Here is a 231965-nt window from a genome sequence, read left to right as displayed (position 1 = left end):
AGGTTTAAACATTCTTAAATACAAATAGCTATTGAAATGGTATGAAAATATATAGTAATTAATAACACCGTTAATAATACCGGGTGAGACTATGAGTCAACCATTTTGTTGTCATAATTTCTTGGATTCTAAGGTCACCCAAGCCAACTACATCATGTAGGCTGATCTTCAATTTTTATTTCATAAATAACTCCTTCCAGCCTTATTGTGCTACAGCATGGACGTGTGAAATTTTTGGTTATAATCAGTGTCTTGGTGCTGAGCTGCGAGCGTTGGGGCTGTGTTGAGGACAAGGAGGTCTCAGTCCCTTTCTGCTGGCAGCTGTTCTTGCTCTCTTTAGTAAAACAGGGAAGAAAATATCACTGTGCACATGTGCAAGGGCCATGCATGTAAAAGCAGTCGCTGCTGTTACACCTGTGGTGGTATTTGAAAGTAATTTAAAAATATATATTTGTAGGTTTAAAGATGAAGACACTTCAGATATGTAGGAGTGTATTCCATCAGAATAGAATTATCTTGTGGAAGAATGTACTTAGCAAGTGGAGGCTGAAGATGCAGAGCTTGCAGGTAAGCAAATAAATAAAATAAAATAAAATATAAAATAAAATAAAATAAAATTAAATTAAATAAAATAGTGAGTAGCTAACCACCAGCAGTGGCCAATTCCAGCCTTCTGCTATACCTCAATTTACTTTTGTAAAATTAGAAGTTAAAGTACTTTTGAAATGTCTGGCTGGTAATAAACACTTTATGAGGCTTTTCTAACTGCTATTATTTCTAAGTGACATACAAAAGCACAGATGGGCTCTTTGGGCAGAGTAATTTACTTTCAAATGCTAGTTGAGCAACTTAAGCGCAAGTAAGCAAGAATGTGATATTTCTGAGAAGTTCGAGGAACTTCCCAAAAAAACAGTGATGAGACAAACAGCTATGAGACAAACTTCTGTGGAACAGGAGGAGGGTAAAGCTGGGTGATGTTAAGCAAAAGGCTGGTGTCCTACAGGAACTGTGGCCCATGAGATGGTATCCTGCCTGCAGACATCGCATGGGGTACAGGCAACGTACCCCAGCCCTGTGCAGCTCCTCGCAGCCACTCCTCCATGGTTGGATTTGATGATCTTGAGGGTCTTTTCTAACCAAAATGATTCTAGGATTCCTGTACCCCCCTTCACAGCAGCAGCACCACAGCCAGATGTGCCTTCTCATGTGCAGGTACCTCCAAACCTCACAGGTCAACTGATCCAAACTGATCCTTTCTCCAGAGCAACCCATGGAGAAGAAAAGAACTAGAACCATCATCAAATGAAGTTATTTGTGTCTTCTCAGGAAGAAAAGGTACCATGAGCAGGGGGTGCATCACGAAAGGTTCCGTCCCAGCACAGCCCGTTCCCTGCACAACTGTCCACACACGAGTGTCCTTGAGCAGAGCCAGATGTTCTGCAAGCAGAAGAAATGAGGCAAGGCAGATGTTGGCAACCTTGGCGGCGTGGGAGTGCAATTCTCTTTTTCCACTCTCTTGAGACGAAGGAGGAAATGGGCGCTGATTCCATCTCCGCGTTGGAGGGCGGCGAACGGGGTGTATCAGATCCTCAGCTAATGCGAACCAGCGTTCGCGCTTCAGTTTCCAGCACGTGAGTACCAGGATGTCATAACAAGCACCTCCGAGTGTATTGAATCTTTAAGGCGTTTCAGCTTGAATTACTATGCACGTGAAAACTGAGAAGAATATTCTTCTCTTGCGCTGGTACTCGCTAATTCTGCTCAGCACCTCAGAACCTGTTTTTGAGACTCGTAGCTCCTAATATTCTCTTTAGCAGCAGATGGATAAGATATCAGGCAGACAACGATGTGTGGCTGTGACAGCAGCCAAACCCAACAAAATATTTACTTCAAAGCAGGCAGGAGGACAGCTTGGCCAGCTGGAAAAAGCAGGAAACGTTTTTTAAAAGAGTGGAAGAGAGGAACAGAGAAGGGGATGATTGTGTAAGTCAAGATGTTTCAATTAGATCATTCCTGGATGATAACAGAGGTTCATGACCTTGTGTTCTAGGCAAAAATGGAGGTGTCCAGTTTGTCCCTTTGCATCTTAGTCCTGGCACAGATATCAGATGGTGCTTTATGGGTAGGTAAGGGAGGACACGGGCTGTGCAGCAGCTGAGCTGAAACATCCGTGTGTCTGTGGGTGCCACCAGCGTAAGGACCAAATACATCCCTCCTGCTGGGTCTTATGTTATTCAGAATGAATCTTGACTATTTAAAAATATGACCTCAACCATCTTTCTCCCCATCCAGGCATGTGAATGAGGATATTTTTGCCCACCTGCCCCAGAGCCCCAGAGGGATCCAGCCTCCGACAACCACACATCAGGCTCAGCATCTCTCCAAGGACATTCTCTGCCATGAAGGGACGTTCATACAGTCAGGAGTGAGCTATAAATGCTCTCTTTAAGGTTTTTCCAACTATTTAAAGTACTATGGACTTAAAGGTGAGGTCTGGGCTATTGGAAATACTCCCTGTGTTCCCAGACCCAGTGAATGTGTATTATCTGACTTTAAAGCAAAGATTTAGGGCAGCATCAGTCCCACCTCGGGCAGCTGAGGACACCACGCTCCCCTGCCCATGCACCTCAGTTTGCTTTGGCCTCACTGTGAGAAATTCATTTCGTGTTCCAAATGCAAATCCTCTACAGCGTTTTCAGGATGCTAAGTAGGAATTTAGAAGGAACAACAAAAAGAAACAATTTTTTAAAATTTTTTGCTTTAATTTGAAAAGTAACTGGCCTTGTAACCGCTCTGTTTTTTCCCCTCTCAGGACAGGACAGAAGGCTCTTTGCCAGCGTCATCCCACAATACACATGAGGGTTTGTAATTGCCTCTCACGAGGGACTGAAGAGCGAGAAATGGGCTGCGGTGAGTAAATGATTGCACAACAGCTTCTACATCTGATTTCTTGTGTCTGTAGAACATCTTTCCATTGTCCTGGGGCTTTCCTGGAAGATTCGCTGTAGCAGTTTCAGGGACAAACAGATGGGGACTGTGGGAGGGATGGAGAGCAGTGGCCCCATATCCCCGCCATGTGCCCTCCGTGGGGGGTCCTGCAGGGAGATCAGTGGCCATGATGTGAAGTTCGCTGCATCCACAAGGATGCTGTGAGAGCTAAAAATGGAGCCAGCTGGACATTCATTCAAGAAAGAGCCACTGTTAACTATTTCAGTGAACTTCTGATATGTAAGCCCAGGAAGAGAAAAATGGTTACAAACCGGGCATGAGCTGAGTGAAGTGGTATATGATTTACCAACAATAGCAATGCATTTCAAAAGCATCCATTCAAGCAAAATATAGGCAACAATTTTCTCGAAGCGCAATGTTTCTAGCAGAAACATTGTATTATAGGTCAGTGTTTCATGGAAAGCAAATGTTTCTTCTAATCTATAATGGCTGATCTCTCAATTCCACATCCTCTGTTCTGCCTTTGTTAGAAAGAGAAAATTGCCAATGTTTAGCAAAAAATACTGGTTTGCCGCTTCCAGCTGTATCACAGGTGCCTGTAGAGTTCTCCCACAAGGGAGGATGCGCTACATGTGTCCTGTGGGGAAAACGCATTTGATCCCACTTGGGAATGAGCAGATCAGGAGCTGCAGGTGGGAGGATGAGGAGGCAGGACCTGTCCCTCCCCAGCCACCGAGCCCATGGCTGCTGCCTCTGCTTTTGCAGGATAAAAAACCCTCTACAAGCTGCAATTAATATGAGAGAAGCCATAAATGAAGTTTCCTTAAGGAACATACTGGCAGATGCGCTGTTAGAGCAATGAATGGGGCTCTGCTTGTGTGGAAGGTCCTTGGGGACACGGGACAGTGGATGTCCTGACAGCTACATGTTTTCAAAGTGGAGGGGGATATGCGCTCATTTTTTTTCCCCTTTCTGTCCAAAGAAAATGTGGCGTTTGTACCTTCTCTCTTTGTTTTTTTTTTGTTTGTTTGTTTGTTTGGTCTTTTTTATCGTAAAAGGATTTCGCACAACATATTTCCGAGAAAGAAGAGACAAGACTTTTCTCCCGTTTCCTGGAACTGCCCGAGTGAATCACGTCGCTGCCCTTGGCGGGGGGGGGTCGGGTTCGGCCCCGCTCCGGAGCGGCCGCGCTCGGGCTGTGCCACCTCCTGGTGACAGCGCGGCGGTGCACGGCGGCGACACCGCGGGACGGCCCGGCCTTCGCAGCACCAGGTTTTGCCACCCGGTTATCGTGCTCCCATCTCTCCAGGTGCTGGACCAGCCAAGGTGGGGGGTAAATCCAGCTGTGCCACCCGGTCCCTCTGCGTCAGGGTGTGTGATGCTCCGTGGGGTCCCTTGCCCTCTGTGCCCCCGCTTGGTGACCCCGGGGTCACCCCTTGCAGACTGAGGTAGAATCACTTTGGTTGGAAGAGACCATCGAGACCATGAGAAGATTTTTGGCCATTTCTCCTAAAAGAATGGAAAACGAGATCTTTCAATAGCATTTAGCTCCTGAATGATGCTCCTAGATACACCACGGACTATCTTATCACGTCTAAGCTGCTATGTACCCCATAATTATAGAGGTCCTGCTTTTAAATCTTATTTGTCTTGCTTGTCTCTCTGTTGGAAACCACATTTTTCTTTTATCTATACATTGTACTTTCTAAAATCTGTCCCTAAATCTACAAAATCGCACCCATTAGTGCACAAAGGTCCAAAGTGTTTTGTTAGTGACTGTCCTTTACAGGGCCAGTGTGATCAGAGGAAAAGAAAAACCACGCACACATGATCAATATTTTTAAAAATAGGATTTGAAAGCTAAGCATGAGAAGCCTCTATCTGGTTTTAATTTCAAATAATAATAATAATGAAAGAAAAGCTACTAATACGTGGCAAAGCTACTCTACTGTAAGAACAAAGCGTAGATAAAACCCACAAGCTTAATGAGGCTCAGCAAAAACAAAATTTGAAAGCAAATCTTTGAAAATCTCTAGGTAATCTCTGTTCCATTTATCATGCTTTGGCAATCAGAAAGTAAAACCAGGCTTAGCATAAAGAAGAAAATCAAACAGGCATTTTTTTTTTCCCTGCTGCTCTAAAATCACAGCAGAATATAGTTATGGAAAAGATAAAAAGGTGAAACTCCTGCTGGCGCACAGGGAATCTAATTGCAAAGGTTTCTTCCCGCATGTCTGAGCAGACTATGCGAGACTGGAATGTTTTAATCACAATATTTGAGCTCTCCTGGGTGACACAGAAGTGATGCAGTGGTCCTCTCTTGATCTGCCGGAGATGCAAAGGTAACAGCTCTTGATAACTGAGTCACAAGCTGAGGATGTGAAAGAGCCAAAAAGAATTACTTCCCTTGACATGTCCCTATTCCAGCACAATGGCAGAAGCCACAAGAACCAACTGGACCAAACCCAGGCACCCTGCAGTAAACAGAGGGTGAGGCTAAAGCGACGTCCTGTAAACCCTCCTGGAAAACAAGTCCCAAGTGCCGTTTAACTTCCCACCTTTGCACTTCTCGGAGTTCATGGCGTGGTTTGGCTCCTGTCATGTTTGGTATTGGCACAGCATCGGCTTTTGGGATCCAGGAGGGAGAACCACTCGGGCCGAGCTGTGCCGGGCAGACACTGGGATGCAGCAGCATTTGCATCTTCTCCCCTTTTCTGGCAGTGGGACAGGAAACACAAAACAAGTAAACAAACAAAAGACAAACCAACAAAAAAAATATGAAAGCAATAATAAAACAAACTCCACATCAAAGAACAACCAACCTCCTGTCACGCAGGGAGAATTTGATGCTGTCATTTCAGCCAAGGAGGCATCTCACATGGGGGAAGAAGAGATGCTGTAATTTGGAGCTGGTGACACCAAAGAGCCAATGCATTCCTTGCCGGGACCTGCCTGGCAGGTGCTAAACACAGATGTGCTCAGCTTCATATCTTGTGCCTCTTGCAACATGTGCGAGACGCAGCAAAGAGACGGGTTTATCCCCGGGTATTAAAATAGCAGCGGAATGGGTTTAGCAGGGGAGTAAAACTGAGCACAGGGAACAAAGCAAGACAGCGGGATGGGGACAGATTGCTCCGGCAAGGGACATGCCACCAGCCACCTGGCCAGCAGCAAAGGGTGCCTGTCCCTGCAAACCAGCACCAGGGACTCAATTGTGAGGGGAAATTGTATGGGGAAAAATGCAGAGGAGGAGAAAAATGCTCAGGGTGGGTGGGTGTTAAATGTATTCCAGGGCAGCCACATGCGGAGGCGGCTGTTGGCAGTGCTGATGTGGCGATAGCCCAATTTTCGTGGGGATTTTGGTTCCTTGTGAGCGAAGAGGCTCAGCAAAGTGGGAACCCGGCTTGTCCTTTTGCCTTGCAGCAAACCAGGGAAATCACCGGTGCTGCTGCTGGCAACAGACTCAGGATCCAATGATGCTGGCTGAAAGTTATGCTAACAACGTGAGGAATTTTGCTTTATAATATACAGGTTTTGAAGCTGAAAAAAATCCTTTAAAAGTTCAGGATAAGCCTTCAGAAAAAATACCTCCCACTGCAGGGCAGCCCAAGCCTGTGTTTCCCAAGACATCCTTGGCCCTCCAGCCCCTGGGAAGAGCACAGTGTGTGTGATGTGGTTTTGGATGTGGCCCTTCAGGGTCTTCTAATTCTGGGGTACAACACTTTTGACCCAGGTACCCCTTTCCCCTCACAGATTTCCCTACCAGACTGCTGCGATCTACAAAGCTGTATCTGCAGAACAGCCTCATAATAACGTCCTCCATCTGCCATCCCATGGGATGCAAAGGGTCACGCAGCCACCAAGAAGCCCTTGGGTTGGGGACTCCTAACACATCACATGGTTCTTCCTTCCACTTGTTAGGTGGGATATTGAAGCAGAACATGATGTTGCGACTTACCCATGGGCAGGTGTAAGGTCGCTGTATCCCAGTAAAGCTGGACACAAGTCACTGGGCGAGCTCACCAGCTGCTGGGCCATTCTTCTCCTCCACGGTCCCCTGATGCTTTCCTGGGAGACTCCTCAGGATTTATGGCTCCTCCTCATGATTTATGGCTCCTCACACACGTGGTGCTCCTGCTACATTCACTCGACAGCTCAAGCAGGCAAAACCTGCAGCGGCACGATCTCTCTCCTATAAAAAAATAAAACAGGGATATAAAAGTGTCAGTTGCTCACAGAATCAAATAGAATTAGTTCAGCTGAGCCTCCCCCATATTTCCTTATTGCTCAGGTAATAAAACCACCCACTATACAAATATCTAATTTCAGGTGTAGAGGGAAACAAGTCATCGAGCTGACAGGTTACTTGGGGCAGCAGGAGAGCTCTGCCCAGTGCAGGGGTGGTTTGGAGAACCAGTTCTCTCATACTGGTAATTGCTATTTATTTACACCCAGAGCGCTAAGCAAAATTTCCTATACGAACCAGGCTGCTTAATGAGCATCTCCCCCAGGTAATGACTGGTGATGAGAACAAACTCTGTTACAGTCGTGCTTGCAATGGAGCAGCCAGCGAGGAGGGAGATGGGAGGTGAAGGGAGAAAATCCTCTCTCCTCAGCTGGATGGCAGGTTCAGCCAAGCTCATCTGCATTAATCTTAGGCTCATTAAAATCAGTTGTTCTGTTTCTAATGCATCTAGTGCCGCCAAGCTCAGGAAGTAAAAATTCATGAGCCAATGTACCTGAAAAAACAAACAAACTGACCCAAACAACCCGTAAGTCCATCTTAAGCGGCATAGATTCTTAAAGCAATCATAGAAAACGTCTAGCTGCTGCTTTGTGCTGGAAGCTTTCAGCTCGCGTTTTCATGAGGGATAGGAAAATGAACAAAAGGTGAGATTTCGACACAATTCTGCTGCTCCAGAGGCTGATGCTTCCTGGAGGCAGCTCCACAAATTGCATCACTTACAATGAAAAGCGAGAGATGGAGCGACACAGGAGGAGTGAACTCGTTTGGTTTCCTCATCCCAGCTTAAAACAAGTGTCATCGCTGAGGTGACAAAAAGCCCACCCTGCAGACCCAGGACAAGCTGTCCCCTGGCTACAACAGGTCACGCTTTGGTTGGCCACCAGCACCCCCTGCAGCTCTCCTGCCACCTCTGTGTCCCTCGGTCCCCTTGCCCACGTCCCCAGCACCCATCCGGTTATTTCTGCCCGTAAATTCCACCTGGACAACAAGGACTTTCTAGACATTCCCGTGGATGCAGAGCAGCACCCAGGAGGAACGTGCAAGTCAACAGTAAAAGTAAATAATTACTTTTTAATTCTTTACGCGTGAGCAACAAACTCGACATGATTTTTAATACGCTCCTAATTAAGGTCACCAGTGACAATAGCTGGAGAGCTGGAGGCAAAGACAATAAACACCACTTATTGGAAGCAGATGGTAACTCGGAAAGGGCTCTCCAGTATTTTTTTTCCAATAGTCAAAACTAAACAACATTTCAGAGAGACCTTCCCAGCCCACAGAAACACCACAGGTCTCAAATGGCTTTTGCTGGCCCAGGCTGGAGCGATTATACAGGGCTGTCTGCGTCTCTCTCCACAAACGCTGCCCTTTTCCTTTAGAAAAAAACACCGTGTTTACAAAGAAGAGCTCAAGTAGGAAAACACTGAGCCAGGCCTGTGCAAAACCAGCCCTGGGAAAAGGTCAGGATTAACTCCTGGGGAGCTGAGCAGAGTTTGTTTCCTGAAGAAGAAGGAGCATAAATAAAGATGGGTTGTCAGTGAGTGTTGCTGCAGTTATTTATAGAAGGCATTTATTTCCTTCGTGATCTGGGTAAATATCCATTAGCTTTCAAGGTGATGAATCAAGTATTAATTAACCTGCCGGCAGAAAAATAATAGTACAGATATGAATGTTTTAAAAGGAAGATTCCAGCTGAGGGAAAAGAAAAAAAAGGAAGAGAGCTAATCTGAGCTTTTCAAACAAAGCCTTATTGTGTTGGAAAGGAGCAACAAGAAAGGATAGACCTGTTGGATACACTTATGGGAACCTCAGTCTCTGCTTTGGTAACAGGGAGAAAAGAAAAACTAGAAGAAAAATGCACGCTGTGATCTTGGCGTGTCTACAGAGCTTCAGGGCGGAGAAGAGCTGGGAGTGAGAATGTAAAGTGTGTTTCCTTCTAAGCTCCCTCTAGATGTTTGAGCTACAGACCGGACTTTTCTTTTAGTGCAAGCAATAGAAATCCAGAGCAACTATCAGGAAATGAGCAGAAGAGCCAGAACATGCACTGGCTGTGACACACTCACATAAGCAGGAGGAGACTTTGGTCCCCCGGCTCCCACCATCCCTGTCCCACGCAGGGACCAGCTGAGCTCATTCTCTACTTTTTGGACTACCCGCCAAGCAGCAGCATCCCATGGAGATCAGTGAGGCTTGGCTTGGGTAAGCATGAGTAACACTGAGAAAAGAGAAACAATTCCTGAAGAAAAAGACTGTTTTCTAAGCAAAAACACCAAAGTGAGACACAACAGCCAAACTGGACAGCAATAAGAAACAAATTTCCCAGCAGCATCAATACAGGACCTGCAAGACCATCGTGGTCCCACCAGCACGTTGGCCTGGGATGGTCTGGCTGTAGCCCTTTGCAGAGCAACGCAGCTTCCAAGGGACATGAATCAGAGCTCTGGACTGATTATTTCACAAACCGAGACACAGCTCTCCCGCAGCCAAGGAGCCACAGTGTTCAACAAAGCACAAAATATCCTGTATTAAATATGGCCTTCAGGACCAGCTTCCTTTGTTATGCATGTGCTCCACCCCACATACCCAAATCTTTAAGAACTTCAAGCTCTTTTTTTTAAATTAAAAAAAAAAAGCAGCATATGCAGTCAGCCTGTTCCTGCCCATTTTTAGCTTTTCCCCCCTCTCTGCATATTCCCCTGTTCTCTACCCACACTAGAGACAAACTATCCTAAAAAAATAAATGGAAAGAGGTCTAAAAAAACAACAGTAACCCAGGGTGTCATCAGCTTCCAGGAATATAAACTGGCTTAAGAAACCACAACTTCTCTTTGTTGTTGTTATTTTTTGTACGGGTTTGGTTTTTTGTTTTGGGTTGGTTTTTAGTCATTTACAATCTTCTGTTAACAAAAATGGCATGAATTCGCTCCTCCTTTACCCTCCTCAGTCCCCTTTCTCCTGGGCTATATTCAGAAAACATTTCTCGCCAGCCTTGTTTAGCTCACATTTCAGGGGAGAGCAAATGTGATGGAGGGGGAGCAGGGATGATGAGTCAATTAGGCACCTAATAAAAGTCTAATCTTAAAAATTCTCTTCCTGATTGCAAGCATGATGTGAGCCACGGCAGTCACAGAACCAGCGCTCCCAGTTCAGACCAGTCTGCCCATTGCCTCCCTTTCAAACAGACTGGTTTCCTACAGCGAAACCACTCTCATCCTGCATTAAATATTGTGTAGGATGAGGCATCTGCCACTTAATGTTGGGGGATTGGACTAGAGGATCTTTTGAGGTCCCTTCCAATTCCTAACATTCTGTGATTCTGTGTAATGTGAAAGACACCATCACAGCCTAATAAATCACATTGCCGGAAAGATTGTGGTGCTATCATCAACGCTCTTTTAGCTGCACAGCGTTCCCCTTCCGTATGCTCCTGTTCACCACCGCCCCTCGCAGAGCTCACTTATTATAGGTGATTAACTCACCCCTAGAATAGGCAGCTGAGCTCAGCTCCGTGAACCCGCTGCTCTTGCAGCCACCTCTGCTGTTCCCATCACTCCAGCCACAACTTTGAGTCTGCAAAGCAAAGCCCTAGAGAAGCACCATTTGTCACAGGGATGCCATTTATTTTACAGACAGCACCTACCGCCGCCTTTCTCCAGGCATGCAGTAAATTGGAGGGGGTGAACGCAAGGGATGGTGCCTGTTCATTCTCCTTGCAGATGGTCAAGCCACAAAGCACCCAAGCGAAGCCATATGCTTCCTTCCAACCTCCTTGCCTTGGCCAAGACCCAAACCACCCACCGGCGGAGTCATGTTGGACTTGCACGCTCTCTCATAGTGCAAAACCTCCTCTCATAGTGCCACCATCCTGGCAACGCGTCTAAATGTGCTCATTTCCCACGTACGCAGTGCAATTTGGGAAATCTGAGTATTTCGGGTTACATTTGGATTTTGTGAGACTGGTCAGGCTTAGACGAGAAAATGGAACAAAGCGTCCTGAGCTTTGGCATGGTAGAGCAGCAGTAATTTCAAGCAGAACACAACACCGTGAAATTCATACTAGAAAAAAAAGCAATGCTATGTTAAAAAGAGCTGAATTTTAAAAATGCCACTGTAAACCCAGCCATTTCGTAACCAACAACCCTGCAAGATGCAACCAAGAACCCGGAGTAACCAAAACCACAGCGGAGCAGAAGGCCATGAGATCACAGCGTGCTTGTTTCCATCAACAACTTCACATCCCTCCCACAACAGAGGTGGTGGTTTCTTTTGTAGGACGGAATCTGTTGCACCAGGAGGGCCCCTGTTTCATTTTGTTCTGGCTAAATACAATCAGTTTTGTGGCTGGGTGAAGAAACTTAACTCATGATTCAATCAAAATTGCTTGGATTTCTTTTCTTTTTGTGCTTTGTGAGCCCTGGGGACACCACGAGGGGTCTGGGCAGGAGAAGGCTCTGAGTGGGCAGCAAGTGTGACCGATGGGCTGCTCCTCCAGCCAAGGGAGCTCCAAACCCCAAACAGAGCAGGCAGAGCATCAGCCAGATAAGGATTTATCATCCAGCCCATACTAATGCACGTATTTTCCACTGGACAAGTCTATCCTCCTCTCACCAGCACAGTCCAGCCCATTATAAAACCTGCGTTTCCAGCTGCTTGCTGCAGATAGCACATCCCGGAGTAATCAAATGCAAGGGAACGACACTGCCCTTGGATGTGTCCTTTTCAGCCATGAAAACAAGTTTAATGTTAGTGCAATTAGGCAGTGACCGTTATTTTCCACTGAGCATCATAAAAATGTGAGGAAAGATGTATGCATGTTAATTAAGTTGTCAGAGGAAAAAAAAAGCGCACCTGGCTAGACTGCAGAGAGATGGATTCATTACTTCATCCACGTCTTCGTCTGCTGCCTGTTTTCCTCTGCAACAGGATGATCAGCCTGGGCTGCAGACAGTGACTTTAAAAGGCAAATAATCCTTCCAAAAGAGCCAGGCCAGCACTTCATAATTCCTGCGTCTGAACTCGGAGTCTTCATATAGCCACATCTCTAGGGAGACCAATGGATAAGCATTTAAAAATCTTAGAAATCAGAAGGGGAGCCCTCCCCAAATCTGGGTGTCAGGAGGGGACCCCAACGGAGCTCGCTACAGATTTTTCCAGCAGCCAGATGGCTCCTGCAGCTGCCAGACTTATTCCATAGATCGCCCAGGTCTGATATTCTGCTATGGAACAGCCTGGGGCTGAGCTGCCCTTTTCATCCCAGGAATGCACAGCTGCGGAAGCGAGGTCTGGGTCCCTCTTGCAGGACGCAGCTCCAGGAATGTGGATTTGCGCCCAAGCCACCGAGGCCACGCTGAGAACGGGGTCATGTTCGTGCTCGTAGAGCGAGGGATGGGCAGGTGGGGATGCAGACACCCAGCGGCCTTTGGGTGCATGGAAAAAAGAAATGACAAATCTAATTCACAGTTTGAACAGCAAAGTAAAACAACCTAAACCCTTAACTAGATCTAGAAAGTTTCTAGGGTGCAGAGAAAGAAACAACAATCATCATCATCATCATCCTCCTCTCGCCCGAGACACAGCTGAGCACCCTTCCACATCAGAAAACACTCTCTGCTCTTCTCAAACCCCCAGACAGATCCCCCTGGGACAGTCACTGGTCCTGTAACAGAGTCAGATGTTTGAGTGTTTTATAAACACTAAACAATCTGTTTGCTATTATTGCTGTTTGTATGATTAGAACAAAGCAGGTGGATCTCGGTCTTCGAGGAGCCAGTCAATGGTCCCAGGGGTCAGGGAGGAAATCCCGTGTCCCCCTCGATGGCACTGCCAGCCAGAGGCACCAAGGTCCCTCCCAGTCAAACACTCACATGTGTTTAATCCCCATAGAAGCCAGTGAAATATATCTATGTTCTTAGAAGCTAAGCATCAATATAAGTCTTTTGGCAAACAGAATTTGATGGAGCCACGGAGGTGGCCAAGGCAGCGCCTCCAGCTTCCTTCACTGCATGGTGGGCTGGTGGCATGTGGGTGATGCCTGGTCCAGGTGGGACAACGCTCAGCGCAGCAATGGGACTGAACCGTCACATCTTCTTGGTTAAGCAAGTGCATCGCTGAGCTGGGGTGTCACATCCTTCTCTTGCCAAGGTGAGACACTCTGGGGCAAAAACCTTGCGTTTCACAAGGAGGTGACAAAATCAGGCAGCATCTTGTCTCTACCAGAGACACGGTCTTTGCGCACAGGGAACTGAACCCATCCCTAGAAGCTGCAAGACCCAAGGCTGCAGCTCCGAGAGATGCTGGTATGTCAAATCCACAGAGGTTCAGCTTCGCCCAGCATGGACACCAGCTCCCTGCTGGGAAGAGCTTGGCTCCAAACCCAGCGGGCTGACCACAAACCCTGTCTGCACGAACCTATTTGCTAAGACGCTCATTCACACTGTAGCCACGGAACTGGCTGGAAGAACATACATCAGGCTTTTTGTCAAACAAAACCCATTCCAGCTGCCTGGGAGGACGGCAGAACCTGCCATCGCGCTGCTCTGAGGGGTTCACAGCTCACTGCAGCACTTCATATCTGCAGTCGTTTCCATAACCAAGTCCAAGAGAGCCTGTGAACAGGAAGGAATTAGGCGCTCATGCAAAACCCATTAAAGTCAAGGGGAATCTTTCCACTGACTTGAGAGCATTTGGCTCCTGGCTCTGGATATCAGGGTTTGTTTGGGGGGATTTAGAGCAGGAAATAGGAGCTGGACTTTGCAGGTTTTCTCAGCATTTGTTATAGAGTTTAGCACAGCAGCTCTCTGTGCTTTCTCTGCAGGTAAACTGAGAAGTGACTGGTCATCTGAGATGCAAGACCCTAATCGACCATCTTTCTGTCCAGTCCAGGCACCTCCTCTATCCTTCCTGGGGTAGACAGACCCAACACCATCACAAGCTGGACTAGCCCATTCCTGTGGGCAACGAGATTTCTTCATGGACCCAAAAGTATTAGTTCCTGTTACTTTACCAATGTATGGTGTGTCAATCTGAGAAGAAAAATACCACAAACCAGAAGCTTCAGCAGGTCTGAAAAGCTCGTTAATCCAAAGTTCAAGTTCACGTCAGGGATGAACCTCCTTCTGGGATCTAGGCAGCATTCCACTATTTCACTTCTGCCTGTTCAGTTACAGCCAAGAGTTTTGCACAGAAATGTGCTGTCTTTTGATGGAGAGCAGGAGCACGCACCAAAGCGACAAAAGATCTGAGCTGCCTCCATTTCCCCACAGAGAAGCGGAGATCTGATCTGCATTTCTTGGGACTCAACCTCCAGAAATCAATGCTTTCCAAGGGGCGTCTTCCCAGGCACCCGAAACTGCCAGCACACAAACCATGCAGCACTCCTGGAAAGTTCAGGCTCTTTTAAAATAAAACAACCAAGATATTAATTTCCTGCCATGGGCTTCACAGGAGGCAGCATCCCATGGTTAGAGATGTCCTTCCCACTCCTTGTGGGCAGGGAGAGGAGCAAGGTTGTAAAGAATGAGTTATGCCAACCACAGGCTTAGGAAAAACCTCTGCCTCCTCACAGATGCTCATTACTTGGGCTGGGTTTAAAAAAACAGAGGTGACCAAGCCCTACTTCAGGCTTCAGTGGGAAATACAGAGAGACAGGAGTGTGCTGAGCTGCAAGAAACCTGATCGCAGAAAGAGGAGAAAGGAGGGTGGAGAAGGAAATGCATCCTAATGCTGGGGTGACCCAAACCAGCGCTGCTCAGCCAAGCTCTGCCGACGGATTCATGGAGCCACGGAGCCAGACAGGACAGAAACAGCTAAAGAACAGATTGCTTTTGGTGGCTACAGTGCAAGTGCCACATCCAACAGGACAGGCTTCAAGCAGAGAGCAGCACTTTTCTAAGATGTCTCAACAGCGATTTGACTCAAGAGCGATGTGCTGGTCCAAAACTCACCTCCATAGAGCTCTGGTCTGTGGGTTCCCAGGCAGGAGCATCCATCTCCACGTCCAGACATCTCCCTTGGCCTAGAGTGAGCTGCAGTCACCCCACCTTGGGAACTCAGGTGTGGCTTTTTGTCTCCAGAGGGATGTGGGTTTTAGGAAATGAGCTTTGCCACCACCTGCTCCAAGTTCACCGGTTTAGTGGGACAGATTGCCAAATTCGACAGGAACCAGGGTCTCGTTAGCATGACTGAGGCTTTGGCAGAGGGAAAGGCTTCTCAGCTGCCATTTATAGGAGGCGCTGAGACGCCGTGGCAGCAGTTCAAGGCAGGGCGGTAAGCACCGTTGCATTATGAAGTCTAGACAGCGCTGGAGCCCTGCACGCCTGAAAAATGCCTTTCCCTGCCCTCGCATACTGTTCAAAACCCAACAGCATTCCTCAGCCAGGAGCGACGCAGGGAAACATTTCATTCCCCTGTTTAAACAGACCCTTTTGCACCATTGTTTCCCTCGAAAACCTCCCCAGCTCTGCTGGAACACAGGAGGTCACCAGCGTTGCTGCACACACACCAGCATCAACTCTCATTTTTGACCCAACGCTGTCAGGCTCCTCAGAGGAAGGAAGTGGGAACAAAAATTCTTAAAGCTGCCTAAACCCTGTGTTTTTCATTCCTACCTGGAATGAAAACAGCACCTTTGGAGCAATTACTGAAATATCTGCTTTTAGCTGGTTTTATTCCTCCCTTTTCCTCACTCTGAGCTGAGCAGGGAAACCCACCTGCCTGAGATTCCACTGCCCCCAGAGACCTCCACATACTGCTCTCTCCTCCCTTAAAAGCCATCCAGCTGAGTAGCATCCAAGCAGCTGTGCTCATCAATATCTGCAGCCAGCCACAAAGGGAACAGGCAGTTTGAACCTGAAACAACAACAACAAACCCAACAGAAGTAGTTTTAATTTGTTGGAAGATTTCTGTTGGGACATGTTGGTGTTTCGGCAGCTCCTGAAATACCCCCTGGGGGCGAGGCTGGGGGAAACAAGACAGCACCTTCCTACCCATCGCCAGAAAAGGGGATAACATCTGGGCAATGCCTCTGCACCTTTAACTGTCCAAGCTGCAGCAGGGTCCGGTGGTGAGGACTCAGTCATTCAGCAGCAATTTGAAGGGAAAAAAAAGATAGGATCAAATGTTGATCCTTCAGAATTTACCAGGCTGCCTCTGACTGCAGACGGAGCACGTACGCTCTTTCCTTAAGTGGACTGATAAGCGCTCTGAATCAGTATTAACACATGCCAGACGCTGGGGAATCATCTCCCACTTATGGCAATTACCAGGATGTCCCAGAATCCAATAAAGCAACTGAGAAGATGAGCATCTGGTGGTGGTTGTCAGGCCCCGGCACAGCTAGATAAATCTGTGTAATAAAGAGGCATGATTTTTCTTCTTTTTTCCTTGAGTCATATGCCATTTAACACTGGATATGTGTGTCTCGTCCTCCCTTTGGGGGGTCTCCTGTGGAGGAGATGAGCAGAGCATACTTCCTCCAGTGGGATGCTGAGCTGTGGTCCCCCGACCCTGACCTTTGTCTGCTGAAATCCAGGTACCACCTTTTGATCCCCCAACCCCATCAGCATCACCCAGCTGCTGTTCTTCAGAGGGAACTGTGCAAAGCAATCCCGCAGAGCCATCAACCAGCATCTCCAGCCAGAGAAACCACCATCTCCCTCCCTCTGACCTTGTCCACACTTCCAGCCAAGGGCAAAACCCCACAGCTCGAGATAACAGAATCCGCCACGTGTTCAGATTTGTTAAAATACATTAAAAAAGTGGTGAAGCAGTGAAGGTTACTTCCTACATAAATCAGCCAAAAAATAATCATCATGCACAGGGAACACTGTGGATTACGCAACAGCGATCCCATCGAGCACAAACACGGGGCAAACACATCGCTGAACAGCATTTTAAAAATACTTAATGGATGATTCCTAGAAGGAATAGCCAGCAAATTTTATTCATGTTCAAGGCAGCAGAGCTGAGCTATATTTAATAGAGGGAAGACGATAAAAGTAATCTCCAAAGGTCTGATAATGCAGACTTCGTGCTTAGATACACTTGGGTACATCTTTATGTGATAAATGCCAGCGTAGCTACAAGGATGTTTTTCTGGGTTTGGATAGCAATTCAGGGACTCATTGGTTTTAAGATCAGAAATAGCCATGAAAACATCTCGTATGAGCTGCTCTCCAACACAACCCAAAATGTTTCACCCAATAACTGAACAGAGATGCAGGTTTGATAATTTGGAGATATTTGTGATGGGTGACACTCCAGACTTCACCTGAGACAAGGGCCAGCCCAGCTCCATTCACCCTCACTGCCAGGGACCTTCTCTGCGGTGTTTTGGGGATGGAAAAGGGCTCAGCATGGCCAAGGACCCTGGTCCTCCCAGGAGCCCTCAGCTTAACTAAACCAGACCATTTCACCTGGTTCAGAGACCTCTACACTGTTAAATAACATACAGAGTCAGCATCGCCCCAGACCACAGAGCCAGGCTGCCGTGGGCGTTTTGCTCCAGCAAGGTCTGTACATGGGAAGGAAGAGGAAGAGCGTGTGTTTGCCCAGCTGGATGCTTTCAGAAAACACGTCCCTCTTGGTGCCTCTGGGTATGTGTCTGCAAAGTGCTGAACAACAGGAAATCGTTTGACTTGTATCAGACCAAATCCAGAGTGTATCAACCCTGCAATTAGCTATAATTAGAAATCCGCTCCGGCAGCGCCCCCCCAGGCAGAATCCATACCCACCCACACGGTGCTGAACTGATGCTGGTAGAGAAATGCATGATGAGCACCCAGCCAGGGGCGTCCCATGTGCTGACCACAGGTCCCTGTCCCCCACTTACACCAGGGCTCACCCATCACCTCCCAGATGCTGATGGAGGAAATGGTTTGTACCACAGAGTCACAGAATCATTTTGGTTGGAAAAGACTGAGTGCTCACCCATGGGTGGTCACTAAGGGTTAATAAGGAGGAATGAGTTGAATAACAGCTGAATTTTGTGCTGATAAGAGAGTCTTCTTTCTGAGCCTCATTAAAACCACCCTGATTATTTTCTTGCTTCAAAAAAATATTTTATTGCTCGTTCTGCAGCAAGACAGTGAGTTTTCTGTGTCTGCCTTGGGATCAACTAATCCCTACACAGTAACTGACCCCTAAAGCTGGGCTAGAGGGCAGGTTAAGTCAAAGATCGCCATTCTGACTCAAGAACCCATGTTTGCAATGCTGGGGGCGTTTTATACAAAGCCATTTTAACCTACATGAAGTCCCAGTGCCATAATTGCATCTTAATTTGATCTGAACACAACTGTGCTGAAGACAGATAGAGGATCCTCCTGCGCGAACACACGCAGGCTCCGCAGCTCTTCGGCAGGGCGCTAATTCTCTGCTTGTGCAAGAAATTCACTGGTTCTCCTTATTTTACATCCCACTAGCAAAAAAAAACCCTCAACATTACTGTTGACTTCCAACAAAGTGAGAAAACAGGAAGCAAAGCTGACAAGCAGTTAAGGACCAAATCATTCAAGCTGTTCTCATGGCAAGAACACTGGATGAGCCGCAGGCAGTCAACCCGGGTCTTGATTACCCAGATCCAGCAAACATATGTACTCTGGCATCGTTGGGAACGGAGCAGTTGTCCTCTTGAGGTCCTTCCCCGCTCCTCCATTTGTCCTGACTTCTTTTTTTTTCAATTTATGTTGCATTTATTGCAGAATAAACCATTTAATAAATTCTTGTGGCGTAGCTCCCTACACAAGTGCACTGTTCCAAAATCATTACTTTTATTACTGAATACTATGTCCACCAAGAGCGCTCCCTGAGAAGAGTTATTGCCAAACAGCCCGTTCCCATCAGCCACCAGCACCAAGGCAAGGTTAGAATGACCCCAGTGAGCAGCAGAGATTCATACAGTCAGGAAGGGGAAAACAAATACAAACACCACCAAAAATGGGGTGGGTGGGGGGAAGTAAGAGCAGAGCAGGGAGGTGGCAGCACAAAGGGTGCCCAGGACAAGGATCTTCCCCCCCAGCTGATATTGCATTATCCACACACCTGCAGCATCCTTACCTAGTGGGAAGCAACAGATGCTGCTCTGCCATTTGCTGTTGATCACCTAATTTACTAGTGCTTTTTATTAGACATTTTTAATTATGTATTGAAGTTGTAAGGGTTTTCCTCCCCTCAGTATAACCAACAATACTGAATAATGTTTGTGACTGAGTCTTTTCTTGCCCTTGCAGTTTTGAAACACAAGGGCATTAAAAAAGAAAATCAATGTATACAGAGGTGCTGGAATGAAACACTGATTTATTATTATTATTATTATTAGGTATAGGCCTTCCTTTTGAAACTTGTTACTAATTCCCAACCCAAATAAGTGCATTGTTGACTTCAGACTGAAGTTTGGGAGACTAAGTCGACAAAAACATGTCCCCAGTATAAACTAAAATAATCCAATCCTTACCTGCTTTAACAGTTTCGCTTTATCTTCCCACTAAAGAGACAGCCATAATTTTACAGCCTCTCTGCCTGTGGTTTTCACTGGGACAAGCTCTGCAATCATAATAGCAAACTGCAGCCAAGATTGTGTAGTTTCCTCTAAATAATCTAAAGCACTCTTCTTGCAGACAAAGAGAAGTCAGCCAGCCTCCTTCGTGAAGGGGCATAACGTACAAACTCCATTTAAATAATGAGATAACTTATTATCTACTGATAAATTAATGCTTTTTTTTTGGGAGAGAGAGAGAGAGAGAATACATACTCTTACTCTTGAGGATAAGGGTGTCCCAGTTGCTACCACAACCCACCATGCTCCAAAAATGGAGATTGCCTATTTTCTTTTGTGGTCTGGATGAGCTGGTGCTGGGCTGGGAGTCAGAGGTTTGGGATCTGCCTATGATTTTCCCCATCAATGGAAGAAAGTACAAAGTCCTTAATTTCCTCTGTTTTGTCATTGTCCCATCCACTGACATGCTTTTAAATCATTATATAGGGAGTCCCACACCAGCCCTCAGTGGTTTTGCTAAGAAACCAGTGGGCAGATGAGCTACTGCAAGATCTGGGAAACGTCACGGCAGCTTTGGAGGGAGGTTCAAACCCTCTGCCCTGGGTTTGGATGCCCAGCAGCCCAGCCAGTGGCAAAGGGAACATCTGTGTCTCTTCCCAGCCCTTCTGCTTGGGTTCCACTGCACTGTCTGCTAACAATAGAAAAAATAATAAAAGTTCCTCTCTTTGAAAGCCATTAAAATAATAATAAAAAAATCTCTGCAAACAATCTGTGTTTTATCTTCTTAATGGCTCTAAAGACTCCACTTGTATCCAAAAATAATTGCACTCAGCAAGGGTTGAAGAATATTCTTTTCAAATCATGGACCAGCTGTTCCACTGAGACCATCACACAGTTAACTACCAATAAAAGTAATTCAACAAACTAAATACTGATTAAAGAAAGCACGTGTGCAGCCCATTTGCAGACAAGAAATGTGATTTGCTGTGATTTAACCTCCAGCGACACCGACACGCTGTTCCCGTCCCCGGCAGAGGTGACGCCAGCCAGCGAGTCTGACTGCTGGGGACGACGGGTTTGTTTGTACTATGTCAGAAATCAGATCTTGTGAACTCAAGGCAAGCTGAGCCACTGGCTGGACAGTCCAACACCCCCAGTGTTGCTTCAGAGATCAGTGCTGGTTTCCAGTCTATCTCAGCACCTCCAAGACAAACAGTCCCATGTCACCCGCACTGCACGGGACAGAGTGGCAGCAATGAGAACAGTCAGCCCTGCACATGTGCAGGTCACCACCACCTTTCCCCACGAGCTCTGCTTGGTACAGACCTTTTTAAGGTTCCAAGGGTTGGTGTCCACCAGACAGACATCAGAGGAGAGCAGCTGGAAACTTCTCAGACCCCATGAGGTTTCAGGACCTGCTCACCATCCTGGGATGGGATGGTTTGGTGTTGGGATCGATCATGCGAACCTGCCACAGCCACCCAAGGTTTTGCTCTAAATACACATACCAGCTTCAAAGATGCTCAGAAGGAGAGAGGTGAGGGAGGAACAGCAAAGCTGTGCTGGAGGAGACAGCTTAGGAACAGCCCCAGCACACAACAGCTGCCCTCCTGGACCATGGAGGTGGTTTTGTCTTGTTTGTGCTTAGCGTGCAAAAGTTAGTTGCCAAGTAGGGTGGGAACCTCCAGGCCTCCTGAGCCCAGAGCAGCTCAGAGCTTTCCCAGGCCAAGGGGATAAGTCTTGAGGAGCAGCCAGAAGAGTGGAGGAGGAGAATGAACCCACGAGCTGGTGGGAGCTGCTGCTACCTTGGATGGGGGAAGCATCAGGGGGTGTCATACCTGGGGCATCTCTCACCTGCCCTGCAGCAAAGGAGGCTCCAGACCTCATTCCCACTTTGCACATCTCTAAACACTCCCTTTTAATAGGTGCCCAGGCTGGGACACAAGCCTTAGGTAACAAGAACCAACTACCCCCAATCTCTCCAGTTGCCCACATGCAGAGCTTTTATAGGCAGCACCGCTCCCTGATTGGCCCTTCCTGACCACGCCCACTGGGTGGGACTGCCCATTTATGGCTCCTCCCCAGCTGTGGCTCCTCCCCCTGGCCGTGGCTCCTCCCCCTGCCTGCACTGCGGGTGCTTTGCAGCAGCAAAGGGGGATCTAAAGAGCTGTGAAATCCAGATGGCAAGATAAAGTCCCTTCAAGATCTATAATTTTACAAAAGCCTCACTGCTCATCAAACGGTCTCACGGTATTTTTAACGTCTGACACATCAGCACAGACATAATGTTGCTTGCGCTAGACAAACAGCGACTTACTGAGAAAAACAAAAGAAAATTAATTTCACGCTTTTGCTGTTACAATGGTGAGATGAAGATATAATGAGCCCACAGAACAGTGAGAAAAGTAAGAGTCTTCCTATTCAACTTTAGGTGTAGATTTTTTCAAATAAGAAAGCAACTTTGAAATGAATCAGAAAATGAATGGGGTCAGGATAATTTACTCAGTTTCCATTTCTCAATAACACGTGCAGTGCCTTCAGCAGATAAGTGTAGTATTTACCCAAAATACCACTCAGGTTTATCACAAGAACAGATTGTTTTGCTCTGCGGGTGATTGTTTTGCTGCCATGTGAGGGGTTTGGGTCTGGGAGTGGGTGCGATGGGCTCGGATACATCGGGACAGTGAGGCAGCAAATGCAGAACTTGGCTCCTCCAATTCATATTTTTATTTCCTTCGTAATACTGTGTAGCTGCCTTGGCGTTTAATCCTTGTAATTAATGAGAGAGTGAGAAAGGGACAGTTCTCATCTCTTTCTCCCTTTTACAAACATGACAATCTGCAGGGTGGGACTGGGTGAGCTCTGTAGCTGTTCAAGTAGAATAAAACAGACAACACAGCAGACAGAAGCATTTACCTTTTGGCAAGTAAGAGGCATTTCTAAGGAAGATTATTTTTAAATCAATAATGTGTGAAAGAATTCAAATTACATACTTACATCTCCAAATATTTTAAGTTGTGTGCCTGGAAAAAAAGAGGAATCTCTTTTGTTTATTAAAAAATGACATTGAAAATGACCTGGCTGGTTCCTATCTGAAATACAAAAGAAGTCTTTCTTAGCAGGAGATGTCATCATACATTTATTTAAAGCTTTAATGATATGTTTGGGGACATCATCTACGTCTGAATATTTCTCCATTGCAGTTGTCTGGAAGAGGGAGAAGAGGGAGCCTTTTTTTTTAATCTTAAAATAGTAAATGAGGCCAATTATCTCATGGCAATTCCAAACGATAATTTGATTCCGCTTTAGCTGTCAGCATCCTATCAAAACACTTTTTACAGGTTAATTTTAGGAACACGTCCACCCGGCGCAGTCTGCTGGGATGAGCCCTGCGGAGCCTGGGGCTGCGATGCGGGATTTACCTCCCAGCCCTGGACCGCAGGGGCTGCTCGACCCCCAGTACAGCCCAGAACAGAGAGAACAGACCCAGAAAACAGAACATGGGGACATGCTGAGGGATGTTTCCTATGGGGACAGGCTGAGAGGGTTGGGGTGTTCAGCCTGGAGAAGAGAAAGCTCTGGGATGACCTAATTGAGGCCTTTCTGTGCTTAAAAGGGGAATACAAAAAAGCTGGGGACAGACTTTTTAGCAGGACCTGCTGCGGTAGGACAAGGGGTGATGGCTTTGAACTAAAGGGGGGGAGATTCAACCCAGACATGAGGAAGAGATGTTTTACAAGGAGGGGTGGTGGATGCCCCATCCCTGGAGACATCCCAGGCCAGGCTGGACGGGGCTCTGAGCAACCTGAGCTGGTGAAGATGTCCCTGCTCATGGCCGGGTGGTGGATTCAATGAACTTTGAAGGTCCCTCCAACCCAAACTGTTCTATGATCCCACGATTTTACAGTAGGAGCGATTTTGCATTCCAGCATGTTAGGAGCTGGCAGTCACTAACGCTTTGGGAAGGACCATAGTGCTTCCATTTATTACAGATTAATGGGATTGATTTATTATTTTTTGTTTCTTTTTAATTAGTCTCATTAGAAGCGAAACAATCTTCCCGTGGAGCATGCAAATGACACAAAGACACAGGCCCAGCTGATGTTTTGTTCCTGGTGCATTTGCTCAGAATTAATGTTGCAAACCAGGAAAGATTTAATAATGGTTTCTGGGATAGATTAGCAATGGGGAAACAGCTCAAGGAGGATTAAGAGAGAAGCAAGTATTAGCCAGTTTTTTGATGGAGTGTTTGTCAAAAGTTGCTCTTTAAGTTTGAAGTGAGCCAATGAGTGCTCTTCAGAGGGCTGACGGCCGCAGAACAGGGTTTGTTCCTGGTGATTCATTCGGGTTTGTTGAAATCCAGAGTTTGTTGTTAACTTCAGCTGGTTAATCTCATCTTTTTTAAAATTAAAAAAAAAAGAAGAATCCTATTGTCAGTCCCAGGCCGCTGCTTATTATTGGGCTTAGGATGACGCTGGCCTGGGGAAGCTGCCAAGCTGCCCAGCCCATGGAAGAGCTGAGGACCTGGGTGTCCCCGCGCAGAACGCGTTCCTGCAGCCCAACACCCCTCTGCTTTCTCCTAAGCAACGTGGCCAGAGAGCTGATTATTTTTCCTCTCTTTACACCCCATTTTATGTCCTGAAAGCACCTTCTCTCCTTTGGTATCAGCAGGATCAGTGCTAAAGCTGGTGGGACAGATGCTTGGCCAACAAAGCTCCACTGCTGCCTGTTCGCATGGCCCCAAAACCCCCATCCCAGCACAATTCCCGGAGCTCCCCTTTGAGGTTCTGCATGCAAACTGAACTCTGCTCCAGCCAGCTGAAAACACAATTGACTTTTCCCTCTTTCTGCAGTTTATTTTCTGTTCTCTCCGGAGCAGAGTGCTGGAGCCTGGCTAGTCTAGTCACGTTCCCTTTGTTTACAGCCAGTTTCTCCTCCGTTTCCCTCCCTTGGCCTGGTGCTCCTCAACCTGTTCCTCGCTGGGTTCTCCCGGGTCCCAGCCCAAGCATATCCCCACCGCCAAGCCTCCCCCAGCAACTGCAGGGAGGAGTTTCCTCCGCTATATTTTTTTTTTGTAATTAAGAAAATAAAAGCAGAGTCTGAAGCATGTGCTGAAGAGCATCGCAGAAGGGCTGCAATCCCAGATCCAGGGCTGGGGTCCACCCGAAGACCCCCGGGGGTGTTTGAGCCCCTCGTCCCCACACCCCGACTCAAACACCGCCCCAAGTCACCTGCGGCAGCGACACTCGCCAGCTCCCAGCTCCTGCCACAGGTTTTGGCCGGGTGGACTCTCCGCTTTGGGGAGCGGGGGCAAAGCCCCGCTGGGGGATCCGAGGGGTGCGGGCAGCCGGGGGGAGCCCGGGCGGCTCGGGCCGCTGCGAAGGGACGGGCGGCAGAGCCCGGGGCCGCTCGGCTGGGTCTCGGGGACAGCCCGTGTCCGCACCCCGAGCCCTGCCCGGGCCCCCCGGGCTCCCTTCACCCCGTTCCCCATCCCCGATCCCCCCGCCCCGGCCGCTCCCCGATCGCCCGCCCTGCCCGGTCTCCGCCCCGAGGTGCCCGCAACCCCCCGGCTCCGCCACTCGAGCTCCCCCGTGCGCTCTGGCCCGGGGAGGCGGCGGCGGCGCCGGCTGCTCCCCGCACCTGGAGCTGTCCCTGTGCCCGCGGCTGCCGGTTCCCCGCACCGGCCATGCCGGGGCCGCGCCGGGACCGCCCGGTTGTGCTGCTGCTGCTCGGAGCGCTGCTGGCGGCCGATCTCTACTTCCACCTCTGGCCGCGGGCGCGGCGGGAGCTGGCGGGGGAAGTCCCGGGCTGTCCCTGTCGCCGCCGCCGCCCCGCGCCCGCCGCCCCCCCGCCCCGCGCCCGCGCAGCCTCCGCGCTGCGGCGCCTCTTCGCCCACCCGCTGTACCGCGCCGCCGCCCCGCCGGGCCCCGCCGAGCCGCTGCTGGGCCCCCGCGAAGCCCTGCGCTACTACCGGCGGAAGGCGGCTCGTTGGAACAGGTGCGTCCCGCCGACACGGCACCCCCTCCCCGGGAACCCCCTCCCCGAGCGCCCCCTCTCCGGGCATCCCGTGGGCACCCCCTGCATGGGCACCCCCTGGCGCACCCTGCATGAGCATCCCAAGCGCAGATACCCCCCAGGCACCCCCTCGCCAAGCACCTCCCGCACAGGTACCCCCTGCACGGGAATCTCCTGGGCGCCCCCTCCCCGGGCACTCCCTGCATGAGCCCCCTCTCTCTGGGCACTCCTACCACCTTCCCCCTGCACAGGTACCCCACCATCACCCCGCTCTGGGCAGCTCTCCCGGGCACCCCTTCTCAAGCTCCCCCTGCCTGGGCACACCCCCCCGGGTGCCCCCTCGCGTCCCCAGCCCGGCTTGTGCTCCGTTTCCTGGCTCTGTGCCCCAACCATCCTTCCCATCACCCCCCTCCCCACAACCAGAACCCCACGGACTGAGCTGAGGGAGGGCTGTGGGGACGGGACTTCCTGGGGTGCTCCCGCTGCACTGTAAGATCCTCATGGGAGGGGAAAGGTGGCTGCGGGGGCACAGGGTGAGACCCTGTGAGCCAGGTCCTCCCATTGACAAGGGTCTCCTTTGCTCTGTGCCACCTTTTCGGCTCGGGGCAGAAGGGGAGTCAGCCCCCAGGCACTGAACCCCGAAGCTGGTTCCCTGCATCCACCCACCGTTAGACTCACCTGCAAGGGACAGCAGCATCTCCTGGGGACCACTGCAGAGGTCCCTGTCCCAGCACTTTCCCGCTGCCCAGGTTTGGTTCCCAGTGTCAGAATTGGTCCCTGCTCCTCCCACCATCTGTGTGCTCCTTGCTGAGCCGCATGGGCAGGATTTCCAAGTTCCCACTTTCTCCACTTCGATGCATATTCCCCTTATTCCTGTGGGACTCACCCAGCTCCAGTTTCAGGCATGATTTGGCGGAGGAGATGATGGGAAGTGATAATGGAAGGAACCAAAGAATGACCTCCGTGGGCAGAGCAGCACCCAGGGCCTGGAGCCACCCCACGTTCTTGAGTGGGGTCACCCTGCAAGGCTCATCCCTTGCCTGAGTCAGTCTGGAGCAGGTTGAATCCTTCTTCCCATCACTTGAAGTCCGTGAGCGGCGGGTTTGGGTATCCTTGAGGACACACACCATGGCCAAAGTGCCACGGACCCCCCTCAAGTGCATCTTCTTGGCGCTGAGCAATGCCTCCTGAAGACACGGGGATTTTGGCAGCAAGACGGATGTTTCCCAAGCAAAACCTGGTGAGGATGAGGGATTTAAACTGAAGCAGCTCATAGCATGTACTTGATGGCTTCTCAAGCACCACCAGAAGCCCTGAGCACCCAATGCCACGTGCTGGCAGCAGCGCTGGCATCACACCCATACCAGCCTCACTGACGGGACAACCCCGGCTGTTTGGTAACAAGTCTGCATTTCCTGGCTTTATTTCCTGCTTTGTTGAAATGTGCCATTATTTGCAACAAAGCTGTGGCTGCATGTTGCCTTCTATTCTGAGGTTTGGTTACGATGTGGCCGGGAGGAAAGCTGCGGTGCCGTTTGCCCTTGATTAACTTCACTTTGCACCTCCGGGAAGGAGAAGGGAGGCAGAGTATTGATCATTCCTCAGTCACTTTGAAATGAAATATATGGTGCTCAGTAGCTGGTAAAGCCTTCAAATAGCGTGCACGGGCCGAGGGGACACAGAACCGCTCCTGCCATTGGCACTGCAAATCAAACATGTAATAAGACGGCACCTGCCAGCGCTGATGTGTTTTGTGAGATGGTTTGTTTGCTGTGGGCACATAAGGATTTCTGCCTCACCAGAAGCATCGCAGAGCCTGTGTCTTCGACATGGGTGGTGGAAGAGCTGTCTCTGTTTGCCAAGAGGGAAGAGCACCCAGGAACGTGTGGGTTTCTCTCTGCCAGCTCACAGAGTGATCCCAGGACGCAGCCCGTTTCGGGTACCACGTGTCCCACCTCCACGGCGGCTACTGCCTGTCACCGCGCTTTTCCCAGCACTTCAATTAGGACCGAGAGTTTGATTGCAGGATGCAGAACCAGCTGGAGAGAATGATGGGGATGCAGGAAGGAAATGGCAAAAAAAAAACCATCCACACCTCTTCAAATCCCAAAAAGAAAAAACCCTTAAAAACTCCAGAGCTTATTTTTATCCTTGAAGGAACAGTTTCAAAACCCCAAACTCTAACTGGTTCGGTGCCGGGGGAGGCACGTGGTGAGTGGCCACCGGTGGGCTGTCCCCAGTGTCACCCCACACCGAGCCCCTCGCAGCCAGTGAGCTGGGGCAACCCTAGGGCTATTTATAGTGAGTTAGAAATGACCCCGGCTTTTATATCATTATGTCTTTCGCAGAGCTTTGCTTTTACAGGGAAATATTTCAGGAATCCTGAAGGAAAGGGAGAAGCAGAGGCAGCTGTATTTTGGGTCTAAAGGCTGGAAAAGGGGCTCGCTGGCCCCGCAGCAGCTCGCCTGGGTCAGGGACCCAGTGGGCACCAGGCTGGGAAGAAGCTGCTGTTTGGGAACTGCCCCCCCTTGCAAAACCACTGCATTTTTTTCCCCATCAGTAATCTGTTGCTCACCGCCACCCCGGGGGGGGAACAACCCGTGTTTATGGGAGGCAGGACAGCAAATATGGTAAAATATTCAGGCAGCTTCCCTAGGGAAAAATCCTAAGTTGTTGTTCTGAATTACACAGGGGACTTTATTGCCCCTTGCCGTGATGAGGGGGAGTTAAGGTCGTGCCTCAAAAACTCATCCACATTAAACCAGCTCAATGGAGAAATGCTCCGGCACCCTCGTTCCTGGCCACGGGCAGGTGGACTTCACGCTGCGCCTGAGCCGATCCGCCTGAAAGGCAAATACATGAGGAGAGGGACCGGGCTGCTCCGTCCTGCAGGTGTTCCCTGGCTCCTTTTCCTAGATTTCTCCCAGGACGTTCCTGCCAGGAGGTTCATCTCTTGCTCATGGTTAGAATGGACAAACCACACTGTTTAACCTGCTGGGATGGAGAAGGATCATGGCAAAAATCAACACAACCAATGCTTTCCTGCTGGTTTGAAGCAAAAAAAACCCCAGTAACACTCAAGAGGCAGAGCACTTCCCAGCCACCAGCACCGGCTTCGTGGTGGAAAAAAACTGCAGAAGAACTAAAGGAGAGCAGGGAAAAGTCCCCTTTCATCTTTTGTATTTCCCTGAGCGCGTTTTGCTGAGGGTCTGCACTGGGTCTATAGTGAGTTGTGTGGCGTCTCCCTCTCTCCAGCCGCTCCATCCCAGCCCTGGTTCATGCCCGGCTCGTTATCAGCCCCCAGCTCCCAGTTTCTTTCACAGATGGATCTTGGCACTTTTAGTGCAAACTGGACTTCGTTTTCCCTTTATCAGGACCGGCTACTCCACACACAGCTCGGCCGGCGTTAATCAGAAACTATTGCTCTCTCCTCCACCGGGTGGAATAAGTGACCTTTCAGTTGCAGTTTAGCAAAGCGTGGGGCCCGGCTGTGGAGGTCTCAGGGTCAAGGAAAATGCTGATCAATTGGAGAGACATTTGGGGTTTATCATTGAACCTGGGAGACCCCTTTGGCTCCACCTGCCAAGAAAGGGCTGGGTCAGCCTTGATTTAAAGAGGAGATGGGCAGGACGCTGCTGGACAGCATTGAACATCCTTGCTCACTGGACTGAGGGCTATGAATCTGGTCACAGAAACTGTAGCTCTTAGTGATTTTTTTTCATGCCTGGGATCTCCAGCTTCAGCGAAAAACTCAGGTGAAGAAGTAACAACTGTAAAGACAGTGCTCTGTGGAGACTCCCCCAGACGAGACCCTGTTGTTCTCCCGGCTCTCTGGACACCTCCCTGCACAGTCAAGACCCAGGTTACCTGCTGTCACATCACGTCCCCTCCCCAAGTCCAGCCTGGAGCCTGCAGTCCCCCAGGAAGCTCTTCATCCATCCCACGGGCAGCTCTTGCGGTGCTGGATGTGCGGTTTAACTCCAGCTGTGCCCTTACATCTCTGCTGGTCCTGATGTGGCGAGGAAAAGACAACAGAATCCCTTGTGCTCCCGCTTGAGGCTGCTTTCCAAAGGGCAGAAGTCACAATTTGTGAGACCTTTGACCATCTCAGTCATTGCTCCCTGCCACAGTTTCCCCTGGGGTAGCACCCTTACCCACTCTGAGACCCCCAGCTCCGCTCCCTGCACCCTCTGGGCTGGGCACAGCCATGGTTTCCATCCCGTGGCTCATCCCCATCACTGTCACCACTCTCTTCCAGGCGACACAAGCTGTACCGGGAGGAGCTGAACCTCACGTCACCGGCGGCACCTCTGCCCCTGCGGCCAGAGGCCAGTTGGCTCCAGTTCCATTTGGGCATCACCCGGGACGGGCTCTACCCCCGTGCCAGCCCCATCATCAACCGGCTCCTCCAGGACATGCAGGACCTCACCACCATCAGCGCCGGTAAACGGGGATGTGGGGAGCTGCATGGGGCTGGGGGCTCCGGCCCCCCAGGACACTTTTGGGAACAAGCCCAGGGGTGTCACTCACCAGAGGACACCCCGAGCCATGTGCTGGCATCCCAACAGGTTTTGTGCTGCGTGGTCGCCGTGTCCTTACCTTGAGGTGGGGGGAGGACCGGGTTGTGGCCCTTCATGCAGCATTTTTTGGTGCCAGCCATGCTGGGGACCCATTTCATGGCAGTTTAATCCCAACCTGCTGCTCAGCCCCCCACCAGGGGACCGTACCCCTCCTTGTGCACCAATGGCACGGGGGCTGCCAGACTGGGTCGGGGGGCAGGCAGGGACGGGCAGGGACAGGGTGGTCAGCAGCAAGACAGGGAGCCCGGGGCGGGTCTCACAGCTCCTCCTGCCCTTGCAGACTACAGCCAGGATGAGAAGGCGCTGCTGGGGGCCTGCGACTGCAGCCAGGGTGAGTGCGGTGCTGCGGGTCCCTGCTGTCCCCACCCCACCATCGCTTCTGCTGACCCCAGCCCCCAACCCCTCTCTATCCCAACCTCAGCAAGGGAAATGCAATGCCAGGCTCTTCTTCCAATTAAAGCTGGAAGGAGCTGGGGAATGCACTTACTGGGAGGGGGGAACACACCGAATTGTGCCCAAGTGTGTAACCGTTGCCTCACCAAGTCCCCTTTCCTCCCCAAGTGGTGAAGCCCAGCGGTGTGCACCTGAAGCTGGTCCTCAGGTTCCAGGATTTTGGGAAAGCCATGTTCAAGCCCATGAGGTAAGGCACACCGGCAGAGCCCCCCGAGCCCCCCGCAGGACCAAGGAGCCCCGCAGCGTGGGGTGCGAGCATCCTCGGCAGGGACAGCCGCACCACAGCCGCATCTTTCCTCTCCTGCGCTCAGCTACCCTGACAGCTGAAAAGCTTTACTTATCATTGGCTCTTTGTGCCATCCCAGAGCCAAACGTGGGTAAATCCCGCTGTTCCCTCCCTGCTTAGTGATGCTGGAAATGTCTCAGTTCAGAGATGCAAGATGGCAAAGGACCTTGGGACACTTTGCCATTAGGGATTGCCCATTTCTTCCTCTCCCCCAGCTGACTTTGTGTTTTACCTTGCATTCTCCTCGGATTCCCCAGAGGATTTCCCAGAAATAAGCCATCAGTCCCGGTCACCTCAAGCAGGAGTTTTAAATTGCTTCTGCGCTTATTTGTAGCCCCTTGGGACCGTTCGGTGACAGCGCAGCGGCGGGATGGTTTGTTCTGTGGGAAGCAGCCGGCTCGTCTCCCCTGCGGTTCCATTCACTCTGCCTGGTGTCCCGCAGGTCTGGGAGGAGAAGGAAAGTGTCCATGCAGGCAGCTGAGCCAGGAGGGCTCAGCAGCACCTCTGGGCTTTCCTGCAATACACGACTGCTCGGGAGGCTGTACTTGCAAATGCACATGCTGCACATATTGGGGTGCAGACAGAAAATGAAATTAAATGAACTAGTGCTCCCATCTCAGGGATGTGAGGGCATCGCGAGGAGTGCAGCACAGCCTGTAGCATCCCCCGGCATTAGACCCACTCAGAACGCTGTCCTAAGTGGGCCTGAACTCTGGCACAAAAGGTTTTGAAGGCCAGGGTCAGCCTTTCCATCCCCCTCACCCATGGAGCACCAAGACAGGGCACACGTGCTGCCCCTGGCACAGCAGGTGACGGCACATGACGGCTGGTCCCAGGTGCGCTGTCTTTGTGCCACCACTTTGTGCCCAGGCTGCCTGGCAGCCGTGCCTGGTTCCATTAACCCCCTTGGTCCCTCCCAGGCAGAAACGAGAGGAAGAGACACCTGAGGACTTTTTCTACTTCGTTGACTTCCAGCGGCACAACGCTGAGATCGCTGCCTTCCACCTGGACAGGTAAGGACCTGCCTGGCGCCTGGTCCTCTGCCCATGGACAGCCTGGGCGGGGGAACCTCAGGACATGAGGAACATTGTGCTGAGCCCTGCAGAGCTGCTTGGCCTTCCATAAGTGATCACTTTGCAGCACCTTTTGGGAGCTGCTGCATTGTTATACTTGGGGATGGGGCAGCTCTGGCTCTCACCTGAAGCCCAGGAACAGGCTGGCAGATGAAGCTCAGGTTGGGAACGGCTCAGGTGTTTGTCACATGTGGTCCTTCCTGTGCATCCAAGTGCAAAGATGAGCTGGATCCCCTCCCGCTGAGAGAGTGCCATGGTCCTTCTGCAATCGAGGCGCGTTTTGGGTTGAGATAAACTGCGGCGAAGCAGTTTCAATCCTTCAGCTAGTGAGCAATTAACATGGCACCTCTTCCCAGTAGGCTTTGCATGTAATAAAATCCAAAATATTAATAGCCTTATTAGATGAGGAGGGCAGCAGCCACCTTCCCTTCGATGAACATGGAGGGAAAGCGATCCCTGCTGAGGATGGTGGGCGAGGGGCTCCAGTTCCTGAGCCCAGCTTAGGTGAGAATCAGGACTAGACTGTGAGTCCTGTAGCTCAAACTCTGAGCGAGGGAGCGAAGAGCTGAATTCCCAGCTCTGCCCCTACGTCCCCACAGCGACTCTGCTTGACTCACCTCCCCTCAGCTCGCTCCAGCGCCAGGAAAATGAGGCTGGACTGCTTTGCTGAAGCACTTTGTGGTTTTTAGAGCTGAAAGATGCTAGATGAAGCAAGTGATATTTTTTTTTTCTTTAAACATCATTGCTCAATAAGTGACAGGCTAAATCCTGCTTTGTGCCGGGTTCTCAGGAGCAGAGGGCATTACCCAGGGAGCAAAGCGCGACGTGAGCTTGCTCACCCCGTGTTGCTGACTCAGCCATCAACAGCAGCTTTGCACTCACTGACACGAATGCCTTCCTGCTCCAGGCCCTGATTCTTTGAAGAATATTTGAGATGAATCAGCTGGCCGTGGGTGCCTCGCAGTGGGGTGATGCCTCCTCCCCTCCCGCTGTCTCAGCCGCGTTGTGCCCAGCTCAACTCATCCTTTGCTGTGTCCAAACCAGCATCGTAGAAGGGCCTGAAGGGCTGTTCTGGCTCCTGAAGGACCCGCTTGTGTGTGAGGGGATGGGAGAGACCAGTTATGAAAAATACACGAATCCTGGAGAACATCCAGATTGCTCCAGGCGGCAGCTATTAAAATACCAAAATACGAACTCAGCTGTGTTTTGGTCCAAAAGGTAAAATGATCCTGGCTATTTCTGGCTAGAAAGAAGCTGGGAGAAAAAAAAACAACAACTCCCTGTGTGTGCAATCATCAAAAGGCCCCTGGTTCACCAGCGGAAGGCATGAGGGCAGCATCTGCTGTCCCATGTCCCCCTCCTGTGCAGTGACGTCCCTTTGCACCACGGGCTCTGAGCCTCTGTCCTTTTTGTGCAGGATCCTGGATTTCCGGAGGGTTCCCCCCACAGTCGGGAGGTTAATCAACGTCACCAAGGAGATCCTGGAGGTCACCAAGAATGAGATCCTGCAGAGTGTGTTCTTTGTCTCACCAGGTAGGCAAGTGCTTGGCTGCTGTGGGCTGGGAGATGTGTTGGTCCGTGGTGGGAAGGGCAAGATCTACCAGCAACCAGGACTGCTGGGACTCGTGCTGTCAAGCAGAAATTAAATCCTTGGGTGACATGTGCACAAAGCCATGGTGACAGCAGAGGTGACCCTCAGCCTCCAGCTGGAACCATCTGCCCGATCTTCTCACCTGCCCAACTTTTCCCCTACCATGGGACCAGGTCTGTTCGTTGACCAGAATCCAGGTGTTGTCCATGACTTGGCAGTTTCACATCTATGATGTGGTTGATGGGGAAGATCTCAGTCCAGGCCACCTTCCAGCCTCTTGCAGATCGTAACTCCTTTCCCTGTTCTCCCCTCTCTTCTCTCCCCAGCCAGCAACGTCTGCTTCTTCGCCAAGTGCCCATACATGTGCAAGACGGAGTACGCGGTGTGTGGGAACCCTCACCTCCTGGAAGGGTCCCTCTCCGCCTTCCTGCCGTCCCTCAACCTGGCGCCACGACTCTCCATCCCAAACCCATGGATCCGCTCCTACTCATTTGACGGAAAAGAGGAGTAAGTGGGTAAATGATGTTGCTTCCCACATCTGCATCGCAGGGAGAAGGAGCAGGGGACAAACATACAGAAATTGCACGTCCAGGCAGAGCAAGGCCAAGGTTCAGAGACTGCCCATAATTAGTCTAATAGCTCTCAATGCCTGGGCATCAGCTGGGGTTGACTTCCAGTCTCCTGCCTGCACAAGGAAGGAGATTTAAATCCTCCTCCTCTCCATCTCTGCATGGGAGAGCAGCTTTGGGGTGCAGGTGGGACATGGCAACAGCGACCCCCAATTGCATCTCCCCCTTCTCCTCCATCTCCTGCAGGTGGGAGGTGAATCCGCTCTACTGCGACACGGTGAGGGAGATCTACCCCTACAGCAGCGGCAACCGGCTGCTGAACATCATTGACATGGCCATATTTGACTTCTTAATAGGTATGATCAAGGGGGAAATAACTTTCCTTCCATGTGGGTCTTCAGCATCAGTCTGTCTGTCCTCACACAGCATGGTATTTCCCAAAGCCATCCCTTCTGCTCCAGAGGCAGTTTGCGGGGGGCTGCTGTCCTCCCACAGCCAGTGCACCCTCTCCTCATGTGCAGGCAAGGGGGAGCCCCCAGGTCCACCCTACACGCTCCCCAGGGGCGGCCATGGGATGAAGGCAGCAGCTCTGAGCATCTTAGACTCAAGGCAACAAGGATTTTGTGCAGATCTGAAAGAAAACACAGGATCATTTAGAAAACGACTTGGTCATGGGAAACTGTTTCTTTGTCTGCCCTTCACCAGGGAACATGGACCGTCACCATTATGAGATGTTCACCAAGTTTGGGGACGATGGGTTCCTCTTACATCTGGACAACGCCCGAGGGTGAGGCTGGGGGAAGATGCAGGTCGGTGGGGAAGGAGGTGGGGAAGGAGGTGGGCAGCACCAAAACTCTGCGCTCTCTGCTCACCCCCAGGTTCGGGCGCCATTCCCACGACGAACCCTCCATCCTGGCCCCGCTGTCGCAGTGCTGCGTGTGAGTACCAGCCCCATCTTCCTGCCCAGACACACTGCTGCTGGGTGTCACCCACGCCTGGCTCCATCAGCTTAGGAATCACAACTTGGCCCTGAAATATCCCCTTTTTAGGGGATAAGCTTCTATATCAGAATTTGAAGCTCCACGGTGCTGCAGCCCGCAACAGCGTCATACAACTGTCCCTCCTGTTGAAGCTAAACGGCCTTACAAGGGTAAAAGCTTCCACTGATAGACCAGGAGACAGTGTCTGTGGATCAAACCCTGCCAGAGGTGCCTCCTGGCACTTCTTAGCCCATCAACATGAGGTGCCATCAGTGCTATTGGTCTGACACAAAGCTCAGAAATCTCCATCCAAAAACCTGGTAGAACTTTGATACAGTTGATCAGGTTTCTTCTTCCCATGGCATTAAGGAGCAGCTCATGAATTTTACTATTTGAATCTTTTATTCCCCTTTTATTAAGGCACATAAATCATCAGCTGAAAGTTAAATTTAAGAGACAGAAAAGGCAGCTCTTGCCTGGGGTTTCTCTTTGGGATATGTCCAACCTGTTTCCTCCCTGTACCTGCCCCATCTCAGCCTGGGGAGTCACCGCATTCTCTCCGCACACACTTGTGTTCTGCCCGGTTCTCATGCAGCTGTGATAGCCCCAGAGCAGCCGCTGGGCCGATCCCCACGGGGTCAGACCATCCCGCCCTCCACCCCGAGCCCCGGCGCCGTTCGGCCCAGAGCAAACACAGCTGCTGTTTACCCGCAGAAGCAGAGCACACGCGTGCTGGGTGTTCACTGCTCCGTCTGCTCTGCACGAGGGTTCCCCGGCAGCAGCAACACCTCAGCCCTGCTCCTGCAGCCATTTGAAGCCTCACTGCCAGGCTTAGCACTTGGCCAATCTTTCATTTTATTAATTTTTTTAAATTTACAGGAATATTAACGCAAAAGGGACCTATAAGAAAGATAGGGACAGACTTCTTAGCAGGGCCTGTTGTGATGGGACAAGGAGTGATGGTTTTAAACTAAAGGAAGGAGAATCAGGCTGGACATGAGGAAGGAATTGTTGGCCCTGAGGGTGGTGAGAGCCTGGCCCAGGTTGCCCAGAGAGGTGGTGGATGAACCATCCCTGGAGACATCCCAGGCCAGGCTGGACGGGGCTCTGAGCACCCTGAGCTGGTGAAGATGTCCCTGCTCATGGCCGGGGTGGCACTGGATGGGCTTTGAACATCTCTTCCAAACCATTCTCCAATTCTATGATTCTCAACCAGGACAGGCACTGTTTCAGTCCCCTGTCCCCATGCCAGCACAGTGGAGGTGGCAGCCAGTCACAGCATCTTTGTGCAGCACAACGGGACATCCCTGAGCAGAGACGAGCGTCCCACCGGGATGCTCCAGCACCTGGAGTAATTCAGTGACTGCTTGGCCAGTCCCAGCAGCAGCAACAAGCGCTTCCCCTGGCATCCGAACAGCACACATGTCCCGTCGGAGCTGCAGGGCCAGGTCACTGCTCCCGGTCGGTGCCCTGGGTAAACAACAGGCACACAAAGGCAAATTCAGGAGCTGGTTAAAATGTTTCTGCCCGCACCTTTTTCCACCTGAAAATCCTGGCTCAAGCTCAATAGGAATGGCTCCATGGACACAAACTACTTCACTTCCAGAATTTAAAGGGTGATAATTAAAACCACTGATTGATTTCAGCGTTAGAGATGCTGAAGCCAAAACGCTTTCGCTGAGGATTAAACAAATGATTTCAGAATACTGAGTTTTGTTCCCAGAAGTGTTCCAGGATTACAGCTTTTCATCCCACTTTCTGTCAAAGCGAAATTACATTTAAATCTCAGTACCTCTTAAGATGAAAAGTCACAGTTATTCTTTTTGCTCAGAGTTTCGAGGGAAGATATTTTTCCTCATTCATGCCTTTCCATCATCCCTCCCCTTCTGCCCCCAGTCCATAAATGTCACCTTTGGGAACATGGGACCACCCTGCAGTAATCTGGGGAAGCAGGTCACTGCTGACTCAGAGGAAAAACACTCATTACTGAGAACTTCTGTCGTGTTTTCCTCTCTGATGACAGAAATCTACAGGACAAATACTCTGCAGCTTGGAAAAACAAAGGAAGAAGCAGAGCTTTCTGCAAAAATGTTCATTTCCTTCAGAAAGGAAAAGCTTTTGTTCCAAAGTTCTTTGTCCAGTATCTTTACCCATCTCTGCCCTCCCTCCTTCCCCTGCTGCCAAGGGGCTCAGACAGATGGGTCTTGCTCGGATGGCACAAAAGGTTTGCATTGAGATGTCTAATGTTTTCATTTTGTTTTTTCCTAGAATAAAGAGGACAACGTTACTACGACTCCAGCTCTTGGCTGAGGCCGAATATCGGCTCAGCGACGTGATGAGGGAATCGCTCCTCCAGGACCGCCTGGCCCCCGTCCTCACCGAACCCCATCTCCTGGCGCTGGACCGACGGTTACAGCTCGTCCTGGCAGCCGTCGGGAAATGCATAGACACGTATGGAGAAGCCAAGGTGGTGGCCAACGACACCATGCAGCCCGAGCCTCTCGCGTCCGACAGAGCGAAGCCGACCACCTAAACAGCCCTTAGGTCCTGCTCGGGGGTAGGGAAAACCCCTGCAAGGCAAGCGGCAGGTTTGAATAGCTGGTGGTTTCCACCTACAAACACTTGCAGAGACTGAGAGGGGAAACTCTGCAGATCTTCAAGAATCGCACTGGGCGTCTGTGCTGGGTGCCCAAGCGAAGCTGCGGCACTTGGCTGGGGAGTTGTGGTCTGAATGCAGCGGATCTTTACACTCTGAGCACCAGCTCTGGTGGAAAAAGCAGAGATACCTCCTGTTCTACGCTCGGTCGTGCCCTTGGGAGGGTGGGGGAACACATGGCCGCTAGTTTGCTGAACCCGCATGGGATCGCGGTCTTGCTGGCAAAGGACACCAACTACATCCAGGGATGAGGCCTGAATAAAGAGATGCCAAGAGAATTTTCCTCTTGTTAAGTCTATGTTCTGTAATCAAGACTGTGTATTTGAGAAAAGAGCAATCCCACCTCACCAGGGCAGTACCCACCACTGAGACAAGCTGGAACGTGGATTCAGACTGAAGAGCATCTGCACAGGGTTCACCAGACCCGTCCCTTGTCTCTTGGTCTCTTCAGCAGGGATCAGTCCCCTCCGCTTCCATCTGTGCATGTCACAGTAAAACTGCTCCTACATTTACCTGTCTCACAGGTGGAAGAGCCAGTTCGGGTTATAAGAAAAAGGCAGGTACGTGTTGCCTTTGATCCCAAGGAGAAAAAACAAACCAAACCCACAGAACACAACTAAACCAAACTGCTCAGAGGCATCTGACTATATTTACAATTCATAAGAAGCCACTCACACTTCTGGTGAAAACATTTTGCCAGAGTGGAGGGGGATCTGTCTCAGCTCATCTGCTCATAGCTTTAAAATGACTTGATTCGTCAGAATTCCCTGGAAAATAGAAATGGTAACCTGGCCCCATCTCTGTGCATTTTGAGGGGATACAATAAGAACTGGAGACCAAAAAAGCATGAGGAGGGAGCTGTCATAGATCTTTCAATCTGTAGTTTTCCCCTTGCCTCCCAAAGACAAGGCTTAAGAATAAACACGATTACCAAAGCGCTCTCCAACAGCTTTTTCCTTTAACTGTTGGATTGCGCTGAGCTTTTTGACAGCCTAGGGAAAGTAGCCGAGAACTTTGTCGGCAATTTATCCTCCTTAAGCAAAAAATAAAAACAAACACCACAAGCAACGTACTAGAAGCTCATTTCAAATGAACCTTTAACTTCAACACAATCCACCTGCAGCACTGCAGACCTGTCAGAGTCCCAACACCACGGCACAAACGTGGTCGGCTGTTGTTAACAGGTTCTCATTTGGATGTTTGAGAAAGTTGGGAGTGATTCTACTTTGCAAAGATTCCTCCGATATTCTGAAGCCACAAAGGTTGGCAAAAAAAACCCACAAACCCAATTAACCAAGAAAAAAACACCCCCCGCCATTCTCCTCCAGTCTCAGTCCCGAGATCGGCGTGTCCTTCATTTCCAGCTTTCACAAAAGGGTTTGGTCTCAATCAACTAGAATTCTCGGTGCTGTTGGGCTCACAAACCTTTTTAGTCGTGTGGACAGAGAACAGATGGAAAGAAGAGGATGTAAGTCGGGCTCGGCGTGCACCGTGTGCTGGTTGTTTCAGTACGGGATGCTGGATTCCCAACGTTTTATCTCCCTCTACCGGTGACTTTTTGAGCACTCACCACACATGACAAGCCCAGAGTTCATTTGCTGGGTGTCACGGAATGGTTCCTGCTGGCTGCTTGAACAGGAAGAACATGGCAACACAAGATAAGTTTAAAAGGAAAGTTAAGAGGTTGGAAGTTTTACCACTTTAAGTAATAAAAAAAAGGAGTCAGCCTTTTTTTTTGGGGGGCCAAGGGGGAAAGGAAGGGCCAGATAAAGGAAACAAACCCACAGATGTTTAAATGTCTGCTGCACTAACAGGGGTTGCACAATTGCTTTCTTATTTTTATTCTCCTTTACACAGTAGCTTTTCAGTGTGTCTCCGAAGTTGGGTGACAACGCGTCCCGTCTGCTGCTTCAGGTACCACTTCTCAAACTTCCCCTCCTTCATCTTCCTGTGAAAATCCCTCTTTTTCCTATTTCTCCTTATCTGGCCACCAGGATTCATTCACCATTAATCATCACGAGTCCCAAGCTTCCATTAAGGATACGCACAGATGGGACTGGACAACTTAGAGGAGCTTGTGAGCTCCAGTAAGTGGCTGGGACGGGAATTACCAACCTTAACGAAGCTGCTGAAAGACGCTCAGGTGAGGTGCAGGTACCTTCTCACCTCCACAGCTCGTCCATCCAGCTTCTGAGTTTCTACCACCTCATTAACAACGAATCCTCCGAGGCCAAAGGAAAAGACAATATACGAATGAAGAAAAAAATAAAATAAATAGACTGATTGCTTTTAAGAATTTAAATCATTTTATTGCTTTACCTGCCATTAGGACAATCTATAACAAAAGGAATATAATATATTAGCACATACAGTAAATCAGACTTATATAGTCAGGTAACAATACAAAAATGGTCCTCTGGTTGACTATAGCTTTCTAGGGCAATAGACTTCATCAATTCGCTAAGGTGGACTAGCAAAAAATTACTTCTAAAGCCCTGAATGTTAGCTAAGGCAAAACTATGCCAATCGTGGTTTCAAACATATTGAAATTGCACACAAAGGTAAAGCTATAACTGTCATTAATATTTAACTCAGACTTAGCTGATTTATCTTAAAATCCTGTAGGTAAAACTACAAAAGGGAGTAAACAGCAAGCTAAAAAGATGCAGTAGTGAAACTTGATAAGAAAGCCTTATATAAAAAAAATGTGCAGTTTTCTGTGGAGCTCTAACTGGCTAACACAGTTTTTGGTGCTTTAAATGTAACACAAAGAACACACATGAAGAAAAAACCCAGATAGAGTCAAAACTTAAGAAAACAGTTTTACCCAAAAGAAAAGAAACCCAAAAAGGTAGCGTTTGCTTACTCGTTTTAAGGACTCTGGCACAAATCCTCTACTCAGCCTCTGAATAGAGAACTCAAACCACAGGCATTTAAACCCCATAACTGGGATTTCAGGTTTGGAAATATCCTGAAACCTTTCGTAAAGGCTTGATACCCTCAGCATTATTTTTGCATCAATTAACAGACTCTTTCTCATTATCTACACGCCTGGGAAAAAGTCTGTTGAATGCGAATCGCCTCGGAAAGGAAATAAAACGAGGGCTCCGTCGTTAGATGTGGTTGCACAACAAATGCAAAAGCGCTTGCTGTCACTCCCAAATACAAACCTACGCTACTTTATAGAAACTACAGTTTAAAGGAAACCTTAAAAATTGCCTACCAGTATTGAACCGTGGAATTCAGTAAAAACTTCTGGGAAGTATTGGTGCGCACAGAATAATGGAACACAAAGCTGGGAAATACTGAAATACACTTAAGACTCCGCAACACATTGACCTTGGAAAAAAGAGTGAGTATGAAATATGCGGCATGTGAATTCCATAGGCAAGGAAAGAGAATGCACCTTCTGTATTTCAACTAGGTTTATAATTAGCCATTTTAAAAATGAATTGACCAATTAAGAAAACTTAAAAGAACTGAGTGTTGCAGGGAAGTTAAAACATTCACTTTTTCTGCCTCACATTCTCCACCAAGAATATCGGCATCCACATGGACCAGCAATCTCATCACCCGCAACTGATGCTGCCCATAAACACCCAACGTTTCTTTCCCCTGGTAACAAAGGGTCACCCCAAATTACGATCAACTGAGGAATAGAAAACAAGCAAGAGTCGCAGGGAAAAGAAAATGTTTGCTTCCAATCTCGACACCAATCTAAATACTTGAACATCACTAACAGCTGGACAGCTGCGCCATCCTGACACCAACCGATGTACTACAGACCAAAATGAGGCATTTAATGGAACATTTGGTTCTCGCCACTTTGAACAGAAGAGTTTTAAATGGCATATCTATCGCTGGAGAAAGAACAAGAGGGAAAAATCAGTTGCGGCAAGTCAGTGAATTAAGTAACAACTGCGGTAGTTCAGCAGAACTATTCACCTTGAAAGCTTTTACACTTGACAAAAACGTAACTAAGCAATCTCAAACCAGCAAACACAGGAACAATTATACTGTTCAATTCCAACTGTGGCTTCCTTAGCAGCTGATGCCTCGTGATTGAACCCAGGATTACAGTACCCAGAAAATTATAACAAAAATAAACCAAACAAAACCCCGAGAAGCTCAGTGACAAGGGCAGTTCTCGTCTGAAAAGAAATACAGCAGATTCTGACCACAGCCTTAAAAACCTGTCCAACAATTTGAGAAACCCCTTTAATTTCCACCCCCCTCCCCTCTGTCACCTCCCTCCTGTGTGGCAATTGGCACAGTGGCAGGAGATGTCCCCTCGCTGAAGCAAGGCTGCGATGGCCCGAGTTGGACACTTGCACAGAGAGAAGCCGTAAGAGCAAATGTGTCCATAGAACTTTTCCTATTCATTTAATGGGACAGAGAGCACAGAACTAATATGCTCTAAATTAATAATAGTGCCATGACAAGCAATTTTTTTTTATTATATTTTTTCTTTTTGAACAGACAGGAAGCTGCAAATGCCAGTGGCGATGTGGCTCTGCACAAGGGGAATAAAGCAGTCTGCATCGGTGAAGCATGTTTCGGGTAGGGAGGAGGGTTTCAGACAGACAGCGATACAAAACTGTTGTACTGCTGGATGTTTCGCTTGAGAATATCCGAGCACGGACCCAGGACACGTTCAAATCGGGGTCGATCGAGCTTTACACATTTCAACGGGCCACGAGCAACGACTGTGGCAGCACGGGGACGGTTCATCAGCAGAGCTATTTCACCTAGGGCAACAAGAAAGTGCGAACAGCGTTAAAAACCGACGGGCAAGGGACGAAGAAATTACCCCGTTGCATTTCAAACTGCTGTAGGAATGGAACAGAAGGTAATCCAGGTTTTAACACTCATCAGAACAAATATCTATGTGGATACATTATAATAGAACTGTGAATGCAGTTATAAAAAACCCTTTCTTGTTTTTTTAATGAAAAAGCCTGTCCACATTCAAGTCTCCCTGAAGGCCTAAAGAATTTTTAATATTGTTTCTGTTTGAGAAAAGGTCATATTTCAATTAACCATTTAATTTTCCTACTCAACAAGTAGCTCTTTTACTCACTTATAAGGTGCTACTGGTCAGTTCTTGTATTTCTAGGAAAATCAGGCAAGAGAACCACAGTACTGAAGTAAAAGAAAACTAATGTACAACAGGGGCCTCTGAGCCACAGGCAGCCAGGACTGAACGTGACTCTGCCGTGGGGCTGAGGAAGGTGAGTGTCTTCAAGTCTGGGATTCTCATTTCATAAATTACACACAACGATGCCAGAAGCTTTGTCTCAAATAACTTAAAACTGCTAAACAACATATTTGGAAATGAAGTTTTCACCAAGCCTCTCTTCCCATTGGTGACAAGAGCTACCCCACACATTCCTGGCAACATGAGCAAAAGAAAGCCCAGCATCAGCTTCTGAGTTGGTTTGGTTTTAAGCAGCTGGGCTGGTTATCTCCATGTTCAGGACTGAGGAAAGATCTCGGTGCTCCTCAGAGAATCAATTTGCCTGTATTATCAGAGGAATATTGAAGAGAAACGAGAAACTCCTCCTCTGTGCCCAATTAAAACTCTTGAACTCACTAGCCTCCAAAACACGGGCTTGCAAAAGAATAAGTAGGTTCTAAGGGAGAGTTAAACCCTCAGGAGATGGGTCTCCAGCACCTGAACACAATGGCAGAGATAATGGCTAGTTCAAGAGCAGGAGTCTCGGGAAATATTAGAACAGACTGAAACTTGACGTAGATTGAAAGAACATCTGGTACGAGCCACTGAGCTGAGCAGACCCTTGGTCAGATCCAGCACTATGAGTTCACTCTTGAGTACATCCCACTTCAGGCCTTGCAACATATTTGCTGGTTACATCATCTACAAAGATCAAACACTGGGCAGAAAACCAGAGGGCTTTAGGAGGAAGACTGAGGAGAGAGGACCTACCTTAAACACGAGAAAAAAGTTCAGTTTTTTTCTTCTTTTGCAGGGGGAAATATTTAAACATTAAATAGTGGGTTCTGAACAGGTTGCTTTATTTGCTTCAGAACCGCAAGCCACTTTTCTTCTGAACCCAAAATAAGGACCCCAGGAATCTCGTTACACACTGTTAGATTATGCTCCAGGAACACTCTGAGCATACATCTCCAGTTCTTCTCTGTGATCCAAAATACATCAACATGCACTAGGCAAGTGATTAGTTCCATGTGAAGGTTATTTCCAAGTCTTCACAAGTGCTTATAACAGGATCTCAGCCTTTCTTTGCCAGCACACATAAGCTTTTCCAAGCCAAAGCAACTTATATGCCATGTAACTTTTACCTGCAAATCTTCGACAGAAGGAAAAAAGACCCTGATCTGCACTTTGGAGGCTACGCCCACAGTACCACACACTTTTGGCATTCCCAGAAACAAGATGCTGACAAAGTGGAGCAAGTCTAGCAGTGCCACCCAGACGGTTTGGGGACCGCAGCACAGGATGTTCCGAGAGATGCTGAAAGAGCTGGGTTAGTCTGACCCGGGGAGAAAGCGGCTAAGGAGGGAATCTAATTGCTGCCTTCAGCTACGTAATGAGTGATTATAGACACAACTAGACTGCTCTCTGCGCAGTGAAAGGCAGGGAGAAAGCACCAAGTTGCAGAACAGGAAGTTCTTGTCAGGCATGAGGTAAAAAAGTCCTCGCAAGGCTGGTTAAACAGTGAAAGAAAATGCCCAGAGAAGTTGTGGGATCTCCCTCCCTGCAGAGATGAGAGACGTGACTGGACACAGCCTTGAGCAACTTGATGCAGTTTCAAAGTTAACTCTGCTCTGGGTAGCGAACTCAGAGCAAATCACCACCAGCCCCCTTCTAAATTAAAGCATTCTAGAACAATCACGTTTCTGTGACATGCGTGCACACCTGAGAGCCAAGTGACTCCCATACTCACCTCACATTGAGTGAAACCACAAGAGTGATCCAAAACAGCAATTAAACAAATCCATCCCTTCACTATCATCAACACAGCACAGGTGAAATGGTGACAGAGCTGTATGGAACCATAGTCATCACTAAGTAACTCACCAAAATAATCAGAAGGTGCCAGTCTGCCCACTTCGACAAATTCTTCATTTTCTGACCGACGCTGTAACACCGCAGCTGTGCCCTTTAATAAATCACAGTAATTAAACAATTGGAATTTCCAGCATCACTCGAAACACTGAATTCCACAAGGAATCAGCTGCTTTGCAGCAGTAACTGTTACGACATCTCAGTCTAAAAACCACACCACAGTCCCCGCATGGTTCTCCAGACTGCTCTATAAAACCAGCTGGTCCTCCGTCCTCTCTAAGCACACAATGTCTTGGCTCTTTCATTTTTGTCCAAGTGTCTACTTACGGACAGAATAAGCCATGTTAAAATAAAATTTCCAAGCTTTTATTCTAATTTTGACCTTACCTCCAAGATAATGAAGAACTCATCTCCTGGCTCTCCCTGGACAACAATCTTCTGCCCATCCTCAAACTGTACCGGTTCCAATGCATCAGCTACAGTGAGACGCTCCCACTTGTCCAGAGATTCTATGGAGTTAATTGTTCATTAACCGGGTTATCTTTTCAAGGCACAAATTATAATTTTTGCTTTGTCTTTATACACAGGTCAACCTATTGCTGGCTATGTTTATGCATGGGATATCAAGACTTGAATTAGAATTATTTTGAAATGATGCAGAAAAGCAGCACAGGCTTTGCAATCAGTTTTAATGGATTATCACAATAGCCTGTAATCATCATAATGCTGACTAAAGCTTTATTACAAATATGGCAATTTATTCCACTTCAGAACAATAATCTTCTTACTTACCCAATATAGACACTTTACTAAGGAATTCCTCATACATCTTTCTCTTTCTCAAGGTACTCCCCTAAAAAAAAAACCCAAAAAGAAGCGCACAAAGTAAGTTCTCTTTCTACTTCATGTTTTACGTGAGGCTTCGAATAAAACTCAAGACAAGAACAAATTTAAGACATACTGCATCCTGCCTCAGAGAACCCAAACACACAAGATTAAATGTTTCAAATACAATTACTTCATCAATATTTCAGAGTTCAGCAACCTTCATGAAGTACTTTGCAGTTGTTGCAGACTTCACATTTTACATGCATTCTAACTGTATAACCTTATCAAAATTCACAAGACCTGCTCAAGTTAGTTACAACTGCTGTTCACACACACTACTTACAAATAGTAAGCTGAATGCAGAGCAGAATCCAAGTATATGACAAGCTAACCCACAGGTATTACATTTTCAGTCCATTGGTATCGTTTTGTTCACTAACGTAAGATTTCCTCTTGCCCCATGCCTGATAAGACGTACACTGAGTGATTAGTTTTCTGATTGCAAAACAGATAGCAGGATTTTGATTAACTAACTCTGGCAAAGGACAGGCACGGATAAAAGGTCAAATGACACATGTAAGCTGAGCGAATAGGAAAACCAAAGGCATAATTCCAGGTGAGCACACAGTTGCTTGAGTCAGCAGCACCAGCTAGAAGAATACTTGCCATGAGGATCCTTCTGTAGCTGTCTCTGTCAATGCCCCACAACTTCACGTTCGTCTTCGCTTTGACAGTTGCAGCGCGGGGAATTCCATAGATCAGGGCAAGCTCTCCGAAGCTTCCGCCCTCACCAACGCTGGTTGCCCACTCGTTGTTCACATAAACCTGAAAGGCAGAGGCCAGCAGTGAGCCAAGGCACGGGGTGTCCTCTGAGCTGGTCAGAGACAACACAAAGCTCCTGCTGCCCCGTCATTTTCTTTAAAGGAAAATTCTCACATCTGCACAGTCAGCGTTGACTATTTCAGTGTTTCATCAACACTTCACAGCCAAGCCAAGTCCCAGTCACAATTTTTACTTTCAAAGGGACTCTCTTCTACATCACGTGCACATACTACACATGTAGAATACCAAGACCCTTTGATAAGAAATAAAATCTCAAAGTCTCTGTCAGAGAAAGCTGTTGATTAGTTGGACTGGAAAATAAAAAGGTTGGTCATTCTTCAAGCCTGTCCCATACCTCAACTACACTCCACCTTGCACTTGTAAAGCATTAGTATTGTGTTGGTGTCTGAATCACTCGTTTTGAAACTCAAAACAAAGCAGAGTCTGCACATTCAGACTGAGCCATTAAGGAGCAAAGAGGCTCCAAAGCAAAATAAGCTGCTATAAATAAGAATTCGTAAGAAAAGCTGCTAAAGGAAGGACCTGTAGAAGAAGTCTACAAAGATGAGACTATTCTTCTGCTAGGGATGACCATGTATTAATAAACTACCAATAATGCTTACATCCATTTCTCCTTGATCAACAACGTAGAAGTTATCACCCTCATCACCTAAAGAAGAAAAAGATAATTGAATATGTGATTGGCAGAGTCAAATTTTGCACAGCTTACAGGGTGAAATTTCACATTTTGCTGATTTCCCACTCCTCTCAGTCCTGGGAAAGGGGACATCTACTGGTATGTGGGAGATCAGCAGCATTTCCAGCACTACTGGAAAGGTGTTCTGGATCCATAAACTAACATAACGCATTCTACAGAGCCATCAAATGACAATCTTTCCAACGGATAACATATGCAACGAAACCACATCTTCCTGCAATCGCTCCAGTCCTCACTTTAGCATGAACTGCGCTTCAGGTAACACGGCAATAAAGGGTTCACTGCATCCAGATCATGTTTTTATTTAAAAAAAAACAACCCCAAAACTACAAGAGCACTAGGCCAGAGTCTGCTCACCATCTCCAACTTATTTATGAATGCAAACATTGTCACTTACCTTGCTGTATGACAGTCTCTCCTGCAATGTAAGTGACAGGGAACATTGCATCAAAGATGTCACTGAAAAAAGGAAATCAAAATTAGACAACTGCTTGGACAACTGTCCTGCATGTGTACATACAGCTGTACCTTCACATACAGCTGTACCTCCACCCCATCGACACTTTTCCTATAAGCTCTGTGTGGTTAATCTGCCAGTCGTACAGAGGCTGTGCAGCTTTGTACAGTCTGACACATTTAGCTCTTTCTGAAGCCTGCACTTAAACTACAAACATTTATTCCTACCTTCTTTCATTATCATCCAGATGGGCAAACAGCACATTCTTCTCAATGGCTTTTGCCAAAGCAGCCATAGTCTTGTAATCTTTTGGAATAACCTAGGATATAATCAGAAAAAGTAATTGATTAATTTTTGAAGAAACATTTCTGCATTCCCTTATATAACTATATTATCCAAATTGCTACAAAACACTGGCTGAAATTTTTCAGTTTCTTTCAAGCACTATAGATCTAAAACCAAATATAGTCAACATTTTTATTGATCTTCTGTGCAAACTGGCTGTAAATGTGCATTATTTTATGCAACTGTGAAAGTGTCATCCCATGCTAAGTTTGTAAGGTTTTTTCCAAGAGTATCTGTTCAAGCTGCACTTTCCTAGGAACAGCGGCAAGTCTGCTCGGCCATCAGGCTAAACATGACATTGTTGCAGCTGTCAGATAACTGGAAGCATCCTGTTATATATATAAGATATATCCACATACAAACATACATTACTTCAAAGGGAATAGGTCTGTGCTACGCATGAAGGGTTTAATTGCATGACAGTTTATTCTAACCTCCAATTAAACAGCTACACGCACAGGTCTGCTTTCTACAGTTATCACAAGACTTAACAGGCTACAGGAGCTCCGTGATTTAATATACTGGACAGAGGGTGGTCTTAAACCTTCTGATAGCCAATGCAATTCTTAGCAACGTTTAAAAGTTTGAGCACCTTTCTAACGTAAGATGCAGCGTCCTCTTCTGTGTAGACTTCAGCACTGATGGCCCCACGCCTTCTTCGACCCTTAACCACGGGGTTCAGGGGAGGAGGAGGAGAGATTTCATCCTCCCGCGAGTCTGAGCGTGAACCAGATTTCTGTTGATTCAACAACTGTTTTGTTTCCTCCTAAACAGGAAGGAAGACATGTTTGTGTCACACAGTCCAGTTAAAAAAAAGCAAGCCACTAGATATTATATTCCAATTGAGTCTGCAGTGCAAGGGAGCTTCCTGTGTACTGTCACTCTCACATTAAGGCAAACAGGAGATGAGAGCAAGATCAAAAGCCCTTCCGAAACAGATGGTAGATATGCCTTTCATTCATAACATTCCTAGCACAATGGTGTTTACTTTAATAAGTTACACTAATAGTTTAATAAATTAAAAAGTATAAACAAGTTGATTCTACTTTCCACTAGTGTATTCAACAGGCAATGAAGAAATTCTGCAAATGATAAAGACGTTTTCCCCAATGGCAAACTCAGCCATTCTTTCCCTCGGCTGCGAGGCGTTAAGCCTTTTTTGATTTGAGAGACAGAAGAGCAATTGCTCGGAAATCCACGTTACATGAGAAGCTTTTGAAACAAGGTCAAGTCATGGACCAACTCGATACCCAATAACCAACAGTTATTTTAGGAGAAAGAAATATGAACACCACTTAGAAAAGAACTGCAGGAAGGATGTTAGAGGCCAAACAGTATTTTTTTTTCTGCAAACCACAGATTGTCAACTTCGCATAAAGTCACACATTTTCCTCATTTCCCTCAGCACCTGTTGTGCTGTGTTGTAATGATATTGTAAAGACAGGCATACTTCCAATAAAATGAAGCCTAACTAATTGCACACACAGAAATTTGACTCTTCTATGTACCAGAAGATTCACCTTAATCAACTAAAATCAGGTTAAGAACAAACCGAAAAAGCCAACGTTAGAGCCAGAGCATTTGCAACGCAAATTACTTTCTCCCAGCGTTAAGGAAATGGGGTTTTGGGACCCAGCTTAACAGAACCAGGAGCGATCTGTTCTCCGAGAGCTCCCAGCTCTTTGAAAAGCCGGGTTTGTCCCAGTGTCCTTGATCAAACTGTCCCCCTGAGCTGGGCAGCTCGTTGTGTGGCTGCTGCTCCGCTTCAGAGGTGCATAGGGGCTGTGGATAACACCACCGCTTCGAGGAGACACACACCAGATAACCAGAGCAGCGCAATCACATTTTACACCTCTCGGATAGCCACAGAGCAAGCACCGATTCCTCAAATTACGTTTCACTTCCTGCCTTTTGCCAATTGATAAAATAGCTCTATATATCAAAAGGATGAGGGCAAGACATATTTAAAACCTTGTTTCTATCTTCTGATTTTAGAGAAACAAGTCTTGACTGCGATGTTGTTAAAAATAGCTTGAGCAGTACTAAGCGTTTAGTTTAAACTGCCTCTCAACAAAGTGGCCAACACTATCAACCACAGACACATACTGTTCATTCATATACAAAATACTTAACCCATTAATAAAAAATGGAATGCAAATACTTCCATTTGACTTCAGCTGGGCCTGCAGGACAGCACTCACCTGCTACTGGTGCTGTATCCAAATTACTGTAAACCATTTATCCCAATATAAAAAATCCAATGCCGATCACCAGCGCCTAACCAAGGTCAAACACCACAGTTCTCATGTAAGTACAGACACAACCACATTTGCTATCTGCTCACTTACGTGAGTGGGCATTAGATGGGTACACCTTGGCAGTTTATGTTCTCCCCTGTGTACTTTGTTATGACAGAAATGCTTTTACACAATGATCAACTCACATAATCTACTAAAAAACAGGATTTCTTTTTCCAAAAGCATAAGTTCCAATTTCAAATGGCCAATACGAACACTAGTCAAATATGAAACAGCCTCTAAATCCCAAAGAGAAGACATGAATTTAGGCTGTTCCACTCTCCTTCCCTCCTGCCGTGTATCTTTACCTTCTCCAGTCTTTCAAAGTATTCTCTGAGGAATCCCATGGGTCGTTCAGGTCTCACTGTGCATAACTGTACGATGCAATCCTTCAGCAGCTGCTGGATGTTGTGTTTCTGGACATAAAGTTCACATTCCCGAAGACTACGCTCCTCCTCGCTGCTGCTGCTGCTGGAAGCTGCCATTGCTGAAGAGAAGAGAAAGAGAAGGTTAAATAACTAGTGGAAACAAAGACACCACTGCACAATATAGCCAGGCACATTATCCTGCATTATTATCTTACTGATACCACAGCATAAAACTACCTTTATCTGTAAGACTAGTAACTAAGCTAAACCCTGAAACAAAAATCTATTAATTTATTTAGCACCTAGAAATAAATAAAAAATCTGAGTGCTCTATAGCCACAAAAGGAAAAGCATTTAATTGAGCTGAGAAAGGTTCAACAGCTCAAGCCCTGTGAGCTCTCAGAGTCAGGGAAGCTTCCACTTAAACCTTCTGTGGATTAAACCCAGTATCTGACGGGACTGGAGGCTCAGCTCCCAGAGCTGCACGGTCTGTGCGGGGTCACAGGGATGACGACCAGGAGACCGGTGGGCGGCAACTGGGAATCCGAGAGGCCGGTATGAGAAGTATTCGGAAGTGAAACATGTCAAGGCTGAAGCCAAAGCCACTTTGCCAAATGCCAAGGCAGAGTCTACTAATGGAAGTTATGGAATTATGAGCGTTACTCCTAAAAAGCTACTTGCCACTTTACACTGGTCCATATTTCAGAATTATCTCTCTGGATACACTGCAATCCCCAAAATGTTTCTTCAATTGTAAATAATCAAGAGCACATCTGTTACGATGCAGGGTTTTCAACAGACCTCAAAATTACAGTGTCAGCTGCAGCACTTTCAAAAGATTTTTAAGCAGGTTTTCTTCCCTCCTTCCAGGTTACAGAACTATTTTTAAAATACATTTTTATATACATATATATAAACAAGTCATTGTTTCTCATAAAGCAATTAACACTGAGACAACTAAAGAAACAGGAAAGAATTTCTCAGGGCATTTTTGATGAAATATAAATCAAGTTACCTTGTACAGGGGCAGTGGCAACACCTTATGAATATGCAGTAAGATTATGTTGATCCCAGGATCAGCTTTTGAAAGAGAAAAAATGGACTAAGACAAAATCATTTTGAGAAATGAAAAGTCAACGAAAAGCCAAGTGGTGCAGTCACGTTGTGTTTTATGCTACTGAGGCAGCAGATGTAGAAATACAGGCCGCACAAGCAACATAACACCATGGTCCTTTGAATTATGCTTCTTGAGATTACAGGAGGAACAGAGTTAATGCAAAATTGCCAACACTTCAAACAGGTTTCACTCTTGTAACAGTTAATCCCTGCATAAGTACGCACGGACACATGTATTATGTGCTGCATAAACACCAAGTATGGACTTCACATGGACTGAAAGGCCTTAAAGTTCTCCAGTTACTTCTTTTGTTTTGACAACTAACACAGCGAAGGTCAGTCCTAATTAACAGACGCAGAGAAACTCGGTGGCTCCGTGACAGCCTCACGAATTACAATCTATGGATAAAGGCCCGTGTTGGTAAACAGCGGACACGGCTGCTCGGGAGAACAGCGAGACCGCTGTAGAAAATACCAAGGAAATCAGGAAAGCTCCAGCATTTCACCAAGTATTTTTTCGGCAGGTCGCAGACCCGAGGTTTTCCACCGCCCGCCCCGGCACGGCTGCTCCGACCCGCCCGGGCCCTGCCCGCCCCTCACCGCGGGGCCAGGGCCGCTCCCCAGAGGCGCCACCGCCACGGCCCAGGGGTGCGGGCGGGCAGCCCCACGGCCAAAGCACCGTCGGAACGTTCCCGGGGCGGGGGACGAACCCCTTGGGCCGTTTTCAGGCTACGAACGCCGCCGTGCCCAGCGCCTCAGGCGGCGCCCCGGAATCCCGCCGGGGCCCCGCGCAGCGCGGCCTCTCCCCCCGCCCTCAACCGCGAGGCCTCCAGGCAACAAAGCGGCCGTTGCACCCGCCCCGAGCAGCCCCGGGAGCTGCCGGCTCCGGTCCCGGGCCGCTCCCTTCAGCAGGGCAGGCCCCCGCCCCCAAGGCCGCAGGCCTCCCGCTCCGCGCCCTTCCCGCCCGGCCTTGCCTCCCCGCCGCCGCCCCGCTCCTCCTCAGGGGCTGTCCCGCCGGCCGGCCCGGGCGCCGCCGCTCACCTGGCGCGGGCGGCTCCGCCGGGCCCTCAGCGCCCCCCGCCCGTCCCGGCCCGGCCGCGGCCTCGGCGACAGCAGCGGCGGCAGCTCCCAGCGGAAACCAGCCGGCTCCACCAATCACCGCCCGCCGTGACGTCAATGCGCCTCGCTCTCACCCGGACCCGTCGCCGCGGTAACCTTAAAGGGGCAACGCAAGGGCGGCTCATCTCCAAGGGGGCGCTCGAAGCCTGGGGAAGTGGCCCCACCTCGCTGAGCGTCCCCTGCGGCTTTAAGGCGCGCGAGGGTGGCGGGGAGGTACCGGCCGGGCCGCTCCCCCGGTCACCGTGGGTGAGACCGCGGTTCGCGTCCCGGGCGCGGGGAACCCGCCGGTCCGGTAGCGGAGGGTGCCTGGAGAAAAGCTGCGCGGCCTTCCCGCGGTGTACGCCCGGTCAGGGCTCAGGGCGCTGGGCTCTCCCCTGCGAGGCGTTAATTGATCAGTAATAGGGCTGCAGTTGGTGTTGAACCCCGACCTTGACACTGCCAGGGAGAAAAATAAATTGTGTTCAAGTTCAGCAAAGATAATCGATTTAAAAATCCATATTTCATGTGTCATTATGGGCCAGGTGAGTCCTGTGAATCCCATCACTTTGTGTATATAAAGCCCATGAGAACTGGCCAAAGAGCTCTGGCCGGAATCTCCCTATAGCTGGGAAAAATAACACAGTTTTACAACTCAATATTACAACTGCTGGGAGAGCATTTCAACCACAACCCACCGCTGCTGAACTCATTGAGGAGAGTTGTTATACATTATATTGTTACTGGAATCCCTTTGGTTGTATATTTTGAGAACAGAAGCTATTGGTGCTGTTACAACGCTGTCCCAAGGCATCAGGAATGATCCTACATGGTGTTTCTTCAATATTTCTCATATTAAAGAAACAGCTTAGGTCTAGATGTTTAATCTGCATTTACAACAGCAAAACTAGCCCCCTAGTTCACATTCCTTAAATGTCTGATTGCTTCTGTTACAGGTTAATTAGAAACCAGGGTCCAGGATTCTCTGACGGTAACCCAAAAATTAGAGCTTTTGCCACCTCAATATGAATTGTAAGGAATCATAAATATTTGTGAAATACTGTGAGGTGTCAAATCTACCTGCTCAACTGATAACACAACCCGATAGAAGTTTCTGAACAATGCAGGGGGGAACAAAGTTGTGCACATTCCCCCTACACACTTTATTGTTTGCTTTTTATCTTCCCTGTCTGCAAGCTGTCTGCTATTGTCACGTCTCACACCTTGTTTGGACAAGCCCCGGTGTGTTTTGGGATAGATCCCATCCGGAACACAGATCAGACCTGTATGTAAAACCTGCTCTGCAACATTCTCTTCATGAAGAAAACAAGCCTGGTGTTGTGCTCGTGGTGCAATCGTGTCCTGAGCGCTGGAGCCAGAGGGTTCAGAGACCAAGGCAGGAGCGGAATAAAGGGAACAGAACGGGCTTTCAAAAGGAGCCTTGTGATGCCAACCTGAGGTCCCTCTTGTTCACTGTGTCCAGCTCCTCCGCTGTGAGTCAGCCCTGATTTATCTCGGAAAGTTAAATCACGCTGCTCATAAGCAGATGCTCATATGTATTCATGTGTTAATTCTTACACGGTTAAAGACGTAAGAGAAATTAAAAACAAACAAAGCCCTGTTCCATTTGGTCTGAATTACAGTCAGACCCCGCTCTTGTCTAATTCAGCAATAAACATTCCTGAGTAAATAACTTGCCTTACCGTCAGCACTAATTCCCACAACTTTCATTTCAAACAACTCCACACATTGAGAGTTTCTCATGAAGCAACGTCGCCCGAGGCTGCGGCTGGCGCGGAGCAGAGGAGCTGCCAGAGAACACCCAGCAGAGACACTTTTATTTGCTTTTTAGGCAAATCTAGTAGCCAGCCCTGCTTCAAACCCCAATGCAAGCACTACGGGTTCGCATGGCACAGATTTCGGTGACTGTAACCATCACATGTCCCGAGCGGTGGGACACTCGGTTTCCCAGACTGGTAAATACTGGTAGAGTCTGAGCAGGGACAAGAAGAGATGAGTCCCCAGGCAGGGGCTGTGAATCATCATGTGTCACAGCACAGACCTGCAGAAAGCTGCAGATAGGACTTTAAGTCATAGCAGCTTGATTGCTCTCATTTTTAAATGAAGAAACACTGCCTGAAGTGTGATATTTCTAGGCAGATCCTGGAGGAAAATGTGCAGATATTTAGATCCCTGCAAGTTAAGAGGAGCTAACTACCTAACTGCCATGGAGAACCTGGATCAGTGTATCCACTCATTTTTGTGAACTCCTCTGCTGTTGGGTTTATGTGTTTAGCCACTTCTGCTTCAGCCTCATAAGGGACTCAAAAGCACCATTTTCATTATTTAAACCAGCAGCCCACTTCAAGATCATCACAGCTCTTATCAACTGAGCGATAATGCCACCTCAGCACTCTTAGGCATTTGGCTCATCTCCATCCTACATTAAGCCATGTAGGTTACATATTCCTGGTCTCAGAAAAGACCAATAAATTTGTCTGCAAAAAAGCATCTGAAACATCCCAAGTGGGAAGATAATTTGTTTGCTTTTTAACAAAGCTTCCCAGAAGCTCTCACAAAGACTAAAATTTATTACTCTAATTTTTATGGTGCTATTTATCAACGCGGTGATCAACAGTAATAGAAGCTAAGAATGGTCGCTGGGAAGGAAAGAAGTCAGGGATTTCTGTTCTGCTCACCACCACGCAATCATTTAAACCCCACAGAGATACTGGCTGAGTCAGTGTTGTCCTGCAGCCGTAAAGTCAGCAAGGACGGATGTGAGATTGCGGCGGGTCAGCTGAGGGGAAGGAGACTGGGGACAAGGCAGCGGGTGAGGAGGTTGTTGTGCATGGGACAGTGAGGATGACATGGGAAGAGGACACCAGGGGCAGCTTGAAGCTGAAAATGCTGAGGAGCCACTGGATCCACCTGAAGGGAAAACAAGGAAATAAATAATAAATACAAATCATAGATCACTGGGCCAGAAAAAATACCTCCGTGAGCAAACGCACTCTGCCAGGAATAACAGCGGGGCAGCGATTGGGGAGCTCAGGGAATAGGCAGTTACGTGAGCTGGGAAATAAGAGTATAGAAGAATTCCACCCCTGCTGTGTGCACAGAACAAAAGAACACACTTCCTGAGCAGTGTTATCCGCTGCAGTACACAGTTGTTCTAACAGCAGGGTGTTTTCGCTGAGGATACCATCCCAATTTAGTATCATGAGGTACCACCATCTCAGACAAGCCATTGGAAGCAAAAGAAGTGTCAGATCAAAGCATCCAGTGTTTGTCCCACACACACAGTTTTACACATTAAATCATGCAAATCTATCATCCTTAATGCACAAGCAGGTTCCAAAGATGCACAGAAAAGCATCTTCTACCAACAGAAACTGCAATTAGCCCCAACAGCCCTAAAATCCACATCGACCAGCAATCAGAAAGTCCATGGAACTAAAACCTGTGAGCTCACTGCAGGCTGTAACAATGTCGGTGCAGGGTTCACACTGTGTCCTTTGGGCACATCTTCTTGTATTTTGTTTAAGCTTTAACTAGCACAGAAAATAAACACCTATTGCTGCTGCTCACTGAGACTATACACTGCGATTCATAGGAAAAGCCATAGATTCAGAGCCAAAAGGCAGAAAAAATGTATTCCTGTTGAACAATAGACTATTTGAGGGTTGCTGGGTTCCAGGCCAGACTGTGGAGTTGACAGTGTAACTTGGCAGATGTCGGTGTGACACATCAGGGTAACACGTCAGTGTGACACGTCAGAATACCTGCGTGCAAGGAGAAAACAAGGGTACGTGCCACGCAGCACCCAGCAACACGCAATTTCTGCCAAGGAGTCTGAAACTCTACATGAGTTATAGTGTAAATAAATCTGGTATCAACTTCTGTAACTTTGCCACAAGACAGGCGGTAAAGGAGCACCAAGGAATTGGTACGATCAAAAAACACACAGTCTGAAAGACAGCACTTGGGCTTCCTCCTCTAACCCCATCCTGACCTGTGCTGTAAACTAAAAACCACTCTGGACCCTGGGAGCTGGTGTGTGGAAGCCAGTTTTGGTCTTGCTGCGCATCAACTGGGCAGACGGTTGTGTGAAACGGTCCCCAGTGCAGAGCGAGTTTGCTTTGAGCAGCAGATCTCAAATCATTCCCATATGTTACTTTGAAGGAGAAGAAAACAACTGGTAAGTCTCAAAACAGAGTAACCAAGAGCCAAGAAAAAGAAAATAAAACTAATGCCCTGAAGTGCCCAGATCTTACAGATAGGCCAGTCGGGGGATCCATGGACATCTGCGGGACGTGCCTGCTGCAGCACAGCCCTTCAGATGCTCAGCGTGGTTCCAACCAAAGGCTTCCAGCACCCCAGGGGCAACACTGGGAACATTTTAGCTCCCGAATAAATGCTGAACAGCTCAACAGCGCAGCCAGCCCGGGTGCCATCGTTATCTGAGGTATGGCACACAGCTCTCCTGCCTGTGCTTCAGGATGGGCTCAATGACACTTGGAAAAAGCCACGGGACCCTGATTACATTCTAACACAGATAACGATGTTCTGCCGTCCGTGTTTAACTGGAACTTAATGTCCTTTCTTCTGACCTAAGGAGTTGTGTCTAGACCAGCAATTAACCTGCGCCTCAAAAGAGGAGCAAGAAGTTTCTAAGCACACTCCTGAAAATCATTATTGCGAACTCCTTGCTTCGGCATCTGTGCACAAGTGTGAAGGATTTCAAGGACTCTCCTCAACTCCGAGCGAGGATGGGGATCAGCACAGCGGGAAACCCGCAGGTTAGAGAGCTGGAAGATAGAAAACAGCATGCAGAGCACAGCAAAAAAAGACCCTGTGAGGCTCGGTCCCCTAGAGAGGGGGAAGGAGATGGGAGAGCGGCAGCTCTTTGCCTCCTGCCATTTGGACATGAACAGTCTGTGTTTTGCATCGTTAAGTTTATACAACCTCTGGGCAGCTTCAGTGGTTTGTGAACTGCCCAAGCATCTGCAAATGCAATTCTTGACTTCAAGATCTCTCTGACGCAAACCAAATTAAAGACCAATGAGATGGTGTGCAGCTACTGTTGACTTCTTTTCCGGGAACACACGCAAAATACTACCAGTGCTTGTTTTGTAACAAATACACCCATTGAAAAGAATCCTCAGTTCCTGTGCTTTTAACATAGCGGGAGTCTGGGGAGAGCTCCCTCCCCGAGCATCAGCTGTGGCACAGCTCTCTTGCAAGATAAACGGACATATAAAAGCATTCAAAACAGCTATTTGCTTACGCGCTTGTCCCCAAAAGCAGGTGGCAAAGTAAGCACACCACACAGTCGGTCAGATCCACTATTCTTGGTCTGGACTGACATCTAAACAATGCCTGGCCCGACATCTAACAAACTGGCTGCAGAATCAAGCGATTTCTGATGCAAGTTTCCACCTCCCTCCCCCCTCCACGATAATACAACATTTTCCCAGATGGAAGGAACCCACTTTAAAAACAATAAGTCTTTGGAACGTCAACTAAGGCTTGCTCGGCATATGCTGTGCCCACAGGAACACGATATAGCCTTTTTTTTCACTCTCCAACTGTAACCCCTTAAATCTGAAGGAGCAAGATGAAGAGATGTCCCACGGGCAGCATAGATGCCTCCCTGCATTCTCTAAACAAGAACCAAGTTGTTTCTGCTATGAATGTATTTATTATACCCATGTTTTGGGCCATTTCTCCTCTACTATGAAAGGGGAGAAAGTCGCCCAGGTCATGGGGCTGAGTTCCATGCTGGGAGCTCGGGCAAGGAGCCAGCACCCCTCCAGCACCCCAAGCCTTCACTCGCAATGTTACTTGTTCCGATCTCTCATGTCAGGACATTCCTTGATCTTTAGGTAATTACAGAGTAGTTAGTTAGTCCCGTATCTAAGAGTTAAGTGGAAGGCAAAAATTTCCTCTCGCCCCCTCTTCCACTTTTAACCCCTCTACTCCTTGTGGTCCAGGTCTTATGGTTCTCAGCTGAAAAGACTCCAAGGCTGTTTAAAAGTCCAGCGTGCACCCAAAGAGACATGAAGATCCACCACCCTCAGCCCGCCAGCAGTGCGACAAACCATTTTGTGAAAGCCTCCAGCGGGATAATCCATTACCAGGGTAATCGTGATGTCCTAATACTGGTTAGGGAAGTGGGATGTTTGCCAGAGTGAGGATGAGATAAGGAGCATTAATCCAACTGACAAGGAAACACAGCATTAGGCTGCAAGCTCTTCCCTGACCTTGGCAAATGCTGCTGAAGGGGCTGCTCACACCGACAGCTCATTGAACAGCAGAACCTGGCTCAGGGTCAGCAGCAAAAACTGAAAAGAAAAACTACAAGCAACAAAGCTCAAAAAACTCTGGTGACTTTCAGACTGGCAGTGGCCTTGGGCACGGCTGCTCTTGTCCTTGTGTCACCCTGGTTCTGGCGGTGCCACCAGATGGCTCTCGAGGTCTCGATGCGTCCTTCCCCATTTCTGTACCTAGAGTGCACTGAAACTGCTTGTACGTGCATGGCACGGACACTGTGTCCCCGTCCCCTCCCTACACTGGGTTAGAACCTGTCCAGACAAATTAGCAAAACAAACCAATCTGCTGGTAACTGTCACAAATATGTCCTGGCCCTTGTTTTTTCTTTCCCCAGCACCCCAGTTTTTCACATTTGATACAGCAATCGTGATATCAAAAAAGCCTTTGAACTGATGACTTCTCCAGGATCTGGATCTTATGATCACCGTCCTTCAAAACTCAAATTGACTTCTGACACATACAGTCTCCAGTTCTGCACTTCTCGCTTTCCCACTGTATTAAAAACAAGCAAACAAACCCCAAAACAAACCAAAAACAAACCACACAACTTTTCTGTTCTGACGTAAACAAGAAACAACTCATCAAAGCAAGAGAGGAATGGAGGAATGTAAGGTATAAATTCCACATTCCTTTAGATAACACTTAATTAGCAGGACTACTTGACTTTCTCCAAAGTCAGTGTTTTTTCCTACTGAAGGCTGGTGGAGGTGCAGGTAACCCCTTGGATAATTAAAGAATAAGCAAAAGCTGTTCTGTCAATTTAACAAGTAGAAATTTCTCTGTGTCCCGATGCTGGACCAGCATGAAGAGCGTGTGCAGCCGGACTCATGGCACCAGATGGCAGCAGTTATTGCCTGCAGCTCTTAGAGCAGCCAAGACAGGCAGTTCTGGTCCTGACAGTTTTTGCTATTAAAGCCCTGAAACATTGGGCTACAACCTCCTCTTCCTCCTCTAGGATCATGATACCACTTGGGAAGGGTGATAAGGGCAAAACAAATATATATGTGCCACCTGTCCCCATTCCTTTCACATGCAAAAGATGGTTTCCTTGCTATGAGAAATGCTTGCTCTCCCTATTAAACATTCACATTTTGCCTGTTCTTCCCCTGGAAGGCTCTAGACCCTTAACAGACTCCTGGTTATCATGAATACCACTGAAGGATATTTAGCAGGTTTATCCCCTGTCAAGATCTTTTATTTTCTATAGCAGATTTCATTCAGACCTATCAGTAGGAGCAGGGTTTTATTTCAGAGGGAAGAGCTTGGCTGGAATTTAAACACCAAGCCCAGGAAAAGCCTAAAAGCTGTCCACAGGTACCTAAACCTTCTCTTGTCCAATGGCAACACACAGGATGCCCCAGCGGGGAGCAGCTTTTCTAGGCACTGCGGCCGATTTCCCAGCTTCTTCACCTCCGTTTCCTCTTTGAGGCTTGAATACAAACACCCAGGGTGGAGAACACAAACCAACATCTGTCATACAAAGTTTTCCAGGTTGAAAAATACTCACAGTCAGATGGCTGCACTCTGGACTGGTTTTAGAGCTCCTGACAGAGTTGAGGTTGTTACTGTTAATGGTTACTGCAGTCACAGGATTGTCAGGAAAGGGAATGGCCCTTTGTAACCCGATATATTCTTCCCAACAAACGCACACATCAGAGCAAGAACTATCCTTCTGCCGCCTCTGCTTTCCTCAGGTGTGACATATGCCCAGATCCCAAGACCAACCTCAGAATCTTACTACCCTAACTACTGCCTCCTTCCAAAGCTGTGTTCCTGAAAAACCAGTTTAGCTATTTCTTTATATTCCAAACATCAGAAACACCTCATTTCTTTATGAGAAAGACCTCAACTTCTGCTTCATGCCCAAAGCCCAAGTGCCCTCATTTGCCAGGGCACAGATCCCGAGATCTCCAAGGTTTTCACACTGTAGCAGAGGACAAGAACTGCTTGTTTCTCCCACCTCTGCTAATTAAACAGCCATTGTAGGCTGAAAGGAAGATTGACCAACGGGGTTGCATCAGTCAAGTTACAAAAATAATCATGTTGCCCAAGCCTCAGATATTTTTGTGGCTCTGCTTTTTCAAGGCTTCATTTTAAAACCAGCTCATGGTGATTACCCAAGCAGCAAAGATCCAGCTGTAGCAGTTGCTCAGAAACTGGGGCTTTTTTGAAACACAAGGCACTGACTCCCTGTTTTGGCTTGTTGGGTATTCTGTTTTGGTTTTGAACTTTTTCCTGCTCTCCAACCTCATTTTCCATCTGACATCGCTGTTTCAAAATCAAGCTATGCTGATCCACAGGGACAGTCTCAGGACACGCACAGCCAGCTTTTCTGTTTCATTTTGGGGTTTTATTAGAGCTTCCCACTAGGCCCCTATGCATAGAAGATATTTACCCCCTAAACACAATGAACTTAAGATGATTCCCCTGCTGCCTTCACAGTGTCGCTCATGTATTCCATGTCCTAGGGACGATCTGCCATCAGCCTCGCTCCAAGCTAATGCTGTTTTGAAGCTCTTTTCATACTTTCTCCCCAAAATCAATCATCATCACAGTTGCAGGTCTTAAACTCCACAACAGGTGAATATTGCAGACACTCCAAGGCCCTCGTGCTGCAAAGGGGGATTAATCTAGGCAGATATGTGTCCACATGGAATCTGCCTCATTTGGATGGTATTACATGTGGCTCTTTTTCCAAAAGTCCTGTGGTGCACATCAAGTGATCGAGGCCCAATGACTTCAGCACTCACATGAGGATTACTCATCTAATTAGGGGTTTTGCAGGCTCTACTCCTGTGTTTCTGTGCACTGTTAATGTCATTGTACTGGCTTCTAGAACATTTGTCATTTAACGGCTGGCTCTGGGGTTTGTTTTTCTTTGTATTTGCTGCAGTAGATTTGACCCCACAAGGTAGCAGTGGCATTAATCACATGAATGAAGCTGTTCTGTGCACAAACGCTGTAAGTTTAGAGGGTAAATGTTGTGAAAACGGGAAAAACTCGATGCTTCCAAGACTCATTTAGCCAAGGAGGCAGAGAGGAGGGTTGTCTTGCTTTCTGGTCAGCGACTCAGCGGTGCCATCGTCACTTTTCCCGCATCACCGGACCCTCCCACGCCCCAGCGCCTCACAGCGCTTCCCCAAACCAGACCCGGCTCCCCCCGCAGCCACTTGTCGCCATGTCCCCCTCGGCAAGACAACCCTTTTCCAGGTTGTCACGCCGCTCAAGCCACTGCAGGCAGCGATGAGCCCCCCCAGATGTGCCCTGTCCCCCAGATGTGCTCCCCCCTCCCCAACAGCTGCCCGCGCTCGTCTGATGCAACCACAACATCACCACGTGGCCACGCACAGCTGTTCACCGCCGCCAGCCAATCGCAGCCGGCTCCGCTGAACCTGGAGGCGGGGCCGTCTCATCCGCCTCTCGCGGATAGGTTAAACCGCGCGTCCATCCGCAGATGGCGCGGCCCCTCCGACCAATGGGAAGCGGCACCGCCCCTGGCCGCTGCCTGCGCGGCGGAGCGGGCCGGGGCCGGCGCGGGGGCCGGAGCGGGCCGAGCCGCCGCGCCCGCTCCATGGAGGCCGCGGCCGAGGCCCCGGGGGGGCCCGCGGTGCTCAGCTGCTTCTCCTACAACCAGGACTGCACGTAAGCGGGGCGGGAGCCGCGGGGCGAGGGGGGAAGCGACGGCAGCGCGGCGGTGGCCGGGCGGGGCCGGACGGCTCGGAGCGGGGCCGGCCCTACGGGAGTGACCCCCGGAGGAGGCTCTTCGCTCCCTTCCAAGCCCTGGGGGATCCCTCGGCCCCGTCTTGGGGGGCACCTGGCTCCCCATAAACACCCTCCGGTGCCCCATGTTGGGTCTTTGGGAGCCCAAGGGAAGCAGCAAATTTAGAGGAATCGCCGTTTTCCCCCCCTCAGCAGCTAGGGGAGCGTTTTCGGATGGCTGGAGAAGTCACTTTGCCCAGGGGTTTTGTCCCCTGACCTGTGGCCACTCTGTCAGTGGCCCGGTTGCCCAGGACTCAGTTGCTCTGTGTGAGCAGCCGGTGCTAAAGAACCATCCCAGGACAGAGGGTTTTCTGGGAGCCTCTCACCCTTCCCTGTGTTTCACCTGCTTCCAAACTGATCATTTGAGAACCATTTCCAAGTGGGACAACAACCATCCAGCAGAAGCGACTCCACAGTCCAGAGCCGAGATCAGGTCACAGGCTATGAGATAAGAATCACAGACACCACTCACACCTGGCAATAGCGTTACCTCTGCGCTTACTGTGTCTAAAACAAAGAGCATTTTGATGGGCAGCAATGTGGTGCTGACGTGAACCCACTGGTCACTGCCACAAACGCTCTGCGTTGGTATTCTGGGCCAGCTGCTGATTTAAGACTGAGATGCTGCTGGTTGCTATATCTGGAACAGAGCAGAGCCAGTGCTTGGCATGGCTGTGCCTCACATTACATGCCTGCACACACTGCTGCTAGCAAGAGCAAAGCTCCCACAGCCCACAGAAATCAGTGTTCTTCTACAGGCTACCTCAGGATTCTTGGGTTTGTCACCTTCCATACTTTAGGTTGAGAGTAGAAACTGAAGTCTTGCCTTCATGGATCACTGTGCCAGAAATGACACCTTTCCTCTGCATGCAGGGACTCTCTTGCTGTCACCTGGAGGCCACAAGATCTAAGCTAACAAGCATTTTGTCTTGTCTTTGCAGCTCCCTGGCAATTGGAACCACAACTGGATACAGGCTTTTCTCCTTAAGTTCTGTGGAGCAACTGGACCAGGTCCATGAAAGCAGTAAGTCTCCTGTTTCACTGCGGTGGAATATGAGCTGACAGACTTTACCTGTGGTACTGCACTTCAGTTTGCCTGGAGGGGCTGATCCTGCTCAATGCCACCACACATGTGGCATCTGTTTCTGCTGTACCCACACATCAAGAGAGGGACAGTTCTGGTTATTGCCTGGTGCACAGCAGCTTTCAGAGCAAGCTGCAGCCTTGGAGAAGCTTCTGAACAGCCAGCAATACCTTCAAAGTTGAAGGAGCCCCTCAAGTTTAGAGTCCAGCTTATTTCTCACTATTGTCAGTTTGACAGCAGCAGTTTCTCCTATAAACCAGCGCTCAGAGGTAATTCAGCACTAGGAAGTTTCAGATCTGCAGACAGGAGAGTGCAGACTCCCAGCACGGATGCTGGATAACTCACAGGCTTTTAGCCCAATGTGGTATTTACAAGCAAGATGTTTTTAACAGGTTTTCCATGTAAGAAGGTCATTCACAGCAGGCTTTCAGCTATTAGCTGTGCTCAGAGCAGCATGCAATGGCTTCATAGCCCAAAACAAGACAGGCCTCACAGAGCATGTACTCTGGTCTGGGTCACACCACAGCCAGAAGTGTTTCAGCTGAGATGGACCCAAGATGCTACACTCTCCCTGCTGGCCATGAAGGGAGCCTTGGCAACCAGACAGAGCTGCATTATCTGGCACAGAGTCCAGGTTCCTTTCTTCTTTAATCCCCCAGAGCAGCTCAGCTGCTATACAGCAACAAGCCAGAGACATATTTCAAAAGTACTTAGGATTTTTGATTGCCCCCAGAGTCAGACCAAGGGTCAAAGAGAAACAGATCCCTGCTGGTGACACTCCAGAGGTGACAGGAGCAGTGCAGGACAACCCAAGCACTGGCCACCATTCATGACTATCAACACTACAAGTCACAGCCCCTGATGATTTAGGTAGAGCTCCCCCAGGACCATTGCAACGGCACCTCCTCCACACAACAGGAGGTGTCCCAAACATGGTCTCTGCAAGACACACCAGAGCTCATCACAGCCCCAGAGACAGGGAGGGATTAAACAGAGCGGCATTCCCCAAGGAGACTGGGAGAAATAAGGCACCATGGAGAATAAACAGTGAGTTACACACAACTTGTTCCTTACCTCAGAAAGTCCCAGCTTGCTCACACCCCTCCAGGAAAGGCCCCAACTAAGCTGATCCTCTTCTCCCATAGCTGAGCTCCTCCTTTTTATATTCCCTTCCCAAGGATTAACTACAGCTGGAGGACCAAGGATTAGCTTCAGCTGGAGGGCCCTGACAGCACTGTCAAAGGGGACTGACTTAAATTCTGCCTTCAGGGGAAAGTTCATTAACTCCTTCCTGCTCTGACCTAAACACTTTGTGCCAGGTATGAGAAATTTTTTAAGAAAAGCAGATGTTGAACACGTTCACACTGAGTCTTCCGACCCGATTCCCTTCCGAGTGTCACTGGTTGCTGCAAAGAAACCAGCCATAAGCCAAGCTAAAGACTCTGTCTTTCCTTCCTTCTGTTCCCAGATGAAATCCCAGATGTTTACATCGTGGAACGTCTGTTCTCCAGCAGCCTTGTGGTTGTGGTCAGTCATGCCAAGCCACAGCAAATGAATGTGTACCACTTCAAGAAAGGGACAGAGATCTGCAACTACAGCTATTCCAGTAACATACTGTCCATCCGGCTGAACCGTCAGGTAAGAAGCCGGGGAGGTGGGTTGGGCAGGCTTGTCCCACTCTGGCTCTTTGCTGGTGTTGACTTTGCAGCTGGGAACCTGCTGCCTGGGTGGGTTTGCACAGGGACAGAGACATGGGGCTGGAGGGGTCGGTTCTTGTCCTCTCTGACCCGCTCCACTTCAGGCTCGGTGACCTCTGACAAAGGAGCAGGAGGGCTGTGGATCTACTGCAACTGTTTGCTTCGGTCAAACGAAGCTAAGTCCTTGTGTTCCTAGCAGGTACACAAAGGCTTTTTGTTGTCTGCCTTCTTGCTTATTCAGCACGCAGCTCTGCCAAAAAACCACCTTTTCATCTTCCTCCCTCCCCGGGATTCCACATCCTGACTTCAGTCCCACCTCTGCCACATTGGTTGCAAATGAGACCTTCAAAGTCGGTAACAAAACCCAGGAGTAACTTGAACTCCGTGCATGAGGCGAAAGGCTGCTTCTCCAGTACTGCTAGCAGCTTGGTTTTATATTTAAAGGTGTAGAAAACATTCAGGCCACTTAGAAGGAGGCTTTTAGAGTGTTATTCCCTGAACTGACACAGCCTCCTGAACCCCTGAGCCCTTTTGGAGGATTTTAAGTCATCTTTTCTTCTCGTCCGTAATTATTTTCAAAATATATGCCATAAGAAGCAGAGGACGTTTTACAATGAAGAAATAAGCAGTCTGTGTAATTGCATATAATCAGCCTCTCCTCAGTTAGCAACACCGAGTCCTGCAGTAAAGCTCTCCCATAAGGAAACTCTGGGTTGAGTTTCCAGTAAAACTGTGTTTGACCAGAAGTTCCTGTCCTACAATTAAATCTGGCCTAAATTGATTTTTTTCCACTTAAGCCTACGACGGAGCTGGCAAAATAAGGACTTCCTTTGGATTGCAGATAGATGTATATGTATAAAAATAAACTGGGAGGTTCTGCTTAGCAGCTCTAGGAGATTAGTATGAGAATAAAATAAGTTCAGGCTTTTCCCCATGTGCTGTGCTGGATATTGCTTGAAGATGATGCACAGGCCCAGCCGTGCATCTGTGTTCCTTGGCTGCTTTATGAGCTTGGGTTCAAATCCTCGACTCCAGACAAACCTGGAGAGATCAAAAGATGCTACAGGTACTTGGGTATATAGAAGAGAAACCGGTGTTTCAATGTACATTCAAGATCTAAACCGGTGGCACTTGGGTTCTGCTTGTGCTGTGACCTCTGAGTCCCTTGCCTGGGCTTCTGTGTGAAAGCTGCACTCATTAAAAGTCCACAGAAAGCCAAATCCCATACAAGGCATTAACACAGGAAAACAGCGGCAAGGAGACCAGGAACAGGTCTCAAACAACTGGTGCGTGTTTCAGTTTGACCTCTCTGGGGGAAATCCTCATTGTGCAAACGAACGGGTCCCTCGGTTGTCGCTGAGCTGTGGGAATTCTTGGTTTCAGGTTCCATTATAACTCTGGAGTGTGTTAAGGTAGATCAGGATTTGTCTCAAAGTGAGGAACCTGCCCTCCCCAGCTCCTGGGGAGCTTCTTCACCTGCTCACTTCCCACCCCATCGCTTCCCTGGATTTTGTCCCTGTCAGTGCCAACATATCTCGCTCTGGCTGTTTTGCCATCATCTGGAAACCTCCCTACACCTGTCCCATCAACAGCAGCGCGTTTTGGAGTTCTGGGAAAGCACGTGGTGGCTTTGCCGAAATCAGCTGTATAAATACAGCTCTGACGGTCTCCGCTAGAAAGTTGGTGCCTGTTACTGTAGAAAAGGCAAAGTCTTCCTGGAAATGCAGAATGGCTCTGACACAGCCCCAGATGCTGTGGTTAGCAGGAATAGAAGTGGGAAAGAGTTTGATCCGAGAGTAATGGTGGAGCAAGGCGAAGGTTTTCTAATGTGGGTGTTTCAAGTTAGTGACTAAGATCCGCATTTAGATACTAAATAACTGGCCTCATTTCTAAAGAGGTGGAGGCTTCCTGGACATGGATTTGGGTGCTCCAGCTTCAGGATGGATGGAGTCTGGCCTTATGGTTTTATTGGGAGGTTTTCAGCACTTCTGGACACTTGGCACTAAACGTAGGTGGACTTAGAAAGCACAACCCTTCAGACAGATCCAAAGCCCAAATCCCACCCCCCCCAAAATGCCTTTGTGGGAACACACAGAGCTCTGGACCAAGCTGGGAAACAAAGCTGAGCGGTCACGGAGACGACGGCCCAATGCTGAGGTTATAACATTCAGATTCCTTTTTCCTTTCTGCCTTTCCTCCCATCGCTTGGCAGCTCCTCCCATAGCGGCGAGCGGGTGGGTGTTCCTGAGGAATTCGGCACAAGAGCTACAAGCACATGAACTTGGAAATACCCTGCCCATCTGCCGAGGTGGTGTAAATACTCGCTGTGAAACGCTAACCACTGTCACTGCCGCTGAACAAATGTTTCCCAACTCGGTTTTTATGCAATTCCGCTGCACAGCTCAGGGCACATAAAGCAGATTCTTGCCTGCTGATGCCAAACGGAAAAAGAAACATTAATTTGCTGAGCGGATGCAGTAGGTTTAGCAGCAGTGGGAGGCACGTCACCTAAATGTTCACTCCCAAGTCAGGAAGAAGTTGGGGCAAGGGACATATAATCCCATCTGTAGGGATGCTGACTGGCAGGACTGGCAGCCTCTCTGCTGCCTGGTCTTTATGATCAAAAAGTAAATTGATATGAAAAGAACCGCAAAGAAAAGTTCAGGTTGGAATGGATGGCAATCCAGGCCCAGCAGCTGAGGTGTAACGCTGATGTATCTTCTTGTTCCTGGGGCCTGGGCTTGTGGAAAATCAGCTCTTAGAGTCACAGAGAAGCAACAGATGTTTTATCTGCTTTCTACCCAAGGCCAGGCACAGGCAGCTCTCAAAAGCAGAGTCATACAAAATCAAAGGCTGTTCAGTGAGAGGGGATGGGGAAGCAGAAGAGATCGTGTTTCTGTTACGTTTCAGCGCGTGAGAAATTCCCGTTGAGTTTTCTCTGACAGCAAAGATGTGCCTGTGCTAGTGAGGTTCATGCATGCCCCTTGTGTCCTTGCAGAGGCTGGTCGTTTGCCTGGAGGAGTCAATTTACATCCATAACATTAAGGACATGAAGCTTTTGAAGACTATTCTGGATACGCCTCCAAATCCAACAGGTAAGCATGGGAAAGGCAGAGAGCAGCTCTGCAGGAGCTTTGCAGAGCCACAACACTCATGTGAGAATTTAAACCAGACTGTGGTTTGTGGATCCTAATTCAGCATCGAGGAGCCAGAAATACATGGAAGCAGTCAGCTGGGCTTGGGAGAGCAGAAACCCTGCCTTGTGCTGAGCAAAACCCTGCCCTGTGCTGAGCAAAACCCTGCCCTGTGCTGAGCAAAACCCTGCCTTGTCCTGAGCAAAACTCTGCTCTGTACTGAGCAAAACCCTGCCTTGTCCTGAGCAAAACTCAGCTCTGTACTGAGCAAAACCCTGCCTTGTCCTGAGCAAAACCCTGCCCTGTGCTGAGCAAAACCCTGCCTTGTCCTGAGCAAAACTCTGCTCTGTACTGAGCAAAACCCTGCCTTGTCCTGAGCAAAACCCTGCCTTGTGCTGAGCAAAACCCTGCCTTGTCCTGAGCAAAACCCTGCCTTGTGCTGAGCAAAACCCTGCTCTGTGCTGAGCAAAACCCTGCCTTGTGCAGGGCAAAACCCTGCCTTGTGCTGAGCAAATGCACCAACAGAGCAGAAATGGTCAGCGTGGTTTGACTTCACCTCCCAGGTTCAATCCCTTCCTGTCCTTGCACGGGATGTCTGTGCAGCTCACAGCTTCCCACAATTGGCCTTTACTCTGTTTCACAACCAGGAAGCTGTAAGGCAGGCCAGGACTGTAGCTTCCCTCCACATATAACAACCTGACACTCTCCCTGAGGGGCTCCTTCCTTCACCATGTCCTGCAGTCAGAGGTTCCCGTGCTGTCTCTGCTCCCCAGACCAAAGCTCCAGCCGAGCTCTGCATTCCCGCACACCTGAGGTTCTCTCTTGCCCATGGACGTAACGCCAAGGTAGAAAGCTCCTGTGATCACTGACAAGCTTTGGCTCAGCTCCCAAAGTGCTCAGCGCTGTGAGGATCACCTGGAGCAGCAAACGCAGCCGGCACAGCGCTGAGTCCCTGCCAGGGAGTTCCTGGGCTGCCCCGCTATTATTCCGCGCGTGCTGCAGACCCGAGGGGCAGGGCAGGTGGCTGCAGAGCGGATCCTCTCTGCGAATCCGGCTTTCCTGCTCCTGGGAGAGGAGCTATTTTGAGCTGCGGAGAGGGAAGCTTGGCCGAGCGCCCGCGGCAGCGCTGCCGCTGTGACAGCCCGGCCGGTCCCAGCTGCAGCGTCGTCACACGGGTTGATGGAGAAGTCACCGATGTGCTCACACTCCGGGGCTTTCGAGGGCCGCTCTTCCGGCAGCTCCCCTGACCTACTTCAGGTCTCAACAGATGGCTTCTCCATGTGGATTAAACATACTAAATACTGCAAATATAATTAAAGTTAAAAAAAAAAGCCCGGCAGCGGCAGGAAGGGCAGGAATACCCAGGCCTGGAGCTGTTCTGCAGTGGGGCTGGGTGATCAGGTTGTGGTTTAAGAGCGACAGCAATCAGCGCTCGCCGGGCCAGGACAAAGCTGCTGCGGATCACAAGGCTTCATATGGGCTTGATTTTTTTTTTTAAAACCCTTTTACCGCAGCAGCTGTCATTGCAACGAGCTGAGTGACAAGTGCTGTGCTGCGCCTGCTACCTCTGTCCCTGGGCCATCTGCTTTGGTTCCACGCGTGACCCCGAGGCCAGCGTGTCGTGGGCACACCAGCCTCACTGCTCTTTGCACAACCCTCTTCGGAGCGGGGATCAGTGGTGAGGGGGTGTAGGAGCACACAGTAAGTGTGATACCCCCCAAAGCGCGCGCCAAGGACACAATAAGGACCGGGATTTGCTGTGCGCCCACCGGGCAGTTGCAGTGGGATCCCTGTTCTGGCCAGGACCTGTCTCTCGCTCCAGCCTCCTCTGTGCAGGAGAAGAAAAAACCCCACACATGTTTTTCATGTGTGCTCAAGTGTGTTGTTTTCCATGTGGCTCATGTCAGGGGCAGGATTTGCACCGAGGGGGGTGCAGCGCTCACGCATGGGTGCACATCTTGGAGACAACCGTAGCTTTGGAAACCACCTCCTGTGGCTCCCCCCCAAGCCCCAGCTCCGACAGGACCTGCTGGCTCTGGGGCAAGACCAGGCTCCTCCAATGCATTCTTTTCCATGCTGCTGAAAGAATCCACCTGTGATGCGGCACTTCCAGAGGTGCCATCCTGAGCAGAGCCAGCTTGCTGCTGTGTGCACCAACCCTCACCGGGACTGTGAAGCCACTGAGAGCAGAGGAGCATCTTCAAAGGCTGCCCGTGTCCCTTGTGATCCTTGTTCTTTGTTGGGCCCTGAGGTCAGCCCACAACACTCGCATCTGTGTTTTCCCCTGGCCTGGCTTCCCGGCCGCCTCTCCCAGGCAGGCGGGAGCAGAGGCAGCGGGTGACTCACTCCAGCCACTCAGAACTTGCTTTGTTTAGCTCCAGCGCTCTCCAGATCCCCCGCTTAGAGAAAGGGCTGCGCTCGTCCCCTCATGCTGCCCGGGCTGGGGGAAAACCACCCTGAAAAGATACCCTTGCTCATCATGAGCGGAGTCTCTGGGTTCTCTCTGCCTTCCTCCCATCCCTTCCTCTTCGGGTGCCTTTTGCTCGCCTGCACTTTGCTGCTGCCTCGCCTCTTCTCCCCGGTGTGCGCATGATGTCAATGCCTCTGATTGATTGATGGCGAACGGATCCCTGGGGCCTCTGGCCGATCCTGCAGCTCCTGGCTCTGCCGCGGTCTCTTTGTTTAGTTATAAACAATGACCTAAAACGAGAGCTCCAGCCGATCCTTCCCCGGGCCAGAGCCGTGTCCTGACACGGCGGGTTGCACAGCATGTGTGTGCGCGTCCCTGTGTACGGACGTGCACGTTTGGGGTGTCTGGCAGCGTCCTCCGCAGCCTTTAACCCCGCGGCTTCCCCCGCACGAGGGACAAGGTGGGACCCCCGGTGGGGGCCAGGAAACTCGGGTCATGCTGAAGCCTTGAGTCGGGTTTGGGAGGACTGTGGGGACGTGGTGCAGGAAGCGAGACCCGTGTGCGTGTGACACGATTCACCGGGGTGGGTGCTGAGACAGCGGCAGAAATGAGAGGCAGGAAGATGCTCTTTTCCGAGGTCACCTGGGGGCCGAGCGGATGGACACATCCATCCATCCCTGTCTCATCCCGTAATTCCTGCTCACTTTGAAAGGGATGTTTGAGAACCTTTATACTCTTGTTGGCATAAAACCAGATGGCTGTTATGGGGGACAATTCCTCCTGTGGTTAAAACTTAGCTACGTTCAGGTTCCTTGTCAGCCAGAAACTCCTTGTACAACTGTGGTGTTTGCTTTGCCCGTCTCTGCTTCCCTTTTCTGTTGAGAGAAAAAGGAAACGGCGCTGCCCAGCCCCACAACCGCTGCTCATCGGAGCTTCTGACCCGGCACCCACACCCTGCGCACATCTGGAGGTGCCCAGATGTGCCTGGGCATGAGCTCTGTGAACTCTGACTCAGCTGTCCCCTGCTGTGGTTCGTGCACCTTCTCAAAGTGGGTGGTGAAGGGGGAGAAGCCAAGACCTTACCCAAAAGCAGGAGCTGGGCTCCTTCTGAGCAGGGTTTTGGGGAGGACGGTGGCAGCCGTACTGTCCCATGCCAGCAGGTGTCCCCACGGCCGAGGCATTGCCAGCGCGCAGCGGTGCCGAACGCTGCCCCAAAATGAGACAGAGCCTGAACCCCCCACCGTGTCTGTGGCCGCCTTTCTGCTTTCCATCCTCCAGCGACAAACAACCTCAGCTGCGTCCTTCTCGCCTTGCCAGGTCTGTGCGCTCTCTCGATCAACCACGCCAACTCCTACTTGGCTTATCCCGGCAGTGCGCCCAGCGGAGAGATCGCGCTTTACGATGGAAATACTTTGGTAAGTGTGAAGCTCGCCCGTTTGGATACCGGCAGGGACTGAAAACAAACAGAACCACAGCAAAGCCAACAGGGCCTTTGGGAGGGATGAATAAATACACTTCACCGAGCTTGGCTGCGAGGGAATTGCGTGAGGCTGGCACGCTCCCCATCCCCCTTGCTTGGACGCCTCTTTGAAATCAGGACATCCACCTCCCAGGACAGGATATTAAGGGAAACGTGACCTGTTACCCCACAGCCCAAAGGCCACTGGCACAGGGGTTCTATATGGGGTTCCTATAGAGGATGCAGCAGCGTATTGCGTGTGACTGATGTGACCAGGGTGGGTTGGAGCTGCTCTGGGTGCAGCTCAGGACCTGGAGCAGCCCCTTTGCCAGCTCGTGGGTTGGGAGGGATGCTGGACTTTAAGTCACGAAGAGGGCGAGGTGTCCAAAGCGCCCCCTGAGGAAATGTGTCCCTGGCTGGGTCACGATGATCTGCTGTGGATGCTGTGGGTTACATAATGCTGTGGCTCTGTACGTGCTGCAGATCTGCAGCAGGGGAGGAGCAGAGCGTGGGGGAAAACGCTGCGGCTGCTGCCAGAGGTACCAGCGAGGGCCTGGGCTCCCCGCAGGCGTCACGGTGGTGGCTCTGCGGCAGGATTTGCTGTGCAGCCAGGAGAATTGCAGGGAAAGCAGCTCTGGCTCTGCACAGAGAAATGCCAGATTTTGGAGAGGGCACAATCACAATCCCGCAGCCTGGAAAGGTGTGGAGCTGGGGACCTCTGCCCCTGCAATGAGCTTTCTGTAATCACGCTGGCTCTAACAGGTGAGGGCTGAGCTCAAGGCAGGGCAGAAATAACTGCTGAGGATGTTGAAGGGATATGACAAGTGCGACACGATCCCACGAATCCGTATCTGCAGGGAATGCCCTGACACGGGCTGGGGAGCAACGTGTCGCTTTGCACTCACGTTACCTTCTGCCCTACAGAAAACAGCCTGCACCATCCCTGCCCACGACGGGCCTCTGGCTGCTCTCACCTTCAACTCCACCGGCTCCAAGCTGGCAAGCGCTTCCGAAAAAGTGAGTGTGCACCTCCACGAGCACCTCCCCGCTGCCCGCGCCCTCTGCCCACGCTGGCACGGAGAGCACGACTCTGAGCTGCCTGTTCTTGGTCACAGCCAGCAGAGGAGGGGCAATAAAAGGACTCTGACTCGTAAGAGGCCAGCATATCGGGTTTGAATCGATCCTGGCTGGCAAATTGGAGGGGCCTTTGCACGGCCTGAGTTTCCTGGGTGTGTCAGAGGAAGGGCTGGCGCTCTTTGCCCAGCTCCTGCGTGATCTTTCCATCTTGCATTTTTTGCAGGGCACAGTCATTCGTGTATTTTCCATTCCTGGTGGGCAAAAGCTCTATGAATTCCGGCGAGGGATGAAAAGGTCTGTTCATTCTTCTGTTGGTGACAAGTACACAGAGGGCTCCCCAAGCAGAAATGTAAACACAGGGACGAGGCAACGTCAGATCCTGGTGGCTTTGGCATCTTTTGCAGAAAGAAAACAAGAGCAAGTATCTCAGATAGAAATGTCACTGTGCCAGACGGCCACACTGTGCCCAGCTGCCTCCGGCAAGTTCAGTGATTCAGTTCAGTGTGTTACAGAACAGGGCGATTGCAGAGAACAGAGGTAGATTCAGTCCGTTTACTGTCCTTCCTTGTTTCTTACTTGAAATAATGAAGTCCCCAAAGTTATCAGCCCAACTCTTGCCCTCTCAAAGGGGGTGCTTTGAAGCTACTGAGTCATTTGCGCAGAGTCCAGGTCTCAGAGGTGGGGATGGGCTGTTGCTGCCCTTCTGCAGGCTCCACCAGATATGAGCAGTAGAGCCATTCCTTCAGGAATGGACCTACTGAATGGGAGCTCCTGTCCTCTGTGAGCAAAGCCGAGCCATTCCTTGAACAGCATGAACTGACCGGTCCTGTCTTTGCTTGGCCTCAGGTACGTGAACATCAGCTCCCTGGTGTTCAGCATGGATTCCCAGTTCCTCTGCGCTTCCAGCAACACCGAGACCGTGCACATCTTTAAACTGGAGCATCTCACTGACAGGTGAGGGGGTGAGCCTGGGTTAACCCGCCTGCCCCATGGCCGGCTGGGCTCCATCTCCTCACCCCGTGCTCTCCAGGAGCAATACCAGCTGCAAACTGTCTCTTTGGCTTTGTGTCCTGAGGGACTTGCTCCTTGGGAAAGCTGCAAACTGCATCCCATCTCCTGGCTGTGCTGGGTTTATGAGCTGCCACTGTCCCCTGCCCGCGTATCCAGCTACGCTGGTGCACAACGTGTGCTCCAAAGAAAGCCTTCGCGTGTCAGATCAGGATCATTTTGGCTGTTCCCGATCTGTTCTGTCATGGCTGCTGGCGGTAGCCCCACTGACGCTGCTTTGTGACCCCCGCAGCCGGCCAGAAGAGCCTCCAACCTGGAGTGGTTACATGGGGAAGATGTTCCAGGCTGCGACCAACTACCTCCCTGCTCAGGTATCGGGCATGATGAACCAGGATCGAGCCTTTGCCACCGTCCGCCTCAACATCTCCGGACAAAGGAACATCTGTGCCCTTTCCACGTACGTATTAACATCTGCAGCCCCTCGACCACACCAGCCCTTGAGCAGACACAACTATCTCTACCCAACACCACCACCCTGGCCCCTTATCTTGCACCCGAGCCACGTTGCGGGTGTGTACTGTGTCTGCGTGTTGTGTCTGTGTGCGAGCAGACTGGGCTCACGATGCTTTTCTCATTAGGATTCAGAAGCTGCCTCGGCTCTTGGTGACTACATCAGATGGACATCTCTATATCTATAACTTGGACCCGCAAGATGGAGGGGAGTGTGTATTAATTAAGAAACACAGGTAACTGTTCCTCCAGATACATCTGATACAGAGGTTGATCTTTTAAAACATGAAGGGAAATTTCACCTGAACGCACAAAATCGAGCTGTAGGAGCAAGAACATTAGAAGTGACTTTGTGATTTTAGCTACCTGATCCAACAGCCGTGGGTGGGAACCACATCAGCAGGTGGGGACATGGGGCTCTTGCAGGAGAGAGCAGAGACATCTCAGATCCCCAGGCATCTGTGGGGCATCTCAGCCTCGAGAGGTGGGCAGGCGGTTCCTTAGGAGATGCGTCCAGCAGTGCAGCGCTGAGCACCGCGGTGGCAGGAGAGCACAGCACCTTCTCCAGGCACAACTGGGTGCTGGAGACCTGACTTTGGGGGTAGGATGGTGTGGAGCAACGGGGGGCCTTCCCTAAACACAAACCCAGGCAGACATGCCTGCAGGCGTGCGGTGCCAGAGCGGAGGCTTCCCCGCCGCTCTCCGCTTTGTATGCAAATTCGATTAAGCACGTAACCTCACCCCCTAACCCGCCCCCCACATCTGGGCTACTTGGCTCCAGATGTGAAGCCTTTGGGGTGGGGTGGGATGTAACATGTGCTCTAAGCCGGGAGGTGGCCGACAGCCAGGAAAATGCCAGCAGTTTTTTTTGTTGTTGTTGTTTAAAAAGCCACAAAACAAAAGGCACTTGAAAGCTGCGCTGTCCAGCGTGCTCCGGCTGCCCTCGGCCCCGAGCGGCCCGGCTCCGGCTGCGGGTTCCTTTGAGCATCGGAGGAGTGAAAAGGGCCCTTGGGTCATGAGTTACGTTACATCATAACTATATCTCTGCTCAAACTCCATCCTGAACTAGCCAGGGCTGCTTTTTCCATCTAGCCCACTCCTGTTGGAAGCCCTTTGGAGCCCCCTCTGTGATTAGAAACACTGTTTGCCTTTGTAACCTAAAGCTTTTGTGGTCAATCTGTTCCCTTCTATTCCCGTGCCAGCATTGTCCTCTAGTCCAAGTGGTGCTTTCCCTATCTTCTGTTTCCCCCCTGCTTTCCTTGGAGAGCACAACGCTCTCCTCTGCAGCGCTGCGGGGCTGCAGGCGATGCTGGGATGCTGGTGGGTGATGTGCTGCAAGGAGATGTGGGTGCATGTGCTTGTCTTAGCTGGTGCTGGGGGAGGAATGGTCAAGACCGGGACTAATTCTTTTCCCCTCTTTTGCTCCTGTGCAGTCTGCTTGGCTCAGGAAAGATGGAGGAGAACAAAGAAAACGACCTTCAGCCTCCGTTACCTCAATCTTATGCAGCAACAGTAGCCAGACAAAGTTCAGTGCCTTCAACTTCGACCATGCCAGGTAAGCATCACGTCTGCCCCTTCCTCAGCCAGAAGCAAAACAGCCACCTGGGGCAAAGTGGAAAGTCCCCCAACCTCCAAGGGTTCACCCAGAAACACCACGTGTGCAGTGCAGACTGGAGCAGGAGGATTCTGGAGCTCACCCAGTTCATCTCCTGCCCCTCAAAACAGGCCAGGAATGTTCTGCTTTGCTTCCCTGGCCCCCTGGCCAGTGCTGCGCCTCCTTGCACTGCAAATGGGCTCGGCAGTGGAGCGGTGACCACATCCAAGCTTCACCGTTTGTCAGGCGGCGGCTGTTGCCGGGCTGGTTTCCAGGAGCTGAAACTCTGGGTGTAGAAGTCAGATATCACGATTTTTTTGTGGCAAGATCACTGCAGATTCTTCCAAACCTGTTACACCTCACCCTAACAAAGCCAGCACTGAATTGTTGCAGGAGAAGACTGGGTGACTGTCTCATTATATTCCTGAGTCTAAAGGTCCATGTGCAGATGTGGATCTTATTCTGAAGTTGGTGGTTATGTTCATGGTAGGTGGAGGAAATTTTGAGCCCCATGCAGCCCGTTCCCTCATCTCTAGTGTTGTTGGAGACATCTTCTCCACAGTCCCCCAGACATCTGCCAAACAGCCGGAGAAAGCAGCTCTGTGCTGAAAAGGTGATAAAATAGTGTCTTTGCTGGTTGTTTCCAGACTCCTTCCATCCGTTTCTCCATAACATTTTGTGTTTTCACTTGGACAGGTTACTCGGAGGACGGTGGTGCCCTGCGAGGAGAGGTTATCCCAGAGCATGAGTTTGCAACTGGACCAGTGTGTCTCGATGACGAGAATGAGTTTCCTCCTGTGAGCATTCGGAACCCCTAAAACTGCAATTCAGCCCTCATGATAAGAAGAAAGTATTAACCTCTTACAGAAGAGATACTGTTGCCCCCACAGCTCACTGTGAAGCCTAAAATAACTAATTAAGTTATAGGGACAGTGCCAGGAAAATTACACCCACCACTAAGTGGCAGCTGGGGATGGGGCAGAGATGATCAGCCCTAATAGTCAGAGGTGGATCTGAACAAACCTGTTGAATTAAGTGCTGATCCAGAATGGCATTCAGATCCAGATCTAACCTTTGTGCCCTGTGCAGATTTCTAGTATTACCAGAAATACCTGTAATTTGACCAATACCATTGTTTAGAAATAAAACCTTAATACTCCGGGTTGCATTTACAGTCAGTAGTATTAGTTTATAGAATGCAACTGGGACACACCTGAACCTCACCAGGCTCTTCATTTCCAAGCTAACTGAAAACTCCTTTTCCAAGTACAAACATGAAAGGCATAACAATTTTAAACAGTTTTACGAATTTTATATGGCACTTTTTCAGTTACCATTGGAAGAAGATACTGGCTTTTTAAAATCTAACCTAAGCCTGGCAGTGTCTCTCCGGCTCCCTTTCCTATTGCACGTGCATTTATCAAGCATCTAACCCCTAAATGGACAGATGTTGGTACCGTGCTGTGATCTGGTTGTAATCAGCAGCGTCTTTGTAATAGTAATGCATTCGTTCAGCAGAGTATTGTCATGGATTTCAAGTTGTACACTTGGCAGACTTTCCAATCCCTTGCTCCGTTTTTACATATCCTGCTGTTGGAGTTTTGCCAGGGGAGGAGGAAGCAAAGACTTTTATCAGGATCCCGGGATTTGTTCCATATGCTGAGGCCGACCTTTGTGAGGCACTTCCCTGTCAACTGATGCAAAGCGTTATTTAGATAAAAGATGACTAGCTCGTGACTCCCTTTGAAACAACACTGCCTAAATCCAGCTCAAATCACAGCGACCTTAGCCCAGTTCTCTTTTGTAACCTGTAACATAACCTGTTCTAAACGGAGAACCAGAGTTTTCCAGTTGTCCTTCTCCATTACCCAAGGAAGATACTTAAAATGTCCCCACTCTGGTCAAAGTCCTGTGGCCATGGAGGACCCGGTGGCCCCAGGTCCCTGGAAGGAGCAGCAAGGCCAGAGAAAAATCCTCTGCCGAATCTGCTCTTGAAACGTGTGGTTTGGGGACAAGCAAATGCCAGCGAGCAGGAGTCCCGCTGCTCCTGGACGAGCCTTCCCGCTGGGAAAAATCCGCCCCAAACCCCCATGGTCCAACAGCAGGAGCTTCGTTAAACAGGCTTTGATCTGTCAAAGTAATTAACCTGCCAGAGCCGCTTACACGTGTAGCGTTAGGGAGGAGGTGGCGTGGGAGGGAAGGCGCTTTCCAAAAATACTCCCCGATGCGGCGGTTTAGCAATCGGAGCTTCCAGGTGGGGTCTCCGCAGGTGGGACTTTGCTTTGGCCCCTCCGGTGCGGCTGGTGATGTGTTTTGCATCTGGTGCGCTGGCTCCCGCGGCGCGAGGGCGCAGGGATTGCTGCTCGGGATGTTTTGATGCTCTGAATTTCACTGAACTCCGCTGTTTTCTCAGCACTGAGATATTTGGTCTCAGTGACGCGTTCAAGGGGGGTTTCAGGCATCGGTCACTTCTGCGCGGAGAAGGAGGGAGAGAAAAACCTGACCTTATCCAACAAAAATGTTTTGACAGCGTTCTGCTTTGCGGAAACATGGGAAGGGTTTTGTTTGTTTTCCAGTGTGCAACAAAAAGGACGTTTAAAAACCTCAAAACTTGTGACAAAATGGAATATTCACCCGCAGCCCACGCCACGAGTATGGCTTTGAACTTGGACATCCTTCTGGAGAAACAGCCGCGCTCAGACCCAGCAGTTCCTCTCCATTTTGAAACATCTTGCCTTCCCCTGACCTCAAGCAAGACTTCAGAGCTGTTCAGAGCGAGGAAAAGCAGCTTCAGTCTAACATCAAATCTGTGGCTGATGGTTGAAAACTGCCTCTTCATTAAACGGGAGGAGGGACAGATCGGAGGAGAGATGAGAAGCCCAAGGAGGGCTCATAAAAAGTGGCCTCAAGAAGAGCGAATGTGGATGTTGCTACAGACGGTGCCAGGGCTGCCGAGGGATCCTGCTGCACGAGGTTAAACAAGTTCAGCGAACGCCTCTTGCTTCCATCGCTGGGGTGGATTAAGAGCTTTCAGTTCTGCTGGTGATCTTGCACAGAAAGAACTCGGGTGTTGCTGAGATGGACACAGGCTGGAGCCTCAGTGAGGAGAAGGGACGGGAAGAGCAAACCCAGCTCTGGCTGCAAACAGTGGCGGCGATGACGGCTGTTTTCTGGTGACCTGCCCCAGCAGCTGCCACTTCTCTGTGGGTTTTGCAGTGCCGGGGAGGTTTCCAGCGCTGTCGGGAGCTGTTGGTGTGTGCACCGCTCGTCCCGCTCCACTTTCGGGAGCTGTGATCATGGTTCTGCCCACCGAGGCACGGTCCGAACAGTTTTGGTGAGGTTTGACAAAATAAATCCTCCAGGATTCAGCAAGCAAGATGGCCCATGTGGACAGGAGGAACGCAGCCAGGGAATCTTATTAAAACTTCTGGGATTCAGTAGGAAAGGTGATTTCTTCCAGCAGATTGCCTGGTGCATTTCTAGGCATACATGACCTGTCCTGCATTTGGCTGCACGCTGAAGCTTGTTGGCGTTGGGACCAGAGTTGATGTGAAGGCGTTATCCAAAGAGCCATTTCATTAAGTCAGGCTGGACTGCAGACAGCGGTCAGCTCCGCAAAGGCAGCTTCCCCTCACTGGTACACAGATAGGCTTTAAAAACATCTTTCACATCAGTTTTTCCCAGAAAGGGCTGTGGGGCATTGGAACAGGCTGCCCAGGGCAGTGCTGGAGTCACTGTCAACCTGGAGGGTTGGACAGACAGAGATGAGGTTCTCAGGGACATGGGGCAGTGCCAGGGGTGGGTAACATTGGACTCAATCTTGAGGGTCTCTTCCACCCAAAATGATTCTGTGATTCTAAGCAACCAGGTTGCAGACGCATCTCCAGCTCCATGGGACCGCTGCTTGCCCAAGTTCCTCCTCGCTGTTTGCCGGATGCGGTTTCGCTCATTCTGTTGCGCGGCTATGAGACACTAATGATTTTAAGTGATTTTTTTGAACAGTTGGCTGTTTGCAGAGGAAAAGCCATAGATTGTGCAGTGAAGCTCTACTCCTCATCACATTTCACGGGGGATGAGCAAGTTTGGTAGAACCTGACTAGCCTCTCCTTCCCCACGGCAGCTCCTGCTGTGGTAGCTCAGACCGGCATTTTGGGCAGCTGGGGCTTGCAGGATTAAGCCCAGCTTATCAGTCCGTATCTGGTGTCCTTTGGGAAACAGGCAATCCAGTGCCAACACATGTGCCTCGAAACTGGGCAAGGGATGGTCCTGAAGCCTTGGAGAGACAGATCCCGAGGAGGAGCTGGCACAGGTCTCCAGCCTCGTCCCGCAGCACAAGTGGCCAATGTGAAACGGTTCGGGGTCCTCGCTGCTGCCTGTTTGTTGTGCTCCTGCTTTGCTCTTTCACTCAGAAGTTTTGCTGATACTTAGGCTTGGCTTCCTCCCCACCTAATCCAGTCTAACGTGTAGATGTTTAACTCTGGGCTCCATCTGGAGACCCCGGAGGGACGCGGCGATGCATGGCACATACACCTTTCCCCTCCTGCCATGCCAGGAGATGAATTTTTTGGGAGTACTTAGTGACACAAACGGACTTCACCCCCAGTCATTGAATTCCTGCTCAGCCCAGTCCCAGCCAGAGGCAGGACACACTTATCACCCAGCCAGATGGCTCCTGTTCCCAGGACTGTAAATTTGGGGAGGGGGAAGAGTAAATAAATAAACCGCTCGCAAATCTGCCTCTGAATGGAAAGTAAAACACTGCAGGACATCCCTCCCCCTTCTCCTCCCATGTGCGTAAAACCAACTTGAAACACAGCCTGTTGCTGGGAAAAGTAAGGCCGTTCTGTTTTGATTTTGGTAGATAATCTTGTGCCGTGGAGGTCAGCCGGGCAAGGCGAAGAGGTCATGATGAGAAGCAAACATCCGCGCTTAGGCCAGCTGCTGGGAAGTGCTTTGGAAAAGCCAGGAGTTTCGAAGAATGCGTTTGTGAATCCCCAAGACAAGAGAAAAATCAAATCCAAGGTGGGCCACTGCTTTTTCCTCTGATACGTTTAAGTGAATACCTGGCCCCACCAGCTCCTTGTTTTAATTCGTGTCTGGGTGGGGTGTCAATGTACTGTATGCACATTGTTATATTTAACCAACTATATGTTAGAACCACAATGTAAATGCTAATTTAATCAGATTTGTATGTAACCAGAATTTTATATACCCATTTGTCCCTTTTCTAATTTATGCTGGTTTATGTGTATAAATGTACGTCTAGGGGGGTATATTAAACTTATGTCTTTGTACAGTATATACATACTGTTTTACCCAGGCAAAGTATTTTTGCAGTGATATTAGATGCCATTTGCTATGTTTAAAGAGAGAATAAAGTGACGGTCTGGCCCTGGCAGTCCTGCTGTTCTTTTTGGGGCCCTAAACATGTCAGTCTTGATTAAGTTTTATCCGTGGGAGGGTGGGTTTGGGGGGCTGCTGCGAGGACAGTGGCTTCCACCCGACCAAGTTCACACAAATCCACGTATGGTTCGTCCACAGAAAGATCTCGGTGCGTAAATCGGAGTCTAAAATTGTTTCAGAAAACCCCCGCCCAGCTGCTGAGACATCCCGCTGGTTTCTTAAGTTTCAGTTGCACCTTCGGTTTGGCCTTTGCACCTGCCCAGAACCGCCCCACCAGAGCTGTCTCACCCCCTCCTCTAGGTTATTAACATAACCCCATTAATAAGCCTCCTGTGGGAGCTGGCGGGGCAGGTGCTCCGTTTCCCAGAGCCCTCACCTTGTGCCAGCCGGGACGTTTCTCTCTGCAGCTACACATTTCCAGGGTCTCAGCACCAGAAGGGACATTTGCTCGGAGGCCCCGTCCTCCCCTGCGCTCCCACCGGCCGCTCCTGTAAGGTCCATTTTAGAGGAAAGCCAAGCAGATTGCCCAGAGGAATCCTCTCCCGAAGCCAGATCTCACAAAAGGGTTTCAATCATAGAATCAGAGAATGGTTTGGGTTGGGAGGGACCTTCAAAGCTCACCTGGTCTAACCCTGTCCATGAGCAGGGACATCTTCACCAGCTCAGGTTGCTCAGAGCCCCGTCCAGCCTGGCCTGGGATGTCTCCAGGGATGGTTCATCCACCACCTCTCTGGGCAACCTGGGCCAGGCTCTCACCACCCTCAGGGGCAACAATTCCTTCCTCATGCTTCGCCTGAATCTTCGCTCCTTTAGTTTGAAACCATCACCCCTTGTCCTGCCCCTAATCCCAGCCTTTGCTCTTTCTCAGCTGAAGAGCCCTACAAAACCCCTGTCTGCTTCCATGTGCCACCAGGTACAGCAGTGGCCGTGCTGCCGAGGTGACAGTCCTGCTCTGCACCAAGGGGACCCTCCCCAGACCCACAACTAGCCACCTCCTTCTCTGGAGACATTCAAAACCCACCTGGACATGTTTCTGTGCGACCTCACCTAGGTGTTCCTGCTCCAGCAGGGGGATTGGACTAGATGATCTTTTGAGGTCCCTTCCAATCCCAAACATACTGTGATACTGTGACACTGTGCCCACAGCCTCCGTCCCTCTCCTCCAGCACAAGTGCCCCGTTCACACAAACCAGACCAGGGACAGGAGCAGCCTGAGTGATTATTTGCTTAAAGACAAAGCCGTGTTGCTCTTCTTCCCGTGTGATGCTCCAGGGTGGCTGCGTGTGTCGCGGGCTGGTGGCACCGGCAGGCCACGTGCTGGGCGTTACAACAGGGGGTGGCAGCCGCGTCTTTGGAGTAATCGGCAATGGAGACGTTGTCCGTGGCGATGTCCTCCAGAGCCTGGGCATAAGCCCTGCTGATGGCAGGCAGCACAGCCTGGTACTCTCTGGATGCCACATCCAAAGGCTCCTGCTCCTGGATGTCACGAGCCAGATTGAAAATGAGGGGTGGCTGGTGATGCTGAGCTGGCCCGACGCTGCCATCGCAAGCCATCGCCCCTCCTGGGGAGGAAACGAGAGAAGAACGCTGCAGTCCCGGGCTGCCCAGGGCTCACCTTTGTGTTCCTCACCCAATCCCACTGTGTCCCAGCTCTGGGATCCCGGGTCCGGCTGAAGGTCTGAAAGTGCTTCCAAGGCCACCAACCCCCCATCACACAGACACAAGGGCCATGTGCTCATCCTTCCTGGCTTTGCTCTGGCTTGAATTAGCCTGAGTTGGTTTTTACCTGTTATCTGCATGGAACCAAGAATTCCAGAAGTTTGTTTTTTTTTTTTTCCCCAGACTTTCCGATCTCTACACGGGACACGGTACCTGTGGTGTAAAACGCCTTGTACTGCGCCAGCCGCAGCGTCTCGATGTCGCCGTCCTTCCCCGCAGCCCCGCTGTTGGGGTGGAGCAGAACCTGAAGGAACAACAGAAACGTGGCAGAGAAATCCCACTGTGTGAGACCCGTTCCCTCCCCATACAAGACTCCATCCCACTCGCATATACATTTTATACAGACATCATTTACAGAGGCATAATTTATAGAGACACTACTTATAGAGATATCATTTAGCCCCTGGACTCTGCGCATCCAACCAAGGTTTGCTTCCTGCAGGGTGGGTGACAGCAAAAGGGCACTAGGAACAGCAGCATCTCTCTTGCGCCCCCTGGCCCTGCACACAGGACCCCCCAAATTCACCTCCCCAGACCAATTCTACCATAAGAAAGGGATGGTGAAGGTGCGGTGGCTTTCAGCAGAGCAGGGCAGAGTATTTGGGAGGCAGGATGGTGAGGTGCTGGAACATCACCCCCAGTCCATCGCCGCTGACTCACCCCGCTGTGCGAGCGCTCCCTGCCCTGACAACAGCCCAGGGAATGGGGGGAGAAGGAAGGGAAGGAGGGAAGGGTGGGTCAAATCTCTCCCTTTCGGTATTTAGGACACTTGATCCACACAGGACGACTGCTTTGGCACAGGGGAGCGAGAAGACAAGTGAGCTGGACGCTTCAGCGGGCTCGTCCGTCAGATAATATCGGCCGTGGAGCCAATGGCTTCACTGAGGGATGAGTCACTCGAGGTTTCCTCCCTGGGAACTGAGTTTAAAAGTGATTCAAGAAATTTCCACTGTGCTAAAAATTAGAAACATCTGCTGAAGTTGTAGGCAGCTGCCGTGCCAAGTTTAGTAACAGCGATCGCAGCTGATCAGCGCGGTGATGCTTCAGCAGGTGCCCGGCGCCCAGTCCTGTCCCGGCACCCTGGGCACCCCCTTTTGTCACCCTGCGAGGTCACCCCGAGGTGTCAACCCACTCTGTCACCCCGAGATGTCAACCCCACGCTGCCTGGTCCGGCCGGTTGGTAACTCATCCAAGAAATGCCAGGATTCAGGGTGGGGGGTGATTTTCAAACGCTCTCACTTTCCTTGATTGCCTTCCATTGCAATCTAAAAAAATAATACACCTTCTGGAATTTGGTTCAAAAGTCATGCTTAAGGGAAAAAAGTTTAAGGTGTAAAGTGGCAGAGGTGGTGCAGTATGATCCTGCTACAAGGAGGAAACCTGTGCTATAGAGTTCCCTTATGCTGATGCTCCTTGGTGAGAATAAAACAGCTCCAGAGCAGGAATCAGCAAATATTCAAGGGCTCGTGATGCACCAATTAATCCACTTGCAGCCCCAAAGCTTCGCCTGCACCTTCAGCAGTGCAGCTGGGACGCTGCCGCCTCGGTATCGGGCACTCAAACCTCCTTTGCTACCAACAAACCTGCCTCGGAAAACTCCACGCTAAGAAAATCTGTTATCATTTACTGCCTGATTAAGGAGCTTGTTTTGAATAATCATTGATAGGTCTGCAACCATTCTATTGATTTGCGACTTTGTCGTTTTAATTAAAAAAAAACCAACCAAACAAACAAAAACACAACTAGAAAAGGGGAAAAAAAAGCCTTTTCTCCCCTGAAATCTCATCTGAACTCTGTGTTCCAGGCTGTTTGCACAAGCGTGGGGAGCAGGCGTGCACCCCCCTGCCATTAACCTCCTGGAACGAGCTCATTTATCTGACACTGGTACCCTTGATACACACTGTAGGATGTGTTTATTTTTACTGTAAACAGCCTTCGCTCAAAACAGGACTTTGGCATAACTCCAGCCCCGTCCCAGGTTGTGCCGAGTGTGCAGGATGGGACCCCAAGCAAGGTCACCCTGGGCAGCTCGTCCCCACCCCGGGGAGCTTGTCCCCACCCCAGGGACCCCGGTTTGGGAGGCAGCTGTTGGTGTGCGGAAACCGGGCGGTGTGACGAGCAGAGGAACTGCTGTCGGGAGGATTTGTGTCAAGGAAAACCCTGTAACGTCAAAGGGCGGGCTGCTGTCGGCCGCTCGCGAGCGGGAGGTGAGAGGCAGAGACAAAAGGGGAGGGAGCGGGGACAGGGACTTGCTCCTGGCCACCCCCTGGGGTGCTGTGTGTCCCCCACAATGTGCACTGTGTCCCCACTGTGTCCCATGGCAGCACGGGCCGCTGGATCGCATCCCTGGGGATGCTCCATCGAGGCTGGGACAGGCAGGAACAACCCAGCCCTGCAGGGGTTCATTCACCCCTGATTGCAGCACAACCCCCCCAAAAAGCTCTGAGTGGGGGTGATGCTGGGGGACTGGAGGAGCTGGTGGGGTGTAGCGCCTCAGGACTTTATTCCTTGGTTTGAAATGCACAGGAGTGGCTGGTGTGGGTCCTGCCCCTTCACCACAGCCTGACACCCAGCAAACCATCATCCTCAACAAAACCATCATCCCCAGCAAACCATTATCTCCAACAAAACCATCATCCCTAGCAAACCACCATCCCCAACAAAACCATCATGCCCAGCAAACCACCATCCCCAACAAAACCATCATCCCCAACAAACCACCATCCCCAACAAAACCACCATCCCCAGCAAACCACCATCCCCAACAAAACCATCATCCCCAACAAACCACCATCCCCAACAAAACCACCATCCCCAGCAAACCACCATCCCCAACAAACCACCATCCCCAACAAACCATCATCCCCAGCAAACCATCACCCCAACAAAACCGCCATCCCCAGCAAACCCTTGCTCCCAGCAAACCATGATTCCAAACCATCACTCCCAACAAATCATCATTCCCAACAAAACCATGATCCTCAGCAAATCATCACTCCCAGCAAACCAGAATTCCCAACAAACCAGAATTCCCAGCAAACTGTAATTCCCAACAAGCCATAATTCTCAGTAAACCATTGCTCCCAGCAAACCACGATTCCCAGTAAACCATCACTCCCAACAAACCATCATTCCCAGCAAACCATCATTCCCAAAAAGCATCATTCCCAGCAAACCACTGGTCCCCCCTCCTGGCACCACACACACAAAAGAGGGTTAATCCCAAGGAGTACATTGGAGCGCCCTGGCCGCATCCCATCCGCTTCCCTGTGTTATCTCATGGTTCAGCAGAGGGTTCCATAAATACAAAGCAAATACCAAAACCCTGATGGACACAGAAAGCAAATCCAAGATCCCCACGGGGAGCTGGCTCGTGGTGCTCGCATGAGGGTGGACTTCAAAATCAGGCTTTATCTGCGAGACTGGTATTGAAGTCACTCTTCTATTTTCTTTTCTTTCTGCAAAAATCTTGTGCAACTCTGAGAAAAATACATCGCCATACTGCTTGTTCTGCTAACTGGGTTTTTTAGGCTTAAAGGAGCTGTCAGCAGCTTTTGTATGGGCAGAGCTGAAGGGTACGGACGGGCTGCCCCACTTGAACACCAGTAACATGAATGGTCCCAGCCACAAAACTGGAAGGAGAGCTTTGTTATATCTTTATCTACCAAGATAAATAAAGAGGATACAGCCAGGTCTGAGCCCCTGGGATATTTTGTTCCCCATGCTGGCAATGGGAAATTAGACCCACCATGCTGGGCACCGCGGGGCTGCCGTGGGGACGGGCAAGCCCGAGCCAAGCTGCATGCACAGGCATTTTCACCTCTAATCCCGGATTTATGGACAAAGTGTAAAACAACTCTTTGTTAAGCCAAAAGCCCCTTTATGCCGGTATCCCAAGCCATGGCACAGCGCCCGGCCGGCCCCCTCCTCCGGGCCAGGGGATGATGCTCATGAGGATCTGCACATCCCAGCTCTCCGCCTTTCCATCCCCAATTACCTGTTTTATTAACAGCTCAGGGGTGAAGCGACCTGCTGTCAGAAGGGGGATTGTCACTGGGGGGTGGGGTGGCTGTGCCTTACCTTGTGCCCCACATCCGACCACCCAAAGAGAACCGGGGACACGTCCAAGCCATCGAAGCGCCTGTTCGGGGGCAGCGCCGCCCCAGCCAGGGCCACCAGCGTCGGGAAGATGTCCAGGGTGCTGTGGAAAGAGGTGGGTTTCATCAGAGCAAGGAGCAGAGCACCCTAGAGGGTCCCCCCAACCACACCTGCACCCCACAGCCCCTCGCCTGGTGAACACTCAGTGCCTGGGGGGGCTGAACACTTCCCAGCATCCATCCCAAGAGCTGAGTCTGCAGAAAATGTTAAAACCGGCTTCAAGTAGTGTCTAAACCCCGGCAAGCCCTGGCTTGGCACAGCTCCCACCCTGGTGCCGGCCACTCGCCAGGCACTGGGGGTTCAGCCAGGACCTGCTGCCCCCGCAAACCCCACGCCCGGGGGGCAGGGAGCCCCCCCAGCCTCCCGTCCCACCCCAGGGACACACGGAGCGGGCAGCAGGTCAGGTCACCCTCTGGAGAAAGTGCTGGCACAGGGACTTTTGAAGCCAATGACAGCAGATCCCGCCACCCCAGGAAAATGTGGTCTCGCTTTTGCACGGCACAGCACGAGCCGGCGCGGCCAGAGTGGAAAATGAGAGCGGTGCATCCCACCAAAACCCCCGTCAGCATTTCCACCCAAAACCTCGTGGGGTTTTCAGGGGCCCCAGCCACAAAAGAGCACCTGGGGCTCATCCTTGGTCACTTCCCAGTGTGGGGGGATGCAGGGAAAGAGCGGGTGACCCTGTGTCCCTCGGACTCCGTGGGGATGCAGGGGGACAGTCGCTGCTTTCCTGCCTCTGCCTGTGGCCTCAGGGCCAGAGCTCGGCTGGGTCAGTCGCCCCTCACTGGAGTGTCCCCACAGCACTGGGGGGGCTGAGGATGGAGCAAAGTCATTGCTGAGGTGGGAAAGGGACCACCTGGCTCTGCCACCAGCCCCTTGCACAGCCTGGGCATGGGATTCCCCCTCCATGTGTCACATTGCCCAAGAGGGACAGGGCTCAACTCCAGTGGGACAGGGGACAGCCCCATGTCTGGTCCCCACCCTCCGTGTCCCGCTCCTGCAAGGGACAAGTGTCCGTCCCCTTCGCCACCGCCGAGCGCATCCCTCCCTCTCACAGATGTGGTCGCGGGGTGATCCCACACCTGCCCTGGGGGTGTCCCACGTCCCCAGGGGACAGCGGGATGTCAGCGAAGCCAAGTGACACACCACAGCGCTGGGGACAAGGCCACAGCATGGAAGGTGACGAGCCAGCAGAGCCACCCGTGCTGAGTGACCGATGGGGACTCAGCCGCATCCCATCGGCTGCAAAACCCTCGTGCCGGCAGCTCAGGGGCTCAAAACGTTGGGAGCTCAGTTGGGACAAGGAAAATGCGGAGGGAGGTGACAAATCTGGGTGCCCCAACAGGAGGATACCCATGGTCCTCCCACCGCGTTTCTCCTGCCCGGTGCGTGATGGCAGCTGCGTGAACGGAGAGAGAAAATAGCCCAGGGCTTCAGGGCCCCCAGTTCTCCCCTTGAACGAGTTTTAATTTAGCTGCTAAGAGACGGCAAGAACAAATAAGAACAAACACTGCTGCGAGCGGCCCCGGCCGGCACGCTCACCGAGACGGCCCCGCGGCCAGGCCAGCCGGGAGGCGCCGAAAAGATTCTGGCTCCCCGCTGCGCCCGAGGCAGGGCACATCCCTGCACGCACCTCGCCGGGTCAGCCCAGGTCCCCCCGACACGGCAGGTGCCAGTCAGCACACTCCTGCTCCCATGGGCGCTCAGCACCCTCAGGATCCAGCCCCCTGCACGGTGTGTGCAGATGCTCTCATGGATGCACCGAGCGGCTCCAACACAGGGGAGGGGACCACTGGAAACAGTCACTGAGGTGGGAGGACAACACGATTGAGGGCAGGGGTGGTAGAAGGTCCCCCTGCCTGCAGGTAGATGTAACCCATGGAAAAAGGCATGAAAAAATTGGATTTTGGTCAAAGCTGGCTGGTCCCACCAGCAGGCACATCCTGGAAGCCAAGCTGGGGCAGCTGTGCTTGAAGGAACAGGGGAAGCCACACTGCCACCCCCTGCCCTGGCCAAGAGAAATTTAATAAATTACTAAATAAATGTAATAAATAAAGTCACTCCAGCATCCTGCTGTCACCCCGAGCAGCAAAGGGTTGGGCAGCGCCTGGGGATGGGCAGGTCCCTGCCTGCTGGCACTGAGCATCCTGCTGCCCTGCCCGTCAATGACGGGGTGCAGGGGGGTGCAGGGGGTGCAGGCAGCTGAACCAGCTCTCCCCACACCTGTCGCTTGCCCAACCTGCCCAGCCCCACGCCGCCGGCACAACCAGGGTGGTGCAATTTGTTTCTTCTTCACCACCCCACTGACCTATTTCTTCTGTGCCCTACTTTGGGTTGGGGCAAGGGAGGGCAGGAGCACGGCGGGTGGCTCCGACAATTAAATATAATTAAGAAAAGCCAAGCAAGCAGTTTTCTGCAGAAACCAGCGTGCAGGTGCGGATCCACGGTGATGCATCAGCATTTCTTTCTGGGCACGCTCACCCCTCTGCTCCCTGTGCTTGGGAGGATGGGGAGGGAGAGGTGAGGAGCAGTCCTGGGCAGGCTCTTCTCTCCAGCAAAGGCTGTCGGCATTTTCATAACCCCGGGGGCAGAAGGAGGCTGATACATGGGTTAGTGCCTGTGTTCGCCAGCCCCTGTCCTCCCCGGGGGTCCCACCACGCAGAGCTTTCCCAGCCACATCTGCACAAAGACTTCATTGGTCTTCTCCATCAGCTGGCGGGTCAAGTTCTCAACAGTCTGATTTCATGAGGGCAGCAAGCACCCAAAACAGGACATTCTTGTCCTTCAAGGGATGTCCCCAAGGGTGACTCTAGGTGTAGCAAAAAGCTGCCTGTCCCACAGCACTGTGAGCAGTGAGCAGCCCATGCCCTCTGTGTCTCACTGCATCCCTCTGCATCCCCTTGCATCCACTGCATCCCTCAGCATCCCACTGCATCTTTCTGCATCCCGCTGCATCTCTCCACATCCCCTGCCCAAAAGCTCAGACCAGAGCTGGGGACACAGCGGTGACACCTTTCTGAGCATAAGCCATCACACATGTCCCCCATGCTGGCTCTGCGCTGCCTCCCAAACAGAGGGTTGCCTCTTCTTGATGCCAGAGCATCACCCTGCCCCACGGCCACGCTGGGCTGTACTTGGAAGGACACCAGGTCCCTGGAACTCCTCGGGAGCTGCAAAGCCACTTTCAGAGCCCCCAGCATGCAGCACAACCCGTGCCACCAGCTTTCGACACTTCCAGCGGTCCAACCTGCTGGACCAGAGCTGGGAAATGCAGGAGATAAGGTCTGCGAGGAGATAAAGGGAATGCCGGGGCTGCCCGCACCCCATCCCCTCCTGCCAGTGCTCCAGCTCACACCTGGAACCTTCCCCTACCTGCAAAAATCCAGCTCCAGAGCTGCCCTCGGGCCATGCAAGGAGTACATGGCTCTGGCTTATCTCAGGGACCTCAGAGACACCCAGCACGTCCCAGGGCCACTGGTTGGGACCCGCTTCCAGCAGCTGGGACACCTTCCCAACCCAGCAGCCCCATCAGCCGCAGCATCCTGACCTCCACCAGCATGTCCTTCAAGGGACAAAAGGGGACGGGGCATCCCAGTGCTCTGTCCCCAGCACAGGCTGTGCCCCCAGCGCGGGGTTTGCTGCAAAGAGGGGTGCAAACGCTGCAAGGCACAGCTGCAAGGGCTGCATGCAGAGCTGCAATTGCTGCAATGGGGAGATACAATTGCTCCATGGAGAGCTGCAGTTGCTGCATGGGAGAGATACAATTGCTGCACGGAAACGTGCAATTGCTGCATGCAGATGTGCAAGTGTTGCATGGAGAGGTGCAATGGCTGCATGCAGAGCTGCAACGGCTGCATGCACAGGTGCAATATGACTGCAATAAGGACCCCTCTACGCCACCCCCGCAGTGCAGGTAGGCAATGTACAGGAGGCAGCAGCCCTTCCCCTCCGCTCTTGCCGGAAAGGGCAGAAGCCGCTCACTGCCTCCCAGCCCGGCCGCATCCTGCACCGATTGCAAGCGCCATCTCTCCGTCCAGCCTTTCCCACAACCGCACCCTCCTCCACATAAAGCCATTCACAAACCACAAAGCCTAAGCCTGCTTCTTGGTGGAGAGAGAGAACATCGTCATCTTTTAATTATCGGGAGGCACTTCGGCCGCCGCGGCCAGGAGGCACACGGAGCCCAGCGCCTGCCAATGCCAACCCGCCAGCCTCACAAAAAGCCCTTTCAACGCCTCTTTGCTGAAGCGCTGAGTCTTACGGGCTTGGGAAAGGACAAAAGTGCAGAGCCTGGCACATGGCAGGCACTAAACAGCACAGCATGCCAAAATCCAGATTGTCACCTGATGCGGGGACGGTGGGTCCTTCCAAAAGGGGGTAAAGGGGCCGCCCTTCTCCCCAAATCGATGTGGCCGGGCTCCTACCTGAGCAGAGCGTGGCTCGTGCGCTTGGCAGGGATGCGGCCAGGCCAATACGCCAGCGCCGGCACTCGGTGTCCCCCTTCCCACGTCGTTTGCTTCGCCGAGCTCCCACCTGCAAGAGAAAAGGGCAGCGCTCAGCATCCTGCGGCTGCCCCAGAGCTTCGCATCGACGCCAAAAACTCCCGACTCAGGAGTTTCCCTGGGAAAGGAGCAACTCAGAAGTCAATGACCCAAAGGAGGGTGATTTCACTGGAGATGGAGCTGGGTCAGGGACGGATAAAAGTTTCAGGAGTTTTTAAAAGAGACAGGGAAAGGGGGAAAAGCAAGGGGGGCTCAGTTTGGCATTGCTTTGTGTTTCTCCTCTGCTCCAGTGAGTGATGAGAAACACGGCCGGCTACCAGAGCCACCACATTTCCACCCAGTTTTGATGTCTGGCAAGAATATGGAGCAGGTGGGTAATGTAGGAACTTCTTCCAGGGGTTGCGAATGTCCCTGTGTAGGTGGCTGCAGCCATCCGCATGGCAAAACACAGACAGCCCCCAGCCTGCTGGAAACCTGCTTCGTTAAAAATACCATCCTGCTGATAACCCTCCTGCTGGTTAATTAATGTGTTCAGTTGTTTCCCCGACATCACCCAAAACACCCCTGCTCTGCCCTTGGGTTTGAGATGTCGGGTGCAGGGATGCCGCCCGGTCCTTTCCTCCGCTTGGGATGCTGAGCAACAAAATGGGGATGCTGAGTAACAAAATGGGTGGAAGGGCACTAGAGAGCCTCTGCTTTGGCTGTAGCCCAAAGGGCCCCAGGCAGCTGGGGGAGGAAAGGGCTGGGAATGGGGCAAACAGAAAATCCAACCCGATTCACCGAACAAACTTCCCAGGCGCAGCCTTTGTCCGCCGCCTTTCAGCGTGTGCATGGCAACGGCGCTCGCGCCGAGCCATTTCCTCCGGGCAGAGCCAAGAGAGGATCGAGTCCCCGCTGTGGCACAGCCGCCCCGCACTCCACCGCGTCCCCGTGCCGGTCCCCAGCCCAGCCTGGCCTCTCCGGGAGTCACTGCCCGATGCCGCGGGCATCTGGGCTGATCCTGCGCTCCCAGGCGATGCTGCCGGACCCGCACCACTGGAGCGGAGAAGGACACATATGGTACAGATGCTGCGGTGATGGTGTCGTGAAAAATAGTCCATGAAAAAGGTTTCTGGCCCCACTGCCCGTCCTGGCAGCGCAGGCCAGGCGTGGCTCCAATCTCTCCCACTCCATGCCCAAACTTTTGGTGTTTTCCCCGCAAGCAGTATCTCTTTGGGGATGAAGCGGTGCGACACAGCTGGCAACGGGGGCTCTTGTGGCTGTTGGAAACATAACAGTGCTTCCAGCACGCGTCACGTACGGCTTAAGCAAGGTGCCTCCCATGCCTGCAGACACCCCAGGAAATTACAGCAATTATAGCAATTAATATCAATCCCCATCTCTGCACGTACATTAAATAACTCATCCTCTCATAAGGCTACTGCATTTCAGACACAGGATGGATATTTCCCTCCATCCACCCAAGTACCTCTGGCTGAGCAGGACGTGAACACTTTGGGCAGTAAAAGGGCTGAAACACCCCAAACCCAACCTGGGATGTTTCTCTGGAGCAGGGATGGTGCCATGGGGCTTTCCAGGGAAGCTGAACTGAGCATCCCCGTGCTGGGATGAATCCCTAGTCCTGCTCCTGCCATGCACAGCAGGTTCCCAGCACAGGGATCTCCCAAACCTGCCTCAAAACACACCCAGCATCACATCCACAAAACCTGCATCTCCATTCCGGCCCCCCTATTGCTGGGCTCTTGGCGCAAGGTGGGAGACAGGTTTTTGGGGTGGGCTAGGGCTGCAGGAAGGTCCCCAAGCAGAGAAGGGGGGGCAGCACGCATGAATGTGCTGCTTTCTCCCAGTGAGGACTGACTCTAGTGACCATCCAAAATTAATGGAAAACATCCCTGGAATTTCGGTTGGACCCTAGAAGGAAACGCCAATGTATGTGGAACGTATAGAGCCTGAGCAACCTGTCCTCCCCTGCTCCTCAAAGGGCTTTTCCCTGGTGGGGGATGATACCTCCGGGATGGGATGGGATGGGATGGGATGGGATGGGATGGGACGGGATGGATGGAGTGGGATGGATGGGATGGGGTGGGGTGGGATGGATGGGATGGGATGGGATGGGATGGGGTGGGGTGGGATGGGATGGGATGGGATGGGATGGGATGGGATGGGATGGGATGGGGTGGGGTGGGATGGGATGGGACAAGATGGCTGAGTATCCCACCCACCCAGCACCCACACCAGCGGGTATCAGCTGCACCAGACCAGCCAGCAGCGGACAGTAACACTGGGCTGGCTTTCAAAACATCCGTGCAACAACCAGATGAGATATTTCAGAAGTCATCTTCGGCACCCAGTATTTACAGCCAGCTCCTCCAGCCCTGCCAGCCCTCCCCGGCATCCTGGGGCTCGGGGTGTTTTTACAGGGCAGTGAGAGGCTGGAAAGGGGCCGTGTTTTCTTTCACTTTGTTCCCAAACACTGCACTGCCTGTACCAGCTGCTCCGGCTTGTGACCCTCGGTTGCTCAAGAGCAACCCAGGTCGTCAGTGGGGTTTGTTTACTAAAATTTAGAAAAAAAAATAATTAAAGTTCTGATTTGAGCCCAAGGAAGGGCTCTGGGAACGGGAAAGCCAGCCAGCAAGCCAGCCAGCCCGGCAGCGTTTGCCCAGGGCAGCGGCCGCATCGCCCGGGTGTCAGGAAGCGGAGGAGGAAAGAGGAGCTGGCGGCCGCGGCCCCCCCGTCACCGCTCCCCCCACTGACCCCGGGCAAAGGGGGGAGCCGAGCCCGGCGCGCGTTTACACTGCGTAATACAAGCAGAAGTGGGAAACGCCTGACTCATGTGTGCTTCTGGCCGCCCTGGCTGCTATAAACCCACCGAGCAGATGGCTTGGCCGGAAAAGGAGGAAAAGCAGGGAAAAAAATAAATAACCAAACAGGGGAGAGAAAGAAGAAGAAGAAGAAGAGGAAGAAGAAAAAGAAGAAACATGAAAAAGAGAAAGAAAAAGAAAAAGAGAAAGAAAAAGAAAAAGAAGAAGAAGAAGAAAAAGAAAAAGAAGAAGAAAGAAAAAGAAAAAGAAGAAGAAAAAGAAGAAGAAAAAGAAAAAGAAAAAGAAAAAGAAAAAGAAAAAGAAAAAGAAAAAGAAAAAGAAGAAGAAGAAGAAAAAGAAAAAGAAAAAGAAAAAGAAAAAGAAAAAGAAAAAGAAAAAGAAGAAGAAGAAGAAAAAGAAAAAGAAAAAGAAAAAGAAAAAGAAAAAGAAGAAAAAGAAAAAGAAAAAGAAAAAGAAAAAGAAAAAGAAAAAAGAAAAAGAAAAAGAAAAAGAAAAAGAAAAAGAAAAAGAAAAAGAAAAAGAAAAAGAAAAGAGAAAGAAAGAAGAAAAAGAGGAGAAAAGAGAGAAAAGAGAAGAGAAGAGAAGAGAAGAGAAGAGAAGAGAAGAGAAGAGAAGAGAAGAGAAGAGAAGAGAAGAGAAGAGAAGAGAAGAGAGAGAAGAGAAGAGAGAGAAGAGAAGAGAAGAGAAGAGAAGAGAGAGAAGAGAAGAGAAGAGAAGAGAAGAGAAGAGAAGAGAAGAGAAGAGCCCTGAGCTCTGGGGTAACAGGGACCAGGGCCCCAACCCTGACCCCAGCAGTGATTTTAGGGGAAAACCTGACTGAAAAAGTATCCTGGGGCGTCTTCAAGGCAGCTCAGCCCCGAGCAGCAGCCAGCAGAAAGGCCGAGCGTGAGATGCTCCCCACGTCCCCCTTGCTGGGCAATGAAGGGCTTTGGGAAGCAGCGACCCCCGCCCCAGGGACAGGAGACACCCCCACCCTGCCAGGTCACCTCTCTGCCTCTGCCAGGCCCCCACGAACGGCCCCACGCGTCCTGCCAGCTCACACTTCTGTGCCCAAGGACCATTGTCACCTGCAAGGGAAAGAAATATCCCCATGAGCAACACCGAGGCCAGAGGGCATCTCCACAATGGGGGGATGCGTGAGGACAGGTGACCCCTCCACCCCTCCCTCCCATCCCCGTGACGCTTTCCCACATTAGCAAGAGCAGCGGGTTTATTTATTTTTATTTCTAGAAGTTTATTTCAAAGGGTCGGGGCTGCCCAAGTGCCTGGTGAGGGGCTGGAGCAGAGCTGGGGTGCGAGGGGGTGACACGGCTGCCACCAGCTTAATGAGCAGCGGAGCAGTTCCTGTCCTCATTAGGGAGGCTGCTCAGCCAGAGCGGATTTGGGCTTCTTAATGACTGAGGATTTGCGGTTTAATTAGGCACAGCCCTGCCGGTTCAGCCCCGCGGCCAAACGGGGCGGTGGGGGGAGCAGCCGGCTGAGCGCCCCCAGCACCCCAGGACCCCCATGTCCCCAAGAGACGCCCATGTCCCCACGATGTGACAGCCCTGGGCAGCTCGGCCGCAACTGCTGCTCCCTCCCCATCCCCAGAACAGCCAAGAGCACCAAGGGCAGGGGACAAACAGGGGTCCTGTCCCCCCCACCACCCACACACACCCCGGCTGTGACCCCAAGTGTCACCCCCAGCCACCGCAGCCGCTTTTGCTGCTGTACCTGCGAACCACAGGAGCGTGTGGCCCTTTCCGTGGCTGTCAGCCACCCGCTTTATCTGTCCCACCAGCGCATCCATCTCGCTCAGGGAGGCTCCATAGATACCCCTGCCCGAGTTGGGGGGCGGTGGGGATGACACCCCCAGCGGGACGTGCATATGGGCCAGCGCTAGGTAGAGGAAGAAGGGGCGTCCGCTGCACGGGGAAGAGGGAGAGCATGGTCAGATGCATCGGGGGAGGTGGCAGCAGGTCACCGGGGTGCCTGGGGACACAGAGCGGTGGCCCTGGGAGCCCTGTGGCCACCCCTGCCTCTGCCGCAGCTCCCAGGGGAAAAAACACCCTGTGTGCATCGTCCAAACCCTCCGGGTACCCGCTCCCCTGGCAGGGGGGATGCTTGGCCCAGCATGAGCCACTGTTGTCGGCTGGCCACCCGTTTGGAATGGGCTTGTCCGTTCCTCCATCCCCCGGTGTCCCCCAGGCAGTGCCGAGCCCAACACCCCGCTCAGTGCACCCCTGGCACCCACCCGCCTCCATCCCCTCTTTCACAGGCCCCATTTTGGCCCTTCCTCCCCCTTCCCAGCAAATGCTCAGCCCCCGCCGGTGATTTTGGCAGAGGACGAGCAGCAGAAGATGCTCACGCTGACCACGAGCAGCCCCGGACAGGGACCGCGGCACGTTCGCTCATCGCGCGCTGCCCCACTGCCTGTTTGCTTTTAAATCACTGGAGGATACGTCCTGTTTTCTTGTTTACAGCTAAATTTATCTCCTCCAACGAGTCCCGCTCTTCCTCAGGGACCTCGGAGGGGAAGGGTGGGATGGCGAGCGGCGGGGAGGGGCCGGATCCCAGGGATGTGCCCCAGCCCGGCTCCGGCCGCCCCATCACTTTTAGGGCCCCACCGACGTGCGTTTCAGCATTTCCTTCCTTTACCCGTCACCCACCTGAGGATGGAAAATGAGTAAATCCCACCCCACCCGGAGCTACCGCATCCTTCCCTGGCGGTGCTGGAGCCCTGCGAGGGGCTGTGTCCCCCCGGCACCCACCCCTGCGAAACGCTGGGGGTCAGGGGGTGCTGATGTGCCCCTTGCAAATCCCCATGGCAAAACCTACGTGGCATCTTCCCCTTGGGATGCCAGAGATCCCGGAGCAGGGAAAGCTGATTTCCTCAGTTCACATCTAACCTGGGAGCACCAGGTGAACTCCAGCATCATGACCACAGTGTTCTCATTTGCTTTTTGCATCAACATTTCAGAGTTCTCCCAAAAATTGAGCAAACGTGTAATCAATAACTCGAGACAGATGTCCCTGACTTTCGCTCCCATGTTCATTGCGCTCCAAGTGTCTCAAGCGAAGCCAAGTCTCCCTGTCACGAATTGCTCAACCTTGACACGACTGGTTAAAAAAACACCCAGATGATAAATCCGGTGTTCTTTTGTTGCCCTGTAATGAATGAGTCAGGCAGAGGAAAACTGGAATAAGCCATCAAAGAGGCGAGAAAATGCAGACACCTGCTTAATCCTGTTCTCCGCGAACGCAGATAACCCCCAAATACTACTGGGAGAGTAAAGGCTTTTCCTATTAACCCAGAGCTCGCCCGCTTGGTTTCACTGGGAGTTGAGAGGTTTTTCCTATTAACCCACAGCTCAGCCGCTTGGTTTCACAGCCTGACAGCAGCCCCAGAGCCCGGGGGGCTGGGGGTTTGCATAAGGGTAGGGATGGTGGCAGCTGGGTGCTTGGGTCCCACCAGCCCTGTCACAGACACATCACGATTCTTGGTACCCAAAAGGGGATAAACTATAGGTATTGTGCATGCAAAACATCACCCAGGATTGTAAGGAGCCATTTCTTCACAGACTGCTCCCTGTCCCCATTTACACCCCCAGGACCCCTCACCGCGGCCCTTCCCCGGGTCTGTGTTATCCCGGGATGCAGGCGCAGGATGGGCTCCGACTCGGCTGCCCAGCAGCGCTTCCCCTCCATGCTGCAGCGAGGTGTTTTGCACAGTCACAGCTCATAATCCGCTGATAATGGGGATTAAAATTACACAACTCGTCAGCAAGGCTGCAGGGTTCATGGTGTTGGAGGAGCCACTTTGCTCCTGCGGGAAGAGCACGCCCAGGGACCTGTGTCCTCACAGGGCTGGGGAGGGCAGAGCATGAAGCCCAGGGGTCCCATCCCCAAAATGGAACAACCCCCAGTTTAAATACCTCCAGGTGCAGGTGGCAGGGGGATGGAGGACAGGACAGGGGGATACAGGACAGGGGGATGGAGGACAGGACAGGACAGGACAGGACAGGACAGGACAGGGGAATGGCAACATCTCCCTCCACCCATCCCTGCCAGGCAGGATCTGGCTGCATGTCACCCCCATGAAGAGACACAGCCCAGCTCAAAGGCTTCGACCATCCTTGTAAATGGTGGTTTTTAAAACACATGATGCCTTTAGAGGAGAAGCACCAAAAGGCTTCCACATGAGTGCTGCAGGACACCAGTAACAGCCTTGGTGGCTTCCTCCTCCTCAGTTGGGAAGCCAAACCATGGAGACCCCAGACCTGCTCCCCAGGAACTGCGGAGCATCACCCGTCCCCCGCAGCATCACTCCAATGCAATGCAGGTGTTTGCAGTGACCCATGAGCTCTCCTGGCGCAGGGGACAGGGGACAGCAGGTGACATCTCACCTCGCCCGCCGGATGAACCGCGCCGCCTCCTCTGCGTAGCGCGCTGCCAGGCTGCTGAGGTTGACGGGCTGCTGGACGATGGTGACGTTCTCGAAGAGAGGAAGGGCCACCTCCATGTAACAGTCCTTCCTCAGGATCCTGCTGGGAAGAAGCCACCCACTTGTCACCGGAGCAGGGACCAGCACGGCAGCAGGCACAGCCCAGTTCTCCTGGCTTAGCAGAGAGGTGCAGCCGAGGAGGCGAGCAGAAAGGGGACGATGTCAATGTCCCCGTGGCACAGGGTGCTTGGGGACCAACCCACCTCTCTGACCTGCTGTGGGGTGCACAAGGGGAAAAAAAACGTGTGCACGGAGCATAAGGGGAGGTGACCACAGCAAAGGGCTGAGAATATCAGTGCAAATACCAGCACTTGACCCCACCACGTGCCCCCGTACCTGGCAGGGGTGCCGTGCCGCGGGCAGGGCGGGCAGGGCGGCAGGTTGTAGCCGGGGGTGTCCGTGCACCCCATGTCGTGGCTGTAGGGGATCCCAAAGTAGTAGTCGAAGCCTGAATGACAAGTGAGGGTGTCGGCGGGGACAAGGCAGCCGTAGGATGCTCAGCTCGTCCCATCCCCACCAGTGCAGCCCTTACCGCGGAAGCTGGGGTGATGGTGGCCGTGGTGTCCCAGGTGCCACTTGCCTGCGTGGAAGCCACAGAACATCACGTCAGAGATGAATGCTGCCACCAGCTGTCACCCACAAGGCGCCCGCAGCACCAGGGGCTTTCATCTAGTGACAAGAAAGGCGACTTGTTTGTACTGGCCACATTTCCAGAATGCCCTTTTTTTTTTTTTGCAAAAACTCAGAAAAAATGCATAGGGTATCTCGTGCCTGAGCAAAGCGACCGTCTCCAGCCTTAAAAGGCTCTTTCATGCATTTGTGTTCAGAGGAGGTGACTTTCTAACCCCTCCCAAACAACCAGCTCCATCCTCTGACCTCTGGCACGTGCTCGGTCCCAACAAACGTGCTGATCCGAGAGGGAACGGCAAAACAGCACCTTCACCCCCCCCTCCCGCCTCTCCCCCCCGACGTCCCCTCGGCACGGCGGTGTTACCTATAGCGCCCGTGCTGTACCCAGCCGCCCGCAGGACCTCGGCCAGCGTGGTCTCGTTCAGGGGGAGGCCACCCACCGACGTGACGGCGAAGTTGTGGGTCACCCCGTTGCGCACCCCGAGGCGGCCGGTGAGCAGAGAGGCGCGGGACGGCGAGCAAGTGGAGGTGGCTGAGTGGAAATCCACAAACCTGGGAAACAAAAAGACCCTTCGCTCACAAACTCCTGCACGGTCTAACGCTGCCCCGTCCCGCCCTGCTCCCCGGCATCCATCCCCTTCTGCCCAGGGATGAGGGTCTGGAGCAGAGGGTGAAGCTCATGGGGATGGATGGACCTGCACCCTGAGGTACCGAGCTCTGGCCACCCTCCCTGTGCACCCAAAACCACGTCAGTGAAATCCTGTCACCTGCTGGTCCCCACGGGAGGGAACCCCTTTTGCTGTGGGACACAGCAACCACGGATGTCTGGGGAGGGTGAGGAAGGGGGTACAGACATTACCTTGTCCCCTCAGCTGCCAGCTCATCCAAATGTGGGGTCTCCGTCGTCTCTGCCCAGTTGGCCCCCAGGTCCCCCCAGCCCACATCATCTGCCAGGATGACGATGAAGTTGGGCTGCCCGGACACTGCTGGGGGTGCCCAGAGCCCCACCAGTGCCACCAGCACCAACACCACCCGCGGGGACAAGGTCCCCACAGTGCCACTCCTCCCCTCCCACCCCTGCCAGGACATCGGTGGCTTCATCTTCCCCAAAACTCCCTCCTTTGTGTCCCTGCCGATGCCGTTGTGCCCTCAAAGCGATGCAAATGTCCCCTCCATCTTTCACACCCAGGCACAGCTGATATTCCCGAAATCGGTGCCAGCAAAGGTGTTATTCTTAGAAGTCAAAAAAACACCCTTTGAAGTCCCTGTCACCCTATTTTTAACTTCCCTTCCTTCCTGGTAAATATCTAATTAGCCACCAAACCAAAGTGGTGTTTTTCCCTCGATCAGCAGCAGCTCCTCTGTCCTCGCCGCACCGGGGAGTGTTTGTGTCCGAAAAGCAGCTCTTGCTGTGCAGACCCTGTTCCACAGCTCAGCCAAGCACCGGCCAACCTTGCTTCAGGTGGATAAATAAACAACTGTCGTGGCTCTGGCACCGGCTGTCTGTCCATCCTTCACCTTGCACGGCCACAGCATCCCCTGCGCAAGAGAAAAAAGACGCAATCAGGACCTGCGGCATCAGCCCCGTGCCCCAACACGGGGCAGGACGGCTCATCCAGACATCTGCGCCCCAACACGGGGCAGGACGGCTCATCCAGACACCCAGACTTTGCCTTTGAACTTGTATATTTTGCTGCCTGGCTCATGACGGCTTAACTGGAACGGACTGGAAACAACGACTGACCCTTTTCCACATCCATCGCTGGGGCTGGGATGGTTTCCCGCGGTGCTGTCATCCCCAGGGAGCTAAAGCTCCTTTTTAAATGTATTTCTGCTCACGCTGCCCCACACCTTTGGTGGGTCAGAGCAGGCAGCGCAGCCCCGCGCAGGCTGCAGCCCCATCGGGTACCGGGAGGGAGCTGCTCCCACAGGCAAGAATGCAAAAATGCAGACAAATCCAGAAAGCAATAAAACCCAGAAATACCTGGGCTTACAGGATTAAGCACATATGGCTGCTTAGCGCAGGATTTGGCCTCTGGTGGTGGAGAAGTTCAAGGACAAACACGCCAAAGACCAGTTGTGAAGATGGAGCCATGAAACACAACGTCTTCAGCAAAGGGTTGTGGCCAAAGGGAGATGAAGCTGCAGGGATTTGCCAAAAACCCACCGAGCCCTGCACGAGGAGCTTCGGCACTGGCTGTGGGATGACACAGGGACCTGCACCTGCTTGGGGACGGCCAGGGGACCAGTGGGACCAGCACTGTGACAGACATCCCCAACTGGTACCAGCAGCCTTGCGGAGGAACAGGCTGTGGACGATGCAACTATAGGAGCCAAGCAGGTCAACATCCACTGTGAGGGTGATGAGAGGAGGGAATACTGGAAAACGAAAGAGGACGAGGCAACAGGAGGAAGCAGGAGAGGGAATATGATGAGCCCCATCTGTAGGCCAAGAGGTTTGTAGATGGGAAAGCAAATTATTCCCAGGTTTTGCTGTTCACATCTTAAAAGCTTTGGGCTGCCGCTCAGATCAGCAGCCTCAGGAGTGTCGGCGCAGCACAGCTGTGATCAGGGATGTGACTCCATTCATAATTCATAGCCCAGAGCATCAATTTATAAACTCGAAGCTCTCGGTACATTAATTAACGAGGGTGGGATGCGGTGGGTCGGTGAGGGGCAGCAGAGGCTGCACAGCCCTGCAGGAACAAAGCGCATCAGCCCAGCTCCTGTCCTGCATCCCAACTGTAAACCCACCGCTCATCCTTCATGCCCTGAGCCACCAAACTGCAAGAATAATTGAGATTATGTATCTGGACATGTTTGGTGGTGGCTAAGTCACCTTTCTTTTCCCATGAAAAATTCCCTTTGCAATTTCTTTGGAAAGCCCTTGGGGATTCTCTGGGGATGGGTGCTTGACCAGAGCAGCCTGGCTTTGGTCGCGTATCCCCACTCAGGAGCTGAGCCCAGTTGGACCCAGGAAAGCACAGAACTGAGGCACCAGCTCCATAGGAACAGCGTGGATTAACTCTGGGTGACCCCAGCCCCTTCTCAGCCCTCTGGCCAGGACGCATGCACTGGGGACCCCATCAGCACCCAGAAAAACCAAGTAAAACCCAAGGGAGCCAAACCCTCATATCTCTGTCCTCCCCATTTACTTTGGGGAGGGACGCCGGGATGGCACAACTACCAAAACCAATCAAAACTGTGTCCAAAGGACACTCTCTTCTCTCCAGATTACCAAGGAAAATCATCCAGGGCTGAAATTTATGCATTAGAGTCAGATGAAACTTTTTGATCTCTGATGCTCGGTGGCCGTTTGCAGGAGAGGTGGAACACAGTTCGGGGACAGTGGGACATGCTGTTGAGGCTCCTGCAGAACTGTCCTTGTCCCCAGCAGGTCCAAACCGCAGCGGAGCACGAGGCCACCCCTTGGCATCAACTCCAGCACCTTCTCCTCTGAGCTCCTTGGAAAAAATGCCTCCCCAACCCTTTTTATCTCCAATTCCCAGGCGAATCCAGGCTCTGCCAGCTCTGAACTCATGGCATGTGCTCCGGTGGTGCCAGGGCACTTTTGGGGACTCTCCCTGAGACAAGCCCCGCTCCCCACTCATCGCTGTTCTGGGACCTGCAGCAGCATCCCTGCTTTCCTATCACATTTCTACAGCTATTTTTCCAAAGAATAAGTGACTCAGAAGAGATTCCCCCGGGGGAACACAGCTGTTGTGGCACATCACCAAGCGCAAAATCCTGCACTGGTGGTTACAGCCCCATGAGCTACCTGGGCAGAATCCCAGCAAGGAACTAAAACCTCTGGATAACCAGCACTGGGTTCCTCACCGCACGACGCCGGCATCGCTCGGGCTGGACGCTGCAGCTGGGCTTGAGAGCACGCACCTTGCACCAGGAGCAATTAAACACATACAATAAAATGCATTTTTGCAAGCCAAGACAAGGCGTTCACATAAAGACAGGAGATAAGTCGAAACCAGTTTAGAAAAGCCCCAAAGCTTCTCCAACCAGTGCTGCCCAGGGCACTCCGGGGCTGGCCAGGGGGCAGGCGAGGGCAGATGCCACCAGCGTGGGGATGCCACCGGCCACCGCCGGCTGTGCCACCACCAAGCGGCTGCAGTCGCCCACCCAGCGCTGGGACTATCTGTCATGTATTTATTACACATTAACCAGAAGTTTACAAATCTTGGGGCCAGCACGATCATTTTCACATTTTTCACATTCTTTCACATTTTCACGCCTGCCTGGAGAGCAAAGCAGCAGCCGAAGCCCAGAAAAACCTGCCGCCCTTTGAAGCTGCGCTGAGCCGTCCCCTGCCAGCGTCCGCGGCTCACACCGCGCCCCGGGCGTCACCGCTCTGATCTCCGGCCCAAACCCGCGCCGGCAGCCCCGGCAGGCGTCCCCATCCCGGCTGCCAGGAGATAAGGCCGCAGTGGGTGATGAGAAACTCAAGCCGGACCAGGCACCCACTGTTATCTCAGGACCACCCCGGGGGTTCCCAGCATCACCCCTTGTGCCAGCTGGCGTGGGGAAACTGAGGCAGGAAGCACAAGCGATGGCTCGAGCTGTGTGCTGACCCCACGGTGATGCGGAATTGGGATATGTCCCCACGGCGTGGCTCACAGCGCTGACCCTGAGCCCACGGGGGGATGCTCAGCCACAGCTTGGAAGGGATGGACGCTGGCACATCCCAGCAGGGACAGACAGGCTTTCAGCGGGGAGAAAAAAGCCTCTGTTTTGTTTGCAAATTAACCACGCGTAGGTTTTATGTTTGATTTGAGCATAGCAGGTGCCTCGTGAGGGGTTTATCCATGGGGCAGAGGGTGCTCGAGCTCTGCGCCGGCTCCGTTAGGCCTCCTTGGTCCCAGCATGTTTACCAGCAAAGCTCCATTCTCGGTACAACTGTCCTGATAATGCTCTGAACAGAGTCAAGCCTTTATTCCAGGAAAAGGTTTTCTACTGGGATAGTTTATACTAGTTCCCCTAACAGAATAAGCAGCACCGACAAAAACATACTTCTGCAGATTTACTAGGATTTCTGCCAGCTCCTGAGACAGGAGAATGTTTTTCGCCCATAGAACTGCTGGGTCTTTCAGAGAAAACATTACACATGCCGAGCAGGGCTGGGCGAACCCCGGCAGAATAAATGAACTGGAAGTCCCTGACCCATCCGGCAGCAGAAAGCAGGGGCCCGCGCTCCCTCGCTGTTTTCAGCCCGCCTTGTTTTCTGGTTCCCGGCTGATTTATGCTCACGGACGGGACGCTTGCTCTCCTTTGCTGTGCTGTACAGACCCGCAAACACCGGCCATGCACCGGGCTGGCAGCACTGCAGGAGTCCCTGGGAAGATGGAGAATCAGTCCTGGTGCCAGGCACGGGATGGACCCAGGGTGGATGTGCTGGGGCAAAGTGTCCTGGCAAGACACGGCCAAGCACTATCCAAGTCCAGGCTGCAACAGGGGAAATTCCCCTAAAGTGGGCAAAAAATAAGGAGGAAAAACCATTTCACAGCAGAGCTGGGAAGCCCTGGGCCAGAGAGGCTGCAGCCATCAGCCCCATTTTCCCCTGGGCCCCTCCAACCCCATGGCTCCCCAAAGCCTTATTGCACTTGGAAAGCCCAAAGGAAAGGAATGAGAAGGTGAAGCACAGACAGATGCAAAGTACTGACAAGAAATACCAAGGAGTAAATCGCCTTTGTTTTTTCATGCCAAAGATATTTGCATTCTTGTTTCTCCCCTGGAGGCACAAACCTCTTTTGTTGTCCCACAACCACTTGCACTGTTGCTGCCAGGAAGAATTACAACTCGGGGAGGGCGACCCATTCTCAAGGAGAAGCTTGTGTAGTGGGATATTGGCTCTTCTTCGAGGCCAGACGAGGTGGTCGCCCTTGATCCATACCCGGGAAAGCCAGAACCTCTTGGATGAAAGGGCTTCCTGCAGGACGGGGCGACACAGGGCTCCTCAAAGATACATAGGGTGCAGTCCCCATCGCTCCCCAAGGCCCAGTGCCTGGATTTTGACTTGCTCAGGATGGAACTGAGCTTTCTTGAAGTTACCAAGCGAAAGCAATAGCTAATTTGCCTGATTCGTCAGAAGTTTTCTGAATTTTGCCCCTGCTGCCCTCTAGCCTTACCCGCACCGCCCCACTCGCAACTCCCGTCGTGCCAAAAAATATCAAGAAAAGGGGCTCCTGCCAAATCAAAAGTAGCAGCTCCTGCCAATGGGTGAGGTACTGAAGGGACATTTTAACCTGGGTGGTGTTTCCAGGGGTACAAACCAGAACCACCAGGTTCCAGTTTAAGCCAGCAAACTGCAGTGGGGTCCAGAGCCGGTGCGGGAGGGCAGGTGAGGAGGGGTCTGGTCACCACTCCACGCTGAGCCCTTTGCAAAAGCCACTGACCCCAAGGAACAGCGTGAGGCTCCAGAACCTCCCCGGCAGCACCATACGTGCTCAGCGCACCGAGGCCGGCACCGGGATGCAGCGGTCGCGGTGGCACAGTGAGCTGGGATATGCAGCGCTGTCAGTTTTTCCCTCTTCTTCACTGATTTCAGGGAAATTTAGGGGAAACCCTAAAGAGCTCATCACTTCAATTGCATCCCCCTTTGCTGGGCACTGATGACTGGGGGAAAGACCCTGTGCTCTCCCCCCTCTACCCTTATAAATGGTGAGTTGGTCTTGCCTGCTTTCAGTTTGACTCACAAATCACTGCTTTTGAAGTTCACTACATGAAGAAGACGTTTTCCCCTAAAAATGCAATGTGCGCTGCCGGCAGCGCTGGGGCACAGAGGGGATGGGAGCATCCTCAGTGACGATGCGCAGGGCTTCTGCATGTGCTCGGCCCCATCCCAGCTGCTCCTGCCCCGTTCCCAGTGCCTCACACGACAAACGGGACGGCAGATCCTGCTCTGCTGTGTGTCCCAACCGGGGATGCTCCCGGCACCGCATCCCGCTGCTGCGGGGCTCGAAAGGATGCAGGCGGCCGATGCCAGCCCCGCTGCCCCAAGGGCCTAACGTGTGCCGGGGAACCCTTTGCTCGCACCCCAACTTGCACCATCTTATCCCTTTCCCATAAAGAGATCGAGGCCCTTTCTGCAAACAAAGGGCTTCAAAACTTCGGCACCAAACCGGAGCGCGCTCCGAGAGCCCCCGCCATGGGGAGGGGGAAGCGCCGGGGGGGACCCAAGCCCTCTCACCGAGAGGAGCGCCGGGGGCTCCCCACATCTCCATCCGCCCTTTGCACCGGCCGAGATTTTGCCCCCGCAGTTCTCTCCCCGCTCCCCCACCCCGCGACCCCCGGAGAAGCGGCGCCCTCCTCGCAGCGCGGCCGCGGCTCCGGCTCGGCCGAACCGGCGGGGACCTGCTGTGCCCGGCGCCGCTGCAGCCCCGGCCGGGGGGAGCCCAGCCCGCTCCGGCAGGTGCCGGCCCGAGGCGGGGGGCAGAGCGGGGCCGGCCCGGGGGAAACGGAGATGGGGGGGAACCGCGCTCCCCCCGCCGCCAGCGCCGCCCCCTCCGCCGCACACGCGGTGCCGCCGCTGGGGCGAGCCGGGCCCGGCGCGCACATGGCGCTGCGGAGCCGCCGGCGGAGACCGGCTCCAGCCGGTATATAAGGGCTGGGAGCGAGCGCAGAGCAGCCGCCGCCGCGGGCAGCGGGAGCAGCAGCGGCCGGCGGGCAGCGGGGACACCTCCTCTCACCCCCCCCCGTCCCCTTCCCACCCTCGGTCCCCGCCACCGAGGGTCGCCGCCCGCCCTGCCCCGGCCATGCGCAGCCCCTAGCCCGCCGCAGCACCCAGCGCCGCCCGGTGAGTGGGCTCCCGCCCGGGGACTCCGGGGGAGGGAAGGGGGGTGGCTTTGTTTGCTTTTAAAAAATTATTCTTGTTATTATTATTTTTTTTCCCCTCCGCTTTTGCTTCCCCTCCCCTTTTCCGCATCCCTTTATTTTTAGCTGGCGGCCCCGGCGCCCGCCGAGGAGCCGGTGCGGCGGTGGCAATGCAGAAATCAGGTCTGAAATGTTCGGAAAGTGATGCAGGGAAGGGGGGGCCACGCCGGGCCCTTGAGCTCTGGCGTTTTAATTTATTTTTTTTTTTTAATTCCCATCATAATTTCTTTTAATTTTCAAACGTACATAATGTCCGCCAAGCTTTGTAGTTTGGGGTTTGCCTTTTTTTTTTTTTCCTGCTTCTAAATAGCGTGCTTCCTTCTAATCTAATCTCCCCACCATGCCTTGTGCAGTGACACAGGAATTCATTGCAGCCCCGCTGTCTCTCCCGGGGGGGTATCCAGGCACTTCCCACAAACTTTAGGCAGAGGCTCAACTCCCGCCTGGGCACCCGGTGGTGGGTCCTGCCCCCCGCCCGCCCCGGGCTACAGGCGAGCCCGGGTGCCGGCAGCACCGGAGGGATGCTGGAGCCCACGCCTCGCTCTATCCCTCGGCAGAAAAGCCCCCACAGGAGCCGTGCACCAGCCCTGCCCCACCGTGCTGCACCGCAGAGGGGTCCGCGGGGTGCTGAGACACCCCCTGCCCCGCTCAGGGGACCCCTCGGGTGGGTCCCTGCGTCCCCCACCCCAGCCAGGCTCCCGTGGGGCCGCCGACGGGTCCCCGGTGGTTGTCGGTGGCACCGGGGACGCGCACGCACTCGCCTGGGCAAAGAGTGAGCGAATCTCCGTGAGAAAGTTCCCCCGTGGGATGGGGAAGCGTTGCCGGAGCCGCTCGGGGCTTCCTCTGCCGAGAAAAGTCGCGCCGGTGATCTGGAGTAGAAAATGGAGGAGGGAAATGCCTGGTGGCTGCCGGGGAGGGAGGAAACGCCGCCCGCTAGAGCCGCAGGTTCACGCTGTGCCCGGGACACGGCGGGCGTGGGGACGCGGCCACCGCGGGGTCCCCTCCCGGGGTGGCCGCTGCAGCCAGCGCCGGGGCCTGGCCCCGGACTGTCCTTGTTCCCCCCGCCACCAGGTGTGACGGAGCTCGGAGCCCCGGGCAGGACAAAAACTGTCCCTGCACACCCACAGCCCCCCGATGACAGCAGCAGGGCTGGAGGGACCCCCCAGTGCATTACGGGGTGATCTCCACCCTGGCAGCCCATAGGGCTGCAGCCTCCTCATGCCTTGGGGTGTGGCAGTGACCCCCGAGGGCTGGAGGGGACAGCACGGGGAGCTGGTGGCAGCAGGGGACGTCCCCACCTCTTGTTACCAGGTACAGCATTGCAGGCAGCCCTGGAGCAGCCATTTTGGGGAGCGGGCTGGTTCCTGAGGAGGTACCAGCACCCCGAGTGCCAGCGTCTGCTCGGTGGGCGTAGGATGCTGTGGGGTGTGACAGTGGGTTGTATAGTACACCTACCCCGCAGCAAACGGGTGGCACCGAGATGCCACCAGCCACCCCATGGCAGGCGGGAGAGTGCAGCGGGGGGGACGGGTGTTCCTGGGGAGCTCCTGCAGCTCCGTGAGCCCGCGCCGGGTCCCGCGGTGGATCTTTCACGAACTGCATCCATCCACCCCCACGCACCGAAATGCAGATGACAGCTCCCAGGCGCTGGGTTTTGCTGATGGGAACAGCTCGCCCGGGTGCTGAGCGGAGAGTTTCTGGTCCTGGCTCAAAGGAAACGAGCCCAGTGGGGTGACCGAGGCAGAAACTTCAGCCAAACTCCTGCATTTAATCCCCTGGCAGCACAGGGACGGGCTAGTGCTGCGTTGGGGATGTTAGAGCTGTTAGGCCTCTTTTGGGAAAATTCATCTTAAACTGATGCCTGGCTCTTTCTCCCCTCTTTTCCAGATCAAAAAAAATGACGGTCAAAGCTGTCAAAATGCTGTGCACCACTGCAAATGTTTATACTAAAGTGCCTGATGGAGGATGGGGTTGGACAGTTGCTTTTGCTTTCTTCTTCGTCGAAGCTCTAACGTACGGCATTATAAAATCGTTTGGTGTCTTCTTTAATGACCTGATGGAAAGCTTTGACGAAACCAACAGCAGGATATCCTGGATAATATCCATCTGTGTGTTTGTACAGACCTTCACAGGTAAGGGCAACAGGCGTTCCGTGCGAGAGCAAGGGGCAGTCGTGCTGCTGACTCAGCATATGGGGACCCGGTACCTCTGACTTTTATGTCCCTAATGGCTCCATGATAAATAACAGCCATAAAGGCTGCGTGCTCCTGAAATAACAAGAAATGTCTGTGTCTCAGCCCAAAAGCCCCTTTGAGCCCCATCTCGTGTGCTGCTGTGCAGTACTGGGATATGGTCTTTGGTCCCGTTCGGCTCTCATCAGCAAAGGGTGAAAGTTTGGAAGCCTAAATCTGTAGTGAAAATGATTAGAAATAACTTGAGCTGCACTGAAATCCACTGGTGCCTGTGGATGCTGCTGCAGGTTTGTCCCAGGCTGTCACACACCCGTCCTGGTCTCTTCTGATGATTATTTTTAGCCCATCCTAAATACTCCGAGGATGGCTCTGGGGCGATGCTCTGCTGTGTGACGCCAATTGCTGGGGAGGTGGCATGTCCTGGGGACCTGGGCGAGGAGGCGGGAGCACCCCGGAGGAGATGGTACCTGGTGAAGGTGCTGCCTTGGGTGTTGACCATGTCTCTCTTCCTCTCCCACTCACCCAGCACCTCTGTCGACGGTCCTGAGCAATCGCTTCGGTCACCGCTTGGTGGTGATGGCCGGAGGGGTGCTGATCAGCACCGGCATGGTCATCGCCTCCTTCGCCCGCACTGTTGTGGACATGTACGTCACCATCGGTGTCATCTCTGGTGAGTCATCCTGTTCCTGTACCTGCCCAACGCTTTGCTGCCACCTGCGGCTTCTGGCCAGGGGGGGTTTTACTGCCTGTGACATGGGGAGTGCTTGAGAAACACTGCTGCCCCTTCTGAGCTGCCATCGCCGTCCCAGCAGAGGTGGTGGCCAGGGTTGGACGCTTGGCTTTGTGCCCCGTGTCATCCTGGGGACCAGCTCAGGACTGGGTCCCGCAGACCACGGCGCTAGCGCAGCCGGACCGGTCGCTTCTGTTTGACTGGGATCGCTGGGGAGATGAAAGCTGTTCGTGGGGCCAAATCCTCTAACCTCTCCCCCATCTCTCTTTATTTTTGCCTGCTACTTTTCCCCCTCTCCAATCCGGCCTGGGTGTCCTGCTTGCATCCATGGCCGGCTGCTTGCCTTGCTTAGGAGAGCAATTGCTACAGGCTCAAACTCTTTAAGCAGATGAGGTCCTCAAAGCGGACCCCGCTGGCTGTTTGGGAACAGAAGGAATTACCTAGTAGGTTTGGGAGGTTGGGTCTCTTGTTTTATTTTGGTTTTTCTTTCTTTTTTTAAATATTTTTTTCCCCCTCCAATTAAAAAAAAAATAACATTCTGGTTTCCCCAATGATTTTTTTTCCAGGGTGACTTGCTGAGTTGGCCGAAATGATTCTGTAATCTCGCCACTGGGAAAGCTGACTTAACGTGTTCTCGCATCGGTGTTTCCCCCTCCCTTACTTGTTGTTATGGCAATTTTTGGCATTTATTCACAGGCCTTGGATACTGCCTCTCTTTCCTCCCGACTGTCACCATTTTATCACAGTATTTTGACAAAAGACGTTCGCTGGTCACAGCAGTGGCATCGACAGGGGAATGTTTTGCTGTTTTCTCCTTTGCACCAGGTACGCTACGGGTTTATATGCACCTGCCTAAATCACAACGCTGCTCCCATCCTTTTCCCAAGCAAACAGGAGCCAAAGGCCATTGATACCAGAGTGTACCTTGTGTCAGGCAGGCAGGGTTACAAGTAATCCTAGAGCCAGGTCTAACGGTGGCTGAGCGCTCCCCAGCATCGCCTGCCAGAGCAGGACGTGCCTCCCCGATACACAGCCCGCCAGGTTCCCTATATAGATCCAGCGGGCTAAAAATAAGACTGAGAAACTTCAGCTATTTAAAACACTTGCAGTATACAGATCTGCTCCTAAAGGTTAGTGGGCTCGTGCTTCGCATGTGCTGCCAAAGTGCTGCAGGGTTTTGGGGACCTGTCCCCGGGCAGCACGTCCCCATCACCGCGTGTCCCCTGCAGATCAGGTGGTCTGTGCACGCGTTGTCTTCAGCTCATACCCACGGCAAAGCAGCTTTGCAAATGAAGGCTTGTAATGAACATGCACCTTAGAGCTGAGCTCAGACTTCCTCTGGTAGCTGGTTTCAGGGTGGGGTCAGCTGAGAGGAAACTCGAAATGTTGAGTTTGCTCTTGTTCACTAAAAATAAACCCCCCCTTGCCCTCGCGCATCCTGGGCTCGCTGGGACCTCACAAGTGGCTACCTAGAGGATGGCTCTGCTAGCCATATGTTAAGTGCAACTTCTAGGTCTCGTCTGCAGCGGCTGCAGAGGGACCCATGCTCAGCCTCTGCGAGGTCCTTGGGACCTTCCAGTGATGAAGCTTCAGTCTCTCCCCTAGCTGTACATTCAAATAGCTCCTTGGTGTAACCACAGGCTTTTCTAGTTACACTTTCTTCTTCTTCTGCCCTCTTTCCCTTAGCAATCACTGCTCTGAAGGAGCAGATTGGCTGGAGATACAGCCTCCTGTCTGTTGGGGTGCTACAGCTGAGCATCGTCGTCTGCGGAGCGCTGCTGCGACCCATCGTCATCAAAGAGCAAGAAGAAGTGAAAGCGCAGCCTCCGGAGGAGCCCATGGAGACAAAGTACATGCTTGAAAACGAGCAAACACGCACCTCAATAGAGTCCATAGACTCAGGAGTAGAAATAACTACCTCACCCAGCAATGTGCCTGGAAACACCAAAGCAGAGCCCAAAAGTGAAGAACCAAAGGAAAACGTACAGGTACTTGTTGAAAATAACAGCACCCCTCCAGAACCAAAAACCAAACTACTGGACTTTTCTGTGATGAGAGACTATAGCTTTATCTGTTATGCATTCTTTGGCCTGTTCGCTACCCTGGGCTTCTTCGCCCCCTCCCTCTACATCATTCCCTTGAGCCTCAGCCTTGGCATCGGCAAAGACCACTCCGCGTACATCCTGTCGGCCATGGCCATCGCCGAGGTCTTTGGAAGAATTTCAGCTGGCTGGGTTCTCAACAAACAGCCCATCCGCAAGATCTACATTGAACTCATCTGCGTCGTTCTGCTCTCCGTAGCGTTGTTTGCCTTCCCTTTCGCCTCGGAATTCTGGGGCTTGATGACATGTAGCATATTTTTTGGGTTCATGCTGGGAACGGTAGCGGGCACGCACATTCCCCTCCTGGCAGAAGACGATGTGGTGGGCATCGCAAAGATGTCTTCTGCAGCTGGAGTCTACGTCTTTATTCAAAGCTTAGCTGGGTTGGCTGGACCACCCCTTGCAGGTAACTCAAACTTTGATCTGTGGGTTTGGGTGGGTTAGGCAGTTACTGGTGCTGATCTCTGTTGAGAAAGTGCTCTGGCAGTGCTTTTACTACCCGAAAAGCCCTGGAAGTGTTGTTAGGATGCTCCGGGAGCCAGAATTGTGCTGCAATGCAGCTCTGCAGCGTCCCACCGATGAGGCAGATTCCACCGAGGAACCTCGAGCGAAGGGAAACGCTGCAGTGCTGCCCTGCTCCTGTTGGAAACCCAAACCTGGCACCGCTTCAGGCTCTAGCAAACAGTAGGAACAAATCGCTTTCACTGTGCATGTGTTTCTACCACACGCTGCAGAAAGGTGAAGCCTCATAATAAAGAGATGACTGATGCATCTCGGCTTGGCATCCCTGCAGCGCACAGAGGGTCCCTGATTTGCCTGAAGATGATGCTACATACCCCCAAACAGAGTGGTTTTACTTAAAAGGCAGCATCTGTTTGTCATTGAGTGTCTTTTGGTTGCGAATGTAATGATGCGGATTAAAAATCCTATAGGAGGGACGGGCGGGCAAGGACAAGGGGATAGTCAGTTGATGCTAACTGCTGTAAATGTGTTTTCTGCAGGTGTCTTAGTGGATACGACACAAAACTACAGCTCAGCCTTTTACTCGTGTGCTGCGGGCATGGTCCTGGGCGCCGTGTTCCTGTCCCTGGTGAGGCCATGCAAGACCGGGCTGTGCCGCGGGCAGGACAGCGCGGCCGAGGTGGCACCCGACTTGCCGGAGGACTTTATTGAAATGGATATTGGAAAGGCAGAAAGTTCAGGAAAAGGCTGTAACAGCGCGGCGTAAAATAAACCAGCCCTGCTCCTTCTCCACCTAACGTGCTCGGCGTGAGACTGGGGAGAACGTCAGCTCTGCTCCACATTTTAAAACTACATTCTGAAGGGAATGGGAAATTTTAAACGCAAACAGTTGCCACCAACCTTTTTTTTTTTTTTTTTAATCATTAGAACTGTTTTAACCAACAATGGAAAGCTCCATAGAAAATATGGATAGCCACATAACTCGTGTCCAGCATGCAGATGAGATGCGCACTCCTGCTTTCCCGATAACAACCGTAGGTAAAGACCCCAGAAGAAACACAAAGAGCGACGGCAGAAGCAGCTCAGCCACTGCCTGTCCTCACACCCTCTGCCACAGCCAGGACACCGACAATACGAACTGGAGACGAGCATTTCGTACCCCACCGGTCGCCAACTGACTCTTCTTCTGGAAGACTCATGTTTTAGACCTGAGGAGGAGACTAAGCTAGACAGCCGACTTAAACCTAAGGTTTTCTAAGGTTCTTCTAATTCACTTGAACGTCACAAATGCTGGGAAATCAGAGGGCTCTGTATGTCTTTATGGCCAGTTATTACTGCACATCTTTCATAAGATCATTTTTCTTCTCCTGATTGGTATCCTGAGAACTGTTTTCTGTCAATAGCCAGATCTGATGTACTGTGTCTAATTTAACTAGTATTTATTAATTTATTCTAAGATTGTTAAAGGAGGTTAGCTTAAATAACCGGAGAGGAAAAATCATCTTTTGCGGAACAGAAAGCTGTCTTTCCATTGATCTCTTCAATACCCATCTTGTATTGCTAGCTTGTGAAATTGTTGGGAAACTTACAGCCTAGGGTAGCTGTTTTTAATAGGTAGGTCTTAGATAACCCAGTTGTTATCTAATAAGGAAAAAAATAATAATAAACCACAGATCCAGCATCTCTTTCCAAAAGGCCTGAGCTGGTGTCCATGGACCCGGCTCTGCTGCCGTACCCAGCCCAGCCTGTCTTAATGGACCCCAAACCTTCACTTACAGGTGCACAAGGAAATCTCTGCTGTATCCCCAGTGGACGTGGGACCCCGGTACCCATCCCCAAGCGTGGTGGTCCGGGCTGTACCCCCTTCCCTGGCTCTCCCAAAGTCAGTTTTGACTTCAGTGAGAAGCCAAGCAGAGCCTGTGCACATGGAAGCTGCAAAGGGAACAATGAAAACCAACATATTAGCTGTTCATTTAGTCTTAATGGGAGAGATTCCCGGTGACACAAGCTTGCTGCTTACCCACCTCTGTGCATCTTAACGCCTCTCGGCAACTCAGGGGGACAAATAACAATAAGTCTGGTTTGGTTTTGGGGGTGGTGGAAAAACCAAACCTCAAACCAACATTTCTGTGTATTTAAGTGGAAGTGGCATCACGCATTAACTGCTACGCTGACCTGTCTGTATTTTACCAGCCATAGAAATGTGGGACAATCTGTTTTTTCCTTAAAAAGAAAAAAAAGCCTTTTTTTTTTGAAGGGGGGTGGGGGGAAGGTGCTTGATTTGTTTTTTCTGTCTTAGATGTCCAAAAAAAACAAACAAAAAAAGAAAAGCAGGCACTCTTGCAAGCAAGTGGCTACTAGAGCTACTCAAGCAATTCATCCTCACTGCCCGGGACCCGCGGTCTCGCGTCCTTTCTCTGCCTCAGCACTTTACCCGGCCAGCAGAACCTCGCAGCGTTGCCCCCAGGACTGGAACATCCCCAACCCACAACTCGAGTTTTGTGAACCAGTGAGTACACGAACAAAAACAACGACGTCGCGTTCAGATGTGCTTTTCTTTTTTTTCTTTTTAATTTATTGTTAATTTATGATACTTCAAGCGTTTTGGTAAATGTTCTGTAGCCTATAATTGTAAGATTATGGAAGTCTTTGTGATACGAGACCTCACTACAGCACTTTGCTATTACGACTCTGCTTGGAAGTGGAATAAGGCGTGCGGGTTTTGCGTGTGTGTGGAAGCTCCCTGTTCTGCAGATTTGCGAGGTTCTACTGTAATTTCATTAGTTTTCCTTTTATTTTGTACAACAATTTCCAATCCAGATGAAACGATCCGTTTGTCACTGACCTCACAGTACGTTTCTGTCCCTGTCTGTGTCGCCGCACGAGCAGGGGAGCGAGTGCGAATGTGTGTGTGCGGGCAGCAGACTCAGGAGCCGGCTTTAATGCGCTCGAAGCGGGATGTACCGGTGTGTTTGTACCGTACCTAGTGGACTCTGGAAATACTCTAAAACACTGAGTTTTGCAATAATTTTTTTTCCTTTTTTTTTTTTTTAAATAAAATGAAGAAACTTTCCTCCTCTCCCTTTCCTCCGTCCTCTCGTCCCGCGGGCTCTCGCAGCCACACGCCGCTTCCCCAGCCCTAAGGACCGTGTTTACCCTGCAAATTGGGCAACCCCACATTCCTTTAGCGGAGTTGCTTGGGAGCTGGTGGATTAGCGCTGACCTCAAGGGTGCTCTTGTAAACCCTCACCCGGGGAGCCCTGATTAGGAGGAGCCTTTTCTTCTGAGCCGGGACTGAATTGGTGGCACTTAGGAACATTATCCCCATGCCTTCAAGAAGCATGCAATCATGTAATTATTTTATCATCTCTTTGAATTGCAGAATACTTTCTCCGTGCCAGGCGAGGCGGCTCAGAAATCAAGCTACTAAATAGCAGGATAGTTGCGCTAAGGGGGCAATTTTCTCTCCCTCAAACCTGATTTCTTTTTAGAGCGGCTGAGATCCGCCCTTCCCCGCTTTGCCCGTAACTCCCAGCACCACCAAACCCTACAAGCTGCCGTGCTGCTTAACTCCAAATATCAATAATGCATGGAGTAGGTTCTCCTCTGAGCTACTTGTTGAAGGCATCATCACACAACCGATACTTACTAAGTACAATTTGTTTTCAAAAGTCCCAGAACAGAGGTGATCACGTATGCAAGCGGCACAGGCTTAACGCAAATACCAAAGTCCCAGGAAGCTAATCTGTCTCCAAATTTGACTCTGGCTCAATTACAGCAGTGAGCAAACACTATTTGCAACAGCTTCCTCAAAAACAACCAACCGACCAGAATGAAAAAAAGCCAAAAAGCATTACAAAGGCTGCATGCTGTCCACATAAATAAAAGCACATAATACTGTAACACTATCAGATGCCTCCCCTGCACAGAAACAATTTTGAGTAATTTTTCCCACCTGGTTTAAATTAATTGCCCACAACCTCCGCTATGCTGGCATGAAGGCATTATGGCCAGAACAAAATAGGCTGAGAATACTTATTTAGTAGCATTGTATGTCTGCTTTTACCAGTAAATAAGGGGCAGAACTCACTCCTGCGAGCCTCGGTATTCATCTCAAAAGTGGTTGTATAAACTCTTGCAGTCAATGAGGCCAGTGCTAGCCAAATGTAAATAAAGGAAATTACACAAGGTCAGCTTGCAGAAGGACAAAAAGCCCTCAGACCGTGCATAGCTGTCCTTCCGAAGCAGAAAGGAAACTCTACATTGGGGCGGTTTGTTGGCTTGGGGTCTTTTTTTTTAAAAGAAAAAAACCCAACAAAATCATTTGTTCATTGGAAACTAAAAGGAAGGGCAACCTCTTGTTCTTTTTCACTTATTTGAGATAAGCCGACATCAGGCACTTAAGGGGAGAAATGAATCTTTAAAAATAGCTAAACTGGTTTTGGAAAAAAAGTCAAGTAGGTGCTTACAAAACAGCTCGAATGTTTTAATGCTTCCCTTCAGATGTTACTTGTTAGCATCTGAGATCATCATTTTCCAGCTGCCCGTAGTAAACATGACCTGAATTTTCAGGGTGATGCAAGCCCGAGCAGCAGCCTTCCTCCCTCCAGCTCCTCTTAAAGGTGCTTCACAGGTCGGGTTTAGGAAAACATCCCTTTAACTCCTGGCTTTGTTTGAAGGCTGAGAGAGAAAGCGCCGCTGCCCAGTGGAATCACTTTGCTCGTGGTGTCCCCAGCAAAAGACAGGACCCCTGGTCCCCAGCGGGGATGCGCGGGAAAGGCTGCGGCATCCCGCGATGCCAGCGGCTGCAGGAGCCGGGTTGCGGCTGCAGGAGCCGGGTTGCGGCTGCAGGAGCCGGGTTGCGGCTGCAGGAGCCGGGTTGCGGCTGCAGGAGCCGGGTTGCGGCCGCGGTGCGTTCGCACCTCCCGCTGCTCCGGGCACCTCTGCAGATCCTCACAGCCACATACAAGAGTTTTCCCCTCCCCGGTTTCACTCACACGGACTTTTACTCGCAGGATTTGCAAATCCGTGGCCGCGCCAGCATAAAGCTCGCTCTTGCAAATTGCAGTAAGTCGGGTAATAAATCAAATGCCAACCCCCACCCTCCTTCCTCCTGCAGTTGTCAAGCTCCAGTTACAACAATTTGTGGTAAAATATTACTCGCCAGCACTTTGGCCCATGTGAGCAGCTCTGCCTCTGTAAAGACAGACCCCTAAATCACTGCTTTGTCACAGAAGCCACAAGCATAACCAGAAGACTTATTACACGCAGACATTATGTGAATAAGGCCGAGGAGACAATAGTTTCCCTCGCTTCCTTTTTGTCAAAGCTTTCATTAATGTTGTGAACGTCTTTTTCTACTTGATCCGCTGCCGGCTGCTTGCCATAGTCAGCCTGGCAGAGGAACAGCCCAAACCAGCCCCAAAGAGCCGCGCAGCAGCGAGACCGAGTTGGGTGACAGCAAATGGGACACCGAGCATCACCCCGAGCTCCTGCAACGCTGGGACCTGCCATCCTGCCCCTCTGCTAATTCACTTTAGTCCCCACATGTTTAAAAACACGCAGATGAGGCTCTTACGGACATGGTTTAGTGGCAGATTTTGGTTATGGTTGGACTCGATGATTTCAAGCGTCTCTTCCAACCAAAATGATTATGACGCTGCCATTTGTACAAACCTGACGCTGGAGGCTTTTATGTGCTTGGCCAAAGTTACCCAAATCCTTCCCCTGGCAAATCTGCATCCCTGCTTCTCTCAACTGGGGTGACCGCAGCTGCGTGTCATGTCCATAGCCCTGGGACCACATCGGTGACTTGAGGACACCTTGACGCACGCGGCCGCTTCTACTCAAGGTGCAGCATCCTCAGGCAGGACCTGGCACAGCAATTACTACACCTTGACATTCCCACGTTGCGTTCTCCTAGAGAACTCGTCCCAGATGGGAAAGCAGGTTGTGGTTTGCACAGAGATGAGGGAAGAGCAGGACAAGGTGTCCTCCACCGCTCAAAACCAGAAGCCAAGCACGGCGGGGACAGGATGCATCCCTGGGGATGCAGGACAGGATGTGCCTCCACGGGGGACAAAAGAGCCTTTGCCAAATATTGCAACATGCAACTGGGAAACTTGAAATTGGAAAACACACACGGAGCAACAGCCTGTGCCCTGCTTGGGGCTGAACCCCCAGAAAAGCCAATTCCTTCCCACACACTCACTGCAAAAATCACTTCCTTCCCCTCCTCCTGCTGCAGCCACAGCCCTGAATTCACCCTGGTTGTACCAAATAACAGCCACCAACCCCCCCATGCGCCGCTATCTTCCTCCCTCACACCCTCGGGGCTGCAGCAACAACAGCTTATCAGCACCAGGCACCCACAGCAGGACCCACACCCGCTGTGGGGCACCCCGGGCGCTATCAGGGGCCACAGGGACGGGCTCCTGGCGACCGGTCCCACCAGGCGAAGGACACCGGGCACTTCAGCCCCCATCCCACCCCCATCCGCTCCCCAACCCCCAGCAAGCCCTTGAACAACAAACACACAGACATTCCCCACAACACGGCCCCTTTCTGCTCACACACGGGCTGCACATAATCCACAGAGTTTTGTCTCTGCCCTCGCTTGAAAACCCCGAACTGCACCTTCAGCGACACTCATGTGCCCCCTCACCTGCACAGAAACCCTCCAGCTTTGCAAGACTTTGCCTTCAATAACTCAGGAGATTCCCCCAAATAAAAATACATTAAATAAACCATACCTGGAAAGGAGTCTGCAGACAAAGACATCTTTGTTGCTTCTCCCTTTTGCTGGCTGCTCTCCTGCCACCACCAGTGAGGGGTCAGAGCCCTTCACAGCTTCTTCCAATATCGCAATCAAGAGCACTCGGCAAAGAGAAGGTGGAAACGTGCTCCTACCAGCAGGCAGAGCAAACCCTGCTGCACACACATCACCCAAATCTCTAAATATTAAACCGCATTCAAGCTTTAGTTCATAAAACATTTTCATGGAGTGAGGCCCTACCCTGGAAATCTACATGGAAATCTGCATATCTCAGGTATTTTTATTCAAATTCTTTTGCACAGCTTTGAATGAGGCAGGAATTTCAACCTGTGTGTCTTAAGGGCTAAACACTGATCTTGCAGCCTGAGCTACACGTTGGATTTCCCTTTGGTAAAAGCACCTTTGGGGCCAAAATGGTCAGTTAAGGGTGTATAAAGTGATAACTGGACATAAACTATATGTTCATGTGAAATTCCATTTTAATAAGCAAGGAAACAACAGCAATAAATATCAGAATGTATAAGTGATTCTTTTCCAACAGAGTAATTAAAAAAAATATATAGATGCACTCTGGTGCGTACTTTTAATAGCAGATAATTCACGCGCTTTAGAGGATTTAATTGCTCACAGTGTGTAAGATCAGGAAGGTAGAATGAAAGGAGACTTGTGAAGCAGAGAGTACAAATTAATCCTGAAAACGGTACCCAGTGGGAACTCTGCCCCGTCAGCCTGATCCGGGGCCCCGGTACCGCAGAGTCAATTTAGCAGCACGGAGGAGGAAGCATCACCTGGGCAATGGCAAGGAAAACAGAGCCCAACTAAACCCTGCTCACGGTAATTATTAATAAAAATAACATCCTGACACAGGAAATTAAACCTCTTGCACAAAGCGCCAATTAAATCTGTGAACCTGATTTAAAATAATAAAAAAAAAAAAAGACAAACTATGTAAATAACCTGGATTAAGGTTCAAAGCGTCTTCTGTTGATCTTCACGCAAACTCTGAGGCGCAACCAGAGCTGTGCTCCTCTCCTTTTGCAGCCCAGCCATGGACAGACCCTGGTCTGGGTGACTCTTGGGGACAGCACATCTGTCCCTTCCCACATACCCAACACCCAGCTGTTCATCCACAATCACCCCTTTCACCCGCAAATACCCTTTTATTTCTACACAGGGACTCCCACTCCTGCAATTTTACTATTAGAGTGTGATAAAATACAAGGGATTAAAGAGCACCCGTTGCCTGCAGCTGAGCACACCCCAGACCCCGCTCGGAACACGAGTGCTGGAGAGCGATGAACACAAACATTCCTGGACACACGTGGCATCAGCGGAGACCAAATACTGTAGCATCACATTAGCAACCGGTGTCAGCCAAGAGATGATACAAACATGAGCTTTTCAGCGAAGAATTTTTAGTGCACTGGTAGTTTCTTGTCAGACAGTAAATTTTAAAATAGTCCGTAGTAAATGACAGAAAGTAACCCTCTAAATATATGAGCTTTTCTGCATATACTATACACTCTGCTTACACGCAGCACATCAAAGCATTTTAATAACCCTTGCAGCTCTCCTTCTGGGGGCTTTGGTGAACGCTTTTGGGCTCCTACCACTGTTTTGCTGTCATCTTCATCCATTCCTTGATAGTAAAGTCTTCAAGATGAAACGCATTAAATGAAAAAGAAATAAGAAAGTTGAAAGATTTTAATGTTGAAATACTAAAGCAGAACTATTCTCTCTCCACTGCATTCTGCTTTTTGTACTTAAAAACAATATGGTTAACACTGGCCAGAAGGTTCTCAACCCCTGTGAGCAGCACAACCCTTCTGCCTCTTTCCCCAAATACGGACTCCTCTGTAACACCTGCTTCTACTTAGCAAAACAAATAAACAGTTTGTTAGTAACCACAAGTATAACTCCCTACCACTGACATTTCTTTGCATGTCTCAGACCACAGTTTCCTTTGGAAACCCTGAACTTACGTGCTCCTTCAGTTTTTTACGTCTGTGAGACGGTAGAAAGATGAGAAAAACAAGAAAACATGCACAGACAGGAGCTACAGTATCTACAGCAACAGCTGAAACACAAACTAACGTAGGGGTTGTGAAACTCATCCTGCAAGAAGTTAAAAGCCGAGGCTGAGTGCTGCACACCAGCGGTGTTGCAACGGAATCCCACGCGTGAGGTGATGGTTTCCAGGTCCAGCTCGCACCAGATCGGGCAGGAACCCCTTCCCGGGGCTTGGGGGGTCTCCCCACCATGAAACACACACACATCCAGCCAGGGACACAGTTCCCAGGGAGAATGGTGGCCGGAAATCTGCCCAGAGCATCCTGAGGAAAACACATTGCTCCTGGACACCCCGGTCCCCAGGACAGGTGATGCTACAGCTTTGAAGATGCACTGACATCCACGAGCGCTGTTTTGGGCTGGGCAGTGGGTGACTTTGCTGGGAAGCAGCTGGGTGGCGGTGCTGGCACTGGTGCTGCAGGTCCAGGCTCTTCCAGCTCTCCTGGGTCACTAGAACCAACCTCCTGCATCTGTCCTGCTGGAGCAGGAGGGCTCTGCCATGGGGCAGCAGTGCTGTGCTGCAGAACAGGGGGAAAGAGGAGTTTGGGGGTCAGCTTCCATGTCTCCCCAGTCTCCATACCCTATGTCTTTCTATGGGATCAGAGCCTACAGCAGCTTGCACAAACAAACCAGGCAGAGATCCAGGGGATGTCTGCCTGATTTCTCCAGGTGCTTGGAGCCCTGCCCTGCAGCCATGGGCAGTGACGGAGACCAGAAACATGCCCAGTTTCATGAGTCAGGGGCCAACGCACAGCTGGCGTTGGGCAAATGCTCACACCTGTGCTGCCTCAGCCCCCTCCACCCCATCGCACCCCCCACTGCAGGACGGGCCCCGGGCTCACACCTGGTGGGACATGAGAAGCAGCAAAATAGAGGCTGTTGGTGCCGAACACTCATCAATCATAGAACAGTTTGGGTTGAAGGGACCTTCAAAGTTCATCCAGTGCCACCCCTGCCATGGTCAGGGACATCTTCACCAGCTCAGGTTGCTCAGAGTCCCGTCCAGCCTGGCCTGGGATGTCTCCAGGGATGGGGCATCCACCACCTCTCTGGCCAACCTGGGCCAGGCTCGCACCACCTCAAACCGGAGCAGCTGCGGGGAGGGGGAAGGTGCCTGCTGTCCCCCCGCCAAGCCCCAGCACAGCCGCCGGTGCCGCTGCTCCGGGTGGGGTAGAAAATTCGGGCAGCGGGGCCGCTCGTCCCAAGCGGGTCTCGAACCGCAGTCCCCCCGGTAGCCGCGCTGCAGCCGCCCCCGCTCCCCCCGCGCCCCGCCCGGCTGCGCAGCCCGCGGGCGCCCCCTGCCGGCCCCGCCGCCGCCCTGCGCCGGTCCCACCCCGGCCACTCGGGACAGGTGTCACGGGGGACCGGGCACCCTAATTAAGCCGGGAACTCTAATTAAGCACTGGCAACTACCTGCAAGAGCCGAGAGAGCCACCGTGGGCTGCCGGCGCTTGGGGACCCTCTCCTCTCCAAACGCAGGTGACCCACCAGAGAACAGACGCCAGCCCTGGGATGGAGATGATGGGCGTCATGGTTGGGATGACAAAGCTCCACAGGTGGTGTGATCTCCAGCCCCCACTGCCATCCTTACCTTTCAGCTTTTTAAAGCGTTATTCTATGATATTTAAAGCTATATTCTATGATTCTCACTAAAGCTTTGTTTCTCACTGAAGTCCCTGCAGAGTTGCTACTGTCCATGCCCACACATCCTCCCAGCTGAGCCTGCACGGTCACCTCGCCACTATACGAATGTGATTTTTTTAAAGCACGATGCCTTTAGGAACATCTAATACACAACGGCTTCAATGAACACAAACCTTGTTTTGTGAGGGAAGGAGAAACCCCCATATTTATGTGTGGTAGGGGTCAGGCATCAGAGAATCCTGCTGCGACCAGGGGGCAAACTCCGGCTTGGAACACGGTGTGAGGTCGCTTTGGGCTGGGCTGTCCTTCCCTACTGCCTTTTCACACTTTCTGCTTCCAGTTTACAGCAAAATAATCTCTCGTATCCAGTCGTTCACATGCAATTACAATTTTCAGTATGTAAAAACAATTCAGTGCACTGTTTTTTCCCCTATGGCAAGGGACAGGAATTTCTTAGGAATTCCCCTCTTTCATTTGATCTGCTGGGGAAACTTGCCAAAGGAAAAGGTGCCTAAGAGGCGCGGTGAATCAATACTGCCCGTGTTCCTGCCTTTTCCAAATGACCTAGAAGTGAGCTGGAAATTCATCATTCTTCTAAAAACTGCATAAAGCAAACCGCTAGACACTGGGCGTCTCTGCTGGCCCTGCAGCACACCAGAGCGGCGAGCGTGATCTGGCCCTTTTCCTATTATTGAGCTGGTTGTTCATATTTTGAAAGTCATTTTAGTTTTCGACACTTGAAAGCTGTGCTGCTTTTCTCAAAGCAGCTTGTCCAGTGATGAAATTCCAAGACTCATCAGGGTTATTCCCACAATACCAAAAGCATCTCTGGGCTTTTTCTGCTTTAAATGTTTCAAGGGGTCCCTTGGACAGAAAAAAAAGAACAAAAAAAAAGGCTATTTTCAGGAAAGAAGCAGCAATATAGAGAAAAGCTGTGAACTACCACAAGTATTTTATATATGTAAATACACATTACTGAGCTGGACAGCCCGAGCATTCTGACACAATCATATTCAAACTTTCAAGACCAAGCTCCCTTTGCAGACTTGGGCCTCAGGACAAACCAGCCCAGATTTTTTGGTTCACAAATCATTGACATATTACTTTACAAAAGCAGAGAGGACAGTGCGAAATGTAGATGCTTGAGTCCTTTGTTGACTGCTAGTGGGAAAAATCTTCCTAGCCCTATGGACACTAAGTGGGCTCAGCAAAATTCCTCGTAGACCACATCAGATTAAAATCGCCATTAAGAATGCGCAAACGGCAGATTTTATTACTATACCCGAAGAAAATTTGTCTTAAACAGGCTTGGCAAGAGTCTGATCTTTACTGTTGAAGCTGGGGACTAAATCCTACATAATTACGCTCAACAAAAGGCAAAACCTCCAGCTGCATCAACGTGGGGAGTTTATCCCTCAGACTTTGCAGATGTGCGAAGCGGGAGCCCGCGGCTCTTGGATCGTCCTGCCAGCTGCAAGGGGACGACTTCTGGGAATGGAAAGGACAGAATCCAGCAGCCGCTGGAGCTGGATGGAGCTGGAGGGACAGGGAGCGATAATCACACAGCACAAGGCACCGGGAACCGTCTCCTGCCACTTTGATGAGTGACAAAGAGCCTCAGGTCCCCTCTGCTCATCGCTCAGGTCACTCAGCTCGCTTCACAGCCCTTCCTCAGAGCTGCAATGTTCCCACTTATTTCAGTTTTTAACGAATTCCAAATTTCTATCGGTTTCTCAGGAGGGAAATACACGCACCCATTGCCAGATGGCATTTGTAACGTGCCCCCGTGTATCTACCCCGCTGCCTCGGGCAATCGGGGTTGCCTTTCTAAAGGAAGACACATTGCAGTTGTCCCACAGTGCTTTGGCACGACAAGGACACAGCCACGGTGACTCGCTGCTGATTCTTGTACATGTAGAAATGTTCCCGTTCCCCAGCGGCATCCCCAGATAAGACACAGTAGAGATGATTGTGCGCTTTATTGCAAGTGCAATGAAAGGCGACATTTCACTGGAAAGCAGAGGAGGATTCAGGATTTGCTACATGCTGGCAACAAATATTTAGCAATATTTGGTGCCACCGCTCTGCACAGTCCTGCTTTGCTGGGCACGAGCTGCATCACATCCCCTTTCCTCCTGAAGTTCTGCAAATGGGGATGGGAGAGAGCGGGGGGAGAGTCTGCCTGGGTCATCCGCACCAAGGAAAGAGGAAGCTTTCCCCTTAATTCTAGGCAATTTTTGGCAGACATGACGTAAGGAGGCTGCTGCTGCTGCAGGTTTGCTCAACTCGCCCCCCTGCAAATCCTAATGTTAGTAATGCTTCGAAAATGCTGGTTTCACTTAAGCTTTTTGCTTGTTTGTTTGCTTCTTTTTTCTTCAGGGAAAACGGCTACAGCAGGAAACAGTCACCGAGCCACAGCTGCTCCCACTGTTAGACTTTGGATTCATATAAAATAATCAGCTCACACACAAAAAGTGTAAAATATTATGCCTCAGCAACTCAGCGAAGAGCCGTATCGCTTATAGACATTGCCTTTTCTTTGCATAAAAGCTGAAAACAAAGAACAACTCCCAGGCAAAGGCTGTGGGTCCACAGGGCGCCCAGAATTGAACCTCACGGCAGGGCTGGTGATCACACCCCCGAATTGTGGAAGTGCTTGTGCCGTAACAGCCCAATGAGGCGAGAGGCTGGAGGTAAATTAGTCACGGCTGGTGTCATCCCACAAGCATCATTTGCGTGGTACGCGGGCAGCACGGAAACGCTCCATCATTCTCTCAATCAGTGCAGACGGCCGTCTGGGGACTGTTAACAGTATTTCCACTACTGCTTCCCCTTTGGCTTTGATAGAGGGGTGGCTTTCTTCTGCCTCGGAGGAGTTGACTCTTCCAGGCTGCAGCAACACGGGAGGGAACACAGGACACAATGTGGTAAAAGCCACCCCAGGTTTGGGCTGGTGCTGGAGGGGAGAGCAATGGGAATTGGGCAGGGATTTGGGCTGTGGGCATTGCTGCCCGGCAGTGCAAGAAGCCTGAGAAACGAGTTTGCATCTTCTGTGCTCGTAGGATGAGCTATATTGAATTTTGGGATAGGGAGTGGGGAAAGTCACTTGGCTGGATGCAGAGGGTCTTGTGCTTCCCCCTGCTCTGTTAGTCCTCAGTTAATAAAAAACAGTCTGCGCCGATCAGCGTCATTGTACTAGGTCACCACATTTCAAACCATCCAGGCAGAGAAATGAGATTTATTCACTTACTGCATCTGCTGACAACCGCGTTCCCGTCTCGCTCCCCAGTGCCCTCCAGCCTCCTCGCCCGTGGAGCAGCAAACGCACGACCCGCTGCTCCCGGAGGACGTCGGCTTTAAATATTAACCTCGGTAGGGAGTCCAGTGGAGCGACCTGTGCTCCCAGCAGCCAGCCTCAGGTCCCCGTGTGTCACATCGAGTGCTCAGCAATTCATCAAACCCTGGGGTTCCAACGCAGTGGAGCAGCCTTGCTGCATGTGCGGGGACACGTGGCTCCGGTCTCGCTGCATCTCAGCGCTGCTGGATGTTCTGAGTCTTATCTTGGAATGATCTGAAGGTTGTTTGCTGAACTCGGGTGTGAGGACCTTGCCACGCCGGCTGGAATGAGGCTCGCTCGGCTCTTGCAGGAGCGAGTGAACACGAATCCCAGAGCCCAGGAAGCTGCTGATGGGGGGAGCTGCACTCGAGCAGGAAAACGTGTCTTGCCCTCATTCTTAAGCATGTTAAACACACAGGGGGCGGAAGCAGAGAACAGAAATCTACTGCTATCTGAAGGCACAAATAAAATGCTATCGCAGAACCGCGTGGGAGTCGGTCTACCCGAACCCTTTTTACTAATTTAATCTAGTAATTCACATTTCACACGCAGCAAAAACATTTCAGCTTGTGTGGAAAATAGAGTGTTAGGTGGGCTGGCCAGAAGTAACTCCACGCTATCACCTTTCTTGTTTTGCCCCATTCCCAGCCATGTTTCTGTCGTCTTGCCCCATTCCCAGCCACGTTTCTGTTGTCCTGCCCCATTCCCAGCCACGTTTCTGTCATCCTGCCCCATTCCCAGCCATGTTTCTGTCGTCCTGCCCCATTCCCAGCCAAGTTTCTGCTGTCCTGCCCCATTCCCAGCTGTTTCGCAGGGCTCTGCTCACTCCAGGCGCAGAGCTCAGCCCTGCAGGAATTGGCTCCTGCTGCCGCGGGGCGTCTCTTTGGGTGAAGCTCCGCTGGGTTGTTGCTCCCTTATGTCAGTTATTGCGTAAGCACCCGGTTGCTTTAACAGGAAGGAAGAGGCTCGGCCACCCAACCTACATGCAGCAACACGCGATGAGGTGTTTTGGTAAATCTAGAGCTCTGTGAAGGCTCATCCCACCAGCTGGACATCAGACACACCACTGATGTTCCCAGAGCCTGCCGGTCACTGCTGACCAGTACACCACCAACCCAGCTCTAACCAGGGCTTTACTCAACAAGAACTTAACTAGAAGCCTACATGGCCCTTGGTGCAATTGCTTTAGGAATATCAGGCTTAACAAAGCCCACCATGGTCTGTTCAGAGCCATTCCAGGTGGTGGTTGTTCCCTCCTCAGGTGGCTGAGCGCAGCGCACAAAATCAGGTATAAATCACATATAAAAGCGTTCAAAACAACCCAAAAGAGCTTGGCTTTCAGAATCAGAGCGCCATCGCAAATGGTATTAATTTGATATAACTGTTTCAGCACAAAAAGTGTGGAGACGAGGCTGTGATTCTTCAGAAACAGCCCCCAGAGGAACAGGCATGACCTGGAATCAGAACTTCACTGGGTTGAGTTTCAGGTCATCTGATGGGAATTAAATCCTAATTTCAGCAAGAAGAGGCGGCTCCTTCCCACAGCAAAGTGCTCTGCACAGAGGCTGGGGAAACGATTCACAGCAGCGTTCGCACACACGCAGAATTCATACAGTTCACGATTCTGATTACCGAGACAGAGAACGCCGAGCGCTGGCTCTATGAACAAGCACGACTTGGTCCGAGTATTGTCAGAGATTTAGTGCCCACAGCACGGCTGCCAAATCCGAGGGCTGCTGTGGAAAACATCTCAGCTCCATAAACAGTGACAAGGAGAAATTCACGTTTTGCTGCAAAACACTGGTTGACATTGCAGGCAGTTGTAAAGCGGCCAGTGATCCCTTGCCAGGGGAGGCAGAGCTTGGCTTATGCAGAAAACAGCTTACAAAAAAGAAAGAAGAACATAAAACCACCCCACCTAACATTGCAATATTGAGATACATAATTTATACAGCAGCTTACGCCAGAACGTATCATCAATATTTTAAATACTGAGTACCAAGCTGGCTGTTCAACGCACGTCAGGGATTTGCTTGTGTGTCTCCACTGGAGAGAAGGGACCAGGTTGAAAATAACCTGGACGAGCCCTTTCAGCAAAGAGCTTGAGAGCAGAAACTCGACCACGTATTTCATTTGAAACACAAGACGTGGCAGCAGCACAACACTTGGCTTTAGCCAACCAACCAAAAATATCGGTTGGTTCCCTCCACACATGATACATTTGATAAAATAATGTCATAATACCAGCTTGAGGCTGTATATGTTTATTCATCGTCAGTAATTTTTGTACACAAGGCAAATATTAATAGCTGAAAGGCAACACTTTTGGAGAGTATGTACAGAGCAATGTACAAGCGAGTGTAAGAGGTTTGAAACTATTAATCAATTTAACCGTTTTATAAAAAGGAAGTGATGCTTTTTCTTCTAAGACCTCCCTTAGAAATAATTTATTGCCAATCTTAAACTAAAGCAAGGAGAAAAAAAAATGTACAATAAAAAGTAGTCCCTGGAAAGTTTATAAAAAGTTAAACATATAAAATTGTAAGCCACAAACATTTATACAAAGCTAATACAAATCTGGGGTTTGTTAAAGATCTATGAGGTTGTTACAAAATATATTTTTACAGAAAGGCTTCACGTAAGGTAAGCTCTCACTGCTACTGAAAGCGCAGGAAAGCGGTTTTAAATAGTCTGCAATTCAACTTATTTTCAAGTACAATGCAAAGAAATTGCAAAATGGCACTGGATTGCAATGCTGTGTAATTCAAGAAAAACAACTATGTTAATGGTACCATCAAATAGACAAGACCTGTAAAGTTAACTCGTGAACAACTCGGTGTACGGCATGAAACTTGGGATCGTTTTGAAACGGGAAATGGGATTGTTGGAAAATGAACCTTCTGCAACCGTCCTGAAAGAGAAAGAACCGAGGAGCCATTGCAGCGATGGCCACGGCAACCACGCTGGGCAGCCACGGTTGGACCAAACACCGGGACCAGCCAAGTGTCACCGTGCTTGAAACACCCACCTCATCTGAGCAACTTGCTACAAGAATTCTGATGGGCAATATTTAAAGCTACTTACTAGACAAATGAGTCCAATATACAGCCTTTGAGATCAAGGAACCCCTCCTTTTGTTTTTTTTTAGAGCAGATATTCTAGAAGAAAGCTTAAGTTTTACACAAACTGATGGCTTATGCTCCCATGTACAATGTATTAAAAAAGTGAAATTTGCAAAGCCCTGATGAACAGCCACAGTTTTTGGGCATCCATCAACTCGGTTTAACACCCTGCAGCAGGAACAGTCGCTAAAACGCCAATTTCACCTCTGAGTACAGGAAGGCTGTAGGAGACAGTGTATCTCCATATATCTCCATATGGTCAGGAGTCTATTTAGCAGAGCTCACTCCATTGAAGAGAAACAAGAAAGTTTTGGGAAACTTGATTTTCTACCCGCTTTCCCACTCTCACTGGAAATACATCCTGACCTTGCATGAACAAGCTTCACTCTTAACCAACTGTGACTCATTAGTTTGCTACAGCATAAAAATCAAGTCTGTTCAAACATCAATCCTTCAGCCCTTGTACCAAAATTACAACCTGCTATAAAGAAATCATATTTAGAAAAAAAATCTCGAAAGCAATACACCAGTATGTGCTGTGCTCCTTTTCAGGTAGCTCATGAAGAGTCATACTGAAGATGGAAAAGCCCAACGCTGATTCGGTTTGTTTACATAGGAACCGTGTAAATGCTTACATCAAGGTTCATTGCCTCACCCCTCTAAAGAAGCGGAGTGGGAAACGCAAGTGATTCAACTCAGTCAATTCATTAAAATAACTCATTTCTGCCTGAGATTCATATAGTGCTTATCTACCAGGGCCCACTCTGTCCAAAGTGACCCAGCATTGCGGGGTCCCCCCTGTCACCTCACAGCCCTGGTGCTCACAGGAAAGTCATCTGAAAGGATTAAGCCCATGCTTGTGTGTGTGTTTGTTCAGGGGAGAAGCCTGCTGATATTTTTCCCTCCGTGTGCTGACTATATCCTTGGACTGACATCAGTTTTGAGGATCTTCAGTAAATTAACAGGTCCCTTGACACAAAATTCATTGATATTTTACATCAACTAATCTGCTTAGACAATTTCCTGGTGATCTTCATATCATCCCCTCTCCAGTCTTTAGTCTTTTCTGCAATCATCTAGTCTGACACCCTGCAAAACACATACTACAGACGCTCTCCAAGTTAATTATTTTAATCAGAGCAGAGATAAGTCTCTCTACAAATAAAGAAACTTGTTCAGACAACTGTCAGCACTGGAAAGAAACAAACCTACTGCTCCTCTTGTTGGTAACGAGGGCCTGGATTTGTTCAGGTTGTGCTTTCCAGCAGTGGACTTGGAGGCCACGGGACAGGTTCGGTGTCTGTTCCTGCAGCATTTATAGCTCAACCAATTCAACCTGTCACCCTTCCCCAAAGAGGGACATGGAGAACTTCTGACTCCCACGGCAGGCACCTGGTCCAATCCTTTAAATAGCCTCAGCAGCCTTTTTTGAGGCCTCTACCTCACCATCCTTCTTGAATTGCTCACTTACGACCTGAAGACATCAAACCAGAAGTAATCCTATCCATGTCCAGTAAGGAGGCAAAATCCACATTAAATATCCCCATCTAAAGATGATATTAATCATCCTGACATCAGTGTTGCACCCAGACTCTCTGCTGATGTTTCAACTATGCACTGTGACTTCTCCCAAGCTCTTTTCAGAATTCTTTCCGCCCAAAATAGTGCCTTATCATGGAAATTGCAGACTAATCTATGACTACTCATTGGATGATATTTAAAAAAAAATAAAAAAAAAAAGAGGTCTTTCAAGCACCTAACTAAATAAAAATACACTATTCCCCTTCTACTGGCAGGAGAACGAGGTACAGAGATGTTAATGCAACTTACAATCACAGTAAGTAAAGGGCTAAGGTCAGAAGCCAGGCAGCTTTCCTGTGTTCCAGCAGTGAGAATGTTGTGTCACCGCTGCCGCACACGCGGTACGGTACTAAAAACTCATCCGAGAACGCACTGGCCAGCACGACGATCCACAGGAATTGGCCGGTTCCACGGGGCACAGCTGCACTACCTACACATGACAGGCTGAGGGGAATTCGGCTTTTGAAAACACAAGCTCACAGCTTCTTCTCATTTTCTAATATGTTGTGTGGTGTATGAGGATTTCTGGGCAAGAAGTATGTTTATTATTATTATTTTTTTACTTACATGGCAACAGTAACACCCCCCCTAAAAAATAAAATGACACTGCAATGGAACTTTTGGTACAATATTCTTAGTCACAAGCAGCATTCTGGAATATGCTGTGCAACGTATTTGGCTCAAGTACACTTAGGATTTCTAGACCCACTTGGAAAGTCGCAGAAAGAGCCTCACGGGCTGAGGCGCGTTCTGCCGTGACACGTTCTTTTCTTCAGAAGAAAACATTCAGCTCCCGGTGCCAGGTACACAAGGCCGCTGCTGGGAACACAGACGCTCACATAAGGCCACAGAAAATATCGTAGGAGAGAACACAAGGAGGCACTTGGGTTTGCAAGTATTTCTACCCGTCACCAAACGCTCGCTGATTAAGATGAGGCACATTAAGAAGTCATGAAATAAAAATAAACCGGTGCTATATTAAAGCTCTTCCAGAGCAGGTAAGGTACCTCCATGTAACGTCTGGCTAGTGAAGATAAGAAATACCAGTTTAGCGCTTGCTCTCCCTTCCCACATGAGGATTTCAAGAGGACCGTACGCCAGCGCTCTGGGCTTCGCCACGGCTGCAGGACATACGGACAACGCCAGAGAGTGAAACCGTGTACTGTGCCATTAATTCCTCATCACTAGACGTCTGCCTACATCAGTACTGCCTGCCACGTGCATCTGAAGCTCCCAATTTAAGTATTTTTAAAGCATCTCCTAGTCAAAACTCACGCAAAGATTTATACTTAAACGGGATGTACGTTACGCCCAGGGATTGTAGCTTCAAACGCTTGGTTCCAGCAAGGGATTTATGGGATTTCTAACCAACAATAGACCTGAGAAATCATAAGTCAGCTATGGTGTCACAGTCTTCATGATGAAGTTAGATGGGAAGTTTCTCCTCCTCTTAAATTACTGCCACAGTTTAACAATTGCAACAATTTCATTGAAGTCTGGACTGGGAATTCTGAAGGTGGAATTAATTTTCTAGGATAATATGCATGTTCTCGAAAGGTCAAATTTATCACTTTACAGGTAATTTAGACATAGGTCTGCTATGAGTCGACTTGAAGCTACACTGGAAGAGATTAAGCCTGAATTTCTGCAGAAATTGGCAATAATGTGTTCAGCAGCAGCTTTTAGCCAGATATCAAGAAGTCTGACAGGATCTGGATTTCTCTACTCCTGCTGTAAACTTCTAGATACAAAAAAAACCCACAACACACAAAAGTTACTCCAATGAAAATGTCTTTTTGCACATCACTGTAACATGAGCTGCTTGAGGTTGTCGTGCAGGATGGTATCCTTGACGTCACGGAACACTAGCCGGATGTTCTCTGTGTTAATAGCAGTGGTGAAGTGGTGGTAGAGGGGCTTCTGCTGCTGGTCCCGGCGTTTAGTACGAAAACAATCCACCAGGAATTTTTGGACATCTGTTAAGCAGTGGGGATCCCCTTCAAACTCTGGAAAATAGTCTTTGATGCTCACTTTTTGTACTTTTTCCTCAAGCAAGTCCGTCTTATTTAAGAAGAGAATGATAGAGACGTTGCTGAAAACCCGATTATTGACTATTGTTTCAAAAATGTTCAGGGATTCCGTAAGGCGATTCGTTTGCCGATCCTCCATAAGCACTTGGTCAAATTCACTTGAGGAAACAAGGAAGAGTATCGATGTGACGCTGTCAAAGCATTCGAACCAACGTTTCCGTTCTGACCTCTGGCCACCTACATCAACCATTTTGAAAGGAACATTCTTTATTTCAAAGTCGTACTCGTGGATCCCTTTTGTGGGTCTTCGTGCCAGCAGTATATCTTGCTGTGAGGGAAGATAATCCTAAAAAGAAATGAAATAAAGGAGAGTTTGCTGATTAGGATACAAGTCACAGGCGTGGTGGTCACAGCTGACTTGCAATCAAGAGAAAAGCTTGCAGAGGAACAGCACGAGGTTTTGAATATTTATATGCTGACACTGAAGCACTTTGAAAAGATCTAGATTGCAAAGCAGGGAACACACCCCATACTAAATCAAAACACATACCCCAGAGAATTGAAACTTTCCATTTGCCATGTGACAAGAACCCACAAACAGCCTGAGATGTGTCCCACCGATTCCTTGTGCCAGTTTCCCTTATTCTGGATTATTTGATGCTTCATTCACCCTCTTCCCAGAAAGCTGGGAAACACACTGGCTGCCAACACTGCAATGCAGCAAACAGGGTCTAAAAGAGGTTTCTGAAAGCAGTAACCCACAGCAGTATCCCAGGTCTAACCGTGGACACTCAGATCCTCCCGTGTTCCTGTGCATACAGCACAACTGCTTCTAGAAAAAAAACCAGCTGCTCCACTAAGTGATTTTTAAGGCAATCAATTATGCCAGAAAAGCTAAACCTAAGCAACTCGCTGGATCTTTTGCATTTAGCTGGATCAGTCCTGTGTGTCACACCTGGGAGCTCACACAGCCCCATTCTGTCCAAAATACCCCGTGCAATGAGTGGAACAGAAGGAGCTCTGCCTCCAGGTTCTCCAGCCCACCTCCTCCCCCAGGATTAAATAGTAAAAACCCCCTTATCCTCCCTATTTTATTAGTTTAACTGTTACACGAACAGCCATCATCAACGGATGCTGACAGGAAGAGGAATTGTTATTAGTCAGCTTTCAGCACCATGAAAGAAATCGGGGATTTGTTCATTCTTAGAATTACACTTTTGTGCATGGTCCACATCTTTCTGCTGTTTAAGAAGCGCATCCATAACAGAGCACTGGCTGATGCTGAAGTTCAGCTTTGTTGTTCACTTGTTATGGAAACTCTTCCTTACATTTTTCCAGCATTTCTCACGACTTCAGAGAGACTGATTTAGGTTTCAGAGTTGGGACGCTGATGTCCTCTTGGTGAATGATCTACAGTCTTCCTTTGACAGTGCCAGTTCCCAGACTCGGAGGTTTTATAAAGATGTGTAACCATGGTCCAGAAAGTCTGATTCACACAATAAGCTGGGGCGAGGGAACAGACACAAAACTGCATGGCAACTCAAATGCTGGTTTTTCCAAGTTGAAGGGAGCTGGGCAAGTTTGATTCACAGCCCTTATGAAAGCAATTTTAAAAATCATGAAAGTGTAATGTTCCAAATAATCAAGGAGCGCTTTGCTTTACTAAGTAAGCTCAAAAGTGAAACTAGCTAGAGAGAGACTGTTTTGTTTGAACTCCTGGGCCCCTCCATTCGAGCTGCCCATGACTAAGGCACTGATTTTTATCACACAGGGTTGCAAAGCGGCTCTCTGAAGCACAGGCTCCCCACCCTGTGCTTTCTGCCCTAGTTCTATTGCACATCTACAACCTGCATCATCTAAACCTGCAGGAGAGCTGAACTGCCCAAGCAGCTTCGTGTGCTCCGCAAACTGAGCAACAGACACGTGCACCCACCTCCCTGTCTGACTAAAAGAAGCAGCCTTAAGGCTAATAAGATTTTTCTCTTTATTTCTTAAATCTTGGGTCTTCTCTAACAAAAATTGTTGTAGGGAGAGAAATCGGAGGAATGACTGTATCAAACGTCACAAGGCACATGTGAAGAGATTCTGAGTAAGGCTGACTGCTAATGTTTAGGTAAGAGAATGTCACAGGTTCAACACTTGTTCCATCTTTCAAACAGGAACACAAACTTTTGTTATTAGGGAGCTAGTCTCAAGTTCTCAGAACAAAAGCAGAAAGTCTCAGGAGTGACTGAAATTCCTAAAGGAAATTAATCAATATAATAGGCCAAACCTTCAATACTGATAAAAGCACAAAGCAAACTCTTCTGGGAGTTGGTCTGTGCTGTTTATTCAGTGAAGCTTTCAAGAACAAGGACCTTATCCTTAGAATTCCTGACAAATTCCCTCTCAAGTATTATTACTCATTTAAAATTCCTTCCACAGTTGCAACCACAAATAAAATCCTTTCAAGTGCTTTCAAGTCCTACGTGCACAGAAGAGCCACCGTGTTTTATACCAGATAATGGCTACTCCAAAGAGAAAGGCTGCAAACGAGGGACCTGGAAGTCAAGTGCTGGGTGCGCAGCCACCGTCTGGCTACAGGAAAGTAAATACTACAACAACTAAGAAATCTCCCAGTATTTTAGTTATATTTTTGGAGGATTATTATGTCTTGTCCCTCACATCCACATCCTTGGGATTTAGCCGCTTGCCCCCGTAGCAATCCTGAACCAGCCCCATTCTCAGTTGATCCCATTCTCCATATCCAAAGACTGCAGCACTGGGTGAGTATTTTCCTGGGACAACACCGAGTATAATTTTCAAAGGCTTTTCAACATTTCACCATTATCCATCAGTGCTTTTCCTGCAAGCATCCCCAAGCACACTCTCCTTTCCTACACTTCACCCAGTCTTCCATATTGACTGTTTTCTTTTTCACCTTCCATTTTTCTGTGTGTTTTGGGAGAGAAAGGTTTGGTGGTTTTGCTTTCTCTTGGTTTTCCTTTACTTTTTGCGCAGCACTGATTGCCTGCAAGCGCAGCTCTTCCAAAGACCCGCATTAGTATTGACTCAGAACACACGCTTTCCTCCCAAACTGTCTCCTTCCTCGAATTCACCACAGTCTGTTTTCTCCTAAAGGATGTCTTTTTGTTACCAGGCAGCTCTTCTGGCTATCACATCACTTAGTTAACATTAGAATTTAAGGCATGAATAAGATCCAATCACACCGCGGAAAGCAACGTCTGTCTATGAGATATTTTGAATACGTATAATCTGCACTGGCAGTAGAAGTAACAACAAACAGTTGCAAGGAATCCAGCTGATCCCATGTGGATATGCCAGCCAGATATTCTTATTTTGCCGATGTGATTAAATCTGAACATTATACGTGCTGTTATCAGCTTGCTTTTGGCAAGAGGCACATGAATTGCAGGTCTATCTGTTTATAAGCAATTTAGTTGCAGGCCAGCCCAGTTGTATCAGATAAAAACAGTAAAATACTTCTATTAATACAGTTTGGGGAAATAATCATTAGACAAATCTTGCATATAGATAAGAATAAACCAAAAGAACCTTTATCAAATCTTTCACTCAGTAAAAAGACTTTACAAGCATTTGTAACTTGTTTTTTGCTCAATTTCTACAGATTTTATTTCCAGAAAGTCTCTTGGCACTTGTATTGCCCCATGGTTTTGACATGTCAGTGACGAACAGATGAGATAATGGGACAAAGTTAACTAAAGTTATTTGAGATTAATTACACTTCATCTGTTTAAAACCCAGAGATCACAAAGACTACTTAAAAAAATGAACTTACTTGTTCTCCAAGTTTATCCAAGTTGTCCAAGAAATACTTTACAGATTCCCCCTAAAAACAAAGCAAACGGTTATTTAAATAAGTGGCACACTTGATCCTATCAGTTTACATTCTGAAGTTCAGTTAATTTACCAAAATCTAGATTGAAGTGTTGTAAACTTTAATCACTACCATTTTTTAAGCAGTTATCCCTCAGAGCACAACTGACATTTTATTTTTAGGCCAGTTAATATTTAAGCTTAAAAGTTTCATTAGGCACATTTATCATAGTTAAATTATTTCCAAGTTTAGAATCTCTAAATAAATCCTGCAGTGTTATCCACAGGGAGTATCAACAAAGCAACCACACCTTCATTATGAAAAGATACGTTCGATTATTCTAACCCTTTGAAGAGTCTGCACATACAGGCATTCGGGTACAGGGATTAATCACTGGAGATAAGTTGTTTTCTAACTGCATTGCCATCCAATCCCACTCACACAGGTGCTTCCCCTGAGCGCAGCACATGAGCAGGAGAACAGGGGATGAGGAACCACAGGAGATGAAACATTTCACTAAACGTTCCTATCAGAGACCAAGCTGGACAAGAATTCCTTACTCTGGGAGTAATGAAGAGAGCTCAGCGCTGCCGTACTGCATATAACACATCCACTGTGCAGGTTACCTTCCAGCTCCAAGCCAGCTCTGCCTGTGCAGATGGTACCTGTAGTTTTTAATCCCTCCAGTAATGTGGAACTAAAGATTTCTTTATTGTAAGTCCGAACTCCAGTCAACTCTCTAGAACACTGTTACGGTGCTGGGACGAAGGAAGAACTCTTACGAGGATGGTGCCAAACCTTAGTTCCCCTGCAATAGGTAATGGTCTGATGGAATTTATCGCAAAGGATACCTTTTTAGTACCTTTTTAGGCTTCTCAGCATAACAACAGAAGCAGAACATGCTTCCTTTGAAAGCTCTTGATTACCAAGCTGTAACTTATTTACTTTACAGTAAATACAGAAAAGAAACCATCTGTGCTTTCACTCTGCAGATGGAAGAGCAACAATTCTGACTGAATTTTCTGGATGAGAAATTCCTGAAGCATCCAAGGCTGGGGTGACCACATCTAAGCCAGACAAGTGAATTAGAGCAGCAGTTACACCCTGAGAACGACTTCCCCTCACTTGAATTTGAACTCTGCAAACTTATCCAGGAAGAATATCAAACCTCAGTATTAAAACTGTGTCATCTAAAGAGCAGTAAAGGAGGGTAAATACCATCCAAAAAGGGCTCTGGCTGACACATGAGCCAGGTACCTCTGCCAGTTTTCCAGGTACTAAAAAAAGTTACATAACACAAGCAGACACCACACCTCTAAGAGTACAATTTGAACATCAACTTGTAATTAGGGAAGACTGGGACTCTGGTTGGAACACGCCTTGTGCTCCACACACCTGCAGAGACAGAGCCCAGCACACTTCTACTGCCTTATTTTGCTTTCTATTTGGCTTAACATTACCCATGTTCTCTAGAGTGACAAACCGCAGCACTAACACTGACCACTGTGAAGTGCGGCAGTGCACAGCAGCAACCGCTTGCAATGACAGCAATATTTTATACCTACATGTTTTTCAGTGCTTCAGAAATCCCTTCTAGCCTAAATCCTGTAAGGAAAGCGCAGGGGGAAGAGCATTTCTATTTCACAGAAAGCAAAAACACACAACCTTGATGCACAAATCCACCGAGCTTCCCAAGCAGGATGGGAATTCAGGCCTTCCAAGTACTAAGAACTCTGTCTGTAGCTGAATGTTAAGACAAAATAAAGCTTAAGGTCAGACTTAATTTCTTTTTTAGGTCTTAGTGGGAGCTGGCAACCCTCCCTCCCCCCCAGCACTACATACAGATCGGCCAGATTTCCGACTCATTAAGTGGAGGTATTTATTCTGGAATACCTGGGCCGCAGAGGCTGTAAATATGCATGTCTGTGTGTGCATGCATACATATATTTTAATCTTAGACCACTCTTTTTTATACTACTTACGGCAATGCCTACTCCCTAAAGAGGCATTAACTCCGCGGTTCTGGAATGCCTGAGTTACCACCTCTCCTTGAAGTCCTGGGGCTTACAGCTACTGCAATGGATTGAGCGCTTGGAACAGAGCAGTAACCACAGCCTGTAAAGGTCACAAAACATCCCCAGAAGCAGCTTTCCAAAGAGGGGATTTCCTGCAAACACAACTGTAAAACACATTGGCCGGCAGCAGCAGCAGCAGCAGCAGCAGCAGCAGCGCTCAGGAGCCACGTACCCAGCAGGAGCTGCAGGGCTGCTCCGCTTTATGGGCCTTCATGGATTGAAGTTGACAGCAGACAAATGTCAAGGTGGTCATTATGAAACTGAAGAAATTTAAACTACAAAAGCAATCGGCTCCAAGTGTAATGCAGTTAGTAAAGCAGTGACATAACAGTTTCCTTCCTCCACATCGTCAATTTGGTCACTGGGTTCTTCCCTCACGAAAATCTATTCAGATAATTAATACGATACCAAGCAAGTCCCACCAATGTGACTCAATTCTGTATCTGATGACAGAAGTTGTTCGGTCATTGGGTTTTATCAATTTGCATGGCATCGGAAACTCACAACAGCTTCAAATTCCTCATCTGTTCTTCCTTCACACTCCAGATCCCTGTCCATACCATACAGCTACAATCCAGTGCCTTGACTAGTGGAAATCTTCTATCTGACCTGGACATCTTTGTATTAGCAGGCGAAGCTCTGCTAAGTACAGATTCTCTTGAACAGCAATCGACCACGACCAGCAGATTGTTATCAGAATGCGTTCTGGAGAAATGAAGAGTTTTGACCCATTTTAAACAAGCTTCAAAAAGGCAGCATTGCAAAGCAACCAAGAGAGACTTCTGATCCTTTTCCAAAGGTGTGAACCTGTGTATTTTATGCAATAGTGAAGAGAAACTCACTGAAAAACCCACCATGCAACAACCAAGGGAAGACTTAGTGCCAGCGATTGTTAAAACTACGTAAGAAAATGAATAGTCTATTCACAATCCAGCTTCTGTGTTAGATACTTTCGCTTGATATTAGATACAGAAGTCGATCTCGCTCTGTGGACCAGTGACAGTGGCTGCATTCAACTGACAGTTGCTGCACTCTAAATTTTCCCTTCAGATAAACTGTAAACCCTCTGGTTTACCTGAGATGACTCAAAAAAAGGCATCGGGTTTCCCCGCTGTGCCCCACTGACTCCCATTTGTCTCACGTGTCAGTCTGTCCGCCGTACCAGAGCAGAGCTGCGCCAAGGGCTAAACCGATAGGAAACTCTGAAATCGCAGGATCTACCCCCATTAAAAAACTGTAGAGTTCTCCACGACATTCCTGTTGTCTTCACACCCATGTTCTGTGACCACATATGAGGGAATTTTAAATTAAACGTCTAGTTAAAAAAGATACAGCGATGTGAAGGTCTTAAATGAGTCACAAGATGAACCCTTTAAAGTAATTCTTACAGTTGAGCAGCTCTGAGCTGCAAACTTGTGAAGTGTGGTTGAAGGCTGAACCACCGACCGGTTACACTGCACCTGATCTGCTGCCCGATTCCTTCTGCTTAAAACATAGGCCTGAAGGTGTCAATAGAAGTGACAGAGTCAAACGCAGGCTCGAGCGCGTTTCTCATGTGCATCTTGACATATTACAATAAAGCAAACACAATAAAACACACCAGTACAACAGAATGAATGGTCTACATGTTAGCACCAAAGATCTTGCGGTATTAGGTGGCTGCGCCTTTGCTCCTTAATACAGGATTAAAATAAATCATATCAGAACCTTGGATTTTAAGCAATCATTTGGATTGCTTGTAGAAGACGCCCTTTGTTGTTCAGATGGAGTACAGACATCTCAGCTGCAGCCCTGCAGCCTCCTCCTGGTTCAGAAATGCATGTAAACCACAGGAAGTTGACTGTTAAATAACTTTATTCATAACTGTCAAGTATTCCATTTTCAGAAAGGTTTGACTCAAAACAGCCTGTGTGGCTCCCAGAGTCTTGTGATCCCTCCTGAAGAAAGCCAAGCCACGCATTTCATCCTGAACATACAAGTGATTTACAAGAAAACACAACTAAATCATCTTCTTATCAAGGTACTTGATGTTACAACAACAGCTTCCCTTACAACGCTGCATTTATTTTAACAAGGCTCACTCATGCCTGTGCAATGAAATGTCTCCAAGTTTTATGGAATGCACTTTTCTACAAAATCAGGATTATAGCTCGTAGTGGCCATTTACCTATAGGACAATAGGGCACTGGAGCTTCTCCTGTGCTCTTGTGAACTAAACCAGATTAGTTATCTTTTATAAACACGGCACAGAGAAAGATTACTGGCTAAAATGTTGCTAGTTAATGCCCAAAACAAAGTAACCACAAAAATATTTAGGGGGAGGGAAAAAAAAAGAAGGACTACATGACATAGCCATCAGAGGAACACATCTTTTAAACCCAGGAAGTGGCACCAATTTATTTGGTTTCCATGAAAACAATGTCAGCAACCTAAATAGGATTTGTTGAAACCTTAGCATAGCCAAAGGGCTTTTTAGCTGTTCTAAGGGAACACAAGACACTAAATGTTTTCCAACAGCAATCACTTAAAAGAGAGAAAAAGCATCAAATAAAGATTTAGTCATCACAAGGTTGAAAGGAACATATAGTTTATCAAACCATCTATTTTTGGCTTCAAGTCCAGTGGTACATACCGAACTGACAAGACTTATTAAGTGTCTGAAATAATAAATCAGATATTTAAAGAAAATAGGAGATATAACTTGGTAGCTCCCGATTAGACTTATAGGAACTACTAAATATTTTCTCTTCCTGACCTTACTTGAATTTCTGGGAAAAGAAAAACAAAGATTTCCTACTTTATTTAATTAAAAACCCACAGAACGCAAACAAACAAAAACAAGCAAAAAAGCTTTTTTAAAAGCCTAATTTAGAACAGGTAACTACAAGGTTTTTAGGCTGGTATGTACATGCCCAAATTGTACATGCAAACCAAAGCATCCAGAACGTGGGAAAAGCAGCTTGAAGGAAGGAAGACAAGGGAGGAATAATCGGAGCCCTCGCAGTTCTGCATCCTCCAACACCCCAGTCATCCTTACAGCATACACTTCATTATGTATTTTTTTTCCTACTAGAAGCTTAAGCCAGATAAATCTGTATCTGAGGACTTTGGCAAAGAATCCAGCGATAAGAATCTAGCCTTTATCTTCCTGACGCCCTGCCCCGAGCTGATTCAGAAGCAGACAGGCTGCAAATCAATACTGCTGTAACCCAAGATTCACCAGATGTCTGCTGAAATTTCAGTAATAAACAGAGAGATAATGAAGGATAAATGTTTCAGTCAAATCAATGCAGATTTCCTAGCAGGAGAGGTATTAGGGAGCACTACAACCTCCTCCCCCTCCACCCAAACCAGGGATGTCCATAACGTTACACAAAAGAGCCAGATGATCCATTTATGCCATGAATGCACTTTTAATTAAGTTGCCAAGCTCAAATCCATAATTATCTTTCTCATTAGACCAGCAGAAGTTAAACCAAGTCTTATGTTGAGATATTGAATTGGTTTGGTTTCTTTTACAGGCCTCAGACTTGGAGGTAAATAAAATCATCTTGGTTCCTTCAGTTTTTGGGTTTCTACAAATTAACTTCTCTCACTAGTCACTCCTCCCAGGGCTTTCTAATGCAGATTCCTATTTCAAACATGGCCCAGTCAACAGAATAGAACAATATTTCTACACATCCATACCTATAACTTGTTTATTCAAGGAACTACATTTAAAAACCAGATATTCTCCCTCTTTTGCAGCAGCAATTCAGCAACTTGCTTGGTATCTCCTAAGGTGAGGGGAAACAATTTGTTTCCCAATTGTCACCCCTACGCTCTAACACTTGATACAGCACTCTCTATTCAAGCAGCAGTTTTATTAGCTGTTTGGGGAGTTTACAACAAGCATATACAATAACTAATTTTTAATAATGGTGCTAAAGGTTTTTAGGGAAAAGTGTTGGTAAGTAAATACTCTGTTGCTTACTTCAAACTACAAGTCCGGGTCAAAACATTTGAGCTGCTAACACAAAACACATCTCCTGGAGAGAAGTACGTTTCCTTTCTCCAAGTGTTAATTGTGGCCCGAGTTATGTTAAAACCAGCATAAACTGACCCTCTCCCCAAAACAAAGCGGTTCCCATTTAAGCCCACACGAGCGTTATTGCAGCCATGTGCAGAGCAGCCAACTGTTAAACTATTATAATACCAGTTATAATAAGAAGGGCAGGCAAACTGCTTTAGAATGGCACTGCTGCCAGGGCAGCGTTCATGGACCAGCCTTAAAAGGGCTAAAGCGCCGAGAACTGATGTCAAAGGGCTCGAGCGCAGACACTGTCAGCCAAGATCAGGCATTTCCCGATCTCTCAGCTTCTTTCCCTCCAGCTCGACCATTTCAATAGCCATTTTAAATCTGATCTGCCCATTTTCAAAGATAAAATCTCAGTACGGTGGGATTAATCGCTGCTTCATTGTAAGACGGGACGGTTTCAGACACAGGCTACATTTGGACAGGAGTACAAAATAATCTTGTTCTCCAGCGATACACGTCGCAAATGCGTCACGGCTCATCCCACCTCGGCTGCCAGCACTATCCTATTTCCTCTTTGCGGTGTTTCCTGCGTGCAGCTCGAGTCGTCTTTGCCTTTTTTCAAAGCAATCGGAACAGCGTCACGCGGTGTAGAAGTGAAACCTGCCTTGTGTTCAGTCACACAAACTGAGTAGCCGTCCTAAACCAGGAAAGGTTCAAGTCTTGACTCACAGAAGTCATCTTTTGTAAAATCTTTGGGTAGCAGAGCAGAATCTGTATTCAGAACAGCTGGACCTCAGCAGCACGAAGCTACAAAAGTGCCGAGAAAGGGAGGAGTCACATTGAATTTATTTCACGACTCACATTTTTTTATCTTGCATAATGGCGTTAACAACGAAAGGTGAAGGGGCTTAAGAAGGTTTTAACCCAATAATATCCCTTTAATCTATTATCCCCTATTTACCGTGTAATCCAATTAATCCACAATTCTTAAAATGTGGATAACAAATGGAGGAAGACAGAGCACGCCAACCTCGGCTGCGGCTGCCATCCCCAAGGGTTCTGAGCGAGGGGAGGTCAGCCAAGCCATGGGCAAGTTAGGCTAGAACTAAATAATCCAAATTAGGCTCCAGTATCAGCCGCTTTTCCTTCTTGCACTGAATTCCGATTTGCATCACCCTTCAAGGTGCCTCATTCACTCACGTCATTCAGACTCAGATTTTCTCCAGTCGGTAGAGCATTTCCACTGCTTCAGATACAACCGGCCACCCCAATGAACGAAACAAAGACATGACAAAGCACTAAGCAGAACTTTATCTGCATACTAGCATATCACAGCGAAATCTACTCCGGTTTTGAACTACTTTCTTAAGAGGCAATGACTCTAATGTCATTTTTCTTAGCTAGGTATATCCCCACCCTCCTGAAGAAGGGGTGTAATCACCAGACTCTTCACAAAGCTTGCTTAAAAATAGGAAAATTCACTACATCTTTGAGGCATTTCCCTTCGGATCACTGATGCTTCCAAAGAGACAGCAACCTCGAGTCTGCTGCAGCCCTTCCCGAGGTCAGAGCCAGGTGAGGAAACGCAATAAAAGGCATTTGGGACACAACACATGCAGAACCAGAGCATCTAATGATGAAGCTTCTGTTTGCCAGAACATGAAGAGAAATTAATAGATGAAAGCAGATGAGGGTATGCTGGCCACAAGATCAGGTGCACTTTCTTCCTTCAAAGATCTTTTAACTCTCTCTCTCACTAAGTATTTACAATCCAAACACCTTTTCCAGAAGGTTTCCTTTAGGAAAGACACTCTGCAAAACATTTTTGAATTTCATTGATGAAACAAATCTTCCAGGTCAGGGCACACACACAGACCCAGAAATCATTTGAAAACACGCACTGACCAAGACGGAACAGCCACCTCTGATTACTATTTACGCTCTGGGAAGCATCTCTATAAACTTCAGATGTTTTGCACACAAACCAGACTGGAATCAGACTGTAAACATTTGCTTTTCTTTCAGCGCGCTGACCCACTGGCTCCATGACTTCATGTGTTTGCAACTCAAACTGCATTTAATCTGACACTGAAGCACTAGTGAGTCTGCAGATCTGCCATCCATCATTTAGAGCTTTACTTGCCTCTAAGTTGTCCAAGACCGGCAAAGGCTCCAAAAACATGACAAATATTTGGCATGTGGAAACATATCAGCACCAAAACTGGACATATTGAACTTTAAGATGCTCGAAACGCCCATTATTGCACACTCTGCAAACTAAATCACGAAATTTCAAAAGCAGAACCCTAAACTAGATACTGATGCATTCACTGAAGTATCCCTAGGATTCAGTTTTATAAAATACATTTGGTTCCTATTTCAGCCTCAGGAGAAATCCTGATGAGCAAATGGTTTTTAGTTCCTTCCTCTGCCTCAATTAGCAGAATCCATTTCAATTACGTTCTGGTACTTCTGTTTGCAAACAGTGACATACTAACATCTCAGCTCTTGTTACAAGCTATCTGACAAGATTCAGTGATAATTTACTACATCTTGTGAAAGATCCACATGTCTCATTAGATGAATGGTAGTGTTTTTAAAAATCAGTAAAAGCTGTGTCTAAAGCACCCAATTTAATAGTAAAATACACAAGATTCCCTAAACAGCAGCAATAGCCAAGAGACTGCAAACATTTCACATCATCACTTGTAGAATTTCCTACTAGCAATTAACTAAAAATAGAAAAACTAGAAATTAATAAGTAGAGCAACTATATAACCATTTGCTAGTGAAAACGGTTAAAGGTCCCAATGCAATCCAGATGTAAAAGCTCAGCAGATCACCCTGCGCTGAGTTTTTCCACACCATTCCGTGTGGATATTTTGAATTACAGATGGTGTCAGTGCGCTGTGCTTCCTCGCCTGGAAATTCTCCATCCTCTTGGTTCGGTCACCAGCGGCTGATCAAACAGCATCACGTGCCCGGTGAGAAGCGCTCCCGCTGAGACTCCCGTCGGTTTGTTTAAAATAATTCCGCCAGCATCATTAAACAAACGAAAAAGATCCAGAAATTCATGTGTGGTTACGCATTCCTGTACCTCTCATCCATAAAAAAGAACCTGGGGTCTTTTCAGTTCCTTGGTTAAGTCACTGGAGAGGAACATGATATTCCACTTTTTGCGAGGAGACTGTGAAGTGCTGGGAAAACATTTAAGGCACGAATGGCCAGGCTGGAGAAGTGGGCAGCGTGGGACAGTGAGCTGAGGGCTGTACAAGTCAGCTCGCTGCCTATTAGAGTCCAAGAACTTCCTTCACTGAAATATTTAAGTTGTCGGTTATAGTGATGATCAAAAATTCAGAGTATTTAGGGTATTTACAATTCCTCGGCCTTTCCAGCTGTATTACCTGGTGAGTATTGTTAATGCAGACATGCAAGTGGAGAAGATATTGGAAATAATTTAGGACCTGCTTTAGCTGCTGCCACAGACTTAAACATTTTCTTTATCCACCCTTTAAATTCAACCCACCAAAATACCTGGGTTGTAGAGTGTACGGGTTAGTCTCCAGGATTATTCAGAGATTTTTATTTGGATTAAATGCATTTATTGAGGCTGCCGAGTTTAATATTGTGTTCTATGACCCATTTATTCACCTTTTAAGATATAAACAAAGGCTTCATATTCCAGAGCAATATTAGCACTTGGTATCAGTGAGAAGCCATCAGCCACATCAGTGATACAGCTCACTGTTCTGCAAAAGGGCAGGCTCAGATCTCCTAAACTTCAACTGAGTGGTGGCAAATTTAGACAATTTAAAAGAAAAGTGCCAGTAGACACAACGCTGGTATGGAGATTATCTTGCTTTCTACATGAAACATTAATACAGTTATTCTATTGCTTTTCTTACATAGTAAGGTCAGCTGCACTTACGTTTTCTCACATTTTCTTAAGCAACTTCCTCAGCTACCGCAAGCTGAAGTTTCCTCCTGCTTTGCTCATTCCACATAAGAGGTACAGCCTGAACTCAGCACAGATAAATAGCACTTATCTTTAAGTTTAGGTCAATAAAGAGCGCTGAAATGGTCATCCAAATACAACCTGAGTGTAATATTTCCCTAGCCTCTAAGGCTGAAGTCTTGTTACATTAAGCTCAAATTAGGGAACAGCAGCACAAACCAACACTGCCCCTGGCATCGCACCTTAATCCTAAAGGATCCCACATTTACATATGAAAAAGATCACCTCATATTCTTTGCCCCAGGTGCAAAATTAATTTCACCCATATAGATGGAAGAGCAGAGCTGCATTCACACCACATGTTTTGCCAGCACAGACTTGCTGACAGCTACGAATACTGGACTTTGCAATGCAGATTGGGCTTATATTAGTAAGTCATTTCTAAATGGACAGCACGATGTAGCCACTGCTACGTTTAAATTCTGTGAAGTAATATAATAAGCCAGTTCTACAGGTACTAACATGTATTTTGCAGGTTAGTAGCCAGCAAAAAAAACGGGCTCTGAATGAACATTTGTACCAAGGGCTCGTCACACTGTGAGCAGCAGAAGCAGCAAAAGCTCATCTAATGCATTTGTGCCAACTGAAAAGGATCTGCTGAGAACAGGTTCACACATTCAAGATGTGAAAGGATGAGAAAGTCTCTTCCTCTGAACTCTTTGGAGGTTGCTGACATGCACAGCATGTTCACAACGACACTTATATTTTACCTTTATCTAATCAGGTTACAGAAGTCCAAATTTTTGCAAAAAGTAGGTCCCCTTTTAGCCTTTTGCAACAAAACATTTAGGAAAACACGGCACACAATGAGGAATACGACATAGCCTGTTCAAGACAGAGCATGTACAAGAACACATCGCTCTGTTCCAGCATTATTGTGAAAGTCTGCATTTTAAAAGCAGTGGTTCCCCAGAAACAGATATCTGGATCAAGTTTGAATGAAGAATTCCATCCTCAGAGGTTGCCCTGAAACCGCACAGAAAAGACACGCTGGTACAAGCTTAGCGGAGCACAGGGGCCTCCAAAAAGTCGCTAGCGTTCTCGGATGGAAGAAAACTGGGTCTGGCACATGTGTGCTGGGTAACGTGTCCACATTGAGACAGCTCCCACTGAAAGCCCTTTTAATCCAGAGCCATATCTGTGTTTAAAAATAACAGTAACGAAAAACAAAGTAGTAACTTTCAGAAAAAATTACGGCAAAGATGTTCTTCAGTAAAACCAGACTAGTTTGCACTACAGCACCAACTGGCAATACAAGACCTCTGCTCTCCAAACATGTTGACATTCTGCTGCTAACAAGAAAACTCAGCAGGCAGAAATAATAAATAATGAAAAATTGCCACTTGGTGTTAAATTAGTATAAAAGTTCACCTGATGATCACTGAGCTCAGTTAAAATATTACAGTCAATCCCCATTACAAAGCACTAGTATACATAGGGGAGGGTTTCTGGCCACTAACCAAGACTATGGCAACTCAAGCCTACTTATTGTTTGACTCTAGAGTTAATCCCTATATGGAGCCTTATTAATACAACCTCAAAGCCAGCAGTATCTTGTCACTGTGGCAGGAAACCCAACAAATCCTCAAGAACTCCAAGTCTTTGATGAGGATTTGAATGATTCATTTTTAAGCTTATATTTGTAAAGCTTTTTTCTTTCCATATAGTTACAGCAATAATCTTTGATAAATCCTTTTCACACAAAGACCAAAATGTGGCAAGTAGCTCTAACCTTTCCCAGGGCTTTTAGGAGTCACATTCACCGTACACGTGCCATCCTGCCATTTGATGCTGGGCAGACTTATTGACTGGGGAAGGAGGAGAAAATAGTTCATATTTCAACACAGAAAAGCAGCAGGTTTTTGGTTTTCTCCATAACAAGTCAAGCAATATTCAGTGTAATTATAACAATATATTTAAATAAAGTAACTCTGAATTATATTTTTAGGGACCCAAGTAGTCAATGCATGTGTTTGCAGAAACACTGGGTGATTCGATCTCCTATTAAGAAGATTCTTCTAACAGTAGGAGAAACTTTCTACTGACAGTTTCTTCACTCTGCATGTCCCAAGATCACCGCTCTGTAACCAAACACATCTAAGAACATGTTGCCCATGCACCTGAAAGAATGGTAAATTTTGCTAATACTTTGCGGTCGCCATCTCATTATTTCCAGTACAGCTAATTTAATGTTTTTGTGTGTACAACAACCCCACCAATATTCAGAGACAGAACCCAGAAGAGCCCAAGCAGAAGAAGATAAAATACAATCTTCCAGCGAACTGAACAACACTCTGCAAAAATACTACCGTGCAACAGAAAAATGCTGAGAAGCTGCAGCAAAACCAGCAGTAGAACTTGGAGCTGAACACGCCTTTTCCTGTCTTCTATAATCTGATCTAGCACTTGCAGACATGTCGCAGAAGTAAACAGGATCCAGAGGTAAATGCACATCCAATCATTCTTACTGTATCGTCTTTGCCTGCAGTTCTATGCAAATACAGACAGAATAAAGTGTCAGCGCTGCCCCTGCGCACTGCAGGTTTGTGGCATAAAAGAAAAACAAAAAAAGGCAACAAAACAAGCAAGGTTCAGTGTAAATTGCAAGCAGGGCAAAAAGTATCTATCTGAAGATCAAGGATAGCTGGTAGCAAACATCCAAACCCACCCAAAAGTTATCTTTACAAGAGCAAACTTTTAACTCATTCAAAGCTTATCACGCATCTCAGCAACTCAGCTCTCATCTCTCTTTTCCGTTCTCAGAGAATTAGAAGACTCCTGGAGATCATGTCAAAATGCTTCCCTGTTAACTCCAGCAGCAAATGCAAGAAACAAAGATCCCAGCAACAGCACTGAAGTAAGAGGCAGCGCACAGCATCTTGTAGAATCAAGATAGTGGCTGTGATTATCCAAGGTGTTTCAGGAGGTTTTTACCTGAAATCAACTGGTAATGTGAAATCTGAAATGTTAATTAGTTGGGCTGACAGAGACTAACTCCATCACTAATCCATGTCAGCCCTCTGACCAGGGGCTGTAGGAGAAATAAACTCGGTAGATGCAGAAGAGAAAGCTCAAGGATGACCAGAATCCCAAGTGTAAGTTACCGGAACTGACAAAGCTACAGAGCCAAACCAGTCCATAGTTAACTGTGTTAGTGGAACTATCACCCGAATGACTTTGGTTTGTAATAAAATTTGAGGGATTATAATATTAACCACCTGAGAAGTATTGAAGTGGCATATATTGTGCTAAGCTGTAATTAGCTCTTTACAGTTTTAAAGCATGACACAAGCGTGAACTATTGAATTTTCATAACCACTGCTGTTAGTGGCCAGAAGGCCCCTATTTTTATAGCAAGGAAAATAAATGATATTGACATCCCCATGACTGCTTAAGTTAACAAAATGAGGAAGGACACCCCAGTGAATGAGGCATGGAAATGCTGATTTCTAATTCCATTAAAATACGACCAAGTTCTGTTTTTTCCCCTCTCACACTGCTATGAAAAAACCCCACATTCTTTCTTCAGGCTCTGAACATCATCTCTTGGCATTTTAAGTGAAACACAGTGAAAACCAACAAAAAAGCAAGAACAGCTCAATCATCTCCCACAAATGTACATAGATCTTTAAGTTTCAATCATACACATGCAGAAACTTTAACCTTAAACCCTCTTTCTCTGTACCTCCCATCTGTCCAAGCTACAATTGGCTTCTAGAACTACATGTTCTCGCTTCCTTTCCTCCAGAATTTCTATGTAAATGTTGACATTTTTCACTCCTCCTCCCTCACTGCTCTGTTCTTCATTTGTTCACTTCTACCTTTGCCCCAAAGTGCCCTATTCCCATGACAAACCATAATTTCCCAGCATTCCTGCCCGTGCTCTCTTAATATGAACCACGTTTTTCAGCGCAATGTCAAACTCCGTCCAGTGAAATAAAGTTAAAACTCACCAAAGAGTCTGAAAAGAAGTTCAAGTATACACAGTCAAATAATATTCTTCTACCATGCTCAGTCCCAGCGTTTTACATTTTTTTTAATGCCACTTTACCCTCTCTCTTACTCATCCAATGACTGCTGGTATGTCTCCTTTCATTACATTTTTTGCCACAAACAGCTGAACGGGAAGCAGAACGGTATTTTGCTCTTATTCCCCATTCTACAACGCTAACAATTTTCAGTCTTGAATCCTTCCTTCAAGAGTCAGCACTCGACACAACTCAACTGTCTGCGTCTCTTCCAGCTTCCCCATCTCTACCTCCTGACTCGGGTACACTTGTCACTCCCTCCTTACCCAGCGGTGTCTGACTTCCAGATGACGTATCTAAACTCTCAGAACACTTCTACAAAGTCTGTCGGCAGGTATAGAAAAAATATGTACTGGTTTCGGGAGTTTTCCGCCGTTCTGCCGCCCACATGGAGATCTGTCATAACTTAAGCTGGAAGCTTACTGGGGTAAAACCCAAGACTTCATGTTCAGCCAGCACTGATCACACTCAATGCAATGACATCATACAGCTGCTTTTTTTTTTTCCCCTTCATGTTTATAACTTGGCATAAATATCTCTGCCTGTGATTTTGAAAGGATTTAGGAAATAAAGCAATGAAAGTATAAATAAAGCAGTTACCTTCCTTTTGAAAATTAGTATTAGGACAGTACTCAGCTATTAAGAGCACTTAAAAAACTATTACTGAGTTCTGCCTAAAACACAACATGATCCATAAATATTTTTGCAGAGAACATTACACAGATGTAGGGATTTCCAAAAGAAAGCAACAGGGTTTTTTTTCTCTCAGATTCAGACAAACACGTTCTTCAAATCCTACTCAAAGTGAAACTCTGCACATGCTTCAGTTATGGAAAGAACCTACTTCTCAGAGACTCAAGATGACAGAATAGTAATGGCTCCCTTTTCCTTTACTATTTAGCCTGAAGTCACTAAATATGCCTAATCAAAGACAAAACAATTTTATTTAACCAATTTTAAACCAGATCCCTCCAGCACAGCAACTACGTCACTAGAAGTCGCATCTGCACCAGAAGAGGATCCAGACTGTACCAGAGCAATGACCCTTTTACAATTCCTTTGAAGGCAAAACGCAAAGAGCAACAGGTCTCATCAGAAACTTATTTCCGAAGCTCGGAATGAGGCTGGGCAGGTGATCGGCTGCTCCAGCACCTGCTCATTCTGCAGCCTCTAAAAGACATTCCATGATCAGGGCAGGACATATTTATAGAGTATTTACACAACCTATTTAAGGCAGAGTATGATTATACAACCATTCATAATAGCTCAACGGGAGACATCATCAGCTATTGTTCAGATTCACATTAACACAAAGGTTATTTTTAAGACATAAAAACACAAAGCCACTTAGGTTTAAGAGACCTACAAGAACAGATTTAATCTATTTTAAGGTGCTCGGCCCCCACCTCCACAAAACCCTGTGCCACTGGCATTTGCTACACAAGTCTATGAGCCAATAAACAGCAAATATAGCTCAAATTCTTCATTTCCTTATGCAGCATTTGCATGGAAATGGAGCAAAGGGACTTCAGCTGTCACAGACATTTAAAGCTCCAGCTCAGCAATTGAGACTTTTCTTTTTCCTTTCCAATCCCACTATTTAATTGTATGCTCCATCACAACCCCTCTGTTAAACTGTATATTCCATCTTCAGCTGAGAACTTCAGTATAAGAAAAATCTCATCACACAAGTATTAACAGACATTGAAAATTAAACAGGAAGTATAGAGAGGGAATGTTTGCTAGACTGCTCGAATTGGCATAGAGAAGGGAGTGGTTTTTAAATTCTTCTCATTAACCCATGCATATCTTTTCTTAAAAATCATATTACTATTAAGACTTCCTTTATTGCAGAGCATTTTTTTTAAAGTCCATGCACTAGTTTAATAAAAATAACCATATAGTAAAAACACTACACAGGTACTAGCTTTGTTACCCAACATAAAAGCCCTCTATACCTCAGCTTTCTCACATATGAAATGAGGACAATTATGTCAGAAGTTCTTTATTATTCTTGTTTTTAAAAAAAGGGGGGGGTTGAGGGGGCAGGGAGGACCTAAATGCATCTGTTTGCAATACCACAATAACATTCAAAAATGCTTCAGATTCATAAGGAGGTTGCTTGATCAGTGTTTTACAGGAAAGCAACACAGGAACAAGAATCAAACGCACTCAATTAAAACGACCGAAACACACAAATCTTACCAGTTGGAACTCTCTGCGCCTGTCGTACGCGTGCTGGATACCACTGTCCGCCCAGAGAGCTCTTATGGCTGGGAGATACTGTAAAAAAACTGCTGTCTCCACCATGCCTTGCACCACCGTCACTGACCGCGTATCAAAAGCCATCATGGTATCTCCGTTACTCTGGTTCGCAGGGTCTCCCCAGGGGATATGGAGTTTCTCTCTGGCATCCACGAGGACTCTCACACCTTTAACGACATGAAAGAGCACCGCAATTAGAGTTTCTCAGCATCTACTGTTTCGCTAGCCTACAAACCTGCAGAGATTCAAACAACGCACCTACTCTGTACAGTCAAAGCTCAACAGGGCTGTCCACCCAGGAAGAAATCAGAATGTTTCCGAAAAATTGACTCAAGGCGCTCAGTTTTCAGGTCATATCAAATCTCAGATATTTGCCATCAGAATAACATGGCCATGATCAACAGTATAATACCAAGAGCACAAGTTTATTTTTTGAAAAATTGCTACTTCTAATTGCTAAATCCCCAATCTGTGCTACACCAAGCAAATTCTCTTAAAGATTTATACTTCCCTCCGGTCTCTAGAGCCATTCTACAGGGGTTAAATTTACCTGGCACAAATACAAGACTAATGAAGTATGTTTAAAAGCTTATTTCAGAATACGTTAAATCAAGGCATGGCTTATTTTAAGGTTCCCAAGTCTCTGCATTCTTAGTAACCTGGTATCTACTTATATCTAATGGTAGAGAGTTATCACTGCCTTTAATGTTGTCAGAAATATAAAGACAGCATCTACTAAAGTCATAGCACTTGCTAAGAAGTGGAGTTTTACTGCTTAAGTGCAGAAGGAGTTGTAGCACCTAAAAACATCCTCACACTTTCTGTTGTTGATGTTTTGTTAAATGTTCTCTAGAAGAAACAGAGTATTTTATACAGGATTTTAAAGAAAACATTGCACTCATATTGATAAGGGAAACGCAGGGAAATGAATTCTAGTACTAAGTTTACTGGTGAAAAAATAAAAATAAGAAAATTCCAGAAAGAATAAGCAACTGTAAAGACACAGGGAGAGGCATAAGGAACTAAGATGTAGTAACAGATGACACACTTGTTCAACGCCAAAATATTTTTTCAAGCTTCATTCTCTTTCTATGGTTTTTCTGTCAAAAGCAATGAGTGCAGCCTCCAAAAGAGATCTGCAGTTCCTATGCACACACTTTCAGAGAGCAGGAAGTACCTTCCTTTATTAATAAACTATAACCTGGTCATCATCCATGCTTGTGACTTCTATTGCCTTGCTATTTATAGTTTTTCCAGGCTTGATTTGTAAATAGTTCTGTAGAATAATTCCCTTTAAGAATCACCGGACTTCAGCGTGGCTGAGGTCTGACAACACCTTGCTGGTTTGAGACACTTTGTCCAACTATTACGCAGTCCAAACCCAAAAATCTGACGAGCAGATTAGATAGGAGAGAGAAAATAAGTAAGGATGACCAGTAAAGGATGACAGTAGCGAAATCAAGAGCCCGCTCCCACACCATGCGTGGAGAATTTGGCAACGCATCTATGAAAAGCGGCTCTGCAGGCGGGTTTCTGTCGATGGATGTGTCAGCCCCGCTTCCAACGCGATGGAAAACGTTTCTTTCTGAGGAGAAAGGCAGCGAGCGCTTCTCCTCTGGACACGTCTCACACGCATCTTTCTCCCCTCCATCCACCACCGCGATCGCGTTACCGGGAAACGGTCCAAGCTCGGGCCCTCCCGGGCTGCGGTTCCCCCGGCCCGGGCGCAGCCGCCCCCCGCAGCCCGCGGGGCCCCGCCCCGGCCCGGCAGCGCTGACACCCGCGGCGGGGCTGCTCCCCGCGCCCCGGGAGGGCAGGAGAGTGAGGCGCCCGAAACGAAAACGGGAGGAGGCAGCGACCCCGCCGCCCTCCCCGGCCCCAGGGACCCACCGCTCCCGCCCCGCCGCCGCCACCCCCCCAGCCCCGGCCGGGCCGAGCCCCCGCAGGCCGGTGCCTCGCGAGGAGGGCCGGCCCCGCCGCCCCGCTCACCCACCCTTGATCACGTTGCTGTAGATTGTGGCTCGGAACTCCTCCCGGGCCGCCCGGTCCCAGTCCTGCCCGTGGATGATCCGCATCTGCTTGAGGAAGGTGGACTTGCCGCTCTCGCCCGCGCCCAGCAGCAGGATCTTGACGAGGCGCTTCACGTACGTCTTCTCGCGGTTGAGGCACTTGTCGATCTCCTTGGACTTGCGCTGCTGCTCGGCCTCGCCGCTGGTGAGCAGGCAGCCGGGGAAGCAGCCCGACAGCACGGAGCGGGACGGCAGGAAGTCCGCCATCTTAGCGAGCTCTGCCAGCGAGGGGAGCGGCCGCCCGGCCCGGCCCGCACCAGCCCGCTCTCTGCCCGCGCATGCGCGCCCCGCCCTGCGTCGCCGGCCCGCCCGCCCCTGGTCACGTGGCTCGCGCCCGCCCTTGGCGGGAGCCCCGCCCACGAGCGGCGCCTGACAGGAAATGGCAGGAGGAGGCGGTGGAGTTGTGGCCGCGCTTGGCCCCGTCACCGGTCGCTTTTGCCTCCGTCAGCGGCCGCCTTCGCACCCCTAATCCTCGCCTGAGGGAGGATAAGGCCCAGGCTCAGCCGGTCCTCGCTGCGGGGAAGCTGGCAGGCGAGCGGCCCGGGGAGGTCAGCCCTCGGACAGAGGGGGCAGGGTGAATCTTGCCAGCTAAGCAGTTTTTTGTTCTCGGTACCGAAATAAAGCAGTTTCGTTAAAACGCTTTGAACAGTTTGATGTGTAACTTCCTCATTGCCTCTTGAGTTTTCCAGTAGTGCTGGGGGACAGCACCAGGCTGGACAAACACACCAGTTCTGGGCCTTGTGTGGGGTGAAAAAGGGCGCTAGAAAGTTAGTGAAACTTTTAAAAGAGACAAAGGCACTGTTTTCAAGTGCTTAATAGTAACATTTTCAAAAAAAATTGGCAATGCTTTGTGTGAGAGATAGAGCAAATACCACATGGAAGCTCCTCATTTTGACTGCTCATCACCTACCAGCCAGGACTCTGCAGATAGTGCTTTAACTGTTGCCTTGCTGTGAGACCTGGGATGAAGTCTCTCTGTGCCACAGTTTGCACTTTTTTGGAGGTGTAAGCTGCTTTGAAAACTTGCTGGAAGGAACCGTGTTCTGAAATTCGCCCTCAGCTTGTCACACTTGAAGTCCCGTCCTCGTTGCTTCATTTTCGTTGCCCCTTCCTTCCCCTCAGGGCTGTCCCTGGTTTCCGTAGACAGGCGTTTTGCTCACCACATGCTTTCTGCGTTGCCTGATTCAACTTCTGACGTGTGAAGAAGGGGCAACCACGTAGGAAATGTGATTTATTTTTAAATCAGGGGGGATTCCCTCTGCAGTGCTTTCTGCAAGAGAAACTGCCAAGGATTGTGAGCAGCTCTGTTGAGGATTATCACAGTTTATGGGGGCTCCACAAGAGGAACAGAGGGACAAAATTCGGCTCTCACAAGACTTTTCCCCAGCTGGGACATGCTCTGTGGCCTCGGGTTTGGGCTGGGAGGGATCTGTGGGCTCTGCAGAACATGTGGGGTTCACCATTGCTCTGTAATGCATTGACCGCAAGTGTATTTTCAGTATAGCATCCATACCCCCCACATGGGGAACGAACATCTATATAAATTTGCAGCTACATAAATGACACGGCATTTCCCGCCCGCCACGCCCACTCAAGCCACGCCCACAAAAACCACTCCCCCGCGCCAGCATGTTCCCCAATAGGACGCCGCCCCACGCCTTCATGTAAATGAGCGTGGGGCGGTGGGCGCTGATTGGTTACGACGCGCAGCGCTGGCACCGCCCCCGGCAGGGAGAGGCGGTGGTGGCGGGCGGTCTTAGCCAGGTGCGTCCGGCCGGGGCCGCCGCTCCGCCAGCCTCTTCTGCTCGTTCCGCTCGGCCCGGCATCATGACGGTCGCACGGCTCGACCAGGGGCAGCGCCACCGCCCGCGGATGGCCTTCCTGAAAAAGGTGAGGGACGAGCAAGCGCCGCAGGCAGCCGCACCGCTCCGGACATCAGCACCGGCGGGGCCGCGTCCGGGCGGGGTGATGCGGTGACCGGTGCTCCGGGCGGGGGGACCCGTATTCATTGCATCCTGCCTGGCCTCGGCTTTCCAGGGCCCCTCTGGGTGTGTCGGAGAGGTGACAGCCCCACCTTTGGGGCTTTGGGGGCCAGGACCTATTGCAGAGCCCTGTGAACTGATTGGCAACATGTGCTAAAGTCACAGAGGAAATAAAACTGTAATTTTGTTTATTTTTCTAGCATAGCCTCAGCTGAATTGTTCTCCTGACACATTTTCTTCCTCTCTCATTTCTTTTCCCCAAAGACCCTCAAAATTGTGAAATTTCCAGGGTAAAAAAACCACAACATGCCATAATATGTGGCATCAGGCCACCCAGTTGAGCTTTGGGTCGTGGTCGGTCCAGCACACGCATTCCCAGCGCTACCATTTCAGGGGGTGTCTTACGGCCAACTGCTCTCTGCCTCTTTCCAGTTTTTCAGAAACGAGCGTATTTGTGGCCAGAAATAGAGGAGTGGGAAGACGTCTGCCTACGCTTTTGGGTGTGATGCGTCATTTTGGGAAGCATTTGGTGTGTTTTGGTTTGGTTTGGTTTTTTTCCGTAGCATTCATTCAAAAGTGTAGCCAGTTTTAGTCTAACTGGTATCTGCAGATTTGAAAAAGCAGGGTGTTAAGCTAGCTTTTCTCCCACCCACCTCTCTTGCCTGTGGCTTATCCTGTTGAGTGGAATTAGCTGAATTTCCAGTGACAAGTACAGCCAGCCGGTTGCTGTTTGAGTTGTAGTTGGCTCTCCTGCAACACCCACGAGCTGAGGAGGATTCCGGGAGGAAAAAGGGGGAGATTTGGCTCTATTCAGTGCTACAGGATGAGTCTGGCAATACAAATGCTGTACTTTTTACGCTAGAGGAAGTAAATAAGGTGTTTTCTTTGGTGCTGTGTCTTTCAAGGTAAATTTGGCTGGGGACCCCTGCCAAAGGAAATGCTCTGGGCCAAATTCTGCACTGAGCAATATTGCTTGGAGTTGCATGCGGGGATGCGGAGGAGAAGCTGTGTGCTTTGAGAAAACAGCCTCCAGCAGCTGTGTATTTTTTAGCAGTCTTTGCCAAGTGCTCAGCGTTCCTCAGGTGGGCAGATCAGTTACAACACAGCAAACTGCTGTTACAGAACATGCGCTGTGAGCAGGGCGAGGGTTTTAGTTCTAGCGTTTGACGAGTTTAAGACCTGTCAGCAAGAGCGAAGGAAGCTCCCAGGTTCAGGCTTTGGGCTCTTGTCTCTGCTTTCCTTCCTTTTCTGTTTTTTCCGGACCTCGGGGAGGCTGTGGATGGATCCTCGGCTGTTTCGTGGTCTGTGTGCGAGAGCCGTGTCCTCAGAGCATCCCTGAAAAACCAGCACCTTCACTGGTTGCCTGTGGTGGGAGCTGGGGATGCTCGGCACAGGCTTAGATCCACGAGGAGCTAAAATCCTAGAGAGAAGCTTTCTAATTGCTGAAGCCTGTGGTTGAGCTTTGCCACCAGCTGGCACACAACGCTGTCACCGTGGGTTTGCTCCAGCTGCACAGGGGGATTCCTGCAGCCTTTGCAGCTGCTGCGTGTCACTGTGCGCTGCTTCTCCATGGACAGCTTGTCAGCGCGGCAGTCTTGCCACCGGACAGGGGGAGGAAAGGGGTGGGCAGTGCCCTGTGCTTGCTCTGTGTGACTTGGGCTGGATGTAGAGCTTGGTCTTCACGGGGAATCATAGAATGTCCTGAGTCTGAAGGGACCCACAGGGAACATCGAGTCCAACTCCTGTCCCCGCATATGACAACACCACAGTTCACACCTTGTGTCTGAGGACATTGTCCAGTTTCTTCTTGAACACTCAGGCTTGGGGCTGTGACACCCACCTGGGGATCCTATTCCAGTGTCCAGCACCCTCTGGGTGAAGAGCCTTTTCCTCATACCCAACCTGACCCTCCCCTGGCACATCTTCCTGCTATTCCCTTGGGTTCTGTTGTTGGTTGCTAAAGAGAAGAGTTTAGTGCCTGCCCATCTTCTTCCCCTTGTGAGAATGCTGTAGACCATGAGTTCTCCTCTTAGTCTCCTCAATGAATCAGAGAGCACCTTCCAAGGCCCTGCTAGTCCATGAAATATCGCTGACTAACACTTAGCTTATTTTATGGTATATTTTTCCCCTCCTAAACTGTCTCAGTAGGAAGAATACTGGCACAAAAGGCTGCATACGTTTCCCCCGTGTTTTAAGCAGCCCTCCCGCCAGCGGGCTGGTGCTGATAGCAGCTCCCGATGGCCAGCAGCCCATCGTCAGCAGAGCGTTCCCTCGGGAGATGGGCTGAGTTTTGACCAGCAAAGCGCGTGGTTTGCAGCCAGAGCAGCAGGCGTCTCCCAACAGCAGCTCCCTGGCTCATCTCACGCGTTTCTTTTCAATACGTATTACTTCCCCGGTGACAAGAGGGAGCCCAGTGGGGTGTTTGGAGGTCTTTGCTGGCTGATGGAAGGGAACACACTGTGCTGGGAGGCTCTGGGGGCTTCTGAGCCAATTCCTCACTCTCTGCTGGTAAAGAACCATCTCTCGAGCTCCCTGGGGAGGGAACGGCCGCCCCGTGCTGGGGCTGTAAACACAAGTGCTGTTTACCCCCGGTATCCCTGTGCAATCAAGTGGTGTCTGCAGAGAGGAAATACAGTTAGGCAGAGAATAAGTGTGTTTGCTTAGAGGGAACTGAATCTGAGCTTCCTAAATTAGCGCCCTGCCTGCTGGACCATCCCGCCCTGCCTCATCTCACCCAGCTGCCTTGGACTTGCTGAGGTTGAAATTGGGGCTGCGGTTAAAAGGTCTAAAAAAGTCGTCATATTCCATCACTTCAGGTCTGGTTTTGCTAATTAAAAATATTTTATAGAGTATTTATACAAATGTTTGTGTTAAATTCTACCAGGCTTCTCCATTTTAGTATTAATTTGACACCGGCTTTAAAAACGGTTGAAAATCCATTTTTGCTCTGTCAAGCTCAGAGCGCGTCCTGTCACTACAGCTTAAATCCTCGCTGAACTTGGCAAGACTCAGGACCAAAGTCACTGTGGTGCCTGTGAAGACAATGCCCTTCATTATGCGTGAGTGTCATCAAGTCACGCTTGTTAAATCCTCTAATCCTAGTTAAAAAGCTCCAGCCTCACCCAAAATGAATGTGCGGAGAGACCAAATTGGTCCTGTTGGACTGGTTTTGATTTAATATCTCTGGAAGCAGAAGATGAACAGAAGAGCATCTTCCACAGAGGGGGTGCAGCGTGCGTGGGAATGGCCGGAGAGTCCCTTGTGCACCTCCTGGGCCCCGTTCCTGTGTTTTTATCCTTCTTTCCTGCATATAAATCCTGCTCCCTGCTGTTGTGGGTCCTTGGGCAGCTTTTCAAAGCCTTGGCTGTGTCTTCTCAAAGGACACGCTGTTCTCATCTCCCCAGGCTTTGAGCTTCTTGCTCAGCCCTGGTCAGAGCCGTGTGCTTGTCCTGCTGCTTTTCAGAAGTCCTGTCTGTTCACTATCTACAGACCAGAAACAGAACCTTTTCTGCTTGGTCTCCAGCCAAAATATTGCTTATTTTCGTGGTGCAATATCTACAAGCCCGTGCACAGCTGGGGTGTTTGTGCCATAGAAGCGCGGATTCTATTCCTTCCCATTTTCTTTCTTGTTTACCCCTGCAATATGAAGCTGGAGAAGAACGTTTATGGGTAGCAGAGATGTTTGGTGTTTTATTTTTAGCTGAGCTCTCATGGAGCGGTCGCATCCTGTCCCTCATCTGCTGACCCTGGCTGTGCCTGTGCCTTCTGTAGGAGGGAGTGACACTGTCAGTATGTGAGAGCTGACATGATCTGGAGGTGACATCTCGAATGACAAGGGGAGGTTTGGAGAGGACTGAGGCCATTGCATTTGTTCCTCTGGCCCTGGGGCTCCCCCCATCCCCTCCTGTGACACATCCCATCCCTGCCATGTTTTGCAGATCGAAGCGCTTATGATGGAGATGCAGAACCCAGACACGGGCATCAAGACACAGACGCAGCGGGTGATGATCACGAACATCCCACACGCTGTGGCAGGTAAGATCTTTGTCAAGGGAAGGGGCCAAGAAAGCTCATCAAAGCAAAGCCCCATGTGGACCCTGTGGCCACCCCAGGGAGCCCGTGTTCCAAAAAATAGTTGCTGTACATCCTTTGAGACGCACCTGCTCCCTTTATCTCATTCTTGCTTGTCTCATTTTGCTCCTGCCTCTGAGTCAGAGCCACAAAGGTTGATAATCACGTGCTTTCAGCTGCCTTATGAGAGTTTAAGTCGAGTGACCTTGCTTTCCCTTAGCACAGAGGTGAGTAAGTGCTTCAGCCTCCACATCTGTCATAGTCCCAGTGAGGCTGGATCGCAAATAAAGATAAATATTAAAATCCAATTAACACAGGCAGCCTGGAGTCAGACGGAAAGACGGTACTTCAGAAATTAGCAATAAACAATTAGTCTCCCTTTTAACCTTTTCTGCTGATAATAATTTTTCTTCAGTCTGCAAGAAAATAACAAAATATTCAGCCCACTTCTCTGCCTGTAGATGATGGGTTTTCCTCCTTCGGGCAGCAGCAGCGGATGGGGAGCTGTGCGGTGTCGTGTACGGTGTCACAGGCGGCTCTCATCACATCTCCTTCAACCTGGCTCCTTTGCACCACAAAAGCTCTCGTGAGGGATCCTCCACTGTAGATATTCGCACATACTGTGCCCAGTCCCCCTCCTGCTTTGGTCTTTCTGCAGCACTTTGAAATTCAGAACACAAACTCCCACTGAAACCAGCAGTTTCAGGCGGCTCGGGAGACAACTTAACCAAACAGGTTCCTTTTTCCCCACTGTATTTGCAAAGCCCAGTACACCCTTCGTGTTGTTTGCCCCATTGTTTTTTTGTTCAAATGAGGAAGCAGAAGCCCCGAGATGAAGTGACTTGCCCATGGGATCAGTCAGTGAAAGGGTAAGGAGAGCTTGGCTGACATCTGAAGCTTGTGCTCAACAGCACCGTCTGTGCGTCACATCACAAACCGTATCCTGGTTGACTTCACTATTACGCAGCTGAATTTGGTGGAGTGTGTTGCATCTGTGAAGGGGCTGCCCTTGCTCCCCCAGCTGTAGGTGAACAGCTAAGGCAGCGCTGCACATCAGATTCCGCTGTCCTGAAGATGATGTGCCACCAGGATTGAGTGCAGGGGGAACAAACACTTCTCTTGATCTCTGACCAAAATAAAATAACCACTTCCTAAAAGTCCGTGATGAGGTGATGTGAAGGGAGAATGCCCGTTAGTACTCAACCTATTTGCGTGCTGTCTGCTTTATTCTGGTTCCTTAACCAGAATTGCTCCACGTTCCCTCTTGCATAAATGATAAATTCTGCTCCTGATGGACAAGTGAGTTCCAGCCTCCTTGTGTGGCGGTCATCACTCTCTAAACTATGGGGTTTTTAGTGCTGCACAAATTGCATTTATACTGATTGGCTTCTGGGTGATGCAAAAGACTGATTCTTGTTTAGTGAGGGATTGGTGAAGATACCAGAGCAGTGGACACAGATCCACTGGAGAGAGCTGGCTCTTCTTGTGCAGGAAGCTAAGGGTTAAATTCAGTGTTGGGGAAATGTCTCGCAACAGAAAAGGCAAATAAACCTCCACATTAAATGTGCACCTTTGGGGGAAAATGCTTACAGAGAGAGCTGTCTAGAAATGAGTGATGAGATAATCCTTTAATTTCATCTATTTCAGGAAGCAGGCAGTAGGATAAGAGCTCTGAGCCCCTATTAGAAAGTTAAGTCATCACTGCAATGTCAAGAAAGGTCAACGCCTCCATCTGCAATCCTGGGGGACGTTGGGAGGGAAAGACCAAAAACTGATCGGGGAAATGAGTGTGTTTGGAAGGAGGTTTGTGAAATTTGCCCCCAGAGCATAAAACTAAAGCTGCTGGAGGTTTGTGCTGCCTGTGGGTGTGAATGGCCTGCGCCCCACCAGGGGAACTGGGAGAGGCGAAGACTTTGTGAATGCAGAAACCTTGTTTGATTTGTCCTGTGACACCTACAAAGTCGTGTCTCTTAAACAACTCAAGAGGACCCGTCACTGGTCTCTTACAAAAACTGAGGCAGGTCTGTGCTCGGTGAATCTGTAGATACTTTGCAGCGAGCCTTGCAAGACAAGACTGTGAAACAAGAGACACTTCACCTTCCCTGGGCATCGAGGCTGTTGTGTTTTGCTTAAATCCTTTCTAAGCCAGTGATGGTTTAAGTTGCTTGGGCCACATGTCTCCCCGCACACTCGTGCTGCGCCATCCTGAGCTCAGCGCCGGCCTCGGGCTCCCTCTTGCTGGGTCAGGATAGAACCTGAGGAGCAACGTGACCAGCGAGAGACCCGCGGTGTGTTGTATCTCTGCTTTTCTCGTGTGGTGCGTTTGAAATCGCATTCGCAAGAAGGGGTCTGAGTGCTTGGTGGGCTCCAGAGCACAGTGAGCGGGGAGGACCGCAGGGGTCTTGTTTTGGCCTGTGGATTTTTGTCACGCTCTGAATTTCAAGCGCCTGATGTCTTCTTTGCTTTACAGGTAATGACGTATTGCAGTGGATTCTCCAGCGCTTGCAGATCACTCAGGAAGGTGGGTAGAAATGTCAAAATGGAGGCTTTTCAGCTTCAAGTTGTAAAATTTTGAGGTCTATGTAGACAAAACCTCTTAGATTAATTTTCCTCTCGTGTGTAGCAGCTCACTTTTAAATTCCAGTGCGGTGTTCCTGTGCAATCAAAATGTCCACTTTCTCCATTTTCAGAGGCGCTCCACCTGGGAGACCTGTTTGTCAAATGCGGATACATCTACCCTCTCCAGGAGCCAAAGAACCTCACCCTTAAGACAGACGGCAGCCTGTACAGGTTTCAAGTGAGTTGCACCTTGTCTAAAGCCATTGAGAGGGAGTTCAGCGCTTGTTTGAAAAGCAGGCAGGTGTGCAGCCCTGCTGGTCGCTCAGCTTGCAGGAGGAAGGAGAAGAGGATCCACAGAGAAGCCTTAGACCAGTTCCCCCAATTATGTGTCACATCATCATTACAATTCACAAGGAAACCGTGATACTTCCTTCAACTAAATTAGCGTACTGTGCTGAGGGAGTATGAGCTCAGGGCTGTTACACACTCACCAAAGACTTGTTTTTTCTGCAGACCCCCTATTTCTGGCCCGTGCAGGCCTGGCCTGCTGATGACACGGACTATGGTGAGTTATAACGCTGTACATGTTTGGGAGGCGCAGTGCAAGCCCCTGTGTTTGTGCACGCAGTCCTGCACCATGTTTGCTGCTCATCTTTTTGTGCTGTGTGTCCCCACGCGATGACCAGCCTTGCATTTACTTTCATGCTGTTTTGTGAATAATTCTCAGTGATGTAGAACTGAGGGAATGCCCTGGGTGTGACCACCTTGTGGTGGACTTGATGAGAGAAAGTCCTTGAGCTTCTCTTACATTCCACTAAGATCCATCAGACTGGAACACATCTGAAATGCTCTGCTGCATAGGGAAGACTTTAAACACAAGGTTAGGTTTCCCTGAGTAGTTAAGTGTATTTCTGGATCTGGGGCCAAGGCTGTATTGCTGTAGATTTGGATATAGTTCTTTCTTTATATAATGCACAGCATCTCATTGATGGCTCTTTCCCTATCAATCTTTTGCTGTCTTTATAATGCTTTTTATTATAGGGCTGGTCAAGAAAGTTGGGCTGATCAGCTTGGTTTGCACTTGAGGGCTGTGCAGTTCGCAGACTGATTTGTTTATACCAAGATGACTTTTGTCTGCGTTTTGCTGTAGATCTTCTGGGGAAATAAAAAAGCTCGTTTTAGATTGGAATGTTTTTAGCAGAACTTGGAACAAAACATTGGCCTGTATTTGGAAAACTTGGAGGTCAAACTCTGAGGAACCTCAACATCTTAAAGGGTTGGTCCGGTGGTCTTTGACCTGTGAAACCCATTCGGAATTCCCAAAGGAGAGGTGACCAGAGGCAGGATCTCACACGGCCCGTTCTGCGAGGTGTGTCTGCAACAAGCTGGAAGCACCAAGTTCATTTTATTTCAGTGAGCTTGGAGCTCATGCCCTGGAATATATTGTAACAAAGATGATTAGTGCTTGTCACATGGGGAAATTTTTAATTATTCTTGGATTCGTTGGTCTAAGTGACTGCTTATTTGCTTTTCCTTCCATAGCCATTTACCTTGCGAAGAAGAACATTAAGAGGAAAGGGATTTTAGAAGAGTATGAAAAGGTAAGGAATGTTGTACTTGTTCCATTGCAAGCTCGTTTGCTGTAGTTTTAACCCTCTGTTACTAGTGAATAGAGCACGGCAAAAAAACCCACCTCTTCTATTGCATAAGGTGTTACTCCAGCACTGCCAAAAGCCAACATTTTGGAAGGGAAAAAGCGGCCAGTACAGGAAAACACAGGAAAACATAATGATAATTTCAGCAGGGGTGATTGCTCTCCTTGCAGTGGCATTTTTTGAACTGTTGCAATTCAGGTAATTATGTTCAGAACAATGCAGATTTCTTGGCTTGGTTGCCAGGCTGGCCCAGCTGAGCTCTGGAGAGTCAAGAAACCCTTAGCATGGGAGCGCCTTGTCCAGAATCTTCACACTAACTGCTTTCTTATTTTTATTCCAGGAACATTACAACATGCTCAATCAAAAAATAAACTACAAGTGGGACTTCGTTATTATGCAGGCCAAAGAGCAGTACAAGTGAGTTGACTTGTGTTCCCTTATTTGCATTGCTGGGAGGGGGGTTTGAGGAGGCAGAGCTTCACCGTCTTGGTACACAGTTAAATTACAGCTTAAAAACATAAACTGCAGCTTTAAAATAACTTGCAAGCGCCCCTCAAGATTGCGAAACAGACCTGCCTTTCCTATCAGATGGGTGTTTCTCCATTTAGCAAGGAAGCTTCGCTCACTTCACACATTGCATGAAGGATTTCGGCTGTTTTCAAATGGCTGGACTGATGCCGCAGCATGCCAGCCCACATTAGAAATGACTTCTTTTAGCTTGGGGTTGTCTGTGAGCATTTGGGGATCAGGGCACTGGACTTGGGAGCTGTTTGGGTCTGGTTCTGCTTGTAGATGAACCGAATGGCCTGAATCAAGCAGCAGTAAATGCTCCCAGCAGGGACTTCTGGAGAAAACTCTGACATGCACACTTAGGCACCCAGCCAAAACGGTTTAATTTTAAGAGCTGAATCCTTCAGATTCCCAGGAAAATTAGTGAACATGAGATGGGATTACACCTTTGGAGGTGCTTCCTACTTCTGTACATTCCTTTCACCTTTTCTACCTCCCAGCACTGCAGGCGCTGCCTCTGCCATTCGGCAGCGTTTCTGTTTTTGCTGGGCTGGTAGCCAAGTCATCAGAATACAGCTCATCAGATAACTGTCTCGTTAAACACGAGACTGTTGTTCTTGTAAATTGAGGTCAGACTTGGGCTAAGAGATGCCAAGCACAGTTTTAAAGTTAGATACCAAGACTGTGTCTCAACTAGTAGATTAAACACGTCTGAGGCTGTTTGATGGTGGTGCTGGGGCAGACTGGTGCAGAGCAGCCCGCATACACCCCATTAACCACAGCGGGGTGGCCACATGCAAACAGCCTTTTGGGAATGCTCTTTTGCCCATGCTAAGTCTCAAATTGTGCCCAGGACTTGTCTGGGAAAGAATTAGTTGGTCCAAGCCCAAGCCATGCTGGCGCTTCTTCTGTTCAACAGTAGAGGTGATTTAGGTTTTAGTGCCTGAGAACACTGCTTGGCCCCATTTCCAAATAATTTCTGTGAGAAACATCCCACTTGACTGTGAGACGGAGCTGAGATGTGTCTGGGGTGTATCTGTGCGTGGCAGTCCTCAGATACTGCCCGGGGATATGGGGACGGATAAACACGAGGCGGCAGGACTGACCGCAAGTAGCGGGTTGTTGGCGTAAAACTCTACCCAAGAGCTGTCTGTCTAATCAAAAGAGGATGTGTCTGCTCCCAGCAGAGCTCAGGGAGAAGATGATTTCTCAAAAGCTACAGTCATGTGCGGCCACGTGAACAGCATGATTTGCGGTGCAGAGTTAGCCGGGGTGAGATGTGGTCGGGAGGCTGCAGTGGAGCATCACGCGGTCGGGCTGGGACCCACGGGGCAGGGGAGGCTGGGGCGTGTGCCCCCTTTCTCCTCCCACTGCTTTTCACAGTATCACAGTATCACAGTATGTTTGGGATTGGAAGGGACCTCAAAAGATCATCTAGTCCAATCCCACTGCTGGAGCAGGAACGCCCAGGTGAGGTCGCACAGGAACATGTCCAGGCAGGTTTTGAATGTCTCCAGAGAAGGAGACTCCACAACCCCCCTGGGCAGCCTGGGCCAGTGCTCCGTCACCCTTACTGAGAAGAAGTTTCTTCTCAAATTTAAGTGGAACCTCTTGTGTTCCAGATTGATCCCATTACCCCTTGTCCTATCCTTGTTTGCCACCGAGAAGAGCCTGGCTCTATCCTCCTGACACTCACCCTTTATATATATATATACATTAATAAGGTCGCCCCTCAGTCTCCTCTTCTCCAAACTAAAGAGCCCCAGCTCCCTCAGCCTTTCCTCATAAGGGAGATGCTCCACTCTCTTAATCATCTTTGTTGCCCTGCGCTGGACTCTCTCCAGCAGTTCCCTGTCCTGCTGGAACTGAGGGGCCCAGAACTGGACACAATATTCCAGATGTGGTCTCAACAGGGCAGAGTAGAGGGGAAGGAGGACCTTTCTTGATCTACTAACCACCCCCCTTCTAATACACCCCAGGACGCCATTGGCCTTCCTGGCCACAAGGGCCCAGTGCTGGCTCATGGTCATCCTGTTGTCCACCAGGACCTCCAGGTCCCTTTCCCCTACACTGCTCTCTAATATGTAATTTCCCAACCTATACTGGAACCTGGGGTTGTTCCTGCCCAGATGCAGGATTCTACACTTTCCCTTGTTAAATTTCATTAAGTTATTCCCCGCCCAACTCTCCAGTTTGTCCAGGTCTCGCTGGATGGCAGCACAGCCTCTGGCGTGTCAGCCACTCCTCCCAGCTTTTGGGAGAGCAAAGTTCATTAATTCCCCTGGCAGGGTTAAATCCTGTTCTTGGCTTTGCAGGGCAGGGAAGGAGCGGAAGAAGGCGGACAGGTACGCGCTGGACTGCCAGGAGAGAGCCTACTGGCTGGTGAACCGAACTCCTGTAAGTAGCGAATGTCGGCATGTGGCTTTAGTGCCTCGGTGGTGGCTTCTCTGCAGCCACTGTGGGCTGTGCACCCTCTTGCTGCTCCTCAGGGAACAGGTCAGCCCCAGGTCCATGCATTTCTCCTTCATGGCTCACAAAGGTGCAAGGGATTGGGGTCCAGCAGCAGCACCTGTGCTCAGATTTGGGGGGCAGAGCTCTCCTGGGGCACTGGTTGAGGGTCTCTGTGTGCGTTTGTGTGAACCACAACTTTAACACAAACGAGTTACAAAGCTCTTGATGTTTCTTGTTCGCAACAGCCCGGCATGCTGGACGCCCTGGAGTACGGGTTAGACCGCGTAACGGATCCCAATGAAAATAAGGTAAACCAGGTGAGACAGGCTGTGTTTTGGTTTGTTTTTCCCACACCCACTGGATTTGTTCAGGAGGGCCCGGACAATGTCCCTGGGATTGCTCAGCTCTGACAGCCAAACAGGCCAGAAGTTGAAGCTGCCTCATTGTCCAGGGGGTGGGACTCTCAAAATAGGCTTTGGCAGCATCTTTTGGCTTGAAAATACTTTGTCAGCTTCTTGCCACAGCAGTTAGTGTGAGCGTCTAGCTACAGGACATGTCTTCTCTGCTGGTGAAGCTGAATTAAGGAATCCTCTACCTCCAAGTGCTTGTTGCTGCCTTTTTGTTAGTGCTGAATGTGGCGTTGGGGGGGTGTAAAGGATCAGAGGAAAGATCCGTGTTTAAAATAAACTGCCAGAATACCTCTGAAAGGGTGATGTGTGGCAAGAAGATGGAGACGTTGGTGTGGTGGGTTGAAGACGCAAAATGTTGCCTTAAGAACGCATATCGTATAGTTAGACCATAAAGAAACAAAATGAATGAGCTGAGACCTGGGAGGCTGGAACTGGGTGGGACTGGTTCAGAGTCCCCAGTCAAACAAACGCAGTTGGGGGTGAGGATGATCCCGAGGGTCTCTTGCAACCGAAATGATTCTATGAGCTGGAGCTGCTCTCCTCTTGCTCCTTCAGTCCTTTTAAGCGATCCTGCATTCGTGCACTTAATGGTGTTCGTTTGGGAGCCAAGTCAAAGTGTCTCTCAGCAATTAAATGCAAATGTTACTGCGATCCCACTCACTACGTTCCCACAACTTCTCATTTTTGTAGCGGCTTTTAAACATCTCAACAGCCAGAGGCAGGATAATTGCTTTGGCCAACTGTGTTCTGTTGCTATAGAGACTGAAAATGAGCAAAAATGTGGGGTTGGGGTGTATTTAAATGTTCTTACTGTAAGTAGTAGCTGCCGAAAGCACTATTTTTTTTAGAGGAAAGGAGTGGTGGAAAGGGAGAGGGATGGAAAAGAGCAGTAAGCCAACTTCTCGCCCACAGTTTTACAGCTGACATGGAAGGGGATTTTAGGTGTGCAAACAGTCTGGAAGCCCATAGCCGTGTGCCAGCTGCCTGGTGGCACAGAGGAAGCGAGCTGAGGGGTCTCGGTTCGGCTCAGGGGTCTCTGATGTTCGATTCCTCCTGTCAGCAGGGACCCCCAGGAAGGCATGAGCCAAAGGACACCAGCTTCACCACCTTTCTCGTTGAAGCTGCTCTCTGAGTTGTGCCTCCTCTCTGGAGGCCGAGCTGAAGAGTTCAGGTTCTTCTTGCTCCTCTTTTTGCTTTTGGTAGATCGAGTGACAATACACGAGACAGCCAAAAGCTCACATAGAGCCACCTTTGGACTAGCAGCTTTATTATTATTATTATTATTATTTCTGCAGGGTGCTCTCACAAGCACCTGCGATGAGCAGACAGCATGACCCAAGCTCTTCCAGTAAATGTTGAGCTGGACTGAGCTGCTTTGGCCACATCTCAGCCTTGCTGCAGGCAGCGCAGCTTTATTGATGTTTTCTGCCTGCCCAGCCCCTGGCTCCGACATGGGTGAAACGATAAGAGCAGAAAATGAGCGCATGAATCCAGCGCCCATTTACTCGATTTCTGTCTCTGTTCCCACTCAATCCAGCTTCACTTTGTTGGCCAATTAGTTTTCTTTTATCTTGGCAGCTAAGACAGAAAATATTCCTGGTGATAATTAATTTCTGACATCAGGATGACTTGTTTGAAGCTGCTATTGGTGTGAACATCTCTTTCACTTGCCTCAGCCCCTTTTGGTAGGCTGCTCCCTCCCTAATTGATAGAGTCCTCTGGGATAAACAGGTGCTCAGCCAAACGTCGCACTCCTTTGAAAGGGACTTTCATTACTGACCCATGAGCATCCCTTGTGGTTATAATGAGTTAGGAGTTGTAGTTGGGCAGGAGGAATAAGGCAGATGTAACCATCCATCGAACAGCTAATTAAGGGATGCTTTAGCCTTTTGTTATCCAGATCTCAGGCTCATGATCCAGCTGCTTAGAGAGTTACCAGGCAACTGACGGAGCCCGCTGCCTCCCTGCAGGGACACACTCAGCTTTTGCCTCCTTCTGTAACCAGAGAGTCTTTCTGAAAGGTGCATTAGCTTGGCCAAAAATCACTGCACTGGGTTCAGGGACTACTGAATGAAGTGCCCCAGCTTGTCGTATGCAGCAAATCAGCCACAGATCATCGTAGTCATTGCTGGTCTTTAATGTCATAAGTCTTTGTCAGTCTGGCTGCCTGATAAATGCAGAACTTCTGCTGCGTCCATCACAGTTTGTGATATAACAGGATCAGCAGCAGATAAGATAGAGGGGAAAACTGGCAATTTGAGCGAAACTGGGCATGTGGGCAGTTCCAGGTGTGGTTTCCAGCTGTTGTGCTGGAAGCAGCAATGCAGTGGAGATGCATGTTGAGATGATCTTCTGCTCATCCTCACAGGATCCCTGTGGTCATCCTGGCCGAGCTGCATGTGCAAACAGAGCACCGCGGCGTTAGGGCAGAGTGCGGGTGCGATTTGCAGTGCCCTGGTCCAAAATGAGCTCACAGTGGCCTGTGCTCCACAATGTGGGGCAGAGGAGGTCCGTGCCAACGGGTGGCTGGAAATTAGCAGATGTCCCAGCTCTTGCGGGAGCTCTTGGTTCCCAGGGTGTCCCGGTGCATCTCGGGGAGGAGGGTGTTGAACAGCACTCAACTGAGACAGACCCAAGTCTTTCACTAATTGCCATTTTGATTTGAAGCCTGCAGGGCCGAGGAGCTTATCCGCAGTAATTGCAATAAGTCACTCGTTAAGGGCATTGCAAGATTAATCTCATTATAAGAAATGACTCTTTTGTTCCAAATACGATTTCCTTCCAAATGAGGGTGGGTGGGTGGTACACGGCACTTTGGGATTGTTGCTGACGGGGACGGGAAGATGGTGGGGACACCTGGCAGTGCTCAACAGGATACAGGGAGTGTTTGGGGTCCCTTGGACCAGCAGCCAGGCTGGAAATGTGATGGGAGCGCTGTGGGAGAAAGGGAGATGAGATGCTGTGCAGCTCTGGGGTGAAACAGCCGAGATCCTTCCCCGTCACTGTGGATTTCAGAGCTCAGGCTGTGGCAGGAGGGGATCCTTTACAAAAAGAGAAAAAATCTTGTTTGCAGACATGGCATTAGCTTTGATTTTTACTCACCAACATATAATTTTTCTGTTGTGATGGCATTTTAATTCATGCCTTTCCTACTCTATGTACCGTTTAATTTACTGTGTTCTTTTTCTCTTCCCCACAGCTGTTTGTCTCGTGTGTGTGTGGTGTGCTGCCTGCCTCTAAGGCCCCTATAGAAGATAACCCAACTTCATCACCACCTGAGCTGCCTTCAAGCCATGATGCCGACATCCCCCCCACCGCACAGAGGAAAAAATGGACGGCCTTTTAAAACCGTCTAATGATTTTAACGTGTTGCTTTTCCTAAAGTAAATGTGCTACCCACGCTGAAGCTCCATCAAACGGAACAGTTGAGCTGGCACTTGTAAATCTGATGGGGCCTGGTTTGTATCTCTGTTCCCCAAGGAGACAGTGAACTGCTATTGTGCAGGAAATAACTGGCCTGAAACAGAAACAAAGCTCTCTAAAGAGGGCACTTGTAGGGCAGTAAATGTAACCAGGTGGTGGTGGTTTTTTGTCCTTCCATTTCTACAGTGTATCTGAAATGATGATGCTGTAGAAATGGGGGGAAGAAATAGTGTCAGCGTGGAAGCTGGGGTGGCATCAGGGGTGCAGCTCAGAGCAGAGAAGGATAGAAGCTGTTCCTTGCTCTGTGTCCTCCATCATTTATAAGACATGACCCAGGAGCTTTTGAATCAGTGAGAGAGGCTGATCCAAGAGCTTATTCTCCCCGTTGGTGTGTCAGCCCTTGCCCCTCGCACGCAGCTCCTTGTGTGTGGCCAGCAGAGCATTGCTGCTGCTGCCGCTGCTGTTTGCGTTCCTGTTTGTCCCTGCTGAGATGATGCACGCTGGAGTCATTCAGAGCTGGTCGTGGTATTTCCAGCAGAAAAAGCTTCCTCGCGATGCCACGGCGAGGGTTTCTGTTAGCACTACGCTAGGTTTGCGTTAGGATCAGATGGGCTGGCTTCGTGGCAGTGCGGTACAGGTTGATCTGCTGCATATCTGGCTCCCGCCGCTGAAACGGTGAGTGTGCCCTCTCAAAACCAGCCAAGTTTCAGTAAAATATGTGTATTTTTCTGCCATGGAGAGAATGGATTTTCCCCCCTGAGCAGGACTAGTGATGATGGCTAAAATGCTTCATCTCACAAACTGCCCTTCCCCAGGGCAATCTGCAGACCCACGGGTTGGTTTGACGGAGTAATTCTGGGATGCAGATCTTGTTGGCTAAAACAGATGAGGAACTGAAGCACTGCATAAGCTTTTAAAGGCTGGCTGGGAGCATCCCTGTCTTTCCTTCTCCCTCCTCAAGTTTATTTCACACCAAGTAACTGTGCTTCAAAGGAAGCTGCGTGAATAAACACCCTGCAGTTAATTGCTTGCCTTCAATTGCTTTCTCATTTGTGGATGACATGTAACATAGTCTGAGTTATTCAAATCACAACGTAAGCACCCTTTGCATAGCAGATACTGCTTCTGAGGCTTTTAATTGTGGTGTTTATATTTTGCGATGTGTTGGTTCCTGTCTGCTTTAGCTAATATTGAATGATCTAATCTGTGTCTCGTAAACGAATCTATTTTAGCACCATTAGAATAACCCCTTAATTGAAGGCATACAGGCAGCCTGTGATGGAAGAAGCAATGCTAAACAGTAAATACAGCTAATAGAACGATTTACGGTGTGTGGATGCTCTTAGCTTTGATGACACCCTGATTAGCTGAGCTGCTGTGTTTGATTTTAATTGTAATGAGAATTAATTGGAGAGCGCTGCACAACGGCAGCCCTGCAACGATGTTTTCATGTCTCAAAAAAAGGCGAGTGAAAGCACCCACCCCAATTTAATGGGTTTTGTTTCTTTATTTTTACAGAAAAAAACTATTGACGTTTATAGGAGAGAGGTAAGTGGTCCTTCCCTCGCTTCTAGGGGTTCGTCCTGTATGTGTTGAAATGATTCTATGATTGTGTTGTGTACATCGGTGTTGCACGGGGGCTCAAATGCTGTTTGCAGGGGATGAGCAGTTTTGAAAGCGCCCGGGTTTGGCTGGCGGAGTCTCTGCCCCACGGAGCTTTTGGTGGATGTGCTTTCAGGACGTCTCCTGCCTCCACACGTCGCTCTGCTGGCAGCCAGCAGCTCTGCCAGTGCCGGGAAGGCTCAAGCAAGGACAGACACCAGGCGAAAGTCCAATAGATCCAAATTAGTGGTAGGGAAACCATAGGAGATACATCCAGTGGCGCCAGGGTAGAGACAGCCAAGGATCAATGATAATTATGTGCTAAATCATCCAGAGCATTTGTAGGTGCCTAGGGTGGTAGCTATTATCCTATTTTTATATAGCATGGGGAGTGCTTTTTAATTACTTGCACATTGCAAAATGCTCTTCTGGCATTTGCAATAAACTCAGTGAAAGAAAACCATTTTACTAAGGCAGTTTAGGGATTCTCTGTTTCCTTGGACATCCAATAATTAGGGAAGAAGCAGTTGGCCTCGCTACCTGGGAGAGGGCGTGTTTGAGGTTCGCGTGGGCATGGCCTTGTCTTCACGTCTCCGTGCTCCTAACCATGGGTTGTCTGATCCCTCTCAGATCATGTACTATCAGCAGGCCATCATGAAGTCCCGAGTGAAATCTTCTGTCTCTCTTGGAGGGTAAGTCCTGCTTTCCTTCTGTCCACACGTTAATTAGTCTTCAGCGCTCATCTCCTAATGAGATGATGGAGCAGTCTGCTCCGGCAGCTGGTGACTCAGCCAGGAGGATCGATGCGGTGCCCACACGCAGTGTTGTTTTGCTGGCTGGGCCAGGAGCTGCAAGGCAGAGGAGGGATCAGCGTCCCAGTCGTGATGAAGAGTCTCCCTCGGAGCCGACGGGGCTTTTCTGCAGATGTTTGCAGAGCGGCACCAGCCCCTGGGCCAAGATTCCCTCTGAAATCAAGATGGATTCAGCCCCAGCTCTTGCTTGTGCAGTGATGCTCACCAGAAGGCAGCACAGCTGGGGAAGTCTCAGGTTATTCTATATTATGAAGGAACACAAGCGTCTCCATGAATGTCCAAGCAATTAATTAGTGATTTGTCTTCTCAGTAAGTGTTTCCTCATGGGATTTTTGATGAAGCTGATTCAGTGCAAAGTTCCCGGTCCGAGCATTAGCCAGTAGCGTGTTTGCCACCGGCGTTCCTGGAATTGTACGTGCTAGCCAGGTGCCGAGAGGCACAATCCGCACCACCCGGCTGCTTTACATAGTCATTGCCACCCAGAGATCCCTATCCAATCCGAGATAAACCAGGTGCTCAGGCCTGTTCCCTGGGAGAACAGTCCCGGATGGATGGGATGTGAGGAAGAGCCGGGGAAGCAATGATGTCTTCCAGAAACCACAGCTTGCAAGGCACCAGCGGTTCTGCTCATTTCATCTGTCCCTGGCTCCCAAGGTCATTTAAAACTCTCGTGCCTCAGTTTTCCAAATGATGAGATGGAGCTGGGGACACCTCCCAGGAATTTTGTGGGGTGTGTTTATCAATGGAGCTCTTCATACGTTAGTCCTAGTCTTCCGATGGATAATGTCTATCACCGAGATCAAAAAGTCATCAGGAAATTTGGATCTCCATCTCAGCTGCAGGATTGGGTCCAAATCAAATTATTATTGATGAGGATATGAGCCGCAACTAGATGGCGTGCATGCATCAGAGCATTGCATTGATTTAGGAGGAGCTGCAAAGCACTAATCATTAAAAGGACAGCGAAATGTTACCTGAGTTGACAGGTTTAGATTTGTAGCTTGATTAGAAGATATGGATTGGAGTGAATTACGCAGGTGCTGAATGCCCTGGCGTTTCCAGTGAGAAGATGGGATCGACCGCCTCTGTGCCAAACCTGCGGTGTGTTTGTGCAGCAGCGCTGGGTGACTGCAGGATCCGTGCCAGGGTGCCTGTCAGCAACGGGCCCTTGGGCAGCGCGCTCCCAGCTCCGAGCACTGTTTGGCCTGGGAGGGAATTTTAAGTGCAGAAACCAGATGATTTTGGTTTTTTTCCAAGAGTGAAAAAGACAAGAGGCAGCTAAAATTCCAGGGCATTAGTGAAGTCGGTTGTAATAAGTCTGGCCAACTTAGAAGGTAGGAGAAGTGTTTATCCGATTCTTGCAAGGACATTTTTGCTTGGTGCTGAGCCCTCAGCCTCATTTGCAGAGGAATGAGCCGTGCGGTGGTTGAGCAGGGGAAGGAGAAGCCAGGATGTGCCCTTGGCCTTCCCTCCGTTCTCCCGGAGCTCCCTGTGCATGGAAAACCCCCCAGAGCAAATACAGCGCTTGCTTTGCTCTTCTCTGGGACTTTCCCCTCTGTAACGTGTGGCACAAACCAGCACAACCATTTATTTGGTTGTAACGGGGCTGGCTGCAATTCTGCTTGCGAGTTAATACTTTGGTTTTGTTGGATTTACTCGCAGGCTTGTGAAGTACTCCGAGCAGTTCCTCTCCAATGATCCCATCCTGTCTGGATGTCTCCCCAGCAACCCCTGGATAACAGATGACCCTGAGTTCTGGGATCTCAATGCAAAACTGTATGTATTTGTATTCTCCTGCCAGCTCGTGATTGACACTGACCTTTGGGCTGATAGAAATCAGAAAAGGGAACTGTTGATTTAGTCATGATGTCTGGTCTCTGATCATGAGCAGGGAAGGGTTCTCTTTGGTCGTGCTAAAGAAACTGTCTCCTGGGAATACTTCCTGCTGAACTTCCAGCATTATCTTCTTCACATGAAGCCTTCCTTAAAGTTATAGAAATTCCTAAACCGATGAAGAGAGTACACGCTCAGCCCCTGCTGAGTGGGTCTGATCTTCCCCCTGGATGAGTGAAGTCCACTTTTACTAGCTCAGGAATGGAATGTGACCAGTTATGCTCAGGTATAGCACTTGGTTTAGTGTTAACCTTGCTAAGTCAGGTGCTGCTGATGGCGCAGCAATTCAAGGTTCAAGAAATGGCCCTTGTTCTTCACATGCACATCAGGCTGCTTTCTTAGGAGAGAGTTTGGGTTGGAGGCACGTACTGGTGCTCCATCCCTTCTCTGAGGTCTCCCTTGGTGTTCCACTCAGTATTTGCTAATTATACAGTGGCACCTCTGGGCCTGAAGCATAGAATATATTACTGGGTCTCATTTGAGACCAGCAATCCTGTTAGAGGGATAATATCCCATCAGACAGCCCAAAGGGCGCCTTCACGAGGGGTAAAGCTTTGGGCAGCAGCCAGTGCCTCCTCCAGCACGGGACCGAGTCAAACCTCTCGTAAAACTGGCCTGTCATTGTGAGAGCAGCATAAATCCGAGATAAATCCTCATCCCACTGGGTACTAAGTTGTTTAATTACGGTTTCCTTAGTGGACTGACTTCAGGAGCTCATTACAGCATTCTGGAAAACAGAGAGTGCTGAGAAGTCTCTTGGCATTCCAGCAAAGGGCATTTTGGTTTTAACTCATCTGCCAATTAGCTGGGCCATGTGAACCCCACAATGCTGTTTGTTTCCAACCTGCGCAGAGTGGAAGTCCCCACCAGGATGCGCGTGGAGCGATGGGCCTTTAACTTCAGCGAGCTGATACGGGACCCGAAAGGCCGGCAGAACTTCCAGCTCTTCCTGAAGAAGGAGTTCAGCGGTGAGTCTGTGTCTGTTTGTCCGTGCCCAGGGACACGGCAGAGACAGAGCAGGGGACAATCCCTGCAAAGGTGCTGGGAGCTGGGCCGGTGACAAAGGGAGCAGAAGCGGCTCTGGAGGCGATGGCTTTGCAATACCATCTAGTGGCACAGGACACAAAGCACAGCCCAGGGCACTCTGTGCTGGGCATCACTGCCAGGGAAGCTGGAACTGCTGGATTCACGCTCTGACAGGTGTCAGTGAGCAGGAAAGGCTGTTTTCCTCCTGCAGCCACAAGAGATTTTCAAGGTGGCTGTTCGAATTAGACAGACTGAATTGAGGCTGACGAGTATTGAGTCAAACAAAGTTGGTTCTGGAGTTAATAAACAGGGTTGTGTTTTCCTCTTGCTCTCTGCTGACCAAGTCCTTGTTACACAGGAGAGAATCTGAGTTTCTGGGAAGCGTGTGAGGATCTCAAGTACGGAGACCAATCCAATATCAAAGAAAAAGCAGAAGAGATTTACAAGTGAGTGTGGTAATTCTATGTTCTTAAACTCTTTGTACATGAGTCCCATCACATTCTTCCACAGGCTTTCATTCTCCAAATGATTTATTCCTGAGACTTTTCTTTGTAAGCTGTCATCAAATGTGGCTGTCCTATGTCCCCACATAGGAAAGGAGCTTTTGAAGATGAAAGCCTAAGTATTGTTTTGTTATATGGTCACTTTTCCTTTCTGTTTTATGGTTCTGTTACATTTAGGTCTTAGATGTGGAATAGCAAAGATCATGGGGCTGCCACAAGGAGAGTGGAGAGACCCTTTAGCCTCCAGTGGGCTAAATTTGGTTCATATTGTGTGTTAATAGTGCAAGGGGAAGTGGCTGCATGTGCCACTGTTGGAGAGGAGGTTGACTGCCCAAGATCAGGACACCAGATCATCGTGGGGAGCTGAAGGGACTTTTGTGCATAGTCAGAGGAACCTCGAGCAATTCTCCAGTTGTTAATGGTGCTGTTGATTCCTCCTCCTTGCAGACTCTTCCTGGCTCCGGGAGCGAGGCGCTGGATCAACATCGATGGCACAACAATGGGCATCACGGTCAGAGGCCTCAAGCACCCTCACCGCTATGTTTTAGATGCTGCTCAGACCCACATCTACATGCTGATGAAAAAGGTTTGTTATTTTTTTTCCAAGGCCTTAGGGGGATTCCAGTTCTCTGGGCCTTTCCAGGCCTTTGTGTGTTGTCAGCTGTTGCTTTCAAGTGGCTTTTGGTTGAAAATCCCTCATATTTGTTGGCTTAAGCAAGCACTGGTTCAAATTTGCTGCTGCTTCTTCCCTCTAAGGGTGCATGTCCCCAAGTTGGTGGAGGTCGGGCATCTACTGCAAGTCCTGCCTTCTGATACAGGCTTGGTCACCAGCTTATTCAAAGCTTGAACAAATTATTTATTATTTATTATTTATTATTTATTATTTATTATTTATTATTTATTATTTATTATTTATTTATTCCATTAGTACCACTCTATGCCACATCAGGTATCCCTATGGTGGGATGTTTGTATCCAGCTGGATTTCAGCAAGACATGGGAAAGGGAGTATCAGTCGTGATATAACTGCCTGAGTTTTGAAACAGGCCACGTCTGGTTATGCTCTTGGTACAAGTTTTACTGGGTTTTTTCACACATTTTCCTGTGGTTATATTGGCGGACACCCCTTTTTTAGGTCTGACTGATGCAGCAGACTGTGGGCTGATGTCAGCGTACAGTATGTCCTGGCTTTCATGTGATCATGGTGACCACAAATAACCCGTAACTCCTTATGAGTGATACAAAATACACTTAGCAGGAAGGAGAATTATGGGCCAGAGCAGCAGCTAATGCACATTGACACTCAAAGGACTAGAACTATACTGGGTTTTTTTACCAGTAGCCAAAAAGTTTGGCTCCTGAAACATGGGCACTTCACCCTGCAATAACTGTGAGACACCACTGGCCTGAGCTAAGCCCAGTTCAGACCTTTAGGTCTGGATCTTACCTGGGAAGCTTTGCTGTGAGATACAAAAGCCTGGAAATTTTACGGTGAGATGAAAAGCTATTGGTTTGCCCAAAAGATGTAAAGTCCCTTGGGCTGCTGGGGGAAATTATCCAGTTCCCAGCCTCCCTGGCTCCTGAGCAGCTGCATTTGGTGGTGATTTTAATAAGGGTGTTTGCAGCCCATAACTACCAGTTTCTCTTTTTTCCTCCTAGTAGGACTCCTATGGCCGCTATTTGAAGTCTCCAATATACAAGGAAATGCTGGCCAAGGCTGTTGTGCCACAAGAGACTGTCAAAAAAAGGCAAGTGAAACTGGATGTAATTGTGGGGTTTGTTTTCCTTGTAGCAAGGGTAGAAAAAGCCTTGAGTTGCAGCAAAATTACTATGATTTAGATGTTCACATAATTAAGTACAATTTTTCCCTGAGAAGATGCCTTGCTTTGACGCTGATATTGCTGTTTATTTGTCAGCCCTTTGGAAGGGGCTTGTGTGAAGTCAGAATCAACTTGATGGCTCAGCTGCCTGGTCTGTTTAGAAAGGCTATGTTTGCTGAATTAATCACGGCTCCTTCCCTGGAAGGAGAGAGGGGAAACTCCTGCCCATGAAATGCTGGCTGCCACAGGAGACACGGAACCCCCGCAGGGTCCTCTGTGGGTTCCGCTCAGCTAAAGCCACTTGCCCCCTGTGACATGGAGGTGACAGGCATGGGAGCAAACAGCATCTTACCTGCCAGTGATGCTGGCATAAGGTAGACGGCCTTAGGAGGGGCAGGCTTGAAATGGCTTTTTCTAGACCGAGGTGAAGGTTGCGTAGCAAATTTAGGCCATTTGAACTGCAGTTGCTTTTTAAGCTGAGCGGGCGGTGTCAGGGCCAGGCTGGGTGTGTGCTGCTTTCTCTGTTCCTCTTCCACTCGTCAACCTAGCAAGCAAGAAAGAGGAATCATGGACTGTCACACCCTTGTTTCATCTAAAGCCCATTTCAAGCCTGTGGAAAGAACCCTCCTGTTGACATACAGGGGTTTTGGGTAGTTTTTCCCTGAGCCGCACATCACAAGGTCGCTGGCAGATGCTGGTTGTCCCTGGTGTCTGCCGTCATGTTTGCCAGTGTCTGTTCTGGACACACAACACTCAGTGTCCTGGGTAAGCCAGAGAGCTAATACTTCATCCAGAGGTGGTTTAACACTTCTCCCTACTGCTGCTGGTAATGGCTTAGCTGAAGCAGGTAGCGGCATCTCTCCAGGTCCATCTCTCTATCTGAGCTTGCTCTCCTGGCAGGTTTTCTTACCAGTGGTGAGTTTTTGGCACTCTTCTACTTTTCAGTAACGCCCTGGTCCTTTCTCTCACTCTCTGCCCAGCTCCAATTTCCCGTTCGGACGCCGTCACCTCCGCTCCAGCCCCAGCCCTGTCATCCTGAGGCAGCAGGAGGAAGAGGCCAAAGCCAAAGAAGCCGCCACGACCGTGGACATCACGCAGGTCATGAGCAAGCTGGATCGCAGGAGCCAGCTCCAGAAGGAACCTCCCAAGTAGGCTCTGAGCCCCGCAGGGAAAAGACAAGCCGAGACTGGGCTTGAGCTTCGTCTCCCCTTCCTGAAGGTGTCAGTGCTGCTTTAAGTTTCCCAGGCCAGCTCTGCCAGCCGCCTGCTTCCCGCACGTTGCCATGGCTGCTGCGGCAGCAGATGTCACTTGCCAGGCGTGGGAGCTGCCGGAGCCAGGCTGCTGGCTGTGCCGGACTCGGGGCGCAGTGCCCCGGCTCCTTCCCCGCACATTTGGGAGGGGAGATGCCTTCTGGCTGCCCTGAGCCCCCCCAGGAGGCTGGGACAGCCCGGCTGCCTCTCCCCTCCTCCTGCTCCTCCGCGAGCTGGGGCTGCACAGGGCAGGGTAAAGCTCTGCCGTCCCACTCCTTTGGGCTCAAATTGTCCATGCTGGGAGCGGAGATGGGTGACCTCACAGGGAGCAGGGTGAGGTGACCCATGTCAGAGTGTCTGTGCTGGTGTCCGTCCTCCCGGGGATGTGCACCCTCCCAAGGGTACCCCCGGAGAGGAGTGTGCCCCTCACTTCAAGTATCCTGGACCTCTGAGCCAGTGCAACGGAGCCGCAGGCAGAAGAGTAGGGTAGACGTCTTGTGAGACCAGTAGGATGAGTGTTTCTGAAGGTTTAGTTGACCCTTTGAATTTTAGTGACGGTCCTGGTTCCCCCGGCACGTTGGAGGTGATCGGGGAGAGCTCTGGGGTGTGCGGGTGCAGAGAGCCGTCCCTCGCAAGAGCCTGCAGGAGGGCTTGAGAGACGCTTGTGTTTCCTTTCTCAAATCCTTCCTACCTCTTGTCTTGTCTTTTTTCTGCTCTGTTTTCTGTTATTAAAAAAGCGAGAGGTAGTTCCAGCTGTCACTGGCTTGTAGCCGAGAGACAAGGAAGAGCCAGTGCAGAGCTGTTAAGAGCTGATTTCAACTTTAAGTAGTGGGTTGTTTTTTCTTCATTTGCTCCGTCTCTCTTGTTCTTTAGAACAACCTAAAATACTACGTCAGTGCTCAAGAGCTCAGGGAGATTCCAGGCTTTGCTGGGAAACCCCAGCATGTCTGAACCAGGCCAGTGATTACCAGAAGTGGAAAGATTCCTGCAAAGCCCAGTAAAGGGAATTGTGGGGGCAGAAAAGCTTCCTTGTTGTTAAAATTTAGGGGAAGCAAAAGGACTGGTTGGGAAGCACTGAGGTCTAAGAAGCTTCATTTCGTATTGTTCATCTGTTTTTACTGCTGGTGTGATGATTTCACAGGAGATGGGAGATGGGAACTGCTGGGTGGGAGTGGGAGCCCTCAGGTATCGGGGTGCACGTGGACCAGCCCCTTGCAAAGGAGATAATCAGGCAGTAGCTGTGTCCTGAACAGCAATTCTTGCCCTCCCTGTGTGTTATCAGAGGCAGAATCTGGGCTACGTGGTTGGATCTGGTACCTCTGCAGAGCCAGGGAGATGTTCCTGATCACCCTTAACCTAACGGTGATAAAACTTAGAGGAACTGAAACCAAGTTGTGCGAGTCTTTTGCTCTGATGTCAAGGTCTGCTTGCTAAGTCTCTGCTCTTATTCCCGGTGGAAGCAATGCCAAACTTTGCAATGCCATAAGGGTGAGCAGGCTCAGACTGTGGTTTTTTAAAATTCTGCTTAAAACCACAAGGCTTTTTTACATCGGGTACTGAGCACCATCAGCCGACCTGGACATGAGAGCACTGAAAGATACTCAAGAACTTGGCAGGGTTGGCCCAAAGCTACTTGGGTGTGATGAGCTCTACAGCCTCTTCAGAGTCTGTATAACATGGAGCACTGAGCACGCTGGGATTGCCAGTGTGTAGTAGCATGTGGAACATCAAGTCAGGGTATAAATAATAAATAACAAATCTGTGTGTTCCAGTCAATCCCTCTGATTCCACTTCTATTTTGTCTGCAGCTTTGCTTTTTATGTTCTCTCTATCCATTCCTTTCTCTGATTTTTTTCATCATCTCAGCTTTGCATCGCTGTCCCTCTGACGTGGGTTAATACTCTGGAGTCACTGTGCTTGTGAAACACCAGTTCAGCACAAGCAGAGCCAGATTTTGCGTGCAAATAAGCTGAAGGAGCTGGCGTGACCCAGTGCTCTACTCCTCGGTCCCTTGCTGTTCAGCCCCCAAAGAGGAAGGTCGCCTGGTACAAAGTGTGACCGCGGTACAAACTGAACTTCACTTTGTGCCAGCCAAGAAGTTGTTTGTTTCCGTTGGAAATCAGAGCAATATGTTGTTTTGTTTCTTCGCCATTGCTCCCATGCATTCATCTGTCTAATAAAAATAAATGTAGAAAATGAAAAAAGCTGAATTAAGCCTTCTCTGTCTTGTCTCAGTGTGTTCATCCTTCACTGTGTCATCTCTCTGCCATGCATGCACTTTCTGTATGTGTCTCTGCTCTCAGCACTTCTCTCTGGACACTTGAGCTACATTTAATTTCTTCTGGGAGTGAGTCCTTGGGAAACGGGAGGGGGACCTCGGCACACAGTGTGTCCTCTGCTGATGAATCTCTACTTGGGCTTGTCCTTAGGGCTGAATTAGCTGAGCCGAAGACTTCACAGCACCAGCCAGGGACACCAGGGGCTTCAGCTTCTTGTATCATCAGGGTCTGGAGCTCAGTGTTCTGCTTCTTGGCCACCCCAGCAGCCGGCACATCAGTGCTTTGGCTGTGACATGGCTGTGCAGTTTATAGCCAAGATCACATTCTCAGGGTAGCAAACTGGAGCTGATGGTTGTAAGGAATGAGACAAGGGTGTCTCCTGCAGCATCCCAGTGCTGTGGGGCCGAATCTATCAGAACCACCGAGGCCAGTAGCAATGACCCTGTTGCTTTCCGTGGGCAAATCCCTGCTGTGGGAGGGCAGGGATGCGGTCAGAGCTGCAGGACTGGGGGACACTGGCCCGGACTTGGCTGGGGAGGCTGCCGCCTGCCTCCCGGCTGAGCCCTGTCTGCCAGTGGCACCCGGTCCTTCTCTTCCATTGTAAAGTTTCTCCTCCTGGTGAAGCCTGTGCAGACCAGCCGCCATCCGCCCTGACGAGCCTCTCTCCTTCTCCTCCTGCAGCTGTCCCACCTCGCCTCCCCGACCCCTCACCAGGCTGTCTACACCGGCACCCGTGTCCCGCCATCGCCGCCCCCCGGACCCCCGGCCCTGCCCCGCGGCACCGCCTGCCCCTCGCCCATCAGCCTGGCCCTGGGCAGCAGCGAGGCGGGCGGCCCCAGCCCCTGCCCCTCGGGCGGCAGGAGGCCCCGCACGGCCGGGCTGTCCCTCGGCCGGTTCCTCAGGAGGGGCTGCTGGACCTCGCCTGTGCTGGCCACGCTCTCGCCCAAGTGCCCGGCCGTGCCCCACGGGAAGGTGCAGCCGCTGGGCGAGCGGGAGTGGCCGCTCCAGACGGACACCAAGGCGGTGAGCAGGTACGTGTCACACACACATCCAGACACCTTCCAGGACCATTTCAGTTTGTAATTAGCCCAAAGTTGAAATAGTATCAGCTGAGCCTATTAACGTAAGCCTTGTGCCTTATATTCCAGTCAGCTGTCGCCATCTCCCCCCCCATGTCTGTCTGTGGTGGGGCTGTGCGTGATGGCGGCTGCCAGCAGCGGCACTGGCTCTGCCCCTCCCTGGCGTTGGGCAAGGAGAGGGAGGTGCTGCACCTCCTTGCCAGCCCTGGGGGACTGTCCTGGGGACGCCAGGCAGCTGTGCGGCCTGTCCCCCTGCAGCCATGTCGCCTCGTGCCCTGTGTCCCTGAGCCTCCCGAGTTTGGAGGAAATGGCGGCCCCCTTGCCCCCTTGCACCAGATCAGTGTGAAGGTACATTTGTGATGCCAAACGGCTTCACAGGCTGCATGTATGTTAGCAGAAGTTGTAGTTTATCCGATTAGGTTATTTTGGTGGCTTTGGAGATGAGCTCGAGGTCTTTGCACTGGCAGAGATGGGGAGATGCTCAGGTACTCAGGGGCAGGGACCCTGTATATCCCTCAGGATCCTCCCTGCGAGGCTGATGGTTGCCTGCGTCTAAAACCACCCCTTGTGTTTGTGCTGCCTGCCCCAAATCACATCCCAGCCTCTGAAAGCGTCTCTTCCCCTCGGCTCCTTGCATTGTTTTCTGTCTCGGATGTGTTTTCTGATGAGAAACGGGCAAGAGGCCGTGCCGGTGGTTCCTGTGCTGCTCTCGCACCTCCTATTTGTGGTGTAAACCCCTAGGTTTTAGTTTTGATCCCTAAATTTGGAAAACCACTCGTATATTTGTGTTCTTGAGCATGGGCTCAGGTTTGCTTTAATGATTCCAAAGTCAGAGAAGACCCAGAAGTAACGAGGGAGGAGAAATCTTGAGGGAGGGTTGTGATCATTTGTTATCCCGGAGCAGGATGTATAAGATCGGGGGGTTTTTTTGCCTGGAGAATGTGTCACTGTTGAAACCAAATCCTGGCCGTGTCCCTCACTAAGAGTGACATGTCCTCAACCTCTTTTAATCCACCCAAGCTGCTGACCAAGTGAATGAGTCCATGTTATAAATTCAAAAGCACAAACCTGAGGGCTCCTTTTCAACCTGGCACTGCACTCCACCTCTGCCAGAGCCGCCTCACACGGCCGTTTGGCTTCAAAGGGCATTTGCCATCTCTGCGGGCTCATACCCTGGAGTTTTGGGTTGGGATTTGGGGTTTGAACAGTGGAAAACTCAAAGCCAGACGCCGTGCTGTGCGTGCTCGCTGTCTCGGAAAGCTCGTCAGAAAGTGCCCTGTGAGTGATGAGTTTTTATTTCACAACCAGCTTTTTCCAAATAAAAATGGATGCTCCTTCGGAGAGCCGAATCTTCCCCACAGGCCCTGAGGAGGGAGAGGACAAGCAGCACCCAGGTCGTGAGGACTCTGTGAAGGTGATCTGCCCGTGGGAGAGCCCTGTGGAACAGGGAAGAGCTGGGTAACAAGCAGCCCAGACACGGACCCTTTTTCCAGGCCTGACACTGCGCTGTGTGGTTCATGGGCCATGCTGTCACAAAAGTGCGTTAGAGCCGTCCTTCAGCATCAAGGAGGCTCAGACTGCCACAGCTACGAATAACACACCCTAGTGTACCCATCTGTTTGTAATTCAAAAATCCCAAGTATTTCTGGACTGGTTTTCCTTCCTATCTTGGGTATATTCAGATCTATTCGTGACAAACTTCTTGATAAATGAACCTCATTTCTTGCCTTATAGCAGATGGAGAATTTATGTGTGTATATATATCCTGGGAAATGGTGTCTTATCTGAATTACTTGCTTGGCCATGAGGTGTCAGCACACTGTACACAGCACAGCTGGAGCCAAGCTTGCAGGCATTTCTCCAAGTAGGACTCAGACTTCAATGCCAAGATTCGGGCACATTTGTGTCCCCAGCTTGGGTCCACCTCTTATTATTAATGACAATTATTTAATTTTAAAGCATGCTGATTGCAAGGGAAAATAAAGCAAACCCCTCATGAGAAGACGTATGGCACAGCATCATTCCTCCATCCAAACCAGAAAAGATCCCAAAGAGCCAGCAGTGCTGCAGGAGAGCAAGGGCTCCAGAGCACTGCTCCAGTAGTGGTTCTGAGACCATGGCTTGAACTGCACCCTGGCAACACCTGGGAAGATCTAAAATCCACGTTAGTGTTTTGAGCCTCTGCAAACTTAGACTGCTGCATTGCCACAGTCTTGGTGCTGTTATCAAGAGTGTTAGAACGTTGCTTTCAGTGTTTGATGGTGGTTTGTTCGTTCAAGTGTGGAGGGGTTTCCTAGGTGTGTGTGATGTGGGGCGTTGTTCCGTAGTTTGGCCATGTGGCCTGTGCCTGTCGGTGTTTTGTATTTCTAACTGTAAACGGAGCTTTGTCTGTGTGGCTGCCGTGGTTCCTCGCGCTGGCCGCTACTGTGAGATTTTAAGTCTCTCCTCACACATGCTCAGTGGTCCCTATTTCCCTCGGAGTCTGGGACAACACTTGTAATCACAGGGCAGTTTGGGAAAATCAAGGGGCTGTTTCTGTTTCCAAAGGCTCTTTCCCAGGGGAGCAGAACGATGCAAAGCAAACGTTGAGCAGTGGGTTGCTGCCCCGCACTGCCTGTGATGCTTCTCTTGTACAAATGAGCATTTGCTCTTCCTGGTGTTGCTTTGTTGGGAGGATCTGGTTCTGCTTTGGCACTCACCAGCAGTGGCCACCTATTACTTCTGAGAGACAAATACGGTGTCTTTTGTGATATTTTTTTTGTTAATATTGTTACTCAGCCACTCCTGATGAGACACTGGTAATGTATAATCCAGGAAACACGAGAGGAAGACATTGTGGTGTATAAGAATTAATGATATTATATTCAATATAATGTACATATTATAAGCGCTATTCTACAATTAACATTTCTCTCTCTGGTTTGAGGTTCCTCTTGTCACCTCTTTGCCTTCTACTCCAGAGGCCAGCGGCGGCTGCGGATCAGCCGTGTGTCTGGGGCTGGGACGTGGGTCGTGCTCCGTGCACTCAGTAAACGCTGTAACGTGGAACCTGGTTGTCTGTGGTTTCCTCCTTGGCGCGGCCAATGTGCACAGAGACGGGGGGCTGCTCAGCACCCACTGCCCAAGCTGCCTTCCTCACCTTCCTCACCTTCCTCACCTTCCTCACCTTCCTCACCTTCCTCAGCTTCCTCAGCTTCCTCAGCTTCCTCATCACCTCGGCTTGCTGAGGAAGATGTGCATCTTATCCCAGTTTCACAAGCTGATGAATGCATGCATTCTCCATGATGAACTTGGGTACCACTCTTATTTATTATGTGCTTAGCAGGAGTAACGTAACTGGTGCTATATAATACCCAGCTCCCATGAGAACCTCTTTTTAGCGGTGTGCAGTTTGCTGGCCACAAGGAACACACCAAGAAACTCTTATCAAAGAGGTGGGTCTCAGTGTGCTGGCCTTGGTGAGGGGTGGCACTTCACTGCAAAGAGACGCAGAGGGAAATATTTGTAGAAATATGCCTGGGTTTGTTTCCAGTGGCCTGGAGCAATCAGCGTTTCATCTCCAGACACAGTGTTGTGCCTGCTGAGTACAGACCTGGCGTTGGCTGTGTGGGGCACACACAGGTGATGGAAAGCTCAGGCTCTCTGGTGACCTGTTCTGCTCCTTGGAGGTGGACTGTGAAGCTCTCTCCATCTTTGTCAAGGAATTCAGTGGTTCTTTGGCCTCATGCTCATCCTCTAAACCACAGGAAGGACTTTGGGATCCAAAACTGACTGCTCACTCAGGGCTTGGATGCCCTGGTACAACTACATCCAAACAGACACATACATACGTGTCCCAGAGGTCAGCACTGGGCATCCCCAAATTTATCCCTTCAGGGCACTGCATTTTTTCCCTCAGTATCTTTCAACTTGAGGACTCTGACAGTTTTTTCCCCTGGTGGGACAGGCCGCCGTGCCTTTCTTTCCTTCCTTCCTTCCTTCCTTCCTCCCTTTGCCCCTGGACCCCCCACGCTCCTGCTGACTGCGGGTTGCACACTGCTGCTCCGGAGGCCCCGGATCCCTCCTGCCACCACGCTGCGCTCACACGGTGACATCTGACGGTCTGGCCCCAGCCGGAGGCCTGACGTGCTGGAGTCGGGAGCGCTTTCAGCTCTCGAGTTCAAATCCCCTCGCTGTGCAGGAGCCCATTTAACGCTGCCTGGAGTCACCTGGAAGAATTAGCTCACTGCAGCAACTTAGACATCCAAGGTATTCCGATAATGTGAGGGATGTGTAAGGTTAATGACTGGAAAAAGTGATCGCTCCCTGTGGGCAGTTTCTCAGAAAAATCCCTGCTGCTTGGCTGACAGAAGAAAGGAGACTCGAGCAGTAGTGAGGAAGCCCCGTGCCCTCGCCAGAGCTCCACGGTCCTGCCTCCTGCGGCTGCGGGGGCTGGCACGGACCCACGGGGTGGCCGTGGCCCTGCTTTGGCTCATCTCTGCTGGAAGAGCTCCCCACGCTCCAGGTCTGAGCTGACGAGCTGCAGCGGGGGCTGCAGTGGTCAGACTTTGAATATTGTTTGAACAAACTTGGAAGGAAGATGCTTAATTAGCTGTGTGCTTCTACAACGTGCTCAGCTCCATCCGTGGAGGTCCCACGTCAGGGTGGGCTCCTCTGCCACCCTTTGCTCAGGCTCACGCTGACCCATGGCTGCTGGGATTTGTTTGCTAGTTCGCTCTGCAGCCCTGGGCCAGCCTGAAAAGCAAGAGCAGCTTCTGGGGTTCCCCCAAGCCTGTGTGAGGGCTCTTCCCAGGCTGCCTCAGCCAGCAACCTCAAGGGGACACTGTTGGGACAGGATGGGAGCGAGTCCCATACTGGTGAACCTCAGCGCCTTGCTGGGGCGATGGGCAGGAGGGGGATCCCGCGGTGTGGGGCTGCCAGCTTTGGGGTGACCCTGCTGCGTGGTCGTGCCGTGGGGCTGGGTACGCACTGCGCTGGACCTGCTCGCCAGGGTGGATGGAGAAGTGTATGTGGGGACATACTGGGGACATACCCAGCTCAGTGAACCTGATTAAAATCAGAGATCTGTTTTCCACGCTAGCGGCGTCTCTCAAATCTCTCTTCAAGTCTGACATTTCACTCTCTCCTCTCCAGCTGGGACATACAGCCCAAGTGCCAAAAACACTGAGGGCTTGTTTTTTTTCTTGTTTTTTTTTTTTTCTTTTTTCCCTCTGAAGTCTTGGCCTGAGCATTGCTTGAGTCTCGTTAATTTAAAAATGGAACAAAGAATGCTCAGCATCCAGCAGGATCAGGCCTGAGGAGCAGGAAGGACCAGCTGGCTCAGGAGAGGGCTTGTTCCCATGAGATCCCCCGTGTGGTTTTGGCAGGCGGCGGGGTTGGGATAGCTCTGCGAGCAAACTCTTCCTGCCTGACATGCCAGCCGTGGCGGAACAGCTGACTCAGAGCATGACAGCTCTTCACAGCATCCCCTTGTGAAAGGAGCCGTCAGGAGCGTCCCTGACACCGCCGCCTTTACATTTTGCGAGGGTGGCTTGAAAAGCGAGATGTAAACCGAGCCCACGTCATGATGCTCTGGGAAACGATGCTCTGTGGGTGGAATTCACCTCTGTGCAGGGCTGCATCGCATTACGGCCTCCTCAGGTCCCAGAATAGAATGTCAGTCGAACTGAAGTGGTTCACGGTACGTTCACCCCAAAATCTGAATATCTGAATTATGACAATTATATTATGAAAGAGTCACCATGACTTGGCTTTTTGGGGTGCAGGAGCCTCAGGGATGCAGGAAGAAGCCCAATCACCGGGGTAGTTTTCCCCTTGCCGCCAGGGATATGTTTTATGCATTTTGCAATACGCCTGGCCCAGAAGCAGAGGTGAGCACCTCACAGGATCCCTTTTAGGGCAGAGGTTCCCAGATCTGTTCTGCACCACACTAAAGAGGGAAAGATAAGCTCTCGCAAGTCAGTTTACTTTTTAAAATTCATGTTGCCATAGCAGCTTAGCACACTGTCTCAAGTCGTCCTTCTTGCAAAACTTTGATCACCATGAAAACAGAATTATGTTGTTCTCCAACATGTTCTACATATAAATATACCGAAGTTCCCATAGTTCAACATTTCTGTGAAGACCTCTCTTATTTCTCGCTCACAAAAAATTTCTCTGGCCAAAGGGTGATATTGTAAATCACCAAGCTGCGTTGGGCTCAGCCTTGGTGTGAATCCAGCCCGCGAGCAGCTCTATGGTCCTGCAGCTTGTGTTCCCAGTCCAGGTTCTGGTTCCGGTGGCTTCTAACACACTCAGGAACACCTCAGTACTGGACACTAGCCACCAACTTCTGCTCCCAAAATTGCAGCAAACCCTCCTCCCTTGGCTCTGCTCTCGGGCCACCAGCCTTGTCTCTTCCCTGGAGTATTAAAAGAGCAGAAATTCCTCTGAAATATCTCACCGTGTGTTGTTATCCAGCAGAAGTGCTGCGCTGCGTTGTCCCCACTCACCTCTAGTCCCATTGTGCTGGGTTCTGTCTGTCCCCGGGGAAGGAGTCAGTCACCCCGCTTAGGGTGGGGTGAATCAGCTTTGGAAATGGCTCATTCCCTCCACTGGCTGTAGGAGACTCACTCAAGACTGGACACAACTTCTGTATGGGTGGGATTTGGTGACAATTTATATACGGGTGGGATTACCCGACACCGGTGGCTTTAACAACAGCGAGTGCATCCCATACGTAGCACATAGGCAGCCCCAGGCACAGAAATCTGGCTCTTTGCAACTCTGCTGTAAGACCTGCATTTCTTCTCCTTCTTACCGAAGATAGGGCCTCCTTCTTGCTCCTAAACTTTCCCTCTGTGCATTGTGCTAGAAGCAATGGAAAGAACTTTATTAAGCACCAACACTTTAAATCCTGCTTAGAGCAATCCTTTTGTTTCCATCAGGTGTCCCATTTTTCCAGCTGTATTCATGCTAGCAGTATTGGGAAAAAAATAGGCTAGTCATAGACAAATTTGCAATAACAACCTACGCCAGTCATTTGGTTAAACAGCACATTACCCCAAGCTACCCTTTTGCTATTGTTGTTCACAGGAATCCATCTCCTCACCCCAGAGAAGACCCCAGACCAGCACTGGGAAAGGTCAGTGAGATTTTTATTAATGTTCACAGCCAGACTTCTTCCAGTCAGCTTTTCTTTCCCCCCAATCAACTGAAGGGGGGGAAAAATAAAAAAGAAGAAGAAGAGGAAAAAATTGGGGTAAAAGTTGAAGAACACTTTAATTTATAAGAAAAAGAACTAAATAATTGATGTAGTCATGGTGCCAAAGGTAATTTCTGCTGCTCCCTCTATCTCACAAAGACATTTAGCATTGATTGAGATCAAAGTATCAAAAACCCCTGCTGCTGAGCTGAAAGGCAAAACTTTCGGCTGTCTTTCTCCGCTCTAATAATATCGTCTTTATGTAGTTAATAAACTGCACACTTCAGTCAAACTATATCATTACAGAAGACTTAGGGAGCTAATAATTTAAAAGCAAAGAATTGCCTCTGTTCTTCGCTTTGAACTAAACAACATTCTGTTGAATGAGGGGGACATCAAAGCTTTGTTACTATTACCAATGTGGCTGGAGCACAGGGCCGCACAGAGTGTGTGCTTCAGTCATCAAGAGAGAGAAAAAAAAAAGATTAAAGATATTGGCTTATCAACCCACAGGCAGAATCAGGTGTTTTCTGCTGTGCAAGCATCAGGTGGTTTGCTTATCAATGAGTTTTCTTGTTAAATAGGTGTACATGACTTAGGTTGATCCCTCCAATTCTGCGGCCCTTTTATTTCCTAGGCAATGTTTGAAGAAGTTGGGCTGAGGGGCTGTTTGTTTGCGGGAGGACGGCTAATTGGGCCTTTTGTCAAGGGCCGGCTCCTGTTCTCGCTCTGCTGATGCTCTCCCATTGTGCTGTGGGTCTCCTCCCTGCTCCCCACCTTCCTCCTGCCCATGTGCTGTGGGGCAGCCTCATCCTCTGCTGGATGTGCCTTCATCCCCCTCCTCATCCCCTCCGCTCTGGTTCCTCCGTGCTCACGATGGAGCAGGATCTGCGCTCCCAGCTCAGGAGAAGCCAGAGAAGACCTTCTAGCATGGCTGGGAGTGAAGGAGGCACCACGCTGCTCCACTTCTCGCTGTGAAGGGAAGGAAGAAAGAACCTGCTGTCGTGCTGCTGCCTTCTCCACCTATACCACAGCGCAGAACGGGTTCTTTCCCTTCTCACCAACCAACAAAAGGTTTGCAGAGTCTTGAGTCCGAAGGTCCTAAACTTGTTGAAGGGTGTGTGGATCACTCATGCTCATGCCAGCAATGCTTCCTTGCCAGATGTTGTTTCTCCAAGCGTGGCACCGGGGGAAAGGAAGGTTTTCTTTCATAAATCCCACTGAAATACAGAGTTTTTCCAGGGACATTGGGTGGGAATAGGGTCAGCAAAAGCAGTCCAGGGAGACTTCAGGAGCTCTCCTCCATCCCTTCCTCGCCATGGCAATATCTGCCCATGTCGTATGCCTGGCTCTGACTCCAGGTTGGACCTTCCCCGCTCTTTGGCTGGAGCAGTTTCAATATGGGGCTGTGGGGTGAGCCCCAAGGTCTCACCAGGAGAAACAAGGTGAATTACAAGATCAGCACTGGAGCAGACGAGGCATCTGAACCCTCCTGCTCCCATCTCCTGGGCTGGATGGACCCCTGGGTGTTCCAGGCAGGTCTGGGAGCTGGCAGTTTGGTGTGGGCTCTATTATGGGACACTTGCACTTCTTAAATGCTGCTTTTCATTTGCATCAAAAACTCTCCTTGGTTCTTGGCGGTCTGGATCTCATCCCCTATTAAAGACTGGAATTTTAAAAAGCAGAAAATAATGGCTTATTTCAAAGTAACAATTCGACTGCTTTTTGAAATGCTGTCCTTATTCAAAACCACTTAAATTTATACATATTTCTAAGTCTTTATTATCCTCAGAGGCTGAACCAATTTGGATCTTGATTTCTGCAAGTGTTCTCCTTGATTTCTGTGTCAGAAAGTTGAGATGTAATGTGAACAGATTGGACGTTAACCATAGGTATCAAATGGTTTCCTGGGAATTATTGCTTAAGTTATTCTTTAAAATACTTTGCAAAGCCTATTACTACAGGAAGAAAATCCATAGCAAAAAGACTTTCAGAAGACTTTCTGTTTTTCCTCCTGCCGAGCTGCAGGCTGGAGCGTGTGCCTGGGCATGTGTGGACATGTGTCCATGTGTGTGCTATTGTGGTCTTCGCTCTTTTTTCAGTGGAAGTGGCTTTACCAGGTACCAAGAGTGACATTCCAGCCCTGCTGAAGTGGTTTTCCTTTCCTTTCATTGCAGTAAGACTAAAATTTTCATTTCTGAAATGGAAGAGGAACTTCTGGGAGGTGCACAGGCAGCTGACACACATTTTATGACCAGAATAATGTCAACTGCCCTGTAAACAGAGAGCGACTTGTCCATCACTCCTGCAGACTCGTGGATGACCTGCAGATCCCATATGCGGGTGGTGCGTGTTGTTTGAGGACACTAACAACCAAATGAGGAGGTGGAAAAGGGTCTTCTGCCTGGTCTGGCTCAGAGAACATGGGATTTACATGCAGACACAGTGCCAAGGTTTTAAGAAGTGTTTTCTGAAATGTTGTCCTCATCTGCCAGGGAGATTTTGGGTTTGTCTGAGCTCATCAGATTGCCGCTGTCCTGGGAGGGTGAAGGATATCACAGTGATGTCAGCCTTCTGGGTTGTCTCTCAGAGGCATCTGTCAAGCCAAAGGACGCCCTGATGTGTTCTGCTTGCCTTGTTTGCACTTTCACTGATGGGATCTGTTGGACACGATGCCCAAGATTTGCACCCCAACATCAGAATGCAGTGGGTAGTGTTTAATACAACCTTTGGAGCAAAGTACTTAATGAAAATTCTAGATCACAGTACCTGCCTCTTCGTCTGTCTGTCTGTCTCTCTACCTGCCTGAGAGAGGCAGACTCATTCGTGGAATGACTGTTTCTGCAGTATTTAGAGACGCTCCCCTGTTCCAAACAGTGCTGCGAGCCAGCGCGATGCTGAGTGGCTCGCTGGCTGGACAGAGACACAGAGCTGAAGGCTCTGGAGCCAACCTTTGCAAGATCTGGTAACACAAAGATAATAAAGTGACTCTGATGGGAGTGCAAGGCAGAATGAAGCCTTTACCAAAACCACTGTCAGTGCCTTTGCCTTTTCACAGCACAGCTCTTCGCAAAGCTAATTGGGTTAGTGCCTTGCAGGGGGTTTTCAGTGTCTGCAGGAGATGGGCTGCTGCAAACACCTTCCCCTTCAAGGCACACAGCATCGCCTTTTTCACACCACCGCTCTCTCCCCGGCTTCTGTTCTCCAAAAGCAAAAGTCCCAGGCTGTTCTTCAGTATCAGCCATTACAGTGTTTCAGTTCTTTCCTCCCAGCCATTTTCAAATGTTCAACTTAAAAGGAAAATGTTTCATTTTAGGCCAAATTCCCCCCTCCTCTCCCTTTCCCCTCTCTTCTCCTTCGTCCCCCCCTTTCTCTGGAAGAAGAACAAAGTCATTCAAATCAGGAAGCTGAGGAACTCCGCGTATACTTTCCACTGGGACCTCGATCCCTACTGGTTTGGCTTGATTTGATTGAAGTGTAATTTAATCCTTCATCATTTGTCATAATGTCATTTATATATAAAAACAACACTGCATCCAAACTTCAGATCAGCACTGAGGAGCTCTCCAGGAGGCAGGAAAACAGAGCCGTGGAGCCGGCTTTGCTGCTTGCGAGAAGCGAAACTGCCTTCCAACTCACTGGGAAGGCACCGGGATGAAGCGTGTCATCGTTAAGTCAGGTTGCATTATGTTAGTGAAGATGGGTCTGGATCCACAGTGAAACGAAGGGGTGGTTGGGAGCAGATCTATGCAAAATAATGCAGGTTGTGTAGGTGAAATACCTGGGAGGAGGTGAACGACATGGATTTCAGTGTGGGCTGGAAACTGGAGTGTATTTGCAGGTGCACCGATGAGCGTAGCAGTGACGATGCCACTGCTCTCTGGTAGCAGCTGGAGCAAGGTAGGGCTGGGTCTGCACGCCTCAAACCACGGCTTTATTCACAGTAGAGGAAGGGAAGGAAAGGGAAGGGCCTTTCATGGGAGGAAATGTCTTCCTAACTCTGCTCTGCTTGGCCATCATGTGCAGGTTTCCTCCATCCCTTCTCTTTCAAAGTGACCTCTGTGTCATTGGTGCTCGCCTTCATGTGTTGGGGTTGGGGTTGCAGTACTTTTTTGACATCATAGGAAGCTAAATCTTCATCCTTAGCCTCAAGTGTCTCATGTTTAGTTTCCTACAGTGAAAATACTGAATATCTGAACTTGGGCATCTCTCTGCTCCTTCATTCGAGCAGTGTAACATGGCAGGGGACAAGGAGGGGAGGTCACAGCTTGGAAGGGCTGGTGGCTCTTGGTGGTCATGGGCTCGGCTGCACTCAGGTGAGGAGAGCGCACGTGGCCGAAACCCTGCCCAGAACCCCCTGTGACACCTCAGCTCCAGCTCTCAGAGTCCCCGTCTGTGACACAGGAGTGGGTTGATCTGCGATGAGGCTTGTCAAGAGGCAGTTCCAAACCCATCCCCGTGTTACTGCTGCTGTGCTTCACCGCAGCTCTCCAACAACTGGAGCACCGTTAGAATAAAAGCAGCTGCTGAAGCTTTGGTGCAATACAGTCCAGACTGAAAAACATTGCAGCACAGGGGTAACCGAGAGGTGTCGGAAAAACTCTGTCTCAAAATCTTTTGTTTTCACCTCCGTGCTCTGCTCTGCAATCTAACGTGGCATCAGAGGCACCGACATGGCTCAGCACCCGGGCACGGTGGTTTCTCATCCTCTGTCAAACTTGCTCACTCCCTGCTCCTTGCCTGAGCATTTTTGGCACAGTCTGGCCTTGCAGCTCAGCATGTCCTGGGATGCACCACCGCACGTCCCGCGGGACAAGAAGGTTACAGCTAATCTGCAAAAGTCGTGTGAGGTGGTTTTGCTTGAGGATTATTTTTGAGAGAGATGCTGAACGTCTTTACTTTCCCCTTTTCTACCCATTCGCTGAACACCCTAAAAGGAAGTATGAATGAGAGGAAGAGATAAGCCTTATCCCTCAGTAAGAAAACATTCCTGCAGTCAGAGCATATAACCCAGACACCGCCTGCCTTTCCTGCGGGTGTCCCAGCTGGGTCTGGCTCCCCAGTGGCGCTGACACGAGAGCCAGAGCTCGCAGGGCTGGGGGGTCAGAGCACCCAGCACAGCCCGCCTCGAGGCTGCCAGGTCACCTGTGATCTGCTCCAGGGAGCTGGGAGGACCTGCTGTAAAACAACAACCAGAAACATGATCACAGAGGGTGGTGTGAAGGTCCCGCGCCCCGGCCCCGGGCTCCCCTTGCACCGCGGTTGGGGCTCTGCTCCATCTCTTCCTTCTGACAGCAGAGCAGAGTATCTATTCAGAGCACTTGTCAAAAATTAAAGCAGAACCTTTTTTCAAATGCTTCGTCTGTACTTGACTGCCATTCTTCCTCCAAAAAAAATTTGCATTTAAAATTCCAAATATGCACTTTTGCTCAGACGAAAGAATGTGTGTTCCCGCTTTCAAGTCAGGTTCTCTGTGACCTCTAGGTTTTAATAATTTCAGCAAAGTGTCATCTGACAATTCAAATACAGTCAGTAAGCACAGGAAAGTAAATGTCCTTTAAGATAAGTGCATATTATATTGAGAGTTGATGATGAGAAGATTTCACCTACAGCTAGAAACTTCAGAGCAATATGTATGACACCGCTGCATATTGAAAAACTGCTTTGGTGAAATATTGGTATTTCCAGATTTTAACTTTGCCAGTGCTCAAATATTTCCACTGTTTAATTCATGAGAAAATGTCATGGGTTTGTATGTAGAGATGTCACTGTTTAGCTTTTACTTTCCAACTAAAAATAAATCAGTGCTCAGATTCTGCTTACTGCAGATCCAAGGGGGCCAAGGACCATGATCTGGATGGCCCAGATCTGCTCTGCCAGCCCATCCCGCGAAGGAGCGGGGTGCAGCAGCCGGGAGGTGCTGCGGGCAGGGGATGCTGCAGCCGGGAGATGCTGCAGCGGGGCCGTGGGTACCGCTCCCAGTCCCGGGATGCCAGTGCTGACCCCAACAGCTCTCAGCCCACAGCCCCAGCTGGACAAGCTCCTTCAGCTTCGCTTTTTCCCCTTCTGCTCCAGTTTCCTCATATCCTCTCAACTTTATTGAGCTCTCCCGAAACCCTGGCACAGAGCGGGCTCTTATCACACGCACACCCACCCCTCCGCGTGCAGCTCCAGCCACCAGTCAGCAAACAGATCAGCTTGTCACCATAATTAATAGGCCTCCCTGTGGTCCCTGGTAATCCATCCCAGGGCTGCACAGCACTGGCTCTGTTTTACTTAGGTATATGTAAGCCTTAGAACTGCCCCAAACAGAGCCTTTTTCATGAAACTGCTTCATTCAACACCCTATAAGGGCTGCGGGCGCAGGGAGGGGGCAAGTTTACACAGATGCTAGTGTCTCAGGACTTGCTAGCAGGTGTCTCCTAACTTTACACAGACCACCCTCACACTAAAGGGACTCTTTTGCTTTGAGCCTGTTTGAGTTACATGACTTTGGTCTTTGAGTTCCTGTTCAGTGGGCGATTTATGACTTTCCTTATTGATAATGCTCCCGTGAGCAGAGGGATGGATTGTCAGCTGGCGGTGTAGGTTTCATGGCATCTTTGAATAGCTGAAGTTCCCTGACCATGCAATTCCTCAGGCTTTCTAGGGAAAGGAAAACAACAACACTCCCATATGGGCTGTGGGGTTTTTCATTTGTTTGTTTGTTTATTTAAAATGGGGGGGTGGGCTGTGGGGGGTGGAAAGAGCTAATGATAGGTTTAAGCAAACAGTTTCCTCTGAATTTGGCCATTTTCTCTCACTGAGGTCGTATGACAGCTGAGATTACATGATTAGAAAAGTTTCAAGGCATTCCTTCAGCCTCAAGAGGGGGAGGAGGGCAAATAGTGAGAGTTTGGTGTCCGTCGTTCAGGGGATAAACATCTGCAGAGCTCTCCTACGAAGGGGTGATCACGACGGGTGTTGCCTCTTTCTGGAGGGATGGAGCTGGGAAGAAGTGGTGAGCTCGAGCTGCTGTGCCTGCAGGTGGACGGTACCTACCCCAGACATGTCTCTGGTGGGTCTATTCACAATGGTCAATTAAAAATTAGTTTAGAAACACTAACACGGAATAATTTCATAAACTGGGATTTCCTTTTTAAGCCCTTTTCTGCCTCCCTTGCTGCCAATGCGCTTTGGGAGCTCCCTGGTCCCCGCACACCTGGACTCAGATCCAAACCAAACTTGCCACGAGTCCTGGAGCTTCAGGGCGGTGGAGTTCCAGACCCAGTTCCCAGTTCTGACTCCACTTAAGGACCAAATATGTGTCCATCTTCATTCTGGGCATTCTTGCTGTGATTCACAGGATGAAGGTGCTCAGGAGAGCCCACGCGCAGGGCTGGGAGGCAGAGCAGCCCACGTGCTAATGGGTGATTTGCTGATCTGCAAGCACCATCTGCACGAATGGAGCAAGTCATGCTTATTCTAGGAGATACCCCAGACCCAATGAGAAGCAGCAGATCTCACCAAAGCCAATGGTTTCACCAAAGTCAAAAGAAAGAGCTACTTTGAAAGACCACCGAGAGCTGGGAAGCTGCGAGCCCCATGCTTGGTCAGAGCTGCGGGTTGCGAGTTTTCTCTGGCAGCAAATGAAAGCAGCGTCAGCTGCAGTAGCTGGGAGCTGCCTGTGTGCTGGACTGCCAAGTAAAGGAGAGAGGAGAACATTGTGAGCGTGAATCCAACTGGAGAAGGGCTGGAGTGCTTGGCAGAGGGATTGCTGAAGGAGGAACCTGCCGGCTCTTTGTGCACGGACACCAGCCGTGCCTGTCACCAGGCACTGAGAGGCAGAAGCAGCCAAGGGTACTGTGGCCACCCTCAATTGCTCTGCCCAGTGCAGAAGACACTTTGGCTGACACAGGGGGCAACAGTCATAGACCTACATGACCTCCCATCACTATCACATGAAGAGTGTTGGTCACTTCTCCCAAGTAGCAAGTGACAGGATGAGAGGAAACAGCCTCAAGTTGCACCAGGGAAGGTTTAGATTGGATATTAGGAAACATTTTTGCATGGAAAGGGTTGTGAAGCACTGGGCAGTGGTGGAGTCACCATCCCTGGAGGGGTTGAACAGATGCAGAGATGAGGTTCTCAGGGACATGGATTAGTGCCAGGGGTAGGTTAATGGTTGGACTTGATGATCTTGAGGGTCTCTTCCAACCAAAATGTTTCTATGATTCTGTGATTCTACATCTCCACAAACGGCTGTAAAGCACAGGGGTCTTGGGCAAATCTCCCCTGCGAATGGCAGGTGGGGGAGCAGCTCCTGCTCCTTCACAAACCCACACTGGGATGAAGGAGACTTGGTAGAACAGAGTCACTCACTGCTTTTCAAAACCAGAGAGTGAACTGGTGGCCACACTGGAGTTTCTGTCAGCTTCTTTTCCCAGCTGACCCCATTTTTATATGTTCCCCCCTCATAGCTGGGCTCCAAAGCCTGGATATATTTCCTCCTGGCCTGCCATCGTGCTGATGGGATTTAAATATGAAAAGCATTGCTCTCTGTTCAAGTTAAGCCTTTGGTTAAAAGTGCAGGATGTTAAGAGGTGCAGGATTTTTTTAGTCTCTTGTAAGGTCTTTTTCAGTGTCTCCTTATGAGATGGTGTTGAAAGTCTCTGTAATATAATGATCTCACACACTGTATATGCAGTATCTCTCTTTCCTTTATGTAGAGTTTTTTAGCTAATTTCAGAGTATACTGCATTAAATCGCCATCCTTTGCTGTGAACTCTGGAGGTTCTTGCTGCCACATGGCACATGTGGCTGCTGCTTGTGTATCTGCCTTGAATTAATGTGGACAGGCTTCATCTCCTGCAGCCTTTCTGCAGAGATCAATGGGCTTAATCCTTGGCCTCCAGAATCAGGCCCCAGAGCCACACAAATCCCCTCCAGTGAGCTGTTTCCACCTCTTACCCTGTGCTCCAACTTTTTCTCAGCAGCCTTTGAGCAAAAGTTTGACCTCCTCCAGTTTGGGAATTGCAAACTCAAGACAGATGAACCAAGAGGTGCCCCCTGGCCAGCTTAGGATCCTGTCCCTGAACCACAGCCTGTTGGGTCACCGAGGTTGCCATCGCTCCTGGGGAGCTGCAATTAGCAATTATCCCACACCTTTGTCACAGAATGAGAGAACTGCTCATCTGTGCCCAAGTTTGGAGGAATGAAGTTGCAGAAAGGTCCCTTCTCCCCCACAGAAGCTAGAGAATAAGGGTAAAAAGAAAGAAAGAGAGAGCAATCATGGACTCAGCACTGCCAGCAGCACTTATACAACTAAGATAATTGTCTCCTCCAACTCTTCACTTACATTTTCCAGATTTGGTCAGCCCAAGGCTTCACCCACAACCCAGTTCTGTCAGTGGTGCTGTTCCCATTGTCTTCAGCGAGCCATAATCCAACCCCCTGAATGTGACGCCCAGCTGTCACCCACCTCAGTGCCCACCACCCCACCGTGCCCTCTGGGGTGGCACTTCTCGGGTAGGAGCCCCAGCTATAAGGTGAGGACAAAGCAGGGACCATAGGTCAAGCTGCAGGCTTTTATTTCACATGGCTTCCTCTTCCCCACCCAAAAAAAAAAGGATAAAGCAGGGATGAGAAGATAAACAAAGAACAAGCAGGGCAGAAAAACAACAGGAAGAGAAAGTTTGGGCTGTAAAATAAATTTTAGGATAAGTTTATCCTATAAACTGCACACATAACGCACTGGGGGGAGCAAGCAGGCAAATTTTCTTCTTTCTCCCCAAGCTGTGCACACCTCGCTCCTTGCAGGGACACTGCTGTCACCTCGCTCCCCCAGGCCCATGGCCAGAAGAGAGGCTGCCAGTCATCCGGTGGCACTTTGATGCTGGCACAAAAGAGCGAGTCATTTGAGATGCTTCCTGACTGGTGGCCTGTGTCAGCCTGTGAATCATCCGAACGCTTCTGCTTAATCCGCTTGTGTATCTTTGAAGCCTTTTCTGTCTCGCAAACAAATGATCAACTGCAACTTATTTTTAATCCATTAAAAGGTTCCAGATATTCCCCTGTAAAAACAAAATACCTAGCCTCGCTACCTCGGGCAGGAGTGAATTTTTTAAGTATTGATTTGATCTCCACTGAGCACAGTCAAATATTAGCATCAATTTGTGAGTTAGTTGCTAGGAAGAAATGTCAAAGGTTCAGCTTTTGCTGTGGGTCTAATCCTGGCTATTAAAAGACTGGGGTCTCAAGGAAAGTAGCTGCAAGACAGTGTCAATATGGCTTGGGCTATAGTGTTGTGTATGGCACACTTGATCCGAGGGGGCTACAACGTGGCATGTGGAAAGAAATCCTGGCCAAGCAGTACAGGGACAAGCCCAAAGCAACGCTTCTGCTGTTGTCTTTCATGTGCAGCTGGATGTACATGGAACAACACCACTGTTGCAAGACATTGTATACCTACCCTCCTGTTAAGTTTTATGTGAATTAATTGCTGCTTTCCATTCCTTCTTCCATGTTTTGCTCTAACTCTCTGTTTGAACAAAAAATTGAAATTACAAAATCCAGCTGAAACTTAATTGAAAACACCCCGTTCCATCTGGCCCCACATAAATTATGGTCACAGTTGCCATTTTAAAGAACAGTTGTTGTTGTTGTTGTTGTTTTTAATGCCAAACTATAAATCAGCTTAAATCGAGCTCAAACCAGCTCAAAACTGGGACCAGGTTTGCTCAAGGAGTCTGCAAACTTGAGCAAAAAGCTTTGGGCAAAGCTCAGCTGAACACAGAACTTGTGATGAGCCAAGTGAGCATGGGGTTTTGCACTGGACTTTTCCCAGAGATGCGCTTTGAATAATGAGAGTTTTGGAGCTGGTTTATGCCTGGTGGAAGATGAGGAGGATGGTGTGGATAGGAATGCTCTTCCCTTTGCAGAGGAGAGGCGGGAGGGGAAGGGAGCTCAGGTGGGCTCATTACATGAGGATGGGTGGGGAGAGCAGCACAGGTGCCTCTTGTTTGGCCTTGATGGGGCTGTGAGCATGTGCCCCAGCACTTCCCAGAGACCCTGCTCTTAAGAGTGGCTGCAGCGCAGCCCAGCTCCTTCCCTGGGATGTGTTGGACTGAGAATCCCAATATTATGACCTTCTACATGACTGCTCAGTTGCAGCAATGGTGGCAGCGAGCCTTGTGCTGTCACTGCTCCGCTGAGCATCCTCTACAGAGCTGAAGCACGACGGGAGCGGTGGTGTCTGATGCCAGGCTCGGTGGCTGTATGGCTGTGCAGGTGAGCTGTGCGAGAGGGTGAGCTGGGTTTTGCTGATACCGGGCTCAGGGAAACCATACAGCCATGCAGGTGAGCAGCGTGCGGAGGTTTGCGCGGTTTTGCTGCAAAGGCTTGTGGCGCAGGGTGAGCGGTTTGTGTCCTGGGAGCACAGGGAGAGCCCAGCTCCTGCCATGCATAGGTGTGTGATGTGTCCTATGTGAGAACAGGTAAAGGACTCTTCCTCCACCTGAGTCATCTGCTGGCTTATTTAACCTTAAAATGTGTTGGTCTGGGAGTGTTTTTAACCTCATAGTCTAAAAATCCCTTGTGTAGCATTAATTTCTGATCATATAAGCAAAACAACTCTGTATTTTATGCTCTTCCCTGGCTTTCCTGACACAGAGGAGCTGTAAGAAAACCTCTCTGCAGCCCCCAGCCCGGTTTGTGTGCAGTGGTGCCAGCCTGGCACCCGTGTTCTGCTGCCCCACCAGCTGCGAGTGGCCGTGCTGCTGGAGCATGGTCTGAGCATGGTGAGAATAAGGCCCCAAGACACAAAATGTGTTTCTGTGGCTCTGTCCTGCCATTCAGCTCTAGAGCAGCTCTTGAGAGGCTGTAAATAATGCAGGAGAGACCCCGCAGGGTAGTTGTGCAAGAGGAATCGGAAGCGAGATTACTCTGTGGCATTAGGAAAGAAAACACCTCTTAACTCTTTGGTGAATGGTGGAGTTAATGGTTGTGCAAAACATGCATAAATCGTCTGAGCCTAAGATGCCACTGCCCTTGGGAGGTTGACTGGTTTATTTTTTCTGGTATGTATTTAATGGCTGCACATCTTTAAGACACAAATACTCAGCTGATCTTTCTGCCTTTTTGGCTGACTGTGTGCCTTCTGGAGTCGAGCATCCCCCTGTGATGTGTAAATGCCGAGTGACTTCGCATGATCAAAGAGTTCTGGCTTGATAGACATATTTCAGCTTCCTATTTGATATCCAGATGGCATTTCCAACCAGCCTTCGCATTCAAATGTACCTTTTTCAGAGCACGCCTTTACTAGATTATTTCTCTTCAGGCAACCAGTTAAATGGGAGCCATTCCTTCTTCTGGTCACGCTTCTGCCAGACGTGGGATGGCAGGTACCTTTGCTTGTGTAAGCAACTGTGGGCACCATGGGAATGTGATTCAGATGTGCAAACTTTGTTCTGAGCGGGAGTGGGGGATTAGGATCAAGTTACTGGGAAAAGCCTTAGTCCTGCGTTGTGGTAGCATGAACAGAGTAAAATCCAAATCTCCTCCCATGCGGAAAATAAGATGGGCTAAATGTGAATAGGGTAAATCGTCCATCCCATCGCTGTGGGTGCTGGGGGAGCGGCTGCTGCCCTGGCAAAGGGCTTGTGCGGATGGAGGATGGTGGCTGGTTGTCCCTTACGCCAGAGAAGCTGGTACCTGCAAATCCTTTGGTGGAACCTCAGGGAGTGCTTCCAATCAAAGCTTTGCTTTCCATGCAAATTCCAGGTGTGAATTAGAGCATTTTTGCTGTAGCTGGTTGGAAAATGCACAGTAATTCACAGGAGAAGGAGGAAGAAATAATATTTTATTTTTAATTTTAAAAAAGACAAGTAGAGTTAACATTCTCCTTACTTTGCCAAAAGAAGACACCAGAGTGTGGGAAAATGCTTAAGCCTCTTCCCTTTCTAATACTTCCTTTTGTCTTTAGTCAGACAGAAAAGGCAAACCAGTGTTCACCCTCACCACATCCTGGAGGAAATTCTTGCAAAGAAAGTGCTCCCTGTGTGCAAACCCATAGTGAAAAGGGAATTATAGATGATTTGTCTCTGGATCCATAAGGCACTTTGTGTTGAGTGGGAATCGATCTGTGGGAGCATCATCCAGCTTCATATGCATTTGTTCCTGCCCACTGGAGGGGAACTGTTGTGACTGGGAGCTGGCTCTGGGCTGTGGACATGGCATCTCCTGATGCTTAGAAACTGTGTCTTCAGTCCAGAGAGGTCTGTGTCCTTCTCAAAATGGCAATATGGTGTGGGCTTTGGAAAACTGTGGCTTGGCTTTTTGTCCCCTGGGAACTGAAGGGTTTTCCTCTGCTCTCTCAAGAAGTGAGGGATGAGACACTGCTCGCTGCAGAAATGTTGTGGTTATGTGGCTGGTTGATGTCGTCTCACTATTTACACTTCCAAAGTAGGAAAAAAACACCTCAGACCCCTGCAAGCAGCATTAAATGGCTAGCATTGGCTCCGAAATGGTGCAGAAATCACAGCGACTTTGATCTCCCATCACTCCACCCCCTTCTACTTTCTGTTGCTTAAGATTTACCAAACATTGCATCTCGTCACATAAAAATTCACCTTTGTCTTGCTACATATAATCATCGAATAGTGATAATAACAATAAAACTCCTAGGAAATCTCCCTGTGGCAACAAGTAATTGACCCAAGAATTTTCACTACAAGGAATTTTTTTTAATAACCACACAGCACTAGAGATGCTCGTTCATCGGGGGATACACCGCTATTGTTCTCATCAGTCCTGATGCTTTGCCTTCACCCTTTGAGTTTTCTCAAAGGATTGAGATTATTTGGTTTCTTTGAAGAACAAAGGATAAAGAATTTTTTTTAGATGACTGGCTATTTTGATCTGCAAGGTCTGCGTGCAGTGCGAGGGAACAAACATCACTAAATCATTAAGGGGAAAGGGAAGGGTATGCATAATGGAAAGGAGAAACACAAAAGCCACTGAGTCCAGTGGTTAGAGAAAGGCACTGGCAGCTGGTGCCGGGTGTTGTTTTCAATGCAAGGTTTGCTGCCTTCTCTGGACATCAGTTTCTCTTATCTATAATTTGGCAAGATAACTCTTGCAACCAAAAGACTTTGTCAGGTTGAGATAGTTATAATTTCCAATTCCTTGACCCTTTAGAGAAATAACAGACATTAAGTAGGATGTCTTATTTAACGAGCCCCAACAACTGTCTCCAAATACAGCCAACAATTAGCTGCAAGGTGTAAGATCTCATGAATGTGCCTCTGAAAAACCCACTAGGCTGCCCAACCTCCCCGTCCATGGCTGGATGCAGCACCAAGGATGCCAATCTGTGGTGAGCAGTGGGATGGGGGATGTTCACCTCATCTCTGCGTGTGGTCCTCACTGTGTTCCTTCACCCTCCTTGGTGATAGGGACTGAGGTTTTGCAGCACAAGAGTCCCTGCATCGACCATTCAGTGATGGTCAAAGCATCTAATTCAGGAGCCATCACCCTCATGTTTGCTGATGTGTCACATAGGAGGCAGAGCCATGAGACCGGAGCAAGAAGTGGTCAAACCAAGGTGCCCCCTCTACCCTCTGGGGCTGTAATCCTTTAGAACTTACCTTGATGTTTTCCAGCAAACATCTCTGCAGAAAACTGAGATCCCGCTGTGATTCTGTATGTTGTAGGAAACACACAAACGTTCTTCCCATTCAAATGTGCCTCTTCCGTTCTGGGAGATAAGAAAATATCACATGTTCTGAGGAAATAGGATTAGCCTGTAATTAAGCAAAAATCCTTCTATTTAGCATAACCTTCTTTTTAAATTAAAGAGTGAATATTACCTGCTAATTATGGGGTACACAATATACACAGAGCAATGTCTACTTTGTATATGAGTGCCTATTTTTATTCTGTTTGAAAAAAAAGTAAGTTACTTGTGCATCTGGGTGAATTACTATAGTAAAAGACATTGTTTAGACTTCCAGCTAAACAAACAGCATCCTGCTGAGCTGAGCCCATCCCCGCTCCTGCCAGCTGGGATACAACAGATGACGCTGTAGCTGACTTTAAAATACAGTGTTCACATCCAGATCTTGGTGCTGGTCACCTACAGAGGAGCACAGACCATGATGCCACCAGGGATCATCCTTGGATTGAGCAGGTTCTGTGCGAGAGCATCATGGAGCTGGAGGCTCTTGGCCACGAAGGACAAACAAAGTCCTGAATTTTGGAGAAGCTTTGGTCTGGGTCCAAGCTCTGCAGTGTGAACCTTGGCCAGGGCCTGGAACCACACTGAGCTTGTCCTGGTTTTGGGAAAACCTGTAAAAACCTGGTGTAGTTTGACAAGGTTTGGATTTGTACAAGTGAGCTTAGACCATGTTGTGGCTGAACTTTGCCCTTGCTTTGTGGATCTTGGGAAGTGGTTTGTGGGAAGCTGTGGAGGGCAAGTGAACTTATTCTCCTCAGATTTGGATCCCTCCGTTACCCATCAGTTTTAAATTTAGTCCTGAATTCTGCAAACACTTAAGCACATGTTTTGCTTCACACACTGAACAGGAATACTCACTTATATACAGTTAAACATGTGTACTGGTTTCCATAGGATGCAAGAGTCTGCCACAGATATTTCAGGTTCAACTTCCATTTCACATCCATCGAGTTGGAGCTGGTCTCGTTTCAGAAACAACCCTCTACCCTAATTAGTCACTTTGATGCGCTAATCCCCTTCCTGCCTTTTGGCCATATTGACATGAGCATGTCCCTAATCTTCAGTGGGGATTTTTTTCTGGTGACTTCAGGTTCCGTATGTCTCCCTGAGATGAGTGAATGCTCCTGACACACGAGATGGTAGAAGCTGTGGTGGTTGGGGTGCTAACCAGAACAACTTCTGGAAATGCGTAAAGGGAGAAAACATCTCATTTGCTGGAGTGCCACTGCCACGTGTGAGAAGTTTCCCAGCTTTGGCTGTCTGTCCTCGAGAAATGAACCACGATGGTGTCCTGCACCTCGATGTATTGAATTTCTGACATTGTGCAGTGTGGTAATGGGGCACAATATATTGAACTGCTAGGGGCTGCGCAGTGTGGTGATGGGCAGAGGGGGGAGTGGCCGAAGGAAGACAATGCTGGATGATGGCATGAGACCTATTTTTTCAGGAATATGGCATATTTTCCAAATTTCAGCGGTGCTGTTTAGCTCACACCAGCCCAGCCCGGCATCTGAGCGGGTCGGCTTCATGTCTGCTCTCAGACACAAGCTTTGGGTGCGGATTGCAGGGTCTTGCCCTTGATTCTGGGGGGCAAAGGGGCAGTCACCCCATTCCCCATGGCAGGAAGCTGATGCCACACAGTACCAGGCTGTGCCATGTCCCTGCCAGGGCTGAGCAGCACAGTCCCTGTCCTTCGGCTTCCTGAGTGTACAAAGGAAACACTAAACTCTACCTTGCAGAAAAGTGAGGCTTCCTCAATTAATAAACGCACTTGCAGGCTTGCCAGATGAAAGAAATGCAAAATACCTTGATAGGTTCTTTTATGATCATTAATAATAGTATAACTTACCTGAAAGGCACAGCGCGTGTCCCCAGCGAGTTTTGATCTCTTGTCACGCCTGGGTATGTGGGATGGGTAAGGCTCCGTCTCTTTGGGGAGTTGTTAGATGAGAAAACATGCAGCAGATATTTCTCCACCCCCCGCTTCGCTCTATTCCCAACACTGCTTCGCTCCCAAGGATCAATATCTGAACTGAGAAATTATATTATTAAGCTGCATATTGTAATCATACATCAAGTAGAGTCCACTTGCTCCCCTTGGCGCACATTAACATGCCCTGGCGGAGTGATGTTTCTTTTGAAAAGATTAAGAGCATCAGCCATGAAAAATATGTGGGGTATAGGAGTGGGACAGTCCTTCTGCAGAGCTCGTCTGAATACTTGGTGTGGATTGCTCCTTCTCGATTTGCATTACAGAAAAACAATCTTTTATTTATTTAAGTTGGAAATCCCTTTGCATCTGAGCTTCAAGTGTGCAGCGAACACACTTTGATCATTTTAATGCAGAAGTCACTGATTTACAATAAATATTGTGTTTTCTTTTCATACTTCTTTTTGTTCTTTGAGGAGATTAGAGCAAAGGAAGGAAAATAATTTTGACCTCATTAGAATTGCCTGGTGAAAGAAATGTGCAGAACGAGGGAGGTTCTGGGCTTCACATTGTCCCAAGCTGAGGACAAAAATTACAGCATCCATTGGTCATTAATTCCTGGTGCAGTTTATTAGGACGGGGAGGAGAAGTGACTGCTTTGAATGGGATATGGGGGAGCCTAGATGGTTTCTGTGAAGCATTAGGAGGAAACAATGCACCCTGAGGTTCATCATGGCTTACTAATTGCATATATTTTCGCTATGTGCCAGGATCTGAACTAGCACTGCCGAGCTGAGATGGGGACCAGGATTAAGTCCAAAAGGGGCAGCGAAATGTTAGAAAAGCAGCAGCTTTTCTGGAACATTCACAGTACGATCCCCAGGTTAGGAATTGTTTCTGGCAAACAGATCCGGTGTTTGCACGAGATCAGCAAGTGGAGTTGGGGATCGAGTCAGTCGGCAGCTGATCCACTGTAATCTGCTAAAGCTGGTTCTTGGGGATGGAGTTTTGCTGGAGCATCGTGGTGGGTTGTGCCCCTGTGCAAGGAGGCTGAACCTTCCTCTCTGCTGCCCAAGGAAGCTCTAATGTGGGTTGCAGAACTTATCTCCCTTTTGGGGTCAGAAATGGGTATGAAGTGGATACTTAAAAACCCAAAAAACAAACCAAACCCACACACCGTGAAACCAAACCACAGAAAATCCCAAACCCCAAACACAAAAACCACTCCCCCCAAAACCCCAAAGCCTATTCAGCCCACCTCAAACAAACGCAGCTTTCTTCTGGAGTAATCCAGTGTAAAGGGAAGGGCCGGGCTCCCTTTGTGCACCCGCTGCACTGACACTGATCCAAGCTGACTCGGGTCTTTGTGGCCAAAGCGGTGGCAGGAGTAGCAGGTCCAGCTTACAGGTGTGAATTCCAGCTCTGTCCCCTTGTAAAAGGGGCTTTTCATGCTGGGCAGGCTCGGACAGAACACAGTTAAACAAAAAGAGCAGCTTGTGTTGCCTGTGGTGTGCTCCTGCCTTCCCTTTCTGTCCTTTGCTGCTCTTTTTATTTCCTTAATCAATGTGGGTTCCTTTTGCTTCATTCAATGACTTTTTTTGCCCTTTTATACCATCCTGGAGCAAATCTATGAAATCATATTCCTAGTCTAAATTTCTAAAGAAAACACCAGAAGGAAACAGAAGTTGCTTGAGCTTTACTCGAGGTTGTAATGCAACCAGCAAGAGCCGTAGGTGTATTGGCTGCACAGGTAGATTGGTTACTTCAGGCCATAAAAGGTTATTTTGTACTTGGTCAGAAGCTCCAAACTACTTAATCTCTTGTGTATATTAAGTTTGCAGTCCTGAGCATCAAGAAGAGATGTGGCAGAGGAGAAGGACGGGTTTACTTCTGACAGGGAGGGCTGTGAGTAAAACCTGAGAGGTATCTTTGGGTTTTCCCAAACCAGGCTTTTCTCTAGAGCTCAGAATTCAGCCCATCATCTTCCCTTTCACTCCACAATAATTTATTATTTTGCAGGATTGTAACCAGGACAGTTTAGCCTACAAGTGATCCACCCTCAATTACTTGCTACTAGGTTACTTCAGATAAAAAGAGACCAGAGACTCATCCCTTTATCCTGAGCATCTTAGACAAACAAAGCAAGGGGTTAGTGGGAGTGTAAACACAATTAAATTGCTCTCTTTGGAAAACCCTGACCACTCATTATGGTCAATTCCAGCTGGATGGAGCCAGAGTGACACTTTAAGGTTTTTGTCTGCTGGGAAAATGTATGTTGAGGAGTGTCTGACCACACAAACTCACCAAGTCACCGTGCCATCTCCTGGGGAGAAGGTTTATCCTGCTGAAGAAATCCTGAACTGGTTGGCAGTTGTCCGGTTCCATCCTGGTGCTTATCAGGACCTTCTGATGTGACTTTCTCTGATGTTACAGGTGAAGCTTTGGACAACATCATTGTCAGAACTGCAGCAAACAGGATGCTTTTTCCAGTGGAGGCGAATCTGGTGAGGGATAAATGAACATTCGTTTTGACTTAAGCCTCATTTCCTGTCAATTTAACGGGATTTGATCATGCAATTCCTACACAATTTGCAGTGAGCAAGTTTTGCTGGGAAAACTCTCTGGATCCTGTTGGTGTTACAGCGGGTCTGAATTCCTCTGTTCCCATCTGTGGGTTTAGTGAAACTCTTTCCGTGGGCAGCACCAGCACGTCCTGAGAAAGCTTCGTCAAAACCCAAACATTTTCCAGTTATTATCCAGTGACTGATTGAATTTAGGTTTCCTGTTAACAATAAAACAGTGGGTAAAGGAAGCGATTAACAGCTTACAACTATATCTAGATCCTTCTGAGTAAAACTCTCTGCTTTATTTTGAGGCTTGGAAGATGAACTGTACAGTATATTGCTTGAAAGTGCGTCTTCTGTTTTGGAAAATCTCCATATATTTTGTTTCCATGTTATCTGTGCAGCTGTAATTAGAAAATGATGTGCCTGCTACATGACCTCCTCATAAAGAATGTATTTAAAGTGAGACAATAACATTCAATTCCCTTTCTAAACCATCAAAAAGAAAATGGTTTTCTAGGCATTTCTTCCCCCTTCCCAATTCTCTCCCTTCAGCTGCTTGGGTGGTCTCATTCGACAAGTTTTACAATAGAGGATTTGTTTTTTATGGACAAACATGTAAGTGCAGGAGAAAGTTTGGAACTGGGAAACAAATGCTTCCCCAGGAAAAACTCAGAGGCTGAGTATCAGCAGATCTTTGCACGGCTCCTGGTGAAGGCAGAGCCAGGGGGAGACCTTGCAAAGGGAGATCTGCTCAGCATCCCTGTTTGTGATGTTTACCTGTGTTCCTGCTGCAAAATCTCATAGTCTGCGCCCATAGGAGGGAGGAGTATGTGCATGCTCAGGCCCAAGGGAAGCTGGGGACAGCGATGGGGACTTTGCAGTGTCACAGGCTGCCCAGGCTGGGCTCAGGTCCTTGCACAGGGACGGGAGCAGAGCCATGTGCAGCAGGGTCTGCTCTTCAGATGTGGACGCGCAAGCAGCAGAGTGTTTAACTCCTATTTCTTTTAATGATCTCTTTGTTAATCAGCTCGTGCGTTGCTGCAGAAGAGGCTCTGCAAGCAGCAACCAGCCACAGCAGGTCTTATAAGATCACCTTTATGCCATGGGAACGTTCCAGGTTGCGATGCCGGGGGGGCACAGGTGCAAAGCAAGCGAGTGGGGAAATGCCTGGGCTGGTGACAGTTCAGTGGCTACAATATGTTCCCACCAAATGTGCGTCTGTGCACCTGGTATATGTTAGAGGGGTGGATGCAAGCTAGGCTTTCAAGCAGATGAGCGATAGCTTTAGCTAAAAGCCCGTAAAATAATGAAATTATGAAGCTACAAAATGTAGTAAGTGTCTCCCCACTCAGATTTGGGGAGGGATGCTGTGCTAAACTGCACCCTGTCAGAGACAGAGCCATCACTGGATACCTCTCTTTAAAGCTTGGAAAACCTGTATTTGCATTTTATTTACTAACCCAACCTTGCAGCAGGAGCCCAGCAGCAGAGCTGGAGCCAAGAGCTCTCTGCAGTGCCAAGACCAGCCCTGCAAACTGCAAAGTCACATTTGTGCTGGCATTGTTGTGTGTCACCCAGCACCCTGGGCAGTGTGAGGAGCAAAGGATGGGCGAAGGCTCCCGGAGGAGAGACACAGAGCATCACTGAGCTCGTGGCTGTTGGGGCTCCCGTGGACACGATATTGCACTGAGCCCCTGAGATGGGTGAATGCAGCAGCACATCCCAGTCTGCGTCTGCTCGGATTCCTAAACTGACTTACCCATGTTTGCTCCCATTTGCTTTTCTCCTGCAGATACCCCTGGTGTGGCCCTCCCTGCAGGAGTGACGTGGTGAAAGGACCCTTGGGAGCAAGGTCTGGAGGAGAATCACGTCCAGCTACAGACACTGCAAGTCTGCGACCGAGTCACTCGGTAGGAACATGTCTCTGGACTGAAGTGCCCAGTCACACCTCCCTACATGACATGAATTTCAACTATTACACTATTTCTGTCAAGCCCCTTCTGCAGTTAGTCATATCTTAGTAGCGGGGAAAACAGATCAAATGCCGTTATAAAAACACAGAAATTAAAAGAAAAAATATGCCAAGTCCTTTTACAGCTTTGTGTACTGTATGTCTGTCTATCTGGGCTTACAATCTTTGACACTGAAATGACAGCAGGGATATTGTGAATATTGAAAGCCTAAGCTAGCATCGGCATTTCCATTTAGGTTATCGCTTTATGTTGTCTCTGGCACATTAGCCTCACTGCAAATGAGGTTTGAGATCTCCACCTGGTCCTGGTGGACAAGAGCTTTCTCAGAGAAAGGAAATACAGCCCCAGCCATGGCTTCAAAGCTGTTAGAATCCCATGTGAAGATGGGAAAGAAGTTCTGAACCTTTCGAATTTTATTTCTCGTAAAATACAAATTGGACCACAAATTTCATGTCAGCAAGTCATACTGCTACATCCAGCCACTCAAAACATCATTTATTCTTTCTCAATATTTTTTTCCTGTTATTACTTACAAAGCAATGGGATGAAGTCTACCAGCTGGGCACTAGCTAGACGTTGAAATTCTGAATTCAAACAGGGCACGTAGGATCCTGCTCATGAGTGGGGTGCACAAAACACCCGTGTCTCTCCAGGAAGGAGTGGGGTGAGGACAACTCTGTGTCCATGCAACATGAACAGCACAAGAATTGCCGCTTGGGTTTACAGGTAAATGTTCATGGTGTCCAGGCAGAAGCAGAGCATTTGGTAGATAACATGTTAGCCACAAAATGCTGTGAAACAAAGGGGCAAACAATGGATATTATTAATGACTACTTCCCATAGCAGTCCTTGTAGAAGTGCTGATTGCTCATAGACCATCCGCCTCAGAGATGAATAACCACCAGGTCATCTGATTATATTTATGGCCAGATTTTGTGGCATGTAAATCCCTGACACAGCCTGTGTTAACAGGGTGTCTGATTTTAACAGCTGTAGCTGAAGTTATTCAGTATCTGGGGCAGGGAATGGTGATGGGACCAAAGGGGGTTCTGAGGTGAAGGCAGCGTGAAGTTGCACTCTTGCTTTATCAGCCTGCTTGATGCTTTAAGTGGCATATTATATAGAAGTGCAATCTGTCCCTAGTCTTTGGCAGAGGTAAACCAAATTTTCCTCTTGATCATTTTCCAGATTTTTTCCTGCAAAAGGTAGGTTTTTAGTGCTGCTCCTGGACAGAACCCACAGCACAGAGGTGCCCTGGTGGGGAATGCACATTCTACCAGCCCTGTTTGATCAGGATACCATCATTCTTTTCGGAGTCGGAACTATGGGGTGTTTTTATTTACATGGAAGACAGACTTTGAGTGACAGATCAAATGACGAGATTTCAGTGCGATTTAGGAAAATTAGTTAATTTGGCTAGAGAAATCAAGGATCCCCATGGAGTTTGCAGGGGAAAACTTGCTTCAGATGGTTCGTAAACAAAGGGATATGTTGCTAGGATTGTTGAGTTCAATGGATTTTGCTTTTGCAACCCACTGTTGCAGTTTTACTTTTTCCCTTTCCGTCTGGCAGATATTTAGTTGCCTCTCAGTTTTATGTTTTCCTTCTGATTCTCTCCTTTTTTTTTTTGTTAGCAGCGGGATTTGCATTTGCAGTCTGTTTCAGAGGACAGGAAAAAAAATCAGATGATAAATTGCAAAAATATCAAGTGAATATTAGCAAAAGATGAGTGTTGAGGAGCCTGGCAGAACCGAAAGCATCTCTGCAGGTGGCTGGGCCAGGCGTGTGCATCTGCGTGCAGGGGGGAGATAAGAAAGCAAAGGAGCACGAAGCTGCGAGGAGTGTGTACGAGGCTGTTCTATCCCACAACATTCTCTCTTTCACAGTTGCCCTTAAGCACAGTTAAGCTTCTATATCAGGATGTCTTGGCGTATCTCCCAATGCCATGATGTTCCTTAGTGACTCTTTATTTTTGTTCTTTGTCTGACATTGCACAACAGGTCAGGATTCCTTGATCTTGCCTTGTTTGGGTTCTTTCATGAATTGCATCCATGTATCCAAGGCGCTGAGCCCTTTCACGTAATTGGGCAATACTTGCATTAAGATCAACGGTTCTCCTGCAGATAAGTGCCAGTTGTTGTTCCTTCCAGTCCCAGAAGCGCTGATGTGAAGTGCAGGACTTTGGATCTGGGGATACGGCTGCAAGTCTGGAACACAGAGCTACAGGATAACATTGCTCCTGGTGACTTTCCCCAGAAGCAGCTGTTATTTTCCTTTGGGGCAGGACATTGGCTGTGCCTGAAAGCCATTTAGAAACTGCAGGGAGTGCAGGATGCCTATTAAGTGGGATTTCTTGCCAAAACGTGTTACTCCAAAGAGCTCTGCACTTGCAGCAAATTCCCATGTAAGGTTGAAGGCAATGGATTTAACATCAAAATCCAAGCCAGTTTGGATGTGGTCACGTATGGGACAGCTGCTGTTGTCATGGATAAAGTGTCAGCTGCCACCAGGTAATGCATGTGAGCTGACAGCCCCTCTTGTGTGAAACAGAGGAGGAATGATGGCCAAAGATGTACGGAGAGAGCTCTTTCCATCCTTTAAACGTGTATATGTGTGTGATACACTAACTAGATTTGTCCAATCGGAGTTGTCAGTGAAACCTCACTCCAATAAAATTCTGATTTCATTACTATTCCCAGAGGTGGTAGCTCAAGAGGTTAGAAATTGAGACTGGCGTCAGCTGGGACATAATTCTCATTTATTAGTTTGCGCTGCTGTCTGCACATAGCGTATGAGACAGATCTACAACATGTCATAAGTTGGCTGGGTTTTTATATGGTTTCCTTGGAGAACGGTGCTTTCATTCTCATCCAGTTTTCATCCTTTCTCCTGCTATATATCTGATTTATAAGAGGGGCTTAACATGTACTTCTTCCCTCCTTTCTTGTCCTTTCTCTCTCTCCCTGATATTTGTAAGCAAATCACTACTGTTTCATGAGAAGTGAAAGATGATAAAGAGCGAGGTTCTGGTCTGCCCTGCGTGATGGAGGTGACCGAAAGGGCTGTTAATGATTGCTCCTGCATGCCCAGATGTGACTTTGATTCCTTAGTAATTCCAACTCTGGCAGTGTACACTAATAGCATAGTCCACAGCATCATGTTTTCTAGAATCAGCCTAAAAACAGGTGGTGTTGTCACTGAGCTGTTGATATAATGGCAGGATCAGGCTCTTGGTTAGTTTATAACAGCAGCTATTGGTGCGGATTTCCAAATGCAATGTTGATTGGTGGTTTTCACAGAGGTTCCTCAAAACTTACTGAAACTGTTAGGTGTCTGACATCTGCATGGCCAAAAATTGAGACATTTGAAACCAATAATCACGCTTGACAGTGATAGTCATTAAATAAATTATTCATTGTTTTATGAGCATGTTGTTGCATGAAGATGCGAGAGTTTTGGGTGCAGACAGGCTCTGTTGGGCAGGGTAGACGTGCCCAAGACAATAACGGGTTTTGTTTGGCTTCAGCAGTCACCTTGAAATAAGTTTTTATATTCATAAAATCTGTCTCCTGTTTCTTCTCTACCAGGGAGGCACTATCAGAGCTAACTAGCACTAATTAGAGAGAGGGAGGAGAGGGGAAAGGGCATAAAACCCAGGAAGAAGAGGGGGGGAGCGTAGATCCCAGAGACTGAGTTTAATACCATCAGACTTGGATGGAAATAATGCTCTTGCAGACCACAAAACCGTGTTTTTACTGTGGGAGTGCAGAGCAAAAAAAGAGGGGAGATCCGATAAGGCTGGTGAAGTGGATGCAGTTGGTGCAATGAACCCTGGGACATTTCACTGGCTGAGTCTGACAGAAGTTTCCTTCTGTGGGAAAAATTAATGACTGGAATGGGTTGGTATTTTTTTTTGCCACAGCAAACCTATACTTGAGTGTGATTAAAACGCTTTCGGCAAAGGAAATACCCTGTAGTTTCAGCCAAACTTGGGGACATCCTTTCTCCCTCTGATGTTATGGTGGTTTATGTGGTGTACTATATTCTGAACCAGACCCAAGTCAATTAGGCACCGTTTCAAAGTATTTTCTCAGGCAGCCTGAGGTTTTGCTCGTGCCAACAGAATCTGAGACTCGGGGAAATGATAGTGGGGATGAATTCTGTGAAGGAGCACAGCCAGGCCATGGGTTAGCAGGCAGCAAGCTCTGCAGGATTCCCCGCTTCAAGGATCAAGCTGCCTATTTCAAGTTGTGAGATTTAATGGCCTTTTTGCTGAGATCAAGTGTAGTATTGGCTTAACATCTGATACAAGCTCTATCAGGAAAGTATATCCTACCTTTGCAGAGGGACAAGGTGATCTAACTATAAAATAATCAGATCCTTATAGTTCTTTTCTACCCTTAGACCAGGTGGGATTTCTGCCCCAGAGACACCATCTGAAACACGTTTGCGCTCAGCCTTTGACTATTTGAAGTTTTCAGACAATCACAGTGTGGGAAAGGACAGTCCTTACAAATCTTTCGCCCTTTCAGTCCTGAAATATCATTCCTTGTGAAGGAAGAGAGTAATAACATGTGAGAGCACCATCACAAGCCAGCCAGCAAAGGAAATAACAGGGTGACCTTAAAAAATCAGTGCCGAAAAAAACCACCCAATTATAGGGTTAAATGCCACTGAAGTAACGATTCTCCTGGTTTATCTCACTCAAGATACACTGCATTTTAAACCCAGTCACTGGGGACGTGTGAAATGGTGCTTAAACCATCAGTGGAAAGTTCCTTCATGGAACAGACAGATTTCCATGTATTCCAAACCAGCCCCAGAGCCTGGGCCGGCAAGGAGTGAGCTTAATGCCGCCTTTTATAGTAGGAGATCTTTGAAACTCTTATTTGATCGTTTCCCTAGATTAGGATGATTCTACTCTGCTTTAGAGAAACGTGTTCCCCCTGCCCACCAACCTCCTCTCCCAGAGCGATAAGGCATCTGTAAACACTCTGAAACCCCGTCCAGAACCTCCTCTGTGCGCCGCTTTGAAGCGGAGCTGCATGAAGACCTCTGTACCGGGCTGAAAATATCTTGCCAACTGATAAAGAAGTGCAGGTACAGCTGAAATCCACTGTGTAATAAGGATTAGCGAGCCTAAGGAGGTTTGTTTGGATTGAAGATTGAGCTGAAATGCGTGAGGCTTGGACTCAAGCAGAATTAAACTGAACTTGGGTTTCATCAGATGCCGCGCAGCCCCCTCCTGTCCTGCTCCTCCTCGTCCCACTCCACGTTTAGAGTAAATACTCAGGGCTCATCAGTTTGAAAGGAGCGGTTTAATTTTCCCACCGGTCCAGGCTCTCGTTAAATACGCTGTGCTTCAGTACAACCCTCGACTTGCCCAACCAGCCCTCATCTCTCCGCATCTGCCTACCCGTGTGCTGGTCTGGATTGATCTCAGATATGTGGGCAATTGCTCCGCCGAACACAGCCTGAAAGAACCCCATTTGATCTGGTGATGATACTATAGCACATATTCTGACTAATTGTATCCATGGAAATCAAGTGCACTTTAGCTAATGAAAAAAAAAAAAAAGATGGCATGGTCAAAGCTTATTTGAAGAAATGACATGTTTTAAAACCTGACATGACTTAAAACAGAATCATATAAGTTCCTTTGCTAAAACACTTTCAGGATATATTAGGTATAACAATAGTTTTCTACATGAAAATGGCTTTGAAATCTTAAAAGAAAAGTATTTTAAAAGAAAAGAATTTTTGCGGTGCATTAAATTGGACGTGAATATGACAGATTTCAAAGACTGTCAAAATAACGAATTTACATCATAAATGCACAGGCTCCCTTTTTAAAGGCCTCTTCAACAACTCAGGAAGGCGTTTAATGGTGAGCAAGTTCAAAGTGTCATGGACTCCCACTGGTATAAAAAGGAGGCAATACCCACTATACTCTCTGTGTTTCAGATAATGTATCTGTCTCTTTTCAAGTTAATAAACTGCACTCCTGTCAAATTGCAGATAAATGAAAGCGACCAAGACATTGTTTTCCCCACATATTGCTAAGAAAGATATCTCCCAATATTTCTAAACGACCAGTATGCTAAAAAGAACTTGAAATGAATCCACCCTGCAGTTATTTTACAGCATCAAAGACAATGAAATTTCCACAGAGGCACTTTCTGAAGTTTTAAATGCTTTATTTCTGATAGCTGCTCATTAAGAAGCTTCGAAAGCTTTTTATTGTTTCAAAGGCAGTCATCTAAATTTTTAATCATTCACTAGTGCTATATGGTCACGATGTTACTCTCTAGCTTTAAAAACCCTTTTTTATTTTCTAAACAGTAATGTCAACATAATGTTTCCCTGAATAATTGTTAGGTACGGCCTTACTCAGAGAGCAGCTGTGAGAAAGAGAAGAAGGAAAGACTTTTCCAGCTCCCTTTGGAGAGGGACAGAAAGGAGACACTTCAGGAAATTAAAACTCACGACCAACAGTTTACAGAGCTGGCCACCAACTTAAACCACCGGCCTTTGGGGGTGGCTTCAGCTGCGATTTTTATAGCAGGGGAGGTTTGTGGGGGTATTTTTTAAGCTAACAATGATGCTCTGTGGGCCAATTCCTACTCTGACATGAGTGTCCGTGGGGATTAAAGAGGATTTAAGGAAGCTTCCTGTCCTTGCCCCTTGGGCACCGGGAGGATGCAGGAGGCACCATCCCCATCATCCTTAGAGAGAAACCCACACCGACATGGATGGTTTCTCCATCCTGTTTAGGATCTGTACAACCTTTGTGCATGGCAAACAACTCTTGCCATTTCACTTGAGGAGTGAATGTATTTGACTAGTGGACAGATGTATGTTCACATTCCCACGTGGATCATTGTGTGACATAAACACTGTGCATATATACATAGGCATGGCTACTGGAACCACAAATATATAAAAGACGTGCATGTAGCTGCAGTATTTTTGTAGATACAAGTAGCTATGCAGCTCTTTGAAGCCCTGTCTCATAGCTCATAGTATTTAAGTCAGTTTTTTTCTCCCCCAGATTGAAAAATAGGTACAGTTATCAGAAGAGGCACCACTATTTCTTATGCACCTCAATGAATAAATATCAACTAATTCATGCGTTATAAGACAATGAAATATGACGGTTGCTTCCGTGATAACATTGCCCCAGCCCAGAGTCCTCACGATGGACCAGCAAAGCTCCCGGGAGGCCACCACGCCTGCTGGGACCCATCCTGGCCTGGCAGCTGCTTTGGTTTTGCTCCCACCCCAGCACCCGTTCAAACCAGGATTTCTTTCTTGCTGCCTGGGACTGTTGATTCTCACTCGCTAGACGCAGGAATGAGATTGCAGTTTATTTACTCTACAAGCTTGTATTAAATTTCTCCCTCTAGAAACCACAACCCAGCCTCTCTCCTCTTCAGGGACTGTGAGTTTTTCCATTCTCAGGATCTAAGCGTTGGATTGAGCCCATGTTCCGGCTTAAGCCTCTTCCCTTTCTTGTGCCTATATTGAAGTAGGTTCAGCTCACTGATAAGCAGCAAGGAGAGATGGGTGCAGATCTAGGCTGCCTCTGCTCAGCCAGAAAGTGGATTCCTCTGAATGCAGGCTCTTGGCATTTCCACCATCCAGTTTCCAATGAGGATAAATGCAAAAGAAAGAAAAATACTGAGCTTCAGGAGCAGCCTATGCATGGGACAGTGCTCAGACATCACCTGCCAGACATCTCCAGAGAGCACAATCAGCTGGCTTTTGCTAGTATAATGCTTTGCCCTCCTCTAGTGGTACTTGTGATCTGAGACTCTCAAAGGAATTACAGATATTAATACAATAACCTTGTACTGTCAGCTGTAGCCGTTGCCCCTTGAGTTGATGGGTTGGGTGAGCTCTCCTTGCAACCCACTTCAACCAGCACCTCTTGTTTTGTCCCCTGGGTGATGGAGCTGTAATCCAAGCCTTCAGAGGATCACTTTTTTTCATGCAAAATGTGCAACTGTTGAATAGATATCATCAGGTTTTTTTATACTGTTTGCAAGCTTACGCCTAGCTGTATGTTGACACTTTTATTTGTCCCTCTCAGCCTGGGTTTGGGTGGTTTTGAGCACACTGAATGCAGCTTTCTGGCTTTTCCTTGTGACCACACCAAGGCTCCCTTCCCCTCTCCACCTTGTCACTAGCAAAAAGCAGTTTGCCTGAGTGCAGAAGTGTTGCAATGCAAATAGTTTCAAAGGCGCGTTGGCGGCTAACGTGGAGCCGCGGGAGATGAGCATATTTGCCACCCCCGGGCCAGCTCCGGCCCTCGCAGGCACAGCGAGAGGAATTTTGCTGGTTACAATTAACTAGTGATATCATGGGAACAATAAAATAAGATGCAGCGGTTGCTCCACTCGTACCAAAGGCCTGAGAAAAGAGGAGTTGCCAGCCATTCCTGTTGGGAATGGAGGGAGAGCTGCCCGGCTGTCGAGCCCACGGGTGCCAGTGCCAGGTTTGGGAAGAGGGAGATGCTGTGTGTGCTCCTTGTGACGAGCTGCATCAAATGCTCTCGGCTGATTTGCGCCACGCTGGGCCCCCAGACAGTGTGGGCTTTTCCTAAATATCTGTATTAAGGGTATGTCCTGGGACCTCCATTCATTTTCTTGGCCAGCCGGAGCCCAGATTACTTTTCCTCATCTGCTTTGGGTTTTGTTCTGCCTGGTGCGGTCGCTGCTGTAATTCCAGCGCACCCCTGAGCTGTGCATCTGCCCAGCCTGGGGCTCATCCTGATGGACCTGGGCAAGCTGCCACCCACACTTAGTGCTAGTCCTTTCTCTGCCTCTAACAAGCCTTTTGAGCAGCTCTGCTTCTCTTTGGGAAGCTCTGCAGACCTTGGAGGTTGTACTTTGCTCCAAGGAGGCAAAGCAGTCTTGATTCAGGTACTGGAAAAATGGAAAACAACTGGGAATAGCAGTGATGTCCTTAGCTGGTGTTTGACAAGGCTCACTGTGCTTCCCAACTGCCCTGGAAGCCATCAGTGTGTCAAGCAGCTCCTTGCAGTGACAGGCGCATGACACAAGCCACAATCTTGCCAAAACAGACGAGTCCTGAATACTGACGCTGCAGTTAATGATGCATTAAGTCCTGATGAAAACCAAAGATAAAACGACAGTTACTGTAAGAAATGTATGTTAGAGAAGTAGACTGTATCCTGTGTGGACTGTCCAGCATCCATCCATCTGCAGCCGTGCTGTGCTCTGGTGCCAAGGACCTGATCTTGGAGCTGGTGGGCTCTGCAGAGCCTCTCACCGCAGAAATCACTGCAGAGGTTGATGCAGGTACCGCAGTTTGGTCCCTTCACGCTGGGCGCTGCTGCTTACATTGGCTTCCACCGTGTCAAATACCAGCGGTGCCTTGGGAAGCTTCCACATCATCTTTCCAAATCTTACATTTGCAGAACACACTTTTCCTGCAGATAAAAGCCTAATTACAGCAACCCGGAGTCTTGTGTGAAAATAATTCCCATCTTGTGTCTTGGATGACCAAGGAAAACAAATGAGATGAATAAATAATAAAATTTGCAGAACATGCGTTTTGCCAGAGAAAAAACAGATTCAGAACTGCATGTGCTGTGTTTGGAGCTAAGTTTAGCACTTGGGATTGCAAACATCCTGCGTTCTTGGCTGTTTTCATGTCGGGATCCATGCTCTGTTACCTTTCCAGGGAGAATTTAACTCTGGCCCTTTATGCAGAAAGAGCCAAGGGCTTTGGGAATAATTAGAAGCTGATAGCTTTATATGATACCAGATCGTTTGGCCCATCCTTGAAATATAAAAGGAGAGGATGGTGTAAGATACAGCTCTTTCATCTGTGAAATTCCTTCCCATTGGCAACCTCCCTACAAAGTTGTAGCTAATGGGTGTCCTCCAGCTCAAGATGTAAGCACTGTCGTAGACACTGGCTTTCCCAGACTCTGAAGGTCCCTGTGAATGGGGGGAGATCCCAGTTCAGCCTCCTGGGGCTGGAGCTGGATTTGAAGCCACCACTCGAAGTGATGCATTGGATGCAAACAAGCGTGGCCAGCAGCAGAGCTAAGAGTAGAGTATTTCCACTTGTTTCTCCTGGCCTGGTGCATGCTTAGTGTTGCAGGGTGAGGCAGAGTTCCCCAGTCCCCATCCCAGCACGGTGCGATGCTTTGCTCCTAGCCAAGTGTCGGGGAGCTGTTTCCATATAGCACAGCAAAGTGTCTTTTTGTTTAGTGCTTTCTGAGCCCACATCTTTTACCCCTTGTCGCAAGTGTAGCTGCATTGACTTTGGCTGAACTCCTCCAGAGCAGAACCAGCCCCTGCTCGTATCGGGGATGGAAATGCAAACGCCTGCACGCAGGCTGCTGGCTCCCCATGCCGTTTGGTCTCCAAATACCCTGCGTGCTGTATTTCTGTGTTGTAATTGTCAGCCTGGTTCCTAACGGCTCTAAAGCTGTCCTCGGGAGGGCATGATGGATGATGTTGTGTTGTTAGAGTGGCCTTTTCTGGGGAGTGTTGCTAACTCACTGGCATGTTCCTTGAGGTGATCCTCCGTTGCTTCGGAGCAAGCCACAATTCCCCTCTGCTTTCACTTCCCAGTTAAACTGGTTGCTCTGAGGCTGCAGCTGATATTTTCAGTGCTGATGTCTAAAGAAAAGAAGCTGAACCTTTTCAATGAACAAGAAAGTTTACCGGAATGACTCAGCAGAGGAAATGTAGCTCCAGATGGTCAGTTATAGAGAATATCACCTCTATTTATTATTCCAAACTACTTGCACATGTCTTTGTACCTTATTTGTTCTCACTGTTTATTCTGAAAGAGTTAAACTTCATCCTTCCATCGATGTTGGCAAATTAGCTCTGTCATATGGTATCGTTTCCCTTTACTCTTGAATGACTTAGATGATTGACCAACAAAATACTTAAAATACTTGGTCTGAAATTTGCTTTTTGGGTAACATTCAAGGGTTTAAACTTCAAGCTCTGTTACTGGAGGCCCTGCCCGCTGGTAAACTCTGCGCATTCCTGCAATATGTCAGACCGAAGCACCTTGTGTGCTATTACAATTTCCTATTTACAAATTCAGAAAAAGGCTTGTGATATGTTTCCAGCATGACTTGCTCAACTCTACAATCTAGTTGAGGAGGGCAGAATCTGTCTCATTTAACTTAGAACCTGACTTTTAAGCAGTTGAAATTAGCATCTTCTCTCCCTCTGCAATTAATAGAGAGGGTGCCCCAAAGCCAGAGCGCTTCAGTCCTTAGACTGGTGTCCAAGGGAGGTTTAAGGAGATGTCCCATGGTGATGTCCACTCCCTCCGCTGGTTATAGGAGTTACCACTGTGACTGGCTAAGACCATACACCTAACTTGCATGTGCTGAGATGGATCCTAGCCACAGGCACACATTTTTAAAGGTATTTATGTGCCTAAACAATCAGAAGACACCTCGCAGGATTTACAGAAAGGTTCTTCATCTCCCCTGAAATAAATGGGATTTAGTTCAGATAAGGCAGGCATTTGGGAAATCTGATGTCTTGTGTATTCGCCTAAACACTTCAGAAAAATGTGTGCCTGAATGTTCTCTCAAAGTAAGGTCAGATTTGGCTGACAGACATTTAATATGTTTGATCTCAACATGACCCTCAGGAAATAACGAACTTTTATTTCAAAATCAGTGCTTTATTCAGAAGAATTGAAAATAGAGCCTTTCTTGCTACTTCTTTTGAGTGATGTATTCCTTCCCACCCAGGTCTCAACCACAGCATCCCTCCCTGCCTTGAGCGGTACCTTCCCTTGATGGAGCTGGGGGAGGCAGCATGGTCCAAGTCAGTTTTTCCTTGGGGTGTGCAGGGCTGGAATAACTCTCCTGTTCCCTGTATAGACTCTACATATTTCTTTCTGTGCCTAAAACACCAGGAAAAGGCACTGTTAGCCTTGACTTCCAGCTTTCATCATGTCCCTTGACTGCTAAGCCTGATTTCAGAAAGAAGGCAACTTCTTGCTAGGTCGTAAAAAGTCCAAAACAAAAGGAAGAAAAAAATACCCAGACAAAACTCCTTCTGTGCTCAGGTCCAGACATCTCTTCTTCAGTTGTAATTTGTGGCTGTCTGATCACTTCAGAGTCAGGGCACTGATTTTTCTCTGCCTCCTCCTGGTCTCCTGCCATATCTCCCCATGCCCAGAGAGGGGCCGCTCCGCTCGCCGCACTGCTGGAAATGCTGCTCCCTTCGAAAGCTGGAGGGGGAATAAATCACCGGCAACCTGACAAACCTGCATGAAATTCAGACACAGTTAAACCAAGCGTGGTAGCTAAACGCAGCTCCTCTCTGTTCATGGTTTTCATGCCCTTACTTAGGCTCGTGAAAGCCGTGCTACATCAGCAGGTGTGTGTGTTTGGGTCCAGCTGTGCTCCTTTTGCGAGATGGCAACTGGTCACATCTGGTTCCCTTTGATTACACTGCTGAGAAACCACCTTGTTCTCATTTTGAAGTAGCGAAGATGGTAGAAGGTCTCTTAATTCACAGTAATCAATTCTAGCTGGAGGGTCCTTTAAACTTGAAGACAAAAGGCTAGCAAGACCCAGTGAGCTGGACTTGCCAAAGGTCAAAGCAGAAATAGGTCAGGAAGCTTTTGTACAGAGCATCACAACATCCTTTTCAGATGTATGGTAGATTTTCTATCACTTAAAGCCTTCAAATAATGACTGAATATTTCTCGAAGTTTGATTTAAGACAACAAGTCACCGAAGTTTAAGGTTCCCGGGTGCTGGTTCAGACCTGATCTTCTGTTTAAGCACTTCTGAGTCCAGCTTAGATCTTTGAAGGTCACCCAAGCCCCTAACCTATTGGTTATTTGCTAAATGGACACCTCTGAAGGTCTCAGGGGGGTTTATAGGGAATGTTAGACCAAGTGGCTTAAGCAGGAATGCAATATTTGGATTCTGGCCTTGCTCCACTCCAAGCAGAGCATGGGGTAGCCCAGTGACTGAGGCTGAAGGAAGAAGAGGCAAAGTGGGGATGGGAGTGGGTTGAAAAAATAGGGGGTTTTTATAATTCATGGCTTAGCTACCGATTAGACATGTAACTTGGGCCAGGTACTGTCTTGACGTCCCTTTGGAGATTTTCCTTGTTTCTTGGGAAAAAAACAATGCTGGAACACCCTGACTGGGAAACCAGATGCAGCATCCTGAAGGGTTTTTTTTCTGGTAAATAAATTTCAAGATGAAATGAAGCTAAACAAAGGCGCTAACTAACCTAGCCCTGCTGCTGAAGTGTTTTGTTGGGTTTTCAAACGTCTTTGTGATGATTCTGTTCTTTCCCTGTTCTCCCAGTGCCATGTCGAAACGTTACATGACTTGAAAGCCCGAAAGTCATGGAAGGGAGTAGAGGGAGGAGGAAAATACAAAGCAAGTTGTACAGATGGCTGTCGGGGGGGGTGAGGGTTTTTTTTTTCATAAACCCCAGTAACCACATGAAAGCTCTTTAAAAAGTAACAAAACCGTCTTCTCCATAGCAGTTCTAGTAGTGCAGGTAGTAAAGGCTGGTATTAATTACCTGATTGAGCTTGTTGCTGCAGGTGGAAGCTAGTCAGAAGCTGAAGTGCTTGGGTGGCCAGTCGCACTGGTTTCCATAAAGCTAATGGGACACCTTGTCAACCACGGCCCCGGGAGGAGACACAGAGCAGGTTTCCAGAAGACATTGTGCTGAGAAACCTCGCAAAGGAGCCTGACCGGGCTTTCTTGGAGCCACCTGGATCCAAATATGTGCAGATGTGCGTGTCTGTCTGCACACCAAACCTGCTGGAAGAAGAAACGCTCATGTGACACAAACATCCGCCTCTCAGAAGCCGGCACGGCGGGTGCTCCAATTAGCAGTGCCGTGGCGATCGCTGTTGCTCATGAGTTCATTACAAAAGACAGACAGACATCTGCAGGGGTCTTAAAATAATGACTCTTTTCATCTGGTGATTGGCAGAGGTGGGGTGACAAGGATGTGCTGCTTAGCATAAGCTGACTTTTTCCTCTCTTTTTTGGGTACCAATGGAAAACATAATGCGGGCACTTGAAAGCAGCGGGTCGGAGGATGACAGGGCTGCAGCAATCCTGTGCTTCACTCGCCCCGCGTTAGCAGGGTCTTCCCAAAGCTCAAGCAGCAACTAAGTCTTTGGTCTTCACCTCTCCAGAAAGCTACTCGTGCTTTGTGAGGACACGTCGGGTCCATCACCATTGCTGCAGCTTTCTGAAGGCCAAGGCATCGCTCAAACCATGAAACAATGGCAGAAGTACCCTCTGAATTTGTCCTTCTTTTCCTGGGGCTGTAAAGCTCTGCTGTTTCCGAAAGGCAAAGCAACTTTGCATCACTTCCAGTCTCTTTAGTTTCTCTGACTTATGAGAAAGCTCTCAAAGGAAATAGCAGTTTCAGTGCTGGTCCTGTTCAAATCAATCACCAGGGCATCCATAGGGGAAAGACTTGTGCCAGTTCAGGTTTCTCACAAGTCTTCCGAGATTCCTGAGGCTTTAGTCTAAGTTATTTTTCTTAAACTAGGCCCAGCAATAGCAAAGAAGAGTTTATTAGCTATTTTATAATTATAGTCTGACCTTTTACAGTACTTTTCAGTTAGGGACTTCAAAGCCATTTGCAAACTTTCATGAAATAAGTCTGAGCATTAAAAAAAAAAAAAAGTGCCACCTTATTTTTGGGGTCAGAAAAGTGTTTTCCCAAAATATATGAGAAGCTGAGCTGGGATTAGACCCCCAGACCCCCAGCTCACAATCCCTCGCTTTGACTGCCAGCTCAGCCTCCGCTCATTCTGGGATGGGAAAAGCAATTGGGACTAAGCAGCTCTTACTGGGCCAGGCTACAGGGGATAGAGTTACAGTTTTTACAATAATGTATTATTTAGGACTGGGTTGCGATTTGAGATGGACTCAAGCTGCAAATTCAGAGGCACCGCCAGGACTGAATAATGAAAACCCCAGAGCGAAGAAGCATTTGAGGTTTGGGTTCTATTACTGGGGATTTTCAGAGACATCCGTTGCAGAGGTCTATGGCACATCTTCCGCAGCACTTATCTCTTGTCCTCAATACTTCACTACACAGGAGAGGAGACAAGAAAGTTTTCTGTACCCTGTCATTATGATTCCTCACTTCTTATTGACCAACTCCAGTAAAATTATTCGCAGAACTAATAGAAAGGGCAAGACTTTCCCATTAAAATGTTTTTACTTTTCTGCCTCCTATTGCGTTGCTGCATATTTGGACTGTGTGTTAAAATAGAAGAGAGATGCTGATTTGTTTTATTTGGTCTTTCATTTGAGGATTGCTGGCTATTTTCGAACTGAACTTCAACAGAAGGCCACGAGAGTTTAAACCTGATTAAAAGGATGCAGGAGAACATGAAATGCTGCTCTCCGGAATCTATCAGACTCCCTGTTAATCTGTGCTGACACCTTTTGAGCATCAGGGTTAAGAGACAATAAAGAACATGGGGCAAATGGGATCAAGACAAAAAAGTGAATTAGTGAATTAATGAAGAAAGATCTTGAGAAAAACGTCTTTGATACCTAAAAATAACCAATAGTGTGTATTAGTCTAAAAGCCTATTTTCAATGCAGGGATAAGTGCACGCAGCAGGGAAGAAAATACAAGCGAGAGGCTGTAGTAGAGAGTGTAGAGGGTGAATTTAACTGACAATAGATGACTAGAGTCTGTGGCATCGCGTTTAGAGGGTTAAAAGGCTAAACATCTTTGTATTTAATGGAAGATGCTCCTAGAATTCTCAAAAGCGAAAGATGGGGGGAAAATTTGCTGCCTGGGAACTTGAAGGAGATGCACTTGTGAGCCCGGAGCCTGGAAAGCTGCAGGTCTGTTCAGTGGGGGGAGACTGTTCTCAGGTGTTCTATGTGCCCTGGGCCCAGGTCTGGGTCAGTCCAGGATTAATTCATCTGCAGTTTGGGTTGAGAGGAAGAGCTTTCAGGGCCTTTCAACCTTATTCGTAGACAAATGCTCTTTTTGACTAACAAACGAGGAGAAACTTCGAGAAAGGTTTGCTTTGCTTGGGAAGAGTTTGACGACAGCGTGTCTGGTCTGGCACTGCCACATGTCTTTGGTTTTATGGTGAAATACTTTATACCACTTTGCTGAAAATCACATCACTCTTGGGTGTTCATTAGACTGGAGTTTACATGGCCAGGACCAAACTGGCTGATTATAATTCAGAAAGCTGCTATAATTTGCTAATTGTTGTCTTTGCTAGCATTTTACCACACACTATTTGAATCAAAAAGTCACCCTTTTTTCATAGGGAAGGCAAACTCTGTAGGTAACCTGCCCTTTCTAAAAACCAATAAATTATGTTCTTGGAGAACAAAGATCTAAGGATGCTGCATAGAAAGGAATAACACGAACAAAGCTGTACCATATATTAAAATTAGCAAAAATGCTTAAGGCAATCTAGTTGTATTTTTTTATTAGTATTGTGTTGTGATGCTAAACAGAAGATGACAACTGTGAGTAAGATAAAGGTCTTCATTGTGCATGAAAAATTTAAATTGTTACTTTAAGGAAAGATTTAAAAATAAAAAAAACCACTATGAAACATTTGTGATAACATTTTACAAAATTAGGAAGAGGAGAATTGGCTTGAAGTCTTCTAAATCCATTAAATTTGTATGTTGTTGTTCAAAGCAATGGTTAAAAAGGCAAGAAAATGAAAAGGTCTAGAAGGCATGAATATATATATATTTGAATATATTCGCTTGGTGCAAGAGTAATTGTGGTTTTTGCATTGTTGACATTTTCTGTTGATTGGTATACGTTCTTAAATAAACGTGGTTGTTATTTTAATGCACTTTTCTTGCTTCATGTGTTTTTTGCTACTGCCCTGTTACTTGCTGCTTATTTGATACTTATTTTAGACTATGGAAATGCTGTTGGCCAAAAAGCAAATTCAAGTGATTTCTCTTATTCGAGTTCAAAATGGGTCGTAAAGCAGAGGAGACAACTCACATCATCAACAAGACATTTGGCCCAGGAACTTCTTGTTCTGGGTTGCAAAGCTGATTCGAAAGAGTATCTGTGGCTGGGAATGTTTGTAGCCACTGGATGTCTATGAAAAATGCTTGCTGATGTTTGACAACCTTCTAAAATGTTTTAAAAATATGTGTATCTGTATTTTTTTTAAATATATTTATCTTACTTTGCTCTCAGGGTGTTTTAGGATAGCCCAGTTCTTTAATGAGAACATACAATGGTAAGGG

The 231965-nt window shown here is 49.1% G+C and overlaps 7 protein-coding genes across 19 annotated transcripts; 4 read left to right on the top strand and 3 right to left on the bottom strand.

Annotated features, from left to right (window-relative positions):
• Positions 1–25372: 25372 nt before the first annotated feature.
• FAM20A (FAM20A golgi associated secretory pathway pseudokinase) lies at positions 25373–37766 on the top strand (the record flags this gene model as incomplete). Its single annotated transcript, XM_080356447.1, has 11 exons — positions 25373–25683; positions 29960–30144; positions 30562–30612; positions 30843–30921; positions 31941–32033; positions 33511–33626; positions 34011–34191; positions 34500–34609; positions 34959–35040; positions 35132–35191; positions 37502–37766. 11 exons carry the CDS (start codon positions 25373–25375, stop codon positions 37764–37766), a joined length of 1533 nt encoding a protein of 510 aa, XP_080212573.1.
• Positions 37767–42247: 4481 nt separating this feature from the next.
• Positions 42248–53058, bottom strand: PRKAR1A (protein kinase cAMP-dependent type I regulatory subunit alpha). Of its 4 annotated transcripts, none has more exons than XM_080356275.1 (12): positions 52930–53058; positions 51788–51852; positions 50713–50891; positions 48700–48873; positions 47990–48081; positions 47703–47764; positions 47211–47257; positions 46432–46590; positions 45730–45790; positions 45325–45446; positions 44950–45031; positions 42248–42637 (listed from the first exon to the last, which is right to left on the bottom strand). In XM_080356275.1, the coding sequence occupies exons 3-12, from the start codon at positions 50887–50889 to the stop codon at positions 42465–42467; spliced, it is 1149 nt and encodes a 382-aa protein (XP_080212401.1). In that variant the 5' UTR covers positions 50890–50891; positions 51788–51852; positions 52930–53058; the 3' UTR covers positions 42248–42464. The 4 variants fall into 4 exon arrangements, with proteins under 4 accessions (XP_080212401.1, XP_080212402.1, XP_080212404.1 ...); XM_080356276.1 differs by having other exon boundaries at positions 52863–52969; XM_080356278.1 differs by lacking the exon at positions 51788–51852 and having other exon boundaries at positions 52930–53024.
• Positions 53059–62836: 9778 nt separating this feature from the next.
• Positions 62837–84435, top strand: WIPI1 (WD repeat domain, phosphoinositide interacting 1). Of its 4 annotated transcripts, none has more exons than XR_013923056.1 (14): positions 62837–62961; positions 64020–64102; positions 65631–65800; positions 68858–68954; positions 72721–72818; positions 73787–73879; positions 74163–74233; positions 74786–74893; positions 75240–75404; positions 75586–75693; positions 76891–77012; positions 77748–77848; positions 81913–82073; positions 84297–84435. XR_013923056.1 is itself a non-coding variant. In XM_080356322.1 (13 exons), the coding sequence occupies exons 1-13, from the start codon at positions 62891–62893 to the stop codon at positions 81958–81960; spliced, it is 1335 nt and encodes a 444-aa protein (XP_080212448.1). In that variant the 5' UTR covers positions 62837–62890; the 3' UTR covers positions 81961–82621. The 4 variants fall into 4 exon arrangements, 1 of the variants encoding a protein (XP_080212448.1); XR_013923058.1 differs by lacking the exon at positions 84297–84435 and adding an exon at positions 79628–80497 and having other exon boundaries at positions 81913–82631; XM_080356322.1 differs by lacking the exon at positions 84297–84435 and having other exon boundaries at positions 81913–82621.
• Positions 82914–122094, bottom strand: ARSG (arylsulfatase G). Of its 6 annotated transcripts, none has more exons than XM_080356325.1 (12): positions 121871–122094; positions 101628–102307; positions 101133–101320; positions 100671–100718; positions 100475–100586; positions 100041–100181; positions 97369–97559; positions 96642–96722; positions 92756–92864; positions 88254–88374; positions 84327–84417; positions 82914–84016 (listed from the first exon to the last, which is right to left on the bottom strand). In XM_080356325.1, the coding sequence occupies exons 2-12, from the start codon at positions 101867–101869 to the stop codon at positions 83682–83684; spliced, it is 1659 nt and encodes a 552-aa protein (XP_080212451.1). In that variant the 5' UTR covers positions 101870–102307; positions 121871–122094; the 3' UTR covers positions 82914–83681. The 6 variants fall into 6 exon arrangements, with proteins under 6 accessions (XP_080212451.1, XP_080212450.1, XP_080212449.1 ...); XM_080356324.1 differs by lacking the exon at positions 121871–122094 and adding an exon at positions 120891–121030; XM_080356323.1 differs by lacking the exon at positions 121871–122094 and adding an exon at positions 109414–109526.
• SLC16A6 (solute carrier family 16 member 6) lies at positions 108319–117210 on the top strand. Of its 2 annotated transcripts, none has more exons than XM_080356321.1 (6): positions 108319–108575; positions 110540–110784; positions 111371–111514; positions 112271–112399; positions 113261–114082; positions 114678–117210. In XM_080356321.1, the coding sequence occupies exons 2-6, from the start codon at positions 110550–110552 to the stop codon at positions 114902–114904; spliced, it is 1557 nt and encodes a 518-aa protein (XP_080212447.1). In that variant the 5' UTR covers positions 108319–108575; positions 110540–110549; the 3' UTR covers positions 114905–117210. The 2 variants fall into 2 exon arrangements, with proteins under 2 accessions (XP_080212447.1, XP_080212446.1); XM_080356320.1 differs by lacking the exon at positions 108319–108575 and adding an exon at positions 108615–109424.
• Positions 122095–130255: 8161 nt separating the features above from the next.
• Positions 130256–157388, bottom strand: GNA13 (G protein subunit alpha 13). Its single transcript, XM_080356308.1, has 4 exons — positions 156930–157388; positions 154877–155103; positions 138497–138547; positions 130256–135043 (listed from the first exon to the last, which is right to left on the bottom strand). Exons 1-4 carry the CDS (start codon positions 157210–157212, stop codon positions 134471–134473), a joined length of 1134 nt encoding a protein of 377 aa, XP_080212434.1. The 5' UTR covers positions 157213–157388; the 3' UTR covers positions 130256–134470.
• A 1444-nt stretch (positions 157389–158832) lies between these two features.
• Positions 158833–182874, top strand: RGS9 (regulator of G protein signaling 9; the record flags this gene model as incomplete). The annotated part of the gene is made up of 17 exons (XM_080356274.1): positions 158833–158895; positions 162926–163022; positions 165529–165579; positions 165749–165855; positions 166131–166182; positions 167160–167218; positions 167613–167689; positions 170098–170179; positions 170479–170550; positions 175585–175614; positions 176299–176360; positions 178143–178256; positions 179226–179341; positions 179758–179845; positions 180350–180488; positions 181565–181650; positions 182703–182874. 17 exons carry the CDS (start codon positions 158833–158835, stop codon positions 182872–182874), a joined length of 1467 nt encoding a protein of 488 aa, XP_080212400.1.
• Positions 182875–231965: the final 49091 nt, after the last annotated feature.

Source organism: Nesoenas mayeri (assembly GCF_963082525.1).
Source record: "Nesoenas mayeri genome assembly, chromosome: 19".
NCBI lineage: Eukaryota > Metazoa > Chordata > Aves > Columbiformes > Columbidae > Nesoenas > Nesoenas mayeri.
Note: the sequence above shows the minus strand (reverse complement) of the source record. Positions and strands in the feature narration are given on the sequence as shown.

What these genes read in the sequence shown, in the direction of transcription:
- PRKAR1A (XM_080356275.1), bottom strand. Translation starts at nt 50,889, where the DNA reads ATGGCAGCTTCCAGCAGCAGCAGCAGCGAGGAGGAGCGTAGTCTTCGG. An exon ending in ACTTTGAAAGACTGGAGAAG is followed by an intron (nt 48,874 to 50,712) that starts GTAAAGATACAC and finishes CTTCCTGTTTAG; the next exon opens with GAGGAAACAAAACAGTTGTT. An exon ending in TTGATCAAGGAGAAATGGAT is followed by an intron (nt 46,591 to 47,210) that starts GTAAGCATTATT and finishes TCTGCCTTTCAG; the next exon opens with GTTTATGTGAACAACGAGTG.
- WIPI1 (XM_080356322.1), top strand. Translation starts at nt 62,891, where the DNA reads ATGGAGGCCGCGGCCGAGGCCCCGGGGGGGCCCGCGGTGCTCAGCTGC. An exon ending in TGGCAAGCGCTTCCGAAAAA is followed by an intron (nt 73,880 to 74,162) that starts GTGAGTGTGCAC and finishes CATTTTTTGCAG; the next exon opens with GGCACAGTCATTCGTGTATT. An exon ending in AACATCTGTGCCCTTTCCAC is followed by an intron (nt 75,405 to 75,585) that starts GTACGTATTAAC and finishes TTTTCTCATTAG; the next exon opens with GATTCAGAAGCTGCCTCGGC.
- ARSG (XM_080356325.1), bottom strand. Translation starts at nt 101,869, where the DNA reads ATGAAGCCACCGATGTCCTGGCAGGGGTGGGAGGGGAGGAGTGGCACT. An exon ending in CTGGCAGCTGAGGGGACAAG is followed by an intron (nt 101,321 to 101,627) that starts GTAATGTCTGTA and finishes TTTGTTTCCCAG; the next exon opens with GTTTGTGGATTTCCACTCAG. An exon ending in GTACAGCACGGGCGCTATAG is followed by an intron (nt 100,719 to 101,132) that starts GTAACACCGCCG and finishes GCTTCCACGCAG; the next exon opens with GCAAGTGGCACCTGGGACAC.
- SLC16A6 (XM_080356320.1), top strand. Translation starts at nt 109,174, where the DNA reads ATGCTGGAGCCCACGCCTCGCTCTATCCCTCGGCAGAAAAGCCCCCAC. An exon ending in CACCATCGGTGTCATCTCTG is followed by an intron (nt 111,515 to 112,270) that starts GTGAGTCATCCT and finishes ATTTATTCACAG; the next exon opens with GCCTTGGATACTGCCTCTCT. An exon ending in GGCTGGACCACCCCTTGCAG is followed by an intron (nt 114,083 to 114,677) that starts GTAACTCAAACT and finishes TGTTTTCTGCAG; the next exon opens with GTGTCTTAGTGGATACGACA.
- GNA13 (XM_080356308.1), bottom strand. Translation starts at nt 157,212, where the DNA reads ATGGCGGACTTCCTGCCGTCCCGCTCCGTGCTGTCGGGCTGCTTCCCC. An exon ending in GGCGCAGAGAGTTCCAACTG is followed by an intron (nt 138,548 to 154,876) that starts GTAAGATTTGTG and finishes CTTTGTTTTTAG; the next exon opens with GGGGAATCTGTAAAGTATTT. An exon ending in TGGATAAACTTGGAGAACAA is followed by an intron (nt 135,044 to 138,496) that starts GTAAGTTCATTT and finishes ATTTCTTTTTAG; the next exon opens with GATTATCTTCCCTCACAGCA.